This window comes from Lepisosteus platostomus, chromosome 9 (genome assembly GCF_059453375.1).
Source record: "Lepisosteus platostomus isolate fLepPlt1 chromosome 9, fLepPlt1.hap1, whole genome shotgun sequence".
NCBI lineage: Eukaryota > Metazoa > Chordata > Actinopteri > Semionotiformes > Lepisosteidae > Lepisosteus > Lepisosteus platostomus.
Window position 1 is genome coordinate 15123663 of NC_142619.1, and position 235710 is coordinate 15359372.

The 235710-nt window shown below is 38.3% G+C and overlaps 1 protein-coding gene across 14 annotated transcripts; it reads right to left on the reverse strand.

The window, feature by feature from the left end:
* Nucleotides 1–32594: 32594 nt before the first annotated feature.
* wnk1b (WNK lysine deficient protein kinase 1b) lies at nucleotides 32595–203704 on the reverse strand. Of its 14 annotated transcripts, none has more exons than XM_088646931.1 (32): nucleotides 203583–203704; nucleotides 198806–199953; nucleotides 140902–141074; nucleotides 136138–136358; nucleotides 134254–134411; nucleotides 121927–122015; nucleotides 120687–120906; nucleotides 120185–120494; nucleotides 119042–119241; nucleotides 115254–115502; nucleotides 112147–113421; nucleotides 110626–110706; nucleotides 110471–110506; nucleotides 108977–109111; nucleotides 92093–92154; nucleotides 91736–91898; nucleotides 91135–91251; nucleotides 89680–89838; nucleotides 89125–89179; nucleotides 88578–88718; nucleotides 87062–88341; nucleotides 84780–84863; nucleotides 82853–82939; nucleotides 80433–80499; nucleotides 79989–80065; nucleotides 78813–79357; nucleotides 77563–77765; nucleotides 64662–64853; nucleotides 45835–45906; nucleotides 39311–39352; nucleotides 36537–36742; nucleotides 32595–35237 (listed from the first exon to the last, which is right to left on the reverse strand). In XM_088646931.1, the coding sequence occupies exons 2-32, from the start codon at nucleotides 199553–199555 to the stop codon at nucleotides 34887–34889; spliced, it is 7800 nt and encodes a 2599-aa protein (XP_088503057.1). In that variant the 5' UTR covers nucleotides 199556–199953; nucleotides 203583–203704; the 3' UTR covers nucleotides 32595–34886. The 14 variants fall into 14 exon arrangements, with proteins under 14 accessions (XP_088503057.1, XP_088503053.1, XP_088503054.1 ...); XM_088646927.1 differs by having other exon boundaries at nucleotides 45814–45906; XM_088646928.1 differs by lacking the exon at nucleotides 203583–203704 and adding an exon at nucleotides 202692–203551 and having other exon boundaries at nucleotides 45814–45906.
* Between the last annotated feature and the right edge of the window lie 32006 nt (nucleotides 203705–235710).

Below are 235710 nucleotides of genomic sequence, written 5' to 3' on the forward strand. Positions count from 1 at the left end.
AACATTAAAAGGTTTACTGGGGCAACCTGAACTGCTAGAACCAGTTATCTGATCTTTTGAGCTTCCTGAATCAAATTGTAAATGGTTGAATACTGAAAAAATACAGATTTACAGAACTTGTTAATATTGGTATTGTATTTTACTCAGAAAACAAGATGTCTGTTTTTATACACATACAGTACAGTGCTTTGAAAAGTATCCCCTTCCAATGATGTCCAGTTTTGCTGAATGAATAATGACCTATACACATTTTTAAGTCAATATTTTCAATCAGAACTTTAAAACTCAAACTGAGCACCTACGAGTGAAAGATGTTACATGTCAGCAAAAACTACAAATAAGTAAGAGCATTCACTTTAAAAACATGTATTTAACATTTGTTATTCAACAAAATGTGACACGAATAGAAAAGGGTAAATACACTGTACAGATGCAGCCATCTAGAAAGTGCTCCATTTTGTGTCTGCATTTTGGAAAGTATAACCATGCCTCTGTTCTTCCTGTAACAGAAGCTACAGAAACAGAAACCTTGAGTTTCATGAGAAAACAGGTAAATGGTTTAGAATAATTAGAGCCAGCACCTGAACTAGAGCTCGCTTCAGAGCCTCAAAGGCCTCTTCTGCCTCTGCATTCCATTGTAAAGGCTCTGGGCTAGTTAGAAGGCTGATATTTAGGAGGGGGTGAGCCAGGGCAGCAAAGTCCAATATACACTGACAGCAGTAGCCAGCCATACCTAGAAATGTTTTCATTTGCTTAATGGTGATTGGTTTTGGCATTTTAACAATGGCCTGAACATGCTCTGGTGAGAGAAGGCAAGTGTCCACTAAGGAGATGACCTAGATAAGTGACAGTGGTTTTACAAAACTGCAACTTGTCCTTTGACGCCTTGTAGCCTTTATTAGCCAACACTGTTAAAAGAATCAGTGTGTCTTTAATAAATTCTTCCCTTGAAGGTGAGGCAATCAATAAATCATCAACATACTGGACAAGGGTAGAACCTCCTGTAAGCACCACGTCACTCAGGTCTTCTTGGAGGGTTCTGGAGAACAGTGTAGGGTTCTAATAATCTAATAAAAACTGTGAATCTGGGTAAATAGGAACAGAGACAAAAACTGAGCACAGATCGACAACATAATGCTGGGCGATAATTCGATAACAATAATTATCGCAATATAATTTTCCTCAATATAATTTTAACAAAAGTTCAATAAATGTTCAATATATATGTTTATGCTTTGCGCATGATATGCGCATGTGCACAAAATACTGCGCGTGCATGTTGCAGACCGGGCAGCTAACGTGGTGTTGTTTACCCACACGGTGGTGGCTGACAGGATCGTAGTTACTGTGGAGAAATGAGTGACACTGAAGCAAATATAGTGCTGCCAACGACCAGCTCGAAGGACAATGACATCGTCGACAGAAAAGGTCATTCAACTTTATCACACTGCAGATTTATTTTGTAAATTTTACTCAGGCATATTTTGACATAAAAAGACTTGAATACTCTCTACCTCAGATTTGTTTAATGTTTCTGCTGTTTGGCAAGTGTTTGTTGTGTTCTTAAAATAAAGAGCTGTTTAATTTACCAATTAACTGTCTGGTTTCTTCAACTTTCACTCAGGAGAAAAAATCTGCCTTTAACCTTGAAAGAAATAATGATTTGACATTTATCGTGATAATTATCGATATCGACTGATATGAACATTTTTATCGTGATAATGTTTTTGGCCATATCGCCCAGCCCTACGACAACATAATAATGAGTGATGTTGTTAGGAATGCTAGACAAAATAGTAGCGGGGATTAGGCACCATAGGGTAAGCAGGAATAACATACTCAATTTAAGTCCTGCACAAAGCACCACGTCTCTTTTCGTGGCTTCTTAATTGGTAGGATGGGAATATTACAAGGGCTAACACAGGGCACTATAAAGCCTTGCTGTAAAAGCGACTAAATAACCGGAGCAATACCCTTCTCCTCTGCAGGTTTTAGCGTGAATGGCGGTTTTCTGGGCAATGATCTATACGGGTCTATTACAACTCTAATAGGGGCCCTAGCTTTAATTATTAATACATCATTTTAATGAGAGGCCCACAAACAGTCAGGGACAGAGCTCAAAAGAGTTTGCTCATCACTATTAAAGCGTTCAATCACTGCACCACGAGAGCAGGCAGCCAATTTCTGACACTCAAAAATGGTGTTCATTACCTGGGACTTCTGTTCCTAAGGAGTAAACACCAATGCCTCTAATCTGTCCTAATTCTACCCTGTGTATCTCACTTTCTTTCAATCGCGTAAGCATATAGCCAATCTCCTTAGCTTCGTGACCTTGAGCTACTACCAGAGTCATATGTGGAGTTACAGCTTTAGGCTGGTGAATTAGCAGTTGATGCTTAGGTATTAAGTCTATTTCAATATCCATTCCTTCCTTACTGATAAAAACTGAGGAAAGGTTCAGAGCATAAGCGTTACCTAAATACAGAGTGATCTTTTTCTCATCCTGAGGATCTCAACATCCTGCATCAAAGTAAGCCTTACAGTGCAACTGTTCAAGCCAATTCTCCATCTTCACTTGTTGCTCTGAGCACCACTGTTCTACCGGCTGACCTGGTGCATTAAGCTCTTTAAAATACGAGAAATATCTGAACTTGTGGCTTGCCACCAATATACCCTATCTTCTGTAATCATTTCTAGAGGAGACGTTATGTAACCTTGCTGGTCTTCTGATGTTTCTAAATAAACCCCTTCAGGAGTGCATTTAATTGTGCACCGATACTTACAGAGCAGGTCTCTTCCCATCAAGTTCACTGGAATATCAGCAGCCAAGAAGAAAGCATGTTTCTCAGAAAGTGGTCCAAGTTCTAGAGTTATAGGTTCTGTTAGAAGGACTGGATTAGAAACTCCGGAATATCCTACTGTGTTAACAATTCTGATAGGGGTTTTTAATTGAACCTGTGTCAACCAGAAAAGACAATGATTTCCCTGCCACTTTAAGAGTGACAAAAAGCTCAGTGCTAGCATTAGAAGTAAGCATGAGAAGTGACAGAGAGGTCACGTTTAGGGTTTCCTATTTTTCTTTAAATGGATTTTGCATGGTTCACGGGGCAGGGTTGCCTGCTACCGCTCCAGGTTGATTGGGCACTCTAGGTCGATTTACACCTGGTGGGCCATTCTGAGCTTGATTCAGACAATTCCGTGCCCAGTGGCCTAATCCTCCACATCATCTACAAACATCTCTCCCTATTTATTAATTATTATTATTATTATTTGTCTTGGGCAGACCCAGTGACCTCTTCCTCGTCCTCGAGCTCCACTGGACTCGGTTCCTCATATCCTCTAATTGCAGAGACCTCAAATTAGTCTGTGCATCATCCTCTTACAACTTAATTTGTCTAGCACAATGTTGTAAAGTAGGTAATAACTCCTTGCTGCCTTTAGATTCCCAATCCTTGTTACTTCAGCCTTTAATTTTGGCAACAGCCCATTTACAAATGCAGTACCTAGAGGAGTACCAACTTCCTGTTCCCTCAACCCAGAATGTCTGACAAAAATACATATTAACATCTTGAGATATTCATTAACATCTTCTCCAGCTTTTTGTTTACATAGACTTATTTTCGACCAATTAGCGTTGAGGACAGATCTTTTCTATTGCTTCTAAGAGTCAGTCTTTAGGCCTTCTGGGATTATCCTCATTATCCGGATCACATCCTGGCCAAATTGCCTCCTCTTTAAGAGGGCGCAGTAAACCTTTAGGAACAGTATGATCTAGCAACAAGACTATGTCACTGTAATTGGGCTTATAATAATAACAAGGCTTAAATGTCTTCTAAGTTCTTTAGGATCCCCAGGCAATTTGGGAAAAGACTTGACTAAAGCAAGCAATTCGCTAGGAGACCAAGGTCGATGTACATACATTGGATTTCCTGATGGACCTGGGAAAGAGCACATCGGCATTTTGAGAACAGAGCCATAGCTCATTATCATCTGATTTTGCAGTTGGAGGTTGTTGCAATTGTTGAGTTTGACATTTCCCTTTTTGTAAGTGTGTGTTTGCGGCTGGAGGATTGATTACAATTCCCTCATCGCCAGCAAAGTAGACTGGACAAGGCACAGTGGGAGTAGCCTGTGCAAGTGGACAATATGGATTATAATATAGGGGGTTACATTCATCATCGTCGTGTTCATAGGAAAAAGGCTCTAGCTCCGTACCACTTTCAAATTTCGGTGGAGACCTTTTCCTATCAGCACGCATGGTCATGACTTTAGTTGCAGCCTGTTATTCATTATTCTCAAGGCTAGCATTTTTTTATGCTTCCCATAATTTCTGTGATTCCTCTTCCCCGGACATATAAGCCTTCCAATTCACTTTCTTTCCTTTTTTTCTTCTCTTCTTCTAACTTTTCCCTTAGAATTTCTATTTTATCTTTGTCATAAGGCCCATCTTCAGGGAACCTCTTTTTCCTAATTCCACTTTCCCATGTCCATTCTGACCACCTACAAAGATCCTTTGTAGTTTTGGGCCCATGATTATCATATATAAATCATGGGCAAGTGCTCTTTTGAGGAACTGGCACATTTTGAGCACTCAAAATGATTATTTCCCATGTTTACTTAGAAACTGCCTATATTGTTTAAACAGCAGAGGTTTAGTAGTCCAAATACATTTTGGACTGTAGATCCGGAGCAACATGTCGGGCTAAAAAAAGAAGGTATAAACCTTCTTTACCCTCCATCATAATGGGGAATGTAGGATCTCTTGCCAACAAGACGGAGGAGCTAGCGGCGCTGACGAGGAGCCAGTGGGAATATCGTGAGTCCTCTATTATGTGCTTCACAGAGACTTGGTTGAACGAACTGGTTCTTGACACTAATGCTACAACAGAGGGTTTTCAGATGGTGCGTGCGGATCGGAAAAAATCAAGGAGAGCTGTAAAATGAGAGGAGGGGGGCTAGCAGTGTTTGTGAATAATAGATGGTGTACTGTACCTTTATCCCTTTAAGTCTTTTTCCTGTAGCATTGGCTGTGCGGTGACTGTCCCTTGTCGTGGTGTGCTTTTTTGCATTCGTGGCAATAGTTTTCTGGGTGTTCATCTTCTGACAAAGAATACAAAGCAACAATTTTACGAAAAACTTAGCATCAGTAGAATAGTAAAGTTCGTCATTTCTCTTTACAGGATCCGCTGTTGTGAGGAAAGAAATACCCCAAACCAACTTGAACCTAAAATGGACATACATGCTATGCCAGCATTTAAAATATCACACTTGTCTGTTTCTTAAAAATGCGCCCACCTTGATTTTTCGGCGGTTTGCTATCTGTAGTTCAACTGATGTACAGTCTTCGGCCTAATTGTCTTAGTTACGCGTCCTGATGTTACTGGTTTGGAAGCCATTCACATCCGCATTTCAAGGTTGCGATGAGCTGAAAGCCCTTCGGCAGATCTTCATGAGAGGGAAAAAAGGTATAGCCTAGAATCTACACCGAACATAAACATGTACACAAAAATTAAATGTATAAGTAGTATTGTTTAATGCATAAAAGATGAAGTTACTGAAATCTTCCATTGGAGCATTAATTTGCTCGAGAGTTTCAAGACCCGTGAGAAAATTATTTTCCATCTGGTCCATTTTCGATGTTTGAGCTGCCCACTTGCCAAGCTGCAAATTTCATAACATGCACAGTATTTATGTTGTTTGTAATATTTGTGTGCATCAGCAATGAAACTGCGCGTTGATTGGTGGAGGGCTGAACGGGAATAAGGGAGTTAGGATGACAGGCTATGGTGAATGTAGGAGTTAACGGGTTCAGAGTTATCAGTTAAAATAAATATTTTTTTGAGTGGTATATCGTCATCCTGGGTTGATAATTTATACACTATGTGTATATAAGAAACAAGACATTGTTAGTCTGCCATATGTCTGAATTGGTACTTTTCGTAGGTATCTGTCAGTGGCACGTTAGGTGGACATCCCGAATGCTCTGAAATAATATTAAATGTCCGAGTGTCCTATTTTTTAGGGAAGGAAATACATTACTTGTTTTTGTTTGTTTCTTATCTTATATCTTTCAATAACACATTTTCACACGCAGTATGAATTGACTGTCACTTACATTTCAGAAGATATGATAAGTTTTTGTATTAATATCCACGAGCTGTGTGTTTGAAATGTACAACTTTGTTACTCGCTTACTATACAACGGAATGAGAGATTCTGATTTCAGCTTTCTGCATTAAATGCATATTAGTCCGCATTTAAAAACATATCTTATCTTAATATTGTTTTTTTAAATATTTAAAACAACACCACAGTGTACACCTCAGTATATTGACAATATATAAAGTATGCCTAACTACTACTAATCTGTAGTGATTCATTACAACTGGTCAAAACCATACAACTCCAGATAGAATTTATCTTTGCTGTGTAAGCTTTCATGGCTAACTGCAATGTTGGGTGCCCTACTGTTCAAGCCTAGATGATCTCTAGAGGTGAGTGGACAACCCTTACCTGACCACCCCTCTTTTGCCAGGGACAGCTCTCCTCAACCCAGGTCTTTACTCACTGACCCACCTGAGCATTCAACAGAGGTTCGCACCAGGTAATGTTCTGGTTCCCAGGTGTGTGTGGGCCGACGCTATCATAAACTTCCTACTTATCTTAAGAACTGTGTGTTAATGTGACTGACATATATTATCTCCGATAGGATTTTTCTGCCTAGATCACAATGGTTAGGTTTTCACGTGTATTTCTTTCATGATCACAGCTTGTAATGATGTTTAGTTTAGTTATATAGAATTCTCAATTTAAGTTTGTAGATAGGTTTATGTTAATATAAATTTGTATTTTCTGATTACGGGACAAAGTGACTAGGAAAAAAGGAAGAGATCAGGAAGAGGGTTAGAGAGAACGCAGCAGGTGTAAATGTAACTTCAGAAATAAAACTGTACAAAGAATACCCATATAGTTCACATCCTCAAACACAGTGATTAATCACCATCGTATGAACCCTACAGTTACAATAATATAGAGACGTTGATTTTATTTTAGTCTATATATACCTACAATTTTAATGGAATGATTTACAGAGTGTGTCAAAGGAATGAAGCAGCAGCTCAAATGTTTACTCCGGTAGCGGGTGCGCGCCCAGAGAGTGTGAGAGAGGGTGACCTGAGAGTGAAAGAGCTTTAATTACTTTTACAACACGGAGTGTTCCGACTTATCGAACACGGAAAACAATTTTAGAGCCAATGTGTAAAGATCTTGCATGTAATGTGATTAAATATGGATTCATTTAATTAAAACAATAAAATTCAGTGAATTAAAGTGCAGAGTGCAAAGTGCAAGTTCCCGAACCAGACATGGTAGCAGAACTCCCCCAAGACCTCCAGGACCTCACTTTCGGGCTGAGGCCCTTGCGGCGCCACGGGTTTAAGACCCAGATGGGGTCCTTGCAGCGCAGATCATAGCAGCCCCTTCGCAGACTTGGGGTGAGGGGAGAGCCCCTTCCGTCAGGGTCTGCCACCTGCTGCTGCACCAGGCCTGCCAGGCCCACACCAAATGGCCCACTCAGGGATGCGGCAGCGGCGCTCATTTCTCCCTTGCTGCGGGCTCAATAGCGGCAGTCCTCTGCCTCGCAAGGCCTCCGCGAGAGAGCGTCTGCGTTTCGGTGGCGAAACCCTGCACAGTGTACGACCGTGAAGTCTTACTCCTGCAGGATCTCAATCCACGTCACCATTTGACCTCCTTGAAATTGAGCAGCCAGGTGAGGGACACATGGTCCGTCTGCAGTTTATACCGGGTCCAAAATGGATAGGGCTTGAAGTGGCAGACTGCTGAGACTACAGCCAGCACCAGTAGCCAGTAGCCCCAGAAGGCTGCCTCACAGTCCGTGTCCCACACAAAATGCCTCCCTATCTCTATGAGGCAGTTAAGCGGGGCAGCGAGGCTGGCAAAGTCCCGGACAAACCTTGGGTAATAGGATGCCAACCCTAGGAAAATGCGGAGCTCCACCATGGTGTGGGGCACCGGCCAGTTGCACACCACAGCGACCTTTCCCAAGTCCATGGCCACCCTTCGCAGCCCCACCACAAGCCCCAGGAAAGTGACCTCCCGCCGCAGAAGCTCACATTTTCCGGGGTTGAGCCTCAACCTCAAGCTGGATACAAGCCAACACTAACCGGAGGTTCACCAGGTCCTGCTCGAAACCCCGGGCATGCACGAGTAAATCATCCAAGTACACCACGCACTTGCTCCATCAACCGGTCAAACGTCACCAGGGCATTACACACTCCGAAAGGCATGACTAACGAGCTGAACCAGGTTGACCCGGAAATGTAGTCCAGCGCATCATTCATTCAGGGCAGTGGATAGGAGTGCTTCCTGGTGACCTCGTTCAGCTTCTTGTAGTCCACATAAAACCTCCATGAGCCGTCCTTCTTCCAGACTAAAACGACAAGGGAAGACCACGGACTCACGGAAGGCTCGATCACTCCTGCTGCGGCCATTTCCTGAACCTTCTGCTCTGCGGAAGCCCGCTTGACAGGCCATCCGTCGGGGCGAAACGTGAATGGGCATCCCCAGTGTTGATCTCGTGCTGTGTGAGAGCCGTTCATTCTCGGCAAGGAGAGACTGCAGCTGCCATTGCAGGTCTCGAGTGAGGCCCTCACTGCTACGCCACAGCAGGTCCCCCACAGTACGCCTTATCTCACTGTCATGCTTGGCCCCTGCATTCCCCTCAGCAGCCGCCTCGTCAACCGCCCAACCAGGCGGCCTGGGAGTCATCTCCGGCACGCTTGCCTTGACAGCTCCGACGCCCGGCACTTCCAGCCAAAGTGCCCCCTTAGCAGTGGCAGATTACTGGCCGCAGCTCCAGGCGAATAAGCTACAGTATAAATACCAAATACGCCACTAGAGTCAACATACGCTTGTTAAGGGTTGTTTTTAACACTTCATTTTTCAATAAGTTGAACAGTACCCCGACCAGCCCAAGTGGAAAGGGCAATGCACTCTGACGCTATGTACATTTTTCCATTTCTTTGACTGTGTATGCGTCAAAGTGCGTGTTAATTAAATGGTAAGAGTTTTATGTACTAAGGAATGGGGAGGGAATTGTTTAACCTATAACTGTGCTAGTTTAATTTTTTTACTTTTTTTAGAAACAAATTGACACTAAAGATGCAAGCACACAGAGAGAAGATGACTGCTGAAGAAAATACCATTGCCGTAATAACTTTTAACCGCATGTTCTATTTTAAGCAGTCTAAGATTGTGTTCCACATATAGGACAAAGATGCATTAGAGTGCAGAATTGTGGAAAACTGATGCATTTCCATTTTTATACGAAAGCTTGTTAAGCTTGCCTGCATTTTCCCCTGCTGTGCCTTGGTGTGCAGTGGTGTAAAGGCCCACATTACACTGTCGTGAAAAACCGTGGAAGCTGTGGTTGTGAGAGTGATGTTAAAATGGTGTTTTGCCTGCCAGTGTCGTATCAAATCCAGTATGCCATGAAAATCTGAGATACGCTTCTTCGCAGTGTGCATGCGTGAAATAGGGTATCCCCTGCAAAATTTCACATTCTTCAGTACTATTGAAACGTAAAAAGCATCTGAAATCCTGTCTACATGGAAGTGTATGCTACACTTTAGACACAAACATGATTTTTTAATTGCTTTCTTATTTTTACAAGCTGCAAACAAAAAAGCGCCAGTGACTGCATATGATTCCATTCCCAAACAAATGATGTGGAAGCAGTGACTGCAGGTATCACATGCAATCTGTGACAGAAAAATGGAAAAGGGAGAATGTGTTTGTGCAGCTACCATTTCATCTCAATTCAAGATCTGATCTTGCCAGACTGACAGATACAGTTAGCAGTCATTGCACTTAAGCGCCTTTGGTGAAAAAAATCTCCATAGTTGGTTCTGAATAGGAAAGAAAATCAGTTTTCACCAAGGGATGCTCTACAGATTAGGGAGACTAAGAAAAATGTTAAAACAGAGATTAGGTTACCAATCTCTGTATTAATTCAATTCAATTCAATTCAACTTTATTGTCATTAAACTTACACAGGTGCATAGTATAATGAAAAGTGTTTCGCATTAGTCACTCAGGTGCAGTATATAAATAGGACAGAAGATAAGACAATAGACAGTTACACAATAGCAATAACATAAATAACATGTAATCAAGTAATCAAAACTGTGCAAAATTCCGCAAACAGAGAAAATATAACAGGACAGAAACAGTGCAAGGTAATTCTTGGAACAGTGCAAAAAATAGTATGGTTAAAAGTAGTATGGTTAATTAATAAATATTAAATATTATTATGCCTGTTACAGTTTTACTGGGCTATCGAGGGGACAGTACAATTTCGGCTTACATGTGTATGTGGTGGTGTAGGAGTACAGTCGTTGTGGGTACAGGAGGACGTTAGGAGAGATCATAATAAGGTGGAAGGGAGTGGGGGCGTCACCAACTTGACAGCTCTGGGGAAGAAGCTATTTTGGAGTCTAGTTGTGTGCGACTGGAGTGACCGGAACCTTCTGCCAGATGGTAGGGGAATAAACAAGTTATGACTGGGGTGAGAGGGGTCAGACATAATTTTGGTGGCTTTTTTCAGACTCCTGGTGTTGTATATTTCCTGGATGGATGGTAAGGCACTGCCGATGATGTGTTGGGCAGTTTTGACCACCCGCTGTAGTGCCTTATGGTCGGATGCGGTGCAATTGCCGTGCCAGACTGTGATGCAGGTGGTCAGTATGCTCTCCACCTTACATCTGTAGAAGTTGGTGAGGATCAGTGGATGTAGGTGTATTTTCTTCAGCCTTCTCAGGAAGTACAGTCGCTGTTGTGCCTTCTTGATGAGACTGGAGGTGTTCAGTGTCCATGTAAGGTCCTTAGAGATGTGAACGCCTAGGAATTTGAAGTTATTCACCATCTCCACCGCAGACCCATCTATGTAGATAGGGGAGTGAACTTTTGTCTTCTGAAGTCAACAATCAGCTCTTTGGTTTTGCTGATGTTGAGACATAGGTTGTTGGTTCGGCACCAGTCTGCGAGTTGTTTTATCTCCTCCCTGTAGGCAGTCTCATCATTGTCAGTGATCAGGCCCACGACTGTGGTATCGTCAGCATACTTGATGATGGTGTTTGTGCTGAACTTAGCAGTACAGTCGTGGGTGAACAGGGAGTAAAGCAGTGGGCTGAGCACACAGCCTTGAGTGGCACCGGTGTTAAGGGTGAGTATGTTGGAGGTGAGGTTGCCAATCCTGACAGTCTGGGGTCTGCTGGTGAGGAAGTCTAGGATCCAGCTGCAGAGGGTTGTATCTAAACCAAGAGCCCTGAGTTTGGTAGAAAGTTTTATGGGTATGGTGGTGTTAAATGCTGAGCTAAAGTCAATGAACAGCATTCTTGTATAGGTGTTTCTTTTATCCAGGTGGGTTAGTGTGGTGTGTAAAGCTATAGAGATTGCATCCTCTGTGGAGCGGTTTGTGCGATAGGCAAACTGGAGAGGATCCAGTGTTTTTGGAATGCTGGCTTTAATGTGCAGAATAAGTAGTTTTTCAAAGCACTTCATTATGATGGGGGTGAGTGCAATAGGGTGGTAGTCGTTTAGGCATGTGGGGGCTGACTTTTTCGGTACTGGCATGATGGTGGTCGTCTTGAAGCAGCTAGGTACAGTGGCCTGGGCCAAGGACATGTTGAAGATGTCGGTACAGACATCAGCTATCTACCAGGCACATGTTCTGAGTACCAGGCCAGGGATATCATCAGGTCCAGCAGCTTTATGTGTGTTCACTCTACTTAGTGATTTCCACACATCTAGCTTCGATAGTTTGGGGGGTGGGGTGGTAGGGGAGTCAATGGTCCAGGTGGTTGGTTCAGGGTTTTGAGCTTCGAAGCGTGTGTAGAAGGTGTTAAGATTGTTTGGAAGAGAGGTGTCAGTAGCGCTTACAGGGCTTGTTTTGCTCTTGTAGCTTGTGATTGTATTTATGTCTTGCCACATGCGTCGTGGGTTAGTGTTGGTGTTGTAGTGGTGTTCTATCTGGGATTTGTACTGTTTCTTGGCAGATTTTATGCCAGCTCTTAATTCTTTCCTAGCCCCTCTTAGTTCTTCCTCATTACCAGATTTGAAGGCTGTATCACGGGCTTTGAGCAGGGAGCAGATCTCAGTGTTCATCCAAGGTTTTTGATTCGGGAGTTTGCGTATCTTTTTAACGCTCACCACATCATCAGCACATTTGCTGATGTAGCTAGTGACTGCTGATGCATACATATCAATATCAGTGTGGGATCCATGGGAGGCTGCATCTTTGAACACACTCCAGTCTGTGCACTCAAAACAGTCCTGAAGCATTGATTCTGCCTCTTTGGTCCATGTTTTTACAGTTATAACTGGAGCCTTGGTGCGTTTGAGAAGTCGTCTGTAGGCTGGGAGTAGGAACAGGGAGATGTGGTCAGATTGTCCAAGAGGGGGGTGAGGTACTGCTTTGTAAGCACCGGGTACATTAGTATAAACAAGGTCAAGTGTGTTGTTTCCCCTGGTGGGGCAGTCAACGTGTTGGTTGTAGCTAGGCAGGACTGATTTCAGATTTCCCTGATTAAAATCACCTGCAATAATAAAAACACCATCAGGGTGTGAACTAATAGCTTTGGACAGCGTTTTGACTGCTTCCTTAGCATTAGCGTTAGGAGGTATGTATACAGCAGTAATAATGACTGACGTGAATTCCCTAAGTAGGTAGAAGGGTCGGCATTTTACCATTAAATATTCTAAGTCGGGTGAGCAGTGGATAGCGATTTCTGTAGTATCTCTGCACCATGCTTGGTTGACATAAATACACAGACCTCCTCCTTTATTTTTACCAGAGGCGGCTGTTCTGTCCGATCGGAGAGTTAAAAAATCATCCAGCTGAATGGCGGAGTCCGGTATGTTGTTGTGAAGCCACGTTTCCGTAAACACAAGAGTGCAGCAGTCTTTTATTTCCTGGCGAGTAGTGAGCCTGAGTTTTATTTCGTCCAGTTTGTTGTCTAGGGACCGTACGTTAGCGAGGAACAGGCTGGGTATAGGTGGTCTGTTCCGCTGTTCTTTTAGTCTTATTTGCAGCCCGGCTCTCTTACCGCGTTTCTGTTTGCGCTCGCACCGCTTGCGCTGTCTCCTCTCCCGGCGGTCACGGTCAGGTGGCTCTGCGGCTTCCGGGTCTACGGTGTAGAGGATGGACGAGCTGATGTAATCCAGGTCGAGTGAACTAAAGGAGAAATCCCTGCAGTTGTTTCTGATGTCCAGTAATGTTTTCCGGTCGTAGGAGAAGTAAGCTTCAGTGTTTTGAGTAAATAATGTGACAAAAAATGTAAGAATAACGAACAAAACGCACCATTGTTTGAGAGCTAATGAAGCCGCTGCGTCCATGCGCGCCGCCATCTTTGTTCCCACAATTAATATTGTGTAATATTAATTGTTAATATTAATTAAACAAAGATTAATATTATCTTTGTTAATATTATTATACTGTAATATTAACATTACAGTATAAAGATAAAATTGAGGATGACACCAATAAAGGTAACTCACGCACTTGCATGGGATGCTATCAAGTCAATGGTGAGAATTCATAAGAAATGGGGCCAGACCATTAGCACAGTTGAAAAATTAGATGCTGACTTTGGATTCACATACAGATTTCTATAAAGAACTTTCTAGAAAAATTCTAGAGGCAAATCTCATATTTGAGAGGCACATTTTGAAAATCTGCATTATGAATTTAATCTTTTTCTGGGATCAATGACATGATTCAAACCCACAGACTGCAAGAAAGAAGATTTTTACCCATTCCATTTGAGGGCTCTGATCATCTGCAAGCACATTAGCTTCACCACACAAATCACACGTCACTCAGATTTTCTTCACAATCTCCAGACAAGCAGACCTTTAAATGCACTGAGAACAAGGATGTGAAGTAACGAAGTAGAACTGCTTTGCTACGGTACTTAAGAAGATTTTTCACAGATCTGTACTTTACTTAGGTGCTTTACCTGTGGGATACTTTGACTTTTACTCAAGTACGTTGGTTTAGAAAATACTTTTCTTTTACTTCAAGGTGTTTCCCACAGGTGTCTTCCTTCCACATTCCATGTGGGATGGTGACATTTACTGTATGTACATTTTCTACTATAGTACTACATAAAGTTGTATTAAATGCTCTAATATGATTTACAGGGAAATCTTATACTGTATAGAGTAAAATTAGCTTTGCGTTCAGAGGACAAAGTCGGAGCATAGGAAAAATTATATATACAGTACATGTAAGACACATACAGTTATAATGTAATAATATCTACCTATAATTATTTTATATAAAACATAGCTATTTTGCTATAAATTTACCATTTTGTACGGTCAGTTCAGGTAAAGTTTGGGTTTTTGATAAAGTGTTAGTTTTTGTGGGAGGCAGGAGCCAAGAAATTTGGAGGGGATACCAGACTCCACACGCGCACACTCCTGAGAAGCATATCCCTGTGTGTCTCAGGACCTGCTGGCCCGATCCGGCCCAGAGGTGCTGTGAGTGTGTGGGAAGTTGAGGTCTCTTGGCTGTGTGAGTTGGGTTTTTTTGGGAGGCAGCAGCCATGAAATTTGCAGGGGATACCAGATTCCACACTCGCACACTGCAGAGAAGTTTCCCTAGGGTATCTAATGAGTGAGTGTCGCTTCTGTGGGAGACAAACATATGTAAGAGGATACTATTTTGTGCAGATAATATGGCTAAGGTGAATTTTCTGCCTACCGATAAAATATTTCAGGTAAAGAAAAAAACAATGCAAACTGTTTTTCATGTTTATTTCGGTTCTTCTCTATGAGTTAGTTTGTGTAATGCACAATAAGACAAAATTCATTGGAAGATGTAATTGCTGATTTAACACATAATTTCTCATAATTGTAATAAATAAACCTAAAATTCAGAATTGCGTGTTTAGTACACCCAAACAATGCTTGTGTGAGTCTTTTGTTTTTGTTAGGGACATGCAGATATTTGTAATAAGTAAACCTGAAATTTAAGAATTGCGAATTTCCTACAGACAATACTATATGTGTGCATGAGCAGACAGACAAATCATACCTCTGATTTCCAGTGCACATGCGCACTTTGAAAGGGGATACAGATAATAATAATAATAATAATAATTATAATTATAATAATAATAATTGCTTACACTTATATAGCGCTTTTCTGGACACTCCACTCAAAGCGCTTTACAGGTAATGGGGACTCCCCTCCACCACCACCAATGTGCAGCATCCACCTGGATGATGCGACGGCAGCCATAGTGCGCCAGAACGCTCACCACACATCAGCTATCAGTGGGGAGGAGAGCAGAGTAATGTAGCCAATTCATAGAGGGGGATTATTAGGAGGCCATTAGTAAGGGCCAATTGGAAATTTGGCCAGGACACCGGGGTTACACCCCTACTCTTTTCGAGAAGCACCCTGGGATTTTTAATGACCACAGAGAGTCAGGACCTCGGTTTTACGTCTCATCCGAAGGACGGCGCCTGTTTACAGTATAGTGTCCCCGTCACTATACTGGGGCATTAGGACCCACATGGACCGCAGGGTGAGCGCCCCCCACTGGCCCCACTAACACCTCTTCCAGCAGCAACCTTAGTTTTTCCCAGGAGGTCTCCCATCCAGGTACTGACCAGGCTCACACCTGCTTAGCTTCAGTGGGTTGCCAGTTGTGAGTTGCAGGGTGATATGGCTGCTGGCTTTTATTTTTAGATTTCCACGGCATACCGAATTCAATACGATGCCCGCTTCAGGATTCAAGTTAGAAGTGCCATCATGAAGATGATCAGTGTGATGTTGGTTTAACAGTTGCAGTAATACGTAATAAATCAGGTGTTTCATGTTTTGTGACCTATATAGCTGATGCAGTGTCCTGCTTACATGTTACCTCTGAAATGAAAAAAAAATATTTTACATACCACACCAATTACCAGTATAAAAGAACTCTAGAAAATACTGATAGGAAAATTATAGGACAGGGGAAGTGTCGATAATATGATGTAACTCTAATTGTGTATGTGCAAGTGCCAATGAATTTACTTTAATTCCGCATTTTGCAGAGTCTGTTGCTTCACTCTAAGCTTTGTGTTTTCTGGAAGCATTTAATTAAAACTTTTTTTTTTTACATTTTAATTGATGGAAGTTTTGTCCAATTGTCAGAGTGTAGAAACAAAGTGTCTAACTTACAGTATCAAAATATCACTTATGTGTAAAAATAAAGTGTTCACTATCCAAAATTATGTCTTTCTTAATTTTCATTCTTGTCAAAGGGGAACCATAGGTACAGTATGGTAATGACCTAGCTAATCAACTAGCAGCTGATCATGAGGCCTTCCAACCGCAGCTGCTGTGATGCTCCTGATAAGCACAGATAAGCACACACTAGCTCTAACCAGCCTTCCACACCTTGTGTTTATAAACTGTCTGTTTTTATTTATTTTTTCAACATTTATACTCGTCAAGGTTAAACCATTCTGGTGCTAAGTATCCAACACAAACCGGACAATTGTGTTGACAAGGCTCAACTTAAGACATTGCTTTACTTAAAATGAGTGGGCCCAACACCTACAGTACTAGCCTGCAACTACAGACCACAAGCACAAGGTCGGGTAGTTCCTGTTGACACCATCGTGCGTTTTCTCTGAAAATTGACATTGGCTGGTTTATGCACAGAATATGAGTACTGGTCTGATAGCCATTTGGAAACCTCAGGCCGTCCCACATTTAAGCCCTCCAATGACACTCTTTAATAACCCAGGCACACCACTGTAACTCCCAGGCTCCTTAGATGTGTATCATAAGGCACCCAAACTCTCGATACCTGTGTGATGCTGATGATGGACAACATCATTGTCTGCAGGCTGACGGAAGTGGAGGCGGGACATCGCAACTCATGCACCCAGCTCTGCCCACCTGTCACCTGTTACTCTGACAAGGGCTGTAGCATATTACTTCTTACATTGTTAGGCAAAATGTTATAGCTAATAGTATCCTAGTGTTCATACTGTCATGGGTTTTAAATTTGTTTTGCAATTGCTTTTTGCGTGATGAGAGGTTTATACTGTTAAAACCGGGACTTGCTGCTCATTATAGAGGTAGCTGTTTGGAAAGGGCTGGTTAGGAATGTAGGGATTTTGAAATTTCCTTTTTGTGTTTCTTCATTTCATGACTTATTTTTCTGAGGCGTTTAGAAACTAATTTCACTACCTCACTCACTCTTGGTCAAATAATGTATTTTTATCACGTTTTGTATTGAACAACGAATAGTAAAATTAATACAGTCAATTTTGTGAGCTGGAATGTGAAAGGTTTAAATCATCCAGTAAAATACAGTAAAGTAATCATGCATCTCTTGAAACTCAATGTAGGAATTGCATTCCTTCATGTCTCTGATCAGTTTTGGGTCCATGGGAGTTGAGTGGGTCAGATGTTTGGACAATTTCATGCAGAAGCAAGGTGGTTGCCATTCTTATAAACAGAAATCTTGCATTTGTATCTTCTGGTCATTTTATTGTTCTGGGCAAACTAAAAACAAAAACACTGGGCAAACTAAAAACACCACTATAACATCTGTTATTCAGACTTTGGTATTTCCTTTATTTCACCTATCCATCATGCATACTCGGGTATAGATTATCTTTTGATTGAGAATTGCTTGCTTCCATCTGGCTGCTCTTGCTTATATCATGGCATAGTGATTACTACCAATGCCCCAGGTGTTTGGAAATGTTTTTTTAGGCCAAGCTTCTTCTATACCTTCTATACCTGGACATTCAACTCATTATTACTTCTAGATAATGACTTTCTTAAATTTGTGACTAACCATCCATCCATTTTCCAATACCGGGTCACGGGTGAGCCAGAGCCTATCTAGGGAAGCAAGAGGCATCAGATGCACCCACCTTGTCTGTCTCAGGGTACATATAGACATGCACACACTCACACAAGGGACAATTTTCTAGGGAGTGATTGGCCTACCAACATGTCTTTAGACTGTGGGAAACCTACGCAATGGGAGGACATACAAACTCCACACAGGTAGTACCACCAGATTTGGAACTGAACCCAGGTCCTCAGCATTGTGAGGCAGCAATGCTAACCATTGCACAAATATGATGTCCTGTGACTTATCAGATCTCTTTTTTCTTAGATACAAAAATACAACTGACACCTCTAAACCCACCTAACATTGTTTGTGAGGTCAGATTATTTCATACTTGGGTTAAAAAACAAGTGTACCAGAAGGCAGATGGCATGTACTCTAAAACTTGACTAACAATACTGCTCCTATTCCTTAACTGTTGAAAACTGAGTTTGACCTACTCTGCACCCACATAGTTGACAGTCTTTTGTTGAAATCCCATTCCACATTCTTTGAATATGGTGACAAAGCTGACCACTGAATGGCAGGTACACCACTTGTGGAAGTTAGGGGTCCACAACGAATTTCAAGTTTGGATTGAGAATGGTCCTGTCACCGCTGATCCCAGTTACTGTATATCAGGGGTAACTGATATACAGTATCAGTACCAGTTGATCGTTTGCAAGAATGTTTGGCAAAAAATAAACGGGCTATGTGACTATTTCCTTTTTTCAATAGCCTAAAAATTCATTCAGATCTGTGCATCTGCTGCTGCTTGGAGATTTAAAAAACAAACATTTTTGGCGAGGTTCAGACAGCTGTTGCCTGAAATCAATGAGTTTCTCAAGTCGTCTAAACATGGTGAATATGTCCAATTAGAGGATAACCAGTGGCTTCTGGATTCTGGAGACCAGTACTCATATTCTGCGCATAAATCAGCCAATGTCAATTTTCAGAGAAAACGCACGGTGGTGTCAACAGGAACTAGCCGACCTTGTGCTTATGGTCTGTAGTTGCAGGCTAGTAATATGAAGTGTCATATTATCGACACTTCCCGTCAGTTCTATAATTTTCCTATCAATATTTTCTAGAGTTCTTTTATACTGGTAATTTGTGTGGTAAGTAAAATAATATTTTTCACGTTTCAGAGGTAACATAAGCAGGACACTGCATCAGCTATATAGGTCACAAAACATGAAACACCTGATTTATTACGTATTACTGCAACTGTTAAACCAACATCACACTGATCATCTTCAGTATAGCACTTCTAAATTGAATCCTGAAGCCGGCATCGTATTGAATTGGTTATGCCGTGGAAATCTATATCCCCTTTCAAAGTGCGCATGTGCACTGGAAAACAGAGGTATAATTTGTCTGCCTGGCTCACAGGCCTTCCATGATCAATATTTTACACCTCTGTGCTAACTACTCACTTTTATGTAGGTTGCTACTTAAATAAATCTAATAGTATTTGCCAACCAACATAACAAAGGACAAAATATTTTAAAGGGTTCAGAAGAAAACCATGAAAGTCTAGAAAATTCCACAGCTATCATAGTGTATCAAATAATTGTTCACAAAAAATAGCGAAGAGATGCAATGCAAAATAGAAGTGTCTTTCAGAGGTTTATTCTTCCATACTGTAAGTGGCATGAGATAAAATAAGAACAAAACAAGAAATACCTGGCCAAGATTTCTACAATTCACATAAGAATAATTTATTTTGGTGCTTACTATTCCATCTATGCATGAACAGCAAGGACTAAGATGATAGATATATAATTGTCCAGTTCACATCTACATATCCCTATATACTGAAAAAAGCTAGGCAGATATCCAATATAGTAAAGGAATGATAAGACCTTTGAACTGAGATTAACAGGTTAAGAAGCTAAAGTGGGTGGGTGGGGGTTTTGTTTTCACATGGCAGCCTACACCATGAACAGGGAAGCCCTGACCCAGTGCACTCATACCACAGAGAGTAGAGCATCTGCAGATTGGAGGCTTCTATAGGGACAGTGGAAGAGAGAGAACTGAGCGAGGGAAAGAGGATGAAGACAACAGAGATGTTTTTGGGGACACAGGTCTAATCGAATGCCAAATGATGAATTGGGAACTAAAAGAGAATAGAGGAGAAGGGAGACTGCAGATGAAGCATGTGTTGCAAATAGAGGGACGAGAAAGAACAGGAGTAGAGAAGGTGTGAGGACAACATTGCTTCAATTAATTGATGTTTGAGGGCATCTGTTTATGCACAGCTCTCTTAAGGTCCTCAATGGGGTTGAGATCTGGACTTTGACTTGGCCATTCCAACACCTTTATTCTATTCTTTTTCAGCCATTCAGTTATAGATTTGCTGGTGTGCTTGGGATCATTGCCCTGTTGCATGACCCAATTTCGGCCAAGCTTTAGCTGTTGGACAGATGGCCTCAAATTTGTCTCTAGAATACTTTGGTATAAAGAGGAGTTCATTGTCAACTCATTGACTGGAAGGTGCCCAGGACCTGTGGCTGCAAAACAAGCTCAAATCATCACCCCTCCACCACGATGCTTGACGGTTGGTATGAGGTGTTTGTGGTGATACGCTGTGTATGGTTTTCGCCAAACATGGCGTTGTCCAAAATGACCAAAATTCTCCAGTTTGGTCTCATCTATCCAAAGGACGCTGTTCCAGAAATCTTGTAGTTTGTTCAGATATAACTTTGCGAACCTAAGCCGTGCTGCCATGTTCTTGTTGGAGAGAAGGGGCTTTCACCTGGCTACCCTTCCATGAAAGCCATACTTGTTCAGCCTTTTTCTCATCGTACGGTCATGAACTTTAACATTTAACATGTTAACCGAGGCCTGTACAGTAGATCCCTAGCTGTAGCTCCTGGGTTCGTTGCGATTTCCCTGAGCATTATACAGTCTGACCTTGGGGTGAATTTGCTAGGAGGCCCACTCCTGGGAAGATTGGCAGCTGTCTTGAATGTTCTCCATTTGTAAATAATCCTTCTCACTGTAGAATGATGGATTTCAAATTGTTTGGAAATCACCTTTTAACCCTTCCCAGATTGATGAGCAGCAACAATTGCTTCTCTGAGTTCATTGTTGATGTCTTTTCTTCTTGGCATGATGTTAACACACACCTGAATGCTCCAGATCACCACACAACCAAAGGTCTGTCTTTATAGAGGTGGTCACACTTCCTGATGATCAACTAATCAAGTACATTTGATTACCTTCTTAATTCCTATGGAAGCAGTAAGAGTGTACTTAATTTTTCTCACATGGCTTCTGCTTTTTGTCTTACTTTATGTTGAATAAATAATGACATAGTGAAATCTGTTATGTGTTGTCTGTTATCTGATTTGTCTAATTATAGAAGTTGGTGAGGACCAGGCGATTGTTATTTATGCCCCGATATGTAATGTAAAACCATTGAAACTTTCTTTTTCACATGACTTCACATGACATGGCTGTAAGTAGGACAGCAGAAGTGGGCAAGGTGTGGATCTAAACCTCCTCATGAATTTCTGTTAAAAACCCTATTTAGATTAGGCAATATTTTATAGTTAACCAGTTAAGGATTAGGATTACTTTATTCCAGCAGTTCAGACACTTCTTTATGGTAAATTACATCCTTATTTCATAAAAATGAAATGAAAACATATCTTTCTTTTGCATGATATGAAAAAACATCAATTCACCCATTATCTATTTGGTTGACTCAATAGTTTCCAGTTCTTCCAGCTTTAAGGGATTTCTGCTGTCAATTTCTATCTTTTATTTTTCACCAGATTTCTTCACTGGAGCCTGACCTCATTGTGTTTATTTAAATGATTCACAAAAACCAATACTCCACTCATTGTTTATAAACGATGCTTGTTAAACACTTTATTTCTTACTTTTGAAGCAGATATCATAACATTTTTCAATAAAAATCTGGATAACATACTTTTATCACTTAGCATCTAAAACTCAAAATGAGCTAGATGGGCTAAATGGATCCCTCTTATTTTTGATCTCTTATGTTCTTAAATATTTAAACTTAAAAAAATAAAATACCTCAGATTAAATACACCAAATAAGTACAGTAGTTGTGAGCCAAATCAAAATAAAATCTGTGGGTCTACAATAAAGGTTGTACACTCCTGGGATATATATTAATTATATTTATTATACTTATTCTTGGGGACTTTCATATGCATATTGTCTCAAGTTTTCCAATTTGGCTAAGGATTTTCTAGCTCTATTGGGGTGCTTTGATTTGCTTAACCCAACACAGAACAAAGGACACACCCTAGACTTAATCATTGCAAATGACTCTTGTTTCCCACTTCTCTCCCCTTGAACTAGGCCTCTGTGACCACTTAGCTATTCTTCTCAATCTGGAATTACCTGTTTCTAATACTTCCCCCTTATGCTCTTTAAATGTCAAGCCTAGGTTCACAAATTGTGTTCTATCCTCATCTTGTTTCTCTTCCTCTGACACTTTAGAGCAGTGGTTCTCAAAGTTCTAAAACTTAAACTGAGACTTAAACCAAGTCACAGATGTCCAGCATACTCGGATCATACGTGGAGCTAAAAGTGTGTCAAACTTTTTCCAGCAAATAACAACTTCAGCGATCTATCCGATGACAGCTCCACAAGATTGTCCACCTCTCTTGATGGAAATTTGAGACTGGTTGCTTCAATTCAACCAATATTTGCGAATTGATTTCTTATCCATTCAAATCCGATCTCAGGCTCTGGAAAATACATCCTGAATTGCTTATGTAGTCCTTGCCAGGTGTACTTTGAAATTATCAACAATCTGTTCATCGATTTCTTGCTCAGACATAAGTAGAAAGTTGCTAAGAGTTGTGAATGAGTCAGATTCTTGGCGATCAAGGCAATCATACCATAGCTCCAACTTTATGTGCAAAGCCTTGAGTGAGCCGTTTGGTGTGCTCCCTTCCCATCTCCTCACATAAAGCTTTAAAAATATGTGCGTTCAAAGGGCATCCTTTGATAAAGTTGACCATTTTTACACCCTCATCCAGAACATTTTTAAGTCCACCTGGCATCTTTTTCGCAGTCAGTTGTTCATGATGAATGCAACAATGTGTTGCTACTGCCAATAGTACAACTTCTCTGATACATGCAGTCAGGCCTTTCATCCTACCGGTCATCAACAAAGCGCCATCAGTACTAATACCAATGCATCGTGTCCAGTCAACTTCATTACAATGAAACGTTTAGCAACTCAAAAATGGGCTCATCGGTTGTGTTGGTTGACAGACATCAGCAAAAAATAAATTTATCATGTACTCCTGCTAAACACTCATACCTGACATATGCCAGAAGCTGTGTGTCGCCCACTATATCGGTAAACTCATCCATTTGAAGCGTGAAGTACTGACTTTGACGCAAGTGTGATATCAAATGGCATTCCACATCTTCAGCCATGGCTGTTATTCAACCTTGAACAGTATCATTAGAATGGGGTAGCTTGTCGATTGCATGTTTTGCCTTTTCCCCCAGCATGACATTTACCATTATTTTGGCAGTAGGTTTTATGAATTCCTCTTCTACAGAATGATCTTTCCCAGTCCATGCTACAAACAGCGACACTCTGAAGGAAGCCTCTGTAGTGTTAGTGTTTTCTCCACCAGAAGCAATAAAATGCATGATCTTCTTATTCTGTATCAGCTCTTTGCATTTGTTCTCAAAGAACTCAAGAGGTTTTCCAATGTATTGGCTGTATTTGGATTAAAAGTGTCATTTAAGCTTTGAGGGCTTCATTGCTTCATTGGTCAAAGTAACATAAAACACAATGATTTTTGTGAGTAGCACCCACTGCTGAAATTTTCTTTGCCATCTTTATCCTGCCCAGAAGTAGATGAAGACGTCACATCAAGCGCACCTTCTGCTTCCTTGTGTAGTGTCCTCTCACGAGGCACCAGTTCTGTAGGGTTTGGGCATTTACTGGGACAATTATTAATTGTAGCAGTAAATCACAAAATTGATTCTTTTAATGGCCTTAGAATCCAACCTTGCGATATAACTCAAACAACGTACACACACGGGTACTAATACACGAGGATACATTTAGTAATACATAGAATATGCATATAAACCTAACAGATCTTATCGCGAGGGTTATCAGAATACAAAAGGTATATATTCAATTAGTTACGAAGAGTTACATATATCAAGAGGACATACGTTCAGTATATCATTCATTTAGACCGTTTCGTAAATGAACTTGGTTATAACTTCTACATTAGATACTCAAAACAAGTACATAACTCTTAGGAATTACATTGATATCAACTGGTTGGGATAACAATTGAATTCTCGAGCTGTAATGCATTGAAGTTGAATACTCATCCAATCTCTGGGGATTCAGATCTCCTGCGGGCTCTCTGGCTCCGTGCCAGGCTGTGCTGTGCTGCTTGCAACGGTGCGCTGCTGATGCTCACTGACCGGCTAGTTAGTGTTGGCTTTAACTAGCAAAGTTTGTGCACAGGAGAAAAGATGACTGTGGGTCCCAGCAGGTCAGGAAGAAGACCGGTTCGATCCTGATGAAGCGCTAGTTCTGAATAGTGATTCAGCTGTCCACAGTTCTGACCTGTCCACGAGGCTTGCTGCTGGTGCTAACCTCGGGTGGATCCTCTGGTTACTCTCTGGCAACCTCCGCTCTAGACTCTTAGAACAAAGGAAAGTTCTGGCACTTGGACACACTGGCCGTTCCGTGGTTGTCCGGGCTGAGTCTCAGGATGGTCAGGAGGCGCACTGCGAGAATGTCCTGCCCTTGGGAGCCTTCTGCTCTTGGGCCGTCCTGCCCTGGAATTCTCCTTGGAGATTCTCCCTTTCAGAAAAGTCCACTACAGGCTCTCTGTGTTGCCTGTTTTTACCTGGAGGAACTTCAGCTCATTCATTGGATGAAAGTTCCATGGGCATCAGAGTCCCACGTGGGTTACTCGGCCCTACCAGTCCCTGATTGGTTGATCAAGGTGAGATATGAGTCTTACTTACTCCTGACACCTAGGAATGCAGTCCAGATGTCCATCTGGCACTCCCTAGACAAATAGGCGCCAATGGATGACCACTGATCATGATAGCCAGGCTTAGTTAAGTGCATCCCCATTTGGGAGCTGTCCCTTATCAAAAGAAAACATCTTTAAATCAGCCTGCATGAATAGCTTCTCTGTGGCTGCACCACAGAGATGAAAAGAGAGATGGGGCCTCATTTGGGAAAGCACAGCAACACTTAATTCTGTCTTATTAACAAGCATTACCACTACACTTGCACATTACATTTATCAAACTGTTGGAATTAGAATTACAGCATTGCTGGTATGGTTCACAAATTACCTCACTCGCATTTTCGCTTCTATTCTGCATCTTACTCACACTTGCGCTGTCACTATCGTCGCTATATTTGCTTTTCAGAGACCCAGATTTAAGCCAGCGATCCATAATAACCCTTCTGTTCTGACTGCTTCTTTAAATTACACTTTGAACTTTCAAGCTCAAAGTAAAATATTCCAAAGTAAGAACAAAACGGTTTGAACAATGATAAGTGCAATGGTCGAGCCACACTCACATATCAAAATGTAAAAAGCTTAAGCACGCAATCACGACAATAGACTGCTGCATGGCAGCAAGGATGTCGCCACCAAATTGACTGTGACATAATTTCATTTGTGGTGCATATAACTAAAACATTGAAGCGATAGGCGCTGATGCTGACGGGGAGAACGAAGAGGCGAGATTGTCCTCCATAACTCAAACTTCATTAAAACACAAAGACAACAGAAGGGTACAGCCAAGGAGAAAGAATGGAAACTTTGCCCGACAACTAGGCTGGTGCTTGCCCCATTACTGGCACACACAGTCCTTATAATGTTGGTGAAACCCTGATACCTAGATCAAACACACAAGTCACTCCTACTATACAGATAACCGTTCTTAACCGTGCTCCTAGGGGGAGCCCCTTCGTAGTGGACGCTACAATATTCTTTCCTCTAGCCTAAACAGTGTAGACTTGCTTTAAGAAAGATGGCTAGGTCCACACTTTGAGAACCGCTGCTCCAGAGGACAAAATAATTTGCTTAATTTGCTCTTTTATCTACCCTCTACACCTTTGCTCCTCTAAAAACTCGAACCATCTCTTTTTCTTGCTCTGTTCCCTGGTACATTGACCATCTGTGATGGTCAGTCTCCCAGAAACTTGAGTGTAGGTGGTGTCTTTCTGGCCTAAGTGTACATTATCAGGCTTGGAAAGATTACTTGTCTGAATATAAGTATACCATAGAGTCTGCTAGATCCACCTACTTCTCTCACATCATTGAAAATACCCATAACAACCCCGGGCATCTTTTATCCACCATCAATAGACTGCTAAAGCTGAAATGCCCCTCCACATTACCTGCCTCACTTCAACTTTTCAACGCATTCTTAAATTTCTTTAGCTCCAAGATCCAACATCCGGCATCACATTCTCTCCACAATGAATATAATTTCCACACCTCCTCCCTGCCTTTTCTGGTTCCCTTCTTTTGAACTTCTCTCTTCTCTCTCTGGTTTCACATACAGTATGAAATCCACCACCTGTATATTAGATCCCTTGTCCCCAGCACTTTATTTCAGTCCTGTTTCACTTCTCTCTGCCCTGTTGACGTCAATATAATAAATGAATCCTTGAGCACTGGTGTTGTACCAACGGTCCTCAAAACTGCTGCCATTACCCCCATGCCAAAAAAGCCTAACATGGCACTAGACAATATAAACAATTTTTGCCCCATCTCCAACTTATCTCTTTCTTGAAAAAATTCTAGAACGTGCTGTGACATTTCAGTGACATACAGTAACCGCCTAATTGCAAATAACCTCTTCTAAACCCTCCAATCTGGCTTCCGACAACTTCAGAGCACAGAAACTGCCTTGGTCAGTCTCTAACGATCTTCTAAATAGCTTTTGATTCTGGTTCTCTTTCTATCCTCATTCTGCTTTTGACACTGTTAACCATGATATCTTACTTCCTCGTCTTGAGATTGTGTTTGGAGTCTCTGACACTTCTCTCAAATGGTTCTCAAAAAGTCTTACCTCAGTGATTGCTGTTACTTTGTTTCTCTTGGAGGATTGAGGTCTGAAATTGGACACGTTAAGTCTGGTGTTCCTCAGGGCTCAACACTGGGCCCCTTACTTTTCAGCATTTACATGTTTCCACTTGGTCAGATTTTAAGACCACATGGCCTCAACTATCATTTCTATGCTGATGATTCTCAAATATACATCCATACCATACCTGACACTGATGTGGCTGTCTCTATTGTATCTAATTGCATCTCTGACATGAATGACTCAAAATTTCCTTTATCTAAACTGTGACAAGACTGAAGTCATGCTTATTGGCACTCCCTATCAACTTTGTAATGCTGTAACCCTATCTGTGGATGGTACTGTACTTGAGCTTCAGTCTAAAATTTAAAAACCTTGGGGTGATATTTGATTCAGGCTTGACATGCGACCACATGCACAGCATATTGTCAAAACATCTTTCTTACAGCTAGGAAATATCGCTAGACTATGCCCTATGTTGTTATCACTAACTGTGGCTGAAAAGCCGATCAACACATTTATCTTCTCCTGAATTGACTACTGTAATGCTCTACTCACTGTGGTTTCTAAATCCACATTGAACAAACTCCAGTATATCCAAAATGCGGCAGCCAGAATCCTGACCAGATCTAGTGCAAGTGATCACATTACTCCTATCCTGGAGTCCTTGCACCTCCTTCCTGTCAAGTTCTATGTCGACTTCAAAATCCTCATGCTCACCTATAAGGCTCTGCATGGCTTGGCACCTCAGTACCTGTCTGAGCTATTAATGCCCTACTCCCCGCCTCTCAACCTTCGCTCATCTAATTCTGGTCTCTTGTCTGTCCCCAAAGCCTGTCTACACTCTCTGGGAAACATGATCCAGGACAAAGACAAAGCTTCTTATTTGTATTATTTTTACCAGGAATTAAGTTCTTAAACAGACCTATATCTTTAAAATATTTTACCATCATTACGTTTTTTAGACTGGGGGAAACTTTCTTTTTTCCCCACTTCAAATACCAGTAACAATAGATACAAGAACTTCACAGCTCTCTCGCTGTTATTCTATAATTATTATCTCTGTTGACGCTTTAAATTTGCAAATCTTGTTTCAACATATTCAGACAGTTTTCTCAAAAAGTTTTAATGTTTAGTTTCAAAATGTCTCTTTAAAAATGATTTCATTCATTGGGAACCTTTGGGTGTCAATGTATCCTGGATATCGGAGATTCTAAATCCAAACTTAATTGTCACTATACTGACAGAGCTTTTGACACTTTGCAATTTCTTTAAACTGCTTTGGACTTTCTTCTCTTTAATGTGAGGATATTTTAGCTTTCCACACGTATATTGGGATACTGTGACGGGGAATACAGAGGTTGAATAGTTGAAATGGTTAATGATTGCTTCTTAATGCGTTAGAGATGTGTTAATCTTTTCTTACAACCAGGGTATAATTAACAGAATAGATGTGATAGAACCACTGGTGGCACTGGTCCTAACAAAGACAATATAGGGAACCAAAAAAAGCCAATTGAATGCTTGCATATACTGCATATGTGGAATTTAAATACAAGGAAACTACGCTTAAATTCTACAATGCACTCTTAAGACTATCTAGAATAAGTTCAGTTTTGGGGACCATACCACAGAAAAGATATTATAGCTTGTGAACTCTAAGAATAATAAAAATGATTCATTTTCAGGAACTGTTGTATAAGGACGGGTTGAAGGAGGTAAATCTCTTTAGTCTAGAACAGAGAAAGATGGAGAGATTTGATCAAGATATACAAAATTCTAAACATCATAGATAATTTCAGCTCAGGGGGCTGTTTCACAAGAAGTGTTTTAGTAGTGAAATAAGATTACAGGGTTATAATTGGAAATGTAAGGGTCATTTAAGATAGAAAAATCAATGAGTAGTGGGTATCTGAAACACACATCCTATCCAGGTGGTTGAGACTAAAACTCTGGGTACCTTTAAAATGTAGTAACTTGGTAAATTACTGAACGAAAGTCCCCTTTGTTTTGCAGACCTTTCTTAAATCATCCTGTGAACCACATACAGTACATGTGCTATCCATAAGGGATCACAAACCACAGTTTGAGAATCTCTAGGATTACACTGTGAATGTAATACCCATTCTTGTGGTAGTTCAGGTGGGTAGCTGTGCCAGCATGTGTAGGCTGCAAAGGACAAAGTAATAGGTTTATTCCATGTTGAAAAGAGAAAAAAGAAAACACAACGTTTCGGCCGTGGAGCCTTCTTCAGGTGTGAAAAGGGCAGGGTGAAAGCAAAGGTAGTGTAGCGGGAGAACAAAGGCTGGGAGAGAGGAGTGAGAGGCGGGAGCAGGGGACAGAAAGAGAGGCCAATCAGGAAGTGTGAAGTCAGAATAGGTGAAGAAAGGTGTGAAATGAAACCTCCAATGAATAGAGAGAATTTAGAAGAAAAGTTGAGAGTTAAGAGAAGGGGGAAGGTGTGATCCTAGCTGCCTCCAGGATAATTTTAGTTTCTGTAGTCTTTCTGATGTATGAGTTCGGAAAACTGTCTTTGAGAACACGGACGGAGAGATTAGTGTGATCGTGTGTGATTTACAGTATCTTGCAGTAAATGCCCAGCCATCTACATTGGAGAAACAGGAAGGAGACTTGGAGACTGCTCCAAAGAACATGTTAGGGCTGTGAAGATTAAAGATCTCCCCAAGCTCTTTGTTTCTCATTTCACCTCTGATGGCCACGATCACACTAATCTCTCCGCCCGTGTTCTCAAAGACAGTTTTCTGAACTCATACATCAGAAAGACTACAGAAACTAAAATTATCCTGGAGGCAGCTAGGATCACACCTTCCCCCTTCTCTTAACTCTCAACTTTTCTTCTAAATTCTCTCTATTCAATGTAGGTTTCATTTCACACTTCTCTTCACCTATTTTGACTTCACACTTCCTAATTGGCCTCTTTCTGTCCCCTGCTCCCACCCCTCGCTCCTCCTCTCTCCCAGCTTTTGTTCTCCCGCTACATTACCTTTGCTTTCTGCCCTGTCTTTCTCACACCTGAAGAAGGCTCCACGGCCGAAATGTTGTTTTCTTTTTTCTCTTTTCAGCATGTAATAAACCTATTACTTGTCCCTTTGCATACCCATTCTTGGTCAATGTGTTCACTGGCAATGTTTGGGATGGAAGGAACCAGTTTCAATGAAAGTGTTTTAAATTGGCAGCAATAAAAGACAAGATGGGAAGTATTAACTTTAAGTATGTCTGTGTTAGACAAATGACAAAACAGTCGAAAATCTATTTGAATGATCTTTGTTTATTAAGTTTACAAATAAGGTAACAAATTTTATTGGAGCGCAAAGCGCAATCTTACATGAAGCATGAACACCCTTTATTTAGTGCAAACGTACAATTACATGTTGCCAATGATTCCCTACATTTAAAAAAAAAAAACATTTTGTACAATGTTAAATAGCATACAGAAAATCAATGACTCAAAGTCACTCAAAGGCCTAGAGAGACACAAACAAAATCTCAGTAAAACGAAAAATCAGATGTATTACAAAACACAAAATAACTTAATGACAGGTCAGTAGCAATAAGTAACAGTATTGTTCTGTTGATGTTCCACAGGAGGACTAATGGCAAATAATCCAAGTTGCAATTTTTGTGCATCCTCAGTTTAGTTTTTGAAAAAAAAAACAGTGACAGAGAACTTTCATGCAATTTTCAAAGAAACAAACACTTTTCATCACTGAAACTTGGTGCTTTTGTGTTACTGCATTGAATGGCATTTCTATATACCGGCACTTTACTCAGCATTCATTATAGAAAAACAAAAAAAATAAAATGAAACTAAGAATAATTGCAGAGTCTGCATTCTACAGATAAATTAGTAATACACTTTGAATTCAGTAACTTCCCTCCATTGTACAACAGTGAGGAAAGGAAAAACTATCCCTCACACACAATCCAACCCCATCCCAAAATATAATTGCATATTCTTAAGCATTACAGCCACAAAGAAGTAAACAATATTAATTCTGAAGTTAGCAAAGATGTTGCTTAGTGTAAGGGAATGGCACTACTGTGGTGGTATAGTGAATGCATTCTCTCTTTCAGAAAACTAAGGAACGTTAAGAAAGCAAAGTGATGTTTCTTCACAGTTTTGTTACAATTCTATCTGTAATACTGTATTGATTTTTCTTAAAAAACAGTAACATGAAAACAGGCCATGTTACAAAGCAAAAAGGGGACAGAAATGTTAAATACAACAAAACCAAGCACAAAAACACCTGCTGATAATTTTATTATACAGGACCAGTTTCAAGTGATGGATCCTGCATCAGATTGAATGATTTGTTGACAACAAGGAACTGTGAAGTGAGTAAAATGATTCTCATTCAGTGGGCTATACTACTTTGTAACATCACCTGTAGCCAACATGGAAAAACATGAAAGTGCACATTTAGTCTTTTAAGATTTCATTTACATTTTCACCTTGCACTTTTCTATTGTGGTACAGTTCTTTAAAATATTGTTTTAAAATTCAAGGACTTGCCTTGATTTCTTAATTCCACAGGGAATACACAAGAACCTCAGAGAAATGCATCTAAAAAAATCTTGGGTGAAAATGTAAAGTTGATCTAAGAGAACTCAAGGATCTCATATGGCAAGAGCCTTTCTGGTCTGTCCTGATGCATCTCCAACACTGATTCAATGCTGTATATAGGCAAATATGTAGGGTGTAACTGCTTAATAAAAGCCTATTTGAGGTCATAATAAACTATGAATGACATTTTGAAAAATGAAAGTTGCATTAGATAAGGGGGGCAGTTTAAGTGGTTATATTTAATAACTCAAGGTAGTGAAGTCTCAGGTTGCAGTAAAATGTATTATTAATGCTACATCTGTTCTATGAAGGACAGCAACCTCATGAAATTTTAGCACCTTCAGGTGCTACCTGTGTTTTATCATACCATGAAACTACCCCAAGAAATGCAGTAATCTGCAAGTTTATCATTTTTTTCTGCCTCCCAGGTATCCAGTTATGATGAGACAGTTTTATTCCATTTACTCAGCTCATGCAAAATTGTTTGCCATTCATGTTTTTGAACGGTACTGTTTGTATAACCTCAGAAGACACAGTCAATGAGTAAGAAATCCAGACACATATTGAAACAGATGAATACAAGAGCAAGAAAGCAGAAAAATTAGAGAAGGGTCACAATGTCTGTACGATAATGAAGTCTTGGCAATGCGTGCGGGAATTATTTATATATGGGACGGTTAAGAAACCTTAGCCATTATATAAGTGGAAAAAAGTAGTTGAAAAGCAAAAAAACATAACATAAGCTTCATTCTTTTTCACAGCTGCTATTACTATAAATTGGCTAGAGGCACTAACCTAGAAAATAACAGATATGTGAAAGAAACATGCTCAAGAGGGTGCTTGAACATATCTCCAGGTATCAGAGTGGGTATTTAAATGTGACTTGTGTTGATCAATCGAATCGACTTGTGTTCAATAAATTGAACTTCAATTTATTCTATGTTGTGAACAATCTTATAACTACAATGATACATCCACACAAAAACAGGGTTGGAGTTAACTAGGATTAAGCACATTTAGCCAATTTAACCTAACTTAGCTAAACATAGCAATTGCTAATTCAATACACTTGGTTTGAAAATGTGAATTAAAATTACTTTATAGCACGGGCAACTAACTTCAGCTCTGTGTAACTATTCAATGTGGCACACCTTTTTTCCCTTCAACATCCACTAAGATACGATTCAAACTGACTTTCATTTCACTTTCATGCAACATGCTCCTTTGTCCTAGTTTCTTCATCAACATATGTTTCTGTGTACTGTTGACAATTCTAGATGAGATATACACATGCTTCGAGTCTTTGGCACCTCCCTGTCATTCTCTCCAAAACAGGTAGCTTAAAACCTGTATAATGCCAAGAACCCACCTGTACAACCTGTGTATCTTATGTGCCTTGTAAAATAAAACATATCCTTTATCTACTTATCAGAAAACAGTATTCATTTAAGAAAGATTCCATACACTGCATTTAAAAAAGACTATTAGTCTGAAATAAGCATATCTTACAGACGTACAAATCTTGTTTCACACGCAGTGCATTTTACTTAACGTGCTTTTAATTTAATGCTCAATGTTTCTCTGCTTTGGATGTTCAGGGCTCAAGTGCTGTTGTACTGTCCAAGCTGAAAAACTCCAAATCTTTAGGCATCTGACTATTATATTTCCTCTATGACTTAAATCATATTCAAAAGGCTAAAAAATGGCACCAAAACAACATTCCCTATATGCCTCTATTAACTCACACTCAGTTCACAGGGAAAGTACAGCACCCTAAATACAAAGCACTAGTGCTTCAGTTACTCCACCCCAAATCCAAAGCAAATAACTACAAGGCACTATAATTCCAGCAAGCATACTGGGTGATGAGGGACGGAAAGACAGGTTATTCAAGTACATTAATTTAAACCATTTTACATTCACATTATCTAACAAAGAAAGTACAAAGGAAAAGATAAAGTGTCTCCAATAAGTACTGTATATGGATATAGCTAGCCTTATTTTTTTCTAGTAACCCTCCGACGGTCCACTTTTTTAAACTAATGTTGTTCAACAACATCTATATAATCACAGTGTTTCAACATCAAAAACTGATGGGTAAATACATGTCCGTTCAGAACGCTTTTGTCTTTTTTAAATATATAAGTCAAAGTATTTAAAGAGCCCCCTAATGCTGTCATGATTATAAAAGCTGTTACAATTAGTAATAGATAATAGATTTCAAGCTTAAATAACCTCACAAGCAATGTCTACAGAGGCACTCTGCTTTTATACATCACGCAGCTGAAGCTTCTTGCGAAGCTCCTGCCACTCACCTCAATGCAGCCATACAGGACAGAAGCACTAACATTAATCACCCTTATTTCAAAACCAGCTTTAAAAAGGTAACAATAAAAAAGTCTACACTGGAACTAGAATTGTCCTTCTTAAGTCTTACCCCATAACACATACGTACACCAACAGATTCTGGGGGTGGAAGACAACTACAAACATATTAATGACTAACGCTGCCTAATGTCTCTCGGCTTCAGAATTCCTCCTCCTCAGATTGCTATACTAACCAACTGCCGCATTAGAAAAATAAACAGATTTTTGATGAAGGCCACACCTTTGCAGTTTTATGATTTAAATATTCCAATTATTTTATTGCATTAGATCACAACACAAAGGAAACACTGTTAAACTGAATCAGCAAAAAGAGCATGCCTTTCATAATAAGATCAGAAGTGGGCTGCTTTGTGTTCTGATTAATCTTTTACCAACAAAATCCAGTGAGCAAGTGTTAAAGATTCTAAAATCAAACAGGTGGACTTGTGTGGCATTTCTTTATAAATACCTATGTGCCTAATTTGATGGTATAACATATGGTTACTTTGTCAGTCAGAGCTGAGTGTGAAACATTCACTGGGATATTTAACATTGAGGCCACCAAAACATGTACATATCGATTTATATATTTAGGAGTAAGTTAAGCAATGAACTGAACCAAAGCCCAACCTAAGGAAATAACAAAAGCCATCACTATACCTTATTTGGCCACTGAATATTGCATTCTTCTGTCCACTGGTTTGTCTTTTTATTTTAAAAGCTTGGTGCCAGGATGGCCACATCACTAATTTCCATCCATGGCCATCATGGAATGAAATGGTTCTATCCCTGGTCAATCCTTGATGAGGGGTTATACATATTTTTCTAATACACAGCACTCCTGAGTTTCAAAATCACCCAACGATGTAGGCTTATCAATCAATCTAATTATCACCACCAGCGGAGAGGGTTGCCTATGTTGTCCGTAGGTTTGGTCCTGCAGGGTTGCTGACAGATTTCTGCAAAGTGCTGATATGGATGCCCTGCAGGGACCCTGGGTTGACAGCCTGGAACTGGGTAAGTGGCTGAGAGGTGGTCAGGAGTCCGGACTGCTGGGTGCTCCCAGTTGACCCAGCCCACTGGGTGCTGTAAGGTGCAGAAGAGAAGCCGTACTGTGGGCCAGGACACAGGGAGCCCTTGCGGACCCCTAAGGAGGTAGAAGGGGCAGTTGGGATAGGTGTATGCCCACCCAAAGAGGGTGTGATATTTGGACAAAGCTGACCAGGGGCTGAAAACTTTCTGGCAATGACGGCTGCTGGAATTACCTTGGGGAGAAAAATACACAAATTGATTTTTCTGGCTTTATTGGGAGGTATAAGAATATTAAAGGAACAAGTAATAGGTTTAACTCTATGCTGAAAAGAGAAGATAGAAAACACAACGTTTAGTCTGTGAAGCCTTCTTCAGGTGGGAGAAAGACAGGGCAGACAGCAAAGATAAAATAGCAGAGCAGAACAAAAGCTGGGAGAGGGTAGGGGAGGAGAGGCAGAGAGTCCACTCAGGAAGTGCAAAGTAGAGAGGGATGAAGAAAGGTGTGAACTTAAAACTGGCATGAGAACAGAGACGATTACATGAAAATAAGGTGGTCATTGAGAGAAGGAGGAAGGTGTGAACCCAGTTCCAGGATGAGTTCCGTTTCTGTAGTCTTTCTGCTATGGGAGTTGAGAAACCCTTCTTTGAGAACAGAGACAGAGAGATCAGTGTGATCATGGCAATCTGAGGTGAAATGAGAAACTATGGGCTTGGAGAAATCTTTAATCTTCACAGCCCTAAAATGTTCTCTGAAGCGGTCTCCTAATCTCCTTCCAGTTTCCCCAACGTAGATTGCTGGGCATTTTTTGCAAGAGATAGAGTAAATGAGGTTGCTGGAGGTACAGGATGTCGTCTGTGTGATCCGGAATTGACTTGAGGGGCCCTGAATGAGTGGGTTGTTAGATATGCATTTGCAGGTGATGCGGCGTGTTCTGTTGCAGGGGAAGGTGCCAGGTGGGGATGACTGCCGACTGCAGTCAAGGGAGCTGTAAACAAGATTACGTAGATTGGGCGGTTGGCTGTAAGAGATGATTGGGTGGTTAGAAAAAAGGGAAACAATGGAGGGATTGTCCTGTAAAATGGAGTAGGTGTTAATAATGGTCCTGGGGGAAGAAAGTGTGTTAGAGTGGTAGAGAAGCACCAGAGGAATGCGGTTGTGAGACCAGGAGTTCCTGATTGAGTTGATGATGATCCGACGGCTGTTTGGACCAGGTGAGGGCCCTATCGATAACATGGGTGGGGTATCCTCTACATTTTGAGTGCTTGGTTCTGGAAATGCCTGTAGAAGGCTTCACAGTGTTCTCTCTTCTCTCTTTAGCATGGAATAAACCAATTACTTGTTCCTTTGCAGACTATGCATGTTGATACAGCTACGCACCTGAACTATAAGGATATTAATATTTCAATTCAAGACTTTTAAAAAATTTTAGAAGCAAGTTTAACATGAATCATGGAAAATTATTTTTTTAAACTTAGGTAGCCTAGAAAAAATATATTTTAGGCATTTTAGAAAAGAGGAATTGTTTTCTTACATCAGTGTAGCAGTGTCCTTGTGTTTGGTGAGGGGGTTGTTTGGTGGCTCTCTTGCCCTGCGACAGGTTCATTGCATCCCTGGCCCAGTTGTCCACCAGCTTGTGCAGGTCATCGGTGAAGGTGCCCTTCCTGGTTTGCGGCACAGTGGTGGGTGGCTGAGTTTGTCCCTGGCCAGTCCCACTGACTGTATTGGTACTGCTTGTTCCTGAAACACACACAGGTCCATTATTCTAGACTTCTACACTTTTAATGATTTTTTTCCCCCAGTCAGATCTAAAACAGGCAATTCAGTCTTTAATTTGAAGCCCTAAATTATGGGAAGGACTAGTTCTGTCTAAAACATAAAACTAATTACGGTAAAAATTACGTAGATGAGAATGCTTAAATAACCTTAACTAGTTGGATGGAATTGAAGACTCTATAACATGTACAGTTAACCATCAATTCAGGCAGACAACTGTTTATTTAATTCTTTCTTTGCTGTTTATTATCCCAAAATATAACAGATGTATACAAAATCTTCTCTATAAGCTTATCAAACCTGTTTTTTATTCTATTAAAACAAGTAACCTGCTTACAGTTATTGAAAATGTAGTGCCATCATAGGAATAAGAGATCACTTAATTAGCCATATAATTTATTTCATTAGGAATGTCGTTTTGCATTTCCCAGCTTGCTCTCCATGAGACAAACGGGCACACAGACAGGGAGAGAGAAGCTTGGGATCAGAGCGTAGGGCCAGCCATTCATACAGTGCCCCTGGAGCAGCTGGGGTTAAGGGCCTTGCTCAGGGGCCCAACGGAGTAGGATTCCTCTGCTGGCGTGGAATTTGAACCGGCAACCTTCCAGCCACAGGCACAGATCCTTAGTCACAGAGCCACTACTCTGCCCCAAGCACAGATATCCACAAATCTCACCCAGCCATAGATGCTCTCAGGAATACCATATAATACAAAGCAGGCTGGAAAAATTAAATATGTTCTACTTTTTCAGAGTATATTATTTCATAACATATTCATGAGCAATTTTATATTAAAAAATGCAAAATTACAAATTTGTGTGGGGTTTATTTATAATTTCCCCACACATTCTGGAAATCAGTTCATAATGTTATCAAAGTAATCAATAATTAACAAAACCAAACCAATACCAAAGGGAGCAATAAAGGTGCCCCTTTTTAATAAAGAAAACATGACAAGGGGACAAATGACAGACATAGCACATTCTAATGTACACCTTTGTTAAAATAAACCAATACTGTGCTGTCTGAATGAGAACATAAAAACACTGCAATCTGGTCACAGCCAATAAAAGACCACAACACTTACACTGGCCTTTTTGAGTTAACACTAAAACTGCTAAGATGCATTTTGCTTGCTTTCTGGGGGGAAAAAATCTTCCACTTTCTCTCAATTGTTCAGGGAATATATGTAATCAATTGCATTTTAATTAAACATTTTCCAAGATGTGTTATGTTAAATGATAATATAATAGATTAATGTATTTTCTCTTCAAGTGCTTCAAAGAGTATCTTTATACAAAAAAATTCTGCTTTTGCTGGACAGCATTTAAATGTTAGGCAAACAGTTACTGGCGTAGACAAAAGTATTGGCATTTGTATTTGAAACTGTTTTATTCTGTTATTGATACAGTTTAGTTCTTTAAGGTACACCTTATTTTAATTATATCCTTTTAAGGTTTGGTGATATTTAAGGTTCACAGAACCCTAAATCCACCCACAGCAAGTCACAAAGAAACCAAATGAATTATCAAGTTCAGTCAGAGAGTGCCAGTAGGCATGTCTCCATGACTACTTGGTAAAACAAAGTTGACTGAAAATATCATTGTCAAATAATACACCTTTATTAACTAAGGAATTACAGATTAACAACCTGAAAATTGCCAACACATCTGCTATTACTCTTTACAAAGAGAATAAGGGGTGTATATGTGGAAGTTGGGGGGGGGGGGTTGCAGATCTTTGTTTATGGCCAGTGAAGTGGCCTAAGGATTTACAACTGAATTGACTGTGACCCCAATATTGCTCACCCTGTTCTAAAAATCAAAGTATGCACATTGTTAGAAAATAAACTTTGAAAAAACAAGGATTTGACCCACTTAAGAATAATGATGGACTTCAACTAAAATAAAACTGTTAGAAATGTGGGCTATAAGCAGAAATAAAATGTAAATGTACAAAGCAACTGTATGAACTTTAAGTCCATTTATTACTGGGTGATGCTAGGAATCAAAGGAAGCAGCCCCAGTCCTGACTTCAGCATTTACCATTTTTTTCTAGTCTGTAGCTAATGATAATCAGTGTAGAGCGAAGGATAGACAATTTTAATGTACTTTTGGGTAACTGGCTGGATAAATTTAGTGATGCACAAAGTGTCTACTAATGTACATAATGTACAACAGATACCATTATGTTGGAAAGACTGAAGTTCTGCAGTGAAAATGTCTGTAGAAAGTACTGGTCCATTTTGCAATGTGTTTTTGAACCAAAAAGATCCATGGTGAAAATGGAACAATAATTTTTCTATGGGATAGAAAGTGCAGAGTTACAATAATAAATAGGTAAAATGGGTACTAACTCCTAATGGTAAGGGCCTATACGTCTATAAGAACCATCTTCTGAAGAAGATAAATGTTAAAGTCAGGCTGACAATACAGAAGCAATGGCTTAGGCATTCATTTGCAGCCATAGACCAATGACACAGGCAAGGAAAGGAGGGGAAGGGGGTAAAATGTTAAAAAAATAGATAATTACTACATAGCTGGTTGCAGGGGCACACTTTTTTCACCATCTTCCCTGAAGCATGAAAAGAATATTGAATTGGAAAAGGTAGTGTTAACATCTCACCAACAATAATCTACTGTTACATTTAATGATTTATGAACATTATCCTTACTGTCAGACCACATCACAATAAGGCATTTACACTGCAATAAAGATATCAAAATGAACTGCACCTTAACATTCAAGAGAAGGCCGGTAAACAATTTAAAAGTTTGAATTGTGTCTGGATGTACTTTTCCGACAACTTGCTTTGTAGTCCCTAAGAATGAATGGCAATGATAGCATATTTGGTATTTGTCCTATAAACCCTTTGCCACACTGCAAAGCAGTGAATAGGTACATGTGAGGGCTACACTGATGATCAATCAATTTTAATAATTTTCAAAGACGTTTTGGTTTCATAATGTTAGAATTAAGCATGCTTACATCAGTTGATTTTGATAAATACATGAATATATATACTGATGGAAAAAAGCAATGCAACACCTCCGTCTGTGTGGAGCAGGCTGAAGAGTGACTCATCTGTGAAGATGACATGATGCCACTGCTGACTTATCCATCACAGCCTCCGTCTGGCCCAAGCCAGGTGTGACGTCTAGGAGGTGTGAGCAGAGTGCCTCTGACAGGTCGCCTTCCTCTAAGGCCAGCAGCATGGAGCCTCACTGTCCTGTCACCGATGCAGGCAGTCGGAACACAGTGGAGCAGCTTACTCCATAGTGTCTGGTAACGCTGGCACATGACATGCCTGCTTGCAGCATGCTATTGGCCCTCTCCCTTGCTACTGATAACATTCGAGGCATTTTGGAATGCACAGAAAACGGACGAAGTGTGGCCTCTTTCTTGCAGTGACCTAAGCTTTGAATGAAGGCCTTTTTAAAGGTGACCTGATCAGAATTGTTCCACCTGGACCTTGTTGGGTAAAAGTGAAACTAAAACGTTTGTGTGATTGACAAGTCGCATTGCTGGTCAGAGGGCTTAAAACAAATTCACAACTTTTTGTGAAAGTACATAAGCTGTAACTATAGTATTCTCATTCCAGAAAATGTTGCGTTTCTTTTTTCCATCAGTATAATTTCCCCCACATTACTGGGTTAATTTGCTTTTTTAATTTTGTTTAATTAATTTATCATAGGTTGACCTACCAACAGAATACTGTAACATTAGAAATGACTGATATTTAACAACTGTGACTTTGAACAAGGGAAGAGCAATCATATTGTACACATCAAGACAGACAGGAAAAATGTAACTTTCCCTGAGAACTAAAATTTACATGGACTATCGAAGAACAAAATTAAATCCCAGACAAATAAAATCTTCTAAAATATGAAGATGTGGAAAATATTCCACATTGTAGAAGATTTTCATTCGTCCGAGATCCTGCAAGTGTGGCACACTTACCGGCCCCCTTGCTTTGGATGTAAAGGTAGCAGATCACCAATGTCAGCATTTGTCCAGGAAAAATGTTAGACCAGTGAAGCCACTTAAGCAAAAATCTGACAGAATTAAAAATACTGGAAAGAAAACGAAAGACTGAAGGTATGAAACCTTGAAGATATCAGATTTAAATAGTAACAATTGAAAAGAATTTTGCTTAAGAGATCTTCTGTGTATATGAAACCCCTTTCATGAAAAACAGTTCCAAGTATGTCATACAAATTCATCAATTTCCCTACGGGATTAATAAAGTATTATCTATCTGTCACAAGCCCTGAAAAAGCAAATACCACAATTCACCAGTAGAGAGCAACGTTGCAGATCTTTGTAGCATTCCATGTCGTGCTTATAACTTTACAATTACTTATTCGAGATTTGTCATTCTTGGTAAAGTAGACTGCATGCTATTCATGACTTACAACATAAAAGATATAATATGTAGTGCAGAGTTAGGTATGTGTTGAACTTCTGTAACTGAAACTAAGTTACTTTTTCATAAATAAATGAGGTTATAAAATTCTTACTGAACTTGAAAAAATGTAATTTTAAATCAATAATCCCCAAAATAATGTTCATAGGAATCATGTGGAAAAAAATCTCAATTTCCATCCAAAGGCCAGCTCCAAATGAGAACTAAAAGAGGTGCTAAATGAGAAATTGAAAACATCCTATGAAAATAGGCTGGCTGTTGATAAAGGATAAAGTGGTAAACCATTTGTTTACTTTCTTTTACTAAGTGTTACTAAAAACAAGGTACATACTTCAGTTAAATACCTCAATGAAGAAAAAATGTTCGGTATTTCAACGGCTTTATTTTCACCATTAAGAATAATTAACAAAAGTTTTAAAGATAGTGGATGAGGAGGTTAGAAAGAGCGAGAGAATTTATTAACTTCTCTAGTTCGCTACACGACACCAAGCATTCCCCCGAAAGGCTCCCTATTTTGTTTCTCGTTTTCCTACCCTCAAATACAATTCAAAAGCAAAAAACAAATTTCTGTATTTTCAAAGAGGCAGAGAAGACTGGGAAGCTTAAAGTTTGGTGTGTAAACCTGGTACTTTTGTCTCAGTGGCAAAAAAAGGTGTACTTGACTTGCAAGCTCGTGTTGACTCAGACAAACACAAAAAGGCAATTCGAAGCGAGTTCATCAACCAAATTAACAGATTATTTTGTGAAATCTGGCAGCAAAACAGAGGATACTGTTATTGCAGCATAGGGGACTTATGCATTTCACACAGTCAAACATTATCACAGTTACTTTACCAATGAACATGGGATATTTTGAAAACCCTCTCTATCCTGACCCCCTTCCCAGACATGGCAATAGGAAAGTTCCTCAGGGTGTCCTCTTTTTTTTGGGATGTGTAAATATGGTAAAACCCTAGCGGCTGATGTATAATCCTCCTCGTTCTCATTGGATCTTGGATTTTTCAGTGCACACAACAAATTTCCAGGGTCATCTGGCATACCACCTGGGGGCACGTACCACAGTTTGAGAACCACTGTAGATAACAGAGAAGTGCTTCTTTGCAGTAGAAACTTTTACAGCCTAATGCAACCCAGTTTGGCCTTTTTTGGTATGCATGAAAAATTAACAATTAAGTTACTAATCAGGAAACATTACAAAAAAGCTTACTTAAGAAACGACATTATTCTTCCATTTTAAGTTAGGCTAGCACTCAAAAGGTCTGAAAATTTTTAAAGGCAAGAGAAATTGTGAGAGAACAAAGAAAAATGCTAATTTGAACATCAAGAACAGTGTAAAATGTCTTGTAATTGGCTTTTTTTGCAGTATAGCAAGAACTGCTAAACTATATCATATACACAATGGTGGTTCTGAGCATTAATTACAATCACCTAAACAGCATGTGTCCAGTGTTCCCAGCTGGATTTAATACTTAAAGACAACAGTTAGAATGAAACCCAACTGCAAATAATATACAATAGGTCAAATGCAGCATCACCAGTGAGGCCCAGTGCGTACCTGGCATTGGGACCAATGGGAGGACAATACATTATAATACAAGTAACTTCAATATAAGTTTCTCATGTCTAAAATCATTAAGAGGTGTAGGTTAAGGGTAACTAAAGTTAGGAATTATCAGGATACTTAGACAAAAAACAGCATCATTGAAAAACCACAGAAGTCATCCCTTCACTGATGATTTTAATTTAAGAAAAATAATAGGATAAAAAAATTATCAAGTTTAATTGATTTAAGACATTGGCCCCTCAACTTTAAATCAGTTGAAACTTATCCTAAGGAGGATTAGTACATTGTTTTTTAGTTTACCTGTGCAGAAACCTGAAAGATGTAGGGACTAAGGTTTCAAAATCCACTTTTCTGTGATTGCAGTTTCTAAACCTATACAGTACAATGCTTTAGTTGTTCATCCAATTCATCAAGAGGTTACTTCAGCTTCTAACAAATTCTCTTTGACTACAACCTTTAAATCTTAATCAAGTTTAGCAAATTGAAGCAGTGATGCCTTTCCACTTTAGAGTGGTATTTTGTTTTTGAGATAACATTTTGATTGCCATTTTGAAAGGGCCTAATGTGTTAAAGTTGCCGTATTTTCACTCCCATAATTGTAACACTGTGAGCACCCAATGCTGGTGAACTACAATTAAACCTATGTCCTATTTGTATGCAATATTCTTGTGCTCTGTAGAACATCTACCTATATCTGTTCAACTGTATTGCCAAAAGTGAGCTAATAAGAAGGTTGGTACATGTCATCCGATTTTATCTAGCCAGATCCTGCTGTAGGAGTTAAATCAGGCAGCACACATAATTAATGAAAAGCATGGACCACTTTGTTTTCACTGATTCCTGTTTTCTAAATATCATACTATACTCTTCATCCTCTTCTGTAAATCAAGCTCCTGTTTTCCTCTGCTGAAGTCTGAAGTAATGGAAAATCTGATGGTCAATAAAGCCATGGCTTTTTAATTTAGGATAGTTGCAGTTCTAAATTAGTATTTAGAAATTTTAATAGTATTTAGCTGAAACTGCCACCTCCTGGACACACAGGTCATTCTCATTAGGTTTAGCATGTAAAAATACCCAATACCTCTACTGTACAGTTGGGAAAACCTTTTTTTCTATGAAGGGAAATATGCTCACACATGGAAAATAAAAGTATTATAGTACAAACCTGAAAAGCTGCACTTCTGTCACTTTGTTCTGTACTGACTTTACAAAATAAACACTTCACAAAATACACCCAGGATATTTGCCACAGGAGTAAATATCAATGATTGGGTGAGGTTTATTTACTTATGTGATACACTGAAGTAAACAAATTGGCAAACACAGTATGCATTTGACTGCATCACTAATACCAAGCCTACAGTGGATATAGAAAGTCACCACCCCTTTTCAAAATTGTACCTTTTGTTGTATGACACTCTGAAAATAAAAACAAATTAAATTAGGCTTTTTCCATTTTTAGTTACACACGCTAACTCACATTAGCCAAGTGAATATAAAATTCTAAAACATTCAGAAAATTAATTAATATTACAACAGTAAAATACCTTATTTGGAAAACTGAACCCCCCCCCTTACAATTGCATTTGTAAACTTGCTCATGTATAACCAATCACCTCACACAACAAACTAATTGGCTCCCACCTGTGGTAACTGGCTTCCAATAGTGGTGATTTTGATTAGTTCAGAATACAATCAGCTGTTTCGAGAGGATTCCACTGCTTGGAAGTACATTTCAAAGTAAATAATCCACTATGGGCGGAAAGGTGCTTTCAGAAGAAAGTTGTGGAAAGGCACAAGTCAGGAGATGGGTATAAAAAGATTTCAAAGGCTTAAAGTATCGCATGGAGCACAGTCAAGACCATCATTAAGAAGTGGAAGGCGTATGGCACCACCCAGACCTCGCCTAGATCAGGCCGTCCCTCCAAACTGGATGACTGAGCAAGAAGGAGGCTACCAAGAGGCCGATGGTAACTTTGAACGAGCTGCAGGCCTTTATGGCAAAGACTGGTCATTGTGTGCATGTGACAACAAAAAGAACTCCACAAATCTGGCCTGTATGGGAAGGTGGCAAAAAAAAGCCACATCAAGTCTTGTTTATGATTTGCTGAAAAGCACCTTAGATTTCTGTTGCCAAGTGGCAAAAAGGTGCTGCGGTCAGATGAGACCAAAATCTAACGTTTTGGCCGGAATGCAAAACGGTACATCTGGCAAAAACCCAATACATCTTACCATCCAAAGAACACCACTCCTACAGTAAAGCATGGTGGTGGCATGTTGTGGGGGTGTTTCTCTTGAGCTGGGACTGGGGCACTTGTCAGGATAGAAGGGAAGATGGATGGAGCAAATTCTTGCAGAAAACCTGCAGCCCTCAGCCAGGAAGTTGAAAATGGGAAGATGGTTCACCTTTCAACATGACAATGACCCAAAGCACACCGCCAAAGCAATCGTACAGTGGCTGAAGGACGGGAAGGTGAATGTCCTTGAGTGGCCTAGTCAGAGCCCTGACCTAAATACCATCAACGGTCACCACGCAGTTTGACTGAGCATGAACAATTCTGTAAGGAGGAATGGACAAATATTCTACCAACAAAGTTGGTAGAGATGTATCCAAACAGACTCAAGGCTGTAATTCAAGCAAAAGGTGCTTTCACCGAGTATTAACTCAGGGGGGTGTTCTCTTATCCAACCCAGTAATTATACTTTTTTTTCAGAAATTTTGCTTTCTTTTTTCACTTGGATGTTGCAAGATACAATTTGTAAATAAATATGGAAAAAGTCTTATTTTGGGCAACAAAAGGTGAACATTTTGAAAGGGGGTGGGGACTTTCTATACCCACTGCACGTAATGTTGTGATTAACACTGGGGCACATCAAACAAAGAAATCTGGAATGGATTTTAATACTTTTGCCACCACACCTTCAGAGCCTTAACCTAAATGCATAGTAGACTAAAATGTAGATATAAAATGACAGAAGACCAGCAACAGCAAGGATTATAACATGACAGTGAAGGAAAGACATAGGAAAAGCGTTACACACAAAGAGCCAAGCAGGGCGTACTCAGAAATCGGGTCCTTCTGCCACCAGGTTTGAAGGTCACTCTCTCCGAAACACAGCTGAACTTTACGCAGCCTGTGGCACAAAAACAAGGGAGAGAAAGAAAGAGAAGGAAGAGGAGAGACGTACACAAATCTACAGTAAGAATGGTACAAATTGATAGCTAAGAGCAGCAAGGACACAGTGGAAGAAGACAAGACTAAAGACATGAAGATGGTGCTAGCCTTTATGACTGCTTGTTGCATTTCAAAAGATAACATTGTGGAATAAAGGTGTACGCACACAAAAAACTCATACACACTAGTTGGAGGACTAATGAGGAAAGGAGTGTCCAATATTGCCAAAGGTCTGTTAAATCATGAATGATGTTTTCTCAGCCCCAAAACACACTATTATATGAGGAAAACATACACTACAGATATACTGTACATGTTTCCTGGATCTTTTTACCTATTTAACAATTGCAAACAACATAGGAAATAAAAAATGTTAATGTACTTTTTTATCATAAATATACATAGTATCCCTGTAGAGTAGGGGGTTAAGGCTCTTCAACTACTTAACTACTGAGATGTGACATTCCTTAAGCCATCATATATATCACCTTGTAACTCACAAGTAGCAACCCATGGAAGCTCAGCAGGTGTGAGCCTGGGCAGTACCTGGATGGGAGACCTCTTGGGAACAATAAGGTTGCTGCTGGAAGAGGTGTTAGTGGTACCAGTAGGGAGGGATCATATTGTTGTCTATGTGGGTCCTAATGCCCCAGTATAGTGATGAGGACACTATACTGCAAAAAAAAGGAGTCATCCTTCGGATTAGATATAAAACTGAGGTCAATAAAAATCCCAGGGTGTTCCTGGACAAACTTTCCCCTGGCCTTTACCAATAATGGCCTCCTAATAATCCCCATCTATTAGTTGGCTTTATTACTCTCTCCTCCCCACTGATAGCTCATGTGTGGTGGGTGAACTTTGGCACTTTGCTTGCCGTTGCATCATCCAGGTGAGTGCTACATATTGGTGACGGCAGAGGAGAGTCCAATTACCTGTAAAGCGCTTTGAGTGGAGTGTCCAGAAAAGCATTTATTTATCATCCAGGTGGATGCTGCACATTGGTTGTGGTGGAGGGGAGTCCCCATTACCTGTAAAGCGCTTTGAGTGGAGTGTCCAGAAAAGCGCTATATAAGTGTAAGCAATTATTATTATTATTTAATGTGTAATAAATTAACTAAATTCACTTAAGCCTCTGAAATAACACCCATCATATGAAATTTACCTACCCTATGTGTATATTCATCTATTGTGGGAAAAGTCTGGTATATATAATATAAACAATAAAACACTGGGGTACATTTTTTAAAATGTTTCAATACAAAAGTAACTTTAATCCACCAGTACTTAATAAGATCATGCAATCTATTAATTTAAAATGCACATTATTTTCCTACAGAAAGAAGAAACGACAAGTTTGTGAATTGTGGTTATTATGAAATATCAATTAATGCATAACACTGAACAGAAAAATATGTACAATTTTGCATATTTTGCTATGAATGCTGCAAGGCTTTGGAAAACCAGGTTTTGCAAGAGTTAGAACGCAAAAGAACTTGAGCCAAGTTCGAACACACTTGAATCTGAAATCATGAAGTCTTAATGTATTGCCCATAAATTTACTTGATTTTCTCATTAGAAACTAATGCTACATTAAAAAGAAATTTAGGGTGAAATGTGTTTGACTACATACATTCATAAACAGGTACTGGCACCTTCCGTTTACAGCATTGCTAATTATGAGTTTATTAAAAGTACAAAACCGTAAACTACAGTTATTTGACAATAAGAAGTCTTCTGTATTTACTTTATACACATTCATCCTAACTAGTGATAGTTTCTAGTAATTAAAGTTACAGGACAGTAATATTTTTTAACTCCCCAAATAGTTCACTACAAATAGTATTAAACAGGTTATTTCAACATACTATATTTTTTACACGTAATTCACAAACAGTAATATAGCAAGAGCAAGGTGTTTAAATGGCAGTACTTTGTGCCTCAGCTTATATACATAATATTTAAAATATGTAACTAATGCCCTATCATAGTACAACAAATATTTGACTTAGTCCACACAGTTTTTGTTTTGGAAATACAGCAGCTTGACACAACCTTTAGTTTGCATGTTCCAAACTGAAAAACATATCGATGAAATAAGAGCAAGGTGCACTGAGGACTAGTAACAATCTGCATTGTTTAAAGAACAATTTTAACAATGTAACCATGCCGGAAACAAACTGCATGAAATGCAATATAGGAACCATACGGAAAACTCTGACCTTGTAGAAAGCTTTGTACAAGTACAAAAAATCGCCAGCAGCCATATCACCCTGCAACTCACAACTGGCAACCCACTGAAGCTAAGCAGGTATGAGCCTGGTCAGTACCTGGATGGGAGACCTCCTGGGAAAAACTAAGGTTGCTGCTGGAAGAGGTGTTAGTGGGGCCAGCAGGGGGTGCTCACCCTGCGGTCCATATGGGTCCTAAAACCCCAGTATAGTGACAGGGATACTATACTTTAAACAGGCGCCGTCCTTCGGATGAGACGCAAAGCCGAGGTCCTGACTCTCTGTGGTCATTAAAAATCCCAGGGTGTTTCTCGAAAAGAGTAGGGGTGTAACCCCGGCGTCCTGACCAAATTTCCCATTGGCCCTTACCAATCATGGCCTCCTAATAATCCTCCTCCATGAATTGGCTACATTACTCTGCTCTCCCCCCCACTGATAGCTGATGTGTGGTGAGCATTCTGGCGCACTATGGCTGCCGTCGCATCATCCAGGTGGATGCTGCACATTGGTGGTGGTGGAGGGGAGTCCCCATTACCTGTAAAGCGGTTTGAGTGGAGTGTCCAGAAATTATTAATTAAAAGGCATGCGTATCACCTGTTAGCTTCACTCCACTGGCTGCCTGTGGATTTCAGAATTAGATAATTACTGCTGCTTGAACAGTTTGAGTTTTGACTCCACTCCCTAAACATGTACAGTGCCTTCACTCCCCTTGGACTTTTTCACATTTGGTTGTGTTACAGCATGGAACCATGATGTATTTAACTGAGAATTCTAGTACTCTATAATGTCAAAGTGAAAAAAAATCCAGACATTTTACTAAATTAATTAAAAATAAAAAACAGAAAATAATTGAATGCATAAGTATCCCCCCCCCCCAGAGTTAATACTTGGTAGGACTACCTTTGGCAGTAATGAAAAGTCTCTATCAACGTTGCACATCTTGACACGGAATTTTTGCCATTCTTCTTAGCAAAATAGCTCGAGCTGGATGGGGACTGTTTGTGAACAGCAATTTTTAAGTCATTCCACAGATGCTCAATTGGATTGAGGTCTGGGCCACTCCAGGACATTAACCTTTTTGGTTTTAAGCCACTCCAGTGTGGCTTTTGCTGTATGTTTCGGGTCATGCTTCACTGTAGGGATGGTGTTCTCAGTGTGATGTGCTATGTTAGGTTTGCGCCAAACAAAGTTCAATTTTGGTCTCATCAGACCATGGAATCTTCCTCCAAATTGTGAGTCTCTCACATGCCTTTGGGCAAACTCCAGATAAAGAGTTTTTTTTAACAAAGGCTTTCTTCTTGCCACCCTTCTGTACAAGCCAGATTTATGAAGTGTGTGTGCTATTGTTGTCTCATGCACAGTGTCTCCCATCTCTGTCATGGAGGACTGTAACTCCTTTAGAGTTGCCGTAGGCCTCTTGGTGACCTCTCTTACTACGGATCTTCTTGCCTGGATACTCAGTTTTGAGGACGGCCAGTTCTGGGCAGATTCACAGTTGTTCCATATTTTCTCACCTTTTTAATGATGGATTTCACTGTGCTTCGAGGTATGTTCAATGCTTGGAAATTTCTTATATCCTTGCCCTGACTGGTATTTTTCAAGAACCTTGTCTCAGATCTGCTTGGAATGTTCCTTGGTCTTCATGGTGTAGTGTTTCCTTGGAAGTGAGGAAGCACCCAGACAAGTGTATTTATTAGGAAATCATTTGAAAAACCTCAACTGCATACAGGTGGACTCCAGTCAAGTAATGATGTGACTTGGAGAAGAGAGTTGGTTACTTCAGAGGTAATTTAGATGTGTCAAAGCAAGGGGGTGGATACTTATGTATTCAATTATTTTCTGTTTTTTATTTTTATTTAATTTAGTAAAATGTCTGAATCACTTTGACATTATAGAGTACTTTGTGTTGGTGAGTGGCAAAAATTCTCAGTTAAATACTTCATGGTTCCATGGTGTAACACAATGCAGTCATGCTTGAAAGTTTATTTTAGATATATGAACCTTAACTCTTAATGAATATATGAAATGAATATTCTAAATAAAGACTTCCCACACATAAAACGGGATCTGAACTAAGATTATTAGACTGATATTTAACAAATCACCAGATACACTTGTGTGCAAAAGTTAATGAACCCTCAGTCAATAACTTGTAGCACCTCCTTTAGCAGCAATAATTTCACACAGTCACCTCCTATAACCAATTATCAGTCTCTGACATCTTGCTGGAGTGTTTTTTTCCCACTCCTCTTTACAAAACTCCACCAGCTCTGTGAGGTTTGAAGCATGTTTTTCATGAAAAGCCCTCTTCAGGTCCTGCCACAGCATTTCAATTAGGATTCAGGTCAGGCCTTTGGCTTGGTCATTCCAGGACACGGAACCTCTTTTTCCTAAGCTATTCTTTAGTAGACTTACTTGAATGTTTAGGATTGTTGTCTTGTTGAAACATCCACTGTGCCCAGCTTGAGTTTTAGAACTGATGGCATGCCATTCTTCTCAAGAATCCCTTGATATTTCTCAGAATTCATGATTCCCACAATGATATCAAGTTGCTTAGGGCCAGCGTAAGAAAAACACCCCCATACAAGGACACTCCCACCAACATGCTTGACAGTAGGGATAAGGTTTTGTTGGTGGTAGGCTGTGTTGGCTCTTCGCAAAACATGGGCCCATTTGGTGTGTCCAAATAGTTCAATTTTAGACTCATCTGTCCAGAGAACAGACTTCCAGAAGTCTTCAGGCTTGTCTAGGTAGTCTCTGGCAAACTTCAGACGGGAAGCTTTGTTCTATTTTGACAGAAGAGGCTTCTTCTAGTTACCCTTCCATAGATGGAATTTCTGATCAGGGTTCTTCTTATTGTTGATCTATGCATCACTACTCCAGAAACTGAATCTTTTTGAAATGGCTTTATAACCTTGTCCAGATTGATGAGCATCTACTACAGTTCTGCTGATGTTTTCTTAGTTCGAGGCATGATGCTAGACTCGTAGGAAGAGTAACTGACCTGCTTTCTTGCAATTATTAATGTTTGCTCCTCCCCAACACATCATTTCAGATCTTCAGTTTCATTGGTTATCTCAGTTAATTGGTTAACACTGTCATTGACCCACCTGATCCTGCGTTACCTTGATATAAGTCACAGAACTAAGTGTTCACTAATGTTTGCACCTGCACAATTTCTGTATACTTTATGTATTATTTTGCTGCATGGACATTTTCTTTCAAAACACTCATATTGGTGAATAATTATACTTTATTTCAATTAGGAAGTGACAAATTCTGATTAAATATGCATTGTGTGGTTAAAAAACAAAAAATATTAAATTATGCAATGGGGTCACAAAGATTCAAGCATTACTTTAAAAGGTGAAAAAGTCCAAGGGTGGTGAATACTTTTTGCAAGACACTGTATATGTTGTTTCTGCTCTTTGGACTCTGGCCTTCTTTCAGTAACTAATAATACGTTGGGCAAACGTTCGAGGTCAAATTCTCCCACAAGAATTTATACCTTTAAAGCAGAGACGACGGCACCAAAAAGTTTTGGTGCGCCCTCTCTTTAAAGCCCTGCCCAAATACGAAGACAGTACGTATAGTTATAATTCAAACTGAATTAAAAACTACACATCCCAGTGAACATGGTGGTGCTTGTGATCCTTACATTTAACCAAAGAAAGGGCGAAAAATCAGTCACATGACTTTGGGGCTGAGTTTCGAAAGCTTAACCTATCAGCAACAAAATTAAATTTACACGATAGGCTACCTCAAACTGTCAGTTACACAACTGTGTATGTTGCTTAAGCCACTCCTGTTTGGCTTTTTAGTTATGGAGGCGGAGACGCCCCCCCTTTGGATGCCTGACTTGTCACCATTGTAGCGGCAATGCTTGTTAATAAGACAGAATTAAGTATTGCTGTGCTTTCCCAAATGAGGCCCCATCTCTCTCTTCATCTCTGTGGCTGCACCAAGCTATTCATGCAGGCTGATTTAAAGATGTTTTCTTTTGATAAGGGACAGCTCCCAAATGGGGATGCACTTAGCTAAGCCCGGCTATCATGATCAATGGTCATCCATTGGCGCCTATCTGTCTAGGGAGTGCCAGATGGACATCTGGACTGCATTCCTGTGTCAGGAGTAAGTGACTCATATCTCACCTTGATCAACCAATCAGGGACTGGTAGGGCCGAGTAACCCACGTGGAATTCTGATGCCCATGAAACTTTCAGCCAATGAACGAGCTGAAGTTCCTCCAGGTAAAAGCAGGCAACACAGAGAGCCTGTAGTGGACTTTTCTGAAAGGGAGAATCTCAAAGGAGAATTTCAGGACAGGACGGCCCAGGAGCAGAAAGGCTCCCAAGGGCAGGACATTCTCGCAGTGCGCCTCCTGACCATCCTGAGACTCAGCCTGGACAACCACGGAACGGCCAGTGTGTCCGAGAGCCAGAACTTTCCTCTGTTCTAAGAGTCTAGAGCGGAGGTTGCCAGAGAGTAACCAAAGGATCCATCCGAGGTTAGCATCAGCAGCAAGCCTCATGAACAGGTCGGAACTGTGGACAGCTGAATCACTATTCAGAACTAGCGCTTCATCAGGAACGAACTGGTCCTCTTCCTGACTTGCTGGGACCCACAGTCATCTTTTCTCCTGTGCACAAACTGTGCTAGTTAAAGCCAACACTAACTAGCCGGTCAGTGAGCATCAACAGCGCACCGTCGCAAGCTGCACAGCACAGCCTGGCACGGAGCCAGAGAGACCGCAGGAGATCTGAATCCCCAAAGAATGGATGAGTATTCAACTTCAATGCATTACAGCTCAAGAATTCAATTGTGATCCCAACCAGTTGATATCAACGTAATTCCTAAGAGTTATGTACTTGTTTTGAGTATCCAATGTAGAAGTTATAACCAAGTTCATTTACGAAATGGTCTAAATGAATGATATACTGAACGTATGTCCTCTTGATATATGTAACTCTTTGTAACTGAATGAATATATACTTTTTGTATTCTGATAACCCTCTCAATAAGATCTGTTAGGTTTACATGCATATTCTATGTATTAATAAATGTATCCTCGTGTATTAGTACCTGTGTGTGTGCACTGTTTGAGTTATATCGCATGGATGGATTCTAAAGCCATTAAAAGAATCATTTTGTGATTTACTGCTACAATTAATAATTGTCCCAGTAAATGCCCAAACCCTACAGAACTGGTGCCTTCAGAGAGCACACTACACCATCTTTAACTGTTCCGTGTCCAAATAGCAGTAGGGAGAGAAACATTCGAAAAAAAGCTCATCCCAGCTACAATAAAAATATATTTTTGTGGTAAGGGGGAGCAAAACATCAGTATTACGTTTGAAAATAGTGTAAGATTTATAGTTGAAATCTGAGCCTAAATATAAAGTTAAAAGCTCACAAAGCAATGTAGGAAATGTGCACTTTTTCGGCAACAGAAATACACTGAGAAAATAAATTGACATCTCAAATCAGATTCCAACAAGGTTTCCAAATCGAACAGGAAAAAGAGCATTTTCAGGGAGCAATTACGCTGTGTTTATGTAGAAATAGTGATTCGATTTATGAGCAATCTAATTTCTTATTAGTTTAAAACAGTGAAATTTCAGCTGCAAAAGATCGCACCAGAGACAGCACTAACTCTAATTGTCACAGATGTTCAGGAAAGGGTGAATAAAAAGTCATGTCAAGTACAATAATTCGGTGATCAATAATAACAGTTGTAGAACAACAAAAGATAGAGAAAACCTAAGCTTTTTAAGGCTAAAACTAAAATTCAGTCTACAGATTAAGGCAAATGAAGATTTAGGACGTTAAAGTCCTTGAGGTGTAAATAAATGTAAAAATACAAAAATGCACATTAGCAAAAAGTTTTAGAAATGGAGCAGGTGTTATTTTGAAATAAGCAAACAGAAAAAAGCCATGACTAAGACATAGTGCAAAAGAGGGATGCAGGAACACTTGCTTAGATATACAAAAAAAAATCACAGAAAGGTGTGTTACAAAAGAACATGCAAACATGAAATACAGTAGATTTGGCAGAGAGTGAGGGGCTTGAATAATCAGGTGCAATGCTGGCAGGGAGAGTATGAAGGTTTGATGGGATAGAGTCAGAAAATTAGCACACATAAAAAACAGCAATTCTGTCAGAGAGCCTTATATGAATTAAGAGCAAACATGGTTTCATGGAGGGCTTCTCAGATAGTTGGGCATTCCAGTAGATTGCCAGGCAAAAGGATTTGTAAATATATTTTGTTGAAGCAAGTCAGTTTTTTGCAACACGTAAAATACATTTTTCCTTTTCTTTATAGCCTTTGTCACTAATGAAACCACTAAAGACATAAGTATAGAAATCTAAAGATTTTTTTATTCAATGTTGGTAGCAGGATGAACTGTCATGTTGAGATAAGTGTATATTTTGTTGCAGAGTTGGGGCAAGATGTTAACAGTGAAAACAGGTATTTAGAAATGACTCATTTCAAGAGAAAGTACAGAAAATTGATCAGATTAGTATGCAAAGCCGTTTAGCAAAGAGGGTGCGAGAAGAGTGACAGATTAGTATACTTTAGATCTTTTTTTCTGAACCAGGGAAAATCTGATCAAGTTTCTCTATAACAATAATAAACTTTATTTTATATAGCACTTTTAAAAGTAGCATCTCAAAGCAATACAGTAGGTGTAAAAACAGTTATAAGGACCACAGATTGCAAAGTAAATACATATAAGAAAGACAAGCAGTTAGAAGTGCTACCGAAATTAGAAAATGAAGCAGATACAGACACTAAATAAGTCTTCTGAAAAGAAAGGTTTTGAGGTTAGATTTAAATGCACTCAGGGTAGGTGACTCTGATATCACTTTGGATACAAATCCAGAGCTCTGGGGTGCAGCTAGAGCAGGTCCCGTCACCCACAGAATGTAGATGTTCTTGAGGACAGCTAGAAGACCAGAGTCAGACGGACAAAGGTTGCAAGGTGGGGAGTAGACAGATAATAAGCCAGATAGGTACTGAATGAGGATGAGGATTTTGAGTTGACTCGAAACCTGATAGGAAGCCAGTGCAAGGTCTTCAAGACAGGCATAATGCATCCCGATCAGGATTCTGGCTGTCAAATTCTGAACATATTGGAGATTGCTCAGTGTGGATTTAATTACCCCAGTGAACAGGATATGCATTTATTAATTCTAGAAAAAATGCCTTTCTTGATTTCTCTAGTTCCTAGATTCTCTAGTTCCCTTTAAAAGAAACTATTATTCCACAGCGCAGAGTACTACATGGCCGGTATTTACATACGATATTTTGTGATTTAAACAAATTAATACAAGCAGTTTTTGAGGATTTAAGTGTTGGCTGAGATATTGCAGGATGTAAGACTAGAGATGTAGGTAGGAAAAAGATAATTTGGGGAAAGTTGAGGAATACACCGATAAAATCACTTCCTAATAGGGTTAGGCATACTTTTGACAAAATGAAAACAAAATGAAAGGAGATGATATAGACTGCAGAGGAAGATGAGGAAGTTAACAGACTGTATGTTTACATAGATACTGAAATGAGGATTGTATTTTAGATTTTGTGTAGTTGCTAGCATTGAACTGTGTTGGATGCACATGAATAGAAGGAATGGGAAAACAGCTGATTTTGATCCACAGAGCCAGCATCTTAAGATGTTTATATTTAGAGGCAATTTGTTTAAATAACTAACAAGGTATGGATACTGATGTGCAAGAGAGGTGGAAAGGCTTTTTCCTTAAGCCAGTACTATAAAATAATTTATCCTCAGTGAGGTGCTGCCATCTCATAGTGGGTTTCTAACACTGTATAATTCCATCCACACAGTGCCTTTACTTCCATCCATTTTCTAATCTCTTTATCTAATACAGAGGATTTGGAGCTAATTTCCTAGCAAGCAACAGATGCAAGACAGAATACACCCTGGACATAGTGCCTGTCCATCACAGGACAGACAAACAGACACAAACACACCAGGGTCAGTTTTCCTGTAAGCCAATTAACCTACCAGTATGTTTTGGACTTCGAGAGGGAATCATATCACACATATGGAGAAAACCCATGGAACCCAGAAAGAAAATACAAACTCCACACACACAGGATGGCAGGAATTGAACCTAGCCCCCAGTGCTGCAAGATAGCAACACTAACCACTTCGCCACCATAAGAAATGGATGGATAGCTTAGTTATCTTTCTAGTTCACAGGTTTGCATGCAGAATTTAATTTTGAAAGCCACTGAGACATCTGGTACTATTGTTGTATTTATGAAAAAACAAAACAAAAAGCATGCCAACAATTGTGCCATCCTATTCCTTAGTTAATACATTTTATTTTTATAAACAGTTAACATTTGCAAAATATTTTCAATTATATTTTACCCTAGTTGTTCTTTAATTTTGTATTTAACTTATTTTCTGATGGTCAGATTTAATGTATATTTGAACAATGAAAATATATTGTGGGAATGTGGGGAAAAGTGGAACAATTTATTACAGTGCTTAATGTAATATTATTGATTACTAATAGCAAAAAACTTACAGTGTACACAAAGAGCTGATCACAAGGAAGGAAAATCACCTGTTTTTTGCGCATATAAAGTGGTTATTAACTATCATTCGCCCAGCCTAAGGGGGGGGGGGTGCTCTCATTGACAGCTGAGACTCCTCCATATACTTAAGTGAAAAATTAATAAAAAGCTAAACAGGGTAAACAGGGAAGAAAACGCTATTAGAGAAAACAATGTTGCAGGTGTGAAGAATACAGATCCCCAATTCAATTGCAGCCTAAACCTGTCCCCACACACCCTGCTCCCACTGCGATAAGAATATACACAAAGCACTGAAAGCTTTACAGTAGATGATCAGGTGTTGTCGCAGATGTAGGCATAGTACGTAATTCTAGCTTTATGAACTCACATCTGGGATTCGATTAGTTCAAAATATATTTAAAAAAAACTGCACCAGGTACTAGATCTTGTTAATATTAAAGTTATATCACTGGGCAGTGGTGGACGGTGTGCTATTTTGTCAGCAACCTGCTAATCTGCTTTAAACCTGTAGAAAACATTATTTTATTTCTGTACAGAATGCATGAAGCATTTACAGAATTAAAGTGTTTCAAATGTCAAAAAGTAAAAAGAACTTACACCTTACACAAAGACTCAAACTACAGTATGGAAAAAAGAGTGTTAAGAAAAAAAAGGACATTTGTTTGCTGGTTACCTAATATTTATTTTTAAAACCGAAATAAAAAATAAGATATAATGACGTGTTCCTGCCTAACTCAAACATGGCGTGACTTCAAAAGTTGTAAAAAATGGTTTAGATAGCAGAAAGTCAACTTGCTCTTACAAGTGGCTGTTAAGCATAGTTTTTATTAACACAACACAACTTTGTCAGTGAAAAAATGACCGCGGACACTTTTCCTTCCCCCCTATATTCTCATTTACGAGTAGTTATGCAGTAACACTATTCCATTAAAACAGTTATCACAAACCTATAGTAATAAAAATAAAAACATAAATCCCTCCTTTGAGTCCAGCAGATGCCTGACCTCTTTCAGCTATTTTACCTGCTCTGCAATTAGCAAATCCCACTGTATGAAAAGGGTAATAAAACTGTCAGTAACCTTGTAATGTTGTCCTAAGCCTGTTACTTCCCCCACTGCCGACACAGAATCCAGAGTGTTTATTACAATACAAAAAAAAACACATTGAGATGTGGATGCAAGGTTGTGCGTTCTTGGGAAAGGTGCAGGGAGGCTCACTCACTAGCTGAATTCATCTCACAATCCTAGTCCACTGCACAGATTTGAAAGTTGCGATTAATAACCTTTGGCTTGGTTTCATTCCACTCTGCTTTTCTTTCATTCAAGTCCCCGTTGCCCAGACCGAATCGAGAATGTTAAATTTGCAGATATCGAGACAGTACTGTATTATATATGAGCATGTGCTCATATATGCCACAGCTATGAACATATTTCTATAGGCTGGTCACAGTAGAGGGACATAGATGTTATCAGAGCTGCAGGAGAGTAATTTAGTGTAACTTGAATTTTTGGTCACTTGCATGCTTAGAATTACTGGTTTTCTTGTCTGGATGGTTGGCGATCTTCCCTGCTTGGCTGTTTACAATGGGTTATTTAGCCTGCTGTCTACAGTTGTTCCAGGTGTGTGGTCATCAGCTTCCACTCTATAGTCACATTTGTGAAAAATTATAATAACCTTTATTTCTATAGCACCTTTGATAGTACATCATCTAAAGGTGCTGTTCAATAAAACAAACAAAAAAGACAGGTATACAATTCTAAGACTAGAGTATACAAGCACGTTTGAAGATTTGAAAGTGCTGACTTCCTGCAAGTTCTGCAATCTTAGAACACCAAAGTGGAACACATCTTCCTGGTATTAGCCTCATATTAGTACGCTGGGCAAATGTTTTTTTTTAATTTTTAAAAAAGAAATAAAAAAAAGATAGTGTTCCTGCTTAATTAAGACATTGCATGACTTTAAAGGGTATAAAAACAGGTTTCAATAGTTAATAACCACTTTTTATGCGCGAAAAACGGGTGATTTTTCTTCCTTCTTCTTCCTTAGAATCTTTGTGTACACTGTAAGTTCTTTACTTCTTAATTAAAAGTTTAAAATACATGAATTTCATAAAGACAACACATGTTTCAAACAGAAAAAAATAACATTCTGTTCTCTTCCTGTTATGTAGGACAGATTAGCAGGTCTTTTTTTCCCCAATCAGAGGCTTTGAAAATAGCGTACTGCCCATTGCACTCCGTCAGAGGGGGACGTGGCACCAAGGGAGGGAGGGAGGTGGCGCAGAGCTCAGTATTACACAATGGCCGATCTACAGAGCGGGGTCCGAATGGATTAATAACTTAGTGTCTAAAATTAAACAACGAAAATCATTTTCTTTGACTTTATCATCAATTATCATTAAGCACAGGTTTCTCACCACTTAGACTACTTTTGGATACCATCGTTAGACAAAGCAGGAACTTATTGTACTTTCTAATGACATTACACATGGAAAGATTACAGATTTTAATCGTCTTTAATTTTGTTATACGTTTTAAAAAATGTTTCTATACAAACGCCACAAAAGCATTCTCGATTGTATTTCTGAAGGTTATGTCACACTTAGTTCACTGTTTTAAATACATCTAATTAAGAAAGTTAGGTGTTAGCATAAACTACTAGTAATCGATAATATTAAATTATTATAAATTGTTATAAATTCTTTCCCCACGTCTTGTAAAAATATATTTTCATTGTTCAAATATACATTAAATCTGACGATCAGAAATTAAGTTAAACACAAAATTAAAGAAAAAATAGGGTAAAATATAATTCAAAATATTTTGCTAATAATGTTAACTGTTTATAAAAATAAAATGTATTAACTAAGGAATAGGATGGCACAGATATAGCATGCTTTTTGCATGTTTTTTTTCATAAATACAACAATAGTACCAGATGTACCAGATGCAAATGTGTGAACTAGAAAGATAACTAAGCTATCCATCCATTTCTAATGGTGGCAAAGTGGTTAGCGTTGCTATCTTGCAGAACTGGGGCCTTAGGTTAAATTCCTGCCATCCTGTGTGTGTGGAGTTTGCATGTTCCCTCTGGGTTCCATGGGTTTTCTCCATATGTGTGATATGATTCCCTCTCGAAGTCTAAAACATACTGGTAGGTTAATTGGCTTACAGGAAAACTGACCCGTGTGTGTTTCTGTGTGTGTCTGTTTGTCCTGTGATGGACAGGCGTGTATTTTGCCTTGCGTCCATTGCTTGCAGATCCAAATCCTCTGTACCAGATAAAGAGATCAGAAAATGGATGAAAGTAAAGGCACTGTGTGGATGAAATTATACAGTGTTAAAAACCCACTATGAGATGGCAGCATCTCACTGAGGATAAATTATTTTATAGTGCTGGAAACAGCCTTTCCACCTCTCTTGCACAGCAGTATCCATACCTAGTTGGTTATTCAAACAAATTGCCAGTTCAATGTTAGCAACTACACAAAATCTAAAATACAATCCTCATTTCAGTATGTATGTAAACATACAGTCTGTTAACTTCCTCATCTTCCTTTGCAGTCTATAACATCTCCTTTCATTTTGTCAAAAGCATGCCTAACCCTATTAGGAAGTGATCTTGTAATCGGTGTATTCCTCGACTTTCCCCAAATTATCTTTTTCCTACCTACATCTCTAGTCTTACATCCCGCAATAACTCAGCCAACACTTAAATCCTCAAAAACTGTGTTAATTTGTTTAAATCACAAAATATCGTATGTAAATACCGGCCGTTTTGTACTCTGCACTGTGGAATAATAGTTTTTTTTAAAAGGAACTAGAGAATCTAAGAACTAGAGAAATCAAGAAAGGCATTTTTTCTAGAATTAATAAATGCATATCCTGTTCACTGGGGTAATTAAATCCACACTGAGCAATCTCCAATATGTTCAGAATTTGACAGCCAGAATCCTGATCGGGATGTATTACGCCTGTCTTGAAGGCCTTGCACTGGCTTCCTATCAGGTTTCGAGTCAACTCAAAATCCTCATCCTCATTCAGTACCTATCTGGCTTATTATCTGTCTACTCCCCACCTTGCAACCTTTGCCCGTCTGACTCTGGTCTTCTAGCTGTCCTCAAGAACATCTACATTCTGTGGGTGACGGGACCTGCTCTAGCTGCACCCCAGAGCTCTGGATTTGTATCCAAAGTGATATCAGAGTCACCTACCCTGAGTGCATTTAAATCTAACCTCAAAACCTTTCTTTTCAGAAGACTTATTTAGTGTCTGTATCTGCTCCATTTTCTAATTTCGGTAGCACTTCTAACTGCTTGTCTTTCTTATATGTATTTACTTTGCAATCTGTGGTCCTTATAACTGTTTTTACACCTACTGTATTGCTTTGAGATGCTACTTTTAAAGGTGCTATATAAAATAAAGTTTATTATTGTTATAGAGAAACTTGATCAGATTTTCCCTGTTTCAGAAAAAAAGATCTAAAGTATACTAATCTGTCACTCTTCTCGCACCCTCTTTGCTAAACGGCTTTGCATACTAATCTGATCAATTTTCTGAACTTTCTCTTGAAATGAGTCATTTCTAAACACCTGTTTTCACTGTTAACATCTTGCCCCAACTCTGCAACAAAATATACACTTATCTCAACCTGACAGTTCATCCTGCTACCAACATTGAATAAAAAAATCTTTAGATTTCTATACTTGTCTTTAGTGGGTTCATTAGTGACAAAGGCTAAAAAGAAAAGGAAAAATGTATTTTACATGTTGCAAAAAACTGACTTGCTTCAACAAAATATATTTACAAATCCTTTCGCCTGGCAATCTACTGGAATGCCCAACTATCTGAGAAGCCCAACATGAAACAACAGAGAGGTGGCTCTGTGACTAAGGCTGCACCTGTGGCTGGAAGGTTGCAACTTCAAATCCCACAGGCGGCAGAGGAATCCTACTCCGTTGGGCCCCTGAGCATGGCCCATAACCCCAGCTGCTTCAGGGGTGCTGTACAATGGCTGACCCCGCACTCTGACCCCAAGCTTCTCTCTCCCCGTCTGTGTGCCTGTGTGTCTCATGGAGAGCAAGCTGGGGTTTATTTATGAATATTTATGAATAATTAAATTATTTATGATAAAGGTGGAAGGTTGTGTACTTTTGTCCAACTGAGTAATCTTGCTTTTATAAAATATAATGACTTTTTAATGTTAAATGATTAACATCCTGTAATACACAGTTTCTGTAATACAAAAGGTCTAAAAAGTATACAACTTAAATTCTTAATTGGAACAATTTTGTCACTCTGCAGTGACTGGGATTCGAAACCGGGCATTTTCTGGTGACAGCTCAAATGCTGTACATGAGACGTTAAGCTTTATTAGCTCCACCTGGCGGTGTTACAAGGTCTTACAAGGTGCTTCCGGATACTACTATCATAATTTAATTTTCATGCGGTATGATGGGGTAAGATGCGCCTTGCCTACCGCGTTTTAACACAGCGTACTCCGCGCATTTTGAATGGCTGGATCTGTAGCTCTCATGAATAGTGTTCTCTGTGTCTAACTGCACAAATAAAAAGTTCATTATTGCCATACATACTCGCCAAGCTGGTCTTCACAATCCAACCCCTTGTTCAAAATCTTGATTTTTAACTCCAAATCACACACTTGCCATTCCCCTTCATACTTCAGGGTTCTCACTCATTTTTACCAACAAAATTCCAAATTTCCTTGGCTATATTTCTGCATTTTATTGAATAAGTTGGCCTTACAACTGTGGGATTTAGTGGTATTTAATTCATTCCTTGGGCCTCTGTCCTGCACATTTTTCCTCTAACCCAACTCTTGCACACCTGATTCAACAAAAGGTTTGGTGATTTGATGATTAGTTCGTTCAGGTGTACAAGAGCTTGGTTAGAGGAAAAATATGAAGGTCAGTTAAATACCACTAAGCATAAATGTGGACTGTAACTTTCACAAATATATCTGAGTGTAAGGTCTCCCTTATGATTTATTTCTTAGGATATTTGTAAAAAAAACAACTTCAAAACAACAAATCTAAGTGTCTACAGTTGCTATAGAGTTTTTGGATACAAAACTTTCATTTGAAATACATTCTTGCATAGTATTACTTCACTTTTACCTGAACAGCATGTTTACTCCTAGAACATGAGCCACATTCCTCATCAGTAAGCCCACATAGGCTAGGAAAATATATGGCCCTTTTCATTCCTGAAACTCTTTTCTGTCTGAATAACTTCGAGTACCTCAACATCCTCACAAACTGAACATAGTTCGTGCAATATTAATATTGAAAGGTGTAATTTGTGAATTAGATCAGTCTCAATGGATTTTTAAGTCCACCCTCTAAGAGCATGTTGTGCATCTTCTCCATAATGTCCCGAGCAGTGGCATGCCCCATAAACTCTGCAAATATGCAGATTTTGTTTCGCAACAAGAAAAAGTAGCTGCGATTTCTCTGTCACGGAACATTGTTTTAAACAGCTGCCCAACGATGTGTACAAAAAATTTGAATCAATTACTTTCAGTGCCAGCAGAAAGTCCATAATTGGTAGACAATGATATCTGTGTTTGCAGCTGCTAATGAGTTGAAAAAGGTGCCGATTCCAATTGTTTCTCTTGCAGTCTTATCATTGTAAATGTGCTTTTTTACCCTTTGCATGACTTATTAGTGCAGCTTCACCCATATTCTTCATGTCAAAAGTTTTCCCGCATAATTTACATCTCCCACGTCCTGGGTCTTCATCTTTTTGGAGCCATAGCTTGTATTTTTCATCTGCTAACCAGAGGTCACTGAAAACACATTTACGCGGCATTTTGACACGGGCGCTAAGCTAGCTTATGACTCACTATAAAATTCCCGCGAGAGGGTCTGACGCGACACCATAATGTGTAATTTTTGCTATGGCAACGCCACTTTTTAAGCTTGCTAACTTATTTACAAAATTACATGACAGAGCATTATAATTTGGGATCATTTTAAAAAAATCCATAACTTTTCCAAAACTTAATGGATATTTTCGCATTTTTAAAAACTTTTCCAGGTCTCGAAAATGAAATTTCATTTTCTATAACTTTTTCAGGATTTCCATGACGTGGAAACCCTGATACTTGTTTCTTTCCTCTCCGTATCTGTTTCCACATGATAAAGAAAGCACTGTCCTTCTATAGGCTATGTGAATAGTTCCCAGGTGTGTGCCACGCTAGATTTGAATTTATGAAATTTCCCACATTACGAGTCACTTAGATTTGATTGATAAATGTAGTACATTAGTAATCACAACACATTACCTTGGCTGCTCATACACTGTACATCTTATCTTCAGTTGTTGTGACCAGTTTTTTAAACATTTACATGCTATGTAAATTAAAGTTTGTTAAATAATCTTTGTTTACTTTCAATCAGTCTAAGTTGTATTGATAAGCAAATTGGTTCTACATGTAGAAAACAGAAGTGGAAGCTCAGACTAAATCACTAATGCTCCTAACACATCTATCATAATCCCTGACTTAGATGTCAGAAAAAGAATGTCTCACCTGCTTTTGTGCTTGAATTTACTGTATTTTTGATTCCCTCGGCCAAAAAATGTGTGACTTTAAAGACAGCCTTTTCCATTGATTCACTGACAATTTCATGGAAAAACAACCAAGCAGCATTTCAAGATACAACAAACCTTTTTTTTTTTACACAGGAAAATTGTTTTATGAAATTAAGGCACAAATACAATTTTTTTTTAAAGAGAGATGTTGACAACACAGCCTGATCTTGAGATTTTAAAACCAAAAAAGGTGAATTCTGTATTTACACCAACACTTTATAATCATTTACAATTCAGACAATTTCCTGCACTTTCAAAAAGTCCTTTGTAAATGCTTTAGTGCACTGTAGATTAACTTACCTTGTGTAGGTGCAGACAGACTGGGCACAGACAATGCTGCATCACTGGTATATGCTGACAGGTTCTCACTAGAGGGCGAGGGTTTAAGAGGTTGCAGGAGGGAACTCTGTCCTTGTTCACTGATCATCCCAGGGACCAGAAGACCCTGATGTGATGTGAACACAGAGGGTGCACTCTGTGCTGATAAAGTGCCTGCAAACCCAACAAGCAGATATTTAAATTATATCAAATGATTTATTCTTTATTCTGTTAACACAATTTTCTTCCACAAATAAATAGGGAACACGCTTTCTAACAAACAATTCTTTCTGCATTAGAAAGGATTCAGTTCCTGTTTCTTTTACAACTGCTTTCAAAATAGTTACTAAATTTTAAGATATTTCACGTTAGTTGTATCACAGTGATCAGATCTCATTTTCAAAAACATACCTTAAGTTTTTTCAAATCTGATGAAACAGATGATCTAATTCTCAATTAAATTCAGCTGATGGTAATTAAGAGGAGAAAAGCTTTTACTTACAGCTTTGATTTTTAATTCAATAACTCAGTTAATTTTAAGTTTTAAAACATGTATGAATGCGATTTCAGCAACGCCATGACATGTTTTCCAGAAATGTGTGTACCAGAAATCTCTCGTATTGTTTTCAACCAGATATTACCATGTTTGTATTATTTTGTTAAAAAGTGAAATATAGAATGGGATAAACAGTAATTAAAATAATTATAACCCCCAACTGTCAATGTCAAGAATATACACAAGCACTTGGTATAGTTTGAGGGACTAAGTTCTTTATTCTCTGATACAACTCTGAAGAAAGCTATATGATACCTAAATAGGCCAAGTCAAACGTAGCTCTCTAATTAGGGGATTTTGGCCCCCAGCTTCTATTTGTTCTCCTCAACCATTGCCAGAAGCTTCCCTTTTCTGCCTCTTCCGCTAGATCCTTTGCTGTCCTCTTTAATGTTATGCCAGCCACTCCCACATCCCAGAGGAGGTGTAACATTGATGTTCTCAAAAAGCCTTGGCATTCGCTTCCACAGGGTAGATTAAGGGTCTCCAGCCACCTTGTCTGCATTCTGCTGCAAACTCTCTTTCTCTTATACAGATCCAGCCATTCAGAATGCTCGCTGGATAATGCAATTCATTGCAGTCCCCATGCTGCGGGTTACAGCACATTTTTAAAAATACTCCTTGTAAAATCACCAGGTGGAACAGTGAAAACTTAATGTGGCAATTTTTAATCTTGGTCAAAGCTGAAGGACAATCTTTTTCCAATTATAGAAGTAGTATACTGTTGAGACCTTTATTCATTTTAAACTGTATATTACAGTATATTAAATTAACTAATAAAGAGAGTAGTGCTATTTTACAAAAACAACATTACTCGGTTTGTTGTTGAAAAATAGATTATTCTACTGTGGCTTGTTGTGAACCAATGTGCTTCTTTCAGGTTTAAATCCACATTGAGATAATCTATATTGTGCCTTATTGCTTTAAAATTTCACTTGAAAAATATATTTTACACATACTGTACTGTAGTGGCTTTAAAGCCACATGGTCTCATACTAATGTACGTACAGTAGATGGTTGTGGTGGCTAAATATAAAAAAAATACAAAGTACACAAAATATTCCACCTACTCAGTATGTACAGTAAAAATTCAAACTGAACTAAAAACTACACATCCCAGTTAATGCAATGCTTGTGATCAGAGTTTACGAAACAGGGCGAAAAATCAGTCACATGAATTTGGAGCTTCATTTCGAAAGCTTATCCTATCAGCAACAAAGCAACATTTACACGATAGGCTACCTCAAACTGTCTGGTGCTAGGCTCTGTATGTTGCTTCAGCCATTCCTATTTGGCATTTTAGTCATAGAGGTGGGAAGACGACCCCCCTTCCCTCTGGCTGTCTGACTTGTCCCCATTTTGAACCATTCTGTGTCCGAATCGCAGCGGGCAGAGAGAGTAGGGAGAGACACAGACAGAAAAAAGCGAATCCTAGCTACAATACATTTATATATTTTTGTGGTAAGGGGAAGCAAAACATCAGTATTTCCTGCTAGTTATTTGTGTAGGATTTATAGTGGAAATCTGAGCCTCAATATTAACTTAAAATTTTGACAGAGGAATGTTGGATATGTGTACTTTTTCCAGAGCAGAAATACAAATATAAAATAATGGCTTTTTGATATCTGAAATCAACATTCAGAGAACAACTATTTGTGTTTACATAGAATAAGTAATTAGAAATTTGAGCAATGTAATTTCTTATTCTGCAGTGAAATTTCAAGATCATACCAAAGACAGCACTAGGTCTGCTTATCGTAGACGTTCAGGAAAGGGTGAATTGACAAATTATATCAAGTGCAATAATTTGGTGATCAGTAATAACAGTTTAAAATGTTCTTTGATTCATGTAAAGATTCAGGAAAGTTCACAATTAAATGGTTTAGATGGAAAAATACAAAAAATTTATATGTGCAAAAAGTTTTAGAAATGGAGCAGGAATTAATCTGCAATGAGCAAACAGGGAAAAAAAGTGACCAGACATAAGGGCAGCAAAGGAATGCAGGAAGACCTGCAAAAGCTTAAATATACAAAAACATCACAGAAAGTTATGCGTTACAAATAACATGTAAACATTGTTTACATAGATACTGAAATGAGATTAAACATTTTAATCAAAACGTATTAAATGCATACGTATTTTTGATTTTGTGTAGTAGTTAGCATTAAACTGTTTGTTAGATGCATTTAAATAGAGTAGGCAAGCATACAGTAGCTGATCCATGGAACCAGCATCTTAAGATGTTTATATTTAGAGGCAATTTGTTTAAATTAGCTATGGATATTGATGTGCCAGAGAGGAGGAAAGGCTGTTTCCTTTAGCCAACATTTTAAAAATTTAACTCATAGTGGGTTTCTTTTTTTATAATCTTTCCACTTGTAATGTCATTAGGAAGTATAATGAGCCAACTGGTGAGAAAGCCATGATTAATGATAATTAAAAGACTTGAAGTTTAAAGAAATGATTTACAGATGCAGCCATTCAAAACAAGCAGGCGATACCGCATTATTTTGCAGTGCGCTTTACGCAGTCTACCGTGAGTTACCGTAAAATCTCCTCTAGTACCGCAAGTGAAATAATAGTATCCGGAATTTCCGCAAGGTGGAGCTAATAAAGCTCAACCTCTCATGTTTGAGCTGTCGCCATCAAAGTCTTTAACAAAGATATTACTAATAGTATTAATAATGAATGACCTTGGACAAGCTGTAAACTCATTAATAATGAATGACCTTGGACAAGCTGTAAACTCAAAGTATTGCCCTGGTCCACATTCTTTTTTTCATTGACCGTCTTTGTAAAAGTAACACCACAGCATTTCGCAATCACGCATTTGTTTCCAATCATGCAAAGTACAGTAATTTTTGAGAATCGATTCACCATGCCTTTCACATGCTCTTAAAAGAGATTGATTTAGGAACATAAACATATTACTGTATGCAAACTGTACTGTATACAGTATGTATATGTATATTTAATGTCTTTACTGTGCCCGTTTAAGTATTGAATATTTATATGGAATTTGACCACTGAAGGGAAATCTTAGTAGCTGAGCATAAAAAGAATAGGAGCATACTGTAACATGTGTGAAGGCCATAAACGATATTAATTTTGGAACATAAACATACAGTACTGTATATGGCTGGTCTCGGTACTTTAAAGAAAAAATACACACCAGTATTCCATTTCTCCCTAAACATTTTAAGCATCAAAGTCTTTAACTAACGTGATACCGGAATCAACAAGCATACTTTTAGAATTTGATTAACTGAAATATAATATGGAATCGCGTATCTAAAGAAATTAATAATGATATAATTATATTCATGTACCGCAACACAAGAATAGTACACGCTGTACGATGTCTGTTGATAATGTTTGTAGGGCTATTTCAACTCTCCTCATGTGACCTTGCCGGTGGCGCTGTGGGTTAGGTTCCTGACTCCTACATCACACATTGCGTGTTCGAATCCAGCTAGAGCCATGACTTTTTTTTTAACAAACATTTCTTTGAAAAAATAAAACGTTTCCCTGGCTCAGAGATTAAATAAAACTTCACTCGCACCAAACAAATTTATATTTCTAAATATCACAACATGATCGAATTTAAGTCATTTTAATAACAATGAATAGTCACCTATGCGTTACAATATAAACATTTATATTGATTTGAATCGCGTTTAAATCGCCTTTATTTAAAACCCATAAATAAAGCTGATACTGTTTAGACTTTTAATTATTTAAAACTGTATTACAGCAACACAATGCACAATGCAACGTAAATCGCTATCTTTGTCTTCTACGTAATAATGTTCACCTCTCTGTCCAGCAAATTAACAATAGTAATAATAATGAACTTTATTGTATATGGCGCCTTTAAAGGTGGCTCCTCAAAGCACTTTACAGGATAAAAACAATAACAACAATACTGTTAGGCTGGGCAAATGATTTTTTTTTAAAGAAATACAAAATGAGATATAATTATGTGTTCCGGCTTAGACATTAGCGAAGAGCATAACACGTGGGCGGCGTAGCGGTCGGCTCTGGCTTTCCCATCTATACCGATGCACTGCAAGTACAACCCCCCTCTCTGCGGGAGTGCTGGCTGTGACGAATTAAACCGGTTTCACAGGTATTGTAGAAGGGGGCGAGATTTCCAGCGAAAGACACCCCCCCTCCCCCCCTCCAAAACCCAGTAAGTACAGTATTTACTAGTTAAGAAAGCTAGGCTCCTCAATGAAATCGCTTTAACATGCTAATGCGTTGGTGTAACAGTCCAGGCGTGGCAAGCTTCTAATGTCAACCTGACTACGGCGAAAGGAACCCTTCTTTCATTGGAAGACAATGAACATATTCTAGCCCTAAATGAATTAATAGCAAACATGGTTTACATAAAATACATTTATCCAAGAAAGTTTAGCCTTTGTCACTAATGAAACCACTAAATAAAGACATAAATATAGAAATCTTAAGATTTTTTAAATACATGATTTTGCTAAAATTTATTTAAAAATAAAAACGATTACAAACGCCAGCGGAGAGAGAGAACAGGGGAGGGATGTTGGTTTTGCATAAGGGGTGGGGCTATGGAAATGAGGTCTATTTGGGAATGTGGAGTTACATGTTCTGGCTGTTTGTGAATTATCGTTGTTGAGTATGGAGTGTTGAGGTATTGATTTTGTGTAAAGCTTTATGTTGAAAATTGAGGTGGATTTTGTTTATGATAAAGAGGATAAACTGGGATGTGAGGAGGGTTTGGTTTTGCATAAGGGGCGGGATTATGATAATTGGGGAACTTTGAGAGAGTTTGCGGGCTATTTTTGGTTTGTATTACGAATAATTCGTACAAGATATTGAGATTTGTTGATAATTGGAGGACGGTTTTGCTTTAATGGTTTGATATATTTGATTTTGTATTGTGGTTGTTATCTATGTTTTTGGTTGGTATTATGTTTATATGGTTGTTTTTGTTGGTTGGTCGTTATTATGGTTATTATGTTTATTGTGTCATTTTTGATTATTGGATGTAATAATCAAAAGAGAAAGAGAGAGCGAGCGCCTTCTTTTTACTTTTGTAGCCAAAGGGCCTTGCAGATCAGATTCCCTTCCCCCTACGGAAAGACAGACACATGTTTTCACAGTTTAGAAGCCGCTCTTCAGACGCAGGCGAGCGAGCAGCCAATAGATAAAACATGAACTTTATTTAAACTCCAACTAAGTTTTGTAGCCAAGTATGCTTCTCAAAGCGCTTTACAGGATAACAACAATAACAACAACAATTTTACAAGTTCTGGGAAGAAGAATATCATCAATATTAATAATAATAATAATAATAAACTTTATTTTATGTAGCGCCTTTAAAGGTGGCTTTTTTTTAAAAAAAAACTTTTTTAAAATGCATTTGCACACAGAGCGGTGTTTACTTGAACATGGAGATGCCAAACTGAATAATTCCTGCACACAACCATTGCAGCGGAATTTGCATCATTTGGCAGGGCTATGATTTATACAAGTGGTGGTGGATTTGGAGACAAAATGTATTTACATTGGGTTGCTGTAAGTGGAGCACTAATAAGCCCAAAGCTCTACTTATTATTTTACAAAAGAATGCACCTAACAAGCTGGACAGTATGCTTCTCAAAGCGCTTTACAGGATAACAACAACAATTTACAAGTTCTGGGAAGAAAAATATGATCAATATTAATAATAATAATAATACACTTTATTTTATATAGCGCCTTTAAAGGTGGCTCCTCAAAGCGCTTTACAGGATAACAACCGATGAAACAACATTGGTTGGGGGTTGAAAATACCTGTGAAACCGGTTTCTTCACAATGTACTGTAGACAGAGTGTTACACCAATGCATTAGCATGTTTAAGCGATTCCATTGAGGAGCCGGGCGCGATAATTGTTTTGTTCCTTGATACAGTCTCTGATCTGCAAAGCCATTTGAAACAAAACAAAAACTAAAAATAAGATACAATATACAGACATTCACAACATAAACATATCTTAAAACATTTACATATATTGTTAAATTATTACTTTAGATATATACTTTAGGTTACTGAAACAGCCAACTTTAACCATTCCATGTGTAAGTTGCTGCAGGTAGAGACACGTTAAAAAAAAAGTTAATCCCAGCTACAATACATTATTTTTAATATTTTTGTGGTAAGAGGGAGCAAAACATCAGTATTTACTGCTAGTAACTAGTGTACGATCTATAGTTGAAATCTGAGCCTAAATAAAAAGAAAAAGCATTTTCAGAGAGCAATTACGCTGTGTTTATGTAGAATAAGTGATTAGGTTTATGAGCAATCTAATTACTTATTCGTTTAAAACGCTATATAAAATCAAGTTTATTATTAATTTGCTGGACAGAGTGGTGAACATTATTATGCATAAGACAAAGATAACGATTTACATTAAAAGACATTTAATTAAACACGGGTTTGTGATTTAAATGGGAATGGGGGTGACGGGAACTCTTTATCTAAATAAAAATAAAATAAATAAAACAGGTTTCGATAGTTAATAACTTTTTATGCACGAAACACGGGTGATTTTTCTTCCTCCTGATCAGTTTAGAAATCTGTGTACGCTGTAAGGTTTTAACTTCTTAATGAAACTTTTAAAATACACGTTTCTAACAGAAAGAAATCCTCTTCCTGGTACAGTATGTATAGCAGACCAGCACGTCTTTTTTCTCCAATCAGAGGGGTGTCAGATGGTGTCAGCCAATCACCATTCTGAAGCCCTACCTTAATCTCTAGTATAGGGAGACACCAGAATTCTGTCCCATAGTTTAGATAGATGATAGATACTTTTATTGATCCCGTGAGGGAAATAAAGTAAATCATTTTCATTTTAGGAAATTATTAAATGCTCGGTTAAAAGCAAAGGAGATTGTCTGTTATAGTGGACATAAAAACAAGAGTTTGCTGCGGCGTTATTGGAAACCCAAATTTAACAAAAAATCGCAGACATTATATCCTAGAAGACACAGACCGGCTCCAGACCGGGAGAATGCCCGCATCGTAAAAGAAAATGCCTGATGAACCAGGGATTGGACAGTTTCCAAGTGCTTGTACAATCGATGGAAATGTTCAAATAAATGTGATAAAGAAATAAACAAAATAATCATTTATTTCTTTATCATATTGGCTAGCTAATGTCCTCTCTTTGCTAGTTAGTGGCTGTGTTTCTGCGTTGGGTAGCAACGGGTGACTACGTATGTTCTCAGGCGGAAGATGTAAACAGCTTAATTTTCGTGTTAAATAATTTTTTTTAATTAAAATTCATTCTATACAGCAATCGCATATTTGGGTACCGTTTCATAAAACTTTCATGCTTAAAATGTTTAGGGAGAAATGGAAGACTGGTGTGTATTTTTTCTTTAAACTATCAAGACCAGCCATACACAGTACAGTTTATGTACATACATGAATGTTTATGTTCCTAAATTAATATCGTTTATAACCTTCAGATGCGTTATGCTCCTCTTCTTTTTATGCTCAGCTACTAAAATTTCCCTTTAGTGGTAAAATTCCATATAAATATTCAAAACTAAGCGGATTAAAATGTGCACAGTAAAGACATTAAATGATTAAATCTTTTCACTACCAACCATTTACCACGAGTACCCCTGTCGGTCATATTGGCCAGCCAATCACTTACCGCGGTGCCCTGCGGTGGCTTGTGGGTAGTTTACTGTACCACAGGTTTGTACCGTGCATTTTGAACGGCTGGATCTGTACTTTGCACGATTAGTTTTAAAGGCAGACGTGCCCAGTACTGTAAGCCCTCCAGGCTGCAGAACAGTATTTCTGTATGGCTGTCCTCCACACCTCTCTCTCTCAGTGCAACCTCTTCTCTACTGCAGCTTAGTGGGCGGTTTGCTATTTTCTCAGAGGGAATGTGATTTTTTCTGTATCAAACTGTATACAAAATTATAGTGCTTAAAAAGTTTAATTAAAAAGTAAAAAACTTTTACACAAAGATTCTAAGATGATCACGAGAAAGAAAAAACACTAATTTGTCACGCATAAAAAGTGGTTTTTAACCAGCTTAATCCATTTTTTATAGCTCTTAAAGTCATGCAATGTCTAGGTTAGGCAGGGACATGTCATTGTTTCTTATTTTTTATTTTCTTTTAAAACAAATACTCCATTTCCCATCGTGCTATACAGTATTATGATACATTTCTTACGTTTTCGAGAGACTTCAGAACTTTTTAATTGATGCATAAAAAAATGTAGCATAATGTTTTGTGCTCAATCGCTTTTTTACCACAGCACACATCTTTCCTCCTGTAAAAAAAAAAATCCATATGTAGTTTGTTATCTGAGTAAAAACAGAAAATACAGAAAGCTTCCCAAATTAAAGAGAGGTTGAACCCAACGAGTTTGTTATTCTGCTTTATATGGTCAGGTGTTTTCCATACATACATTAGCTTTTGAATAGTGATTTTTGTTATGAACTCCTTTACCCCCCACGGGATCCACTGTATTCAAACTAAGGTTTCTTAAAATGCATCCATACACTAGATGTTGTTTAAATAAAAGTTGTGAAAAAGTCAATATAGTGTACATAATATTTACTATTTAAAAAAAAGAGTTAGAAGAAAAATGTGTGGCCTAAGTGGGAATTGAACCCGGACCTCGGGGGGGTGGGGGAGAACCTTCCACCAAACTCGCTGTACCAACACACCACTCTGAAACAAAGCTGAAACGGACAGTTAAAATGTTTCCAAAGTAATCAGAAGAATAAGTCAAGGAAACTGATGCAGAAGTTTACAAAGAAAGTGGAGTATGTTAATACTACCACCTATATAAATATATAATATTTAAATCCTTAAATAAATATCGTTATTAATTTCTTTAGTTATGCAATTCTTTATTTTATTCCCAATTAAGTGAATTCTAAAAAGTACACTTTTTTCCTGAAATAACGACAGCAAGTATTTATAGAAAAGGTTAAAACATTATAGCTTTTTATAAAGTATATAATCCTAACACAGAATGAGCACGTCAAAACATTTCCAAAATAACCACAGTAAGTGACCGAGTTAAGGACTTTGATGCCTAAAATGTTTATGAAGGAAGTGGAATTTTGTTGTGTATTTTTAGCTACCACTACCAGCCATATACAGTATGGATAATATATCTATATTCATAAATTAATATAGTTTATTCCGTTCAGAGACTATCAGGACTACGCTCCTGTTATTTTTATGCTCAGCTACCAAAATTCTCTTTAGTAGTAAAATTTCATATTAATATTCCATATTAGGTGGATTTAAACATGCACAGTAGAGAGATTAAATGAAGCAATCGTTTTCACTAACATCTAACACACCACAAGTGCCACTTATTGCCGATCTTTGGTCAGTGAATCACATGCCGTGGTAAAGCACAACCCCTGTAGCGCATTACAGGGTTTTAATGTGCATTCTTTCATGCCCTTCTCCCATGGGACTGCCAATTCTATGAGTACGTACTTATTCTAAAAATGCTCACTAACCTGGAGAGAATGTGTTACTCTTAAGGATTCCTCATAAAGGAAATCAGAATCAGAGGTTGATTTAAAGGTTGATCCAAACAAGGGCCTCTTGTCCGGCACACTACTACTACCCTCTTCACCTCTGGTCTCATGTCTTACTGTACTGTATTTTATCCTGTTTTTCAAGACTGATGATAATGCTTAATGATTTAACAAGGAGTTAATTAACTAAGGTAAACCAGAAAGTTCCCTGTATTATTATTTCAGATTACCTACAGCTCAGTTAACACCTCAGCTCCATCTCATTGCTTTTAAGCTCTGAGTACTGCAAAGGTTGACTTATGACACTTCAACAGCATTAATAATATTATATGAACAAGTAATAGGTTTTTTCCATGCTGATAAGAGAAGAAAGAAAACACAACATTTCGGCTGTGGAGCCGCCTTCTGGTGTGAACTCACATCCAAAGTTCCTTTGCAGCCTACGCAGCTGACGCAGCTACCCACCTCAAATATTATATGAATTGCATTTTCCTGTTTTATTGCTTACTTGGTAGATGTGAAGTCTCTTGTTCCCTGAGATTACATCCAGCCAACTATTTTCTAACTGCATCACCAAACTCAGGGCTACAGTACTGCGAAGAAGCAATAGTAACCATCCCACAATCCTCAGGAAAGCTATCAAAATAGCTAAATACAACTACAGAGTAAAATTCATATTATCAACAGTTATATTATCACAGCTGCAACATTTGGAGTGGTATACGCAACATTACAGACTACAAAACGCAACCCAGCTATATCGTACAACAGTCTGCCTCTCTTCCTGATTACCTAAATTCATTCTATGCTCGGTTCGAGGTCAGTAACGCAGATCCAGTCAGGAAGATTCCAGAAATCCAAGACAGAAACCCACTGATCATATCCAGAGTGGATGTGTGTAAAGTTTTTAAAAAGACCAATCCACGCAGACCAGCTGGCAGATATCTTCTCGGACACATTCAATCTCTCTCTAGCTCAGTCTGCTTTCCTTCCTGCTTTAAGAAAACCACCATTGTCCCTGTTCCTAAGAAACCCAGAGTCTGTTGCCTGAATGACTACCGCCATCAGTTATCAGTTATCATGAAGTGCTTCGAGCAGTTGGTCAAAACATACATCACCTCCTCACTGCCTGACACCCTAGACCCACTGCAATTTGCGTATCGCCAGAACAGGTCAACAAAAGATGCTATTGTCACTGCCCTCCATACTGCCCTCTCAAACCTGGATAAGAAAGGAACATATGTGAGAATGCTGTTTGTTGATTACAGCTCAGTATTCAATACCATAGTGACCTCAAAGCTTGTCATCAAGCTCCAGGACCTGGGACTGAACACCTCCCTTTGTAACAGGATTCTGGACTTCTTGACAGAACATCCGCAGGTGGTGAGGGTGGGCACCAACATATCCTCTACTCTGACTTCAAACACTGGAGCCCCCCAAGGCTGTGTGCTTAGTCCTGTCCTCTACTCCTTATTTAGCCACAATTGTGTCGTCAGGCATAACTCAAACTCCATCATTAAATTTGCGGACGATACAACAGTCATCATCCTGATCACCGATGGTGAAGAGTCTATGTACAGGGAGGAGGTTGAAACCCTGGCAGCATGGTGCCAGGAGAACAACTTCTCTCTGAACACCAGTAAGACAAAGGAGATTATTTTGGATTATAGGAAATACCAGGGAGGAGATCACACACCTATCTACATCAATGGGACTGCAGTGGAGAGGGTCAGCAGTTTTAAGTTCCTGTGATGTTAACTCCCAGAGGACTTAACCTGGACCCACCACACCAACATCGTGGTCAAAACAGCACAGCAGCACCTATTCTTTCTCCGCAGGCTAAGGATGTTTCACGTATCCAGGCCAGCTTCTACAGGTGCACTACTGAGAGTATCCTCACTGGTTGCATCACTGCCTGGCATGGGAACTGCTCCGCCTAGGATCGCAAAGTACTGCAGAGGGTGGTGAAGTTAGCGCAGCTCATTACCGGCTGTGAGCTACCAAACATTCAGGATATCTAATCAGCTAGATGTCTTAAGAAGTCCAGGTCTATTCTCAAGGACTCCAGTCATCCTAGTCAAAAACTGTAAACGGTACTGAAGCATTCAGTCAAAGTCCAACAGATTACGGAACAGCTTCTACCTCCAGGCAATAAGACTGCTAAATAGCCAACCTGCAGCTCCTTTAGCAAATCACCCATAATGGCTACATAGACATACTGTTTTCATTGTGCATACGGCACTACTTGGACATAATATACTACATACACCATGAACACATAGCAGCTCTATTTATTTGGAGTTTTGTCTGAGTTTATTTTATTCAATTTCTATTACATTATTTGTTATCACGTTACCTTATTATGTAACCTTAATTTTGTGATTCTTACCCCCCCCTCCTCCGGTGAGCTCGTAGAAAAGACATTTCATTGCCAGCAACTACTGCTGCATGCCTCATTGTTGTGTACTTGATAAATAAATGTGATTGATTGATTTCATCTTATCTTCATTTTATGCTTAACACTGATGTATATGTACCAAAGGGTAGTCCTGTATATAAGGCTGTAGTAGTTCAGGTGGGTAGCTGCGTCTGCATGCGTAGGCTGCAAAGGAACAAGTCATAGGTTTATTCCATGTTGTAAAAAGAAGAAAGAAAACATGTTTAGGCCTTCTTCAGGTGTCACGTTTTCTTTCTTCTTTTTTCAGCATGGAATAAATCTAATACTTGGTCCTGTATATAAGTCAGTATCAGAATCCCCTCTGTCCAGACACTCTGCACAATACCTGGCTCCAATGGGCTCTTGGTCCCCTGGGAACTGTTTCGACTGGACTTGCTGCCCTTTCCTTTGGTGGGTCTCCTCCGCCTGCCTGACAAGGGTGCCGCCGGGGGTACAATAACAGCAGGAAGCTGTTTTCCCAACTTCATATACAGACTCTCAATTTCCTGCTTCTGTCGCATCTGCAAAGACTGGATCTCTTTCATATGTCTAAGAGACAAAGAGAAATATACAGCCTCTGTAGACAAAGTAAATTACGAATTTGCTTTTCTTTCAAAGTCTTAAAAATAGTGAATACCCTGATACTTCTTTCAGTCTTACAATGTTAAGAATACTGCAGGCAAAACAATCACATATGACAAGGCTTATACTTTTGTTTAGTGATACATTACAATAAAAGCCTTTTGGAGGATTTTAAGTATATTTTTTATTTAATCCCTACAATGCAAAAGCAATATTCTATGGAGAATGGATCAAACTTGTGTTAGAAAACTGAAAAGCACAAGATCTCTGTTATGAACTAGGAAATAAAGGCTTTTAAGAAACAAAAAGTTTCTGAGGTATGACAAAAGTCTTTCAAAAGCTTTCTGGTTTTTTGAGATGTGGGGCTGGAGGAAAATTGCCAGATAGTCTACCCATCTGCAAATTTTGTATTTTGCCATTTCCCAGGATGGATTAATCTTTAATCAGCTTTGCTAGAGAAAATGCAGCGGAGTTATGGGCAAAGCACTAGTGAGCTCATTAATCCTAGTCAGCTCATTTTAGCTGTTCCTTTTTTGTTAAAGAAACTTCCTTGTCCACATGAGGGAGATGCTGTTCAGTGGTCATTGTCTCTATAAGTACTTCAATTTATTCAGCTACTGTAAATGTCAGTGCTTCAGTTACAAAACAATATTGTAACCAGGAATGTTTGGAATTTGTTGAAAAGGGAGCTGTGTGGGTAGCATTTTAAGCAGTGCTCTCCATTCCTGGTGCTGGAGCTTGAAAGTTTTCAAGGTCTATGTACCAGAAGAGCTAGGAGAAGCTGTTAAATTGTTCAATAATGCCAGTAACTAGCTGCTAGTAATTAGTCTATCACCGTGTTGAAATGAAAACCTATACATACACTCGTCTCCAGGACCAAGACTGGACAATTTGGATTTAAAGAATTTACTTTGTAGATATTACTTTGCAAATATTTATTTTTACTTTGCAGATTTTCTAAAAATAGTGACTATAATGGTATTGGCTGCTTACTGAACTGACAGCGAAACCTACTTCTCCTGCAACCGACGTAGCTCCTTCTTAAAATCTTCATCCTCAAACTCAGAGTCGTTGTCACTGCTGACATAGGAGGTAAAGGAATTGTTCAGGTTGGGCATAGGCAGGGAGCTCTTGGATGTAGGGCTAGCATCTCCATCTGTACTCTGCAAAGGTCCATTCTCTTGACTATGGTACTCAGATGGGCTCTCCCCACTCGCAGCCTCCAGGTCCTCCGTTGGGCCTGGCATATCCTCCTGGGCCCTGCTTACAGAGAAACGTCCCACTCTGGTGTCAGTAGAGGTGGTCACTTGGAATCTCCCAATGATGCTAGGCTGTGCCATTTCTACTCCAGATCCAGGTTCAGTCCGGTTAGGTGGAGGAGGCAAGCCATCCACTACATCTTGTACGAGTGTGTGGCACCGTGTAACAGGTACATGCAGCGTGTGTTCAGGGCTGGACAGGGTGGAGGAAGAGGACGTGGAAGATGAAGTGGGATCCTTGGAGTTTGAATGGACTTCATTTTCTATCCCAGACACATGCTCGTCAGCAGTAACAGACACCTGGAGAAGGTAGAACACAACAACAGGCATTCAGTGGAGCACAAGCAAAAGCAGCAAATAATTTGTTCTTTCTGTTTTTGGAACAACCACATGTTTTGCCAATTACTGCACATCATGAACCACAGCACTGCATATTCCCTAATAAGGCAGCCAGAATGTAGTTTGATGTTTTTAGATGAGATTAGTCTGCTTGGCTTTCTTCACAAAATGGCCAAATACTAATTTATCTAGAAGTGAGGTATACATTACGTGCAGCACTTCAACAAAAGATCCTTGAACAGAAGAGGTTTAAGTGCAGGAAGAATAGTAAGTTTTAGGAAAGCATAATCTTTGTACTGGGCTAAAGATCTTTTATCTACACTGTGTAGAAATGACAAGGATCTGGACAAAATAAAATCTGTTGATTTTAGTTTGCTCAAAGACTGGAAAACGTTTACTGGCTCTTTTAAAGACAAAACCATACAGCACACCCAATATCAGCAGTTTTATTCTGCACTGACAAATGAAAAGCACCATTTTATAACCATGAAACCTCACTATACATATGGAATAAGTTACCAGTTTCATGTACAAAAAACTTTTACAAAATGTTGAAATATGGAAGTAGATATGGATGTCGGCAAAAAATAACCTGGAATCGACCCAGCTTCACAACTCCCGCTGAAGGTGCAGCTCCTGTTTCTGAATCTGCAGCTGGCACAACTGGTGCTGAAACATTAATACACCACTGTAAAAACCCAGAACCCCATACACAGTACCTATGCCTTCATCCCCAGGACTTTCAGTATTTAGTTTCTCCAATTCCATTAGTGTTAGTTTCATGATATTGAAAATGTATTTGCTCAGAGTAGACATGTAAACACACCTAATGCAGCTGCCATAGGATTAGGTCTAAACATATATTCAATGATCAGCTTTAACTCATGAAATTCATTTGACAGTGAAAACAGTAAATAGCAGTTTATTTTTTAAATTTGTATGTAATTATATGGAAAAGGTATGGATTATTGTGTAACACGTACACGTAGGAAAGCCAGGAAGCCCTTTATTACCAAAACTGCCACATCTCACGCACCTGTAGTCGGAGTTAGCCCAGATGAACTCTGATCAGAAAAACCGGAAGAAGGTACAGTCACCAAAGGCTTGAAAGGAAAAAAAAACAATGATCCATCATTTACACATTTTTTATATTTTTTTATTTTATATATTTATTTTTGGGGTTTTAAGAATACTTAAATATTAAACATTCAAAACCTAAAACAATGACAGTTCTCACATTTTTATCAACTTCTAAAAATATCAAATTGTCTGATCAGATGGAATAATGCAATTAATTATAATACTGTACGTTTCTAAACTATTCCAAGTATTTTTTTAAGCAAAAGTTTCACAGTTGCTTATTGCTCACCACTCTCATTGTTCAGAAATGATATTTCAAAGAAAGAGAAGAAAATGTATACATTTATCACTAGTTAACGCATGGGCTGTCGGTAGTACCAAGATTTCATATGAGACTTCCTGAGTGGCTCCATCACCTGTGCAGGCTGAATTTTATGACCACAACTTCAAACCTGGCTCATATTACTAGTAAACTGTACTAACACAGCAAGACAACTGGCTGAGCATCACCGAAGTTATAGTGTGATTAATTAACCGGATCTCTTGAGGCTCTGAGTGACATAGCAATCCTTGAAGTCTCCCAGGAGCTTGGAAGCATGAGGAGAAAGTATCTCTCTAATTAGGCTGAACCTCTGGTACAGGGCTGTGGTACTTGTGTCATACTGGGCGGTGCAGTGGCTCTGTGGCTCTGCGCCTTGCCGATTGGTATCCTGCAGCCGGCAGAGCCCCTGAGCAAGGCCCTTAACCCCAGCTGCTTCAAGGGCACCTTATAAATGGCTGACCCTGCGCTCTGACCCCAAGCTTCCCGTCTGTGTGTCTCACGGAGAGCAAGTTGGGGTATGTGAAAATACTAATTCCTAACACAAGAAATTGTATATGGCCAATAAAGTGATCTTATCTTATCTTAAAAGGCTAATGGCACAAAAATGGTCAGGTTGGAGGATTGTGCTTTCACTTCCTCATTCTGCCCTGTGTTCAGTTATAGTAACTGTAGCCAAAATCTAAAAAGTATATAACTGGATATTGTAAATTGGATGCCTATAGATCTATTATTTTTGCATATAAATGGCAATTCTAAATTTGGATATAAAAATATTTATTGAAATGATGGAAAGATAAATATCAGGTCAGAATGATTAGTAAATTAAGTTTTACTTCTTCAGGTTTGCACTGCATGTATACCCTTCCTCATCATCAGGAAATAGGTTTTTAAAGAAGGTAAAGAAACTTAAAGCAGTAGACATGGATGCAAAAACAACAACCGGAGACGAAAAAAATGAGTATGCATAAAACCCCAAAAATTTCAGCTTTACTGCAAAACATGTTACATATAATATCTATAATGAAGGAAATTGATTTTGAATTTTATAACCCCAGAAAGCAAAATGTAATGGGCTAATTCAGATATAGTTAAACATGATTCAGCTAATTTATTTTCTAAAACATTTTTCTATTAACATTTGAAATACGTTGATTCTTGATTACAGTTTATCAGTAATCAACATACTGTGATTTTAAATACAGTCATCCCTCGCTTTTCACGAGGTTCGTACTTCTTGGTTTAGTTTATTCGCGGGTAGACCCTAACCCCCCAAAAAACTCCCTGTACTTCCCACTTTACGTATCTGTCTGCCTTTGTGCCTTTTCGCGTTCGTTATCTCTTTACGTTTCATTGTTTAAGTGAAGTTTTTTGTGCTACATATCTGTTATTTATATTAAATATGGAACCTAAACCTGCTTCTGTGCTTGTGCTAGTAATCCTGGACCTAAAAGACGCAAGAAAGTGATGACTTTGGCAGAGAAGGTTGCACTTTAAGACACGTTCAAAGAAAGAAAATCTGTTCAAAGAGTTGAAGGAGAAAAAGAAGCAGCTCCCCCATCACAATGTTCCTACAACGAAAAGAAACTCCAACCAGCGAAAGTGAACCAGTCGCAAAATGACATTAAAAGTGAATAAAAATAAAATGCTTTTCATTTTTATTGAAATTTTGTCAAATAACTAAAAGGGATTTAATAACAAAGAAACATTAAAAAACTGTATAAAAATCCTTAGAAATACAAATAGTCATTTATTGGTCAGAACAATTATTCATTTGTAAACAAGACTTTAATGCCTTTACTTCATCTCCCCCTCCCTTTCCATGTGTCAAAAAATGCCAAAATCCAGCAATATGCTTTCAAATGTTCACTGAATTACCCTCGATTAGAAAAAGAATACTACAATGGTTTTTTTTGGGGGGGGGTCTGGGTTGTTTTGGAGAGGGCGGTCAATTATTTGATGTTTTTTGCTGTTCGCAGGTCTTGGAACCTATCCCCCGCAAAAAGCGAGGGATGACTGCAGTTCTGAACCTTTTCAGTGTAACAACTGTCTCTCACCTGTGCAGTGACACTGTTACTGGCAACTGTCTCCGGACTGAGGGCCCGCCTCAACTGGGCATCTAGGTCTTCTAGAGGCTGCTGAGACTAATATACAAGAATATAAATGGAAAAAGTAAAAACAACCAGGTTAAAATAAAAACTTTTTTCTTCCATTTCTGTCAACCACTGAAAACATCCACTGAATGTTGCTAAAGACACACTCCGGGATAATGTCCATGCTACTAGAGACCAACATTCAACTGGAGCTTTTAAACCTCTTTTTATGGATATCAATGGTAGAAATGAATGCTTAGCAGATTTGGTCACATTGTACCAAAATAAACATCCTTCTGAAATCTACGTTACGTTGTACAGACACAGAGCTCCAGAGCTCCTTCAGTTTAGTTTTTTTTCATATTCACAATCTGCTAACAATTCATTTCTACATTAAATGTATTTGACAAGTTTTAGGGAAAAACATTTATATTTCTGACTTTGATGTTTTAGAAATCAAGTTAAATCTGTGCTGCTGCTAAGAGGGAAATATTATATCTGGATGAAAAAATGTTCATTTTTATAAACACTATCTGAATAATATTATTCCAGTTTATCTACAAAATGATCTTTACAACCAACACAACAACAAAAACTGGTGTTTAGTTCTAGAAAGTCATGAGTAACAGAGGCTTCTGTATCAGTGAAAAAGCATTAACAAATTTAAAAAAAGCATTAAAGAAGTCATTCAAAACCAATTTTGTAGTCTGAAAAAACTTATATTTGGTAGTTATTTTTTAAGGTCATATTATGTGCACAAAGAAACAATAACACAATTTTTAACTGATAAAAGAATTGTCCCTCAAAAAAACACTGTACATTTAAATTCCCTTATGAAGGATTTTGTAATGTTATAAAAAAGCTATACACATTAAATATGCCTTAAACATTAAAGGGAGCTAATTTTTTTAAAGTATGATAGAAGAGTTAAAAAGTTTTGACCAGAAACTCTAGGTTATTCAGATTTTTCAGTTCAATCTTGTAGGCAGCACATACATTTCACTTACTCTGAGGAGGGGTACTGAATTCATTCAAACTTACAAATTAAGATAAACTACTTCAGATATAATACTAGAGCACATGAAAAACCTCAGTTTAACAATCTTTGCTCTTCTCCATTATAAGCAAGTCAATGGTTGTCTGTTCTTGATTTCTTTCAATACAAAATGTGAGCTGCAATTTGGAATTGTCAATTGTGATTAATTTGCCATTATGATCTTTTCAGCACTTGAGGGATAAAGGCAAAATTCATGCCTTCTCCGAAACAAGCACTATTAAAACCATCTTTCTTTTTTCCCACTCTACTAGCCCTACAATGCCCACCACAGAGATGGCACCAAAGGGTCATGGACAGATACATGACAAGTTTTCAGACACTTAGGAGTCACTGATGCCTGGCTAAACCTTGGACAGTATGGATGGTTCAACTCCTTCTACCTCTTTTAGGAGTTTTGTGCTGAAATCTGGGAATCCAGATCATAGCAGACTAACCATTTTAACTAGTGATGTCTGGACTGTTGAGTGTCTTTTTTAAGGAAAAAAATGTCTGTTATATACAAAATGTAAAAATGGTATTACCTTCTTTCAGCTCTAAAAACAGATATTTACTGACAAATGACAACATTCCAGGCAGAACTGAAAATGAGAACTGTTATAGAACTTTGCCTTAGGGACAGAATAATTACTCACTGATATTTATGGTTTCAATAAGAGGGTTAATCAAGAAAGTATTGGGACTCGGATCATGCTTGACAGAAAAAAAAACTCCTTCATGCAGATTGTATTTTTATTGTTTTGGACATGCTTATACAGAGGATATAACCAAGGAAGGAGAGGAAACCAAGAGAAGGAGAAAAAGGTGAGAACAGGTCTCAGGGCAATGGAGAAGCACCTGGGTTAAAGAAGGTCCTGGAAAAGGTGGCAGATGTTCAGTGGGTGGAGTGCCAGCCTGCAATTCTGTGCCTACAGGTAACACCTGACAATGAAGAGGAAATGAAACAAGGGCACTTAATCACAGAAAAGACAATGAATAAAATTCCCTTCATCTTTACAGTATTGCCAATGATGTAAAAACAATTTTCTAATCTGCATCAGCAAGATTTAGTGTAAAGATTTAGGATTTGTGCTTAAATAATTTGAATAATTAGATAAATCCCTGCTGATTTGCCAGACAAGGCAGTATTAATTTATGAACAGCAATTACTGTTGCTGATAAAATTATATAAAGCTTAAGTCACTAAACACGCACTTCATTGAAAAAGTATTTGCCCCCTGTCTGATTTTCTGCATATTTGCCAATTTTTTTCATCAGATGTTTTCATGGGTTGTAGTATTATATAAGCAGAGTTTGTGAGAAAACATTACACTAAAGTTTGGTGTTTCTTTCATTTGTTTGGTGTGCAAAGTAATCAAATATGCTATTTTCAGCTGTGAAAATGTTCCTACCCCCTTGGTGATGTAATCCAATTAAAAGGATAATTAGAGTCAGCTGTTTGAATACTTTGGTTAACATTCAGGCCTCACGTAGGCCAGCCCTGCCCAATATAAATCTGAGTACATTTGGTTAAGTTGTCAACAGAAGAGGCACATTCATACCTCTCATTAAAATAAATTCCTGAAAACCTCCATAAAAAAAGTTGTCTACCTTGGAAAGGGTTACAAAGCCATTTCTAGGGACTCCACTGAAACACACCTATTTTGTCCAAGTAGAGGTTCATTATTGAATTTTCCCAGGAGTGGCCAAAATCTGTCCAAGTGCAAGTGTAAACCTGCCAGGAAGTAACAAAGATCCTAATAACATCTGGGGACCTGCAGGCCTCTCTTATGTTGGCTAAGGTATGTTTTTTCCCATGACTCCACCATCAGAATGACACAAAATGGATCTCGATGATCTTCAAGGGTTCTGGAACAACGCTCTACGGTCTAATGAGTCAAAATGCAACTTTATGGGCTACATGGCCCTGTTATGTCTGGTGAAAACCAAACACTGCATTCCATAGTAAGAACCTCATACCAGCAGTCAAGCATAGTGATGGTGGTGGTAGTTGTCATCAATGTCACTCAGGGTGCCTTTTATCTAATATTAGATTTTGGTTGGAATCTGATAAGATCTGCAATCATGCAGAAAACCAGACAGGAGGAAAATACTTTTTCACAGCACTGTACATTAACATCAATTTCAATTTAAGGCACGAGTAGTCAATCTAGGCACTTTCAGTTTTGCTCGATCTAACCTTAACTATTGAAATGATCTTCAGCACCTGGGTTAAGGCTCAAATAAAATTATTGAAATGTTTAAGTTTTGTAACGGAATGGAAGTGCCAAGGTGAACTGCGCCAGGTTTAAGGTCTCAGATAGACATTACTGAATAATTAGAGGATATTTTACAGTTTCAAAGCAGAGAACAAAAATTAAGATATTTGTACCTTATGCTTTTAATTGAAATAAAATGTTTGATGTATTCATTGAAACAGATCTGTCTTGGTGTTAGAGAAGGTACAGTAATACAATTGGGAGAATTACCATAGCAATTAAGTATTAGACTTTGAATAATCTGTTAACACAAACTAACAACCTTTCTGTTGGCCAAAAACTGATGTAGTTAAGAAAAATATAGGAGCTTTAGGAGTATTCAATTTATGTTGTGAAACAAATTATTGTTCTAACATAGTAGAGGTTATGCTATTGCTAAATATCTACAAGTCAAAACAAAATTATGTTTTTTTCTTTTTTAAAAATGAATTTTAGAATCCAGGAAGAATCATTAGCATGCAACACAAAATCATTCCTTAAGCACATATTAATTTCTTAAGAGACTGAAAGACCAGGCATTGAAACCAGCCAAAAGGGGTTAACAAATGGTGAGTTAGAACAGGAAATTGACATCACACATAGAAATTACAGTTTTTCTTCTCTTGGTTTTAACTAGGATAAAATGAGAACTGAAGAAACAAACCTAAATCTCCATTACCCAAACTGTTTACATACTCCTTTAGTCTTAACATTAAATTGCAGACATAGTAATGCAAATATGATAAATATGACCACCAAAATACTTCGCGTTAGGTATTTATACAACTGTTATTGACAGATTAACCAAAAACAAATTAAACTGTTTTAGTTATACTACTGCTGAAGACCAAGAAGATAAACTTAGTGATAATTTGCACTTACTGGTACTCTTCCTAAAGAGGGCTTTGCTGAATGTGTCCCAGCCTTGACCACAGCTTGTGAGTTGGAGGGTGTAGTTTGCCCATAGCTGGAAGGGGTACCTGCTTGTCCCGGTGTGGGTAAAGGGGTGGACCCTGGCTGCCCAGTGGAGCCTAAAGCCAAGCTGGTTGGAGGTGTGGTTGCAGAAGTGGTGGTTGTAGTAGAGGTGCCTGTAGGGGTTGAGGTTCCAGCAAGGCTGAGACCACCAATGCACTCAGAAGTTTCATGCTGGGCAGAAGACAGTGCAGAGCTATGTTCATGGAACAATGAGCGCAGCTTTTGGTCCAGGGCCTTGATGTCATCAATGCCCACGGCCTTTCCCTGCAGTTCACTCTCACATTCGATACAGTGGGTGTGGGGCTGGTTGGGGAAGGGTGCTGGCTGGGGTTGGCTGTGTACCAGTGTCTGCTGCACTACAGGAATATTTGTGGTGACAGGCTGCAGACTAGAGAGGGAAAGCTGGGGTAGTAAAGGAATGCTGCCACCACCTGCCACAGAAGTTGAAACTGTTTGTATTGGCTGACCAACTGGCTGGGAGGTAGAAGCTTGGGTCAGAGAAGCACTGGAGGCCGAGCTGTCTAGATGGAAAGTACATGGAGGCTGCTCTGTGCTACTGGTGGTAATTAAAGAACCAGAAGCTGAGGGAACCATACTTTTGGACACTGACACACTGATAAGCTGCTGGGCTGAGAAGGAAATGGGAAGACTACTGTTTGGTCCAATTGCAGGTGGCTGGGACAGCTGAGGGACGCCTGGTGGAGATCCAGAAGGTGGGGCACTAATACAGGGAGCAACTGCACTAACAAGTGAAGGCTGAGAGGCAGGTTCTGGTGGGGACAAAGGGCCAAGCAGAGATGGGGCAGGTGAAGTTCCAATACCCCCAGCTAAGCTCACCGCTTGGGCAGGCTGCTGCTGAACTGGAGGTGGTGAGGAGGAACAAAGTAGTGAGAGAGAAGAGGCAGAGACAACATCGGAGACGTTACTCTGTACGTGGGTTACCGGCAAAGAGGTAACAGGACTACTGGAAGTAACACCGATTGCTTCAGTGGTCTCTGGGCCTAACCCAGTGATGCTAGTACTATCCGATTGCAAAGGCATCAGAGGTGGCATAGTGAGGTTGACTGTGGGTGGAGCGGTACTGGGTCCCTCATCATACTGGCCCTGCCGCATCTCTGAGAAGGCCTGTTGCAAACTCAAGGAATTTGCAGAGTGAGAAAGGCCCAAGCTATGAGAACTCACTGGAGCTACAAGAAAAGAGGAAAAACAAAACGTAAGTCTGAAGGATATATTTACCCTAAGATTAATCTATTAAGTATGTCAAAAAAGTATATAGGGGACCATATTAAACAAAAACACACTTGCCAACTTACACTTCAAGGTAGTGCTTAAAATGAAAACAAGCTCTATAAAATAAAACTTTAAAAAAACCAGTACAACAATATACCCAGTAAGACAAAAACAGTAAGTTTCTGTAATTTACCTGTGGCTGACATCTCCTTAGGTAGACTAGAAGCTGTTTGGCCAAAAAACTGATCTTTGAGACGGGACTCTGGAACAGGGCTTACGATGAACCGCCGACCGGCTGAGTGGACAACCTGTGTAGTTGAACTAGCCTGGACCCCTGGGGCAATAATAAGGGAAAAGAAAGTTTAGGTTTTTATCCTTGCAAATTTTACGAACTGTTCTCAATTTAAACCATTAGATATCTCAGTGGAACCCACCTCCCCCACATACATTTATTCAGGTTGTGAACTTAAAAATAGTTAAGAAAATGATGTGGGACTGACCACCCAAAATGCAACCTGTCTACTGTGATTTAGATAAATTTGGCACTTGTACAGAGGTGGTAATGCTCTTGGAATGTTTGGTCATTTTTATTTTGCTTTAAACCATGTTGAGCACCTAGGATTAAAGTGACACCCAGAACATGTTTTCAAATTAAGAAAAGAGACTGAATCACTTAAAATAAACTCTTCAGTTCTGTTAAATAAAAAGTGAAAAACATGGGAGCAAATGTAATTTCCTACCTATCTGAAGAGGAACTGACGTCACAGGCTCTGGCTGTCTGAACTCACTCACCACCTTGAAAATAAAGAGTGCAAGTACAAACATTTAATTCTTACATAGCAATTGAAAATGTACAGTAGAATTTAAACTGTCGCAAATCAGCTTAACGTGGTCACCTCTGGTGATTGCAGTTATTTAGGATAAGATAACTATTTCAAGCAACATTCATTTTCATCTTCTAATGATATATACTTACTAACATTTAAACTGAACAATTGAAACAAAAGTAATCTACTTAAGTAACTACAAACATCTTTGAATTATGCATTTTTCTCAATAGCTCTCCTAAGCTCTGAAATCTTTGCTTTCTGGATTTGTTACCTGTATTAGGGCCTGGACAAGGGACATTGTAATGTTAAATGTAATGTATCTGCTTCATTTTGTGCTGTGCATTGTATTTCCATTGTGTTACCCCCATGTCAAGATTGCTCACTACCAATTAAATAGGGCACTGCATGTAACATTAATTGCACGCCTTTGTAAACAATGGAGCACTGACAAACTCTTGACTGTACCTGGCATTCAGGGAAGAAGGGAGGTCTCCCCAGTCCCTGTCCACTCTCAGTTTCCACTCCTACATCTTCACTTAGCATCTCATCTGCTTTCTCAATGATCTCGCGCACCTGGTCAATAAAGGAGTCTCTCTCGGCCTCCAAGATGAACTCACTCTGGACCTGAGTCACAAGAGTACAATTATTCTCTTACTCTTCATGAGTCACCCACAAAGTAGTGTTCCTGCAGCTTACTTGCTTCTTACAGAACATTTCATACAGTTACCACAGCCAGAGAGAGCACCCAAATTTAGGTGGAACAAAAATGCATCAGTAAATATTTTAAAATTATAGTCACAACTGGGTGAATTCTTGGCATATAGCAAAATCAACTTTTGTTCACCAACATAATTCAAGTCTTGCAAAAAAACAAACGTGATATTAAGAAATGATAAAAGCAAGAATAAACATTGTTGCCTTCATTTTAGCAAGGACTGGTTTAATTTTTTGTACTATACCAAGAAATCTAACCATCATTCCTATTTTTTTATATATATAAATAAGGCGTTTTCCATTCTAATGATCAGTAGGTATAGACTGTATTCAACCATAAGAAAATATTTTTTTAGCAAGTTTCACCCAACTATGACACACTGCAATGTGCATTGCTATTATCGTCTTACAGTGTACATTACAAATACTTCAGTTAGGGTATTAGCTTATATTGTATTTATAGGTAATTCCACATTTTTGCTATTGGTTTTAGTTCTTATTTCTCAGGTATGTCAATGCCAAAGGGAAACGAGCTGTTCAAATGTCAAGTATGAATTTCTATTACAGTAAACTGTAATAATTCATACTGACACCTCTGGATACAGTTAAAATGGTGGTATTTACACCTAAGCCAGCACAGAGCAATCTTAAAAGGTGCCAGTGTAAACAGGGTTAAAGGGTAATGCTGTGATGCAGGGTGCATTTGGTTGGAGGACTGCTTTCTCATCATTTTAATCTTAATCTAATCTAGTTAATTTTCTCCTTCAATAAACCTGCCTCTTTATACTTCTCAATTCACTGAATAAATCTCTTGATATGCAGGATGGAAACACGCTACTCTGAAGAGATATGATTTGCTCAGAAACATGATAATATCTCTCCCACATTTTCTATTCCAGGATTATGGCAGGGCACATTTCAGTATGTAATACAGAAATGCTGCCAGCAAACTATAATTTACAATAATTGGAAAATTACTGTCAAAAACCTTTACAGTAGTAAAGAAGTTCCAATCTCCCACTGACATTGGTAGCATTACAACAGGTGAATGGGATAGTGGCATTGGACGTGTATTCCACTTCCTTGTTAATTACATTTGCAATAAATGGTTATATTTCTGATTAAAGAAGGCATATAAAGTGGGAGGAGGGGGTGTCCAAGCCACAAAAATCTTGTGGTACAATTGACAATGGTACATAAATTTACCATTATTTCTGCTATCTCTTCTGGATTATCTCCATCCAAATCAAATTTGAAAGTGACCATTTTTCTATTGTGTGTTTCAAGCTGGCATTCAGCAACTCTGTCACCTTTATTAGAAACCTGAAAAAAAGAAAACAAGACTAAAGATCATGCTAAGAACTGATCAGTGTAAACAATAAGTATGAAGCATTCTACCTCCAACTGTATATATCTACTTGTCATTTTATTTGACTCAAGAGTAAATTAAAACATTCAACAGTAAATAAGCAAAAGGAAAACGTTCTGCTACTCTACATAATAAACTAGTCTTAAAAAGACTTAAGATGCAGTGGCAAATAGTAAGAACAACAAATTTTCCTTACATCTGTTATATGTTATATACTACATTTGCTCTATTGTCTAATATTTTGAATTTCTTGTGAAGTGCTCATTAGTAAAATTGTATTTCTTCATATACATACTGTTATGCAAATAAGGTGCAACTTATTTAAGGTGTTAGCTAACAGTTTAAGAACAAGTGTATATGATATGTAAATTGGAACCTTACAAAAGGTCTATTAAAAGCAAATGTCTGAACTTGACTGGACAATACTATAACTCTTACATTTAGAATCCTTAGCTTGGCCCTGGAGAGTTTATCGTGGCGAGACCGGCTCCTGACAGATCTGCGATAGTGCCGCTTGGTGGACCTGCCCTCATGTCTACCAGTGGTTGCTGTAACCCCTTCATTACCATCACTCATTCCAGATGCCACATCTGAATGCCCACTGGAGACAGAAATACAGATTCAGTAATATCAAATAGCACTGCCATTTTCTGTAGACTTATACATATACAATTTTAGACCTATAAAATTTTTTCAAAGTTTCTTTATAAAGCTCTTTTTTTACAGTTTGTCAAACCACTAATCCTCATGTAGCTTCCTCTACCAGTCCATTAATATGCCAAGGAAGAGAATTACCTCTCCATAGAAGTAGGCACTTGGGATGTTTGTGTCTGCTCAGCTGGTACAGGTTGGGTAGACTGCAAAGGAAAATATTACAATCAGGAAAAGTCAAAGCTGTGTCCCTAAAGCATTCTCATCTAAACAACAATTTTCTCAACCTGAGTAAGAAACAACCTATATATCCTAACTCATATGTGATTAATTTCAGATAACGATTTTCAACTGCAGATAGCACACTGTCACTGATAGCACACACTACAGTATATAAGGAATAAGAGCTATAATCACTAATAACCTCACTATGTAGTATTACACTTAAAACTGACCATGGTAGTTATGACAGGTTATTACAAATATACTTCAATAAAATCTGGTCATATACACAACACACAAGACAGATTAAGGTAAACTAGTAGACACCACAGAAATATTTAATTTGATTAAAGAATAAATACAGAACAGAATCATATAAAGGTAGAGTAGTAAAATCATGCTAATAGCACTTGCAATTTATAGCAAGCTGTGGTACAATGCAGAGAGTGTCTAGTGTGGAGGGCGGAGCCCCAGATTAAGGAAGACAAGTTGCCGTGGAAACCACACCTGACCTGAATAAGTGAATGGCAGGTGTAGAAGTGGTTTAAAGGGGGGGAAAAGATCCAGCAGGACCTCGGCCTTGCTGTGGCTGCAGTGGCGGAGGCTCTGCTGTGAGAGAGCCGGGCTGAAGCATGACAGTAGCGGTGTGAGACGCTACTAGTCGGGGCAATGTTAGAAGGGCGTGCGGCCATGTACAGTATGAGTGAGCAAACACTTGATTAGCTGCTGTAGAAATCCCGTGAGGAGGTGGAGAAGAAAGACAATTCCAGAGGGGAGTGTGAGAGGAATAGTCTGTGAGGAAAAGAGTGAAAACGTCAGTCTGTGAGGAGACTGACAGAAGAAACTGAGCTTTATGAGATCGTCTAAAGATTTAAAGGGACAGCATCCTGCTAGGGTGTGAGAGCAGGACTGTTGTGTCCGAGTGTTGTGACTGCTGTATGAGTGAGTTGTGAGATAGTATGTGTGGACCAGAGTGGATTGTGTGGTAGAGGGATTCACCCCCTGGCAATACATTGGTATCAGGGAAGTGAGTGGAGTCTATCTAGCTGCACCCTCTAGGGGATAGTACAGTGGTGGCTGGGCACAGTGAGGTACACTGGCAGCTGCATAGATGTAACAGTGGTGGCTGGGCACGATGTGAGGTGCACTGGCAGCTGCATAGATGTAACAGTGGTGGCTGGGCACGATGTGAGGTGCGCTAGCTGTTGTGAGTTCATAACCAATGGGCGTGGGAGTGAGGCGCCAGAAAGGTTGTGAGTGTGTGTTAGAGAGGGACAGTGTGTTGGGTCTTTGCACAGTGTTTAGTGGGGAAGAGACTCGGTGATGTAGGTAGTGTGTGTTTGTGTAACCCAACCTGGTGGTGTCAGGAAGAGGACGTCAGGGCTGGAGGCGGACCTGGGAGTCTGAGGCACTGATTGAGTATGAAACAGTGACCTACTGGAGTAGGAGCAGGAGGCTCTGTGTTGGGGTCTGGGAGCAGGAGGCTCCTAGCAGTGAGGACAACAGGATGAACTTGGTGAACTTGAGACTCCGAAGGTAAAGGGCCCAGAAATAATGGAATGCGGAGTCATGTATCCTGATACCCTGATGAGGGAGTCAGTGTGATCACCACCCTCGGAGGAGAGTGCATATATAAGAAAGTAAAGGAACACAAAAGAGCTTATAAAGAGGCGTGACAGGGGAGATTGAGAGCCTGTCCACGCCCAATGCGGTGTCAACTACCCCCATGGCACCACAAAGCATAGAACATACAGTAAATGAAATAAGTAAACCTTTTAAACTTAAAACAAAACAAAACACTTCCATTTCTACAACATACTATCTCACACGATATAAGAGAAATACATTTTTAGGATTTACCACACAGTCTATTTTACTTTTTACATAGCAAGAGATCTAAGAAAACAACTAACCTTGTGTAATCTCTTTGCATGTCAAATTAAGTGGTCTGTATATTCATTGATAATTTGAAATACTTAACTTGAATTAAAACAATAAATCATTGACAATGAGCAAAAATGCCATCTGCATTACTAACAACCAAAGTAAAAACTGATTACAGTGTAAAGGAAAGCTAATGCACCTCTTTCCTGGAGGATTGCTGCCGGCAGATGAATTTTACATATTTTTTTGCAGGACTGTGGCATTTCTGTAGCCTGTTACCACATTTTGTTTTGAGGGTCCAGTATGCAGCTGGTGAGACTATACCTACAGTCTCTAATCCTTTCCCAGAGCATGAGCACTCCAGGCTTAGCCTCTTGAGTGTTAAAAGAATATTAGGCAACAACCTGACTGGTTTTATAGAACTCTCCTCCAAGAGTAGCACTTTTCTTGTTTCCCTCCCTCGGGAAATTTCAGTTATCACTGAGACTGGGACTAGAGGCAACAGATATTCAACCAGTGAAGACCCTTTAGTTCTTCATCTAACTCCACCTGAGTGTTAACCCCTTCTAAGGTCTCTGGATTCCCTGACTCAGTGATTGATACACGAGGTTGTGCCACCCAACGGCAAAATAATCTAATTTCTCGTTGCATTCTGTGATGCATCTACCTATCATAAAAGCCTTTAAGGGATAGTTGAGGGTTACTGAAAATTCTGAAGTGTTCCTCCTCGAAAACACCCCTCCCTCTTTTACACACTTCTGCATCCCTAGCTCTTTGCACACATACAGATACAGCCATTCAAAACGAGCGGGGTATGCGGTACAACGCGGTGGGCGTGTCGCAATTACATGCGTCATTTCGCATCATACCGCGCTGTACCGTATGCAAATTGGATAATTTTAATAGTATCCGGAAGAAGGAGCACGTAAAAACGTTTCAGAAATAGCCACATGTAAGACTCTGATGCTTAAAATGTTTAGGGAAAAAGTGAAATACTGGTCTGTATTTTTTCTTTAAAATACCAATACCAGCCATTTGGTTTGTAACGTAGGGATTTCTATAATTCTGGCTTTATTTAGTGGTTACATAAGTGTGCGCCGTATGGCATACATGTTTGTAATGACAATATAGTGTCGATAATATTTATTGTCAGTAATAATATCAGCGAACATGGTTTCATGGAGGGCTTCTCAGAAAGTTGAGCATTCAGGTAGATTGCCAGGCGAAAGGATTTGTAAATATATTTTGTTAAAGCAAAATATCCCTACACACCCTGTCCCCACTGCGATTAGAATATACACAAAGCACTGAAGTCTTTAGAGTAGATGATCAGGTGTTTCGCAGATGTAGGCATAGTAAGTGTGTGTGTGGCAGGCAGGTTTAGCCTTTGCCACTAATGAAACCACTAGATAAAGATGTATAGAAATCCCTACATTTCAAACTCCAAGAGTTTCATTTTGTCTATTGCTACAATATTGACAGCAATGTAGTTACAAGGAACATGTCAAATTGCATGTGGACAAGCCAAAGCCAAAAAATCCACTTCTTTTTGGCCCGGGACCACTTCTTATTTTCAAAGGAATAATGGATGGTGAATTCTTCGATGAAGTCGTGGTCAAACAGCATGCCGCCCCATATATGAGGGAGCACTTTGGATCAAGGCACCATTTCTTTCAGGACAACAATCCAAAACACACAGCAGCAAAGGCGAGGCTTATACAGATGCAGCCATTCAAAGTGCGCGGTACAGACACGTACCGGAGGTAATTGGCTATGGCGTCGTGCATCCCGACGCGCGATAACGCAAAATACCGCGGTACGTGATTGGTTGACAGACAGGGGCACTCGTGGTCCGTTGGTCTGTCGTAGAAAGACTTACTGTAAACGTCTTTACTGTGCCCGTTGTAGATATTGAATTTTACCACTGAAGGGAAATCTTAGTAGCTGAGCATAAAAAGAATAGGAGCATACTGTAACGCGTGTGAAGGCCATAAACTATAGTAATTTTGGAACTTAAACATACAGTATATGGCTGGTCTTGGTACTTTAAAGAAAAAAATACACACCAGTATTCCATTTCTCCCTAAACATTGTAAGCTTCGAAGTCTTTAACTAACGTGATACCGGAGTCAACAAGCATACTTTTAGAATTTGATTAAAAGGGAATATAATATGGAATCGCGTATCTCAAGAATTTAATAACGGTATGATTATATCCGTGTACTGCGGCAGGGCTGTGTAGGGCTGTTTCGCCTGCCTGTTCATGCGAGCTGTCTTGTAGCCTACTGGTCTAGGTGCGTGACTACCAACTGGCAGGTTGTGTGTTCGAATCCAGCTGGTGCTGGACTTTTCATTTTTATTTATTTATTTTTTAATCGCGTAACATAAACATATTACCGTATGCAAACTGTACTGTATACAGTATGTATATGTATATTTAATGTCCTAACTGTGCCCGTTTAAGTATTGAATATTCATATCTAATTATTTTTAACTTGATTTACAGTATTTGAGAGGTATGTCTGAACACCGATACTACAGTGCTTAAGTACTGCTCACGTATATGTTTCTAGGTTTATATTATGCATTTAATACGGTCAAATTACTTTTGAGCAACTAATAAGAAGCGCGAAACGGTATGCGTTTTAGTTTCGTTTTGTGCTGGGACCCGTGGATTGATTAGAGATATCAAGTACATACAAGTCATTTTTTAAATGTTGTAGTTCGTCTTGAAAAAATGTTACGAGTACATCATCTATCAACAATTACACAGGTTATGTTTCCATATTGCGGATTTTGGTTACGTAATATTATTTTCTAGATTTCACGTTGTGAATATATGATTTGGGCAAACAGAGCCGCAAAGAAGTACATTATGGGTTGTTGTTTTTTTTTTTGCAGTTTTATCTAGAACAAGCGATGCTTAAACCTTTGTCTGATTCTTGTGAAACTATCCACACGACAGTTACAGTACCTAGGAGTTGACTTCAGTGATGTCACTGATGGGATGTTTCTAAAAATCCATCCTCTGTAAAACGTCTTCTCTAGTTGTCCTGCATATGTATTCGCTAATGAAGCTGTGTGTTCTGAGCCTGGATCTCTACATTTCTGTATGAACCAGCTTAGAGGGCTAAAGACAGCTTGTGTTTAAATTGAGTGTAAGGCAATTTACGCTTCTAAAGTCATGGTCAGCATTTATTATTGTACTGTGCTGTAAACTTGTTCTGTGCCTAGTCACATTATTTTATAGCGTTTTTATAGCGTTATCAAATCCGGTGGCGCTGTGTGTTAGTTTCCTGACTCCCATGTCACATGGTCTGTGATTGAAACCTGTGAAACCGGTTAAATTCGTCACAGCCAGCACTCCAGCAGAGAGGGGGTTGTACTCGTTAATTAGAAGCAGGCGAGATTTCCAGCGAAAGACACCTCCCCCTTCTTCAGGTGTGAGGGTCTTCTGCTCAGAATGAAACGCTAAAATGTAATGTAGGCTCTGAATGGGTTCAATTATGATTTGGGCTTGATTAAGGTCGCTGCCTTTCATCTAAAACCCTACTTGAATCCTTCTAAACTAAAAACCAGTGTTAGTGAGTTCTAAATAAAGAGGTATCCAGGTAACAGTGAAACGGGCGGACAGTCTGGGGAGATCGCCCGTTTTCCATGTAAATAGTTCCCTGGTTCCGCACCCCTTGGTGTTTCTCTCGCTCTCTCTCGGGTCACCTGATCATTAGCTCGAAAGATTTCAGTGCTTTGTGTATATTCTAATGGTAGTGGGGGCAGGGTGTGTGGGAACAGGTTTGGTTGAAATTGCATTGGAGATCTATGTTCTTCACACCTGAAACATTTTCTCTGAAAGCATTTTCTTCGCAGTTTAACCGATCTTGTTACAGCATGTTACAGTTAACTATTATTAACCATATTAATTTTAAGTGCTTAATGTAAAATCTTGTAAAAATATATTTTCATTGTTCAAATATACATTAAGTCTGACTATCATATAATAAGTTAAATACAAAACTAAAGAAAAAATAGGGTTAAATATAATTCAAAATATTTTGCTAACAATGTTAACTGTTTATGAATAATAAAATGTATTAACTAAGGAGTAGGATGGCACAGTTGTTAGTATGTTTTTTGTTTTGTTTCTTTTTCATAAATACAACAGTAGTACCTGATGTCTCAGTGGCTTTCAAAATTAAATTATGCATGCAAACCTGTGAACTAGAAAGATAACTAAGATATCCATCCATTTATAATGGTGGCGAAGTGGTTAGCATTGCTATCTTGCAGCACTGGGGTCCTAGGTTCAATTCCTGCCATCCTGTGTGTGTGGGGTTTACATGTTCTCTCTGGGTTACATGGTTTTTCTCCATATGTGTGATATGACTCCCTCTCGCACTCCAAAACATACTGGTAAGTTAAGTGGTTTATGGGAAAACTGGCCCTGGTGTGTGTGTGTTTGTGTCTGTCTGTCCTGTGATGGACTGGCGCTATGTCCAGGGTGTATTCTGCCTTGTGTCCGTTGCTTACTGGGATAGGCTCCAAATCCTCTGTACTGGATAAAGAGATTAGAAATGGAAGTAAAGGCACTGTGTGGATGGAACTATACACAGTGTTAGAAACCCACTATGAAATGGCAGCATCTCACTGAGAATAAAATATTTTATAGTGCTGGCTTAAGGAAACAGCCTTTCCACCTCTCTTGCACATCAGTATCCATACCTAGTTATTTAAACAAATTGCCTCTAATTATAAACATCTTAATATGCTGGCTCTGTGGATCCGCATCAGCTATGTTTGCCCATTCCTTCAATTCATGTGCATCCAACACACAGTTCAATGCCAGCAACTACACATAATCTAAAATACAATCCTTATTTCAGTATCTATGTAAACATATAGTCTGTTAACTTCATCATCTTCATCAAAAGTATGCCTAACCCCATTAGGAAGTGTTCTTGTTATAAGTGTATTCCTCAGCTTTCCCCAAATTATCTTCTTCTTGCCAACATCTCTAGTCTTTTATCCTGCAATAACTCAGCCAACACTTAAATCTCCAAAAGCTGCTTGTGTTAATTTCTTTAAATCACAAATATCATGTGTAAATACTGGCCATGTAATACTCTGCATTGTGGAATAATAGTTTATTTTAAAGGGAACTAGAGAAATTAAGAACTAGAGAAATCAAGAAAGGCTTTTTTTCTAGAATTAATAAATGCACATCCTGTTCACTGGGGAAATTAAATCCACACTGAGCAATCTTCAATATGTTCAGAATATGACAGCAAGAATCCTATCAGGGATGCATTACACCTGTTTTCAAGTCCTTGCACTGGTTACCTATCAGATTTCGAGTCAACTTCAAAATCCTTATCCTCCTTATATACTGTCCTACAACTGTTATTATTGATCACCGAATTATTGTACTTGACATGACTTCATTCAGCCTTTCCTGAACGTCTATGACAGGCAGAGAGAGTGCTGTTTCTGGTGCGATCTTTTGCAGCTGACATTTCACTGTTTTAAATGAACAAGAAATTAGATTGCTCATAAACCACTTATTCTATATAAACACAGCGTAATTGCCCTCCAAAAATCCTCTTTTTCTTGTTCGTTTTAGAGACCTTGATCGAAACTGATTTAAGATGTCAGAAAGGATTTATTTTCTCTGTATTTCCTACATTGCTTTGTCGAGATTTTAACTTTATATCTAACTTTATATCTAGGCTCAGATTTCAACTATAAATCGTACAGTAATTAATAGCAGTAAATACTGATGTTTTGCACCCTCCTACCACAAAAATATATGTTTAAAAAAATGTCATGTTCCCATAAAAAAGTAATGCCTTGGAGTATAGACCCCCAAAGGAATGCCATAGACTCAAACTGCAAAATAAACACATACAGAAAGAAAGTATTTGTATTGTAATTGCAAATCCTGGTACTGTATGAGTGATTGGTATGACTTTCCTCATTACAAATCTCTTATTAGAATTTAAATTTCTCTGTAACTCCAGGTCAGAACAGAGAAAATGTAACTGCCTTAAGGAGTTTACGATTATGAAAAATAGAAGGATAAGCATGATACGTATGTCTTCTGTCATTTTCTAAGTCATGTTACTGAGCACCAAATCTTATTGAGAATATGAATCCATTTAAGGTTTATACCATTAAAGTAACGGTTTATTCCATGCTGAAAATGTTTGTACCAGACTTTTTTGAGGCCTGTTTAATTGTGTCTGAAGTCTGATCTTGTAAATTTTATTGTTAAAAAGATCCATGAAAATGTCACTACTAAAGTTAGCTGGTACTGTTGGTATTGTAAGTGGCGAGTAGAGCTCATATTTTAGATTTTGTGTAGTTGCTAGCGTTGAACTGTGTGTTGGATGCACATGAATTGAAGGAATGGGCAAAAACAGCTGATGTGGATCCACAGAGCCAGCATATTAAGATGTTTATAATTAGAGGCAATTTGTTTAAATAACTAGGTATGGATACTGATGTGCAAGAGAGGTGGAAAGGCTGTTTCCTTAAGCCAGCACTATAAAATGTTTTATTCTCAGTGAGATGCTGCCATTTCATAGTGGGTTTCTAACACTGTGTATAGTTCCATCCACACAGTGCCTTTACTTCCATCCATTTCTAATCTCTTTATCCAGTACAGAGGATTTGGAGCCTATCCCAGTAAGCGACGGACACAAGGCAGAATACACCCTGGACATAGCGCCAGTCCATCACAGGACAGACAGACACAAACACACACACACCAGGGCCAGTTTAAATCTAACCTCAGAACCTTTCTTTTCAGAAGACTTAGTGTCTGTATCTGCTTCATTTTCTAATTTTGGTAGCACCTCTAACTGCTTGTCTTTCTTATATGCATTTACTTTGTAATCTGTGGTCCTTTTATCTGTTTTTACATCTACTGTATTGCTTTGAGATGCCACCTTTAATGGTGATATATCAAATAAAGTTTTTTATTATTGTTATAGGGAAACATGATCAGATTTTCCCTGGTTCAGAAAAAAAGATCTAAAGTATACTAGTTTGTCACTCTTCTCATTCCCTTTGCTAAATGACTTTTCATACTAATCTGATCAATCTAACTGCCAGTTTTCTGTGCTTTCTCTATCCTGCTAGATTTGCAATTATTCTGAAAATTTTCATCTTGAAATAACTCATTTCTTAATACCTTTTTCACTGTTAACATCTTGCAGCAACTCTGCAACAAAATATACACTCTGACAGTTCATCCTGCTACCAACATTAAATAAAACAAATCTTAAGATTTCTATATTTATGTCTTTATTTAGTGGTTTCATTAGTGACAAAGGCTAAACTTTCTTGGAAAAATGTATTTTATGTGTTGCGGAAAAACTGACTTGCTTTAACAAAATATGTTTACAAATCCTTTCACCTGGCATTTTCGTAGTTAGAAATTATGGAACGCTCTGTTAAAAGCAAGGGAGTTTTTATGTCCGTTGCAGTTCTTTTGCAACATGAATATAATTATATCGTTATTAATTTCTTGAGATACGCGATTCCATATTATATTCCCTTTTAATCAAATTCTAAAAGTATGCTTGTTGACTCCGGTATCGCGTTAGTTAAAGACTTCGATGCTTAAAATGTTTAGGGAGAAATGGAATACTGGTGTGTATGTTTTCTTTAAAGTACCGAGACCAGCCATATACTGTATGTTTAAGTTCCAAAATTAATATCGTTTATGGACTTCACACGCGTTGCAGTATGCTCCTATTCTTTTTATGCTCAGGCACTAAGATCTCCCTTCTGCTTTGTGTAAGGATGGTATCAAAACCAATCTTAAGTGGTGAGAAAGCTGTGCTCAATGTATTTAAGGGACTTAAAAGTAAAAGGAGATGCTTCATATTGCTTGACTAATTTTAAAAACTAAGTTATAAATGCAGACGCTCCCTCGGTGCGCTGCTCTGGTGCGCCGGCTCTTACACAGTGCCTGTCTGCCGTAAGCGTTACAATAGACATACCCAACACTGCTTGTACCCATCTGTCATGCAAATAAAACACCTTGAATTGAATTGAATTGAGGGGAGAGGGGGGGAATACTAAAGGCAATACTGGCTCAATGGGCTTTGACGTGCTAATGCGTTGGTTTAACAGTCCGGGTGTGGCAGGCTTCCAATGTCAGCTCGACTCGATTGGAAGACAATGAACGTATTTTGTGATATTTAGAAATATAAATTTGTTTGGTGCGAGTGAGGTTTTATTTAATCTCTGACCAAGGGAAACGTTTCCTTTTTTCAAAGAAATGTTTGTTAAAAAATAAAGTCATAGTTCCATGGGATTCAATCACAGACCATGTGACATTGGAGTCAGGAAACTAACACACAGCGCCACCGGATTTAATAACGCAATAAAAACGCTATAAAATAATGTGACTAGGCACAGAAAAAGTTTACAGCACAGTACAATAATAAATGCTGACCATGACTTTAGAAGCATAAATTACCTTACACTCAATTTAAACACAAGCTGTCTTTCTGTATGAACCGCTAAGCTGGTTCATACAGAAAATGTAGAAATGCATTAGCCTGATTATGATTAAAAAACACATAATTAAACAGAACACGATTTAAATCAATATAAATGTTTATATTGTAACGCATACTGTCCAGCCTCCATTTCTCTATAAAAATTTACTCTGTTGCACACACACACACACAATAGAAGCAGGAACCGCTGTCAGAAGGGAAGATATGTTCAAAATATCGCAAATATCGATCATGTTGCGATATTTTGAAATATAAAAGTCAATTGATTGTCCATAATATCGCTATTCTATTTTTTCGAAGAAATGTTAGTTAAAATAAAAGTCCAGCACCAGCTGGATTCGAACACACAACCTGCCAGTTGGTAGTCACGCACCTAGACCAGTAGGCTAAAAGACAGCTCGCATGAACAGGCAGGCGAAACAGCCCTACACAGCCCTGTCTCAGTACACGGATATAATCATACCGTTATTAAATTCTTTAGATACGCGATTCCATATTATATTCCCTTTTAATCAAATTCTAAAAGTATGCTTGTTGACTCTGGTATCACGTTAGTTAAAGACTTCGAAGCTTAAAATGTTTAGGGAGAAATGGAATACTGGTGTGTATTTTTTTCTTTAAAGTACCAAGACCAGCTATATACTGTATGTTTATGTTCCAAAATTAATATCGTTTATGGCCTTCACACACGTTACAGTATGCTCCTATTCTTTTTATGCTCAGCTACTAAGATTTCCCTTCAGTGGTAAAATTCAATATCTACAACGGGCACAGTAAAGACGTTTACAGTAAGTCTTTCTACGACAGACCAACGGACCACGAGTGCCCCTGTCGGTCAACCAATCACGCACCGCGGTACCCCGCGTCATCTTACGTCATGATACGCGACACCACAGCCAATTACCTGCGGTACGTGTCTGTACCGCTCACTTTGAATGGCTGCATCTGTATATAGCTTTTCGGGACACTCCACTCAAAGCGCTTTACAGGTAATGGGGACTCCCCTCAACCAACAATGTGCAGCATCTGCCTGGATGAGTATTCAATCGCAGCTTTGCCAACCTGTCAAAAGACTTCAACAAGATGTCCCAACAAGGTGGAATAGAACCTATTACATGTTACAAAGTCTACTTGAACACAAACGTGTGTTCGGTTCTTAGGAGCTGACTACGAATTGCCAGCTACCTTCACTGCCACCCATTGGGGGCTGATGGAAAATATGGTGTCGCTACTTGCACCTTTTGAAGAGCTTACAAAAGAAATCTCTGCATCAACTGCTACTGCTGCAGATGTTAAACCCTCCATCACAGTTTTAAAACATCGGCTTCGGAAAAGTTCTTACACAGATCATGGTGTGAAAACATCAAAAGCTACACTTTTGGAAGCCATTGAAAAGCGGTTCAGCAATATTGAAGCAGAGACCCTGTACTGTGTGGCAACAATTCTTGATCCGAGGCGAGAGAAAACAAAGATTAGGCTATAGGCTATTTTTAATAAAATGACTAAGTCAATAATTGTTCGAACATAATTTAAATAAATAATTTAACCAGTCCAAACAGATATATATTTCACAAAAAAAATATTTCCTAAGTGAAAATAAATTAAATAAATTTGTTCACACCCATAAAACGTCTTGTGGATGTAGTGTTATTTATCCTGTCTTAAAAGATGTTTCCTTTTCAATGAAAGGTACAAGGGCTAGTATTTCTCTGGCGCATTCAAAACACAAGCAAGGGAACAGCTCATGACTGTGTTGGCTGCGCAGACAGGCTCGGAGCAGCACTCTGATGAAGAGAGGCCAGGGACAAGTAAATGCATGGGGAATGAATACTAATGCAAACAGCATATTGCCTTTTTTATTTTTCTGAATACTTTTGCAAGGCACTGCATATATATTACAAATAATTTAATGTTTATAGAGTGGATATAGAAAGTCACCACCCCCTTTCAAAATGTTTACCTTGTGTTGCCCTAAAGCCCAAAAAGAAGACAAATAAAATAACTTTCTCCAGTTTTATTTACAAATTGTACCTTGCAATATCCAAGTGAAAAAAGAATGCAAAATTTCTGAAAAACAAAATAGAAAGAAGACCCTGAGTTAATGCTTGGTGGAAGCACCTTTTGCATGATTTACATTCTTGAGTCTGTTTGGATACATCTCTACCAACTTTGCACACCTAGACGGTGGAATATTTGCCCATTCCTCCTTACAGAATTGTTCAAGCTCAGTCAAACTGCGAGGTGACCGTTGATGAATTGCCATCTTCAAGTCATTCCAAAGATTTCAGTGGGATTTAGGTCGGGGCCCTGACTAGGCCACTCAAGGACATTCACCTTCCTGTCCTTCAGCCACTGTACGGTTGCTTTGGCTGTGTGCTTTGGGTCATTGTCATATTCAAAGGTGAACCATCTTCCCAATTTTGACTTTCTGGCTGAGGGCTGCAGGTTTTCTGCAAGAATTTGCTCCATCCATCTTCCCTTCTATCCTGACAAGTGCCCCAGTCCCAGCTCAAGAGAAACACCCCCACAACAGGATGCTGCCACCACCGTGCTTTACTGTAGGAATGGTGTTCTTTGGATGGTAAGATGTATTGCGTTTTTGCAAGACGTACAGTGTAACATTCCGGCCAAAAAGCTCAATTTGGATTTGTTGAGCGCTTGTGATATTGTTGTCACATGCACACAATGACCAGTCTTTGACATAAAGGCCTGTAGCTCATTCAAAGTCGCCATCGGCCTCTTGGTAGCCTCTCTGAGCAGTCTCCGTCCTTCTCAGTCATCCAGTTTGGAGGGAAAGCCTGATCTTCCACTTCTTAATGATGGTCTTGACTGTGCTCCATGGGATACTTAAAGCCTTTGAATAACCATTCAAACCTTTATAACCATCTCCTGACTTGTGCCTTTCTACAACTTTACCTTTAAGTTCTTTTGAAAACACCTTTGTGCTCATAGTAGATTCTTTGGTTTGAAATGCACTTCCAAGCAGTGAAATCCTCTAGAAACAGCTGCTTATAAACTAATCAAAATCTTCTGAAGCTGCTTCTGAACAACTGATCACAAGTGGGAGCCAATTAGTTTGTTTTGTGATCTGTAAAGTGATTGGTTACACCTGAGCAAGTTTACAAATGCAATTGTAAAGAGGGTGTTCACTTATCCAAATAAGGTATTTTACCGTTATAATATTAATTTATTTTATTTTCACTTGGATAATGTAGGTTACTGTGTGTGAATAAAAATGGAACAAGCCTAATTTAATTTGTTTTTATTTTCAGAATGTGATGCACGAAAACGGACACATTTTGAAAGTGGGTGGTGACTTTCTATACCCACTGTAATTGATCCTTTAAAAATTTGTGAACTTCAGAAAGTGACCATTTCTCCAAAAATGCCATAAAATATTTCTTCAGTTCTTCAGGATAGTATTTCAAGGAATTTCAGTGATTGACTGTAACACTTTAGAAAGTTGCCCATCACATATTGCAACTATCCAGTTATTTGTTTCAACTTATTATTCACTAACAATACTGCTATACTAGATCACAAATGTTTAAAATAGAAATAGAACAGATCCAATAACAGTGCATTATTCATGAAGTCAATTGTCTTGCCAACCCCTAATTCAACACAACTCAATTCAGACAAAGTTACAGACAACATTCAAATAAAGAAAAATGTGTAAACAATAGTAAGTATACCTAATAAACTAGTTAACTGATAGTTTTGGAGGGTGCTTATTATGTGCTAAGGGTGCTAATAACACTGTAAGAGAATTAGTGTCTATTTCCTCCAGAAAAAGCACTGAAACTGCAAGTAGCAGGTGAATGCATTGCTACCTTAGTAAACACACAATACCTTCTTTAATGTACTGCAGTAAAATATTCAACAAGTTTAAAAGTTGTTTAACTTTTTTTTTTTACCATATAGTAGGTTAGGTACTGGACCAACTATTATTTCTGACTTAATAAATGTGTCTCAGTAGCTCAAACAAATGCCACCTTTATAATAAATACTTAAATAAGCAAAATGTGAAAGCCATGTACTTTAAGGGAGACTGAGCAAGGGCAATGTTCAAACACAAACTGTTTTAAAAAAATTAATGAAAAAAGTTTTTGATTTGAAGCCTCAACAATGAAGTCAAACTGGCTAAAATGTTTTCTGTTCAAAACACAAACCACCAATTAACCCTATACTAATTTGAAAGTGACAGGTTCCATACACACAGCCACAAACCGCAAACTACATAGGGAATACCATAAATAAACAATACGAGCACGAGTTCATCAAAAATGAATAAACCAGTACACTAAACCCATATGACTAAGACACATTAGCTAACAACAGTTAGCTAGGCAGCCTGGGACAAAAAGTGCAGGTGTTCAGCACTTGATGAAGGGGAAAGAACTTATGGGCTCGGCTCTCTAGCAAAAAGCTAACAGCCATGCAAAAACAGAGAGCGTTCCAAAGACAAAAATAGTACAAAAATGATAACCTGATAGAGAACGCTGGATATTATAAAAACACTTAAAATGTATTTTAAGATGACAAAGTTTCATAATACTACTCTTAGGAAGTAAGGAATTAGAATTTTGCTCCTAAAATAAACCACAACTAAATCTAATAAATTCCATAATTCAAGCAAGACTGCTTAAACCAGAATATTTGAACTTCAGTAGTAATCCCAACAGGGCATTTTTTACACACTCAGAAACACTCTGAATGTCAAAAGATGCTTGGCATTTGTAATTGTAAACAGTACATTACTTTAGGTGGGTAGCTGCGTCAGCATGCGTAGGCTGCAAGGGAACAAGTAATAGGTTTATTCCATGCTGAAAAAAGAAAGAGAACACAACATTTCGGCCGTGGAGCCTTCTTCAGGTGTGAGAGAGACAGGGCAGTAGGCAAAGGTAAAGTAGCGGGAGAACAAAGGTTGGGAGAGAGGAGGAGTGAGAGGCGGGAGCAGGGGACAGAAAGAGAGGCCAATCAAGAGGTGTGGTCAGAATGGGTGCAGAGAGGTGTGAAATGAAACTTCCAATGAATGCAGAAAATTTAAAAGAACAGTAGTCTGTCGTTAAGAGAAAGGAGAATGTGTGATCCTAGCTGCAGAATAATTTTGGTTTCGGTGGTCTTTCTGATGTATGAGTTCGGAAAACCGTCTTTGAGAACACAGATTCACAGATTCAAACAAAGTACATTACTTTGTTTGCTACATTTATTTTCTGAAATACATTACTTACTTATACTTTAAAAAGTACCTACAGTTGTATGCAAAAGTTTTGGCACCCCTGACCAAATTATGTTTTGTTGATTTTCTAAGTTAAAAGAAGTTAAGACAACCTCTGCAGCAAACAAACTTAAACTTGAAATATTTCTGCAACTTTTAATGCACAGTTACTATTTGCTGAATTAAACAGATATGCTGTCTAAATTGAAAAACTTGGGGCTGATATTTGATTCAGAAAATAAAGGCTTGACACTCGACCCACATGTGCAACATATTATCAAAACATCTTTCCTTCACCTCAGAAATATTGCTAGATTACATCCTATAATGTTATCTGTTGCAGAAAAACTGATTTAAACCTTCTCTTCTCCCGAATCGACTACTGTAGCTCTCTACTCGCTGGAGTTTCCACGTCCACACTGAACAAACTACAGTATGTTCTCTTCAAAGTCCTCAGGCTCACCCATAAAGCTCTGCATGGCTTGGTACCTCAGTGCCTGTCTGAGCTACTATTGTCTTACTCCCCACCTCACAATCATTGCTCTTCTAATTCTGGTCTCTCTGGTATCTGTCCCTGTCTACACTGTATGGCTGACAGGGCCTTTTTCTGTTATGCCCCATAGCTCTGGAACTTTATCCCTAAGGATATCAGAGAGTCACCTTCTCTAAACTCCTTCTAATTTAGACTCAAAACCTTTTAGAAGAGCCTTTACTTAACTGGTTCTGTTCTTTACCCTTCTGAAGTATGAAACGCTTATAGGTTATAGGTCGGTTATAACCTGGATATTCTGTAGAAATGACTTACTGCCCTACTTGATCTTTACACATGTAACAAACTCTCCATACTCTCCATATAGAGAAAATTCTATCATGTGACCCACGGAAGGTTTTTAAGTAAATGTCCTTGATGACATTTGTAGTTGCCATTTAAATTCAATTAAGTGACCCTGTTCTGTCATGTTTGTAGTTTATGTTGTACAATACACAGACAACAATGTATCCCAAGGAACAGTCAAGAAGCTTTGGGCAAGCCTCTGATGAAAGGTTTCTAAATCCTTAGTTCACTGAACTGAACATATTTTACACTTCTCACCAAAACGTGAGCTCAGGTCTCTAGAGGTAAAAGTTTACTGCAAAGAAATACTGCACTCACTATTTGGTGTTAAAATTTACCTGTGTGGGTGCTGAACCCTGGTGGATCTGCAACTGGGACACAGACTGCCCTGAAGTGCCAACCGACTGCTGCTGCATTGGATGTGAAACCAAGGGCTGAGAAGAAGGAAGATGAGAGCTCTGTTGAGGAGCCACCTGAAAAGAAAAACAAGGAAGAGGCCATCAAAGCCTTGGCAACCTTGTAAAATCTTATAACTGTCAGTTTCAGTTCTTGTCAAGCTCTGTACCTATTTTCACATGCTTAAAAATCTAAAGAATTAATCCTGACTACCAGCTAATTCCTTGCTATAAAACAAAAATGCTACATTAAAAAAAGCTTCCCGAACAAAGCATATTTGAAACAACCTGCAAATTTTAAAAAATTCTTAACCACTAAAATAAATCTTATAATTGGCAGCCAGCAGCCATATCACTCTGCAACTCACAACTGGCAACCCATGAAGGGAAGCAGGTGTGAGCCTGGTCAGTACCTGGTTGGGAGACCCCCTGGGAAAAACTAAGGTTGCAGCTGGAAGAGGTGTTAATGGGGCCAGCAGGTGGCGCTCACCCTGCAGTCCGTCCATGTGGGTCCTAATGCCCCAGAATAGTGACAGCGACAATATACTGTAAACAGGCACTGTCCTTCGGATGAGATGTAAAACCGAAGTCCTGACTCTCTGTGGTCATTAAAAATCCCAGGGTGTTTCTCGAAAAGAGTAGGGGTGTAACCCTGGCGTCCTGGCCAAATTTCCTATTGGCCCTTACCAATCATGGCCTCCTTAAAATCCCCATCTATGAATTGGCTTAATTACTCTGCTCTCCTCCCCACTGATAGCTGATGTGTGGTGAGGGTTCTGGCGCACTATGGCTGCCGTCGCATCATCCAGGTGGATGCTGCACATTGGTGGTGGTGGAGGGGAGTCCCCATTACCTGTAAAGCACTTTGAATGGAGTGTCCAGAAAAGCTCTATATAAGTGTAAGCAATTATTATTAATGCTAGCGTCATAGACCAGAATTATCAACATTCCTAACCAATATCATTAGGTTATCAAAGATTAGTGCTAATTACACCCTGGTTGGAGTATCTGTGCTGTGTAGGTACATTAAAACATTTGGGATATACTTTTATAAATAATGACAAATACAAGATCTAAACATTAGATGGTAAGCTTTTTAATTCTAAACATCTGAGTTACTCTGATGTGGAACATCGCTGAACAGTTATTCAATTGTCCACAATTTATGTTCACAGCAGCAAAACATACATTTTTCCATCTTTTATTCATTTGACTCCAAGGCAGTAAATCATTGACTTACCTTTAGAGCTCATGCATCAAAACTTTGCAGCCTCCTAAAACCCTCCCATAATTCACCACTCCCAACCTGAGCAAAATTAAATTTAGATTTCCAAAGAAAGGCTTCATGGTGAAGTAAAACAAAATATGTGAGATGAATAAATAAAACCATTCACACAACAACATAAATGTGCTGGTTTTGAAATAGTCTTTCTCTACCTGTGGAGGGAGCGATGGGACGTAGTAACCTCCATACTATAAAAAACAAACACAACACAGCGTAAGAAGAAGCATCTCTAGATTCACTAGTACTCATCTGGGGAGAAAGATAAAACAAAGTTGTCATTTAAGAGACTACGAAGGAATAGTGTTACCTGCTGACCAGCGACTGATCCTGACTGAGAAGTGGGTGCTAAAGGACCACCAGGAGGCAATGGACAGGAAACCTGGGCCTGCTTTAGAATTAAAAGAATAGAAACAGAAATCAGAATGGGGCTGAACACACAATATTCAATTTTATTACTGATCCTTAATTATACTGCATATAATTTATACACAGAACATATAGAATTGGGCAAACAGCATTCAGTTAGTTTACTGAATGTATACATAAAAACATGGCTGTTAGTTGAAAATGAGTACATTTCATGCACAAATTACTGAATGACAGCTTTTCTTTTGTGAAGGTTAAGCTAAAGTGCATTGTTTCTTCTGTTTAAGAATCTAGTTAAAAATCTAGTTAGTTCTAGTTATGCCTCATCATAACAGAACCAACCCTTAGAAGGCTGCAACAAATATACTTGTTTTGTGCTCTTTTAGAGGCCACAGACAAGTATAATTGCATTTCACAGTCAACCTACCTTACCTTTGTTTTTGGACAGAAGGACTGTTTTCATGAAAGTAAGAGGCGTTTGGAGTAAGAATCACAAAATTCTTGTAAGTGCTTTAGTAAAGATGCAAAGCTGAATAAAGCAGTGTAGAGTTTGTGGAATGACACTGGAAATTCCAGCATTCTAAGGGTTAACCGACAGTTCAACAGTTCTTAAATTTAGTGGAATACACATAAAATGTGACTATAGAAGTTTTGTATTATTACTTTTGTGACTGGTGCTAATAATTTAAAAAAAAAGCATAAACTTATTTTAACCATTTCCAGCCAGCATGAATAAACAGTTAACAGTGATCTCTGTACCTGGCAAAATAAAAAAAAAACAGTATACTTTACTATCAAAGAAAAATGTACTTCTGGTTAGTTACGTAAACCTGTGATCCACAGGTATACAGATAAACCTGTCCAAAATCTTCCACTCTTTGTATACATTTCCATCAATCTTCAAAATTAAATTGAATTATTGTCTCTAATCTAAGGTTAAAATAGCTGCAGATATTGAAGAAATGCCCTGAGCTGATGGTTTCATCCTTCACATGCTTGACATTACTATAATGTTGCAGAAGAAGGTGCTTTGTCTGGCATCTAAAGATGCATCCAAGTACATCTGAGCTTTGGATTACCTAACAGATCAAAATGAACCTTCAGAAGCACAACTGATATTTTATGAAGAATACACACATATATATATATAGTTATATGTCTGCATACCAAGATATAATTTACATATAATCCATTGTTACACACGGACTAACATACATGACTGAACTGGTTTCGATGGGTAGATGGATCAGCTGACAAGTTTTTTAAGCTGTACACACATAGGAAAATTAAAAACATTCCAAGAGGGTTCAGAATGTGGAAGTAATTGACAACATTTCTTCTAAGCACCTGATCAATATGACAATTGTCAAAGAGATTTGGAAAGCACAGCTGGAAAGGGCTAAAATATGACGAGATATTAATCAAAATTGCCAAGGCACCGGCAGACCGGTGTTTTTAATACCAAAGGCAAGCCCTGAAGCATCAGGGCTGAATCTGTGTAACTAAGGTCTTGCTGGATCGGTAGTTGGTGGGCCCAGGAGCCTTCCAGTACGTGCAGATGGGCAGCGGACCCTCCAGTAGAATCCGTGGCTGGCAAAAACAGAAAGGCTGGGTGGTTCGGGTGTGCAGCAATGGAATTGCCATGGGAAATGCTATAATAGGTAGTCTGTGGGATGGACTGTGCAGCCGAGACGTCTCCATGGTGGCCATGAGGAGGAGGAGGAGGAGAGTGGAATTCGCTTGTGTCAGAAGAGGCTACTGAGTCACTGGATGGCTCTGGACTGCGATCTCTCAAGCCATGCAGGAGCAAGTTCCCTGGAGGCAGTGGTAGCTCTGGGCTCACATAGCTGTAGATCTCTTCAGTGACTGGCTGGAGCCGGGTATACAGACCTGCAGAGCAGGAAGATTCCTCTAGGTTCAAGTCCATGGAACCATGGCGTGCCCTGTAAAGACGGGAAGCATAACTTCCACTGCCATCCACTGGGACATTTTGCACATGAAATTCGAAAATATTGTTGCTTGGAGGCTCACCTGTGTGAGCTAGCACAGGTGGTGCTGAATGAGGGAAGGAAATATGCTGGTAGCACATCTCTGCAGAGGAGACTGAGGCAGGTCCCGAAACACTCATGGTTGGCAGCTGAGATGTTAACCGCATGTTCTGCACATGAGCAGGCAGATATGTCTGTCCAGTGCGGGAGGGATCATACAGCAGGCCAGTTGCTGTGTGCAGGCTGAGCTGGTTCAGTGGATGAGCAGTCACTGGGTAGCCACCAAAGGCCGCAGCCTCATAGTGGTCTTGAACTGGCTGAATGCCACTGGCCAGCATGGCAGCTTGACTCAGTCTATGCAGAGCCTCATCTTGCTGAGAAACATCAGTCCTAGTGTCTTTATATCCATACACCTGATCAAACTGGCCCTGTACACGAACTGGTTCAGTAAGATGCTTGGGTATCATCCCAGGCATAAGCAAAAGCGATGGTTCATGGCTCCCAGCTACCGATTCAGCTCCAGCAAATGAGTGGAGGGTGCTGCCAAAGGTCCTGTATGCTGGTTGAAAATGACGAGTATGAGCTTCCAGAATGGAGGTACTCTTGCGTCGTTGAGTATTGACCATTTTAGGAGGGCAGGCAGGAGGAGGAGAGAAGGAGATAGGCCTCTCTGGGATGATCGGGTAAAATATCGCGTTTTCTGGTAGGGCTGGAGCTCCCCCACCATAAGGATACGTCATTGACTGTGGCTGCATTAACATGAACAACATAGATCATCTTTATAAAGAAAATGCATCATATCCAGTAAGAATTAAAAGCAATAATATAGCATTATATAAGTGCATAACTGTTCCCTAACGTCACTGAATAAACATCTTTTTAGAAAAAAAGACAATTAAATTCTAAAGTTTCTTTTTTAAATACAGCTGCGTGATGCACTGCACCATTTCAGGTTCATGGACTGCTGCGTTCTTGTTTCACGCTTTCTGCCTCAAAAGATATTCCTTGAAACAAAATATTAAATTTGATTTAAAGAAACTGCCTTTGGTAATATAATAGTAAAAAACAATATTCTACTCTTTGTGAATTTATTATAAGAACTATACGTGGCATATCCAACTAATAAAACAAATCTGAAGCCTAAAAGACTAGCAACACTGAGTGAAAAGCTAGTAAAGATTTATTAACTTCAGCAATGCACAAGCCATCGTATCAAGTATGAAGCAAATATCTACCAACAGGATACTTAGATAAATTGACTCCGGAAGAAGGCTTCACAGTCAAAACATTGTTTCCTTTCTTCTCTTTTCAGCATGAAATAAACCTTTACTTGTTCCTTTACTTTTATACCTATACAATTTGTCAAAATTAAAAGAATGAATAAGCTTAAAAAATACATTATGATGCCTACACTGTTTTGACAACCTGTATTTAGGCCTGTATTGGTCTTCATGTTGGCAAATACTATTTGTCCCTAGTTATATATTTAATAGTAATATTAATTACAGAGCGCAAGCTAAAATGGAGATGGTTTAATTTCTTAAACTTTAAAACATGTCTATTTGTCGTATAAATTTTAATATTGTTCCAAAACATGCAATTAAAATTCACCCAGCTGAATACAGAAAATACAGACACAAGAGCAAAACAGTCCAACCTGGTTTAAAAGGCAGTTTACCAGATACAGTCTGTATTTAATATGAACACAGGGCACCAAATGAAAATGTAATGGGAAAGAAGCACAGTAGTATCTGATTAATGAAACTCCTTAGACATTCATCAGCTTTTCTTTTCTGTCTGAAACAAATTTACTAACAGTATTATTACATTTAGTTAACTAGCACAGATTTGAATCTTGCTAGTTTTAAAATGATGAATGAAAACAGCAAAAACTTCAAAACACTGCACCACTTGGCACAAAGTACAATAAACCTAATTGTTACCAAGTCATATGAATATTGTTTTAGTATCAGGGCATGTGCTCATCTGGTAGCTCAATAAACTTATTATGCAAACAAATGCTACCAGAATGGCCAAAACCAGAGTTAAGAAGAGTATTACACCAATGAAGCACAAACTTTACTAGTTTTCCACAGCAATGATAATACCTAGACTGTGAACATCTCTCCATGCCCAAGGGCATGCACTATTCTAAGATAGCAAACGGTAACACTGCAAAGATGTTTTTATCTTTTCTGAGGCTTACACTATAGATTTCATAGGAAATGAAAGATTACATGTACATCTGAAGATATAGTATACTTAAATTACCATCTATAAAACTATTAGATCAATTATAAGCGAAGTTTAAACCTCACTTCTCTATGTAGCCTGCCAGAAAGCATCACAGGTCCCAGTAAACCACATAAGAAACAAAAATATTTACTTTTTAGGGGTCATATACCTTTTGATTCTACACAGGAAAATCCCCTGATTTCCCTCTCACTTGTACACAAGACATAAATCACTTCTTAAAACATGATTTTTCTTTAATTCAGATACTCTTTGCTGCCTTTCCCAGAAACAGCTCATTCAGTGGCCCTTGTCACATAACCTGTGGCCCGCAGATGCACTAACATACAGTGCTTGCAAACAGTGCAGGGAGGCTGGCACGGCGACGCGGTGAAGCCGAATGCATGGGCAGGACACATTCCAGTGCTTTGGAAAGGCGTCCCGCAAAGGTCTCTCCAATGGGAGTCCCGTGGCAGTGTGAGAGGGAAGCGGACAGGACTGGTGGAGGAGTGGAGGGTGGCTTGGGTGGGCAGGACAGAGGAGAGATGGAGTAAAGATGGGGGGCGCAAACTGACATGCTACGACCACAGCGAGGAGGCTGAGGAAGGGAATCAAAAATAAAAAAAAAACAATAAATGGAACAATCAAAAAAATGGAACACATGAGAAAGTGAAGCTAGCCCACAGTTAACAACAGCTCCTGATGGTATTCTGCAGAAATGCAAAATGGATATGAGATGAAAAGGATGAAGTTAGTGAAAAATGCACTATAAGGTTAAATAAAACGATTAGAAGCAGTAAAAGGCCTACATATTTTGTTTTCTACAGGCAAGGGGTCCAAAAAAGAAGAAAAATATCTTTACAAGAAATGTAAATCATGAACTCCTATCGCATCAACACTATCTGATATATGCATGAGAAGAAATTATGGCGCTGGATGAGATCATTTAAATTAAAACAATGCATATAAATCCTCAAAAATTAATTACAGCCTTAAAATCAAGTAAAATGCTTAGCCATATAACTAACAAACTAATAAACCAACAAAAAAACTCTATATCATGAACAGCTAGTTCTGCTGCCAATTGAATAGTGAGGTGGGAAAAACAAGGAAAAGGGTAATTATGCAAAACCACAACTTGGAAAACACCATAAATTAAGCAACTTTAACCAACAGCATTATCTAAAGGATTGTCTGTTGCAAGAATGGCAGCCACAGAATTAAGATAGCACTTATGGCTTTTCATCTCTCTGACCAGTTTTTTAAGCTTAGGTATCCATGCCTGCAAACCTCACAAAGCACACATGAAGATGAAATTCAGTTTAAGGATCAAAGGAAAAGTATAAAATTAAGGAAATATTGGCATTCTTTTTGGGGAATCATGTGAACAAAAATCAGTTAATGTGACCAGAAAAATAAAAACAGTTTAATTTTTGAATGCCATTATAAGATCAATGTCAAATTTATGGAACAGCTGAGCCATCAGGTGGATCCAATGGTCACCTGTAGATCTGGTGCTCATGAGAAGGAATGAGGGAAATAAGGTTGTGCCATTATTGTTTCTCCAAACACACAGCATATGTTTCTGCAACTAAAGAGATCCTATATTTGCAGTAGTTATGATAATCCACCAGTTTTTCACAAAACCAGCCTAATGTTTCATGTTTACACATGAAAACATGTTAGGTGGCATCATTCACAGATATTTCATTGTTTAAAAAAACAAAGGACTAATGAAAAAATATTATAACTGCAGATTTTTTCTACTGTTTACTATTGGCCAGAATATAAACATTAACCAAAACACAATACAGAAAAAATAAAATAAAATTATCCTCCAGGGTTATGAGGCATTAAATAATGCCACCCAAACTATTCAGCAGCTGACCATCAATCCTCATTTTCCATAATTTGTTTTTTACCTTCATTAAAAAAAAACACAATGATGGATATCTTGTTCTGAGAATATACTTTTTAAAGTTAACAATACAAACCCATGAGTATCGTAATGTAAAAAATAGTGATACCACACAAGCCTAGGTTTGAAATTTGAATATTTTATTTTTTGATTCTTTTACAATGTATTTCTTAATAAACATAACTGGTAAAACCAGCTTCCTTCAACATACACGCACAACTTTCTTATTTTGTAAAGGAACAAGAAAGAAAACACATTTAGGCCGTGGGGCCTTCTTCAGGTGTGAGAAGAAGGCCCCACGGCCGAAATGTTGTGCTTTCTTTCTTTCAGCATGGAATAAACCTATAACTTATTCCTATGCAGCCTACACATGCTGACGCAGCTACCCACCTTAACTATTTTTTATTTTGTGACTACGTTTTGAGAAATCAAGTGGTGTTCTGTAATAGACATTATTAAGTAAATACCCTTGAAGACTACCATATAACCTACTCAGATACTGATTGCAGCCAGGCTCTAGTTTCCAGGCTGCAAAATGGGTAGCATGAAACAAGTGTATTTGGCACATGAAAAATGAGCAAAACAAACCGTAATTCACATGACTAGTAGAAAAAAAAAGTAAAATGGTTGGAAAAGTCATGGAATGCTATAAATTAATGATAAAAAGTTCTAATTGTGGAAAGGTCCAGTACTTGTCCCAGTATGCATTGCGAGCATAACCAAACTAAGACTTGAAACCAGGTCCAAAAAGGGAGGGGCGTTCTTGTTCAATGACACAAAAAGAAGACCTGTTACTAACGACAGACCATAGAACCACCGGATTTGCCAGATCTTCATGATCATGCTAGTTCTCAAAGGCCTGGAGGTAAATACATCATTGGTCAAAAGACAAGCAGGAAAAATTGGATTGATGGGCCACTTCAGTTTGAACCTGGCTACTTTTCAAGTACACAAAACATGGCATTAATGCTCAGCCAAAATAATGGAAATAGCACAGAAGAAAGAAACAATGGCAAAAGCAATACAAATAAAATGGCGCGAAGGGGTAACAGGGTTACAGGCAACATACTTGCAGAGTACAGATACAGGATGCATGGCAGCAGCATGGCTTGTGTCAGAAGAGTGGGAATGTGATATGCTTTTTTATCCACATGCATCAAACAATAATGAGTTTAATCCCAGGTAAACATGACACAGGGCTGTCATGTTTAAACCCACAATACCATCACCAGTAAAAACAGCTTACACTCCCTTGGCAAGGAGAGTGGATGACAAAATTATCATTCTTTACACAAGCATATTTGTAAAACATTTACTTATGAATTTGTTTTCACATTGTGATTACCTGTGTCAAATTGATCGAAGGACTCTTTGAATGATTTTGTTTATGTGATCAGACCATTCAAAGGCTTGGATTTTAGAAAATGGTCACTAAAGATCCAGGGGAAAGCTCAAGATTTTGTTCTCAGTTGCAGTGTTTTGCAACTAAGAAATGAAATTATTTTTACTGCTGTACCATTTCAAGACAGACAGGTTTAGACCAGTCAGTCTAATTTGTTTTCTGAATAACCACCAAAATAAGGGTGGTTAGATTTATATTTTATTATCCAACATATCCCTTGATTTTATGAAGACTTAATTCAAATGATTAATACAATTTCTAAATTTTGATCATTTGAAATTCACATAGGGACTATTAATATTTAGGATAAGGATGCTTGACATAGAGGTTAGTAAAGCTCTGCAATTAAGAATATTTTTTTACATTCTAAATTCTAAACTTACCATATTAGCTGATATAAGATAAAAGATTGAATTTACCCACTGTCAAATAACACAACCTTGTTCATCAGCCTACACACTCCTGCAACAAAATAGTTATCTAAGTATTTTGTTGAAAAGTGATCATGACAGTAAATCAGTTAAAAAACAGACCATTTTAAACTTAGAATTTATCTTGCAGACACACACCAACAAAGGCATGTTGTTTTATAGTGCAAGAGAAAGGAATTTGAAGTGATGTTTTTTTAAGAAAAAATATATTGAGACCAGACTGCATGACTAAGATCAGCCAAGTCCTACCTGAAGAAATACCTTTGCAAATGATAATGTCTAACTTGTTAACATTCAGTTCATTTTAATTTTTGTATTCTGGAGTGTTCATCTTTACTATCTGCCAGTAATATACATCTGCTCTTGCTTAACACAAGTCCACTTACCAAGGATGGTGTTTGGTAATTTCCCTGCTGTTGGTGTTGTTGCGGCTGGTTGATCTGGCTACTGGATGCAGGGTACCCTGTAGACTGCTTGGAGGACAAGGGGTGTTCTGGAGGAGAGTTGTAAGACATGGTCGGTTGGCTTCCCAGATGAGACTCCGAGAACACAGAGGATCCTTGACCACTGTCTGCAGTTCCATCAGCTTAGGAAACAGAAATAAGCTTCTAAACACAAGTCACCAGATTTATTCAAAGAAAATAATAAAATTAAGCTCACTCCCATACTAAATAATTCATATTAACTATAAATAGTCCTCTTATAACTGTTATAATGTTACCTGTAATACTAATCTGTAAAACTATATGTGGCAAACTATTATGAAGGACATAATAGAAAATAAAAGTGATTAATTTTCTTAAATGAAAACACAATAATAGTGAGACATTCAGTACAGTTTAATGAATCCTAAGCTTTTTTTGTTTTAATAGCTTTGTAGTTGAAACCTGAACAAAATATGTTGTGAAAAATATTAGAAGCTAGAATTTAGCATCAGGGTATGCAATGCGTTTCCACTTGTTCCTTTTTGACATTATTATTTAAAAAAGTAAAAAGCAATCATTGACTTTCTTACATTGTTACACATAATCCTTTAAACCTATTACACCATTCACAGTTTAAAATTCTACAAGAGAATTCAAGAGTGTGTCAGGCATTTTTATTGAGTTTTACCTTTTGGACATGTTAAGGTTATTTAGGAGTCTATATTGTGGTTTAGCCCACATTCATCTGAAAGAAAGTTTACTGGATATAAAAAATATTTTCCTTGATGAACCTCATCTTTCTTGGAGAACTTATTAGCAGCCATTTACAAACTGCCAATAACCTGAGCTAGTCAAAGAAGGTGAATTGTTTAATTTTGTGTAGGGATTTTCCACTCAATTAAATGAGTGATCATATTTGGCATACCTGAACAATCACAAACAGATAAACTACCTTTCATTCTTTATGGCTACTATTGCTCCACAAATCACTGAGAACCCTTTAGAACAAACTTGCCTCTACCCCTTCTTTTAAATTTACTGTCACAATAAAGCCCTAGCTCCAACACTTATGTGCAAGAGCAGTACTTAGATTAACAAGCGCACATGTCATGGAAATGCCAGGCTGTTGGTACTGTAGTTGCTGATCTGCCTCTGGTTCCTCTGCCTCCGGCTGCACTGGGACAGTGGTTGAGGCAGAGCCAGGAACTGGGACAGCACACTGGGTCTGCAGGGCCTGGGACAAGCCTGGAGGGACTTTCTGAAGGTCTGATTGCTGCTCTTCCCGCTTCCTCTTCTCCTGCTCCTCCCGCACAAGCTGACGTTGCTCCCTTTTGCGCTTAATCAGAGACACTCGGTCCTTAATAGCCTTGGCCATGGTCTTATGATCTCCCTCACACACATATCCCGACTCCACCTGGGAAACAGGAAAAACAGAACTTAGGAGAAAAAAATTCTTTATAAATTTAAGAAACCAAGCAAAAGTGAACTAAAAACATAAATGGTATCAGCTGACAAGAAAAACAAATGCATTCCACAAGAAATTTCCGTTTAAACTGTGCATCTAAACTACTATGGTAATAACAGTCGACTTCTCAAAAGAACCCACCATTTCCTGGGCAACATCTTCTGGCACATCTTTGTTTAAGTCAAATGAAAATTCAATGGCTTCGTTATCTTTGTACTTCCCCTTCAGCTTCTTCACATCTTCAATACGCAGCCACAGCTTGATAGCAATCATCTCCCCATCGTCCTCCTCTGCCAGCTCCACTCGCACCCCTGTCTCCTCCTGGAAGAAGGCATGGTTGAGCAGGTCCTTGATGGCATACCTGAAAACAGAAACAAGTACATTGTTGGCAATTTAAATGGCAAAGGATAATAACGAAGAAGGCAGATAGCATACACTAAAATAGACTACTACAACTTAAGGCTGGGCCTGGTCTTAAGTGAGCCAAATGAAATTGGAAGTACGCAAAAGATTTTAATACTGAGGTGAGAGTTTTGAAACAGATTGGAAAATATGGTTGTTACAGTCAGCAAAGTCAGATCCTAACTGAAAAATAACTTACAACCTTCCTCTAACTCCTGTTTTTTTTTAAGAACAATGTTTATAAACTTAGCTAAGAACCATAACTTTGTAGCACTACAGGAGGGTTGACGGCAACATGCATGGATCCTACAAGATGTTTGTACTGTTAAGCCAACAATGTTTACTTGAACAATCACCTATAGTAAAGTTGGGAGTGAGTTCACTGAAAACTGAGCACAAAGATCAATGCTGCATGGCAAACTAAGGATACCTTGGCCTGGAAAAACCCAAGCGCATTTAGTCACGTATATGAGATATTGTTCCCGCAACATAAAGCATACACATAAGACTGAAGACATTCAGCATAAGACTGAATCCTGTGTCTGAGATCATAATACACCACTTTTAAAGAAGATGGACTATGTGCTTTTGTTATGTATACAACCCTTTCTGGCTAGCCTTTAATTATGTTTAAGGACTTCATCTAATTAAATCTTTTGATTAACAATCTGAAGTGAAAATATTTATAAAACAATCTACTTTTAACATCTCATTTTAGCTCCACAACTTCATAGGACTGTAGAAAAATATACCATCTATTCATCAATGATTTTCAACAGAGAATTTATGCTTATTTGTTTTTCATTTATTCCTACATACTATTAAACGTTTCATGTTCCAAGAATCCTCCCAGATAAGTAAACTCACTTAAACCTAAAGAATAATTCAAACCCCAGATATTCACACTCAAAATTGATCAACAGTATGTCTACATATCAGCCTGCAACTTCATATGAAGTTCCCATAAAGGCACAATTACCTTTCATCCTTGTTTTGGCGAATGCATCCTTCAATGATCTCTTTAACTTCTGGTATTGCTACCTTGTCAAAACTGCCAGGCTTCACTCCCTGTAAAAATATACATAACCATAAAATAAAAGGACAGGAAATGCTTAATTTCAGACTATATAAAACAGTGATAGAATGAAATGCAAATTGCACAAAAGAGCAAGTACAATTTTCATCCACAGTCGCAAGTATTGGTACCCTTACTCACAAAAAGCACTATTCTCTTTACTTACATAAAGCACTCATTCATCCTTGCAAGCAGTAGCTGAGACATCATAATAATAATGATTCACTTTAGAAAAGAGTCTCAATATACATTCATGCAACTCTATAAACTTCTATTTATAAATCAATTAATATAAGGAACAAAGTGTGCTGTTTATATATGGGAGAACGGTATAGTGGAATTTTATAAGGTCTAGATCCATCAAAATGCCTTTTAAAAGGTAAGCTGCAGTGCGGAGCTTACTGTACTTGTAACTGGAAGGTTGGGTGTTAGCAGAGACACTGTTATTGTACCCTTAAACTACTGTACTTCCCACAAATTGCTCCAGTAAAAACTTTCAGCGGTATAAATGAGTGTAAATATGAAATGCTTTGGATAAAACTATCATCCAAAAATACAAATATTTGAAAAAGAATTTATGTAAAACATAAGTGAATATCAAAAATAAAGAATACAACCTTCACCTCACTGATGAAGACTGTTATAGAGAGGATGTAAATCAATTAGAGCTCTACATTTTTCACAATTGTTGGCGAGTGGGAGAGCTGGCTAGCTAACAGAAGAACAAGCACACTGACCTCTGCCTTGAAAATATACAATCAAGTGCAATTAAAATACTCAATCCATGAAAGTCATGAGATTTTTAGAATTGTCTCACAGCATAGTTTTTATGAATTGCACCAATAACAGAGGTGCAATAACCATATTCATTCATCATTGACAGAAATGTCAGCAAACTGCTTGAGAAAATAAAACATTTCAACATCTACTTCCAAAAATGCTTTAAAGAGATTTAAAACAGTTTGATTTTAGTCTCTAAAGGGTGATCCAGGATAATGGGGGGAAAAAAACTTAAATCACGACTATTTCTGAATGTAATAAAAGTTGTGCAGTCTTATTGCTGCCTACATTCCCACTGTAATACTGCCTCACATCCTAATCAGTTTGACTAACTGAAAGATAAAATACTTAATTTTTGTTCTTGAATATCATTATCATCCACTGCAAAGTTGTATTGGAATATCTGATTTTAATTACCTTGTCATAATGTTTATATATTTACATACATTGGTTCTCATCAGCTGTGCTATTTTATACAGCCCAGTTCTATTTGTATAACTAATATTTCAAATGATGCAAAGCAATGCTAATTGCACTTATTATTACTTAAATTATCAACATATCAATGTTGTGCTAAGTAATATAACAATCTGGTGGTACTATTTTTATTTTGCAGAAAACCTAGAGGTCCACTGGGTTCAGACTCGTATGCAGTGAAGTTTACGTACCTTCTATTTGCTTCTATATGCTGTTATAGGTACATCCTCAGGAAAAAGCAGAAATGCCAAAACCTAAGCGATATACAGCCGCTGAACTGGAAGACTTCATTTAAATTTGGACAAAGGTACTACTAGGCATCCCTTTAAATTTTTTTATGCATATAAAAAAAAGAAAAAAGGGTTCCAAATAAATTGCCTGACTCAAGAAGGAGATGCTTCTAAAAATACCAAATTGCATTTAAAAGGATAAAGACATTTCATTAAACCATGGTCCCTTGATTGCCCCTTATTTGCCCCTTATTTGTTTTAGTGTGTCAAACATGCTTACAAGTCAAAAGGATGAACAAGTTTACTACAAAAGACACTTACCAAATTCTTGTAAGTCAATCAGAAAGCTCATCTAAATTGGAATTAAATCTCTCATATGAAGACATACCGTTCTCTTCAGTGTGGTACTGCAATGTTATTCAACATAAAAATCCAAAGATCAAGGCTTTATAAAATGTCATTCCATTGGACTTGGGGGCAAAACAAAGTTAAATGACGGAAGAACTAATGAAATTAAGCCACAAAGTAACAGTATATGAGTAAGTTAATTAAATCCCTCATTACTGTTTGTGTAGCTCAATAACAATAAAGGACTGTTTTAAGCCAGATGCTCACTGGTATTTCTCAACCACCACATATTAAAAAGGCATGACTTCTGGGTCATTGGAAACATGAGAAGATAAAAAACCAAATACCACATTTTAATAACTATACAAGCTCCCTGCTATCTTGTGTGAAGAATTCAGATACATGCAAGAGAGGGTACCTTTAATTTTTACATTCTTTTTCCAAAAAGGATACATTTACTCACAGTTTTAATTGTACTAAACAGATCTATGGATTGTGTCCCAAAGAACAAAATCACTAAAAACACTAAAATAAAATAAGCAACACATGAGTGAAGCCCAGTCTATCTCTCACTACCTATAAAATTAAAAAAAATGCCAATTAAGGAACACAGTGATAATAAAGTGCTTACCCTCCATCTGGAAAAGCAATTTTCACTGATACTACTCTTAAGAATGAGGTAAGACAAAAGAAAAATTTAAATATTTTAAGTGTCAAAACTTGAATATGTCACTGAATTATTGGATTCTGGGGGGAAAAAAGAAAGCCAGCTATTCAATATTCCTCAAAAACATTCATTTAAGATATCAAAAATACTCATTTGTATTTTGCTTAATACGAGGGTTGTTGCTTTAATGTGTTTGGCCCTACCTACAGAAAATGGTTTGTGGTGCTTTAAGGTATACTAGGAAACACAAGGTTTACACTGTAATTTTAAAACTAGACTATTTTAATGACAATTAGTTTTAGAACTATATATATACATATAAAAGTTAAAGCGGCAGTAATAGATCCCCTCACCTCAAACTAACTGTACAGTACCAGCAGGATTCTCATGTCAAGAGAGAATGTTTATAAAATGAACAGGTAACAGGTTTATTCCATGGTGAAAAGAAAGGAAAGGAAACACGTTTCCTTTTGTTGCACACCTAAGAAGGCTCCATGGCCGAAAACTTGCGTTTCCTTTCTTTTCTTCTCAGCGTGGAATAAACCCGTTACCTGTTCCTTTGTAGCCTACGCATGCTGACGCAGCTACCTACTTGAACGTGTTTCTAAAATATATTGACTCCTTGAAATATTCACAATTTATTTTTCTGCATACATTTTAAGTGTTCTTTAAGCTACAGGACAGTAAAAAGCAGATTATGAGATCATGATCATGTGAGAGACCATTAGAAAGGCAAGTAAAGGGATATAACTTGTTGCTAAACAGTCACAGTCACACTAGAAGTATTATCCCAAGTCAAAGGAGTTCTTGTTGATGGAATATGTGCCTCTTCTTTGTGACTCAATTGGTTTGAGTCACCCTGCCAAACACGGTGAGACAGACATTTCAACTTTACTACATTTTACATTCAAATGGTAGAGAAGAGAAAATTACAATGATTCTATGCTGTTTTAGGATGGTGTAAAAAAAAAAGACATGTCAGTAAAAAAGGCTATCTAACACATGGTGTACAGTACTATGTTAAACCTGACAATGTTTTTTTTTATTTTAAACATACTTGTTCATAAGACACAGTTGATTTAGAAAAACTGTGTTGGTAAACCGAGAATTACAACGAGACACTGTAATACAGGTGAACCCGGGATTAATGCCTGCTGATGTTTTTTTATGTGAATAACTAATTATTAGCAATTAAATATTCTAGTTAAAGTAGGTTTTCAAAAACATGCTAGCAAAGTAATTTATCACATTCTCACTTCATAATTCCCTTCTTTTCTGCTTATTACCCACGATAAGTGTTAGGTCTTTTTGAGGTTAATGTGGGGTACTACAACTGGGCTTGTAAGAAAACAGGTTTCAAACAAAGTGGAGTGAAAAGCTTTCCTACAAATAACACTACATTAAGGCATTTAAAAGCTTACAGATTATTCTGGGTATGCAGCTAAACTTTAAGTTATACCATATTTCACTATGTAACTCCTTATTCAATTTTACACAGCCATGAGTGAAAGTATTCTGACAACCTCCATTACAGTCTGGAATGGGAACTTGGATAACTACTCAAAAGGCAAACAGGAAAGGACTGTGTCCAAAGCTGCAAAAATTCTTGGCTGTGAACTCTCTTCCATTTCATCTCTCTATTCTAGCCGTACCTCCAATCATGCTAAGAAAATCATCTCAGAACCCTCTCATCCAACTCAATCTCTTTCAGCTTCGCCCTTCTGGAAAACATTTAAAATCTTTCCTCTCAAGGACTGCCTGCTTCAACCTCAGCTTCTTTCCCACTGCCATACAAACTCTGAATTCATGTTGGACTCTGAATTCCATTGTATAATTATGCTGCTACATACAAAGCTGTTTACATATGTATGTGACAATGTTTGTCTTCTGTCCTATTTAAATTTGTACTGTATATGTTGTATGTCTCATCTGTGGTCTTTGCTGTACCAAAAGCAAATTCCACTTAATTTAAAATAATTATGGCATGCAGCCATATCACTCTGCAACTCACAACTGGCAACCCACTGAAGCTAAGCAGGTGTGAGCCTGGTCAGTACCTGGATGAGAGACATCCTGGGAAAAACTAAGATTGCTGCTGGAAGAGGTGTTAGTGGGGCCAGCAGGGGGCACTCACCCTGCGGTCCATGTGGGTCCTAATGCCCTGGTATAGCGGCAGGGACACTATACTGTAAAAAGGCCCCATCCTTCGGATGAGACGTAAAACCTAGATCCTGACTCTCTGTGGTCATTAAAAATCCCAGGGGTGTAGCCCTGGCGTCCTGTCCAAATTTCCTATTGGCCCTTACCAATCATGGCCGCCTAATAATCCTCATCTATATACTGGCTTCATTACTCTGCTCTCCTCCCCACTGATAGCTGATGTGTGGTGAGCGTTCTGGAGCACTATGGCTGCCATCACATCATCCAGGTGGATGCTGCACATTGGTGGTGGTGGTGGAGGGGAGTCCCCATTACCTGTAAAGCGCTTTGAGTGGAGTGCCCAGAAAAGGCGCTTAATAAGTATAAGCAATTATATATATAAAATAAAACATTTTCTAACAGAAAACTGCAGAAGATTAGATGTTACAGTTTTTCCATAAAGATGTTAGGTTGCAGACAAAAAGTATCTCCGAGATGAAGCTTTCTTTTCCCGTTTACAACCGTTTTTTGTGCAATATATGCCAGGGCCCCGTCCAATACATTTATATTTATATTCATATGTGTGATACGATTTTTCTGCGTACTGTTCTGTTCTAGTTTGTTCTTTGTGTGTCAGGACTGTGAGTAACTCTTTTAGTGCACCCCTCGCTATACTGATTGTATTGTATGTATTGTACTATTATTATTGTATCATTCGTTACACTGTGGCTGTGTTGTCTGTGTAAGGCTGCTGTTGCACTGCAATTTCCCTCACAGGATCAATAAAGTATCTATCTAAACAATAACAGCAATCAACCTTCTCACTTTTAAAATACAAAAATGTTCAGAAGCAGTGTGATGTGACAAAATTTCTAATTGACCTAATAAAACTGTTTTCAATCATCTAATGATTGATTTTATTAGAAATGCAACACCCCTACAACTTAATTGCAATTGATGATCAGACTACAGAGGTTGTCAATGACTAAAAGTACTTGGGATTGGTCAAAGACAAAAACATAGATGAGACTGGCCATTTCTATAAATGGTGTTACAATGTTAAACAGACCTTTTTTTCCTTATGAAACAACTAGGTTAAGGTAGACTGAACTATTTCAACACTTTTCGACAAATTATTTATTAAACCTAATGGAGTGTTGGTTTCTCTGTTAGGGGATACTGGAGCACTACTGTCATGCTTGTTTCACTCCTCTGTTCGACAGTGTGCTATAGATTAATGTATATGGGAAGACGGCAGGAGGCCACAGGAGTATTGGGACAGCAAGTTTTACTTGCCGAGTACCAGATTTTAATGGGTGGTTTTATTCCAGATCTATTGGGTTGGAATATTATGCATTACAAAGAATGACTATCCAGAACAGGGTATCACGTGGCTTTAACTGGCTGTGATCACTCAGTATGTTGATGGTATTCTGAGTGCTTCCCCTGACGAGGAAACCCACAAGTCTGAGTTGCTTCAGCTTTAGAGTGTCTAATAGAAGCAGTTATGATAAGGCCCTTTTGTGTCTAGCATTGTGAAATTTTAACAGGGCCTGGGTGCAATGTTTTTTTACAGGGTGAGCACAACTCTTAACAGATCTGCTTAAGGGGGGAGTGCAGTACAAGGACAAGATTGCCTTGGTTCCCGCAGCAAAAGCCGCCTGTAATAATTTGAAACAAGTTCTCTTACAGGTGCTGAGACTGGGGTTTCCTCAGATGGATCAACCATTCCTTTGTACTATTGCAAGTTGCTGACAGAGGCCACCCAAGGAGCCCGCGAGCAGGTACTGGAGGCGTGGGGACCACCACCTGAAGGAGGGCACAACCTCATCCCAGGAGAGTGGGTGTGGATCAGGAAATTTCCTTCACAGGTTCTCCAGCCCAGGTGGGACGGACCCTACCAGATCCTGTTGACAACCAAGTCTGCGGTTCGAGTGGAAGGAAAAGATCGCTGGATCCACGCGCCACATTGCCGACGAGCCTCATCCCCATTTACAGACTCAGAATGGAATCATTTCTGTTAATAACGATAATTGTTGCTGTAGGACTATGTTCCGCAGGAATTAATGATCATCTCTCCCACAAAGGAGAACATGGAATTAATTCCTTTTTAGGCCTCTCCTATCTGACAGCTAAGAAAACCAACCAAAGTGCCTGCTGGGTGTGTGCCGCATTACCCAAATATGTACAGGGAGGACTTCCTATGGGAGCCATTCCTTGGCGTCGCGAGGAAGTCATAGGCATGATCATTTGGAGGGATAATTTAGGAAATTTTAATATGACAAACTATGGGGGTTGCCATAACACGACTTTAACCTGCACAACATTACAATATCTACAGGAGCGAGGCTTAGAGCCCACGAGTTTCACAGGCTCTTACGCTCCTAAATATAACAGAAGCCATACACCACCATACCTGACTCTAAATAAGGAACGTGAGGGAAACATATGTTTTCAGCACACTAATGGTCTGCACTTGGTTGGATGGAGTCGTTGCAACCTTACCATCGCTGCAAATATATCCACCTCTACCTTCCAAATTCCAGGATGGGATCGGCACACCCCACAATTCGGTATAAGCTTCTTATTTTCAGAGGCATGGGGAGCGCCAAACGGAACATCTTTCATTTGTGGAAAACGAGCCTACCCATGGTTGCCAGCCCAGTGGTCTGGCTCATGTTATTTAGGATATGTGGTTCCTCATATCCGTGTTCAAATCCGCAGCCCCTTCGGACCTAACCACAGACCACAAAGAAAATTGGCTGATTGGGAATATTATTTAGGTATAATATTTCCACAAGCCGGCATGAACTTTCTGAGTCGAGAGTTAATTCAAATGGCCTCGACTTTAGAAGAATTAGCAAATTCTACCTCATCTAGTCTGAAGGCTGTTAATGATGAGATGGTAGCCCTCAGAACAGTGGCCATGCAGAACCAACTAGCTTTAGATTATGTACTGGCGGCCCAAGGAGGAACTTGTGCAGTAATTGGCACTGAATGCTGCACATATATTCCTGATAATTCTGAGCACATCTCAGATCTGGCCCAACACATTTACAATGAGGGACAGAAATATCAGGACTATTATAATGAAAATTGGGGAACTGGGTCTTGGGTAAAGTCTGTGTTTGGGGCCTGGGGTGGAACCTTTTTATAGTGTTTATCTGTAGGAATAGTATTGTTTATATGTATAATTGTAATCATCACGTTCACAAAAACATGTATCACATCTTGCTATAACCGTGGAACGTACAATGACATGGCAATACATACCTGTTCGCCAAGAAAGGAAATATCTGCCCTGACATTGTATGTATAAAAACAGGCTACACTGACGTATGCCATATTTTATAAGGGGGGAATGAAGAAAGATGTGAAGACGGGGGTTTGAATTTAATCCTTTCTGTAGGGGGTTTAGACTTCTAAGTCACAAGCTGGGGTTTATGGCAGGAAAGGGGGTTAACTGATAAGGATTGCAGATGCAAGCTAGGAACCCCCCTGGGTGTAATGTTAAACTAACCATTTGTCCAGAACATCGTAAACTGGCCAAATACCATGAACCCCCCTCTTTACCATCAGACCGAGTGACGTCAGAAACGGAGAAGAAAACACTATATAACCCAAAAGTTTGTAACAGTACGTTGAACAATACTTCGGTTTTGTTGTTTCTTGCGGGAAACAAGACTTCGGCTTTATTGTTCCTTGCATGCAATAAACTCATATGTTTTACTTCATCTCGGGATCAAGAACCTTATTTCTTCTGTTACAACAAACCTATTTTAACATACTGTCTCACATGCTGATTTGGCATCATCAGTACAGTTAATTGTGAAATATTTGGAAAATTAGTAAAGATAAGCATTGGGACAAATCAAATGAACCAACGCCCTCTACAAAAAGAGTTCTAAAGAACGCTAGGAGCATTATGGAGTGTGTGGTTCATCCATCCATTGTGAATTTACACTATTCCAATCTGGGAATAGCTCTTGTGCTAAAAGTAGAGTGACACTCTTCTCTTGAAACACTGCTGTACTGTATTCGTTGCAGGTGGTGGTTTGTTTTTTCTATATTGTTCTGTTGTAGTTTACTGTAAAACAAATTTCCCCCAGAGGATAACAGGGCTGAAAGTGAATAAAGACATGTTCATCTATAACTTTTTTTCTTATTAAAAATGACAAGGTGCAAAACCACTAGCCATAAGAACTCTGACTATATAAAGCAACTTCTCCTAGTTACATTTTAATGTTACATTACACAGTAATAACCTTTTAGATTAGATGGTTTTGTTTTAAAAGTACATGGTTTATAATGATAAAGTACACAATAAGTCCCTGGGCAAATGAGTAAATACAGATAGTGGACAAAAATGGAAACCTCTGGGTACATGGACACAATATATTTTGAAATAACTGGCTTCTATTGTGAGAAGAAATGCCACTATTGTGGCTCACGTATTATTTAAATAGTTTCCCTATTGATTCTGTTAATGTATACAAAATGCTGAACATTACTGGTTGCTTATAATTATGGGTTAAATGGCTGCAAGAGGTGACCAATAAATGGCAATGAAAGAATTGCAACGGTGGGCAGAACCACATACTCCAGGGTCGTGATATCAGTGCACTTATTTGAAGTGCAAGGCAAAATATGTGGGCAACAGTAGATCAACTGACTTTCCAGCCTGGGGAACAGAAACTGAAATATCTAGTTGTATCAAAAATGGCCTGTTAAGAAATCCGCAGAGCAAAATACCATAATGGGCTTGGTGTGCACATACCACTCATCACACCATGCAATGATGTGCAAGTTTATTGGTGCAAAGAGCGTGGACAACAGAATACCAAGCAGATAAAGAAATGTGAAAAGGTCAGATGAATCACCTTTCACCTTGACATCCTTTATCTCAACAAATGAATGAATGCGTACCACACCAACTTTATAAACATGAATACTTGGTTCCAACACTGAAGTATTCTGGTGGCTTCATAATGCTGTGGTGTACATTTTCCTGGCATGGTATGGGTGCACTAATTCCCTAAAAGGGCAAGGTCAATGCTAATTGCTTGTTAATGGATGGTAAGGGGTGATTATTTTCGCACTGAAGAATTATGCCGCATCCTTCCTGCAAAATTCCAGACATAATAGAGAGAATGGCATTTTACAAGGGAATAAAATGAACCACTACCAGCTTGATTAAAAAAAATGAAAAGGTTGTAATTTAATTAAAAAATAACTTAAAGGGTTCAAAAACCTAAAAAAATCCTCAACCTGGGCCTTACAAGTTGAAATATAGACTGAAGGTGCGATGTAGATTCAGCATGTTTTCATCTTCAGTAAAATACAGATCTGGTAGAGGGCCTGGCTGACTGCCAGTTTGCTCTGTTTGTACTGTAATAATAATAATAATAATAATAATAATAATAATAATTGCTTACACTTATATAGCGCCTTTTCTGGACACTCCACTCAAAGCATTTACAGGTAATGGGGACTCCCCTCCACCAATGTGCAGCATCCACCTGGATGATGCGACGGCAGCCATAGTGCGCCAGAACGCTCACCACACATCAGCTATCAGTGGGGAGGAGAGCAGAGTAATGAAGCCAATTCACAGAGGGGGATTGTTAGGAGGCCATGATTGATAACAGCCGATGGGGAAATTTGGCCAGGATGCCGGGGTTACACCCCTACTCTTTTCGAGAAACACCCTGGGATTTTTAATGACCACAGAGAGTCAGGACCTCGGTTTTACGTCTCATCCGAAGGACGGCGCCTGTTTTTTACAGTATAGTGTCCCCGTCACTACACTGGGGCATTAGGACCCACATGAGCCGCAGGGTGAGCGCCCCCTGCTGGCCCCACTAATGCCTCTTCCAGCAGCAACCTTAGTTTTTCCCAGGAGGTCTCCCATCCAGGTACTGACCAGGCTCACACCTGCTTAGCTTCAGTGGGTTGCCAGTTGTGAGTTGCAGGGTGATATGGCTGCTGGTAATAAGTGGAGAACCCTTCCTGACATTAAAGGCATATTAAATATTTAATTTTTCTTAAATCTGTCTTGCATCTTAGCACCTATATTTTACATACACATAAACTTACAAAACATACTAACAGTACAAGTAAACATTGAATAACAGACTTCTACCCAAGCATTTCACACCACTTCTATAGGACCCACACAACTACACTAGACTCCTGTAAATTTACTCCCCCCACTATTTCACTTAGCCCATATTACGCATTACCCCTTTGTTTGTGCATGTTATTCACTAATTGCACTTGCTTATAAACCATTACTCATTTACTCTGAACTTATTAATTGAGTCATTTGAGTACGGGGTAAAAAATAATTTTAAGTACACTGAGGAACTCTAAAACATTTGTTTGCATGAGTTTATATGATTCATGCAGAACCTGAGGGAGACCATAGGATATGCTAACAACTAGTCTCGACATACTCTTAATATAAGCAGTTTGAAAACTCTGCTCAAGTGGCTTCGCTACAATCTTAGAACACATCTGCAAAAGTCTGAACATATTAGCATCTTGTTGCACAGAAAGAATTTTAGACCAGACGTTATTTTATGAATACACTTTGTATCACAAAATTGAAACAATCTGATTACTAGCACCTCAAGTCCATAACTAGCTAAGAAAGTAAATTTTCTGCTGTACTTCATTACAAATACAACCAACATGTGCCTTACAATACAGAAACATCCATGTACATTCTTAGATATTTACAGGATGTAACCTCTTAATGAACTCATTATGGATTATGACTGAACAAAGATATTAATCTTATTCAAGACCAAAGAATTTATTCATTCTTCTAATTGAAAAAATCAAAGCACTCTGGTAACACCAGACACCCGGCTGTGGAGCTTTCCAAGAAGAAGGCTTCACAGCCGAAACGTTGGTTTTCTTTTCTTCTCTTTTCAGCATGGAATAAACCTTTACTTGTTCCTTTGCAGTCTGCACATGCTGACTATTTGAACTATTACATGGATATGGCTGGTACACACAAGCTTCAAGTCAAGCTTTAGAATACTTTACAAAGAAATAATTGACATTTTTTTTTCATTTTGCATCTCTCACATGCAATTTACCCATTATATCTTTAAGTGTTTCATCTTCAGATATTCTAGTACCCCTTGCAATTCTACTTGTGTAAATCTTTGTGTTTGAGAAGTTTTAATAGAAAACTAGTATCTAGGAAAACACTCCACTAATGTTAAAAAAAATAACACCAGCAATACAGTCTGGCATCCAGTATGTACTATAGACAAATATCCTTAATAGAAAACCTGCATCATTTATGATGTTTTTTTTCCATTTTTCATAACATTCAAATGTTGTTCCACTGTCACAACTTCTGTTGGCATTTAAGAAAAGTCCTGTTTGTGTTATTTGCACAGAATAACAACGAACCAAAGCACATATTAATACTCTTTAACTGTACCACGGCAGACTAGTATATAACAGAGGTTGGGAGAGGCACATGTCCGTAAGAGGAGGTGAACTGGGTTAGAGATGGACGAATGTAGTTCAAGAGAAGTTCTGTCACAGAGAAGAGAAAATTCTAAGACTCACACTCGTGACTCTGCGGTAGATCTGGGCGGCATTCTGGCACTCTGAGTACGGGTACTCTGAGGTAGCCATCTCCAACATACACATCCCAAAGGCATAAACATCCACTGACTCGTCATACTTCTCCTCATACATCTCAGGGGCCATGAACTCTGGGGTACCTTAAATTAAAAGAACGATTCAGACTCTGAGTGTCTCAGAGAGCAGACTCCACTGGCCTGCCCACCGAAGGGAGGCGGGGAGGCGGAGAGTGACGGTCAGGGGTGGTGGTGACCTGTGGGAAAAGAGACAGAAAAGTGGAGGCAAAAAAAGAAGAAGGAAAAAAAAGAGGAGGGGAATCTTGGCTAAGTTAGTCTGTAATGAATGAGGCACGTTTCCCTATGCAAGGCCTTTTGTGTTGATGTACTGAACATGCTCTAAGGCCCAACTAAAAGTTTTCTTTGTTGTTTAAACACAAAAATAAAAAGGATGAGAGGACAATTAAACATTGTTAGGCAAACAATATCAAATGCTGAATCTTGGCCCCCTCCCCTTTTAACTCACAAATGCACCAGAGCTCTAATTTGAAGAATGTGTCAGTGCACGTAACAGTACCAATTGAGAAGGGCCTGCTTTACTTTGTTCTATACATAGGTAGGCTGAAAAAAAAAAAGAAGAGAAAAGGTAAAGGATTAGCTATGGAACATATAGCCACAAAACCTTACCTTAAACACCATATGCTCTAAAACATTAACTTTGACTTACATTCTTCAACCTGTTACAAGAGAAATTCAAGTTAAGCAGATTCCATAGCTAGCAACTGATAAGCAATGTTCTGTACACCTCAAACAGAGACTAAAAAGGCCTTGCACAGAAAAACTAAAAACTCTTAATAAATTTGAATTTGAATTCATTAGTTCACATAGTGCTCAGTCACTTACCAGACCCAATTCGTTTAATACTTACTGTCTGAACTGCAGTTTATAATTTAATCCTTACTGCAGACTGAGGGAGAGAGTTGAGGTAACAGCCTACAGTAAAAAAATACTCAAGAATGTAAAAAGAAAAAAAAGGTTGATTAAAGTAAAGTAGCAGGGAGATGGCCAGACAGAAATAAACCATGATCTGAAACATTGAAAAAAATCTCACGATCCAAAACCTACAAAGAGAAATATTAGACATTTAAAAACATTCATATTATCATTTTATAATAAGCAGACCACAGGTTTTAAGGATAGAAAGCTTCACTAAAACTAAATAAGTGCTTGTAGGATAACCGCTTTAACTGTTAGTAACCATTGCAAACACTCTGGAAGTGATACTTTTACTCAAACTACACAACGTTATTATAAATTAAACATTGTATATTGTTTAAAGGGTAAAAAGGTGTAATTATACAGAGTTACAAATCAAGTTTTAGCCATTGATTTAGCAACACAATTTAGTTCCACAAGGGCTACTGACATTTTATCTGCTTTACATTTGGGTGACAACTACCCAAAATGTGTTTTGAGTCCTGAACCTGATTTAATGTCAATTTGTTTTGCAATGGGTCCTTTTTATTTTTCTTTCATTGACATGAGAAAAAGTGATCTTATTTGAAAGAAAGATCATTTTACTCATGTTCTTTAGAAGTTGATTAAATCACTTCTTATGAATTTGTATACTGAGTATTTTAAAAATAAGTGAAAAGGGACAATTTAAGGCAAATTAAAAACTATGGTCTGCTTAAAAAACAGAAACAGCCTGAAAAATGATCTGTTGCAAAAAAAAAATATGAATTTAAAATATATTTTCTAAACCCAGTCTTTAAGTAATATATATTTTAAATTCAACCAGCTATACCAGAATTCTGTGGTCTGTTTTTATGTGGCTTGAGTGGACAAAGCATAAACAGGGGTGACATACCTATGACACTCTTTGCAAATGATGCCCTCTTGAGAGTGGCTAGGCCCAGGTCACCAATCTTGACAGAACCAGTAGGACCAGTGATAAAGATGTTGTCACACTTGAGATCCCGGTGGATTATAGGAGGGGTCCTTGTATGCAGAAACTGAAGGCCTTTTAGTATCTGCCTGCACCAGCTGCGCAGAACTTTAATCTTCATTACCTTGAAACGTTTCAGGTACCTGTCAAATGAAACACAGGAACTATATCTCTCCAAATACAATTTAACAAAAACGTAAGTTTAAAATAATGTCTTAAAACCAAATAAACAGTGATGATTTTTACTAAAAAATATTTCTAACAGAACAGGAGCCATATTCAATTTACACAAGCTTGGTTTTAATAGCATACTCCACAGGATTGAGCCTGAGAGCATGTTCAAGTTTTGTATTCTCGATGTGATTAGCGTTTCACTAATCACAACACTATTTTGGATAGACAGCAACAAAAAGCCATACCTAACACTGAAGCAGTTTTGATAAATTTAATAAAGAGAAAGGCTGTTGATTCAAACTTTTCATGAAGATCCAAATATGAGCCATATACTTGAGCAACTCGCTATGGCCAGGTATGTATTGGCTAGTTTGATTTCTAGCCAAACTTATATTAATGGAGCTACTTCAGTAAAACATTGGTATTTGCCAGGGTTAGGTACTGCAAACAGCCATTTCACGAAGCTGGACTTAACATATGGGCAAAACAAGGTATATTTCCTCGGGCTGTGAATATTATATGTAATGTATAATTATTATAATAGTATAATATATTAACTATTTAAAAAATATTGCTATTTCCAAATACTATTGGTATTAAGCACTTTTAATGAAAGTTAATACTGTACAACCTTGAAGCATTTACCCTGGTGTTTTTCAAGATATTGCAAGTGCAAACAAATTAGATAACTGTTTTATGATTCTAATAATGCTTTATTGAGCTTGTTTTCTTACTTTTTACATCTTATTACCATTATAAATGCAGCACTACTATAGCATAATAAAGTTTATTATCAGAACAGTTATAACAGACAAGGTAAATTCTCTGTTATAACTGCACCTATTAAAAAGCACCTATTAATTATTTCTCGTTCTGCTGTTGCAAAGTCAAATTAAAGCATGTTTAAACTGAATTTTTTTCCACTCCTGTAGAAGTAATTCTCTATAATTTTCAAATGAAATTAAATATTTAGATGTCTTCAAAATTATATTAAAAATAAAAATATTAATAATAATAATTATATTAAAAAAAAAATAATTACTTAATTGATAAGTATTCACCCCATTTGTTTTAACAACCTAAATTGGGTGAGGAATTCAATTATTTTGAAAGATTGCACAATAAATATCACTGACTTTGTGAGGCCTCACAAATAAAACAGCAGATCATATCAGTCCTGCTGTCATGAAGATCAAGGAGCTTCCCATGGAACTTCAAGATGTTGTTAGGAGGACAAAAGCTGAAGAAGTTTCTAAAAAGATTGGCAAACCTTTGAACCTTCCTAGGAGCACTGTGAAGTCCATCGTAACAAAATGGAAAAAACATGGCACAAGCCAGATACTACTAAGATCAGGCCGTCCTACTAAATTGAGCAACCGGACAAGAAGGACAATTGCCAAAAAAGTGACCAAAAAGCCAGCTACAACACAGACAGAGTTGCAGAGCTGTTCGGCTGAAATGCGAGAAACTATCCAGACATCAACAATCTCTTCAGCACTTCACAGATTTGGCCTCTTTGGGAGACTGGCTAGAAGCAAGCCACTTCTGAGAAAGGCCAACATTAAGTCTCACCTGGAGTTTGCTAGAAGCCATGTGACAAAACCTGAAACCTTTTGAAAGAAAATGTTGTGGTCTGATGAGACTAAAGTTGAGCTCTTTGGCCTGAAAGCAAAGCGCTATGTTTGACGCAAACCAAATACAGCCCAACACCTGGGTAACACCATCCCTACCGTCAAGCATGGTGGTGGCAGCATCATGTTCTGGGCTTGCTTTCCAGCAGGAGGAACTTGAAAGCTTGTTGCCATCAAGGGCAACATGGATGAAGCCAAATACAGGCAAATCCTTGAGAAGAACCTGTTTCAGTCAGCCAGAGATCTGTGTTTAAGGTGAAGATTTATTTTCCAGCAGGACAATGACCAAACCACACGGCAAAAACTATCAAGGAATGGAGTTGGAGCAAATTTGCATTGAAGGACTATGTACAAAGTATTGAGGGGGGGGGGGGGGGGGGGGCGTGAACAGGTGAGCTTGGTAAGTGAATGCAGAAAATGTGGTCACTAATAATTAAGGACCAGACGGTAAAATGTAAAAATCCTTGGTGTCTAGAAATTATAGTTGCTGATCAATAAAATAGAGATTTACTTGATAATAAAAATGGTACAAATTTAGATACTTAAAACTAGTCTTTCCAAGCACTCTATTTGATTTTTTGACAATCCTGGAGGGGCCAAAGCTTTAGACATACATGTGATAGAAGCACATCAAGATGCACTTCTGTTATATCAGTAACCTGTTTTGAAATAATATGGAGCTTGGCCATGGTCAGTTTCCTGCTGGTAATCCACATTACTACAATCTACCTAGTTCACAGGCTGTAAAGATGAATGATAACAATAACTGACAAGTAGATCACACTGATTTGTTAAGCCCCATAGAAAACCACTTAAGTTTTCAATGTACAGCTTAGAAATGAGAGGTTAATTTTAAATGTAACTCTAATTTTATACTTCTCTTAATCATCTATAAAAAATACTTCTACTATGTAGTGAACTATATAGAACTTTGATTTCCATATACGAAATACCTCATACAAAATAGCTTTTACAAATCAAAATCTTTTTGCTTTACTTTCAAAGTAAAACTACTGAATACCCTGATATTTCTTTCAGTCTTACAATGTTAAGAATACTGCAAGCAAAACAGTCTGATATTAGCATACATATACCAAAGCTTATATTTTTGTTTAGTGATACATTACAACAAAAGCCTTATGGAGGATTTTAAGTATATTTTTTAATTTAATCCCTACAATGCAAAAGCAATATTCTACAGAGAATGGATCTCTATTATGAACTAGGAAATAAAGGCTTTTAAGAAACAAAAAGTCTCTGAGGTATGACAAAAGTCTTTCAAAAGCTTTCTGTCTTTTTTGAGATGTGGGGCTGGATGTAAATTGCCAGATAGTCTACCCATTTGCAGGATGGATTAAGCTTTGCTAAAGAAAATCCAGCAGAGTTTTGGGCAAAGCACTTGTGATCTACATATTCCTCATTGTAGCTGTAAACTTCCTTGTCCACTTGAGGGAGATGCTGTTCAGTGGTCAATGTCTCTAAGTACTTCAATGTATTCAGCTACTGTAAACATCAGTGCTGCAGTTACAAAACAATATTGTAACCAGGAATGTTTGGAATTTGTTGAAAAGGGAGTTGTGTGGATAGCATTTTAAGCAGTGCTCTCCATTCCTGGTGCTGGAGATTGCAAGTTTTCAAGGTCTATGTACCAGAAGAGCTGAGAGAAGCTGTTTGATTAATAAATAATCCAAGTAACTAGCTGCTAGTAATTAGTCTATCATCGAGTTGAAATGAAAAATTAGACATACACTAGACTGGACAATTTGGATTTAAAGAATTTACTTTGTAGATATTACTTTGCAAATATTTATTTTTTCTTTGCAGATAGTTTTCAGGCCTTATGAGTCTCCTTATTATTTCCACCATTCGTAACCAAAGCAGCTACAACCTCACTGCTACAAACCCTTTAGGTACAATGTATGTCTGATGTAAAGAAATCTGTTATACAAAGTTATACAAAGAAAAATGTTATCAAAATAGCTTATACATCTGCACATGCACACAAACAAAAAGAGCTTTATAAGAGGCAACGCACTTTTTTTGTTTCGTTTACTGTTGTTTTTGCTCTTAAATACAGTATGATACTGTTTGATTTTAAAGCTGCTACATTGTATATAACACACCTTCATAATCAAATTCTAAAATAAAATGATCTAATTCCTAATTAATTTTACTTAAATTAGCATTAAGATATAGATTTTAATGCATAAACCTGAAAAAAACATTCCCTTCACAATGGCCTACTATCACAATTACTAACATTTATATATCCAGCTGAGTAATCTTGCTTTATGAAACAGCCCTACCTTTATTTTTAATATTATTTATATAGACAAATATTAATATAGTATAAAAAGTATTAATTTTAAAAATTTTATTGTTGGACAAAGATTATTCTCCACAGTTGTGGGCACTGACCAGGATTCGAACCCAGGTGTTTTGTGTGACAGTGCACAATTCTTCCACATGCCACGTTAAGCACTCACTGTGCCACCTGGCTGATTACAAAGTAGTGCAGTCCAGCACAGATTTGTTTTTTCTAAAGAAAGCTGTCAGGCAGTACAAAGCATTGTAATGCAGCATGGATCATGACTAAAGGTACATGATGCGTCGCGCATTCTTAATGACTGGATCGTTATATGAACGATTCTTTCTTCCACAGAAGAACGTCTAAGCGTATGTGGTTAATGTCCGATTCAAGACAATATTTTTTTAATTTATCAAACACTTTAAATATAATCAAATGCCTTTTATTAAAGAAAAATGTTTTATGTAATAAAATTAATTCATATTTTTTCTTTGACATGAAATGGGCTTGCTCAAACAGCTGAAGGAGTTGTCAGTTTTTTTTTAATTACAGGATTATAGGATAAATACTCACGTCTTCAATGTTCCAGATGTCATCAGCTCCGTCACCAGCACAATGCACTTTTTCCCCTTTGATGGTGACTCCCATGAATCATAGAAACGAACAATGTTGGGATGCTGGAGCCCCTTCAACATCCCTGCTTCCTCCTTGAAGCGCTGTCGCTCTGATTTGGACAGTTTGCGATCCTTGACAAAATAATAGAAAAGACACATTAATGTCTAGCATTCTTTATTACTGAGTGTCCCTCTTTTTTAATTATGTTGCTGAAATTTGGTCAGGACTTATTTTGGAATTTGAGTGCAATGGCAGAAAAGCTAAAAAAAACATGCCAAAATGAAAGCAGTTGTACACATCATCCTAAATGAATTATATAAATCTATATTATATGATTCAATATTTGGTAGAGGTACCTTTGGCAGAAATTACAGCCATGATTCTTCTTGGATAAGTCTCTACAATCTTTGCACATCTGGGCACTGCAATTTTTGCCCAGTCTTCTTAGTAAAACTGTTCTTGCTTCCTCAAGTGAGATGTGATGCATAGCAATTATCAGCTGACACAGATTCTAGATTGCACTGAAAGCTGGGCTCTGACTGGGCCACAAAGTTAAAATATTGATTTTGTTTTTAATCCATTCCAGTGAATATGATTGGGAAAAAAACAAGGTAATACAACTACTTAACATACATGTTTTAGAGTGAGTGGAAGGCCTGTAGACGTTAAATTACAGCATTTTAGGCACTGAAGCAATATAAATTCACCAACTGATTGAAATATTGGCATCACCTTTCAGAGACTAAAGCTACTCCATTAGTGACCAAGAGACTAGAGTAGAGACATCCAGGATAATGTTGAAAAAAATTTGAGCTCAAATCAGTTCCCAACTTTATATCAGTGCTCAAAAGGAATTTCATGACAGTGCTTTGTATACAACAAATAGTAGAATCTAGTATATATGAAATCTTTTATATGAATTTTAAAAAATCTCAACCCCATCAGCAAATTATTAAGATTTACTATAGCCAGAGAGCTACATTTTTTAATCTCAGTTCCAAAAAACAAAGACAATGATTCTATGTGCTGTCAAATTTATTTTATATTAGTGCATTTATATTAAATGTATTTACTATTATTTTATTAAATAATATATATTAAAATAGAACCTAATATACTTATGTTTATTATTACATAAACAAGTTATTTGCCCTAATTAACCATAAGTGACTGATGCATAAATTTAGATAATCTTTAACATACTATAAAAAGTGAAAACAATTAAAGAAGGTAATGAGCTATCAATGGGCTCAAATTACGCAGAGAGGACTTCGAGTTGAGCAATCTCTTTAATGGCGGCACATTAATTAAGCTCCCATTTTAGTGAATGAAAGCCACCATTTCAACTGATATCAAACTGTTTGTTTTTACAAAATATCTCAAATGAAATAAGTCTAAGACTTTGTTGTGTAGTACTACTAAGCAAATCCTTTAAGTTACCCAGAAAATCACATTGCCACTGGCTTTGTTCATGTGAATACCCAGACAACACTTTATATAAATAGATCAATAGATATCTTATACAGTAGCAGTACAGAACAAATAACAGTGCAGGATAAAACAAGTGCTAGGAAAGGAGAGCAATGAGCTGAGCAAATACCAACTGTGGGACAGGATCCTTCAGCAGTGCCTCTGAGTGGTAGAGGCAGGTCTGGCACACCTGTCTCTAATGTGCAAGGCTTATTCAATATGTCAGGGAAAGTTGCGCATATCAAAGCTTTAAAACAAGTAGGCATTTGAAACAAAAATAACTGCCAACTGTGCAGTGTCATTTTAAATCAGTATTAAACTGTAGTCTAGTGTCTTGTGTTTACACCAGTAATTTTCCTTTAAGTCACTTTCTAAGAATATGGACAATACAGCTATACAGCCGTATCATCTGTGCACAGAATAATAAGGTGTCAGAAAACTGTGCTTCACATGATCAAAGCTTACAATTAGGCCCAAGGCAGACATGTCTCCATGAACATCCACAGTGACAACTTTGATGTAGATGCCATTCTTTCCATTCTCTGTCGACTTGCATGAAAGGTGGACTGGTACATTAGTCAGTACTATTTAAAACACCCTCATATTCCAGAAGCTTGGTTTAATTCCTTCAAGCAGCAGAGAATACAAAACTCGACAGCTGCTTAAAATTAGTTCAAATTATGTTGCAAGCTACTCTTTCAAAATTTTTTTTGATTTGAAACAATAAAGGCACACATACAGTGGATATAAAGTCTACACACCCTTATTGAAATTGCAGTTTTTTGTGATGTGAAGCCAGAAATCAAGATATATCATGTCAGACATTTTTCGATCTTTAAAGTGACCTTGCAGCCAACAAAATTCAAGAGAAAAACAAATAGATAATTAGGGAAAATAATTTAAATGAAAAAACCTAGAACACCCTGGTTGCATAAGTATGCACACCCTTTTATAATGGGGACTGTAGCTGTGTTCAGAGTTAACCAATCACATTCAAAATCATGTTCAAAGGTAAGTAGCATACACCTGCCATCAATGAAAGTGATTCTGATTAACCCAAATTAAAAATCAACTGTTCCTGTAAGATTTCCTTGAAACTTGCATGGTTGCATCCTACTGGGATAGCCATGGTCCGCAAGGAACTGACAAAACATCTACGGGATCTTATTGTTGAAAGGTACCAATCAGGAGAGGGATATAAAAGAATATCAAAGGCATTGGATGTACCATGGAGCACTGTGAAGACTATCATCAATAAGTGGAGAAAATGTGGCACCACAGGGACATTTACAAGATCAGGACGACCCTCCAAAGTTGACAGGACAAGGACAAAACTTATCAGGGAGGCTACCAAGAGGCCTACAGCAACATTAAAGCAGCTGCAAGAATTTCTGGCAGGTACTGGTCACTCCTTGCATGTGACAACCATCTCCCGTATTCTGCACACGTCATTTCTCACAAAAAAGAACATCCAAGCCCGTCTAAATTTTGCAAAAAAATACATTACAAAAACATGCAAGGATGTGTAGGCTTTTTATATTTCATTTCATTTTTAAAAGGAAACAAGTTGAATACATGGCATACAACAGCTTAGCAGTGTGGTATTAATGAAAGTATTGTATGAAACATGGAATTTAAATAACAGTTCTCCAAGGGAAGCAATCTCAACTCAGTTATTCTATTTAACCAAACAATGATACAGCCCAGCTGTGAAATTATACATTGTTTCATAACTGAAAAAAACAGGGACAAAATCTCACATAGAAACAAAAACCACAACAAAAATATGTCAACATACTATACACTGACCACTATACAATGAGATAGAATTAAAAAAAAAATCCTTCTCAGTTTCTGAAAACCATTACAAAATAATTTCGAAATGCCCTGATAAAACGGCACAACTAAATACTGCCTTCTGAGATGCATTATTTACTTAATAAATATTATATTATTTACTTCCCTAGAACTGTTATGGTATCTGCATGATCTACAGCGTGGTTCCCAATCTTGGTCCTAGAGACCAACACACCTAGTTTTTATTCCATCTCACCTTAATTGGATAAGTGAAGCCTTACTTGATCTAAGAAGTTGTTTCAATTTAATATCTGCATTTTGTTTCTAGTCACAAGTTTGGAATTTTATTTCACTTACAAAATATAAGTTAAAGCTCCAACATGTTTAAGAGATGAGAACAAACAGTTCCAATCAATCTCATTATTATTAAGTCCATCAAGGGTTTGATTGTGTAACTGAAGGCTCGACTGGACAGTACTGTATATGTGAGGGGTGGATTGGGGACCAACTGCTCTGCTTTAGAACGAGTCACAACTATAACTGTTTTTTGTTTTCTCAAACCTTAGGGAAAACATTTATACCCTAGCAGTTTGTTTGTATGCTGTCATTTTTTATCAACCCTACTGTAATTTTTACAACTAATCATTAATCTTTAAAATGCTTGTCACCTTCCCCTTCCTTGGATTTTATGATAAAGCAATCCAATCTAGTTTGTCATGGTTTAGTGTGGTATAGTTCTTCAGTATTCAATGTCCAATATTCATATTATTTCGAATCACAATTAGTTATTCACATTTTATTGTAGGTGGAGATTTGAACCTCATCCAATATACGGTCGGTCTTTGGGAGCTAAGTTGCCACCTTCTTCACTTGCCTTAAGCTCATTTTTAGTAGATTTAAATTTAGTGGATTGGTGGCATTGCACATGAAACCACTCCACTTCAGCATGAATGAAACATCAGGCTTTATTCATACTTTTACCACAAACAAAAGCAATAAAACAAAGCACAATTCTGTTTAGGCTCTAGCTAAAACTTCTTTAGATTCCTCATCTATTATTACAGCCAAAATCAAAAGTCTCCTGCAAAATCACTTTACCAGAACCTCACATATACCGTCCACGGGCTTGCTGAACAGGAGCTTCTTTCTCTACACCCTTATGCATCTCCTGTAATTGCATAAAAAAAGGCTTGGCTCTGATGTCAGTTGACTGAGGATGGGAAGTCATTCTCCTTTGCCTTCTAGGGAATGTGGTTTCAGATAAGAACTATAACCTTGTCTGAACCTACCATTCTCTTGCATTATTCATAAAGGTACAAATTTGAATTTTTTTCTGCCATCTCCATGCTTGATACTTCAATACCTATAGCAAAGGTAAGGAAATGCAACAGTTATACAAACAACAAAGTTCTATGAATGCTTTTATTCAAAATGCCAATTATCTAGAACAAAGTTATATTGTCAATCATAAGTGCGTGCCCTTATGCCAGCTTCATTCACCACATTTTGATGTAGTTTGCTTTCTAGTTTTAAAAGGTTGCTGACCATGAAGTGTTAGCAAAGGTATGGTAAATATGGTCAGCAAATTATTTCATTTATTATTAAAACATGTTATCTCACAATGACAGTAAAATCCATCGATCCACTTTCTAGCCGAATCTCTCAATTCAGGGTCGCGGGAGAGCTGCAGCCGGGCAGTAAGCAACGGGCCCAAGGCAGAATACACCAGTCCATTGCAGGGCAAACACACATACACACTCACACCTATGGCCTGTTTCCCCAGAAACCAACTATCTGTCCAGTAATGATGTTTTTGGACTGTGGGAGGAAAGCGGATTATCCTAAGGAAACCCACACTAACACAGGTAGGAAATACAAAATCCCCACACCCCAGATTACGAATTGAACCTAGAGCCCCAGTGCTGCAAGGCAACAATGCTAGCCACTGTGTCGCCATGCTAATCTGAAGTGAAATCTCTATGATATCTCAGATTCTCCTTATAGCAATAGCAAAAATGGTAAGATTAAGGAACAAGTAATGATGAAATTCCATGATGAAAAGAGAAGAAAGAAAACAACATTTTGGCTGTGGAGCCTTCTTCGGAAACGTTGTGTTTTCTTTCTTCTCTTTTCAGCATGGAATAAACCTATAGGTTGTTCCTTTGCAGCCTACGCATGCTGACGCAGCTACTCACTTGAACTATGGTAAGATTAACTTGTTCTATTCTGTTGCACCACTCAGAAGTGAAAATACTGAGAAGAAATACAGGTTTTCCTCAAATAAGGGGTTTCCCTAATATGTCAACACTTAAAAAATAAGAAATGCTGCCTAATAAAACCTCATGGAATTTCACAGGAAGAAATACGTTGAAAGTGAGTGTTTTTACCTTTTTAATATATCAAAAGAAAAGTTTCACAAAAGTCTAAAATTCCAACATGCAAAACATACCTAATATTTAAAAAACAGGTTGAATATTAGATAATAAGAAGGACCAAAGCAATGAAACAATGACTGGCAATAAATCTTAAAACACATACAATGCAAAAATGGAAAGTCTTCAAAAATATTATCTTGCTTCTTTAGTGTTTTTGATAGTTTTAGCATTTCTGATATATTGAATATTGTGTTGAAATGCACAATTCTCCATGTACCATGGTCAAAGTTAAGCACCCCAAGAACATCATACCCTTTTTATTAGTGGTCCACAGATCTTGAAATGTCTTCCAAGGTCAAAAACTCATAGCCGTTTTTCAATTATTTTTTCATTTTAAATCATGTTTAAAGTATTATAAAGTAAAATATCTTTTAGTAAGGTTCACATTTTTTACTTTAAATGCCTTTATATTCTATAACACATCGGGATATTTGTAAGGAAAGATCATCAAATGATAATTACTAAACAGGTATAAGGTAAAGCACAATTTCAAGCTGGTTTATATCTAAAGTACAATTTCCTTTCCACTTTAGAAGCACATCAAAAATGGTAAAATTAACTTGTTCTACTCTGTTGCACCACTCAGATATTAAAATAGAACTTTTTAAACCTTTCACTTCAAAACGTTTTATGATAGAAAGGAATCTTACATTTCTCTTACATGCATTAACTGAATTCTCTTTCAGCTAACCTATAACATCTGAATAGCAAACTTGTTAAAATAATTCCTGAGAATAAAAATAAAACAAGCATACTACATATTACTAAAATTGGCCATGAGACCCATTGTGCTGTTTTGTCACCTGACCTTTTTTAAAAAAGCATTAGATTCAAATCAATTCATGAAGACCAAATTTTTTTACAATTATAAATAGTTGGGGTGAAAAGCCTACATTCCATAAAGCTAACACGAAATTCAAAACTTCTTTGTTAGGGAATATTGTGGAATACTGTCAGTGTTGAAGAAAGATGTGAAGACGGGGGTTTGAATTTAATCTTTTCTGTAGGGGGTTTAGACTTCTAAGTCACAAGCTGGGGTTTATGGCAGGAAAGGGGGTTAACTGATAAGGATTGCAGATGCAAGCTAGGAACCCCCCTGGGTGTAATGTTAAACTGACCATTTGCCCAGAACATCGTAAACTGGCCAAATACCATGAACCCCCCTCTTTACCATCAGACCGAGTGACGTCAGAAACGGAGAAGAAAACAGTATATAACCCAAAAGTTTGTAACAGTTCGGGGAACAATACTTCGGTTTTGTTGTTTCTTGCAGGAAACAAGACTTCGGCTTTATTGTTCCTTGCATGCAATAAACTCATCTGTTTTACTTCATCTCGGGATCAAGAACCTTATTTCTTCTGTTACAACAAATTTGGCGTAGTCGGCAGGATGCTCCAGAAGGCGCAGAACTTCCCATCGGCAGGAGAGACGGTCAGCGCGCACATAACTAAGAGGTAAGGACTCCTCTTTTATTTAAAAGTCCCGACTCTCTCTGACCGATTGGGAAATCTCTGCTCCCTACGAGAATCGCCCGAGATGACGGAGTAAACGTGAGTTTCTGAATTCCTCTGGCCCGGGGAAGGCACGGGTGTATGTAATGGGTTGTTTGCTGTAAGCCCAGAATTTGGTCTGGCAGGGGTTCCGCGGTATTGTGTACAGGCGTTCGAAGCTGGTGTATGCCTTAAATGCGCGTGGAGTTTTGAACGGGTTTTGGACCCTTACCGTGAAGTTCAGGACTGGTGTGGGCCTTAATTGCGCCCGGAGTTCTGAGGCTCAGAATCGGTGTGGGCCTTAATTGCGCCCGGGGTTCTAGAGCAAGTGGTGCATTAAATGCACGTATAATCCAGGATTGGTGTGGGCTTTAATTACGCCCGGGGTCCTGAGATTAGCTACGCCTTGATCGTGCACAGATTGGAGTGGCGTGGTTTCTGGCGTGGCGTGGTTTTTTTTTTGTTTTAAAGGAAACAGGAGTAGAAGAGATATATGTATGTATGTTTTTGGTGTTTTCCTTGTTTGTGAAATACATATACACACGCACGACACTAACATAAACACACCTCATAATAAAAGAGCAAAGCATTAAGTAGCAGGATTTAAAGGACGTTGAGACCCGAGAATCGCCCTGATTGAGCTCAGTGCGTAAGTCCACCCCGGGGCAAAAGCAGCGATGCTGGCATTCTGGGGATGGTGAATTACTGATCAAGAAAGGGGGTTTTCGAGGTCTCGTTTCTTACCTGTGAACAGTGCGGTGTAAGTCCTCTCTAAAGTCTCGGAGAGGCATTTAGATCTGGAGGTAACAGACGCCCTTAGCTGAATGAGCGCAGTAATGCACAGGTTTTTCCAAGTGAAAACATCCCCCTACTGAATGAGCTGTTACCTCACACACGACAAAAGTAAATCTTAAAGAAACCAAACATGTGTGCTAATTGGGTGTTTGAGAAAGTGGTGGAAGTATCTGATTACATATCGGAAAAGTGTAAATTGACTGAAAGGGAAGAGAAATATAGGAAGAAGCTGAGTCTGTCAGAAGGAGTTTGGGGCGAAGATGCCTGTAAAAAAGCGTATGAACATTGAAACAAAAACAAAGATTTAGCTGCAGCCCTGGTGATTGGCCGACACCTGAGGTGGCAGATTAGCATGAAAGAGAAATCAGAATGGGATAAAAAAGAGAAGGAGTTCACAGAAAAAATAAAAGCGTTAAATGAGAGGAAAGATAATTTATTCGCGGCAAAAGAGGTACTAGAAAAAAAACTAAAAGAGGCAGTACAGGAGAATGAGAAACTAAAGAAGGAATTAACTCCTGGTCACGCTGCACTGGTTAATGTGCTACAGCCGGCGACTAAGTTATATCCTGCTCTCCCACAGGGGAACAAACAGGCAGGAAACGAAAATAATTGGGATCAATTCCCTCAGTGGCCATATGGAGAAGGGGGGTCTGATTGGGATAACACTTGGTATGAGTGTGATAAAGACGGATCAGGGTCTCCCCTGTTAGAGGGAGGGCGCCCGCAGGTCTGTACTCTCACTCGAAGTGGGAAAGGACTTGATGTAGCAGGGGCTGGTGCCGTTGATGACAGCGCCATTCTAACTCCGTCTCGCACCCCGAGGGGGTCCGTTCTCGCACCTACCTTCCCTGAACCCCCAAAACGATCAAATCCAAAACCGGAGGATATTGACCGGTGGGCTAAAGAAGTACCGCACCCAAAATTAGGGATGCGCTTCAGGAATTAAAAGATACTTATGGTATCTCCCCCCTGACTGCCGCTATGATCCTCAGAATGACAGGGGAAAAGCGTGTCGGAGAACTTAAACAATTGTGTGAGGATAACGGCAGGGGAGGGCGATGGGAATGGGTTTGGCGATGGCTTAAACAAAATTATCCACCAAAGACAGATTGGAAAAAGATATCTGCGTGTCAGCAAATAGAAAGCGAGGATGTGGCTGACTTCACTGACCGCTTCGTCACACTCTTGCTGGAATGCTCAGGACTGAGTGACGAAGATGATGTGAATAGCGACGCCTCTGCTGTGATTAAACAAATTTATTTGGGCGGTCTTAAGCCTGATATAGCCAAAGCCCTTCAGTTAAAAGAGCCCGAAAAAGGGCAAGATACGACTAAACAATTTGAGGAAATAGTTAAAATGGCACGGCAAATCGAGAGAAATATGTATGCTAAGGTGCGGGCAATACAAACAGGGTGGACACCCCCCATACTGAAGGGTGGAGCTGGCCCTGACACCCGACTAAATCCAAAAGGCGAAATTACAACTCGGTGCCATTATTGTAAAAATTTCGGACATTGGCAAAAGAATTGCAAAAAGCGATTAGCCAGTGAGGGCAGGATTGGAAGATACCGAGATCCCCCTTTCAATCCCTCGAATCGAGAGGGGCAAAAAAACCTGTTGTCACAATTACAGGATCTGAGCGAAGCAGACAAACGCGCTATCAGGGAGCTTTTAAACTAGGACTCCCCCTAGTGGCCTCCCTACGCCTATCTCAGGAACTGAGTGAAAAAGAGCTCAAATTACAATGCACGATTAATGGGATTCAAATGTCACTTTTATGGGACACTGGGGCTCAATTATCGTGTTTATCTGAACAGTCAGCCAAACGGTGTGGTGTTATGTTCACAGGGAGGGAGCTGGAGGCCACTGGTGTAGGGGGTAATCGAATAACACTCAGAGAAACTCAAAAACTCAAGATTAGACTAGGAGATGGGGAGGTAACATTTAATGCTGTCATGTGGGTAGGATCTACCCCAGATCTGTTGGGATGGGATGCTCTGAAATACCTACAAGGGGTTACATAAACCGTACATGAGGAGAGGGTGGAGGTAAACATCTGGTCCCTCCAAAAAGACGAACTAAAAGGGCATCCAATTTGGACTATGGATAAGGACGAATGCGGGCTTCTGGATATGGAACCCGCCACATTTACTGGGAAATCCCCGCCATACACAAAGCCATATAAAATAAACAAAGAGGCGGAGGAAGGGGTTCGACCAGTAATACAAAAACTATTGACTCAAGGCATTGTACGAAAAACACATAGTACAAGCAACAGTCCAATATGGCCCGTAAAGAAAGCCAGCGGAGCATGGCGATTCACAGTTGATTACTCAAAAGCTAATCAACACATCAACCGTCTCACCCCCTTAGTAGCAGACCCCTCTGCTATTTTTCAACTACTGACCCCTGAGCACCAGGTGTTTTCAGTAATTGACATGGCTAATGGGTTCTGGTCTGTTCCTCTACACCCAGAGGTACAAGATTGGTTCGCCTTTGTTGTAGATGGAGAACAATATACTTGGACCAGGTTACCACAGGGGTTTCATAACAGCCCCACCGTGTATCACATGGCACTTCGGAGGCATCTCCGGGAGCTGCCTCAAGTGTCCTCCGTCGTTATCCAATATGTGGATGATATTTTAATCGCGTCTCCTGACGAGGAAACCCACAAGAAGGACCGCCAAATTATTCTCAACCATTTGGTTAAAAAAGGACACAAGGCTAGTTATAGCAAAGCACAGTTATGCCTAGACACCGTAATTTACTTGGGACAAAAGATTAGTCAGGGAAAAAGGGAATTGACAGAAGATCGGGCCCAGGCAATCCGAACACACCCTAGTCCCAATACGGTGAGAGAGCTCCGATCATTTCTGGGTCTGTGCAATTTCAATAGAAATTGGGTTGATGCTTTTTCTGAAAGGGCCAAACCACTTACAGACCTATTAAAAGGGGGAGGGAGGTCCCTTGATCCTATTGCTTGGAGTCCTGAAGCTGAACACGCTTTTAATGATTTAAAACAAGCTCTGTTACAGGCTCCTGCATTGGGGTTTCCTCAGACAGATCAACCATTCTACCTCTACGTAAGTGAAAAGAATGGATTTTGGACAGCTGTACTAACACAGGAACATGGGGGTAGGTACCGCCCGGTAGGGTATTACTCTGGATCCTTGGACGAGGTAGCCAGGGGCTGGGGACCATGTCTACGAGCCGTTCAGGCCGTCTGTCTAGCAGTACAGGCAGTCAATAACATAGTGCTAGATCAACAACTGATTGTTCGATGCCCACATGCGGTACACACCCTCATGTCCCTGAATCGGGTCAGTCAGGTTAATGCGATACGATGGAGCAAGTGGCAGGTCTTGTTAGAGGCTCCAAATATTACCATTGAACGTGAAGGAGCTCTAAATCCAGCCACATTGTTACCTGACCCATCAGAAGCCTACATGTTAGAACACAGCTGTGATGTTTGGGCAATGGGAGAAGATGAGGGCATCAAAATAGCCGAGCAACCACTAAGGAATGAAGACCTCATCCTCTTCACTGATGGAACTTCATTCATAAATTCTAGTGGGGAGAGGAAAGCGGGTTGGGCTGTGACTACAGAACATGATATCCAATGTGGGGGAAGATTTGAGGTACCCACGTCAGCACAGCGAGCTGAACTGAAAGCTTTGGTGGAAGCCTGTAAATTAGCAAAAGGCAAGACCACCACAATATACACAGACTCACGATACGCATTTGGAGTATGCCATGACTTTGGAAGGTTATGGAGTAATAGGGATTTTTTAACCTCTGCTGGCACTCCGGTAAAGAATGCAGATCTGGTGTCTGAGCTGCTTGCGGCTCTCCAACTCCCAAAGCAGGTAGCTGTAGTCAAATGTAAGGGCCACAGCAGAGAGGACACTCCCGAGGCCAGGGGCAATAAGCTGGCAGACTGGACAGCACGTCAAGCTGCCCTGGGGCAATGGGAGGAGTGGGCTATAGAAAAACCTCTTCAGATTATTTCAGTTTGCACAGTGAACATACAGGCACTCCGGACGGAACAGCTCAGCGAGCTCCAGGCCCAGGCTCCAAGGATTGAGAAATGGACCTGGATGGAACGCAATGTGGGGCTGCAGAAGGATGGGACCTGGAGGTGCCAGCGTACAGGCAGACCCGCCTGTCCCAAGCAACTAATGCCCTACCTGGCACAGCAAATACACTCCACAGGGCACCCAGGTGTTAGCCAAATGACTCGACGCTTTGCTCAGAGCTGGGTGGGCACAGGCTTCACACCTTTCGCAGCTGATGTGGTACAACGCTGTGGAGAGTGCCAAAAAGCCTCTGGAGCACCGCCGGTTCGGGCTCCTAATCTTCAACGTCCTGCACCCGAGGGGCCCTTTAGACACTGGCAAATAGACTATTGTTCACTGCCACCCTGTAAAGAGAAAACAGGCCTCCTAGTGAGGGTGGACCAGTTTTCTAGATGGGTGGAGGCTGTCCCTGTCAAACGAGAGACTGCGCAGACAACTGCCAAATATCTCGTGACAGAAGTAATTCCCCGATGGGGACTCCCGTGTCGCATAGACTCAGACCAGGGCACACATTTTACTGGAAAAGTGTGTCAGGTGGTGGCAGACCTACTAGGGATCAAATGGGACCTGCATTGCCCTCATCACCCGCAGTCCTCCGGCATGGTGGAACGGGTGAACCGGACTTTGAAAGCTAAATTGACAAAGTACCACCTGGGAGGGATCCCCTGGGTGGATGCATTGCCCGCCGTACTGTGCAGCATCCGGGCTGGGACAAATCGAATAGTGGGGCTGAGCCCGTTTGAGGTGATCACGGGGCGTCCCATGAGACTGAGTGACTCTCCAGGACATGACAGAGTAGGCTTGAGTATACTAACTGATTCTCTGTTACAGTATTGCAAGTTGCTGACAGAGGCCACCCAAGGAGCCCGCGAGCAGGTCCTGGAGGCGTGGGGACCACCACCTGAAGGAGGGCACGACCTCATCCCAGGAGAGTGGGTGTGGATCAGGAAATTTCCTTCACAGGTTCTCCAGCCCAGGTGGGACGGACCCTACCAGATCCTGTTGACAACCGAGTCTGCGGTTCGAGTGGAAGGAAAAGATCGCTGGATCCACGCGTCACACTGCCGACGAGCCTCATCCCCAGACCCAGAATGAAATCATTTCTGTCAATAATGATAATTGTTGCTGTAGGACTATGTTCCGCAGGGATTAATGATCATCTCTCCCACAAAGGAGAACATGGAATTAATTCCTTTTTAGGCCTCTCCTATCTGACAGCTAAGAAAACCAACCAAAGTGCCTGCTGGGTGTGTGCCGCATTACCCAAATATGTACAGGGAGGACTTCCTATGGGGGCCATTCCTTGGCGTCTCGAGGAAGTCATAGGCATGATCATTTGGAGGGATAATTTAGGAGATTTTAATATGACAAACTATGGGGGTTGCCATAACACGACTTTAACCTGCACAACATTACAATATCTACAGGAGCGAGGCTTAGAGCCCACGAGTTTCACAGGCTCTTACGCTCCTAAATATAACAGAAGCCATACACCACCATACCTGACTCTAAATAAGGAACGTGAGGGAAACATATGTTTTCAGCACACTAATGGTCTGCACTTGGTTGGATGGAGTCGTTGCAACCTTACCATCGCTGCAAATATATCCACCTCTACCTTCCAAATTCCAGGATGGGATCGGCACACCCCACAATTCGGTATAAGTTTCTTATTTTCAGAGGCATGGGGAGCGCCAAACGGAACATATTTCATTTGTGGAAAACGAGCCTACCCATGGTTGCCAGCCCAGTGGTCTGGCTCATGTTATTTAGGATATGTGGTTCCTCATATCCGTGTTCAAACCCACAGCCCCTTCGGACCTAACCACAGACCACAAAGAAAATTGGCTGATTGGGAATATTATTTAGGTATAATATTTCCACAAGCCGGCATGAACTTTCTGAGTCGAGAGTTAATTCAAATGGCCTCGACTTTAGAAGAATTAGCAAATTCTACCTCATCTAGTCTGAAGGCTGTTAATGATGAGATGGTAGCCCTCAGAACAGTGGCCATGCAGAACCGACTAGCTTTAGATTATGTACTGGCGGCCCAAGGAGGAACTTGTGCAGTAATTGGCACTGAATGCTGCACATATATCCCTGATAATTCTGAGCACATCTCAGATCTGGCCCAACACATTTACAATGAGGGACAGAAATATCAGGACTATTATAATGAAAATTGGGGAACTGGGTCTTGGGTAAAGTCTGTGTTTGGGACCTGGGGCGGAACTTTTTTACAGTGTTTATTTGTAGGAATAGTATTGTTTATATGTATAATTGTAATCATCACGTGCACAAAAACATGTATCACATCTTGCTATAACCGTGGAACGTACAATGTCATGGCAATGCAGACCTGTTCGCCAAGAAAGGAAAGATCTGCCCTGACATTGTATGTATAAAAATAGGCTACACTGACGTATGCCATATTTTATAAGGGGGGAATGAAGAAAGATGTGAAGACGGGGGTTTGAATTTAATCTTTTCTGTAGGGGGTTTAGACTTCTAAGTCACAAGCTGGGGTTTATGGCAGGAAAGGGGGTTAACTGATAAGGATTGCAGATGCAAGCTAGGAACCCCCCTGGGTGTAATGTTAAACTGACCATTTGCCCAGAACATCGTAAACTGGCCAAATACCATGAACCCCCCTCTTTACCATCAGACTGAGTGACGTCAGAAACGGAGAAGAAAACAGTATATAACCCAAAAGTTTGTAACAGTACGGGGAACATTACTTCGGTTTTGTTGTTTCTTGCGGGAAACAAGACTTCGGCTTTATTGTTCCTTGCATGCAATAAACTCATCTGTTTTTCTTCATCTCGGGATCAAGAAGCTTATTTCTTCTGTTACAACAGTGTCTTCCTTAAAGTGACCTTTTTCAGTTTTCTGTGTGATGGTTTGTTGCTTATCTGAACACACAGGACAACATCAAGACCTACAGTGCTTGGTTACATTTTCTTAAATGAAGAAAAGCTGCTTTCTTTTTACTTATGCTTACAAGTTATATTAAACCTGATGCAACCAATATGCCACCTAGTGCACACTCAAAATATAGAAACAGAATCCCACAGCAAACAGATGTTTTGATGATTTTTGAGACTAAAATTGCAAACAAACTGACCATTATGCTTTTAAGAACATTTGCAAGCCATATATAGAAATCGGAAAGAGACCCATCCCTTACTACGCAAGCACAATTGATTTCATAATTTGTAGACAAAAACTCATAAATGTTAACGCCATGAAAATACATTTAAAATATCTGATTTGTTCCAAGTGCTCATAACTGGACATAACTAGTTCAATTTGGGTAATTTTCATCAACCTATGAATCTACCAACACTTCAACAGTTAAGTTGAAATGTATTATGAAGCAGTTATGTGAAGAAATAAAATGTAATCTTTACGGTAAAAACGCCAATTAATGCCATGAACTAATCAAAATTTTCTCAAACAAAAAAGTTAATCTTGTGTGGTCAAACAGAATAACACCTAGAATTGTAAAAGTAGGCTAGAGCTTCATTTGAACTGGTCTTATTGATACATAATACATAATAAATATTTATTATTTAAACTCAATAAATATTTATTATTTAACTCACAAAACAACTTATTCTATAAAGTTAATTTGTGAATCCATTTTTATATACAGATGCAGCCATTCAAAATGGGTGTGGTATTTCACGGCATACCGCGACACGCCCACCGGGGTATCACGCGGTATCACGTGTGTCACGTGACTAGCTATCCGGCGTCGCCTTGTAAAACCGCCAGGGGGAGCTTAACCTCTCATGTACAGCATTCGAGCCTTTAATTTTGAACTGTGTATTACAGCATGTTAATCATCAGTCATTCAAATGTTGGTATATTTTATGAAAGCAAGATTGCTCAGTTGGACAAAAGTACACAACCTACCTTTATCAGAAATATTTATGCATCAAAGCCTTTACTGAAGATATTACTAATAGTATTAATAATGGATGACTTTGGACAAGCTGTATACTCAAAGTATAATTTCTTTAGCACATTTGTACAAGCACTTGGAATCTGTCCAAGCCATACTTTGTCAGGCATTTTGTTTTACTTCAACGGGGCATAAAAACTTCCTTGCTTTTAACAGGACGTTTAATAATTTCTAGCTACGAGAATGATTTAAAATGCGACACCTATCATTCAACTAGAGCTTAAAATATCACAAGGAAAAATACACACCGGTATTCCATTTCTCCCTAAACATTGTAAGCTTGAAGTCTTTAACTAACGTGATACCGGATACGTCAACAAGCATACTTTTAGAATTTGATTAAAAGGGAATATAATATGGAATCGCGTATCTCAAGAATTTAATAACGGTATGATTATATCCGTGTACTGCGGCAGAACTGTGTAGGGCTGTTTCGCCTACCTGATCATGCGAGCTGTCTTGTAGCCTACTGGTCTAGGTGCGTGACTACCAACCGGCAGGTTGTGTGTTCGAATCCAGCTGGTGCTGGACTTTTCATTTTTATTTATTTATTTTTTAATCGCGTAACATAAACATATTACCGTATGCAAACTGTACTGTATACAGTATGTATATGTATATTTAATGTCTTAACTGTGCCCGTTTAATTGAATTTTAAAAAAATATTTAACACGAACATTAAGCTGTTTACATCTTCCGCCTGAGAACAGTCACCCGTTGCTACCCAACGCAGAATGGTGATTGGCTGACACCATCTGACACCCCTCTGATTGGAGAAAAAAGACGTGCTGGTTTGCTATACCAGGAAGAGGATTTCTTTCTATTCAAAACGTGTATTTTAAAAGTTTAAGAAGTAAAAACCTTACAGCGTACACAGATTTCTAAACTGATCAGGATCGTTATCTTTGTCTTATGCATAATAATGTTCACCGCTCTGTCCAGCAAATTAATAATAAACTTTATTTTATATAGCGTTTTAAACGAATAAGTAATTAGATTGCTCATAAACCTAATCACTTGCTTTTTCTTTTTATTTAGGCTCAGATTTCAACTATAGATTGTATTATTAATAACCATAATAACAACCAACCAACAAAAACAACCATATAAACATAATACCAACCAAAAACATAGATAACAACCACAATACAAAATCATTTTACACTCGCAAAGTCCTCCAATTATCATAATCCCCCTCTTGTGATGTCGCATTGATGCCGACTAAAAGAAGTCGGCATCAATGCGACATCACAAGAGATACACACCATCATGCGCGCAGGCAGCAGCCAAAAGCAAGGAATAAAAATGGAAGAACGAGCAACACACTTTGTAATATAGACTTGTTTTTGTTAATGTATCGTATGTAAGTATTTTCTTGAATACTTAAAGTGCTCGTTGAATTAGGGCTTATTATAATAAACTTTACTCTTACCTGTTTTGTTGCACAACAACCTGACTTATGTTTTTTAAAGCATAAAAATACTAAACCAAAAGGCAAAGATTTTGTTGTTTTCATAATTTGTCCAATTCATCGTGTTTTTATTCCTATGACCCATTATGCTATAAGCACAGTCAAATATATCTCTATAAGCACAATCTAAATATAAATCCACACCTTACAGAAAGGTTGTTACAGCAAGGGAATTAGACTAATACAGTCTTGTTAAAGGGGAACTGCAACATTATTTTTTATATTTTAGGGTTAGAAAGAATCAGCATTTATGAGTACATTTCAAACCACAATAAAATTTACAAGTTATCTCACAAAATAAACAATTTCAGGTATGCAGAGCTCCATATTCTGCATTTCAAAACAATGCAACAAAACTTCCATTGACAAGGAGAAACCTTATTACATTGTAAACATCATTTAATCCAAAAGAAATATTGCATTTGACTTTGAAATGGCTTTGTCAAGAAATATTATTTACCTGTTAACTTAGCATGCAGATCACGCTGGAACATTTCTGCGATGAAATGTCCACTGCACAACCTGTATTTATTTGCTCAGACATTGTATTGCATAATTCATTACAGTCACTAGTGAACAAGAAGGGCTGCTTCATGTTGCAATTTGTGGGAATGCTCGATCTTGCCCGTGACGAAACCAGGCGTTTGTGACAACAAAGTTAATGATTTTGTGCTTAATTTAAAATCTGTAAATTTTTTCTAGGACATTCATTTATTTTGTTACTGAGATTTAATAACCCAGTCTGAGAAACTGGGCTTGCAGTTCCCATTAAACATGGCATAAAAACACATTCTTGCTCATTAATACCTTCATCAACAAACCTTTTAAAACAGAAAATAATTGTATATAATCATAGGACATGCAACAGTCAAAGCAAAGAGTCTTGAAGACTACATTAATAATATTGAAAATTACTGAAAATTTATCTGTACGCCTATTTTCAAGGGTACCAGTTTTTATTCCAACTGCTAAATACCACTAATGGACAATACACACATTAAGGATAGGAGAGTTTACCAGTTTGGAATCTGAAAATAGACCATAAAGCAGGACCAGAGCCACTTTTTTTAATAGCAGACTATTTTAAGTGTGAATTGAAAGGTTCTACATGAACTATAATAGCATTATATGGCACAAAGCTTAGATGCAATTAAATCTAAAAATGTGGGGCATGTCAAATATTTTTAATTAAATTTACCTTTACTATATCCCTCTGGCAGACCAGCTGTCAGACCACTCTGCAATTCACAAGTGGCACAACTCGCCTACCACATTTGTCAGCAGCCATATCACCCTGCAACTAGCAACTGGCAATCCACTGAAGCTGAGCAGATGTGCGTCTGATCAGAACCTGAATGGGAGACCACCTGGGAAAAAATGAAGGTTGCTGCTGGAAGAGATATTAGATGGGCCAGTAGGGGGCGCCAACCCTGTGGTCTGTTTGGAACTTAATGCCCCAGTTTAGTGACATGGACACTATACTGTAAAAATGTGCCATCCTTCAAGTGAAACGTAAACCCGAGGTCCTGACCCTATGTGGTTATTCAAAGTCAAAGGGTGTTTCGTGAAAAGAGTGTTACCCCAGTGTCCGGGCCAAATTTCCCAGTGGCCTTTACCAATTATGGTCTTCTAATAATCCCCATCTATGAAATGGTTTCTTCACATCATCCATATTAGTGCTGCACATCTGTAAAGCGCTTTGAGTGGAGTGTCCAGAAAAGTGCTATATAAGTGTAAGCAATTATTAGTTGAACCAACCCTGCCCATAAGCCAAAGGGGTGGGTGCTATAACTGGTATAGATGGTATACCTGTAGAAATATGTGCCACGATATGGATTTAGCTATACTACCACTACCGGGATGGGAGAAACCCATGACAGAAATAAGCAACCATGACAGAAATGGATGGATTTAAATAGACCATACAATTACCATAAAGATAAATATTTCTGAGGCTTGAATTCAATCAGTTTTTCTACCTTTTTCAATTATGTCATACTTGAGAAGGATTTTTCCAAGGAAAATACTGCTCAGATTCCTGATCTTGCTTCAACCAAATAATTTCTATGCATTTGCTATTGCTAAAAGTAGACAAATCTGGAATGTTTAGTGAGAGCTGCAAACAGTGAAATCATGTAGGTTTCAGTAGTAATAGCATATGTATGTATTGATGAAGGCTTATTTATCTTACAGCCTCATTGTCCCTTCCTTAACAACCTGGTTGAGCTTGACATTATAGGTGACGAATTCAATTGACATTTGATTTGATTTGATGACTGGTTCAGAAGACATTAGCTTAATACTCAGAAAAAATCATTCAAATGGCAATCATTATCCATGTATTCGGCTTTGGGACAATTCAGCTGTCCTTATGTTAATTTTCTCCAAGACATTTGTAACTCGTTCTCTGAAACAGTACCTAGAACCAAGTTTTAAATAAAGATGTACCAGCAGCCCCTTGTAAAATCTCACTGAAAGTCTCCCACACTGTACTTGATGCTTTTAAATTTAATGCATTCCATTTCCCTTGATTTCATCATCTATCAGATGATGATGAATCGGTTATAAAATATTTTGAGCTATTTTTTTCCTCACATGGTGTTACACAGTTTTACCTTGCACATTTTACGTGTACTTTTTGTTACATGTAAATTATCAGATAACACTGCTTTTGTTTTTATGGAAGCCCAAAGAACTTTCTTCACAGCCAATACGTTGTGTTTTCTCTCTTCTCTTTTCAGCATGGAATAAACATATTACTTGTTCCTTTGTGAACTTTTTTCCTTATACTTGATATTGTTCTATTTTATTAGGATATACTAGGAGGAGGAATATGCTGAGCACAGAACAATGTACTAATCAGACAACGCTCTTAACACTCTCCAACGTTTCAGTCAGTTCTCCATTTCCTGGCTGTAAACGGATAATTCCAGGTTATAACTAGGGATGCTCCGATTGATTGGCTGCCGATCGAAATCTGTCGATTTTCACTCCAAATGACTCGATCAGTAGTCACTAAATTGACCAATCTCAAAAAAAGATTTTGTGATGACAAAATTCCCGACATTACCAGAAATTGGCAATATGTCAGCATGTCTGCTGGTCTGGCAGTTTTACCACACTTCTTACAAAAGTCGAAAAATGTACAGTTTCCAATTTATGTGCAAAAGAAGTCACTCGTGGGGGACCATCGTCTAAAACATTCAACACCACCAACCTTATTAGACCCAACACCAAAAAGAATATGCAATGTATAAAAAATTAGCATGTGCAAAAGGCTGCGGTGACTGGCAAGCCGACTCTCGCTCAACCATCAATAATAGCAACACTTTAAAAAATTGAGCCCTACAGTAGGGATAGTAAGAAAGCCAAAATCTTGCAGGCGATGTATAAGGAAATTCTGAATGAAGATAAAAGCAATGGTTTGGACAGGAATGATTCAACAGCATCGGAGATTAATCTCTACAGATGCAGCCATTCAAAGTGCACGGTACAGACACATACCGGAGGTAATTGGCTGCGATGACGCAAGGTACGTGATTGGTTGACCGACAGGGGCACTCGTGGTCCGTTGGTCTGTCGTAGAAAGATTTACAGTAAACGTCTTTACTGTGCACGTTGTAGTATTGAATATTTATATGGAATTTTACCACTGAAGGGAAATCTTAGTAGCTGAGCATAAAAAGAATAGGAGCATACTGAAACGCGTGTGAAGGCCATAAACGATATTAATTTTGGAACATAAACATACAGTATATATAATATAAGTACATATAAGGTACTTTAAAGAAAAAATACACACCAGTATTCCATTTCTCCCTAAACATTTTAAGCATCGAAGTCTATAACTAACGAAATACTGGAGTCAACAAGCAGATTTTGAGAATTTGATTAAAAGGGAATATAATATGGAATCGCGTATCTAAAGAAATTAATAACGATATAATTATATCCATGTACCGCAACACAAGAATAGTTCACGCTGTACATTGTCTGTTGATAATGTTTCTGTAGTGCTTTTTCAGCACTCTGCATGTGACTGCGCCGGTGGCGCTGTGGGTTAGGTTCCTGACTCCCATGTCACATGGTCTGTGATCGAATCCCACTGTGGAACCATGACTTTTTTTTTTAACAAACATTTCTTTGAAAAAATGAAACGTTTCCCTTGGTCAGAGATTAAATAAAACCTCACTCGCACCAAACAAATTTATATTTCTAAATATCACAACATGATCGAATTTAAGTCATTTTAATAACAATGAATAGTCACCTAGGCGTTACAATTTAAACATTTATATTGATTTAAATCGCGTTTTGATTTAAATCGCAAATGCAGGTTTAAATATATGTGCTTTTTGATTCACAATCAGACAAATGCAACATAAATTTATCTTTGTCTTCTAAGTATCTTAATAAACTTTCAGCATAGCTTTCTCCCCGTTTAGATTTATTTTTCTTGGGATCTTGGGATCAAACGTGAAAAGATTAGATTGTAATCGTTTTTATTTTTTAAATACATTGCGGAGTTAAAGCAAGTTAAAGCCTTGATTTTATATATCACCTTTAAAAGTGGAATCTCAAAGCAAAGTAAATACCCAACACCGATTGTACCCATCTGTCATGCTAATAAAGCACCTTGAATTGAACTGAGGGAGAGAGGGGGGAAGGGCGAGCGAGAGAGCCAGGACAGACAGGCAAATAAGATACACTCCACAGACATTCACAACAGCGACATATCATAAAACGTTTGCACATATAGTTATTACTTGGTTTTCAAAGTGCAATGAAATACGATATTGTTGTTGTTGCTGTTATTGTTGTTTTTATCCTGTAAAGCGTTTTGAGAAGCCAACTTTAAAGGCAATATATAAAAGCGCTGAATCTTATGGAATGTGTTCCGCCGGGGATTCAAAAAAATTATTTTTTTTTAATCGCGTATCTAAGGAAATAGAAGTATAACTTTGTTCATGCACAAACAGTGGCATGTTACATTATTAATTTGGGTGTCTCCTCTTGCCAGAAAGCTCTAAATTGCATTTTGAGTGCGGTTTTTGACTTTTTCTAAATTGCAACCCATAAATAAAGCTGATACAGTTTAGACTTATTTTAAAACTGTATTACAGCAGCACAATGCACAATGCAACGTAAATTGCAAAAATGCACTTGGAATCTGTCCAAGCCTTACTTTGTCAGGCATTTTCTTTTACTGCAACGGACATAAAAACTCCCTTGCTTTTAACAGAGCGTTTCATAATTTCTAACTACGAAAATTATTTAAACTGCGACACTTATCATTCATTCCATTCCATTATCAGTCTTCCATTTCTCCCTAAACATTTTAGGCATGAAAGTTTTATGAAACGGTACCCAAATATGCGATTGCTGTATGGAATGAATTTTAATTAAAAAAAAGTATTTAACATGAAAATTAAGCTGTTTACATCTTCCGCCTGAGAACAGTCACCCGTTGCTACCCAACGCAGAAACACAGCCACTAACTAGCAAAGAGAGGACATTAGCTAGCCAATATGATAAAGAAATAAATGATTATTTTATTTCTTTTGCACATTTATTTGAACATTTCCATCGATTGTACAAGCACTTGGAAACTGTCCAATCCCTAGTTCATCAGGCATTTTCTTTTACGCTGCGGGCATTCTCCTGGTCTGGCGCCGATCTGTGTCTTCTAGGATATAATGCCAGCGAACTCTTGTTTTTATGTCCACTATAACAGACAATCTCCTTTGCTTTTAACCGAGCGTCTAACCCCTCTGATTGGAGAAAAAAAGACGGGCTGGTTTGCTATACATACTGTACCGGGAAGTTTCTATTCGAAACATGTATTTTAAAAGTTTAAGAAGTAAAAACCTTACAGCGTACACAGATTTCTAAACTGATGAGGATCGTTATCTTTGTCTTATCCATAATAATGTTCACCGCTCTGTCCAGCAAATTAATAATAAACTTTATTTTATATAGCGTTTTAAACAAATAAGTAATTAGATTGCTCATAAACCTAATCGCTTTTTCTACATAAACACAGCGTGATTGCTCTCTGAAAATGCTTTTTCTTTTTATTTAGGCTCAGATTTCAACTATAGATCGTATTATTATAAACTTTCTTGGAAAAATGTATTTTATGTAAACCATGTTTGCTATTAATTCATTTAGGGCTAGAATATGTTCATTGTCTTCCAATCGAGTCGAGTTGACATTAGAAGCTTGCCACGCCCGGACTGTTACACCAATGCATTAGCATGTTAAAGCGATTTCATTGAGGAGCCTAGCTTTCTTAACTAGTACTGAACTGAAGTACTGAACTTCCTTGGCTTTGGAGGGGGAGGTGTCTTTCACTGGAAATCTTGCCCACTTCTACTTTGAAAATACCTGTGAAACCGGTTTAATTCGTCACAGCCAGCACTTCCGCAGAGAGGGGGGTTGCACTCGTTAATGTCTTAGCCGGAACACATCATTATATCTCATTTTGTATTTCTATAAAAAAATCGTTTGCCCAGCTTAACACTATTGCTGCTGTTTTTATCCTGTGAAGCGCTTTGAGGAGCACAGCTTTCTCACCACTTAGATTACTTTTTGATACCATCCTTACACAAACCAGAAACTTCTTGTATTTTCCGATGACATACAAGTGGAAAGATTACAGATTTTAATCGTCTTTTTTCTGAACCAGGGAAAATCTGATCATGTTTCTCTATAACAATAATAAAAAACTTTATTTTACATATCACCTTTAAAAGTGGCATCTCAAAGCAATACAGTAGATGTAAACCACAGATTACAAAGTAAATACCCAGACAAACGCAAACGCGTATTTAATAAAATGCTTTTATTCATTCAGCAGAGAGAGAGCTTGAAACCTGGGCGTAACAGCTGTTCCCTTTTCTGATCACTCGCTCTCTGGATAAACGTCTCACCTGTCCTGTTCTTTGTTTTCCTAATTTGCTGATTATGCCTTCTGCGATCCACTCCTGCCCTCACACCTAAAGAAGACTTCTTTGCGCGGTCCATTGTGCAATTAACCCTTGTATGTGCGGTCCTTAAGGTGATTTCACATAAAGGTGATATGTAAAATAATGTTTTTATTATTGTTATAGAGAAACATGATCATTTTCCCCGGTTCAGAAAAAAATATCTAAAGTATACTCGTTTGTCACTAGTATACTTTTAATACAGTCTTTGCTGTGCTCTAGAGGATCCTTGTGATATTTCGAGCTCTGGTTGAATGATAAGTGTCGCAGTTTAAATACATTTCGTAGTTGGCAATTATGAAACGCTCTGTTAAAAGCAAGGGAGTTTTTATGTCTGTTGCAGTTTTTTTTAAACTGAATCAGGGCTGAAGTTGTTTGAATTGACTGAGCTCCGTTCTGTACCACACAATGATCCCCCCAGAGTCTCTGCCCCGGGTGATTTGGTTTATTTTGACAGAGGGAAAAAAACTCTCCCTCTCGCTTGCCCTGCCCCCCTGTGTATTGTCTGTTTTTTTTGTGCTGTCCTTTGACAAAACAAGGCTCACCAGATAATGTGAATCGAAACCTGTTTTTCTAGCTTTTAAAGTCGTGCGATGTGTAAGCGGGAACACATCATTCATTATATCTTACATATGAAAAATACATAATATAGCTCCCAAACAAACGCAAATGTGTTTTTAATAAGATGCTTGTATTCGTTCATAATCCGACGATTTCAGGAAGACTAATGGAGGTCTGGCTTTTTTTCTGGAAAACCTTAACTCTGGTCTTGTCCAGATTGACTGTCAGGGCTAAGTTCTGACAGTGCTGCTCCAGCAGTGCCAGGTTCTGCCGCAGCCTCTGTTCTGTGGGCGACAGCAGGACCAGGTCGTCTGCAAAGAGCAGGAACTCTATTTCTGTACTTAATTCAGATCAGTAAATCAAGGGACAAAACAGTTATTGCGCCCGGCTCCGCTTTGACGTGCTAATGCGTTGGTTTAACAGTCCGGGTGTGGCAATGTTTTTTATTATTGTTATAGAGAAACATTATCAGATTTTCCCCGGTTCAGAAAAAAAGATCTAAAGTACTGTATACTAGTTTGTCACTCTTCTCATCCCCTCTTTGCTAAATGGCTTTTGAATAGAGTCACATGAAGAGAGAGGTGAAACAGCCCTACAAAGCCCTGTCGCAGTACACGAATATAATTATATCTTATGAATTTCTTTAGATACGCGATTCTTTTAATACAGTCTTTGCTGTGCTCTAGAGGATCCTTGTGATATTTCGAGCTCTGGTTGAATGATAAGTGTCGCAGTTTAAATAATTTTCATAGTTAGAAATTATGGAACGCTCTGTTAAAAGCAAGGGAGTTTTTATGTCCGTTGCAGTTTTTTTGCAACATGAATATAATTATATCGTTATTAATTTCTCTAGATATGCGATTCCATATTATATTCCCTTTTAATCAAATTCTAAAAGTATGCTTGTTGACTCCGGTATCACGTTAGTTAAAGACTTCGATGCTTAAAATGTTTAGGGAGAAATGGAATACTGGTGTGTATGTTTTCTTTAAAGTACCAAGACTAGCCATATACTGTATGTTTAAGTTCCAAAATTAATATCGTTTATGGCCTTCACACGTGTTACAGTATGCTCCTATTCTTTTTATGCTCAGCTACTAAGATTTCCCTTCAGTGGTAAAATTCCATATAAATATTCAATACTTAAACGGGCACAGTTAAGACATTAAATATACATATACAGTACAGTTTGCATACGGTAATATGTTTATGTTCCTAAATCAATCTCTTTTATGAGCATGTGAAAGGCATGGTGAATCACTGTACTTTGCATGATTGGAAACAAATGCGTGATTGTGAAATGCCGAAATGCTGTGGTGTTACTTTTACAAAGACGGTCAATGAAAAAAATAATGTGGACCAGGGCAATACTTTGAGTTTACAGCTTGTCCAAGGTCATTCATTATTAATACTATTAGTAATATCTTCGTTAAAGACTTTGATGGCGACAGCTCAAACATGAGAGGTTGAGCTTTATTAGCTCCACCTTGCGGAAATTCCGGATACTATTATTTTGCTTGCGGTATTATAGGAGAATTTACGGTAACTAGCGGTATTTACCGGTAACTCGCGGTAGACTGCGTAAAGCGCACCGGAAAATAATGCGGTATCGCCTGCGCATTTTGAATGGCTGCATCTGTACCTCAGTGAGCAACTCATCCCAAGCACAGAGCCAATGGCTTTCTGGAAAAGCAATAAAAGCCGTTTCCCTTCCTTGGCAGAAACAGCTCGTGTCTACCTTTGTGCTCCTAGTACAAGTGTGGACAGCGAGTGTCTATTCAGTAGAGCAGCACACATTTTGGATGAGAAGAGGAACAGATTGTCTTCAAAACATGCAGAGATGCTCATAACTGCTCCAGGGGCGCTGTACAATGGCAGACCCTGCGCTCTGACCCCAGGCTCTCTCCCTGTATGTGTGTCTGTGTGTCTCATGGAGAGCAAGCTGGGGTATGCGAAAAGATCATTCCTAATACAAGAAATTGTAAAGGATTAATAAAGTGATGTTATGATGTTATTATCTTATATTCATAAACAAGAATCTGCCCTTGATGATTAGTAAACAGGCTTAGTAGCTAAAGAGCCAAATTAGGCTGACTTGTTTCCTTTTGGTTGTAGTAGGCTGCTATCTTCTTGTTACACATCTTATTGAACATTTAATTTTATTAGAATTGTGGGTTGTGATAAAGACAAGCCTTTTATTATGTTTTATATTGTTTTTTGTTCTTGCTATTTATATATATTACATATAAACATTTTATTTTAAGTGATTATTTTAGCAAGAATATTTATTTTATGGTAATCGAACAATAAGCCCACTAAATTTCATTTTGTTAATAAAAAATAAACAAATTACACCTGTGGTCTACAGTTTATTTTAATTGGGAAAAAATAAAGGTAACACTTTACCATGGGTCATGAGGCTTGTACATGGCTGGTTAATTAGGAGCTAAATGTAATGTTTTTTAAAAGAAAATATCTGTATCGGTTGATTCTAATGACATGGAATCAGTGATCGGTATTGACCCTAAAAAGCTGGTTACTGACTTGCTCGGTTTTTTTTTTAAGCTTGGTAAATCCTTAAATTCTTTCTGAAAATATATGTACACAATATCTATATTACTATATCTATAAAACTTATACTGCTTTCTTTAATGTTATTGTTGATTATGTTAAAAAGACTTATAGAGGATCTTCCTGTATGAAGCTAACTGTTCCTATGTCTAACAATATTGCTACCCTACAGTTAAAAGCAAATTCCTTATTACTGATTTTATGGTTTTACACGGAATGCATGTTAAACATTAAGATCAGTACCTTAGCTCAATTTTAAAGCTGATAAATAATTAATTATTTACTTCTAAATTATTTACTTCTAATTTTTTAAGAACACTGCTATAAATATCAGGACCCAGAGAACAGGTGCTTTGAATACAAAAAATATTTTGAGTACGGGACATGATCTTGACACCAGCAAAAACTTTAAATATGAACTAAATAAACAAACTAAACTTTTACAATTACTCATCAGACTCGTGGACACCAGATATAGCATTTTAAATATTAAAATATTAAATATTTTTTTAATTAAGGCTTACTTTAATAGAACACCATTATATATTTGGTCTGCCTTTTTCAAACCATGACAAAACAAATAAGCAAAGATATGTTTACACACACAAAAAGTCTTATTTTCATCTCGGGCGAATTTGATAGAACCAACAATCAGTCAGCAGGTCCCCTGCAATAAAGTAGAACTGACAAGAAAACATTGTAAACACTACCCAAGGGCACTTTTTACTACCCCATCAGATATATTATATAAAGGGCTGTTTCATTAATTGAGTGCAAAAATAACAATGCAATAACTATAGTCAATATAAAAATATAAAAATGTATGTACAATTAGAACCCAGTTGTTAAATTTGTAATTAACTCGAGAAAAGGTTATTAATAAAAAGTAGTTTGACACTAAATGTCAAAGTAGTGTTTTTGGACGATTTTTTAAAACTATACATTTATCAGTTAGTAACAGTATTCGAAAGGGGTTCAACACTACAATTTCTATAACAATGAACTTCAGAAGCTACCACCTGCAGTGTATGCAATGCCAGTTAAGGGATAAAACGTTTCTGGTCATGTTCAATACAGTGATAGTAATAAAGATTTAATGTGTGGAAGAAAAAGTGATACAATGGAAATACAAGCAACACCTATCAGAGTATAAAATCTTACAATTCTGGGGGACTATTTTCATCCTTCACTTTTTTCTTTAATCTCATGATCATGACTGCTGTTCAGTTTGAGCTGATCCACATAATGCAGACTTAACTACTTATGCAAAGATCCGTACTCTGAAACCAGTTTAAAACCCAAATGTATTCAAATAAATTAGGTTATTCTATTAGTTATTACAAGTGGAAGCCAATAGGAGTATGCTCGAGGCATTTTCTCCTCCTGCACCAATAAGTTGATATTAGCCTTAAAGGGAAAGAGAAACCTTTACAGCAAGAGTACAAATGTTGCTGCACTATGAAATACACGTAACTTACAAGAAATTGGAACATATCTTCCACTACTCTTCCGTTTCTAGACATCAACTTCTCTATCAACTACCCCCGACTCTCCACTTCGGTTTATTACAAACCCACTGATTCACACAGCTATTTCCTGTATAGCTCATTTCACCCCAAACATACTAAAAACTCTCTATCTTTTTCACAGTTCCTTCGGCTACGATGATTATGCAGCGACAACATCGACTTCCAGAACCAAGCCCTCAAAATGTACTCCTTTTTCATCAACAGAGGATACCCCAGCAGCGTTACTGACAGGGCCTTTGCCCGAGCCAAAAACACCCCTCGGACCATCAACTCAATCGTGAACACCGGCCGTAACAACAACATTCCTTTGGTGCTTCCCTACCACCCCAACACACTTCCTATCCCCAGGACTATTAACGACAACTTTTCCATCCTACAGGATGATCCCTCCATTGGGGCCCTCTTTTCTGACCGCCCTATCATCTCATATCGCCGACCACCTAATCTGCGCAACCTTCTTGTTCACAGCTCCCTTGACCACCCTCAGCAACCATCCACACCAGGCACTTTCCCTTGCAACAGAGCTCGCTGTATCACCTGCAAGTACACATCTAACACTCTGTGTATTGTTCTCAAATTAACCTAGAACAGTCCTTAAAATTTTCTGTTATCCATCATGCTTTTCTGTGCTCACAAGATTGCCAGTGTTCCAAAACCATGCACATACTCCAACCTCCATATTTGCTGAAAACTTTTTTTTCCAAATACAATTAGTCACTTACATTCGCAGTACGCATTCCAATGCTTTCCTGTGCTTACAAGATTGGTATTGTTCCAAAATAATGCACATTCTCCTACCTTCCTATTTGCTGGATATAACTTTTTTAATTGATTATTTACAAAACAAATTTTACTAAAATAGAATATATGAAAACCTGTCTCAATCTTTCAGTACAGGCAACAAATTTCCAGGGTCATCTGGCGTACCACCAGGGGGCGCTCCGCATACCAGCAGTGACACGCGTACCACAGTTTGAGAACCACGGGTCTAGAATAATGCATGAAGCAGTGTTTTCCGCCACCACCAGGAAGGAGCAAGCCGTTTGACATTCTCTTAGAAGAATGGTACAACATCCCTCCTGCAGAAGTCTGCATCCTGCAGACCCTATGTCACATCTTATACATGCAAGTCACACTGGCTGAATGTGGAGGCTCAATGCCCTGGTTAGTAACATTACACTGGCATTTCCATTTCTTGTCAACTGCCTGTTAATTTACTCAGATGTTCAGCAGAGCACCCACTATTTAATCCATTTTGTGATTTTATTAATAGAAAGGAAACCCTAGCTGATTTATAGTCCATATTTTCTATATTCACTTTCATAGCCTACATGTTCCTGTGAAGGGAAAGTGGAAAACAAATAAGAGAATATTGTCAAAGGCATATAAATAAAGGAGCAGCTTCCCATCAAAATGTCAAAGTCAGAAAGTCACTTTCAAAACTTTCAAATGTCAATTGTATTGGTTGCAAATATCAATCTATGTATTGGAAGCAGATTTACTTGACATATCCAAAGCAACACAGAGGTCTTCATGAGGAACAGTACTTGTATTTTCTATTACTAAAATTTCAAACTGGGCTTGTTGAGGAAAAAACCCAAGTCAGAATTTCAGCTTTAAAAAATCTGGACCTGTCATGCTTTACTGTGATAAGAGGTGGTGTTATAGTTTTATTTTCATTCTTATACAGCACTTTCAAAATCCTAGATATGTACATATTTCAGGAATACAACTAAAGCAATGATTTTCTAAATGTAGTCTATTTTATTATGTATTACTGTAAAGGTAGCATGATGTGGTAAATGTTTTACTCCATATCAAGCACTTATCAAGATTTCATGCATTAGTTAAAACTACAATAATGACAAAAGGATCATATACAGCTGTATATAAACTGATATTCATAAAATACATTCCATTTTAAAAGTCATACTACAAAAGATGTAAAGAATTAAAGTGTTCTCTATAAAGACTAAAAAAAACAAGAAACCAACAGTCAATTATATTTGAATTATAATATTCTTCCATAGCAGACACTAACGTTGTTACCCAGTTATTGATCTAACCATTATTCTAAACAGGAGATTTAGGTCCACAAATTAACAAAAAAAAACCAAATAAGCAGAAAACAATTGACATCATATAACATAAAAAATAGCAATATGGATCTTGGGACTATTACTGATTTCATCTTTATTTTACTCTAATCAATTGAAGCTCTTGATTTAAAAAGACACATCGGTAGTTTCTTTGATAGTTTTATCACACAAGCTGAATACTACCTTCAGGGGACCTTCAAACATTAAGATGTTTGTTGTTGCATCTAGAGTTAAGTCATTTACCAGTGGGGGCTTGTTTATATTATATGATTGTTTCTTCAATTAAACACATAATCTAACCTTATATGAAGAAGTAAAAAAAATAAACTCAATAAGAAAGTAGTGTCACTGTTTTGCAAGTGAAAAAGGTCTTTAAAACAGCTCATCAAAAATTTGGTTCCACCTGCAACCTCACCAGAATTCAGGTAGAATAACAGCAGAACTGACCCTGAATATGTACAAAATAGTCCTGCCAATAAGTAGTTTAAGAGAGTTTAAGAGCTGACTTAAATCCAGCAACAATAGTAATTTTTCATCTTAAGCCAGCTGAAGTGGTCTGAATTCAGTCAAGTTATAGAAATGTAAGTCAGCTTTTAAGAGCAATCTTTGCAAGCACTCAGCCCTAGGGAGATAACTCATTATTTCAGATTACAAAATGGAAAAATGCAAAAAACTGAATATAAAAAAACTGTGGTTAATTACCTTTATTCGGTTGGAAGTTCTGAAATGACTTTTTTTGCCTCAAGATACATACCACGTAGTGTTCAATACACTTTCCGAAAGGTTATCAGAAACTAAAAGTATTATCGGCTACTGACAATGCACCAGCAGCAACAATTAATGCCTTTCCATAACATTCTCAGCACTACCCAACAGAGAAAACCCACAGGAACTGCTGAATCTATCCTTAAATCATGTAAAAAGTTACAAAGGTGGAGGTCCACTAACAGGGTGCCCTATTTTGAAGGAGACTGGTTACAACTAAACTATTTAGGGTTGCTATTACAAGGGGGAACACTTATCCAACCATGTCAGCTTTCATTGTGAATTTTCTAATACCTAGAATATTTTTCACCTGGAAGGTGGGTCAGGTGGTGCCAATAAATTAAAAAATGAATAAATTTTCATTTCAGGTATAAAGTAACAAATGGTGAACATTTTGAAATGGAAGGTAGACTTTATATATACTGTACTAGAACAAGAACTGAAAAGGTTTTTTTTTTTTTACTTTGGTTCACAAAAAAGATTGACCCAACTGATTATGAATAAGGGTATATTCACCTAATGGAGGTGGGGAGTGGCGAAATTGGCATGCTTATTTCTACAAAAATAGCATTCATTACCAAACAATTCAAAATTCCTTATTCCTTAAAATAAAAATGCTGCATTTTAAGCAACCTAAATTACTTTTGCTTTATCTAGAAAGACTTAAGTTAAACAGGGATTATGAAAAGCTAAAAGCACTGGGTGAAGGCTTAAGCACTCAAAGCAATAAATGGAAAGGAAAGGAAATTTGGCATTTGCTTCTCTTTAATTTCACAAAAAGACATCTGCTCCTTGACATCCTGCAGTTGTTTTCTCCCAGCCACATGATAATTCAACATGTGGGTTATGATTGCCTCCACATAGAGGCAAAAGATTATAAATTAAATACAACACAAAATATCAATGCCTGTCACTCCTCCTCCACAGCTACTGTAGTGATATACCAAAAGACCAAGTGGAAGCATCACCTTCTAAATTACACACAGTTAGCTCTGCTAGAACATGATAATCACATTCCTAAAGAAACCCATGTTATGAAAAACACTGATTAAATCGGAACAGTTTTGTATATTACTGTTAGTTCTTGTATATTATTTTATAAAAAATGTTGTTAAAATATTCATTAATTGAACACAACTATAAGAAAAACATTGAAAACTTGCATGAGACAGGTACAGTATGTGTCAGCCTATTGATAGCAGTGGAGGAGGGAAAGCGATTAACAACTTTTACATTTTAATAACTTTTAAAGTGAGAAACTTAAATTCAAAATATTTATAATCTAAAGAAAGTTATAAAATGTAATTTTACATTCACTGACTATGCTGTGCGGACGCAGCTGCACAACCATTCATTCTTACTTGTGTGTGACTGACTACTTAACATGTGACGTATATATAGTAGAACTGACTGTACTTAACATTCATCTAGTTTAAGAGAACATAAAGGATTTCAATTACGGCTATCTACAAGTAAGAAATACATCAATGCAATCCTAGCAACCCAATATCTCAACTTCTGTGCCACACCCCTAAATTCAAACAGCAGCTTGAATGTATCAGTAGCTTAATTATAATGCTTTGTGGAAAAAAAGTGTTTCTGCTTTTAGTTTAAACTGTATTGATTTGCAAGCATAGAATTTTTTTTTTAAACTAAAACCTGTTGAATACCAAAGGGGAACAGCATGGTCACAGTACTGCAATGATAAAAACTAAATTCTCTCAAACTAGGGGACTGAAAAGCTTCTATTGCATAGCACCAAGTTCTTGTCAAATTTCACATCCAGATACCGTACTGTAAAAATTCTATTTCAGATGCCTTAAGAAAACAAGGCACGCTTTTTAAAATACTTAAAAATAAACAAAAATAAAATGTAGAACTTTATTTTTAAAATTAATAAATAAAATAGTTTTACTTAATTCCTTAGTTACTCAGATGACAGATCCATCAGATTTCAGGTTTTCAAATATCTCAGTAGTACTCTGCGCTATAAATAAGTAGTGCTTCAAAGAACAGAAATCTTCTCACTTTGCTGCCGAAAGCATTACCTTGCAGAGGGCCCACATGAAGTCTTTCTACAGCAGGGTGTTAGAAATGAATAGGTCTACGGTAATTTAGGCCACAAAAGCTGCCTTCAATGTCTTATAGCCTTTAGTAAAAAGTGTGACATTAGAAGATAATTACAACAAAAATGTTCAGGAGTTCAGAGAAAGAACTGCTCAAATCCTCCAATATCCACAGCCTTTACTTTCAGTCCAGTGCACCTCTCAAGTTAACGCACAGATCAATGTCAATAACAAAAAATAATAAACACTTGTTTCAAGAAACATGCACACATTGTCCAGGGTATCAGCTTATGGTCCATTTTTATCTAATCAAACATCTATTTGCATCTGAACATCTATTGATGGGGAAAACATGAGGGTTAGGCTGCCCACATATTCTGTTTTCTAAATACAGATGTTTCTGCACACGTGCCATTAATTCTCATTCTTCTGCTATGTGTTGTGTGCATGCACTCAGGATGAAGTGAACCAATTTTTCTGATTAGAGGATAAATGCCAAGGAAGATTTGGAGAAACACCAAAGTTCAGGCAATACGAAAAAACCCTTAAAAAAAACTGAATTGCAACTCAAAATTACCAAATTAAAGTACAAAACTGATGCACCTGGTAATGGAGTTTTACAATTTAATTCATCAGTTTTCTATTAACAATTTAAAAATGTAGTATCAGCTGTTAAATGACTTTGGTCAGATATTAAGTTTTGATTTAATCAAAAATAAAAAGGCTGGTGCTCCTACATATATTCTCCTCCTTCTCTCTCTAAATTCCACTCCTTGCTTTCACCATAGTTTATATTAAAAGAAATCACCCTCCACTCTTTTGCAATCTGTTACAGTACTTTTATAAGCAGTTGCAGTAAATTTGGTTTTAATATTTTGGGCTTTTGATTAATTCAAAAACATCAGGCTACACCTCAAGGAAACTTGATCTCATGCAATTATCAGTAAAATAATTCAATATGATTTCAGGGTATGTCATATTTTAGTATGAGAATTGCGAATAGTTTTGCAGATAATGCATGTGATACAACAAAAAGCTTACTATCGAAATGCAAGAAAAATGCAAATGAATCTTATATATCATGTAAATTTTCTCCTTCACTTCTGTCAGGCCTGTACAGTAAACCACCTCATATCTGGAAGCAATGGGGGAAAAGATTCCTTGATAAAAGGATTTTTTAAATTGATGGGATTCAAGCAAACTAATACCCAGTGACACCTAGCCTACAGCAGAAAGAGTAAGACAACACCACAGTGATAAAAAAATTAAGTGACGTAATATTATACTGTAAATATGGTAAAGCAAACAAAAGCTTCAGTAATGTAATGAATGAATCCTGGGCACAAAATAATTTTAACACCTAACAAGAAATATTTTTTTAAAAAAATCTATCTTAACCCTTAACAGTTTCTGCACATTGTACTCAGGTTCTGCATTGTTAGAGCTGTCATCAGATGGAAAAACATGAAGGCAAAAGAGAAGCTTGCTCAGCAGGTGACTGGAAGAGAAGGCTGAGTGGAGGTTGAGGGAACAAGATCAACTCCTAATCAAGTAGTCTTAGGGATACAAAGAATAAACACTGCAGTGTGAACAGGATTCAAACTTACACGATTGCCAATTGTTTCTGTTCATTGTTTAATTTATTTTTTTACCCATTTGATTGAGGTTTGTGATGCATGATTGGACACAAGGAGTTCAGTATAGTAGCATTCTAGTACACTGGTTTCCTTACAAATTGTACAACTGCTACATTTAAAACCTACATTTGACGTTGTCTTTTTCCTTTTAAAAATAATTGAAGCTTTAAAAAAAGATATGCAAGAACTAAAAATATTTTGTCCAAGGAAGCCACTACATTTCTTTACTGATCCTTCTAGGATTCAAAACAATACAGGGCATTAAAATTCTTCCCATTCCTCTAGGATGAGTAACAGCAGCTACAGAAATCATGCTTAAGGTTCTAAATCATAAGTGCAGAAGGCCCGCCCATTCAGAACAGCTGCAATGTAAACACATAAAACTCCACTGTATCACAGAGGTAAAAGAAAGACTTCCAGTTTATTAAAGTTTGAATCAAAACACATCCACTGTGGAAAAAAAATGTTCAATTTAGATAGCAGATACACTTCTGAGGAGGTGTAGCATAAAACACTAATATTTAAGGTGCTTAAAATGTGAAAAAAATCCCTTAAATGAGGATATTAGCATAAATATTAGGCAGCTGCTTTTATAACCATTAAACTTAAAAAAGCAAAGATTTTTTAATGCAACTGGGCCTGCCTTAAAATTTGAGCACAGAAAGAAATGAGAGAAAAGGCAGGTTCATGATAACCTAAACGAGAGGTGAACCAACACCTGGATATCAGAATTAATAAAAGATGTCAATAAAACCAATAACAAATTTCCTCTATTTTATTAATGTCTTCCTACATTGCATAAATGCTTCCATGATTGAGATTGTTCTTTAACCTTGATTCCTTTCATAAAGCCTTGTGAAAATAAATTGCCCAAGAAAGTTAAACTCCCTCAATGTTCAGTATTAGTTAACATTCACTAATGCTTTTATTTAATCTAACACTCAAAATGAGCATTACAAAACTGAGATTTTAACCTTTCTAAAAAAGCTTAATATCCAAGATATTGAATAGTTTCTCAAAGCAATAGCTTATAAAAAATGTCAGAAAAGATGTCCCTGTAAACTATTTTTCCAAAAAGCAAACTTTGTTTCTTGAAAGTTGCTATTTTAGAACTTTTTTCGAAACCGTTTTCAAAAGTGTCAGTGAGGGCAGCTAAACATACAGTTGTATGCAAGACGTTGGGCACCCCTGGCCAAATAACATATTTTGTTGAAGTGAAGTTAACAACCTCTGCAGAGAACAAACTTGACATATTTCTGCAAATTCTAATGCAAAGTTACTATTTATTTGCTGAATTTAACAGATTGAAAAAAATAAAACAGTAAATATGTGGCACGTGCAAAAGTTTGGGCACCCTATCAGTCAGTACTTAGTAACACCTGCTTTGGCAGAAATCACAGCCTCCAAACATTTCTTGTAGCCAGCTAACAATCTTTCTGTTCTTGCTTTAGGAATCTTTTTCCCCCACTCTTCCTTGCAGAACACTTCTAGTTTAGAAATAATCTTAGGCCATGTTGCATGCACCGCATGTTTGAGATCTACCCACAGATTTTAAAAAATATTCAAGTCTGGGGACTGTGAAGGCCATTCCAAACCTTAATCTTTCGTTTCCTGAAGTAGACCGTGGTTGATTTTGAGGTATGTTTTGGATCATTGTTGTAATATCTAACCTTTTCAGCTTCAGTTTCTTCACTGACTGTGGGACATTAGCTTCCAGGATATGTTGATAGTAGAATTCATTCTTCCCTCTACCCGCACAATATTTCCTGTGCCACTGGCTGCCACACAACCCCCAAGCATAACAGAACCACCTCCATGCTTAACATGGTTGGTGTTCTTATCTTCAAATGCTTCTCCTTTTTTCCTCTAAACGTACCTTTGGTGATTGTAGCCAAAGAGTTCAAATTTTCCTTCATCAGACCACAGCACTTGATTGCATTGCAAACTTCAGACATTGACGTTTGTGATGAGATCGCGTAAGGTTTCCTTGTGCTGACTCTTCCATGCAGATCATGTTTGTGCAAGCAATGCTGCACCACTATTCTTGTGCCAGCTAAACTCTGGAACTACAGATGCAGCCATTCAAAATGGGTGAGGTATTTCGCGGCATACCCCAGTGGGCGTGTCGCGGTATCACGCGGTATCACGCATTTCACGTGTGTCACGTGACTAACTATCCGGCGTCGCCTTGTAAAACCGCCAGGTTAACCTCTCATGTACAGCATTTGAGCCTTTAATTTTGAACTGTGTATTACAGCATGTTAATCATCAGTCATTAAAATGTTGGTATATTTTATGAAAGCAAGATTGCTCAGTTGGACAAAAGTACACAACCTACCTTTATCAGAAATATTTATGCATCAAAGCCTTTACTGAAGATATTACTAATAGTATTAATAATGGATGACTTTGGACAAGCTGTATACTCAAAGTATAATTTCTTTAGCACATTTGTACAAGCACTTGGAATCTGTCCAAGCCATACTTTGTCAGGCATTTTGTTTTACTTCAACGGGCATAAAAACTTCCTTGCTTTTAACAGGGCGTTTCATAATTTCTAGCTACGAAAATGATTTAAAATGCGACACCTATCATTCAACTAGAGCTTAAAATATCACAAGGAAAAATACACACCGGTATTCCATTTCTCCCTAAACATTGTAAGCTTCGAAGTCTTTAACTAACGTGATACCGGAGTCAACAAGCATACTTTTAGAATTTGATTAAAAGGGAATATAATATGGAATCGCGTATCTAAAGAATTTAATAACGGTATGATTATATCCGTGTACTGCGGCAGGGCTGTGTAGGGCTGTTTCGCCTGCCTGATCATGCGAGCTGTCTTGTAGCCTACTGGTCTAGGTGCGTGGCTACCAACTGGCAGGTTGTGTGTTCGAATCCAGCTGGTGCTGGACTTTTCATTTTTATTTATTTATTTTTTAATCGCGTAACATAAACATATTACCGTATGCAAACTGTATTGTATACAGTATATGTATATTTAATGTCTTAACTGTGCCCGTTTAATTGAATTTAAAAAAATTATTTAACACGAACATTAAGCTGTTTACATCTTCCGCCTGAGAACAGTCACCCGTTGCTACCCAACGCAGAATGGTGATTGGCTGACACTATCTGACACCCCTCTGATTGGAGAAAAAAGATGTGCTGGTTTGCTATACATACTGTACCAGGAAGAGGATTTCTTTCTATTCAAAACGTGTATTTTAAAAGTTTAAGAAGTAAAAACCTTACAGCGTACACAGATTTCTAAACTGATCAGGATCGTTATCTTTGTCTTATGCATAATAATGTTCACCGCTCTGTCCAGCAAATTAATAATAAACTTTATTTTATATAGCTTTTTAAACGAATAAGTAATTAGATTGCTCATAAACCTAATCACTTGCTTTTTCTTTTTATTTAGGCTCAGATTTCAACTATAGATGGTATTATTAATAACCATAATAACAACCAACCAACAAAAACAACCATATAAACATAATGGTGGTGCTGGACCTTCCAGTTTTATTTATTTATTTTTTAATCGCGTAACATAAACATATTACCGTATGCAAACTGTACTGTATACAATATGTATATTTAATGTCTTAACTGTGCCCGTTTAAGTATTGAATATTCATATCTAATTTTACCACTGAAGGGAAATCTTAACATAAACATACAGTATATGGCTGGTCTCGGTACTTTAAAGAAAAAAATACACACCGGTATTCCATTTCTCCCTAAACATTGTAAGCTTCGAAGTCTTTAACTAACGTGATACCGGAGTCAACAAGCATTCTTTTAGAATTTGATTAAAGGGAATATAATATGGAATCGCGTATCTCAAGAAATTAATAACGATATAATTACAGTGCCTTGCGAAAGTATTCGGCCCCCTTGAACTTTTCAACCTTTTGCCACATTTCAGGCTTCAAACATAAAGATATAATTTTTTTATTTTATGTGAAGAATCACCAACAAGTGGGACACAATTGTGAAGTGGAACGAAATCTATTGGATTTTTGAAACTTTTTTAACTAATAAAAAAATGAAAAGTGGGGCGTGCAAAATTATTCGGCCCCTTTACTTTCAGTGCAGCAAACTCACTCCAGAAGTTCAGCGAGGATCTCTGAATGATCCAATGTTGTCCTAAATGACTGATGGTGATAAATAGAATCCACCTGTGTGTAATCAAGTCTCTGTATAAATGCACCTGCTCTGTGATAGTCTCAAGGTTCTGTTGAAAGCGCAGAGAGCATCATGAAGACCAAGGAACACACCAGGCAGGTCCGTAATACTGTTGTGGAGAAGTTTAAAGCCGGATTTGGATACAAAAAGATTTCCCAAGCTTCAAACATCCCAAGGGGCACTGTGCAAGCGATCATCTTGAAATGGAAGGAGTATCAGACCACTGCAAATCTACCAAGACCTGGCCGTCCCTCTAAACTTTCAGCTCAAACAAGGAGAAGACTGATCAGAGATGCAGCCAAGAGGCCCATGATCACTCTGGATGAACTGCAGAGAACTACAGCTGAGGTGGGAGAGTCTGTCCATAGGACAACAATCAGTCTTACACTGCACAAATCTGGCCTTTATGGAAGAGTGGCAAGAAGAAAGCCATTTCTCAAAGATATCCATAAAAAGTCTCGTCTAAAGTTTGCCACAAGCCACCTGGGAGACACCCCCAAACATGTGGAAGAAGGTGCTCTGGTCAGATGAAACCAAAATCGAACTTTTTGGCCACAATGCAAAACGATATGTTTGGCGTAAAAGCAACACAGCTCATCACCCTCAACACACCATCCCCACTGTCAAACATGGTGGTGGCAGCATCATGGTTTGGGCCTGCTTTTCTTCAGCAGGGACAGGGAAGATGGTTAAAATTGAGGGGAAGATGGATGCAGCCAAATACAGGACCATTCTGGATGAAAACCTGTTGGAGTCTGCAAAAGACCTGAAACTGGGACGGAGATTTATCTTCCAACAAGACAATGATCCCAAACATACAGCAAAATCTACAAAGGAATGGTTCACAAATAAACGTATCCAGGTGTTTGAATGGCCAAGTCAAAGTCCAGACCTGAATCCAATCGAGAATCTGTGGAAAGAGCTGAAAACTGCTGTTCACAAACGCTCTCCATCCAACCTCACTGAGCTCGAGCTGTTTTGCAAGGAAGAATGGGCAAGAATTTCAGTCTCTCGATGTGCAAAACTGATAGAGACATACCCCAAGCGACTTGCAGCTGTAATCGCAGCAAAAGGTGGCTCTACAAAGTATTAACGCAAGGGGGCCGAATAATTTTGCACGCCCCACTTTTCATTTTTTATTAGTTAAAAAAGTTTCAAAAATCCAATAGATTTCGTTCCACTTCACAATTGTGTCCCACTTGTTGGTGATTCTTCACATAAAATAAAAAATTTATATCTTTATGTTTGAAGCCTGAAATGTGGCAAAAGGTTGAAAAGTTCAAGGGGGCCGAATACTTTCGCAAGGCACTGTATATTCATGTTGCAAAAGAACTGCAACGGACATAAAAACTCCCTTGCATGGTTTCATTACGACCAGAATCGGTCTTGAGATATTTTTAACTTGATTTACAGTATTTGAGAGGTATGTCTTAACACCGATACTACAGTGCTTAAGTACTGCTCACGTATATGTTTCTAGGTTTATATTATGCATTTCATACGGTCAAATTACTTTTGAGCAACTAATAAGAAGCGCGAAACAGTATGCGTTATACTTTCGTTTTGTGCTGGGACCCGTGGATTGATTAGAGATATCAAGTACATACAAGTCATTTTTTAAATGTTGTAGTTCGTCTTGAAAAAATGTTACGAGTACATCATCTATCAACAATTACATAGGTTCTGTTTCCATATTGCGGATTTTGGTTACGTAATATTATTTTCTAGATTTCACGTTGTGAATATGATGGGATGTCTGATGGGATGTTTCTAAAAATCCATCCTCTGTAAAACGTCTTCTCTAGTTGTCCTGCATATGTATTCGCTAATGAAGCTGTGTGTTCTGAGCCTGGATCTCTACATTTCTGTATGAACCAGCTTAGAGGGCTAAAGACAGCTTGTGTTTAAATTGAGTGTAAGGCAATTTATGCTTCTAAAGTCATGGTCAGCATTTATCTTTGTACTGTGCTGTAAACTTGTTCTGTGCCAAGTCACATTATTTTATAGCGTTTTTATAGCGTTATCAAATACGGTGTTACTGTAGTTTACTGAGTCCCATGTCACATGGTCTGTGATTGAAACCTGTAAAACCGGTTTAATTCGTCACAGCCAGCACTCTTCAGGTGTGAGGGTCTTCTGCTCAGAATGAAACGCTAAAATGTTTGTGTATATTCTAATGGTAGTGGGGGCGGGGTGTGTGGGAACAGGTTTGGTTGAAATTGCATTGGAAATCTATGTTCTTCACACCTGAAACATTTTCTCTGAAAGCATTTTCTTCGCAGTTTAACCGATCTTGTTACAGCATGTTACAGTTTACTATTATTAACCATATTAATTTTAAGTGCTTAATGTAAAATCTTGTAAAAATATATTTTCATTGTTCAAATATACATTAAGTCTGACTATCATATAATAAGTTAAATACAAAACTAAAGAAAAAATAGGGTTAAATATAATTCAAAATATTTTGCTAACAATGTTAACTGTTTATGAATAATAAAATGTATTAACTAAGGAGTAGGATGGCACAGTTGTTAGTATGTTTTTTGTTTTGTTTCTTTTTCATAAATACAACAGTAGTACCTGATGTCTCAGTGGCTTTCAAAATTAAATTATGCATGCAAACCTGTGAACTAGAAAGATAACTAAGATATCCATCCATTATATTCTATAATATCCATGAAATATATGGCGCTGAAATACAGTATGTGTGACGCATAAAAGACACCAAGGGATTGGGTGAGCTCCCATCACAAAAAAAAAAACTGCGAACCTGCACTACAGCGACCATAGTACAGTATGGAGACCAAGGCGTTTTACGGGAAGAGACGGGGTGCTTCTGCCGCCCCAGCTTCCAAAGAGCGAAGGGTAAGCAAATACAGCAGACTTCATCTGAAATACGCGATTACAGCGCATATTACAAGGTATTATTGCCGTTTTGAATTTTAAATTCAATTATAATTATTTCTTCGTAGCCTGTTCTTCAAGAAAACACCGCACGGGCGAAACGATCTACCACCAGGACAGTAAAAAAGAAAGCGGTAAGACGGAAAAAAAGAAAAGTTTATTTTGACTTCTGTTCCGCGACTGATGAATACTACTGTGTGACTTTATTTCTTACATGAATTATGTTATTTTGCCACAGGCCGTGGGTCTCTGCTCTCGGCCACTGGCCAAGGTGCCAACCTGTAGAAGCAGCACCTGTATGGAGACATTTCGGCAGCAGCGGGAGCATAACGATGCATTACTGGGGAGGATTGGGAGGCTAGAGTTCCAGCAGTCAAACAGTTGAGCAGCTGTCTCCCGAAAAGTGCCTCTCCCCGCCGCGCAGGCTGCAATGCCTGGCAGAAGCTCTGCCCCCCGCAGAGCACACACCGCCTCAGGACACTCCATCCCGGCCTCTCAGTTCACCACCGCGCAGGAATCTGTTGATGCTGTCCCCGCCGGCTATCTCCCCCCAGGAAGCACAGCTGAATTCACAGATGCCAGTGGGACGAATAATTCTCCCAGATGTCCAACTGCTACCCATCACCCAGGAGATGGAGGGGGGGTTGTACTTGCAGTGCATCGGCATAGACGGGAAAGCAAGAGCCGACCGCTACGCCGCCCTCGTGTTTCGAAATCTTGTGACTTTTGAAATTTACTGGGGGTGGACCACGTCTGTAAATTTCGATGGGTCCAGAGGCAAAAGTGCCTTGCCTTGCAATCTCCGGGAAACCATTAGTACGATGGTGAATCGGAGATTCTCAACCCTTGCTGCGTACGACTGGAAAAGAATTTGTGATCGGATCAACGAAATGCTTCGTAGGAGGAGGCGGTCTTTTCCTCTTGTCTAACAGTCTGTCCACAAACAAAACATTCCTGTTAGACAAGAGGAATTGAAAAAAAACAATTTTGTCAATGAAAACCGGTGTGTGTGTCTCTCCCTGCTGGATGTCCCTCTCACAAACTGCTGAATGAATAAAATAATTTTATTGAAAACGAGTTTGCGATTGTCTGGTCTTTAAATTCTTGAGATACGTGATTCCATATTATATTCCCTTTTAATCAAATTCTAAAAGTATGCTTGTTGACTCCGGTATCGCGTTAGTTAAAGACTTCGATGCTTAAAATGTTTAGGGAGAAATGGAATACTGGTGTGTATGTTTTCTTTAAAGTACCGAGACCAGCCATATACTGTATGTTTAAGTTCCAAAATTAATATCGTTTATGGGCTTCACACGCGTTGCAGTATGCTCAGGCACTAAGTAAAAGGAGATGCTTCGTATTGCTTGACTAATTTTAAAAACTAAGTTATAAATGCAGACACTCCCTCGATGCGCTGCTCTGGTGCGTCGGCTCCTACACAGTGCCTGTCTGCCGTAAGCGTTACAATATACTAAATACTAAATACTAAAGCCAATACTGGCTCAATGGGCTTTGACGTGCTAATGCGTTGGTTTAACAGTCCGGGTGTGGCAGGCTTCCAATGTCAACTCAACTCGATTGGAAGACAATGAACGTATTTAAGCCCTAAATGAATTAATAGCAAACATGGTTTACATAAAATACATTTTTCCAAGAAAGTTTATAATAATACGATCTATAGTTGAAATCTGAGCCTACTTTAAAAATATAGGAAAAGCATTTTCAGAGAGCAATCACGCTGTGTTTATGTAGAAAAAGTGATTAGGTTTATGAGCAATCTAATTACCTATTCGCTTAAATTACCTATTCGCTAGAGATGAATGATCAGTGTCGCAGTTTAAATAATGTGAGTCAGGAAACTAACACAGCGCCACCGGATTTAATAATGCAATAAAAACGCTATAAAATAATGTGACACAGTACAGCACAGTACAATAATACTGACCATGACTTTAGAAGCATAAATTACCTTACACTCAATTTAAACACAAGCTGTCTTTCTGTATGAACCTCTAAGCTGGTTCATACAGAAAATGTAGAAATGCATTAGCCTGATTATGATTAAAAAACACATAATTAAACACGCGTTTGCGATTTAAATCAGAACACGATTTAAATCAATACAAATGTTTATATTGTAACGCATACTGTCCAGCCTCCATTTCTCTATAAAAATTTACTGTTGCACACACACAATAGAAGCAGGAACCGCTGTCAGAAGGGAAGATATGTTCAAAATATCGCAAATATCGATCATGTTGCGATATTTTGAAATATAAAAGTCAATTGATTGTCCATAATATCGCTTACCTATTTTTTCGAAGAAATGTTAGTTAAAATAAAAGTCCAGCACCAGCTGGATTCGAACACACAACCTGCCAGTTGGTAGTCACGCACCTAGACCAGTAGGCTACAAGACAGCTCGCATGATCAGGCAGGCGAAACAGCCCTACACAGCCCTGCCGCAGTACACGGATATAATCATACCGTTATTAAATTCTTTAGATACGCGATTCCATATTATATTCCCTTTTAATCAAATTCTAAAAGTATGCTTGTTGACTCCGGTATCACGTTAGTTAAAGACTTCGAAGCTTACAATGTTTAGGGAGAAATGGAATACTGGTGTGTATTTTTTTCTTTAAAGTACCAAGACCAGCTATATACTGTATGTTTACGTTCCAAAATTAATATCGTTTATGGCCTTCACACGCGTTACAGTATGCTCCTATTCTTTTTATGCTCAGCTACTAAGATTTCCCTTCAGTGGTAAAATTCAATATCTACAACGGGCACAGTCAAGACGTTTACAGTAAGTCTTTCTACGACATGAAGAAGGCTCAGCAGCGCCTTTATTTCTTGAGGTGCCTCAAGCGATGGGGGATGCCAATACATGTGTTGGTGAACTTCTACCGCTGCACTATCGAGAGCGTCCTCACCAACGGGATCACCGTGTGGTATGGCAACACCTCTTCGCAAAAAGAAAGGCACTGCAGAGAATGGTCAATATGGCCCAGAAGATCATCGGCTGCGGTCTCACCGAGATTAAACAGCTCTATGAGGACCGCTGCCGTGGTAGAATTCTGGCCATCACAGAGGACAGTCACCACCCCGGGCATGAGCTCTTCACCCCACTGCCCTCAGGCAAGAGATATAAGAGCATACGGACACTTACCACTAGATTCTTCAATAGCTTCTATCCACAAGCAGTGAGACTGGCGAACACATTTAGCCATCCCCCTCGGACCACACCTACACCATCACCATCTACCTCATTGTAATTTATTTATTGTACGTCTCCAGTCATTGTTTACACGTCTGTATTGTTTACATTCAAACTGTCTGCATGTTTACTTGCACATTGTCTATTGTTTGTTTTTACATTGTCTTGATGCACTGTTTGCACTTTGTTTTTTTTGTTTTTTTTTTGTTTTACAATTGAGAGACTTTCTGTAAGTAAGAATTCCATTGTACCAATACCGGTTACATATGGCAATAAAGTTCAAGTCAAGACAGACCAACGGACCACGAGTGCCCCTGTCGGTCAACCAATCACGCACCGCGGTACCCCGTGTCATCATACCTGCGGTACGTGTCTGTACCGCTCACTTTGAATGGCTGCATCTGTATGAAACTCTAGAATTGTCATCACCTGACTTAGATTAAGGCCTAACAAGTCAATTTAGTTTTGAGACCTTACAAAAAAATAACACTAGTGGATCAACTGGAAGGGTGTCCAAATTTTTGCACATGCTACATTTACTGTTTTATTTCTTTCAATCTGTGAAATGTAGGAAATAAATAGTAACTGTGCATTAATATTTGCAGAAACATGTCAAGTTTAAGTTTGCTCGCTGCAAAGGTTAACTTCTTTTCAATCAACAAAACATGTAATTTGGCCAGGGGTGCCCAAACTTGCACATAAAACTGTACATGTGACAACCTCGTGCCTTAATGATTTAGGCTACTACCCCATTTTCAGGAGAAAAAAAACTGATAAATCTACAGGTTGATAAAAAGAATACAGAAGTTAGTTTCAAGATGCTTCATTCCCAATTGAGATTCTCATTAGGTTCCTCACTGTAAAAAATTAAACTGCAGATGTGATGTGCTTATATTTTATTCATCCTATACAAAACATACTACAATTTTTATCAGTTCAAAGGTTTGCTTGAAAACTGTACTTTAAGAGATATTTATGGCTGTTAGGCCTAATTCATATCCAATTTCACCTGAAGTCCCATTTGTATTCTGCATTGTAACCCAAGCACCTCTTTGTTTCATAAGTGAAATGAATATTTAACCTGCTTTCATCATACCCAAGCTTCATTCGGCAAATGAAGGACTGCCTTAGGAACTCAGCAGACAATTTTCAAAAACAGTTCCATCATGCCATCTATATTAGTCATCTTCCTTTTTGGTACATAGTAGAATTTGTTTCCCTAAGACTCCTTGCTTGCCTGAAAACCACATAACTCAATTTAGTTTTGCATGCATTTTAATTTAATATTAAAAATTCAAGAACATTGTAAAGCAGGAACTGTCAAACATTAAAATATGTAAAAGAAAATGTTTACAAATAGTTATAAAACACTAGGTCTGCCTATTGTCTACTAGACTTTGACCACTAATGAAAGGAGAACCCCTAGTTTAGGAGAACTGTGCATTTAGATTACCTGCATTATTTAGCATACACGTTTATACATAGAACCTAGGGAATTCACATCCAGTCAAGTAACTGAAGGTGCATGTAAAGCTTTAACAGAACTAGATGTAGTGACTTTCCCAAGGCAACATATAATGCACTCTGGAGGTAAAAGGTTTATTAATCATAAGGAAAGACATGACAGCCAATTAAAGCTATACCAAAACAAATATAGAAATAGAAAGAAAAATCCAACTAAGAAAGTCAGCAAAATCAGTTTGAAATGCTGACAACCCAACATATAAATATTCCCAAAAAAATTTTAAAATGCCAAAAACTCAAATTCATCTCCTTAAATCTTTTGCCATATTAATCACAAAAGAGACAAGCCCCCTTTAGCCCTTTAAAAAAAGCTTTATTTCAGTTTTTTTCTGTGGACATAATACAAACTTTCACAGGCAGAATAAACAAATGCAATTGTGGGGTGGGGATTCACTCCCTACACCAATCCTTTTCCCCTTAACAAATGAGGCACCTACTTATTACTGACAGACATCTTCAAAGAGGAATTTTAGGAATTATAAGGAGCAAAAAAGTGTTTCATACCTAATACCTCTGGGTACATAGAAATGGCTGCCTCAGATTTGTTTCCACTACTGTTTAAGGACATTCCTAACCTTTGCTGCGTTGTATTTTACTACAAAGTATCCATATTGTTCTAAATCCATAGAGAATCAGTGTAAGAAATCATTCTTGAAAGAGAGAATCTCAATTATTGTAATAATTATAAACTATGCTGTGAAAAATGTATGAAATACTTTTGATTGGATCCACATAAGCATTATGTTTATTAAAGATGCATTATATGGTGCTATTCTAAATTTCAAAATATATAAACCTTTTCACATACTGGGGACATTGAATAACTTATGTGATACATGAAACAAGCACTAAAGCTTGGTGTTATTTAACTCAGGCTCCCTTCATATTTCACTAGAACATGCAAGCAACTCCAATAACATTAAAAAAATGCAAAAATGTAGAAAATGTGAAAGGGAAAAAAACTACTTTTGCACAGAACTGTATGTTAACACTTTTTACATGGAAGCATAACATCTTGAAAGCAATCTCAACTGTGAACTATTCCCCTTGTTTCATATTCAGAATGACTAAAAGCCAGGGGCAGAAACTGTCCTACAGAATTGCACAGCAATGTCTAGTTGTATGTATTAAAAAACAACTTTAGAAATTGCTTGAAGGTTATTACAATTTTCAAATTACTAGATGTCTTAAAATTATTTAAATATCCATCCACTAAAACACTATGTCTTGTAATTATGCAGATTGAAAGGTTTTTTTTTTATATTCTTTAAATCAAACCCTTACCGGATGAATTTAACACTGATTTTTTTTAATGGGTTGATGTACAACACTCTTAATAGAACTCCCTGTATTCTTCTAATGAAAAATTAATGCCTCATGCCCAGCAATATATGTATCGATATTTTCAACAGTGCTGGCAGTAAACCGAGTCAGCATTCTTCCCATTACCATTTCTGCATTTCAGTCACGTGATTTATCAATTCCAGCTTTTACAACTAAAATGCAAGGGTAATTACCACAGTTTGACTTTTTTTGACAGAATTCCCATGCTTTATAATATTCTTACTTTCATAAGTAGAGATGTATTAAAGGATGTGCTGCAGTATATTAAATCAAACCACATACACCAATCACTAAATACAATTACTGGTGGAGTCAACTTTTTAAGTGAGTAGCAGAGAACTGTCCATTTTTGTGCATAAAAATTAAAACAATAGCTAACAATTAACGAACTCTTATTATTGACTGATAAATCCCCAAAACCTGAAACAAATAATGCAATCCAATTAAGTCTCATGCATTCAGTTAACAGATCATAATTCAATCAGCTCAAAAGAAAACAAAAATTGTAATTGAAAACCTTTGCTGGTTTATTTATACAAAGGAATGGAAGATGGCTAGAGCTAAACAGTGTCCAAGGAATTTACAGTATGGCCAGCCAATCCAGTTTGTTACCTTTACCCTATTTCATTTACTAGAAAAAAAATTAAAGGGAAACAGCTTTTCCTCAAACTCCACAGTTTTCAGTCTGAAGAAATTTACGGAATTATACTAGACATCAACAAATCTTAAAAAGAAAGAAAACAAGCCTAGGCAAGCAATGCATTTTTAAAGACTAGAAGGGCAACCAAAATTCTTTGATGTGAACTCACACAAGGACGAAGAGTGATGAAGTGTACATCTGTAAAGAAATTTCTCTTCAGATTATTTTACAGAATACAATGCACAGATAATCTAATCTAAAAATCTAAATAATCTAAAACACCAAGGCAAGGTGCGTTTAACAGTTTTCAATTGCTTTAATGTATTCTATGGATGATGGGCTGTGTTTTACACCATTTATTTCAGTATGTCACGACTGCTTCTTTTCACTATTAAAAATAAACTCATCCAGGAAGCTGAAAGGAGTAATTACAGAGGTGATACTTCTTTCCAGACTGCCACAAACTAAAACACATTATTCACAGAGAAACCTTACCTTTTTTTAATCCTCCAGCACAGAAATTTACAATGCCCAGCCCAGCATGGAAATAAGACTTATATTTGTGCTTTGTTTTTGAAATTATATAGTTTAAGAAATGTAAGGGACTTTTAGGGTACATCACTTATAAACAATGTAAATCAGGAAAAAGTCTAACAAAACTATTAAACATCACTCCTGGGTTATATTACTATTTCAGACTGCAGCCTGCCCTCTCTGCCCATGGATACATCATGGAGCACTACCTTCTCATCTAGTAACTGAAGCAGTTAAAAGTTGCTATTAGAAGACTGGTCTCATCTCCATTTTTTAACTCAGAGGTCATTTATATTCTAATCACCCTTTTATGAAAGGGAGAACAAAGACACAAAAGCTTAATTCTCTCTACACAAAATACACCACCTAACCTATTTTAAACATGCAAACAGAACATAATGGACAAATAAATAATGTAATTGTAGTGACTAATGTATAGTCACTCAAGAGTGTTGGGCCAGCAGCCAAGTGCACCAGCATCTAGAAACTGCAAGACGGATGGAGTATTATTCTTTAATGAGAAAGTCAATGAACTCACCTGTGGTTGACAGTGAAAGCACTGTCTCAAGTTTCATACTAAAAAACATCCCATAAAAGCTTCACTGGGTTCAGATATGTTGATTGAAAAGGCCTTGACCTAAGGATAATAGTTTGATGTAGGGCTGCCGCGATTAATCGACGCAAAAACAATAAAGTAGCCGTATTTTCTTAACCGACTAATCACCCCCCAAATTGTGTGCCGTTAATAGGATGCTACGACACTGTACAGTTTTTGAGTAGGCTAATCATGACAGCAGCTGCACCACATTCTGCCGAGGAAGGTCCCTCCAAATTTCGACCAAAAGTCTCTTCTGTGTGGGAGTATTTCACTAAAAAAACATAAAAATGGTTTTGTTCTCTATGTAAAACACAGATGGCGCTCCACAACAGCACTAGTTCCATGCACAAACACCTGAAGAGGAAACACTCTGGAACTATTGCACAGGACTAGACGACAGTACCGTTAGTAACCCATTCACACTTGTTTAGCCATCCAACAATTACTATTTTAGTGATGTGAAACCGATTAACTTGAAAAACTGATGCTAGTGACTAGGGTTGGGATGAAATTTAGAGGCACAATATTTCTGGAATTTCCTTGGATAGGATAAACACTGTAGGTTAGTCTGCTAAATACACTTCCCACCTTTATCACGCACAAGTACACTATAAATAATGTTTCAATAGACAGGTTAGCTAAATAGGATCGACTTGTCCGCTAAATGCACTTGCTAGCTTTATTACGTGCAGAGTAGTATTTTCACTCTTTGCCAGATATATATATATATGCCAGGGGTCGGAAACCTGTGGCTCCGTCACCTTGTGGGTCCAAAAGAAAAATACAAATTAGCGGCCTGTCAAAATTGAGCAGCAATAAAATTTATTAAGTTATTTTTAAGTATTTTCTCCAGTGATTAAATTGTAAATAAATCACATTAAATAAATGATCAGGCTAAGTTGGGAAGATGTATTTTTAAATATAGCGAAGAACGCAGTATTTTTGAAGGTTTAATGCAAATTTTACACTTATGTTGTAACCTACTGTTTAAGATAGTTGGTTGGCTTTCCAAAAGAGAAAAATCTGTGACGAAGATCAAGAATTTATAGATGATTTATTCACGAGCCCTGCTTGTCTCCGTTTATATTTAATATGTGACAAGAAATTGTCAAACAATAAGAAATCAAATGTTGAGGCAAACCCTGCAAAGCAACAATACACAGAAGTCGCACTGAAAAGGTAGGCCTAAATAATGCTTAAATGTGATGACGGCAATAACAAACAGCAGTAATTTAAAAAAGATCGCTCGCTGTGCAGTCATTGCCTTTGGAACAGAACCTGTACCAGAGTTGGCGGTGCCAATATTAACTGTTACAGAAATGTTTAACTTTTCATATATTTAATTATTTCATGCATTGCGGCTCCAAAGGTATAGTATATTGGTTCCACTTCAGACTTCTCTTCAAGAGATACGAGTTGTTTTCCCCTGCCCTATGCTTTCAATTGGTATCATTTTATACTTTACAAACATTTAGCCTCTTTATGCCTGTTTAACAAGATACATAACCAAGTCAACCCCCTTGGATTCAGAAACAAATCTAGCAGCTGTATTCACGATGTCTATGAATAAGCATGTATGTAAATCGCAATTTAAGATAGGATGAAATTAGTTGTTAGAATAATCAATAAAAATAGTCGATGGATCAATCATTTACAAAATAATCATTAGTGGCGGCCCTAGTTTAATGTGCATGACACTGATAAGTGACCACATGTTCTGTGGATATGAAGACACTTCACCCCACTAGGAAAGCTGCAACATAGGACTAAAATGATTACTCAGTACCATTAAGTAGTGATTAGCATTGACTTTGCCTTCTAAGGAAAAGACTACTCAAACCATACCAGGAAAATCCACAACACAACATTATGAAACCACCTGAACTCTTCACTGTTGGAACTAAGCACTCATGTTCTTTAGATTGGCACCACATGTACACTCATCTGTTTCTTTCAAGAAATTGGTGAAGGATGATTCATCTCACCAAATCACATTTCTCTACTACTCAATAGCAGATCGCCTGCGTTCCTGCATCACTCACAAACTTCCATTGCCAGGTGTGACGAGCAGTTTGGACACTGTAACTCTACTATAGTATCTGTGGAGCTTTTGTTGAAGAAACTAGCTGTTCACAATCCAGAAATTATATTTGTAGTCAACGGACTACAGCTGTTTGCAATTCAAATTAATGTATGTACCCTGGAGTATACACTTGCCACTGTTACCCCTTGCCAATGACATCTTTCTCAGAGTATAATCTCTTTAGACGCCATTGCCCGTGAAACATCAGTAAGTATTATGGTGCTAGTCGTTAAGTAATTAACAAAATGTTTGATTAGTCCCAGTACTTTCCTTTTTCCTGTAATTTTGTTGCAAGGGCCCTTCTTCTATTGATCTCTGTTCTATTTTTGAAAACACCCAATGCATCAATTGCAACAAACTGAAAGCAGTGTACTAAGTGGAGTTCAAACTATGGTTAGCACACAGCTCTGTGCTAAACTAGTAGGCTACCTTAAGACCAACTGCAACTAACTTGGCAGCTGAAAGTAGATCACAGCACCGTTCCAAACCTGTTCTTAAGTGCAACAAGCCCCAAGTAACAGATGCTTCCCTCTAGAGATAACTAAAGTAGGGGACTTATGTAAACCACCTCCTATGGTTTAAGCAACGTAGTAGTGTACTAAGCAGAAACACTGGATCAAATCAGAATGTTCCTGAATGAAGTGTTAATATCATCACTATGTAATGAACATAGCCATCCATTGCTTGAAGATTTATGTAATATTTAACTAAAATTGCTTTTCAGTCATACCACATCTTTTAATAATGAAGTTTATTAATGTTTATCAATAAACTTGTAATTTAATAATAATGAAGTTTAAACATCTATCTTTATTAATAGCTGTATTATAGCAAACGCATGTGATTTTTCAGATTTTAGTAATGCAATAGTGAATTTTCAGATATCCTGGGAAGTGAAGAGGACGGACATTAAGAAAATACATATATAGATGGTATGTAAGTCTTAAATATGTTCTATCACATCTGGGTGTCACTTGAATAGATTTGTTTTTATTGTGATGGGTATCTACAATTGTGATTCTCTGGGGAAAGCAGGTATATTGCGGATATAGAGAGGTTGTGTAGGCAAATGTAACATTAAATAAAAAACACTCAGAGGTAGTGCAACAAAAGTAGTCCCGGGAAGTGCATAAGGCTTTACCTTCATAGTATTGCAGATACAAATGTACCTTTTACATAACAGATACAGCGACATGTTCGCTTATTTGTCTGAAGGGCAATGGAAATAAAAGCTGCTATGATACATACATGTTCACATTCAAACCCGTTTGCTTCATGACTAACTGCAACTGAGTATCACATTAGTAGTTATATAGTAGTTCAGTCATATTTAAAAACAAGAGAAAGCAATAATTATGGCATTAACATGGCATACATATTCATTAACTGATCAGATTAATTAAAGTTTCTGAGTCAGAGCCCTCTGCTGTTTGTGCTGATAAGAACAACAACGCTGAGCTCTTAGCACTGTACTAAGCACAAGTTCAGCTAAATTGTAAAGTATCATCAAAAACAATCAAATTCTAACAAATCTAATCTTAATCAGTACTAATGAGGAGTTTGTGATTAGGATCATTAGTGATGTTAATAAGTTGCTATTTGCACAGACATTTTGTGTGATTTCTCCAAGTTCTGCAACAAGTTACACATGTGAAAGAAAATATCTGGTCTGGCTTTGAACCATTCTTAAATATGAATTGGCTTCATTACTCTGCTCTCCTCACCACTGATAGGGGATGTGTGGTGAGCGTTCTGGTGCACTATGGCTGCCGTCACATCATCCAGGTGGATGCTGCACATTGGTGGTGGTAGAGGGGAGTCCCCATTACCTGTAAAGCGCTTTGAGTGGAGTGTCCAGAAAATAAATATATAAGTGTAAGCAATTATAATTATTATTATTATTAAATAAGACCTAGTCCTTGCTTCAATCAGTATTTTCATATGGAGTGCAATAATTGCCTCCTATGATTAACATTCCAGTATCCTATAAACTATCAATTTCCACAAATTAATATATGGCTGTAAGTTTGGTTTAAGCAAAACGTCTTAAGTGTAGGAGACAATATAGCTGTGAGCCAGATGTGAACCTGGTGAAGAAAACTGTCCTGACATTTTCCTAGCCTTATATAGCCCTGACAGCCTGAAATAGCCTAATATAAAATACTAAAATTAACTTTGCTAAAATCCATCAGTCCAATACAAAGAATAAAGCAATTAAAGAAGCATCTATAAAAATGTATAAAATAACTGCCTATAGTTAGAAGAGTTGCTGATCTTTTGAAGAATTAGCACACAAAAGAAAATGGTAAATCCCAAAACTCAATATAATATAATAACAAAATGTGATCTTTGACAGATTGCACTCAAGTATCAAAATTTTACCAGGATACAAAAGCACTGCCTATAAAAACACCCCAAACAGTAAGCAACAGTTTTTTTTTTTTTTACTTTAGTGCACGTGCCGATATACCAATGAAACAAATGTGTCAATCTCTTCATGAGCAGGGAGTATTTAATTCCTGTCTACATTTTCATCAGGGCTGACATTTAACTGCTAATCAGCTCATCACCTGTGCCCAATTGTACCTTCTTCTGTTCACTTATAAACCAATGCATCACTTTCACCCAAAAGGCACTAGCAAACCAAAGACTTTAAATAGGCTACTTGCATCTTTAAGTACAAGACCTTAAAGTATCCACATTTATTTCTGACTGGTAAACATCTCTAATTTTTAAAATAATTAACTTAAAGTACAGCTTTTAATTTTGTTTGAGGGCTTCATAAAGAAAGGACAGTTTTTTTTTCCTTTAGCATATCAGGAGCAGACTACTATAGACATGGATGGCTATATTATATTAATGATTCAATTTCAAAGGATCTGAGAATGACCTCACTGATGTCTTCTCCCCAAGGTAATATCATATACACATCTAAGTCTAAAGACCTCAAGATCATTAGCAAATCAATTATACTGATTTTATCTCTTAATTAAGCCATGTAATCCACAACAGAGGTTATAAGTTCTGCCAAAGAACACAAAACTAAGCTCTTGTTTTCCACATGAGATGCATTTAAGCTCTAGATCCAGTGTTCTTAAAGCCAAGTAACAGAGCCACAAAGAGAAAGCAGGGTACATTATCAAAATGTGCAAAAAATGAAGTGTGGTTACTGTGCAAAAGTTACCTTTTGTTCTTTTCCGGTCCAAATAAATTAGTCCTGCCAAAAATTTAAATATAAGAGGTGCACAAAACAGAATTAAAACATGCAATATACTATAGTGCTGTAAAGATTATGATTTACTGATTCAGTTAAACAGGCTCTGATAGCTGGAGTCAAGACTTCTGCTTGGCAGTTTCCAAGGTGCAAGCAATTAAGGATAATGATCTGGCATTCAGAGAAATAAGATATCTCTCTGCCATATCTTTGAATATTTTACACAGATATAAAACAAGATATCCATAAGATTCAAAGACTTAAATCACTATTTTTACTGATGGCAGAGAATTTCACCAAATCTATTTAGCTGTAACTTAAACTGCTAACTAAACTTAAAGGGAAATACATGGAAAGACAAAACCCTTGAAATTGATTTTTCTTCCGCTGGAATCTGAAGGTTAGCCCTAATATCCACATTATAAAGGGAAATTACATTACATTGGTGTTCTCTTAAATGGAAATTTCCCTACAGGAGACATTAAAAATATGCCTGTATTTACGTAAGTGCTCTGTATTGATGTCAGATACTAATATTTACATAATAATGTGCATATAATTTATCAGAATTTACTTTTTGTGTGCACTACCTTTAAAATTAAATTTATAACCCAATTTCCAGTGCTACAGGGGTAGTTTGAGGGGAGACCCCTTGACTTCAGAGATAAAGTAACATGCCACTGAATTAAAACAATGCTTTTCATTAACCAACAAAAGACTCCAGATGATTCTGCCAAGTAAAACCTAAGAACTAAGAACAGTCGTGTCTCATGTTTTATCACTGTGACAGACAGGACATGGACCCTATTCTGCAAGTTATCACAAGACTAGAAGTGATCTGACCAACAACACATGGACAGGTAGATTTAAGTGTACCATTAAGGACAAACCAGGTGAGTAAAACAGGATGAGTGAAAGCAAGTTGTTGAATCATGTCGCATAATAGAAACATTTTCTTCAATAAAATTTAGACCCTCCTAACCTCCAGTTAGGCCATCTTCAATAATAAAGAAAAATAATGTAATGCAACTCTGTTAGCAAATTGAAATAATGTACATTTAGCACACATGACCCATTAAATGGTGATGTAAGTAGCTAGATGTTTTTTTCTCCTGGCTTTACTTTTAATGATTTAACTGATTTAAATCAGTATTGAAGTTGTCAGCTTCTATTATATCATGTGTTTTCATGTCTATTTAAATACAGCATCTAGGTATTCCAAAAAGTCTCAAAATAACCTACATACACTCCCTATGTGCTATTCAAGCCATGCATGTGCACTGCTATTTATTCAAAGCACAAACCTGAGCCACACCTATTCAACATGGTAGTATAGATTATCAGCATTACTTCCTTTAACTAAATCTGGAAAAAAAGACTTGCATAGAAATTAGTTTGCTTAGAACCTGAGCTGAAGGAATATAAAATCTTATGGAGGCCTCAGTCTGTCAGAATGTATAACAGGCATAATTAAAATACACAACTCCTTATGCAAATCTCATTTACATGTAAGTCTCCCTTTACTCATCACTATTTCCTAAGTGTCAAAACATTCATTTGCTTTTTAATTGTCTGTAATACTCTTAATATAATGCCAGTCTTCTTATATTCATATTTTAGTTCTTCTGACAGGTTTTGCAATGGATTAGAACAAAAAAAAACAATTTTCATTTATTGATTTAACTTATTTTTCCTAGCTCACATCACAGACCTGTTACCTATCCATTGAAAATTTTATAAAGTTTCTAGGCTTCAAGAGAATGTTCTTTCTTCACATTCCAGATCCAGAATGTTTTTCCCCATTTTTCTGCAGCCCAGGTATAAAGGGCCTGTGGCACAATTTTAAATTCAGACACTGGTCAGAAAATGTTCAAAAAACATCTTACCTGCAACTCACACCATGCCACTTCAACAGTGGTTTCTGTATCCAAGCCTTTATAGACCGTTTTGAAGGAGCCTCTGCCAATCTCGATGTCAAACTTGAGGAAGCGGCCATCAGGCGAGGTACCCACAGCTTTGGTCTCCACCTCCTCGTTGTCTTCCTGGATTTGGATCCTCTTCTCTAATTCCCGCTGTTCCGTTTCTGTCTTCTGGTCCACCTTCACTTTCGCAGCCCCCTTCACCCCATCCCTCTTCTCTAGCGCAACATTATCATCCGGTTCCTCAGCTTGACTGATGTCATCTGTGGGCCCTGCCAGAGAAGACTGCTTCACTTCCCCATCACAAACCTCCTGGATAACTGTGTTACATTCTTCACTTTGTACATTGACCTTGGTGAGTGTATCAGTAACCGACTCCACTGACATCATGCATAGAGGCTGAACAGCCACAAAGGAGTTATCATTGGGCTCTGCTATGAGGATGGACAGTGGATCCAAATCAGGAGGAGAGGACACAAAGCAGGCTTTACTGGGTAGGTCCAGGGCCGTTGCATTGGAGTCACAAATGACACTCCTACGAAAGAAGCGGTGCTCTGCCGTGGTCTTGCTGTCCTTGTCCATGGTATGTCTCCGTTTTCTGAACTCAACCTCATGCCTGCTATTCAGCTTCTCACCCACCAATGTGTCTGAACTGGAACCATTGCCATTTTTTGGAGGAGCCAAAAACGTCACTACTTTATCTGGGTCTTCCGACATCGTATTTGCCCAAATAAAAAACACAAACAAAAGTTGCCAAAAAAAAGGTTTTCCTTGCAAATGCCTCTTCCTGTCAAATATGGTTTTAAGCCTTTGGAGCTTAAAGGAGTCTCTCTTTTAACAAATTAGCAATGAAAGCTAAGAATTTTACAGTGTACAGGGTCAGGGCCTTGGAGAGGGGGTGTTCTCTTGTAAATGAAAAAGAACAAGATAATGTCACAGAAAATTAAATGCTGATGTAAACACACAATGACCATCAGATTCACACAATCCATCCTGAAAGGGAACCACAGATAGTCGGCATTGAGCAGAAAAAGGAAGGGGTGGTGGTGTTCTTGCTTGTAGTCTCTGTAGCAAAAACCAGGTGTAATCCAAAGCTTGATCCTCACAGACTTGAACTGCAAAAGAAAAAAAAATAACTGCACACCCAAACTTACATTTTCATTTTCCTTAAGTGTTGACATGCTCTATTCATTTGGTTGTCATGTTCTTTTCACTCAAAGATGTCCTTGGAAATTAGTATGAATATCCTGTATTTAACCCTTCAGCAATAGTAAAGAGAGGTTCTTGGACTATGTGTCCACAACGCTCACAATCTCCAACTACATGCTAATGTTACTAAATCTTAACTCGTGCAGGAACATGCTTCAAGTTACTTAAGATGTTACTTCAATGTTAAAAGTACACACAATATTGCTACATTTTCCCTGCTTACAATATACAAGTACACAGAAAATGGGTCAACAGTCAACATGAAGAACTGAAACACTCCAGCCATGGTTATGTACAAAGTATTGTTTTCCAATATGAGCATGATGACATTTCCTGTCCCAAGTTCTCAGTATTTGGAAGTTTGAGTAACATGGTGATTTAAACAATTTCACTAGGAAAATATTTCATACTTCTGTGCGATTTCATTCTAACTGTCAATCTGCCACACCTCACATGTAGCAAACTAAGTTATCCGAGAGAGAAAACAGGATTTTTTTTAAAATCTTTGAAGTCGCCAACTATCTTATGATTACCATGAGACCCTGCAGCTTTTCCCAATATATGGGGCATAAAGTTAGTATCCCCTATAAACAACTTGCTCTCAGCTGTACTGAAAGTTTGTTTTTGTGCTATTTCAATCATGTGGAAAAGCAAAGATACAAAAAAAATCAATGCTAGAGGGAAAACGTTGTGCTGATGATGATGCATAATTTTTAACCACAGAAAGAAAGTTTTTAAGTACATAAACCGTTTCCAAATTTTTTCATCCCACAAAGTAGGCAGTAAATCAATACAATCTGATCCTTAAAAATAACAGGTATGAATATTTTAAGAAAAAAAATAGGGAAAAGATGCTCATCTCCCACCCCAGGCTAACGAGAGTTCAGTGCTCAGATTAAATCCACCTAAATTAAGTAATAATACTAAATAAGAAGGGTAATAATATTTACAATGTAACACCAACTTTGAAAAGTTAACCACTTCAAAATATTCTATCCATCTTAACACTTAAATGACACTAAGAACATTACACTGATACTCCATTAAAAATCTTGTACAATGAAGTCCATGAATTCTCACATCACTAAATAGTTTTGGAATAAATTGCTGTAACAGTTGTTAATAATATTAGGCTGTTACCATCACTCTTGAACAAAAAGAGCTCTGCATTTTCCCAGTTTTAACACTTATTAATAAATATAACAAATACATACTGTAGAACAGTACTAAACCGGTTTTCAGTCAATACATTGTTGGCTACATGGGGTACTGTACTGTACATGGGGAAGCCATACCACTCATATTGATGAATTCCTATAATAAATATCACGCTGCTGAAGTTAACTCCTATAACTCCCTCGTATGACTTTCATAATTCATTTCCTCCCTTTCCAAACTCTTATATAGACTTTAACCACAAAGACATTAATATGATGAAAAATATATATACAGTTTTCACTCCATTGTATGCGGAGTTCATCTTGAATACTGCGTCATTCATTTTAAACACTTAAAACGTAGCGTCAAATCGCCAAACCAGCAACTAACACAGACGCTATGAAGTGAGACTGTTCCTCAATTCTGTCAGCTAAAGGATTAAGGACAAAACGTCAAGAGCAAGTTGTCAGCTCGATCGCCTTTGATGCACTGATAATTAAGTGACCGAATTCGAAAATCATTTAAAGTTACATTTAACGTTTCAAAACAGCCAGGAAAATACCCTTTTGCGTTCTGATTCTGCAATGGAAAGGAACAAATACAGAAAAATGTTTTATAACCTACAACTAACAACTGACACCAAATTAACCTCTTCATAGGACTGTTTATAGATTTGGGTCACAGACAACCCAAAAAAAAGTTTGTTCATACTGTTCGCTAGGCCATTTGCACAGCATTGGCACCAACCAGGCTGGGTTGGCCTGGCCTACTCAAGACCCACGGGTGACCTAAAACAGGATTATCTCAATGCACAACGCTGTCTCCAATACAGTTTAAAACCTAGTGCACAAAACACGGAAGGCTGCCAAAGCAAATGTATTATTAAAAATAGTTTTATGTTAAGAACCTCATTGTAAGCACTCGGAACGCACATGCTAAAACGAAGTAATGTCGCTTTAAACAAGCGACATTATATGATGCAGTGTCAAATCAAGGCCATATATTAAAAGCATTTTAAGAACAATAAATTGCATACAGTATACACACAGAAGAAAAAAATCTTACATTGAATACCATATTATACCCCTAATCTCTACGGGATTCAAGTAAATCACTATTTTGCCATCCCTCACGTACCGGAAAGGTTTGCCACAACGTCCTAATGGGAGGCAGTATATCGAAGGTACCTGCTTACCCAAAGCCTAGTCAAAGCCACATTTCTTCACATCGGATTGTCAGTCTGAAAGCAATCACACCGGCAAAACCCCGGAGAGAATTGAACTTGGAGCACCGCGCAAGATGCTATTTCAGATGTGAATCCGGAGTTATTGAAAGGCTACCGAGTCTTCGCTTAACCAGCCTAACAACGTACAAAACCCATTCTGAACGTGGATATAGTTTAACCAACCAAACCCTGCCAAAAGTTTAAGTTAAGATGTCAAAAAAACAGTATCTTCGCTCGTTGACTGCAGCGTGCACAACGAACCTGGACTAGACGATTTACATGGCTCATTGGAGTGTTCCCCGCCGGTTGACCTGGATTTTCACCGATTCACAAGTCTCCTGCTTTTCCGTTTTCTTGGTCGCTAGGGTTTTTAAAGAGCACGGTGAATCCAGGTCGAATGTCGGCCCGAGCAATTTCGTAAAACATCAGGGCATGGAGGAGTGTCTTTGTTTTCTTAACACACCAAGTGTGACAGTGCCCAGTCTCCATCTGCGTATTCCTTTTTATTTGCACGTAAGCGACTGGGAGCCTTCCATGCTCAAGATTGACAGAGATATGGCCGATATCTGATTTTTAACAACTTATCATTAACTATTCGAAAAATTAGCTTGCCTTCGATTTCTGTGCCACAACCCGGCCGCCAGGCCTCGTCTCTCTCCGGCCTGGGAAATCACCTCTTTCTACTCCCTTCACACAGCAGAGCATAGCAAGACTGACTAAAGCGTAGTTCGGGTGGGATAAGCCCCTTTATGTGGAGCACAGGGAGTCTGAAACCCTCCCAACACCCTGTGATTTAAAACTTCCCCCTGCGCACCGCATCCATGACTTTAAATAATTAAAAGATGAAAGTATAAAATACTTATAAAGTTATTGCAGTGTCATTGCAGATTCCGCTCAGAGCGCCAGGTTGTACACGAAAAAGCACATTAAAAAAAGTTTACATAAATTGCTGCGCTATTACCGTATCCCCCAGCACAACCAAAATGAGTTTGCGTTTTCAGCTTGAACATTCAGTAACAAGGAAAATAAAAACAAGCATTTTATTAATGAATATCAACATAATGCGAAATATTATTTTAGTCTATATTCAGAATTTAACTTCCAATGTACGCTATTTTCTGCAAACTAGTTTTTACTAAATGGCGACTTTACCTCAAAAACCGACAAGGACCTTCCCCCTCCTATAGATCCACATACCGAGCTTAAAAATTCTTCACCACGTCTGCGCAACGAAGCGATGAGCTCATCGATTTTGTAGTCTTTCTATTCGATTAGACAAAGCTTCCTGGTTGTTAGCCGATGATAGACTTCAATTCCCAAGATACATCTGTAAAACCCGCGCGGAGACATCCAAGTTTTTAACGGTCAAATATTTTCTGTAAACTAAAGGGTTTTGGGAAATGTAGTTAAACTACCCAGTGCTCAACACCCTATAGTTAGGAAATACAGTAAACAAATGTTAACCACCAACATTAAGGTAAAATCAACTAATCGCAGGCTCATATGCTGTTGGTTGCATTATATTCTGTATAGGGTGGAAAGAAAAGGGTAAATAATAAAACACTTACACAGCGGGTTTTCCAAGATAAAAAAGTGTTGTAGTGGATTATACTATTTTTTGGAATACTGAGGTTTACATATAATACAGTTAATTGAGGTATTTACAATACCATTACTGTTTCCATTGTTCCTGTTATCTTGAGAAAGACCACACAATTCAACACTTTCATAAAAGACAACATTTCGGCAGTGGAGCCTTCTTTAGGTGTGAGGAAGAAGGGTGAAGAAGGCTCCATGGCCGAAACGTTTTGTTTTCTTTCTTCTCTTTTTAACATGGAATAAACCTATTACTTGTTCCTTTGCAGCCTAAGCATGCTGACGCAGCTACCCACCTAAACTACTTTCATAAAATAATTACAATGTTTGGTACTTATAATCAGCATACTTTATGGGATACAATTTCATATTGTTCAATAAATATTATTTATTACACTGACATATTTACATATGACATTTCATTCTAACAAACAGGATTTGAAAGAGACACTTCTCAGTCACCTAAAGCTGTAACAATAACATATAGATACTTTATTGATCCCGTGAGGGAAATTGCAGTGCAACACAGCTTAACACAGACAACACAGCAACAGTGTAACGAATGATACAATAATAATTATACAATACATACAATACAATCAGTACAGTGAGAAGTGCACTAAGAAGAGTTACTCACAGTCCAGAACACACAAAGAACAAACCAGAACAGAACAGTATACAAAAAAGTCATATTGCATGATATAAATATAGATATAAATGTATTGCACAGGTCCCTGGCATATATTGCCCAAAAACGGTTGTAAACGGGAAAAGAAAAAAAATAACAGATGTATCAGTTTACTGTTCAGACCAGAAACAGGTCACTGTCAATGTTGCCTCTGCCCAGACGCAAGGTGGATGCATTGTACAGTCTTATGGCAGAAGGCAAGAATGATCTCCTGTAGCGTTCCCTGTCGCACCATGGATGAATCAGTCTATTGCTGAATATGCTCTTCATTTCTACAAAAAAGTCATAGAGGGGATGGGAGACGTTGTCCATGGTGGCCTCTAGTTTAGACACCATTCTCCTGTCAGCCACTACCTCCAGGGGGTCCAGGCCAGACCCAATGACGGAGCTTGCTCTTCTGATGAGCTTGCTCAGCCTGTTAGAATCCACTGCTCTAATCCCAGAGCCCCAGCATACCACCGCATAGAAAATGGCGCTCGCCACCACCAACTGATAGAACAAATGTAGCATCTTACTACACACATTGAAGGACCTGAGCCTCCTCAAGAAGTAAAGTCGGCTCTGACCCTTCTTGTAAGTGGTCTCGATGTTCTTAGACCATTCCAGTCTATCGTCGATGTGCACTCCCAGGTACTTGTACGAGTCCACCATCTCCACACCACTCCCATGGATGTAGACAGGAGTAGGTTTGACCCTTTTCCTCTTGAAATCTACCACCAGTTCCTTGGTCTTTGTTACATTCAATTGCAGGTGGTCCTCCCCGCACCACTCCACAAAGCTGCTGAACAGTCCTCTGTAATCTTCCTCCTGCCCACCCTTGATACATCCCACAATTGCAGAGTCATCTGAGAACTTCTGCAGGTGGCATGACTTTGAGTTCAAGTTCAAGTTCAAGTTTATTGTCGTTATACTCATATACAGGTATATGGTATAACAAAATGCTATTTAGCTAGCTCTCAGACGATAAATATTACCAAAAAACAAACATACAATTGTATAATGAAGGAAAGACAGAGACAACAGGCAGTGTGCAAAAACAACAGGCAGTGTGCAAAAACAACAGCCAATGTGCAAAACAACAAAAGGTAACAGGTAATGTGCAAAATAACATCAGATGTGCAAAAACATGCAACAACAGAATGAAATAAAAGGATAGAAATTATGGGGAGTGAACTTTTTGACATCTAAGGTCGAGGTAGATTTCAATGTGTGTTTGAGTTTTTGGTAAGAAAGAAGGCACTGTGAGGTTCAGATCATAGGTGAGAGGTGATGTGAGTTTGAGAGAGGCTGGGAGTTTGATAGTGTGGGGGTAAAAACTGTCTCTGAGTCTGGTAGTCCAGGCCCGAATGCTCCGGTACCGTTTTCCAGATGGGAGGGTAATACACTCTGTAGCTGGGGTGTGTGGGGTCTTTGATGATGCTTAGAGCTTTCCTCAAGCACCGTCTGTCATAAATGTCCTGTATAGATGGGAGTTCAACCCCAGTGATGGACTGGGCAGTTTTCACTACCCGCTGTAGGACTTTGCGGTCAGCAATACTGCAGTTGCCAAACCACAGTGTGATGCAACCTGTCAGTGTACATCTGTAAAAATTCTGCAGTGCATCTGTAAAAGTTAGTTAGGATCTGGGGACATCCGTCTTAGGAAGTACAGGCGCTGTTGTGCTTTCTTGATCAGACAGGTGGCGTTGAGAGACCATATGAGGTCCTCAGTGATATGGACGCCAAGGAATTTGAAGTTAATGACCCTTTCCACTTCAGTCTCTTTGATGTGGATAGGGGCATGTCCGTTTTGCAGTTTCCTGAAATCAACGATCAGCTCCTTGGTTTTGCTGACGTTGAGGGTGAGGTTGTTGTCTTCACACCATGTTGTAAGGAGATTGACCTCCTCCCTGTAGGCCCTCTTATCATTGTCTGTGATCAGACCCACAACTGTGGTCTCATTTGCAAACTTGATGATGGGGTTGGTGCTATGTTTGGCCTTACAGTAGTGGGTGTAGAGGGAGTAGAGTAATGGACTAAGCACACACCCCTGGGGGACACCAGTGTTCAGAGTTAGTGTGCCGGAGGTGTGGTTTCCAAGCCTGACAGCCTGAGGTCTGCCTTTCAGAAAGTCCCGAATCCAGTTGCAGAGGGTGGTGTTGAGACCCAGTGCACTGAGTTTCTTGACTAGTTTCTCTGGAATGAGAGTGTTAAAAGCTGAGCTGAAGTCAATGAATAGTAGTAGTAATTGAGTTGTATTTAAAGTCTGAAGTATAGAGGGTGAAGAGGAACAGAGAAAGAACTGTCCCCTGAGGAGCCCCTGTGTTACTCACTACCTGTTCAGACACACAGTTCTGTGTTACATACAGTAACATAACATCTTGTTATTTAAATTGTATGCTTTTTAATATTCTACAATTGTAGGAACAAGTAAAGATTTATTCCATGCTAAAAAGAGAAGAAAAGAAACACTTGTAACCTTATTCAGGAATAAACATTTACTTGTTCCTTTGCAGCCTAAGCATGCTGATACAGCTACTTACAGTACTTGAATGTCTATCACCTAGTTGTCTTTTTAATTGTTTTCCCATATTACCAAGAACATGTAAGTGATCTGTCAATACAAATACCTAAGGCTTCTTCATGAGTACCTCTTCTAGTTCACTGTTTCCCATTTTGTATTTATAGCTTACATTCTAGCTACCACATGCAGTACCTGACATTAAACATCATTTGCTATGTGTCTGCCCACTCTTGAATTTTACTGAAGTATTTTTAAAATGTCTTTTTCTGCCTCTACAATGTTTGCTCATCCTCCTAATTTGACTGGTAGAATCTAGATCATTGACATAAATTAAGAAGAACAGTGGTCTGATAACCAATCCCTGAGGTACACCAATAATAACATCATCCTAAATTGATTATTCACATTTTATCTGTACCCCCTTGTTTTCTACTTAATAATCAATTCCCAATCCAAACAGTTGGGTTTCCCTGAATGCCTACCACCTGCAATCTGAGAATTAATCATTTATGTGGAACATTATCAAAAGCCTAAAAATCTAACTACAACAAAGCTAAATATCTAAATACACCTTGTATTAAGTCCTATATGTATGCATTACTGTTCTTGCTTGTTTAAAGAACTCTAACACATTTGTTACGCAAGACCTATCTTTTCCTTTTTACTTACTTAGTAAATGCTGACTATTTACTAGCATATATGTGATACACTAGGTGATTCCATGTAGGTAATTCTCTAGTTTAGTTCTTGTGATAATTTCCATTACTTTACATGTATGTATATGTCTGTAATTACTTTGTTTAGTTATAGTTACATTTTTTATGGATGAGTCCCATGTTTCTAATTCTCCAGTCCCTGGTCAGTATCCGTATCCAAGAGACTGCGTGAGACTGTTGGAAGAGATGCGTCAGTGGTTTCTGTCATTTCCTTGACTACTATTTGAAAGATACCATTTGGCCCTTTGTATTTATTACTCTTGAGTGCTTTTAGTACATGGAAGAGTTCTCCTTTCTCTATGCTGTTAATACTATCCAATACTCTCTCACTCTTTATCCAAAGCCCTGTCCTTCTGCGGCTTGTGACATATTCAATGCTCAGAACTTAAAAAAGTATAACAAAATTATTGCACATTGGAACATGCGCATTGGTGGTAGTGGAGGAGAGTCCCCATTACCTGTAAAGAGATTTAAGTGGAGGATTGGCTGGATAGTATGACTTTCTGCACAGATGATCTTTACGATTCCATCCAGGATCATCGTTACAGGCAAAAAATCAGATTGAAGTGCCATTTTTTGGAACATAAACATGAATGCTAAGTGATCTAAGTGATCACGTTTCAAAATATGACATTATATTCAAATTTAGGGTGAACTTGAGGCCATCAGGGAAGAAATAGGGAGAATAATTTAATGTAGGGAAACTTTGGAGGAAAAGCTAAAAAAAATTAGCCTTCCTTCCTTATTTAGTCTTAATTTCTAAGCCTTGGAGGCAAGAATGGCAGGGCCTAATCGGAGTACACATTTTTGGTGTATGATATGTCATATGCCAACTCGCATTATCACTGAAATCCATCTATAGTAATGCACAAGCCTCAACAGTAAAGTATGCCTTAAGTCTAAGGTGGGAGTGAATTTGGACACTTTGCTTACACATCACAATATCAAAGTAAGAACATGCCTAGGCCCATTCGGAAAGTGCACTTTCCTCCACAGATAAAAGCTGACACCTGAAAAGCAATGATTTATTAAAGCAACATATATACTACATTCTGTATTTATAGAGTAATCAAAGAATGATGCATCCTTTTTATCATTTTTATCAGGTGATAAACTGTTAAACAGGAGGAGATAGGCTGATAACTGTAAATTCTGCTTCAATATATCCATAGAACTCCAACCCCTTTTAAAAACAGTGTTTGACTTTATTTAAATTATGACTTCAAATAAGAGCACATACAGGTATAGCGAACCATCTTCTCTTCAGGGGAAGTAAGGCACACTTTTTAGATTTAGAAAGGAAATTAATTCTGGTTTATAGAATGTGATGTACATAAGTGTTTCAATTTTTGTACAAAAATTGACAATATTTATAAGTTAATTTAGAATTTGGTAAAATATTTATGACTAATTTGCATACAATAACATTTTCAATGACCAAATGGGAATAGCATTACAGCCAGCAGCCATATCTCCCTGCAACTCACAACTGCCAACCCACTGAAGCTCAGCAGGAGTGAGCCTGGCCAGTACCTGGATGGGAGACCTCCTTGGAAGAACTAAGGTTGCTGCTGGAAGAGGTGTTAGTGGGGCTAGCAGGGGGTGGTCACCCTGAGGTTTTAATACTGGTCCTAATGGTCCAGTATAGTGACGGGGACAATATACTGTAAAAATTCTGATTCTCTGTGGTCATTTAAAATCCCCGGGTGTTTCTCGAAAAGAGTAGGGGTGTTACCCTGGTGTCCTGGCCAAATTTCCCATTGGGCTTTACCAATCACGGTGTCATAATAATCTCAATTATGAGCTGGCTTCATCACTCTGTTCTTCTCACCAGTGATAGCTGGTGTGTGGTGAGCATACTGTTGCACTATGGCTGCCGTTGCATCATTCACATGGATGCTGCACATTGATAGTGATGGAGGGGAGTACCCATTACCTGTAAAGTGCTTTGAATGGAGTGTCCAGAAAAGTGCTATATAAGTGTAAGGAGTTATTGTTATCAATCTTAGAATTATTAATATTTTTTATCAATGGAAATTTGAACCCATAGCCTTCAAGTTTAGATCTATACACACTATGCCACACTGCCAAGCCCTAACAACCCTTACAGCCTTACAGTTCTTTCATGTTGCTAACCATTAACAGTATATAGTTTGCTGAGCCAGCACTCTCTGGAGGTTTAAACATGGATTGTAGGACTCTAATTGTCATGATTTTCTCTTTTCTTTCCTCAGGCAGGCACCAGTGAAAAATGGGCAGAGTATCACAATCAAAGAGTTCTAACATGAATCACTGACACCCCTGGACTGTATGACTCATTTCTGGTTACCACTTAATAGATACAAAGGAGTGTTTCAAGAGTGTTACATTTTAGACATATTCAAACCAAGATACACTACATAAAGGTGTACTACATTTCTTAATGCAAAGATTAAATCTTTGTAATATTTAGTGCTTTTCTAAAAGATACCCTTAATGATGATCTGTAAATGGCAAAACAATTTTCTGAAGTGAATAATGCAAAAAAGAAAACTTTAAAAACTTAAGTCTTGATTATGGCTGTCCATAGAAACTGGGCAAATGATTAACTTTAGTAATCTTCTATTTTCAAGAAAAAATGACATACTGTAACAGATATAAGGAGCTTCAGTTCAACAGGAAGTGTCTGAAACATGACTGAAATACAACTCACCACAGACTTCCTGTGAATTGTGCTCCCCCACTCACCAGACTGAGTTTGCCAGGAAGTGCATGTTACCAGCAGTTATCTGCAAATGTAGGGTAGATAGTGGCATCATCCTCAGAGCTGTAGACATACGCAAATTATAATTGACACTGTGAGAACCTGCAGTATCTGTTAATGTTTTATAATACATTTTTCAAATTTATATATCAAAGGCGAAATCTTTAATGGTTTTAGAACATTGTCTCAATATGATTTGTTTGAATATTTTACATGCCAAGTGCATAAAGTAGTCTTTAACAGCTGTAAAAGGGTTTAGCAAAAGGTGTTGCATATACATGTTAGTACTGTCTTTAAAAGTCCTTTTTAAATAAATGCATATTAAGTGTTACGGTGCCATCTCAAAATACAGACAGCAGTTATCTTTGTAGCACTGGCAACATTTCAGAAGAAAATACATTTTAAGTAATAACTCACTTATTTTCAGGGTTAGTAAGGATCATACTATAACAAGCCGTAACAAGTTGTGCTATTAATATGTAGAATGACAAACAATTTATAGAAATAAAATGTCTGCAAACAAGATTAAGTAATTTGGCCGACCGAGCTTATTTGCTTTTTGTAGCTAGTTAGTGGATCCTATTCTGCTATTTTTTAGAAATTATGGTATGAGCTTTGAAAGTATTTTTGGTTTGGTTTTTTCACATTTCCATATTCCCATGTGTAAAGAGTACATCCCCTTCACAATTTTCAATACACTTCCCGGCAGTTTTCATTTGTCTACTGGTTCATATTGCACTGCAGAGCCCAGAGATTAACTTTGTCAGTGCTCTTGAGGATTTTGGATACATGCATTAAGTACTTTGTTATATTCTCTGTTAAAGAATATTCCTTTATGCCTGGAAATGTATCTGAGAATGTTTTTCAGCACTGATTCCAGAGCTGCAATAACTTCATTGCATTGTGGGGTACAAAGTTGTACACAATATTCTAAATGAGGCCTTACTAGCATGTTGTTAAACATAACAGCCCTAAAATTAAATTCTATCCTATCAATTATATAGGAACAGGTAAAAGGTTTATTCCATGCTGAAAAGAGAGCAGGGGGAGGCAGAGTGGTCACTCAGGAGGTGCAAAGTCGAGAGAGATGAAGAGAGGTGACAAGTCAAAGCCTGAAAATGAAACGAGTCTGTCGTTGAGAGAAATGTGCAATTGGGAGGTCCAAGACAAAATACTTGGAGTAACTCTTGGTCGGAGGAGGTGTACGTCCATGAAGTACAAGGAGGCTGCTTTTGTTACCTACTTACCCCCAAGTCAGAAAAGGAATTGTTTGGGTTATTTAGGGTTTGCAAATTTCCACAGGAGGTTCATTCCTAACTCTGACAGAATCACCCATCCTCCTGATCAAACCAAAAAAGGTGCTCTAGATACAGTTAAGTGGATGTAGCAGTGTTGATCCATGTTCTAGATCAGAGGTTCCCAACCTATTACAGCTCGCGGTCCACATGACCATAAAAGGGGCCATACAAGGACCAGACCATCCTCACCATTTAAAACAGGCTAGCGCTAAACCTCAGCGGTACCTAATCAACACCGGTAATTAGAGAAAATACGTACATACTGTACAAGCTACAAACATGACTTTACAAAGACCTTTTATTGATTACAGAAGGAGTCCAGTCAGCACCTCACAATAATTGAATTAAAATAAAAATAAGAAAAATATTGTAAAAACTAAGGCACCAGTAGAGCTCTTTCTTAATTATGATATCTCTCGTTCTTAACGTTAGCCTTGTCAAAAACAAAACTGAACGAATGGAATCAAAAGGAACTGAATATTTTTACACAAGTGCAGGGTAGCCTTCTGTGCCAATGAACTTATGAAGACGTTGAGAAACAAAAATATGCACAATAACTATAAGAACAATTATAAAACAAACGTATATGTTAACTCCCCATCAGTTACATGATATTCAACACGTAGGAATGCACAGTCACTCAAAAGCTTGCAACTAGCCCGCCAGTGAACATGTGTACCTTCTTTCTGGCTCACTTAGTGAGAGGGGGGCTGGTGCTGTTTGACAGATACCAAATGCTGGATGTCGGGGCGCAGAGATGTATTTTGTTTGGCTTTAAAAGCCGCGTTTGATAACACTTTGGAACATATAGCACACAGTGGCAGCGGCTCGTTCTCAGTTCACATTTTCCCTTTTTTAGTTTCAATTTGGATTTTGGGCTATTGGTATAAGACACTGCTTGGGCCTTCCTCTGTGTCCTTGTAAGAGAACCAAATACAAGCCACTTCTCCATGATGTGAAGGGTGATGAGGCAGTTATACTACATTCTGCATTAGCTTTCTTATAATGTCACATATACAGTAATAGCGCTAAATGGCGGTCACATCATGCCAGCATGCTAAGCCATAATATATACAAAAGTTTGTATTATTGTAACAGAATAATATATTACAGAATTTCCCCCCACAAAACCTATGTAAATATGAATGTTTCAGTAATAAACGTTGCCCATGTGACATAAGGGACTGAGTGTGTTTCGCTTATAGCTAACCAAGAGGTCACTTGATCAGAAAGCTAATTGGGTAATCATTTTCTAATGTAATTATTTTTGTAATGTTATTCATGTTACATTTGTATAATACCAACATTGTTTACAAGTTTTTAGTAAGGCTATTAACTGTTTACTATGCAATACAGGTATGAAAAGCATCAGTCAGCAAATGCAGCCTTTGCTGGAACCCCTTCAGCCACACAACAACTTCTCTGAAAAGGAGGACAATTTTGCTTCTGTAAGGTTTTCTTGGACTCAAGAAATTGCGAAACACCTCAAAGAATGTTTGGTTTATTTAACAGATAGCATAGATCACCTGAGGTCTTTCCCTACTGTAACGAACAAGTTCTTTCAGGACCCTATGCAGGCGACACAATCTGGGAATGAGTGGGGAAAACACGGGGAAAAAGCATCCTTGGTGCACTGGTGTCCGAGGGGAGGTGTGTCCGAGGCAAACAATCCAGGAAGAAGTCCAAGGGAGAATCCAAAAGGAGGCAAAACTCCAAAACCGGGCGGTCCATCCAAGACAAACGATTTAAAAACGGGAACCGAGTCGGAATCGGCACGGGAACAGGAACTAAAACCTTAACGGGAGCAGGCGCTTCCAGGTCCCGGACTCGTCTGGTATGGAAACCAGAGCAGAGCCTGAAATAGAATGAGTGCCTGGCTTTTAAGGAGAACTGAAAAGGGGGTTTGGAACAGGGAGCAGGTGCGGTGGATGAGTAGAAAACAAGGAAGGGCTGGAGTGTCCTTAAGAGGAGGGGTTTACGAACGTGACACCTAAAGGAGGTGTCCATCAGGGTCAATACTCCTCTACCAGCCTCAGTTGCCCGTGAAAGGCTCTTTTGTGTTGCTAGACTCTTATTTTGTCCAAAAAGAGCAAGACTAGAATTCTGGTAAACAACTAAAAACCTACTAAAATAATAGGTTTTGGAAAAAGCCATATTAAAAATAATGCAGAATTTTGAATGTAAAAAACAATAAAGTTATTTGACTTACCTTATTTATTGTGGTTTGCTCTAGTTCAGATGTGGAGGATACATTTAGTAGTTTAAAGAGTAATGGGAAACTAGGAGCAGGTTCAAAACTGAAATTTCACATTTTAATATTTGATTGTATTGTTTGTACCAGCTGGTATGCTGCAGTGTGAAGTAGTACTTAGATGTCAGCCAGCCACTCCTGCGCCAACTGTCATTCAGCACTGTTCACTGTGGTTACTAATTAGACAACAGTCTTGTACCACCTGGAGGAAATTATGTACCATGTCCTCCTTGGGTGGTTCAAGCTACTTAAGCCATGACCTGGCAATGCTCAGGAACTCTCATGGAATTTGCAATGTTTCTTGAAGTGTGGTTCCTGTGCTCTGGACCTTTGTTTAACCCTGACTTCATTCTCTGGATTCTCCTCTACTGCTTTTGTACTGTGCCTATTAGTTTACATCCTGTGCTTGTTTCCCTCGGTTTGGAGTTCGGATTGACCTTTGTGGTGTACTTCCATGGCTTGAACCTCACCTGTTCTGGATTGCATCCTATACCATGTTTGCCTGTGCTCACCTTCAGTGCTCCAATCTGTATCCATTACTGGCAGTAAACACCATGCTGCCTGCTCATGCTGCTCCTTGCTTGTTTTCTGCTGTTTCTCTGCTTGCTTGGGTTTAGTTTACAAATACAAACAACTGCCTTTCTCCAGTAAGAGCAGTAGACACAATGCGTTGATTTTATAGTTGTTTTTTTGTGATTTTAATTCTTGATTTCTTGTTTCTGTGTAGCTAGGTATACAGTACAAAAAATCAGTAAAACAGCACTGTCGTTAATAAATAAAACTGTTGTGAAATTTAGGGTAATGGCAAATTTAAATTCAGCTATTTTCTTACCGCTTTACCAATACAGGGTCCAATACAAGCACCCATGAACATGGGGTAAATGTACAAAATCCATGCTGATTGCACCCGAGGTCCCCAGCACTGCGAAGCAGCAATACTACTGTGCAACCAATGGCAAATTTCCTTGGGCAGAATGTGAGGGTGGTGACTTTTCCTTTTCAGCCCTTGAGTACCTTTGGGAGGTGATCCTTTAGTACTTTAACTCAAGTAGTTTTCAAGAAGGAAACGTTTACTTACAGTACTTTTCTAAGTAACAGTACTTTTACCCAAGTACTATAATATACTTGAACACTTTTTACATCCCCTGGCATTAAGTATTAATGTGTTGAATTCAAATAGGTGGAAGGAACATGCTTCTGTGTTTGCAGAGCTATGTTAATATGGTACTGAAGAAGTCAATACTCAATAAAAGTCTTGGCTTGTATTTCTGTTCATTTATAACCTATATACTGTATACTGATGGAAAAAAGAAATGCAACATCTACTGGAATGAGAATACTATAATTAAAGCTCATGTACCTTCACAAAAAGTTGTCAAATTGTTTTAAGCCCTCTGACCAGCAATACAGCTTGTGCAGTGAAGCATTGCAACTTGCCAATCACACAAAAGTTTGTTAGGTGCACTTTTACCTAACGAGGTCCAGGTGGAACAATGTCACCAGAAGCAAAGGAGGGGGCCATTGGCATGCTGCAGGCAGGCATGTCATGTTCCAGTGTTGCCAGACACTATGGAGTAAGCCACTCCACTGTGTTCTGACTGCAGAGAAGGTTTCAGCAGACCGGAAAGACAGATGACCATCCATGATCCGGTCACCCTCGAGTGACCACACCAGAGCAGAACTGAACTGACCCATCAGACTGGTCCATCTGAGAGATAATTTCAGATCTGCCACCAGTACTACTGCTGAAACTGCCGGCAGACACAATGCCCGCATCAGTTTCAGAACTGAGGCTCCATGCTGCTGGCCTTAGAGCACGGTGACCTGTCAGAAGCCTTCTCCTTACACCTCCTAGACGTCACACCAGACTGGCTTGGGCCAGACAGAGGCTGCAATGGACTCGTCAGCAGTTGCATCGTCCTTTTCACGGATGAGTCACTCTTCAGCCTGTTTCACGCAGACGAGAGGAACAGAGTGTGGAGGAGGAGGTGTTGCGTTTCTTTTTTCCATCAGTATATATATAAAGATATATAAAGAGATAAAATGGTCTTGTTTGAGCTCTGTGCATATATTACAAGAGAGAGCACAAAATTCTGTCTTTCCGGGTGAAAAGTTAAATCTGTCTCTGTTGTTGTCTTTCTAAACAGTTAATTAAGTAATATACTACATACTGACATGTAACTAATGTAGACATTACCTAATTAAATATACCCCATGGGACAAAACTGCAGGAACTGAAACTTAAACATGTTGATGATCAATCTCAACATAATTTGCTCCTGAGCTTTGTGTTTTTTCATTTAATAGAAGAATGTCTTTGAATATGTCCAATCATGCAGAAAGGTAATGTAATTTTCCATTCATGGGGGTAGTTGGAAGAATGCCCACATCATTGGATGCTCCAATGTAAAAGGATGCATTTTTTACCCAAAATACAGAATATTACATGCAAGTACATATAAGATGACGTTGTTCTGCATTTTCAATGCACAATTCTATCACAGACCATTCCAACGAATATAAAAGAGGAAATGAACCAATAGAAACAAACAGAGATGCATAAGCATGAAATAAAACTATTTTTTTACATATTATAAAATAAAGAAAAAAATAAGAAACAAAACAAAAACATGAACAAATATGTACTTTTCTATCCCCCCAAAAAAAACATTATCTAAAGGTTAAGATGAATGCGATGAGCAGCAAGATCATTGATTTTGGAATGTGAGGCATATTAATCTTAAGACCTGTGGAGCCACAACATATGAGTGCAGAGTAAAACAGTGAAAGTAAAGGCCAGACTCCTAGAGGTGGGACTCTGCTTTATTCTTAATCAATGAAACGGCTTGAAAATATATTGAGGAATCCACTGAAACTGACTAATTAAAAAAGGGCTTGTGGACAAATGCTGCCTGAAGCATACAATACATTTCCATCACTGCAAGCTGGGTCTTTTGGGGTATCAGTGGTGTGTGTACTGGAGCCCTAACACAGCTTGCTGAGAACTACTGTAAGAGAAGCAATTTGATTGGTCCTTGCAGTTAAATATTAAATTAGCCTGACCCTACTTTGTTTTGACCTTATCTCCCAGACAATGCCTTTGCTTTTAAACTATGTTTCCCTTAGCTATGAACCTTGCATGCTTGTTTGTACTCTGCCTTATTGATTTCCCTTTTGTCACTTTCTCTATTTCACCAGGCTTTGAACTCTTCTTTCTATGATTATGGATCTGGACTGTGTTTTTCCTGTTTTCCCTGCCTGTTTGCTACACTTGCAACTTGCCTGTTCTCCAGTGTTTCCCTTGCCTGCTCCTGGGTTCATCTTACGAGCTGCAGACTGTTGCTTTACTTCAATGTAAGCAGTGGATATTACACTAGTTTTTTTTAAAGTAATGCAAAATAATTTAGGCATTTCATCTGGCTAATAGGTCCACGCATTTAGTAAGTTATAAAACAAATATTTTATTATTATTACTAGTACTAGCTAGCATATGTATCATCTATGTGCTATGTGTAAAAAGAAAATAAATATGACTACGGTATGACTGGCCAATAGCCGCTGTCTATGAAGCCACAGCTATGGTTAACTGATAGTTGATGAGATACAGCTTGCTTCTAATTAAATGGTCTGTCTGACTTCTGTATAGAGACTGCAGGTGTCTCTCTCAGACCACAGGGAGAGAAGGCAATCTACTTATCCTTAAAAGCAATGCATGTTGGTGCAGAATTTTCCAAACCTGCTGACACTGTGTATTCTGTGTGAGATGCTGGTAAGATGCAGTGGCATTCTGATAGACGCAGACTTGCTGGGTGTGTGAGAGACATGCTGGCAGCTGTGGAGGTGTGTGCATGCTTGTGGCGAAGAGTGACAAAGGTGGCCTGCTTGGGTGCTCACTCTCTAGCAACAAGTGATGTCTGGCATGTCTACACTGCTGAGACAGAGAAAGACCTTGACAGAGGTGTGTACACTCCAGACTGAGATTATGAATGGTTGTTTATTTTCAAGTATGAGAAAAAGATATAGTGAGTTGACTGTGTCTAGGTGCAGGCTTGTGTAAGAAAAGGAAATATAACAGTGAGTGGGTTTTGGGAAAGTGGGTAAAAAGCTCATGTACAGATGGGCCCTCAACAAGCTCACCCAGTGGGCTGGGACCTTCTAGTACATAAGGCAAATTTGAAAAACAGGCTAGAAATAAACACACCAAGTACACCAAGGAAGATTTAATTCTGACATGGAATTTTGACATGAATAATGCTTGTATAACATATTATAGGCTGTTGTCTGTGGCTTAATGAACTGCAAGGTTTTTAATAACCTAGGCTTTCTTGGTCTTCTTAATAATATTACTAATATTTTGTACTGAAAATCAAGCTTAGGCAAATGTTTAAAAGCAGATGAACAGTGTTGACTGTATGGCAGCATGATAAGGCACCAGGTAGTGCTCATCTGGGAAGTCACAGGTACTGTTAGTTGTTAATGCATAGCAGCTATAAGAGCAGTTAAAGAGGAGGCCATTTGCAGGGTAAGGCAGTAGATTGGGCCATGATGGAAGGATTGAGGTGCCAGCATGTTAGTATTAATGTGTTTACCAGACAAGGCAGTGAAACTGGCCAGGCCAAAGCTGAGGAAGTGCAGGCATGTGTTTATCTGTGTGGGGCAGCGAGATTCAGCTGTAGGCATCCTCTCACGAGGCACCAATAAATGTAGGGGTTTTGTGCATTTACTGGGACAATTATTAATTGTAGCAGTAACTCACAAAATGATTCTTTGATGGCTATTAGAAGACCAACCTTGCGGGATAACTCAGCATGCACACACAGGGTACTAATACACGACAATACATTTATTAATACATAAAATGTGCATATAAACATAACAGATCTTATCATTTAGCAGAATACAAAATGTATATATTCAAATACGAAGAGTTACAAACCAAGAGGGACATACATTCAGTATATCATTCATTTAGACCGTTTCGTAAATGAACTTGGATTACAACTTCTACACTTGATACTCAAAAGGAAATACATCACTCATAGGAATTAAATTGATATCAACTCAGGTTGAGGTAACAATTGTAATCTCGAGCTGTAATGAAGAATGTTGAATACACATCCAATCTGTGTGGATTCAGATCCCTCGCGGACACAAAGAAGCAGTGGCAGGCTGTTGCTTTGTCCAATCGGTGCTCTCTGGCTCGATTCCAGGCAGTGCTGGTTCTGCATGGGAGAAGGAGGGAACGATTTCTGCTTCGATGCTCTAGCAGTGGGCTCTCTGAAGACCGGCTACTTAGTGCTGGCTTACTAGCAGAGTTGTGCACATGAGGAAAGTGACTGGGGGTCGAAGCAGGTCACTCTTTAGACAGGAAGAAGACCGGTTCGTTCCTGTTGTAGCGCTAGTTCTGAATACTTAGATTCAGCTGTCCACAGTCCCGACCGTAGTCCACTTGTTGATCAGGTGAGCGTTCACGGTGGGCTCACGAGGCTTGCTGTTGGGCTAACCTCGGGTGGATCCTTTGGTTACGCGCTGGCGACCTCCATTCTCGATTCTTAGAACAAAGGAAAGTCCTGCACTCGGACACACTGGCTGTTACGTGGTTGTCCAAGCTGAGTCTGAGGATGTCCAGGAGGAGCTGAGTCTGAGAAATGTCCAGGAGGCGCACCTTCTGGGCTCTGTGCTGCCTATTTTACCTGGAGGAACTACGGTCATTCATTGGTTGAAAGTTTCGTGGGCATTCAAGACCCACGTGGGGTTACCCTGCCCTACCAGTTCCTGATTGGCTGAGGATGAGTAACAGTGCACTCTGACCTTAGGGTTGTAAACAACTTGGGATGACTCTCCCTTGGAATCTCCCAGACAGTAAGGTGCCAGAGATGACCATTTATTAGGGTGGCTGATGTGTCTCAGCTTTGGGAGTTGTTCCTTATCAGGACACTCTATCGGCTAGAAAAACACCTTAACTGTGAACCAAATGGAATGGCCTCTCTGTATCAAGCACCACTTGAGATGAGGGAGAGAGACACTGACAAGGGAGCAGCAAACTTAATTCTTGTATTTTTAATAAGCCTTGCCACTACACTGCCACTCTGTGTTATGAGTGAACAAGGTGTGTGTATGTTGCAGATGCATATGCAGCAGCAGGAAGCTGATGGTAGTGTTAGTTGTTATGGTGTGTGTGAAAGATAGAAGGCTAGGGAGACTGTGTCTCTCTTTTGCTTTTGGGTGAGTGTATTATAATGTTGTACAGGAAGTCAGCAGGCTGAGCAGACTGTAGCTTCCCCTGGAAAGGGAGCAATGTTTAGACCTAGGAACCTGGTGGCAAGCCATCCATGAGTGTTCAATAACAAAATGGGGTTCTGGAGGTGTTTCCACAGAACACAGCTTTCTGTCTGCAAGGCTCTCTGCTGTCTGTCATGCCCAAGTGAGTGAAAATAACTGACAAAAATAGACTATGTGTGACCAGAGAGCAGGTATATGGTTGGAAGTTTGTGTTTCAAGACAAAGATTTTGCATTATTTTTTAGGTTAAAATAATGATCCCAAAAGACTGAGAGGAGGAGGTCATGAAAGCTTGATAAGGACTTATGGGATTCTACTGAGGGTGTTGAACTAGGTGTACAGATTCACGACCCTCGGATTCCGCAAAGGGTGGAGTAAATTGGCTCACAAATCCCCGAGACAGGGTTGCTGAGAGAAAAAGGCCCAGAAGTCCTCAAGAGTTACAGCTCAGATGGAGCGAGAGAGGGGAGAGATATACTAATTTACATAGATTTTCCTGGTGACATCTTAGTTGTGGTAGTCCTAGACTTTTTTTGATGAGGGAGCAAGAGACTGCTGTACTCTTGGAGGAGAGTACATTGTACTTCAGATGTTTCTTCAACAGACTGTGATGGGCGTGTCTGTCAGCTTGGGCCTGCCGTGGATCAACAACCTTAGTGTTTGCCACTTTGTGTAGCTGCACAACTACACTATATACAAACACTCAGTTTTTCCTGCAACTATTTTCTGTGCCAAATAAAGTAACCCACTCTTATAGTTGTGAGTGAAGCATATGATTGACTACAGTACAGTTTTGGTTACAAACATACTTTTAGAATATAATAACCATTCTGAAGTGCCTGACTGGAGGTCCTGTCCTACATATTGTGTTTGAGTGTTGATGATTTCAAGTTGATAATAGAGCACTGGTGTTTTTTTTGTGCTGTTGAGCTGCCCCTGACTCTGCTTAAAATAGTGGTGTAGCGTCTACCCTGTTCCCACAATATTTCCTACTGGCTCTTTCTAATGGCATCAATTGCAGGAATCCTGTCCTCTGCTAGTTTAGACTTGTTATTAACATAGTCTTGTCTGTATTCTTTGACTAGCTCAGGATGTTAACCAGTACCTGAAATCCCCTGAATTTGTTAGTTGAGCAGATCTACAGATCTACATCATCTACAGCTACAGATCTACATCCACTGTAGCGCCTAATAATTCATGTTCAGTTTAAGCTCTTTGCCTTTAAGTAACATGCTAGACATTCCTATGAATTGTAAGAGTTATATTTGGCTAGTCTGGAAGTAATCTGCTTACTCACGTGGAGATTATGCACTTTAATAATTTTATTATTCAATTGTCATATTACAATGCTACAGTTTTACAAGACATTTATAAAAAAATTATCTAAATTGACTTCTGATTAATTTACTTAAATTTTCACCAAGGTTTCATACTTGCAAAAAAATTTCCAGCAAAACAAAAGGTCTGTTATGCACAGAGGGGAAGACTAAAACAATGGAAATCCTTAGAAGGCATCTGTTTGTTATTTGTTTTAGATCTTTGTTGTTTAGACATTAATTTTTTTGACTTCATATGCTTAGATGAGCTATTAATTTAAAAAAAATATGATCAACTGTTGGAACAAATACTGCAAAACTTTTCTTCACTGCTATTAGCTGGCAAGTAGTTTATCAGGAGAAGATTACTATAGATTTTGCTTCTGCTATGTTCTGCTGGAAGCTTGAAGGAATTCCAGAATATTGTAATGGAAAGATATTTAAGGATTTAAGATCCAAATACAATGATCTCTAGTCAAGTATGTAGGTTTTAAACCATATAATGTCTAGCTTAGATATGAATAAATCCTGTGTGTAGTGGAGCTCATGCATTGTGATAATTAACCAAAAGTTAGTCTATAAAATGAATATCCATTACTGTTAGTCTTTAAGATGGTGGCACATTGATTTGGCTGCTAGTTTCCAATTGTTGAGCACACACAGGAAGGAGGTTGCTGTCTCTGATGGGGTGATGTTTGTACTTTCTCCTGGGAAGGAATACAAGAAGATTTTGCTTATCCTTAAGAGCAATGTGTGAGGAGAATTGGCTGTCCTAGGGTCTCTTAGAACACCTACAGTATGCCCACACCTATGTCCCTTTTACCAACAGGGATCAGCAGAGAAGACAACTTACTGCAAGCTGAAGAAATGAGCATTCCTACTTGAAATTTAACTTTACTATTTAATCCCACTACTTAATTCCTCACTTTGAAAAAGGTATCAAATTTCAGAATCCTGTTTCATATGTAAGAGTAAAATACACCATAGTACTCCTGTGTGTTACAATAATAGATTGCATCAGTGCTACAAAGTGTTAACGGTAATAATTCAAATGAATAATTTTAATATGATTTAACTAATTCCAGTCTAAACCAATGTGTCTACAAGATCTTCTTCATTTAAAAATAAAATAGCCCTGTTCATTTTACAATCAGAACAGATATTGCTGCAGCCCACAATATTCCCTACTTCACCAACACAATCAATTCATGTCTCCTTAAATGCTCAAATGAATACTGTTTCTGTCAGGGAGGGCTTTCTCTTGACCCCACCATAGCGTCCAAGATGCAAAAACTATTATACCAGTCCTTTCCTAGTGACAAAACCCAATTAAAAACCCCTACACTATAGAAAGAAAGAAAATAGAAGAAAACAAGATAGAAAGAGAAAAAGGACTGCTTCCAAACACACATACTCCCAACATGAACAGCACCATGCATCACTAACAGATCAATGAACTGTTTTTATGTTTTTCATATGTAATGATTGACAATTGAAATCTGGCACTAGTTTAATTGTCATAACCCTGTAAAAAGAGATCCAGGATGTTCAAAACTTTTTTCTCCATTTTGTGACTGCAGACTTGTGCTATTTTCAAAAGCTCGGTATATGTGGTAAAATTAATTAAGGTGAAAACACTCCTAATTTCCATTGTTATTTTTCATATGTTAAATATGTGTTAAATCTTTGCACCTATGAACTTGTGGTTGTATATTTTAGAGCAAACAAGATTAAAAGAATGCTTGCATATTAGGTGAAGTATGCATTTATCATGTGTTTAAAATGTATTTTGATAGCTTTACTTTTCACTTACAGATAAATTGTAAAATTGTTTTATACTGATTTTCAATACCTTTTTGTAAAAACAACAGATAATGAAGCAGTGCATAAATTAAAATTTGTGCTGTTCTCTCATGGAGGGCGGGTGATCCAAGTTAAGTAAACAATAGTATGACTAAGACAACAACCAAAAATTTACTGCATGCGAGGGATTCCTACCTTGTGACACTTTCAAATCCTCATTGAAATTTAACTAAATTAACATTTTTGCTCCTGGGTCCATCATATTTTGAGGATTACACCCCAAGACATGTTATATGTTACAATAATTGGACAATCATGTGCAGTATTTATAGTCTAAAGAACCTTTGTTTCTTATGTGCTTTTAAAAATATTTTGTGGCAGAAATAATGCAGTAAACAGTCATGTAACAGCATGACTTGACAAATGTGTTTCATAAAGAAAACTTATGGTGAAAAAAGGTCTAAAAAACCTTTTTACTTGTGAATGTTTTGCAATGAACATGTATTTATTCACTAATTCCTAGCTCTGATATTTAATATCTAATATTTTGAAACAAATGTGATTCACATTTGTTTAATTCTAGTTCTCCATTTTTGAGACAAATATAGCAATTTCCATACTACTTGTAATGTTTATAGGTAGTGCCAAGTACTTTCTAAAATGTCAGAATAGAAATATTGGATAAATTAGGTTTGTTCTGACTGCACTGAATTTTGGCAAATTAACAGGAGTTCGTTCATAGTCCTTCAAAATTCCAGGCAAGCAACCTGAATATGTTAATGCACTGACAGTAGGATTTGTTGTCTTTCTCCCAACATTTTAATAACAATCAGTCATCACTCTCAGTTGCAACCAGGCATGATTTAGGTGTTCTCTTATCAATCACACACAATGCTATGACAATGACATTTTACCTAGATGGCTTTCATTTTTCAAAGGGAGGTTTTTCAACACTGAAAAGTAATTCAAATAACTTTGATAGACAATGTGAATTTTAATTACAATTTTAAATACTTTGTCATCTTACATTGTAACCGAATGTAATAATTATTGTAATATTTTGTTTTAGACCACTAGATTTTTGCAGGAGCAAAAAAGGAGTGATAGTGTATATGGAATAAACAGTTTTGCCCTACTTAACAAACCTGTTTTTGTAACTAATATTTGACCTGAGTCAATCTAGTCCATTCCAGAGCACGCCTTAAGCTGCCTCAAGGGCAGTATTGGATGTTACAGTAACAGTCATCAATCATGATTAAACAGTGAAAACAAAATCCCTAAGAAAAACAATGTATGTTGAAAGAAGAATCAAACATGTAGTATCCTACCATGCATATTTACTGTACATGACTATTCTATTTTGAAACCCTTACTGCAATATTTTACTGATTTCAAGGATGCTTTATAATGCATTGTCTGCTTGCCACAAGGGCTGTGTTGCAGTGTTTTTGAAGTTTTTAATTATATGCTTTGTGTTTTCAGCATCTTTTACTTTTTCTGAGTAGTTGTTGCATGTACTATTGTACATTAGCGATCAAGTGTCACATCAAATTTGTCTTTTGAATAAATGACTGAGGATTCCACCTTTTTTCATTATCCGTGTGAATTAGCATTTCAGTTTTTGTCTGAACTATTAGTTAAACTGCCAGACCATTTTTAATGACGTTATGAAAGAAGGTCTCTTTTTTCACAGTTAAATAGTTATCCTATGTCAAATGACAATGTAATCACTCACAATTTTAATCCATTATTTTTAATTATATATACATTTACTACACATCTTTAATAAGTTACCAAATTATTAATTTAATACACGAGGCAAGTTTAAAAATCATTCCAAACTTAATTCTAGTATGAATATATACATTTCCACTTTATGTTAGCGGGCTGTCTCATATCCAGTACTCAGCTGTTGAATTCACTCACTTATTTTGTTTTATGTATGTTTGCAGTGTTAGTTTTCTTAACAAGTATAACTAAATGTGGAATATGGATGGAGTTAAGAAAATAGAAATACCGAGCAGGATAATCAGTAATTAGAACAATCATAACCCCCAAATTGTAAAAGATATGCCAAAAATACACCTGAGTGGTATAGTTAGAGGCACCCAAGTTCTTTGTTCTCTTTCAAAGCTTTGGTGAAAGAGTACTAATCAGAAGCAAACTGGGATGAACCAATATTTATTGACAATGACAACAACTAGATGACACACAATTTTACACGCTTAAAATATAAAACATAATGCTGTTGACAAATATGGCATCTCAGAGGCTTATGTCCTGATCGAACACAAAATCACCTAGTTAGTACTTGCTAACCAAGTACTAAGAAATCCAACATGATGCCTAACAGACAACAAGAGGATTAAACCTGTGTCCTAAATAAAATAGACTATAACCCAGAACTACATTATATCTCTCTTCCTGTAAATCCAGATGCTCCAAAGTGAATGGGACCCTAATCTGGAAAGAATGGCTTTAACCTGGAGATTATTTTTTAAAGAAATCAGAGTTTCCTAAAATAACAGAATGGCAAGTTCTTTTAACAAGGTTTACATACTTAGCTAGAATCTGGTCTTTATGATTGATTCAAACAAGGTCCTCTGATCTTGTCTCTTCCCTCTGTCTCTTCTGTCTCATTCCATATGTCCTCCTTGCTTCTGCCTACCTGTCTTTTATCCTGGGTTTCTCATTGATGAAGACTCTTAGGGTCAACTGGAAGAACATGCAGTTGAACAACAGTTTAGACCCGCTAAACCTGTTCTTAGTTCGGTAATAAGGATTTCTGAAAATTAAGCTACTGGAGCATTGACTACAATCCAAGTGATATTTTTTAGTTGTATATAACCTTACATTTAGCTACTGTACATAAAATAACATAAAATAACTGTGGCACCCACAGTACTCCTGTTCCTCAATATCCCCGCTGCTCTCTAAGAAACTCCAGTCCAGAATTCTCTCACAATAAATACCAGAACAAATACTGTAATACACCCAGATATAACTAAACACTTAAGAGTCCCTTTAAGTTATGTGCATTTTCCTAGATTTCAGTTCTCTTCCCTCTCACAAAATGTATCTGAATATACTGTATATACTGTATATCTCAAAACTCTACTGCAGGTTCTAGAAAACAAAAGAAACACAATGTTTCAGCTGTGGAGCCTTCATCAGGTGATACACCCATAGAAGTCTCCACAGCCAAAATGTTGTGTTTCTTTTCTTCTATTTTCAGCATGGAATAAACCTTTATTTGTTCCTTTGCAGCCTACGCATGCTGCCACAGCTACCTACTGTACTTGAACACTTTTATATTTATTTAAGAAATTTATTTAATCTCTCATTCACATTTTTATCTGCAAATTGTAAAAGGAAAAAAAATGAAACAAAAAAGAAAAAATACCCAGAAATAAAGGTACTGTTGTGTCTTCTTCAGGTGTGTATTTCTTCTTTTTACCTGGAATTAAACTCTGCTTGTTCCTTTGCAGCCCTTATGTTGACACATCACCTTGTGTATTCAGACAGTTTCCATTTTATGATTACTTAACTTTGCATTAGAAGCTCATTAATGAAAGCCATAATTATAGTTCCTATGTGATGAACTATATATTCCAAAACTTGGTTATTTTATGGCTATGGTTATTAACCATTACTCAAGTACCATCTGGCCAATGTGGCATTTGAAAACTGTTGTGGACTTTCTGCGTGTTTAGGTTATAACTGACTCTTATAACTTTGCAGTTTTCCAATACCAGTTATCTCAGGAATCAGTTTTAGAAATTGCTAAATCACAAAGACATTTCAATGAAGAAAATGTCTTTTTATGCATAAGAAAATTTAGTTAATTCAGTATGAAATGTCTAGTTATGGAGACTAATAAATAGTTCTGTTCGGATCTGTATTTTATTAAGTATTTGAAAAGTTTCAGTGTAAATATCTTGGTTATCCCTGGGACACAAGAACAGTACACAATGTTATCTGGGAGCGGGCACAGTTTTTATTACACAAGAGATAATCTTCTCTATGGGCGGAATGTCAAGGACACATTGGGCATTGTCTGCTGAAGATTCCACTGCTGGGGGAGCCTGCAGCTGCAGTGTCAGCCAGAGGTTTTCTCAGTCTGAGTCACTCTGACCTTATGGGGTGGAATAAAGGGTCATTATGGACTGATGAGAAGACTGATTCAGTGACTAGTACTGCCTGCTCCTTCTTCACATATTACAGGTGATAAGAACTTCCACAGGATTAGCAGTTTAGGAGAAAAAATGGCAATGTACAAATAAATAATTTGCCGTTTAGAATTGCTCTGTATTAACATGCAAAATACTGCAGCAGAGCAGTGACAAACACAATAAAGTAAGCAGAAGACCAAAACATCCATTTGATCAGGAACTCTTTTTCTAAATGTTGATCTTTTAAAATTAATATGTGAAGTGCATATAGTATTAGCTGGTGTTAGTGTAGCGCCTTCCTTATATAAAATGCTAAATCAAAGATTTCTTCTTTAATGAAGGGGGCAAAAAAGGTAAATAAAGAACATGTAATAGGTTTATTCCATGCTGAAAAGAGAAGAAAGAAAACACAATATTTCGGCTGTGGAGCCTTCTTTGGGTGTAAGAAAGATGGGGCAGTTAGTAAAGATAATATAGCTTGGGAAAACAAAAGCCCACACTAGGGAAACAAGAAGGATACTCGGAAACCGCTTCAGAGAACATGTTAGGTGTCACGCCCAGTACACCTAGAGGGCACTCTACTTCTGTCCTGTTCCTAGTTCCCTGTGATTATTCATGTCTTTCTGGTGTGTCCTGTTGTGTAGCCTATTTACTTCCTGCTTCTGCTCTGCTCCTCGCTCAGCACTGAGGTTCGGATGTCCTGAAACCAGCCAAGCACCAGGTCGCCCCACATCCGCTACCTGAGGGCATAGGTTTCTATATGGCATTTCCTGAACAGCATAGCCCGAGCTAACCCCCGTCTCACCACTACGCATAGGGTCTTTTTCCTCTCTCCCTTCTGACATCCGTGACATTAGGGCTGTGAAGATGAAAGATTTCTCCAAGCTCATAGTTTCTCATTTCACCACTGATGGCCATGCACACGCTGATCTCTCCGGCTGCGTTCTCAAAGTAGGGTTTCTTAACTCCTAAAGCAGAAAGACACTAAAATTATCCTGTTCACACATTCCCCATTCTCTGAACAACAGACGTTTCTTCTAATTCTCTCTATTCACTTGTTTCACACCTCTCCTCACCTCTCTCAACCTTGCATCACTTAATTGGCCAATCTGCCTCTCCCCTGCTTCTGCATCCTCTTCTTTCCTGGTTTTTGTTTTCTCATGCTATATTATCTTTGCTGATTACCCTATCTTTCTTACACCCAAAGATGTTGATAATTATTAATTATTAAAGTTGATAATTATATTGACTTGCAAAAATATTCACCCACCTTGAACTTTTTCACATTTTATTGTGTTACAGCATGGCACCACGATGTATGTAACTGAGACTTTTTGCCACTCATCAACACAAATTACTCTATAATGTCAAAGTGAAAAAAAAATCTATACATTTTACTAAATAAAAAATAAAAAGAAAATAATTGAATGCATAAGTATTCACCCCCACAAAATTAATACTTGGTTGGACCATATTTGGCAGCAATTACAGCTGTGAGTCTCTTTGGGTAAGTTTCTATCAATTCAATTAAATTTCAATTTAATTTATTTTTATATAGCACCTTTCACAACAAGGTTGCCTCAAGGCACTTGGCAAAGCTATGTGACAGTACATGACATTACAATACAGAAAGAGAAAAAAACCGTAAGACAACGGAGGAGAGGAAACAAAAACCCCTCTGTAAGGAGAAAAAAAACCTCTAGGGGTCCAATGTCAACTGGCTGCCCAACCCCTCTGGGCATGCTTATATTACACAATTCTAAAAAAGTACTAAATGTAGAGTATTAAGTCTTCTATCATGTCCTTCTGTGTGCCAGTACTTCATGAACTTCTCTGTAGTCCAGCAAATCCTCCTAAATGATAGCTATAATTGCAATGTCCCTCTTGGATCCATGGGAGTGATGCAGCATCCAACTCAGATGGTACCCAGCTCGGGAACCATCCGGACATGTGGGGAGGAGAATTGGATAGTTTGGTCAGAACAGATGTAACTACCTGGAAGTCCAACACTGAGACACACAATGGCATGTACAGCAGCACAAGCAGCCATAGTTACATAGTATATAATATAATATAGTAAATATATTTTCTTATATTTTTGCCCTGACTGGTATTTTTCAAGAACCTTGTCTCGGATCTGCTTGGAATGTTTCTTGGTCTTCATGGTGTAGTGTTTCCTTGGAAATGTACTAAGTGCAGAAGCTCCCAGACACAAGTGTATTTATTCTAAAATCATGTGAAACACCTCAGCTTCACACAGGTGGACTCCAGTCAAATAATTATGTGACTTGGAGAAGAGAGTTGGTTACTTCAGAGGTACTTTAGGTGTGTCAAAGCAAGGGGGTGAATACTTATGCATTCAGTTATTTTCAGTTTTTAATTTTTAATTAATTTAGTAAAATAATATTAATAATAACTTATATAACGCTTTTCTGGACACTGCACTCAAGGCGCTTTACGGGTAATGGGTATCCCCTCCACCACCACCAATGTGTAGCATCCACTTGGATGATGCGATGGCAGCCATAGTGTTCCAGAACACTCACCACACATTAGTTATCGGTAGGGAGGAGAGCAGAGTAATGTAGCCAATTCATAGATATGGAGTATTAGAAGGCCATGTTTGGTAAGGGCCAATGGGAAATTTGGCCAGGACGCTGGGGTTACACCCTTGCTCTTTTCAAGAAACGCCCTGGGATTTTTAATTACCACAATGACCGAGGACCTCGGTTTTACGTCTCATCCGAAGGACGGCACCTGTTTACAGTATAGTGTCCCCGTCACTAAACTGGGGCATTAGGACCTATATGGACTGCAGGGTGATTGCCCCCTGCTGGCCCCACTTCCAGCAGCAACCTTTTCCCAGGGGGTCTCCCATCTACAGTAGGTACTAATCAGGCTCACACCTGCTTAGCTTTATTGGGTTGCTAGTTGTGAGTTGCAGAGTGATATGGCTGCTGGATTAAGCAGAAGATTAAAACACTCATCTTAAATATTCAGTTGTTTTATGGACTGGTTCAATTAGCGAGTTGCCACAGGACTTAAAGATAAATTAAAAATTGCAACTGCTGAAAAAGTTAGTATACTGAAAAGAAATGCCAACTTAGAGAAGCAAGCTCAGTCTCTCCCCTCTGTTAATCCTACCTGCCCTTCTTCTGCTCAAGCAACGAAATAAAACATAAACCTGTAGTAGAGACTTTGAAGTCTCAATTATGAATGAAGCAGGCATTAATACCAGCATTAAAAGGTTCGTGTTATGATGATAATGATGGTGAAAATGATCAACTTAAGTGGTATGATTTTGATTCTAATACGTGGGAATAAATGAAAGAGAAAGAAGCTTCCCTGTTTGTTTCTGCTCCTCTTTTAATGTGTGGATACAATAAGGGATGCTTTAAAATGTGTTTTAAAAACCTCCAACTGATGATCTAAAAGAATCAAAATCTGAAACAACCAATGAGCAGTCTGGAAGACAAAAATATTAAAGGAAAAAAACCCCAACAGAAACAAGTGACAGATTTTATAGTTGAAGGGCTCTTTTGTGTTTCAGACTAACCTCCTGAGTATTTGCAATACACAACAGAGAAAAGACAACAATGGCTTTAATCATTTTAATGGTTGAGCCTTTGCCAGGATGGCTATCACAGCCACAATTATAATTCAAGCTTGCAAATTAAAGGAGAATTGTCTGGGCTTACTCCTACAGTCACAGATCAGGTAGGCCAAGGCCAAAAATCATAGCTGTGTCCTCAAACAGAATTGCAGCAACACCACAGAGAGATGCAAAAACAAATGCAACAGCTGTGAAATGAGTTTACATGAGAGATCCCTCCACCACCATTTCCACTTCAAACACATACCCAACAAAGATATGTGGCCTCCCTGAGATGGAAACAAGACTCCACCAGGCCCAACATCCATTTATGCTTTAGATAAAGGAGCTTCTATTACTGTCCTCAATATTAAATCTCCAAAGCATTTTCAATGTTTCAGGGTTTACAGGAAACACAACAAGTGCTATTTAGGGAAAATAATAATTGAACAAATTGCAATTATTCAAGCAATGCTCACCTGTTATTATGCCCCAATATATTAAATTGTTGCTAAAATTTTCTAAGAAAATAAAGTGTTTTAATTGACTATGCCAACATCAAAATCAGTTGTCGGAAGTGTAAAAAAGCATTTAGGCATTTAAAAAGATGTCAATGGTCATCCTCATGCTATTCCAAATATGATAATCCACATAAAAGGCATAACTGAACTTCTTCAAAAATGAACTCTTCTTTCTGGGTGGTGAAAAAACCTGATGGATCCTGAAGACTCCAAAACTCCAAACACCTTAGTGCAGTGACTCCGGCTTGTGCACCTGTGGTAAGAGATATTCTCACCTGGTTGTCATGAATTCCTGCAGAGGGAAATATTTGTTTCTGTTTTGGTCATTTCTAATGGCTTTTGGAGTATTCCTCTTGCTCATAGGTCTCAATATAAATTTAGTTTTACTTTTGATAATCAACAATACACGTGGACTTGTTTGTTACAGGGTTACCGCAATTCACCTACATATTTCATTTGCCATAAACAGATGCTTTTTTAAACTCAAGTCCCATTTCCATTATGTCACTGACGCAAACACAAACGTAGCACCAGTCACTCACACGTTCAGTTTTCTTCTCTCCCTCTCAGATGACTTAGGATCTACCCTCAGATGGCAGAAAGAACAACAGTTGGAAGCCTCTGTGACAGGCAGTCAGTGCGAGCAGCTGCTTAAGAGGAGCCACTTGTTGTTTGGTTCACTCTGTAACCCTGACAGCTCAGCTACTCCTTATTAAAGGTTTACTTCTAATCAGCAACTGTGTCAGGTAGACAGGAAGGTTGGTTTCCAATGTTTTTCATTGAACCTGGAAAGCCCAATAAATAGGAATTAGTTCTCTCTCCAGAATGAGAAGGAGACAGAGAAAGACAGAGAAGCGTACAGTCCAGTTGTAATGTTACTATTGTTCACCACCCTATGACACTCTGCTTCTTAGTTTTAAAATTGTAACCCCAACAACTGTCAAATGCCAGCCGGTCAGGTAACTGAGGGCAGCAGCTCATTCCCCTCATTTTGAAGCATCTAATTTAATGTAAAGGTGTACATTCCTAAAAACGTTTAGCCTACATATGTAAGAGCATGTGTATACTTCTTTCAGGGTTTGCTGTGGATCTTCCTCATCACTCAATTCAATTTTCATATAAAGGGAAATCCTCAGTTTGTTGAATTAGCAGAACTGCTAGAAGCTGATGCGACTGAGTGACTCATGATCCTGTTGTGGTGGCAAGGCCATTATATTATAACATTATAACAGATTATAACACCCAAAATTAAGTATTATTCAAGACAAGCAATAACGTAGTAGCATAGACCTCTGTGCAAAGCACTAGGAAAAGGGTCTGTTAAGCAGCATATGCCAGCTCATATAGACCAGGACATTATAAACTGGGTCCATTCTCAAGCTCCCCAATGATGAATGGACTTAAATTGCTCCACTCAGTCTGATATCCAATAATAGAGACCTTCTTTACTAAGGTAATCACCAGAAAATGATCAATTAATGAGGAACCTGCATGGTAGACAGAAATACTACACCTGACGACATTATTACCAATTATCTGATGACATCATTACCTATAATCAACTGTGATTTCCTGGTGTCAAAGGTACTGCAGAGCTCACTTATTTCCTCACTCACAAGTGAGTCAGTTGTTCAGATCAATTGTTATTTTGCTTGATTAATAAAATTAATAGAGTTGGACCTTTTTTTGACATCCTAATTATCAGAGCATATTTAGTAAATCTGTTCAGCTGGGGACGAACTGAGTTCTTCTCCCCCCTCTCTCACTTGCAGCTAGACCTCAGTCAGATGCTGTGCACAGAATGTTCTTAAAACTGAAGTTCAGCACAACATGGAGAGTTGTCTTCATCAGCAAGCTAAATACAGTTTTCTCTCTATGCTTCAGGGCATTCATGGAATAAAACCAGCCAGCTGAAGGAGACTGGACCTCTGCGACGAACACGGCCCAGATCTGTCTTCAATAGGAAGTTCAAAACTCTTCAAGAAACATTTGGCTAACACATCTTGGTTTAAGTGTAAAACGTCTATATTAACACTATAATCTTAAGAGTTAAACTATTATACACATACTGCATTTAATAGCTGAGTTGAGTTTGCAATAATTAATATTTACTTGTCTTTGAGATTATAAATGTGATCAATTGTATGAGACTGATTTAAATTACAAGGTTGAAAATAGTTATAATTATAGTCAATATATTTTAACTCTGACGTCATTCATTTTTGGTTTGTAATCCCTACGTCAACAGTTTGTATAATGGCAGATTGATTCACATACTGTATAATGTATATTATTAGTTCTAATATATTATTCTGCAATTTCCCTCATGGGATCTATCCATCTTTTACTCTTGTTAGTTTACTATGCATGTTTGATGTTGTATTAGTGAATTGTATACTCAATTCCCCTAGGGGAAATTTGTTTTACAGCACAGTCAAACACAACACAATGACAAATAAACATCATCAGAAGGAAATAGAATACAGTAGTGTTACAGGAGATAAGAAACAAGAGACAAGGTACAGTAGTTACTTGTCATTGTTTAAGAATGTAATTGCAGTGGGAATGAAAGATTTCCTGAGTCTGTTGGTTTTACACCTGGGGTCACAGAGGCATCTCTCAGATGGGAGAAGTGTGAATTTGCAATGGAGGGGGTGAGACACACACTCCATGATGTTTTTGGCTTTCTTAGTCACCCTCTGTTTGTAAAGGATGCTTAAGTTGATTTGATTATTCCCGATTATTTTGCCACTTATATTCACTAATTTACCCAGCCTATTACAATGACCAGTACTTATGTTGTCAAACCAACAAGTGAAGCAGTATGTTAAGACACTTCCAATGAATGATTTGTAGAAAAGTGTAAGGATTGTTTTATCTACTGTAAGAGGACCCGGGGAAGGGTCATCTCTAACAGGTATTTCCGAAATGAAACACTGAAAATGCTAGAGATTGACCTTAGCAAGATGGCGAACAACGAGACACAGCTGAGACGCATCAGGAACCGGAATATAAGTGACCATCGATTGAGGGGGTGTGGTAGTTTTCTTAAAATCAATTACCAGTTCCTTTGTTTTTGAAACATTTAACTTTAGGGAGAACTCGTTGCACCAGTTAGTAAAATCATTTAGAATGGGCCCATGATGGTATTCTGTGTCCTTTAATAAACTGATCAAGGCTGTGTCATCAGCAAACTTAATGATATGTCTATTTGTGTGTTTGCTTATGCAATCATTAGTGTACAAAATGCACAGCAGAGGGGACAAGACACAGCCCTGTGGTGATCCAATAGATGTGTAGTGAATGTCAGATAAGCACTTCCCCAATTTGACCTGTTGAGACCTGTTAGTTACGAAGTCTAGCACCCACCTTATAAAGTTATCATTCAGATTGAAGTACTTTGAGAATTTCTGTGCAAGAAACAGTGGTTGTATTGTGTTGAAAGCAGAGAAGTCAGCAAATAAAATCCTTACAAAGGTCCCTGGTTGGTCCAGATGTTGATAGACCAGATTTAACCATGTGTGAACTGCATCGTCTACTCCCTTCCTTTCCCTGTATGCAAACTGCGGGGGGTCGATGAGGGCTTGTATGCTCTTTGTGATGTGTTGCTTCACTATTCTCTCAAGAGTTTTCATTGGGAGAGATGTCAGGGCTACCGGCCTGTAGCTGTTAAGGCCACTAGGCTTGGCAGTTTTAGGAAGAGGAATAATGATGGATTTCTTCCACAGAGAGGGAATGATCTGTAAGTTTAAGGACATCTGGAAGAGAAAACTAAAAATATTGCAAAGCTGATCTGCACA

What these genes read in the sequence shown, in the direction of transcription:
- wnk1b (XM_088646927.1), bottom strand. Translation starts at nt 199,555, where the DNA reads ATGTCGGAAGACCCAGATAAAGTAGTGACGTTTTTGGCTCCTCCAAAA. An exon ending in ACATCTGGAACATTGAAGAC is followed by an intron (nt 136,359 to 140,901) that starts GTGAGTATTTAT and finishes TTCATTTGACAG; the next exon opens with GTACCTGAAACGTTTCAAGG. An exon ending in CCTTCTTCCCTGAATGCCAG is followed by an intron (nt 89,180 to 89,679) that starts GTACAGTCAAGA and finishes TTTATTTTCAAG; the next exon opens with GTGGTGAGTGAGTTCAGACA.